This window comes from Urocitellus parryii, chromosome 1 (genome assembly GCF_045843805.1).
Source record: "Urocitellus parryii isolate mUroPar1 chromosome 1, mUroPar1.hap1, whole genome shotgun sequence".
NCBI lineage: Eukaryota > Metazoa > Chordata > Mammalia > Rodentia > Sciuridae > Urocitellus > Urocitellus parryii.
In genome coordinates this window covers 181199182-181487539 of record NC_135531.1, presented here as the reverse complement: position 1 = coordinate 181487539, position 288358 = coordinate 181199182, and the positions used below count along the sequence as shown (strand labels likewise).

General features: G+C 46.6%; 6 protein-coding genes and 2 pseudogenes across 6 annotated transcripts; 5 read left to right on the top strand and 3 right to left on the bottom strand.

Annotated features, from left to right (window-relative positions):
- Positions 1-57243: 57243 nt before the first annotated feature.
- Positions 57244-58200, bottom strand: LOC144250709 (olfactory receptor 2T3-like). Its single transcript, XM_077793668.1, has one exon. It carries the CDS (start codon positions 58198-58200, stop codon positions 57244-57246), a length of 957 nt encoding a protein of 318 aa, XP_077649794.1.
- A 14574-nt stretch (positions 58201-72774) lies between these two features.
- LOC144250681 (olfactory receptor 2T27-like) lies at positions 72775-73758 on the top strand. Its single transcript, XM_077793644.1, has one exon. The coding sequence runs from the start codon at positions 72775-72777 to the stop codon at positions 73756-73758; it is 984 nt and encodes a 327-aa protein (XP_077649770.1).
- Positions 73759-78737: 4979 nt separating this feature from the next.
- Positions 78738-81906, top strand: LOC144250664 (olfactory receptor 2T2-like; annotated as a pseudogene).
- Positions 81903-106958, top strand: LOC144250658 (olfactory receptor 2V1-like). The gene is made up of 2 exons (XM_077793581.1): positions 81903-81988; positions 105992-106958. The coding sequence occupies exons 1-2, from the start codon at positions 81903-81905 to the stop codon at positions 106956-106958; spliced, it is 1053 nt and encodes a 350-aa protein (XP_077649707.1).
- Positions 106959-122669: 15711 nt separating this feature from the next.
- On the bottom strand, positions 122670-173522 carry LOC144250643 (protein RoBo-1-like). Its single transcript, XM_077793546.1, has 6 exons — positions 173451-173522; positions 172942-173038; positions 172368-172475; positions 171676-171825; positions 170866-170997; positions 122670-122866 (listed from the first exon to the last, which is right to left on the bottom strand). The coding sequence occupies exons 2-6, from the start codon at positions 173021-173023 to the stop codon at positions 122670-122672; spliced, it is 669 nt and encodes a 222-aa protein (XP_077649672.1). The 5' UTR covers positions 173024-173038; positions 173451-173522.
- Positions 173523-235043: 61521 nt separating this feature from the next.
- Positions 235044-236018, bottom strand: LOC144250595 (olfactory receptor 11L1-like). Its single transcript, XM_077793499.1, has one exon. The coding sequence runs from the start codon at positions 236016-236018 to the stop codon at positions 235044-235046; it is 975 nt and encodes a 324-aa protein (XP_077649625.1).
- Positions 236019-251351: 15333 nt separating this feature from the next.
- On the top strand, positions 251352-264386 carry LOC144250577 (E3 ubiquitin-protein ligase TRIM58-like). Its single transcript, XM_077793474.1, has 6 exons — positions 251352-251774; positions 253985-254080; positions 257253-257483; positions 259462-259484; positions 259578-259678; positions 263800-264386. Exons 1-6 carry the CDS (start codon positions 251352-251354, stop codon positions 264384-264386), a joined length of 1461 nt encoding a protein of 486 aa, XP_077649600.1.
- A 22847-nt stretch (positions 264387-287233) lies between these two features.
- LOC144250559 (olfactory receptor 14C36-like) lies at positions 287234-288161 on the top strand (annotated as a pseudogene).
- Positions 288162-288358: the final 197 nt, after the last annotated feature.

Sequence of the window (288358 nt, the reverse complement as noted above, 5' to 3'; positions counted from 1 at the left end):
CCTGAGAGGTATCTGAGGCCTTGCCTAGAGAGGAGACCTCCAGCACGGCAGTGACTTCTGCAGCAACCCAGAAAAAAGATCTCTTGGTGATATTCGGCAGGATGCAGCAGAATCAGAGACAGCAGTGGTGGTTGTGGAGCAGGTGGCAGTTGACTGACAGGACACTTCCGGTTCAGCAGCAGCTACCTCGGAGTTAGCAAAGGAATTCACCTCAGAGATAACTGAGGCCTTGCCCGAGAGAGGAGACCTCTAGCAAGGCAGTGACTTCTGAGGCAGCCGGGAGAGAAGACCTCCAGGTGATCTAGACTGGCTGGTGGCAGAGGATTCACAGACAGCAATGGCGGTTGAGGTGTTGGTGGCGGTCGATTGACAGGTGACTTCCGGTTCAGCAGCAGCTACCTCGGAGTTAGCAAAGGAATTCACCTGAGAGGTAACTGAGGCCTTGCCCGGAGAGGAGACCTCTAGCACGGCAGTGACTTCTGAGGCAGCCGGGAAAGAAGACCTCCAGGTGATCCTAGACTTGCTGGCTGCAGAGGATTCAGAGACAGCAATGGCTGTTGCAGTGTTGGTGGCGGTTGATTGACAGGACACTTCCTGTTCAGCAGCAGGTACCTCAGAGTTAGCAATGGAATTCACTTCAGCGGTAACAGGCCTTGCCCAGAGAGGAGACCTCTAGCACCGCAGGGACTTCTGCAGCAACCCAGAAAAAAGATCTCTAGGTGATCTTAGGCTGGCTGTAGCAGTATCAGAGACAGCAATAGCAGTTGCGGTGCTGGCGGCGGTTGATTGACAAGACTCTTCCGGTTCAGCAGCAGGTACCTCCGAGTTAGCAAAGGAATTCACCTCAGAGGTAACTGAGGCCTTGCCCAGAGAGGAGACCTCCAGCACGGTAGTGAATTCTGTGGCAACCCAGAAAAAAGATCTCTAGGTGATCTTAGAATGGCTTGCGCAGCGGATTCAGAGACAGCAATATGGCATTTGCGGTGTCAGTGGCGGTTGATTGACAGGACACTTCCTGTTCAGCAGCAGGTACCTCAGAGTTAGCAAAGGAATTCACCTCAGAGGTAACAGGCCTTGCCCAGAGAGGAGACCTCTAGCACGGCAGTGACTTCTGCAGCAACCCAGAAAAAAGATCTCTACGTGATTTTAGGCTGGCTGCAGCAGAATCAGAGACAGCAATGGCAGTTGCGGTGCAGGCTGTGGTTGATTGACAGGACACTTCCGGTTCAGCAGCACCTACCTCGGAGTTAGAAAAGGCATTCTCCTCAGAGGTAACTGAGGCCTTGCCCAGAGAGGAGGACTCCAGCATGGCAGCGACTTCTGCGGCATACCCCGAAAAAAGATCTCTAGGTGATCTTAGCCTGGCTGCAGCAGAATCAGAGACAGCAATGGCAGTTTCAGTGTGGGCGGCAGTTGATTGACAGGACACTTCCGATTCAGCAGCAGCTACCTCGGTGTTAGCAAAGAAATTCACCTCAGAGGTAACTGAGGCCTTGCCCAGAGAGCAGACCTCCAGCATGGCAGTGACTTCTGCGGCAACCCAGAAAAAAGATCTCTACGTGATTTTAGGCTGGCTGCAGCAGAATCAGAGACAGCAATGGCAGTTGCGGTGCTGGCGGTGGTTGATTGACAGGACACTTCCGGTTCAGCAGCACCTACCTCGGAGTTAGAAAAGGCATTCTCCTCAGAGGTAACTGAGGCCTTGCCCAGAGAGGAGGACTCCAGCATGGCAGCGACTTCTGCGGCAACCCAGAAAAAAGATCTCTAGGTGATCTTAGCCTGGCTGCAGCAGAATCAGAGACAGCAATGGCAGTTTCAGTGTGGGCGGCAGTTGATTGACAGGACACTTCCGATTCAGCAGCAGCTACCTCGGTGTTAGCAAAGAAATTCACCTCAGAGGTAACTGAGGCCTTCCCCAGAGAGCAGACCTCCAGCATGGCAGTGACTTCTGCGGCAACCCAGAAAAAAGATCTCTACGTGATTTTAGGCTGGCTGCAGCAGAATCAGAGACAGCAATGGCAGTTGCGGTGCTGGCGGTGGTTGATTGACAGGACACTTCCGGTTCAGCAGCACCTACCTCGGAGTTAGAAAAGGCATTCTCCTCAGAGGTAACTGAGGCCTTGCCCAGAGAGGAGGCCTCCAGCACGGCAGTGACTTCTCCGGCAACCCAGAAAAAAGATCTCTAGGTGATCTTAGGCTGGCTGGCAGCACTGGAATCAGAGACAGCAATGGCTGTTGGGTGCCTGTGGCGGTTGATTGACAGGACAGGAGACTTCCAGTTCAGGAGCAGCTACCTCGGAATTACAAAGGAATTCACTTGCGAGGTACCTGAGGCCTTGCCCAGAGAGGAGACCTCGAGCATGGCAGTAACTTCTGAGGCAACCGGGAAAGAAGACCTCCAGGTGATCTTAGACTGGCTGCAGCAGAATCAGAGACAGCAATGGCAGTTGCAGTGCAGGCAGCGGTTGATTGACAGGACACTTCAGATTTAGCAGCAGCTACCTCCGAGTTAGCAAAGGAATTCACCTGAGAGGTAACTGAGGCCTTGTCTAGAGAGGAGACCTCCAGCACGGCAGTGACTTCTGCAGCAACCCAGAAAAAAGATCTCTTGGTGATATTTGGCTGGCTGCAGCAGAATCAGAGACAGCAGTGGCGGTTTTGGTGCAGGTGGCAGTTGACTCACAGGACACTTCCGGTTCAGCAGCAGCTACCTCGGAGTTAGCAAAGGAATTCACCTCAGAGATAACTGAGGCCTTGCCCGAGAGAGGAGACCTCTAGCAAGGCAGTGACTTCTGAGGCAGCCGGGAGAGAAGACCTCCAGGTGATCTAGACTGGCTGGTGGCAGAGGATTCACAGACAGCAATGGCGGTTGAGGTGTTGGTGGCGGTCGATTGACAGTTGACTTCCGGTTCAGCAGCAGCTACCTCGGAGTTAGCAAAGGAATTCACCTGAGAGGTAACTGAGGCCTTGCCCGGAGAGGAGACCTCTAGCACGGCAGTGACTTCTGCAGCAACCCAGAAAAAAGATCTCTACGTGATTTTAGGCTGGCTGCAGCAGAATCAGAGACAGCAATGGCAGTTGCGGTGCTGGCGGTGGTTGATTGACAGGACACTTCCGGTTCAGCAGCACCTACCTCGGAGTTAGAAAAGGCATTCTCCTCAGAGGTAACTGAGGCCTTGCCCAGAGAGGAGGACTCCAGCATGGCAGTGACTTCTCCGGCAACCCAGAAAAAAGATCTCTAGGTGATCTTAGACTGGCTGCAGCAGAATCAGAGACAGCAATGGCAGTTGCGGTGCAGGCGGGGTTTGATTGACAGGACACTTCCGATTCAGCAGGAGCTACCTCCGTGTTAGCAAAGGAATTCACCTGAGAGGTATCTGAGGCCTTGCCTAGAGAGGAGACCTCCAGCACGGCAGTGACTTCTGCAGCAACCCAGAAAAAAGATCTCTTGGTGATATTCGGCAGGATGCAGCAGAATCAGAGACAGCAGTGGTGGTTGTGGAGCAGGTGGCAGTTGACTGACAGGACACTTCCGGTTCAGCAGCAGCTACCTCGGAGTTAGCAAAGGAATTCACCTCAGAGATAACTGAGGCCTTGCCCGAGAGAGGAGACCTCTAGCAAGGCAGTGACTTCTGAGGCAGCCGGGAGAGAAGACCTCCAGGTGATCTAGACTGGCTGGTGGCAGAGGATTCACAGACAGCAATGGCGGTTGAGGTGTTGGTGGCGGTCGATTGACAGGTGACTTCCGGTTCAGCAGCAGCTACCTCGGAGTTAGCAAAGGAATTCACCTGAGAGGTAACTGAGGCCTTGCCCGGAGAGGAGACCTCTAGCACGGCAGTGACTTCTGAGGCAGCCGGGAAAGAAGACCTCCAGGTGATCCTAGACTTGCTGGCTGCAGAGGATTCAGAGACAGCAATGGCTGTTGCAGTGTTGGTGGCGGTTGATTGACAGGACACTTCCTGTTCAGCAGCAGGTACCTCAGAGTTAGCAATGGAATTCACTTCAGCGGTAACAGGCCTTGCCCAGAGAGGAGACCTCTAGCACCGCAGGGACTTCTGCAGCAACCCAGAAAAAAGATCTCTAGGTGATCTTAGGCTGGCTGTAGCAGTATCAGAGACAGCAATGGCAGTTGCGGTGCTGGCGGCGGTTGATTGACAGGACACTTCCGGTTCAGCAGCAGGTACCTCCGAGTTAGCAAAGGAATTCACCTCAGAGGTAACTGAGGCCTTGCCCAGAGAGGAGACCTCCAGCACGGTAGTGAATTCTGTGGCAACCCAGAAAAAAGATCTCTAGGTGATCTTAGAATGGCTTGCGCAGCGGATTCAGAGACAGCAATATGGCATTTGCGGTGTCAGTGGCGGTTGATTGACAGGACACTTCCTGTTCAGCAGCAGGTACCTCAGAGTTAGCAAAGGAATTCACCTCAGAGGTAACAGGCCTTGCCCAGAGAGGAGACCTCTAGCACGGCAGTGACTTCTGCAGCAACCCAGAAAAAAGATCTCTACGTGATTTTAGGCTGGCTGCAGCAGAATCAGAGACAGCAATGGCAGTTGCGGTGCAGGCTGTGGTTGATTGACAGGACACTTCCGGTTCAGCAGCACCTACCTCGGAGTTAGAAAAGGCATTCTCCTCAGAGGTAACTGAGGCCTTGCCCAGAGAGGAGGACTCCAGCATGGCAGCGACTTCTGCGGCAACCCAGAAAAAAGATCTCTAGGTGATCTTAGCCTGGCTGCAGCAGAATCAGAGACAGCAATGGCAGTTTCAGTGTGGGCGGCAGTTGATTGACAGGACACTTCCGATTCAGCAGCAGCTACCTCGGTGTTAGCAAAGAAATTCACCTCAGAGGTAACTGAGGCCTTGCCCAGAGAGGAGACATCCAGCATGGCAGTGACTTCTGCGGCAACCCAGAAAAAAGATCTCTACGTGATTTTAGGCTGGCTGCAGCAGAATCAGAGACAGCAATGGCAGTTGCGGTGCAGGCTGTGGTTGATTGACAGGACACTTCCGGTTCAGCAGCACCTACCTCGGAGTTAGAAAAGGCATTCTCCTCAGAGGTAACTGAGGCCTTGCCCAGAGAGGAGGACTCCAGCATGGCGGCGACTTCTGAGGCAACCCAGAAAAAAGATCTCTAGGTGATCTTAGCCTGGCTGCAGCAGAATCAGAGACAGCAATGGCAGTTTCAGTGTGGGTGGCAGTTGATTGACAGGACACTTCCGATTCAGCAGCAGCTACCTCGGTGTTAGCAAAGAAATTCACCTCAGAGGTAACTGAGGCCTTCCCCAGAGAGCAGACCTCCAGCATGGCAGTGACTTCTGCGGCAACCCAGAAAAAAGATCTCTACGTGATTTTAGGCTGGCTGCAGCAGAATCAGAGACAGCAATGGCAGTTGCGGTGCTGGCGGTGGTTGATTGACAGGACACTTCCGGTTCAGCAGCACCTACCTCGGAGTTAGAAAAGGCATTCTCCTCAGAGGTAACTGAGGCCTTGCCCAGAGAGGAGGCCTCCAGCACAGCAGTGACTTCTCCGGCAACCCAGAAAAAAGATCTCTAGGTGATCTTAGGCTGGCTGGCAGCACTGGAATCAGAGACAGCAATGGCTGTTGGGTGCCTGTGGCGGTTGATTGACAGGACAGGAGACTTCCAGTTCAGGAGCAGCTACCTCGGAATTACAAAGGAATTCACTTGTGAGGTCCCTGAGGCCTTGCCCAGAGAGGAGACCTCTAGCAAGGCAGTAACTTCTGAGGCAACCGGGAAAGAAGACCTCCAGGTGATCTTAGACTGGCTGCAGCAGAATCAGAGACAGCAATGGCAGTTGCGGTGCAGGCAGCGGTTGATTGACAGGACACTTCAGATTTAGCAGCAGCTACCTCCGAGTTAGCAAAGGAATTCACCTGAGAGGTAACTGAGGCCTTGCCTAGAGAGGAGACCTCCAGCACGGCAGTGACTTCTGCAGCAACCCAGAAAAAAGATCTCTTGGTGATATTTGGCTGGCTGCAGCAGAATCAGAGACAGCAGTGGCGGTTTTGGTGCAGGTGGCAGTTGACTCACAGGACACTTCCGGTTCAGCAGCAGCTACCTCGGAGTTAGCAAAGGAATTCACCTCAGAGATAACTGAGGCCTTGCCCGAGAGAGGAGACCTCTAGCAAGGCAGTGACTTCTGAGGCAGCCGGGAGAGAAGACCTCCAGGTGATCTAGACTGGCTGGTGGCAGAGGATTCACAGACAGCAATGGCGGTTGAGGTGTTGGTGGCGGTCGATTGACAGTTGACTTCCGGTTCCGCAGCAGCTACCTCGGAGTTAGCAAAGGAATTCACCTGAGAGGTAACTGAGGCCTTGCCCGGAGAGGAGACCTCTAGCACGGCAGTGACTTCTGCAGCAACCCAGAAAAAAGATCTCTACGTGATTTTAGGCTGGCTGCAGCAGAATCAGAGACAGCAATGGCAGTTGCGGTGCTGGCGGTGGTTGATTGACAGGACACTTCCGGTTCAGCAGCACCTACCTCGGAGTTAGAAAAGGCATTCTCCTCAGAGGTAACTGAGGCCTTGCCCAGAGAGGAGGACTCCAGCATGGCAGTGACTTCTCCGGCAACCCAGAAAAAAGATCTCTAGGTGATCTTAGACTGGCTGCAGCAGAATCAGAGACAGCAATGGCAGTTGCGGTGCAGGCGGGGTTTGATTGACAGGACACTTCCGATTCAGCAGGAGCTACCTCCGTGTTAGCAAAGGAATTCACCTGAGAGGTATCTGAGGCCTTGCCTAGAGAGGAGACCTCCAGCACGGCAGTGACTTCTGCAGCAACCCAGAAAAAAGATCTCTTGGTGATATTCGGCAGGATGCAGCAGAATCAGAGACAGCAGTGGTGGTTGTGGAGCAGGTGGCAGTTGACTGACAGGACACTTCCGGTTCAGCAGCAGCTACCTCGGAGTTAGCAAAGGAATTCACCTCAGAGATAACTGAGGCCTTGCCCGAGAGAGGAGACCTCTAGCAAGGCAGTGACTTCTGAGGCAGCCGGGAGAGAAGACCTCCAGGTGATCTAGACTGGCTGGTGGCAGAGGATTCACAGACAGCAATGGCGGTTGAGGTGTTGGTGGCGGTCGATTGACAGGTGACTTCCGGTTCAGCAGCAGCTACCTCGGAGTTAGCAAAGGAATTCACCTGAGAGGTAACTGAGGCCTTGCCCGGAGAGGAGACCTCTAGCACGGCAGTGACTTCTGAGGCAGCCGGGAAAGAAGACCTCCAGGTGATCCTAGACTTGCTGGCTGCAGAGGATTCAGAGACAGCAATGGCTGTTGCAGTGTTGGTGGCGGTTGATTGACAGGACACTTCCTGTTCAGCAGCAGGTACCTCAGAGTTAGCAATGGAATTCACTTCAGCGGTAACAGGCCTTGCCCAGAGAGGAGACCTCTAGCACCGCAGGGACTTCTGCAGCAACCCAGAAAAAAGATCTCTAGGTGATCTTAGGCTGGCTGTAGCAGAATCAGAGACAGCAATGGCAGTTGCGGTGCTGGCGGCGGTTGATTGACAGGACACTTCCGGTTCAGCAGCAGGTACCTCCGAGTTAGCAAAGGAATTCACCTCAGAGGTAACTGAGGCCTTGCCCAGAGAGGAGACCTCCAGCACGGTAGTGAATTCTGTGGCAACCCAGAAAAAAGATCTCTAGGTGATCTTAGAATGGCTTGCGCAGCGGATTCAGAGACAGCAATATGGCATTTGCGGTGCCAGTGGCGGTTGATTGACAGGACACTTCCTGTTCAGCAGCAGGTACCTCAGAGTTAGCAAAGGAATTCACCTCAGAGGTAACAGGCCTTGCCCAGAGAGGAGACGTCTAGCACGGCAGTGACTTCTGCAGCAACCCAGAAAAAAGATCTCTACGTGATTTTAGGCTGGCTGCAGCAGAATCAGAGACAGCAATGGCAGTTGCGGTGCAGGCTGTGGTTGATTGACAGGACACTTCCGGTTCAGCAGCACCTACCTCGGAGTTAGAAAAGGCATTCTCCTCAGAGGTAACTGAGGCCTTGCCCAGAGAGGAGGACTCCAGCATGGCGGCGACTTCTGAGGCAACCCAGAAAAAAGATCTCTAGGTGATCTTAGCCTGGCTGCAGCAGAATCAGAGACAGCAATGGCAGTTTCAGTGTGGGTGGCAGTTGATTGACAGGACACTTCCGATTCAGCAGCAGCTACCTCGGTGTTAGCAAAGAAATTCACCTCAGAGGTAACTGAGGCCTTGCCCAGAGAGCAGACCTCCAGCATGGCAGTGACTTCTGCGGCAACCCAGAAAAAAGATCTCTACGTGATTTTAGGCTGGCTGCAGCAGAATCAGAGACAGCAATGGCAGTTGCGGTGCTGGCGGTGGTTGATTGACAGGACACTTCCGGTTCAGCAGCACCTACCTCGGAGTTAGAAAAGGCATTCTCCTCAGAGGTAACTGAGGCCTTGCCCAGAGAGGAGGCCTCCAGCACAGCAGTGACTTCTCCGGCAACCCAGAAAAAAGATCTCTAGGTGATCTTAGGCTGGCTGGCAGCACTGGAATCAGAGACAGCAATGGCTGTTGGGTGCCTGTGGCGGTTGATTGACAGGACAGGAGACTTCCAGTTCAGGAGCAGCTACCTCGGAATTACAAAGGAATTCACTTGCGAGGTACCTGAGGCCTTGCCCAGAGAGGAGACCTCTAGCAAGGCAGTAACTTCTGAGGCAACCGGGAAAGAAGACCTCCAGGTGATCTTAGACTGGCTGCAGCAGAATCAGAGACAGCAATGGCAGTTGCGGTGCAGGCAGCGGTTGATTGACAGGACACTTCAGATTTAGCAGCAGCTACCTCCGAGTTAGCAAAGGAATTCACCTGAGAGGTAACTGAGGCCTTGCCTAGAGAGGAGACCTCCAGCACGGCAGTGACTTCTGCAGCAACCCAGAAAAAAGATCTCTTGGTGATATTTGGCTGGCTGCAGCAGAATCAGAGACAGCAGTGGCGGTTTTGGTGCAGGTGGCAGTTGACTCACAGGACACTTCCGGTTCAGCAGCAGCTACCTCGGAGTTAGCAAAGGAATTCACCTCAGAGATAACTGAGGCCTTGCCCGAGAGAGGAGACCTCTAGCAAGGCAGTGACTTCTGAGGCAGCCGGGAGAGAAGACCTCCAGGTGATCTAGACTGGCTGGTGGCAGAGGATTCATAGACAGCAATGGCGGTTGAGGTGTTGGTGGCGGTCGATTGACAGTTGACTTCCGGTTCCGCAGCAGCTACCTCGGAGTTAGCAAAGGAATTCACCTGAGAGGTAACTGAGGCCTTGCCCGGAGAGGAGACCTCTAGCACGGCAGTGACTTCTGCAGCAACCCAGAAAAAAGATCTCTACGTGATTTTAGGCTGGCTGCAGCAGAATCAGAGACAGCAATGGCAGTTGCGGTGCTGGCGGTGGTTGATTGACAGGACACTTCCGGTTCAGCAGCACCTACCTCGGAGTTAGAAAAGGCATTCTCCTCAGAGGTAACTGAGGCCTTGCCCAGAGAGGAGGACTCCAGCATGGCAGTGACTTCTCCGGCAACCCAGAAAAAAGATCTCTAGGTGATCTTAGACTGGCTGCAGCAGAATCAGAGACAGCAATGGCAGTTGCGGTGCAGGCGGGGTTTGATTGACAGGACACTTCCGATTCAGCAGGAGCTACCTCCGTGTTAGCAAAGGAATTCACCTGAGAGGTATCTGAGGCCTTGCCTAGAGAGGAGACCTCCAGCACGGCAGTGACTTCTGCAGCAACCCAGAAAAAAGATCTCTTGGTGATATTCGGCAGGATGCAGCAGAATCAGAGACAGCAGTGGTGGTTGTGGAGCAGGTGGCAGTTGACTGACAGGACACTTCCGGTTCAGCAGCAGCTACCTCGGAGTTAGCAAAGGAATTCACCTCAGAGATAACTGAGGCCTTGCCCGAGAGAGGAGACCTCTAGCAAGGCAGTGACTTCTGAGGCAGCCGGGAGAGAAGACCTCCAGGTGATCTAGACTGGCTGGTGGCAGAGGATTCACAGACAGCAATGGCGGTTGAGGTGTTGGTGGCGGTCGATTGACAGGTGACTTCCGGTTCAGCAGCAGCTACCTCGGAGTTAGCAAAGGAATTCACCTGAGAGGTAACTGAGGCCTTGCCCGGAGAGGAGACCTCTAGCACGGCAGTGACTTCTGAGGCAGCCGGGAAAGAAGACCTCCAGGTGATCCTAGACTTGCTGGCTGCAGAGGATTCAGAGACAGCAATGGCTGTTGCAGTGTTGGTGGCGGTTGATTGACAGGACACTTCCTGTTCAGCAGCAGGTACCTCAGAGTTAGCAATGGAATTCACTTCAGCGGTAACAGGCCTTGCCCAGAGAGGAGACCTCTAGCACCGCAGGGACTTCTGCAGCAACCCAGAAAAAAGATCTCTAGGTGATCTTAGGCTGGCTGTAGCAGAATCAGAGACAGCAATGGCAGTTGCGGTGCTGGCGGCGGTTGATTGACAGGACACTTCCGGTTCAGCAGCAGGTACCTCCGAGTTAGCAAAGGAATTCACCTCAGAGGTAACTGAGGCCTTGCCCAGAGAGGAGACCTCCAGCACGGTAGTGAATTCTGTGGCAACCCAGAAAAAAGATCTCTAGGTGATCTTAGAATGGCTTGCGCAGCGGATTCAGAGACAGCAATATGGCATTTGCGGTGCCAGTGGCGGTTGATTGACAGGACACTTCCTGTTCAGCAGCAGGTACCTCAGAGTTAGCAAAGGAATTCACCTCAGAGGTAACAGGCCTTGCCCAGAGAGGAGACGTCTAGCACGGCAGTGACTTCTGCAGCAACCCAGAAAAAAGATCTCTACGTGATTTTAGGCTGGCTGCAGCAGAATCAGAGACAGCAATGGCAGTTGCGGTGCAGGCTGTGGTTGATTGACAGGACACTTCCGGTTCAGCAGCACCTACCTCGGAGTTAGAAAAGGCATTCTCCTCAGAGGTAACTGAGGCCTTGCCCAGAGAGGAGGACTCCAGCATGGCAGCGACTTCTGCGGCAACCCAGAAAAAAGATCTCTAGGTGATCTTAGCCTGGCTGCAGCAGAATCAGAGACAGCAATGGCAGTTTCATTGTGGGCGGCGGTTGATTGACAGGACACTTCCGATTCAGCAGCAGCTACCTCGGTGTTAGCAAAGAAATTCACCTCAGAGGTAACTGAGGCCTTCCCCAGAGAGCAGACCTCCAGCATGGCAGTGACTTCTGCGGCAACCCAGAAAAAAGATCTCTAGGTGATCTTAGACTGGCTGCAGCAGAATCAGAGACAGCAATGGCAGTTGCGGTGCAGGTGGCGGTTGATTGACAGGACAATTCCGGTTCAGCAGCAGCTACCTCCGAGTTAGCAAAGGAATTCACCTCAGAGGTAACTGAGGCCTTACCCAGAGAGGAGACTTCCAGCACGGTAGTGAATTCTGTGGCAACCCAGAAAAAAGATCTCTAGGTGATCTTAGAATGGCTTGCACAGCGGATTCAGAGACAGCAATATGGCATTTGCGGTGTCAGTGGCGGTTGATTGACAGGACACTTCCTGTTCAGCAGCAGGTACCTCAGAGTTAGCAAAGGAATTCACCTCAGAGGTAACAGGCCTTGCCCAGAGAGGAGACCTCTAGCACGGCAGTGACTTCTGCAGCAACCCAGAAAAAAGATCTCTACGTGATTTTAGGCTGGCTGCAGCAGAATCAGAGACAGCAATGGCAGTTGCGGTGCTGGCGGTGGTTGATTGACAGGACACTTCCGGTTCAGCAGCACCTACCTCGGAGTTAGAAAAGGCATTCTCCTCAGAGGTAACTGAGGCCTTGCCCAGAGAGGAGGCCTCCAGCACAGCAGTGACTTCTCCGGCAACCCAGAAAAAAGATCTCTAGGTGATCTTAGGCTGGCTGGCAGCACTGGAATCAGAGACAGCAATGGCTGTTGGGTGCCTGTGGCGGTTGATTGACAGGACAGGAGACTTCCAGTTCAGGAGCAGCTACCTCGGAATTACAAAGGAATTCACTTGCGAGGTACCTGAGGCCTTGCCCAGAGAGGAGACCTCTAGCAAGGCAGTAACTTCTGAGGCAACCGGGAAAGAAGACCTCCAGGTGATCTTAGACTGGCTGCAGCAGAATCAGAGACAGCAATGGCAGTTGCGGTGCAGGCAGCGGTTGATTGACAGGACACTTCAGATTTAGCAGCAGCTACCTCCGAGTTAGCAAAGGAATTCACCTGAGAGGTAACTGAGGCCTTGCCTAGAGAGGAGACCTCCAGCACGGCAGTGACTTCTGCAGCAACCCAGAAAAAAGATCTCTTGGTGATATTTGGCTGGCTGCAGCAGAATCAGAGACAGCAGTGGCGGTTTTGGTGCAGGTGGCAGTTGACTCACAGGACACTTCCGGTTCAGCAGCAGCTACCTCGGAGTTAGCAAAGGAATTCACCTCAGAGATAACTGAGGCCTTGCCCGAGAGAGGAGACCTCTAGCAAGGCAGTGACTTCTGAGGCAGCCGGGAGAGAAGACCTCCAGGTGATCTAGACTGGCTGGTGGCAGAGGATTCACAGACAGCAATGGCGGTTGAGGTGTTGGTGGCGGTCGATTGACAGTTGACTTCCGGTTCAGCAGCAGCTACCTCGGAGTTAGCAAAGGAATTCACCTGAGAGGTAACTGAGGCTTTGCCCGGAGAGGAGACCTCTAGCACGGCAGTGACTTCTGCAGCAACCCAGAAAAAAGATCTCTACGTGATTTTAGGCTGGCTGCAGCAGAATCAGAGACAGCAATGGCAGTTGCGGTGCTGGCGGTGGTTGATTGACAGGACACTTCCGGTTCAGCAGCACCTACCTCGGAGTTAGAAAAGGCATTCTCCTCAGAGGTAACTGAGGCCTTGCCCAGAGAGGAGGACTCCAGCATGGCAGTGACTTCTCCGGCAACCCAGAAAAAAGATCTCTAGGTGATCTTAGACTGGCTGCAGCAGAATCAGAGACAGCAATGGCAGTTGCGGTGCAGGCGGGGTTTGATTGACAGTACACTTCCGATTCAGCAGGAGCTACCTCCGTGTTAGCAAAGGAATTCACCTGAGAGGTATCTGAGGCCTTGCCTAGAGAGGAGACCTCCAGCACGGCAGTGACTTCTGCAGCAACCCAGAAAAAAGATCTCTTGGTGATATTCGGCAGGATGCAGCAGAATCAGAGACAGCAGTGGTGGTTGTGGAGCAGGTGGCAGTTGACTGACAGGACACTTCCGGTTCAGCAGCAGCTACCTCGGAGTTAGCAAAGGAATTCACCTCAGAGATAACTGAGGCCTTGCCCGAGAGAGGAGACCTCTAGCAAGGCAGTGACTTCTGAGGCAGCCGGGAGAGAAGACCTCCAGGTGATCTAGACTGGCTGGTGGCAGAGGATTCACAGACAGCAATGGTGGTTGAGGTGTTGGTGGCGGTCGATTGACAGGTGACTTCCGGTTCAGCAGCAGCTACCTCGGAGTTAGCAAAGGAATTCACCTGAGAGGTAACTGAGGCCTTGCCCGGAGAGGAGACCTCTAGCACGGCAGTGACTTCTGAGGCAGCCGGGAAAGAAGACCTCCAGGTGATCCTAGACTTGCTGGCTGCAGAGGATTCAGAGACAGCAATGGCTGTTGCAGTGTTGGTGGCGGTTGATTGACAGGACACTTCCTGTTCAGCAGCAGGTACCTCAGAGTTAGCAATGGAATTCACTTCAGCGGTAACAGGCCTTGCCCAGAGAGGAGACCTCTAGCACCGCAGGGACTTCTGCAGCAACCCAGAAAAAAGATCTCTAGGTGATCTTAGGCTGGCTGTAGCAGAATCAGAGACAGCAATGGCAGTTGCGGTGCTGGCGGCGGTTGATTGACAGGACACTTCCGGTTCAGCAGCAGGTACCTCCGAGTTAGCAAAGGAATTCACCTCAGAGGTAACTGAGGCCTTGCCCAGAGAGGAGACCTCCAGCACGGTAGTGAATTCTGTGGCAACCCAGAAAAAAGATCTCTAGGTGATCTTAGAATGGCTTGCGCAGCGGATTCAGAGACAGCAATATGGCATTTGCGGTGCCAGTGGCGGTTGATTGACAGGACACTTCCTGTTCAGCAGCAGGTACCTCAGAGTTAGCAAAGGAATTCACCTCAGAGGTAACAGGCCTTGCCCAGAGAGGAGACCTCTAGCACGGCAGTGACTTCTGCAGCAACCCAGAAAAAAGATCTCTACGTGATTTTAGGCTGGCTGCAGCAGAATCAGAGACAGCAATGGCAGTTGCGGTGCAGGCTGTGGTTGATTGACAGGACACTTCCGGTTCAGCAGCACCTACCTCGGAGTTAGAAAAGGCATTCTCCTCAGAGGTAACTGAGGCCTTGCCCAGAGAGGAGGACTCCAGCATGGCAGCGACTTCTGCGGCAACCCAGAAAAAAGATCTCTAGGTGATCTTAGCCTGGCTGCAGCAGAATCAGAGACAGCAATGGCAGTTTCATTGTGGGCGGCGGTTGATTGACAGGACACTTCCGATTCAGCAGCAGCTACCTCGGTGTTAGCAAAGAAATTCACCTCAGAGGTAACTGAGGCCTTCCCCAGAGAGCAGACCTCCAGCATGGCAGTGACTTCTGCGGCAACCCAGAAAAAAGATCTCTAGGTGATCTTAGACTGGCTGCAGCAGAATCAGAGACAGCAATGGCAGTTGCGGTGCAGGTGGCGGTTGATTGACAGGACAATTCCGGTTCAGCAGCAGCTACCTCCGAGTTAGCAAAGGAATTCACCTCAGAGGTAACTGAGGCCTTACCCAGAGAGGAGACCTCCAGCACGGTAGTGAATTCTGTGGCAACCCAGAAAAAAGATCTCTAGGTGATCTTAGAATGGCTTGCGCAGCGGATTCAGAGACAGCAATATGGCATTTGCGGTGTCAGTGGCGGTTGATTGACAGGACACTTCCTGTTCAGCAGCAGGTACCTCAGAGTTAGCAAAGGAATTCACCTCAGAGGTAACAGGCCTTGCCCAGAGAGGAGACGTCTAGCACGGCAGTGACTTCTGCAGCAACCCAGAAAAAAGATCTCTACGTGATTTTAGGCTGGCTGCAGCAGAATCAGAGACAGCAATGGCAGTTGCGGTGCTGGCGGTGGTTGATTGACAGGACACTTCCGGTTCAGCAGCACCTACCTCGGAGTTAGAAAAGGCATTCTCCTCAGAGGTAACTGAGGCCTTGCCCAGAGAGGAGGCCTCCAGCACAGCAGTGACTTCTCCGGCAACCCAGAAAAAAGATCTCTAGGTGATCTTAGGCTGGCTGGCAGCACTGGAATCAGAGACAGCAATGGCTGTTGGGTGCCTGTGGCGGTTGATTGACAGGACAGGAGACTTCCAGTTCAGGAGCAGCTACCTCGGAATTACAAAGGAATTCACTTGCGAGGTACCTGAGGCCTTGCCCAGAGAGGAGACCTCTAGCAAGGCAGTAACTTCTGAGGCAACCGGGAAAGAAGACCTCCAGGTGATCTTAGACTGGCTGCAGCAGAATCAGAGACAGCAATGGCAGTTGCGGTGCAGGCAGCGGTTGATTGACAGGACACTTCAGATTTAGCAGCAGCTACCTCCGAGTTAGCAAAGGAATTCACCTGAGAGGTAACTGAGGCCTTGCCTAGAGAGGAGACCTCCAGCACGGCAGTGACTTCTGCAGCAACCCAGAAAAAAGATCTCTTGGTGATATTTGGCTGGCTGCAGCAGAATCAGAGACAGCAGTGGCGGTTTTGGTGCAGGTGGCAGTTGACTCACAGGACACTTCCGGTTCAGCAGCAGCTACCTCGGAGTTAGCAAAGGAATTCACCTCAGAGATAACTGAGGCCTTGCCCGAGAGAGGAGACCTCTAGCAAGGCAGTGACTTCTGAGGCAGCCGGGAGAGAAGACCTCCAGGTGATCTAGACTGGCTGGTGGCAAAGGATTCACAGACAGCAATGGCGGTTGAGGTGTTGGTGGCGGTCGATTGACAGTTGACTTCCGGTTCAGCAGCAGCTACCTCGGAGTTAGCAAAGGAATTCACCTGAGAGGTAACTGAGGCTTGGCCCGGAGAGGAGACCTCTAGCACGGCAGTGACTTCTGCAGCAACCCAGAAAAAAGATCTCTACGTGATTTTAGGCTGGCTGCAGCAGAATCAGAGACAGCAATGGCAGTTGCGGTGCTGGCGGTGGTTGATTGACAGGACACTTCCGGTTCAGCAGCACCTACCTCGGAGTTAGAAAAGGCATTCTCCTCAGAGGTAACTGAGGCCTTGCCCAGAGAGGAGGACTCCAGCATGGCAGTGACTTCTCCGGCAACCCAGAAAAAAGATCTCTAGGTGATCTTAGACTGGTGCAGCAGAATCAGAGACAGCAATGGCAGTTGCGGTGCAGGCGGGGTTTGATTGACAGGACACTTCCGATTCAGCAGGAGCTACCTCCGTGTTAGCAAAGGAATTCACCTGAGAGGTATCTGAGGCCTTGCCTAGAGAGGAGACCTCCAGCACGGCAGTGACTTCTGCAGCAACCCAGAAAAAAGATCTCTTGGTGATATTCGGCAGGATGCAGCAGAATCAGAGACAGCAGTGGTGGTTGTGGAGCAGGTGGCAGTTGACTGACAGGACACTTCCGGTTCAGCAGCAGCTACCTCGGAGTTAGCAAAGGAATTCACCTCAGAGATAACTGAGGCGTTGCCCGAGAGAGGAGACCTCTAGCAAGGCAGTGACTTCTGAGGCAGCCGGGAGAGAAGACCTCCAGGTGATCTAGACTGGCTGGTGGCAGAGGATTCACAGACAGCAATGGCGGTTGAGGTGTTGGTGGCGGTCGATTGACAGGTGACTTCCGGTTCAGCAGCAGCTACCTCAGAGTTAGCAAAGGAATTCACCTGAGAGGTAACTGAGGCCTTGCCCGGAGAGGAGACCTCTAGCACGGCAGTGACTTCTGAGGCAGCCGGGAAAGAAGACCTCCAGGTGATCCTAGACTTGCTGGCTGCAGAGGATTCAGAGACAGCAATGGCTGTTGCAGTGTTGGTGGCGGTTGATTGACAGGACACTTCCTGTTCAGCAGCAGGTACCTCAGAGTTAGCAATGGAATTCACTTCAGCGGTAACAGGCCTTGCCCAGAGAGGAGACCTCTAGCACCGCAGGGACTTCTGCAGCAACCCAGAAAAAAGATCTCTAGGTGATCTTAGGCTGGCTGTAGCAGAATCAGAGACAGCAATGGCAGTTGCGGTGCTGGCGGCGGTTGATTGACAGGACACTTCCGGTTCAGCAGCAGGTACCTCCGAGTTAGCAAAGGAATTCACCTCAGAGGTAACTGAGGCCTTGCCCAGAGAGGAGACCTCCAGCACGGTAGTGAATTCTGTGGCAACCCAGAAAAAAGATCTCTAGGTGATCTTAGAATGGCTTGCGCAGCGGATTCAGAGACAGCAATATGGCATTTGCGGTGCCAGTGGCGGTTGATTGACAGGACACTTCCTGTTCAGCAGCAGGTACCTCAGAGTTAGCAAAGGAATTCACCTCAGAGGTAACAGGCCTTGCCCAGAGAGGAGACCTCTAGCACGGCAGTGACTTCTGCAGCAACCCAGAAAAAAGATCTCTACGTGATTTTAGGCTGGCTGCAGCAGAATCAGAGACAGCAATGGCAGTTGCGGTGCAGGCTGTGGTTGATTGACAGGACACTTCCGGTTCAGCAGCACATACCTCGGAGTTAGAAAAGGCATTCTCCTCAGAGGTAACTGAGGCCTTGCCCAGAGAGGAGGACTCCAGCATGGCAGCGACTTCTGCGGCAACCCAGAAAAAAGATCTCTAGGTGATCTTAGCCTGCTGCAGCAGAATCAGAGAGAGCAATGGCAGTTTCAGTGTGGGCGGCGGTTGATTGACAGGACACTTCCGATTCAGCAGCAGCTACCTCGGTGTTAGCAAAGAAATTCACCTCAGAGGTAACTGAGGCCTTCCCCAGAGAGCAGACCTCCAGCATGGCAGTGACTTCTGCGGCAACCCAGAAAAAGATCTCTAGGTGATCTTAGACTGGCTGCAGCAGAATCAGAGACAGCAATGGCAGTTGCGGTGCAGGTGGCGGTTGATTGACAGGACAATTCCGGTTCAGCAGCAGCTACCTCCGAGTTAGCAAAGGAATTCACCTCAGAGGTAACTGAGGCCTTGCCCAGAGAGGAGACCTCCAGCACGGTAGTGAATTCTGTGGCAACCAGAAAAAAGATCTCTAGGTGATCTTAGAATGGCTTGCGCAGCGGATTCAGAGACAGCAATATGGCATTTGCGGTGTCAGTGGCGGTTGATTGACAGGACACTTCCTGTTCAGCAGCAGGTACCTCAGAGTTAGCAAAGGAATTCACCTCAGAGGTAACAGGCCTTGCCCAGAGAGGAGACGTCTAGCACGGCAGTGACTTCTGCAGCAACCCAGAAAAAGATCTCTACGTGATTTTAGGCTGGCTGCAGCAGAATCAGAGACAGCAATGGCAGTTGCGGTGCTGGCGGTGGTTGATTGACAGGACACTTCCGGTTCAGCAGCACCTACCTCGGAGTTAGAAAAGGCATTCTCCTCAGAGGTAACTGAGGCCTTGCCCAGAGAGGAGGCCTCCAGCACAGCAGTGACTTCTCCGGCAACCCAGAAAAAAGATCTCTAGGTGATCTTAGGCTGGCTGCAGCACTGGAATCAGAGACAGCAATGGCTGTTGGGTGCCTGTGGCGGTTGATTGACAGGACAGGAGACTTCCAGTTCAGGAGCAGCTACCTCGGAATTACAAAGGAATTCACTTGCGAGGTACCTGAGGCTTGCCCAGAGAGGAGACCTCTAGCAAGGCAGTAACTTCTGAGGCAACCGGGAAAGAAGACCTCCAGGTGATCTTAGACTGGCTGCAGCAGAATCAGAGACAGCAATGGCAGTTGCGGTGCAGGCAGCGGTTGATTGACAGGACACTTCAGATTTAGCAGCAGCTACCTCCGAGTTAGCAAAGGAATTCACCTGAGAGGTAACTGAGGCCTTGCCTAGAGAGGAGACCTCCAGCACGGCAGTGACTTCTGCAGCAACCCAGAAAAAAGATCTCTTGGTGATATTTGGCTGGCTGCAGCAGAATCAGAGACAGCAGTGGCGGTTTTGGTGCAGGTGGCAGTTGACTCACAGGACACTTCCGGTTCAGCAGCAGCTACCTCGGAGTTAGCAAAGGAATTCACCTCAGAGATAACTGAGGCCTTGCCCGAGAGAGGAGACCTCTAGCAAGGCAGTGACTTCTGAGGCAGCCGGGAGAGAAGACCTCCAGGTGATCTAGACTGGCTGGTGGCAGGAGGATTCACAGACAGCAATGGCGGTTGAGGTGTTGGTGGCGGTCGATTGACAGTTGACTTCCGGTTCAGCAGCAGCTACCTCGGAGTTAGCAAAGGAATTCACCTGAGAGGTAACTGAGGCTTTGCCCGGAGAGGAGACCTCTAGCACGGCAGTGACTTCTGCAGCAACCCAGAAAAAAGATCTCTACGTGATTTTAGGCTGGCTGCAGCAGAATCAGAGACAGCAATGGCAGTTGCGGTGCTGGCGGTGGTTGATTGACAGGACACTTCCGTTCAGCAGCACCTACCTCGGAGTTAGAAAAGGCATTCTCCTCAGAGGTAACTGAGGCCTTGCCCAGAGAGGAGGACTCCAGCATGGCAGTGACTTCTCCGGCAACCCAGAAAAAAGATCTCTAGGTGATCTTAGACTGGCTGCAGCAGAATCAGAGACAGCAATGGCAGTTGCGGTGCAGGCGGGGTTTGATTGACAGTACACTTCCGATTCAGCAGGAGCTACCTCCGTGTTAGCAAAGGAATTCACCTGAGAGGTATCTGAGGCCTTGCCTAGAGAGGAGACCTCCAGCACGGCAGTGACTTCTGCAGCAACCCAGAAAAAAGATCTCTTGGTGATATTCGGCAGGATGCAGCAGAATCAGAGACAGCAGTGGTTCTTGTGGAGCAGGTGGCAGTTGACTGACAGGACACTTCCGGTTCAGCAGCAGCTACCTCGGAGTTAGCAAAGGAATTCACCTCAGAGATAACTGAGGCCTTGCCCGAGAGAGGAGACCTCTAGCAAGGCAGTGACTTCTGAGGCAGCCGGGAGAGAAGACCTCCAGGTGATCTAGACTGGCTGGTGGCAGAGGATTCACAGACAGCAATGGCGGTTGAGGTGTTGGTGGCGGTCGATTGACAGGTGACTTCCGGTTCAGCAGCAGCTACCTCGGAGTTAGCAAAGGAATTCACCTGAGAGGTAACTGAGGCCTTGCCCGGAGAGGAGACCTCTAGCACGGCAGTGACTTCTGAGGCAGCCGGGAAAGAAGACCTCCAGGTGATCCTAGACTTGCTGGCTGCAGAGGATTCAGAGACAGCAATGGCTGTTGCAGTGTTGGTGGCGGTTGATTGACAGGACACTTCCTGTTCAGCAGCAGGTACCTCAGAGTTAGCAATGGAATTCACTTCAGCGGTAACAGGCCTTGCCCAGAGAGGAGACCTCTAGCACCGCAGGGACTTCTGCAGCAACCCAGAAAAAAGATCTCTAGGTGATCTTAGGCTGGCTGTAGCAGTATCAGAGACAGCAATAGCAGTTGCGGTGCTGGCGGCGGTTGATTGACAAGACACTTCCGGTTCAGCAGCAGGTACCTCCGAGTTAGCAAAGGAATTCACCTCAGAGGTAACTGAGGCCTTGCCCAGAGAGGAGACCTCCAGCACGGTAGTGAATTCTGTGGCAACCCAGAAAAAAGATCTCTAGGTGATCTTAGAATGGCTTGCGCAGCGGATTCAGAGACAGCAATATGGCATTTGCGGTGTCAGTGGCGGTTGATTGACAGGACACTTCCTGTTCAGCAGCAGGTACCTCAGAGTTAGCAAAGGAATTCACCTCAGAGGTAACAGGCCTTGCCCAGAGAGGAGACCTCTAGCACGGCAGTGACTTCTGCAGCAACCCAGAAAAAAGATCTCTACGTGATTTTAGGCTGGCTGCAGCAGAATCAGAGACAGCAATGGCAGTTGCGGTGCAGGCTGTGGTTGATTGACAGGACACTTCCGGTTCAGCAGCACCTACCTCGGAGTTAGAAAAGGCATTCTCCTCAGAGGTAACTGAGGCCTTGCCCAGAGAGGAGGACTCCAGCATGGCAGCGACTTCTGCGGCAACCCAGAAAAAAGATCTCTAGGTGATCTTAGCCTGGCTGCAGCAGAATCAGAGACAGCAATGGCAGTTTCAGTGTGGGTGGCAGTTGATTGACAGGACACTTCCGATTCAGCAGCAGCTACCTCGGTGTTAGCAAAGAAATTCACCTCAGAGGTAACTGAGGCCTTGCCCAGAGAGCAGACCTCCAGCATGGCAGTGACTTCTGCGGCAACCCAGAAAAAAGATCTCTACGTGATTTTAGGCTGGCTGCAGCAGAATCAGAGACAGCAATGGCAGTTGCGGTGCTGGCGGTGGTTGATTGACAGGACACTTCCGGTTCAGCAGCACCTACCTCGGAGTTAGAAAAGGCATTCTCCTCAGAGGTAACTGAGGCCTTGCCCAGAGAGGAGGCCTCCAGCACAGCAGTGACTTCTCCGGCAACCCAGAAAAAAGATCTCTAGGTGATCTTAGGCTGGCTGGCAGCACTGGAATCAGAGACAGCAATGGCTGTTGGGTGCCTGTGGCGGTTGATTGACAGGACAGGAGACTTCCAGTTCAGGAGCAGCTACCTCGGAATTACAAAGGAATTCACTTGCGAGGTACCTGAGGCCTTGCCCAGAGAGGAGACCTCGAGCATGGCAGTAACTTCTGAGGCAACCGGGAAAGAAGACCTCCAGGTGATCTTAGACTGGCTGCAGCAGAATCAGAGACAGCAATGGCAGTTGCGGTGCAGGCAGCGGTTGATTGACAGGACACTTCAGATTTAGCAGCAGCTACCTCCGAGTTAGCAAAGGAATTCACCTGAGAGGTAACTGAGGCCTTGCCTAGAGAGGAGACCTCCAGCACGGCAGTGACTTCTGCAGCAACCCAGAAAAAAGATCTCTTGGTGATATTTGGCTGGCTGCAGCAGAATCAGAGACAGCAGTGGCGGTTTTGGTGCAGGTGGCAGTTGACTCACAGGACACTTCCGGTTCAGCAGCAGCTACCTCGGAGTTAGCAAAGGAATTCACCTCAGAGAAAACTGAGGCCTTGCCCGAGAGAGGAGACCTCTAGCAAGGCAGTGACTTCTGAGGCAGCCGGGAGAGAAGACCTCCAGGTGATCTAGACTGGCTGGTGGCAGAGGATTCACAGACAGCAATGGCGGTTGAGGTGTTGGTGGCGGTCGATTGACAGGTGACTTCCGGTTCAGCAGCAGCTACCTCGGAGTTAGCAAAGGAATTCACCTGAGAGGTAACTGAGGCCTTGCCCGGAGAGGAGACCTCTAGCACGGCAGTGACTTCTGAGGCAGCCGGGAAAGAAGACCTCCAGGTGATCCTAGACTTGCTGGCTGCAGAGGATTCAGAGACAGCAATGGCTGTTGCAGTGTTGGTGGCGGTTGATTGACAGGACACTTCCTGTTCAGCAGCAGGTACCTCAGAGTTAGCAATGGAATTCACTTCAGCGGTAACAGGCCTTGCCCAGAGAGGAGACCTCTAGCACCGCAGGGACTTCTGCAGCAACCCAGAAAAAAGATCTCTAGGTGATCTTAGGCTGGCTGTAGCAGAATCAGAGACAGCAATGGCAGTTGCGGTGCTGGCGGCGGTTGATTGACAGGACACTTCCGGTTCAGCAGCAGGTACCTCCGAGTTAGCAAAGGAATTCACCTCAGAGGTAACTGAGGCCTTGCCCAGAGAGGAGACCTCCAGCACGGTAGTGAATTCTGTGGCAACCCAGAAAAAAGATCTCTAGGTGATCTTAGAATGGCTTGCGCAGCGGATTCAGAGACAGCAATATGGCATTTGCGGTGCCAGTGGCGGTTGATTGACAGGACACTTCCTGTTCAGCAGCAGGTACCTCAGAGTTAGCAAAGGAATTCACCTCAGAGGTAACAGGCCTTGCCCAGAGAGGAGACCTCTAGCACGGCAGTGACTTCTGCAGCAACCCAGAAAAAAGATCTCTACGTGATTTTAGGCTGGCTGCAGCAGAATCAGAGACAGCAATGGCAGTTGCGGTGCAGGCTGTGGTTGATTGACAGGACACTTCCGGTTCAGCAGCACCTACCTCGGAGTTAGAAAAGGCATTCTCCTCAGAGGTAACTGAGGCCTTGCCCAGAGAGGAGGACTCCAGCATGGCAGCGACTTCTGCGGCAACCCAGAAAAAAGATCTCTAGGTGATCTTAGCCTGGCTGCAGCAGAATCAGAGACAGCAATGGCAGTTTCAGTGTGGGCGGCGGTTGATTGACAGGACACTTCCGATTCAGCAGCAGCTACCTCGGTGTTAGCAAAGAAATTCACCTCAGAGGTAACTGAGGCCTTGCCCAGAGAGCAGACCTCCAGCATGGCAGTGACTTCTGCGGCAACCCAGAAAAAAGATCTCTAGGTGATCTTAGACTGGCTGCAGCAGAATCAGAGACAGCAATGGCAGTTGCGGTGCAGGTGGCGGTTGATTGACAGGACAATTCCGGTTCAGCAGCAGCTACCTCCGAGTTAGCAAAGGAATTCACCTCAGAGGTAACTGAGGCCTTACCCAGAGAGGAGACCTCCAGCACGGTAGTGAATTCTGTGGCAACCCAGAAAAAAGATCTCTAGGTGATCTTAGAATGGTAGAATGGCTTGCGCAGCGGATTCAGAGACAGCAATATGGCATTTGCGGTGTCAGTGGCGGTTGATTGACAGGACACTTCCTGTTCAGCAGCAGGTACCTCAGAGTTAGCAAAGGAATTCACCTCAGAGGTAACAGGCCTTGCCCAGAGAGGAGACGTCTAGCACGGCAGTGACTTCTGCAGCAACCCAGAAAAAAGATCTCTACGTGATTTTAGGCTGGCTGCAGCAGAATCAGAGACAGCAATGGCAGTTGCGGTGCTGGCGGTGGTTGATTGACAGGACACTTCCGGTTCAGCAGCACCTACCTCGGAGTTAGAAAAGGCATTCTCCTCAGAGGTAACTGAGGCCTTGCCCAGAGAGGAGGCCTCCAGCACAGCAGTGACTTCTCCGGCAACCCAGAAAAAAGATCTCTAGGTGATCTTAGGCTGGCTGGCAGCACTGGAATCAGAGACAGCAATGGCTGTTGGGTGCCTGTGGCGGTTGATTGACAGGACAGGAGACTTCCAGTTCAGGAGCAGCTACCTCGGAATTACAAAGGAATTCACTTGCGAGGTACCTGAGGCCTTGCCCAGAGAGGAGACCTCTAGCAAGGCAGTAACTTCTGAGGCAACCGGGAAAGAAGACCTCCAGGTGATCTTAGACTGGCTGCAGCAGAATCAGAGACAGCAATGGCAGTTGCGGTGCAGGCAGCGGTTGATTGACAGGACACTTCAGATTTAGCAGCAGCTACCTCCGAGTTAGCAAAGGAATTCACCTGAGAGGTAACTGAGGCCTTGCCTAGAGAGGAGACCTCCAGCACGGCAGTGACTTCTGCAGCAACCCAGAAAAAAGATCTCTTGGTGATATTTGGCTGGCTGCAGCAGAATCAGAGACAGCAGTGGCGGTTTTGGTGCAGGTGGCAGTTGACTCACAGGACACTTCCGGTTCAGCAGCAGCTACCTCGGAGTTAGCAAAGGAATTCACCTCAGAGATAACTGAGGCCTTGCCCGAGAGAGGAGACCTCTAGCAAGGCAGTGACTTCTGAGGCAGCCGGGAGAGAAGACCTCCAGGTGATCTAGACTGGCTGGTGGCAGAGGATTCACAGACAGCAATGGCGGTTGAGGTGTTGGTGGCGGTCGATTGACAGTTGACTTCCGGTTCAGCAGCAGCTACCTCGGAGTTAGCAAAGGAATTCACCTGAGAGGTAACTGAGGCCTTGCCCGGAGAGGAGACCTCTAGCACGGCAGTGACTTCTGCAGCAACCCAGAAAAAAGATCTCTACGTGATTTTAGGCTGGCTGCAGCAGAATCAGAGACAGCAATGGCAGTTGCGGTGCTGGAGGTGGTTGATTGACAGGACACTTCCGGTTCAGAAGCACCTACCTCGGAGTTAGAAAAGGCATTCTCCTCAGAGGTAACTGAGGCCTTGCCCAGAGAGGAGGACTCCAGCATGGCAGTGACTTCTCCGGCAACCCAGAAAAAAGATCTCTAGGTGATCTTAGACTGGCTGCAGCAGAATCAGAGACAGCAATGGCAGTTGCGGTGCAGGCGGGGTTTGATTGACAGGACACTTCCGATTCAGCAGGAGCTACCTCCGTGTTAGCAAAGGAATTCACCTGAGAGGTATCTGAGGCCTTGCCTAGAGAGGAGACCTCCAGCACGGCAGTGACTTCTGCAGCAACCCAGAAAAAAGATCTCTTGGTGATATTCGGCAGGATGCAGCAGAATCAGAGACAGCAGTGGTGGTTGTGGAGCAGGTGGCAGTTGACTGACAGGACACTTCCGGTTCAGCAGCAGCTACCTCGGAGTTAGCAAAGGAATTCACCTCAGAGATAACTGAGGCCTTGCCCGAGAGAGGAGACCTCTAGCAAGGCAGTGACTTCTGAGGCAGCCGGGAGAGAAGACCTCCAGGTGATCTAGACTGGCTGGTGGCAGAGGATTCACAGACAGCAATGGCGGTTGAGGTGTTGGTGGCGGTCGATTGACAGGTGACTTCCGGTTCAGCAGCAGCTACCTCGGAGTTAGCAAAGGAATTCACCTGAGAGGTAACTGAGGCCTTGCCCGGAGAGGAGACCTCTAGCACGGCAGTGACTTCTGAGGCAGCCGGGAAAGAAGACCTCCAGGTGATCCTAGACTTGCTGGCTGCAGAGGATTCAGAGACAGCAATGGCTGTTGCAGTGCTGGGGGCGGTTGATTGACAGGACACTTCCTGTTCAGCAGCAGGTACCTCAGAGTTAGCAATGGAATTCACTTCAGCGGTAACAGGCCTTGCCCAGAGAGGAGACCTCTAGCACCGCAGGGACTTCTGCAGCAACCCAGAAAAAAGATCTCTAGGTGATCTTAGGCTGGCTGTAGCAGTATCAGAGACAGCAATGGCAGTTGCGGTGCTGGCGGCGGTTGATTGACAGGACACTTCCGGTTCAGCAGCAGGTACCTCCGAGTTAGCAAAGGAATTCACCTCAGAGGTAACTGAGGCCTTGCCCAGAGAGGAGACCTCCAGCACGGTAGTGAATTCTGTGGCAACCCAGAAAAAAGATCTCTAGGTGATCTTAGAATGGCTTGCGCAGCGGATTCAGAGACAGCAATATGGCATTTGTGGTGTCAGTGGCGGTTGATTGACAGGACACTTCCTGTTCAGCAGCAGGTACCTCAGAGTTAGCAAAGGAATTCACCTCAGAGGTAACAGGCCTTGCCCAGAGAGGAGACCTCTAGCACGGCAGTGACTTCTGCAGCAACCCAGAAAAAAGATCTCTACGTGATTTTAGGCTGGCTGCAGCAGAATCAGAGACAGCAATGGCAGTTGCGGTGCAGGCTGTGGTTGATTGACAGGACACTTCCGGTTCAGCAGCACCTACCTCGGAGTTAGAAAAGGCATTCTCCTCAGAGGTAACTGAGGCCTTGCCCAGAGAGGAGGACTCCAGCATGGCAGCGACTTCTGCGGCAACCCAGAAAAAAGATCTCTAGGTGATCTTAGCCTGGCTGCAGCAGAATCAGAGACAGCAATGGCAGTTTCAGTGTGGGCGGCAGTTGATTGACAGGACACTTCCGATTCAGCAGCAGCTACCTCGGTGTTAGCAAAGAAATTCACCTCAGAGGTAACTGAGGCCTTGCCCAGAGAGCAGACCTCCAGCATGGCAGTGACTTCTGCGGCAACCCAGAAAAAAGATCTCTACGTGATTTTAGGCTGGCTGCAGCAGAATCAGAGACAGCAATGGCAGTTGCGGTGCTGGCGGTGGTTGATTGACAGGACACTTCCGGTTCAGCAGCACCTACCTCGGAGTTAGAAAAGGCATTCTCCTCAGAGGTAACTGAGGCCTTGCCCAGAGAGGAGGCCTCCAGCACAGCAGTGACTTCTCCGGCAACCCAGAAAAAAGATCTCTAGGTGATCTTAGGCTGGCTGGCAGCACTGGAATCAGAGACAGCAATGGCTGTTGGGTGCCTGTGGCGGTTGATTGACAGGACAGGAGACTTCCAGTTCAGGAGCAGCTACCTCGGAATTACAAAGGAATTCACTTGCGAGGTACCTGAGGCCTTGCCCAGAGAGGAGACCTCGAGCATGGCAGTAACTTCTGAGGCAACCGGGAAAGAAGACCTCCAGGTGATCTTAGACTGGCTGCAGCAGAATCAGAGACAGCAATGGCAGTTGCGGTGCAGGCAGCGGTTGATTGACAGGACACTTCAGATTTAGCAGCAGCTACCTCCGAGTTAGCAAAGGAATTCACCTGAGAGGTAACTGAGGCCTTGCCTAGAGAGGAGACCTCCAGCACGGCAGTGACTTCTGCAGCAACCCAGAAAAAAGATCTCTTGGTGATATTTGGCTGGCTGCAGCAGAATCAGAGACAGCAGTGGCGGTTTTGGTGCAGGTGGCAGTTGACTCACAGGACACTTCCGGTTCAGCAGCAGCTACCTCGGAGTTAGCAAAGGAATTCACCTCAGAGATAACTGAGGCCTTGCCCGAGAGAGGAGACCTCTAGCAAGGCAGTGACTTCTGAGGCAGCCGGGAGAGAAGACCTCCAGGTGATCTAGACTGGCTGGTGGCAGAGGATTCACAGACAGCAATGGCGGTTGAGGTGTTGGTGGCGGTCGATTGACAGGTGACTTCCGGTTCAGCAGCAGCTACCTCGGAGTTAGCAAAGGAATTCACCTGAGAGGTAACTGAGGCTTTGCCCGGAGAGGAGACCTCTAGCACGGCAGTGACTTCTGCAGCAACCCAGAAAAAAGATCTCTACGTGATTTTAGGCTGGCTGCAGCAGAATCAGAGACAGCAATGGCAGTTGCGGTGCTGGCGGTGGTTGATTGACAGGACACTTCCGGTTCAGCAGCACCTACCTCGGAGTTAGAAAAGGCATTCTCCTCAGAGGTAACTGAGGCCTTGCCCAGAGAGGAGGACTCCAGCATGGCAGTGACTTCTCCGGCAACCCAGAAAAAAGATCTCTAGGTGATCTTAGACTGGCTGCAGCAGAATCAGAGACAGCAATGGCAGTTGCGGTGCAGGCGGGGTTTGATTGACAGGACACTTCCGATTCAGCAGGAGCTACCTCCGTGTTAGCAAAGGAATTCACCTGAGAGGTATCTGAGGCCTTGCCTAGAGAGGAGACCTCCAGCACGGCAGTGACTTCTGCAGCAACCCAGAAAAAAGATCTCTTGGTGATATTCGGCAGGATGCAGCAGAATCAGAGACAGCAGTGGTGGTTGTGGTGCAGGTGGCAGTTGACTGACAGGACACTTCCGGTTCAGCAGCAGCTACCTCGGAGTTAGCAAAGGAATTCACCTCAGAGATAACTGAGGCCTTGCCCGAGAGAGGAGACCTCTAGCAAGGCAGTGACTTCTGAGGCAGCCGGGAGAGAAGACCTCCAGGTGATCTAGACTGGCTGGTGGCAGAGGATTCACAGACAGCAATGGCGGTTGAGGTGTTGGTGGCGGTCGATTGACAGGTGACTTCCGGTTCAGCAACAGCTACCTCTGAGTTAGCAAAGGAATTCACCTGAGAGGTAACTGAGGCCTTGCCCGGAGAGGAGACCTCTAGCACGGCAGTGACTTCTGAGGCAGCCGGGAAAGAAGACCTCCAGGTGATCCTAGACTTGCTGGCTGCAGAGGATTCAGAGACAGCAATGGCTGTTGCAGTGTTGGTGGCGGTTGATTGACAGGACACTTCCTGTTCAGCAGCAGGTACCTCAGAGTTAGCAATGGAATTCACTTCAGCGGTAACAGGCCTTGCCCAGAGAGGAGACCTCTAGCACCGCAGGGACTTCTGCAGCAACCCAGAAAAAAGATCTCTAGGTGATCTTAGGCTGGCTGTAGCAGTATCAGAGTCAGCAATGGCAGTTGCGGTGCTGGCGGCGGTTGATTGACAGGACACTTCCGGTTCAGCAGCAGGTACCTCCGAGTTAGCAAAGGAATTCACCTCAGAGGTAACTGAGGCCTTGCCCAGAGAGGAGACCTCCAGCACGGTAGTGAATTCTGTGGCAACCCAGAAAAAAGATCTCTAGGTGATCTTAGAATGGCTTGCGCAGCGGATTCAGAGACAGCAATATGGCATTTGTGGTGCCAGTGGCGGTTGATTGACAGGACACTTCCTGTTCAGCAGCAGGTACCTCAGAGTTAACAAAGGAATTCACCTCAGAGGTAACAGGCCTTGCCCAGAGAGGAGACCTCTACCACGGCAGTGACTTCTGCAGCAACCCAGAAAAAAGATCTCTACGTGATTTTAGGCTGGCTGCAGCAGAATCAGAGACAGCAATGGCAGTTGCGGTGCAGGCTGTGGTTGATTGACAGGACACTTCCGGTTCAGCAGCACCTACCTCGGAGTTAGAAAAGGCATTCTCCTCAGAGGTAACTGAGGCCTTTCCCAGAGAGGAGGACTCCAGCATGGCAGCGACTTCTGCGGCAACCCAGAAAAAGGATCTCTAGGTGATCTTAGCCTGGCTGCAGCAGAATCAGAGACAGCAATGGCAGTTTCAGTGTGGGCGGCGGTTGATTGACAGGACACTTCCGATTCAGCAGCAGCTACCTGGGTGTTAGCAAAGAAATTCACCTCAGAGGTAACTGAGGCCTTCCCCAGAGAGCAGACCTCCAGCATGGCAGTGACTTCTGCGGCAACCCAGAAAAAAGATCTCTAGGTGATCTTAGACTGGCTGCAGCAGAATCAGAGACAGCAATGGCAGTTGCGGTGCAGGTGGCGGTTGATTGACAGGACACTTCCGGTTCAGCAGCAGCTACCTCCGAGTTAGCAAAGGAATTCACCTCAGAGGTAACTGAGGCCTTACCCAGAGAGGAGACCTCCAGCACGGTAGTGAATTCTGTGGCAACCCAGAAAAAAGATCTCTAGGTGATCTTAGAATGGCTTGCGCAGCGGATTCAGAGACAGCAATATGGCATTTGCGGTGTCAGTGGCGGTTGATTGACAGGACACTTCCTGTTCAGCAGCAGGTACCTCAGAGTTAGCAAAGGAATTCACCTGAGAGGTAACAGGCCTTGCCCAGAGAGGAGACCTCTAGCACGGCAGTGACTTCTGCAGCAACCCAGAAAAAAGATCTCTACGTGATTTTAGGCTGGCTGCAGCAGAATCAGAGACAGCAATGGCAGTTGCGGTGCTGGCGGTGGTTGATTGACAGGACACTTCCGGTTCAGCAGCACCTACCTCGGAGTTAGAAAAGGCATTCTCCTCAGAGGTAACTGAGGCCTTGCCCAGAGAGGAGGCCTCCAGCACAGCAGTGACTTCTCCGGCAACCCAGAAAAAAGATCTCTAGGTGATCTTAGGCTGGCTGGCAGCACTGGAATCAGAGACAGCAATGGCTGTTGGGTGCCTGTGGCGGTTGATTGACAGGACAGGAGACTTCCAGTTCAGGAGCAGCTACCTCGGAATTACAAAGGAATTCACTTGCGAGGTACCTGAGGCCTTGCCCAGAGAGGAGACCTCTAGCAAGGCAGTAACTTCTGAGGCAACCGGGAAAGAAGACCTCCAGGTGATCTTAGACTGGCTGCAGCAGAATCAGAGACAGCAATGGCAGTTGCGGTGCAGGCAGCGGTTGATTGACAGGACACTTCAGATTTAGCAGCAGCTACCTCCGAGTTAGCAAAGGAATTCACCTGAGAGGTAACTGAGGCCTTGCCTAGAGAGGAGACCTCCAGCACGGCAGTGACTTCTGCAGCAACCCAGAAAAAAGATCTCTTGGTGATATTTGGCTGGCTGCAGCAGAATCAGAGACAGCAGTGGCGGTTTTGGTGCAGGTGGCAGTTGACTCACAGGACACTTCCGGTTCAGCAGCAGCTACCTCGGAGTTAGCAAAGGAATTCACCTCAGAGATAACTGAGGCCTTGCCCGAGAGAGGAGACCTCTAGCAAGGCAGTGACTTCTGAGGCAGCCGGGAGAGAAGACCTCCAGGTGATCCTAGACTTGCTGGCTGCAGAGGATTCAGAGACAGCAATGGCTGTTGCAGTGCTGGGGGCGGTTGATTGACAGGACACTTCCTGTTCAGCAGCAGGTACCTCAGAGTTAGCAATGGAATTCACTTCAGCGGTAACAGGCCTTGCCCAGAGAGGAGACCTCTAGCACCGCAGGGACTTCTGCAGCAACCCAGAAAAAAGATCTCTAGGTGATCTTAGGCTGGCTGTAGCAGTATCAGAGACAGCAATGGCAGTTGCGGTGCTGGCGGCGGTTGATTGACAGGACACTTCCGGTTCAGCAGCAGGTACCTCCGAGTTAGCAAAGGAATTCACCTCAGAGGTAACTGAGGCCTTGCCCAGAGAGGAGACCTCCAGCACGGTAGTGAATTCTGCGGCAACCCAGAAAAAAGATCTCTAGGTGATCTTAGCCTGGCTGCAGCAGAATCAGAGACAGCAATGGCAGTTTCAGTGTGGGCGGCAGTTGATTGACAGGACACTTCCGATTCAGCAGCAGCTACCTCGGTGTTAGCAAAGAAATTCACCTCAGAGGTAACTGAGGCCTTGCCCAGAGAGCAGACCTCCAGCATGGCAGTGACTTCTGCGGCAACCCAGAAAAAAGATCTCTACGTGATTTTAGGCTGGCTGCAGCAGAATCAGAGACAGCAATGGCAGTTGCGGTGCTGGCGGTGGTTGATTGACAGGACACTTCCGGTTCAGCAGCACCTACCTCGGAGTTAGAAAAGGCATTCTCCTCAGAGGTAACTGAGGCCTTGCCCAGAGAGGAGGCCTCCAGCACAGCAGTGACTTCTCCGGCAACCCAGAAAAAAGATCTCTAGGTGATCTTAGGCTGGCTGGCAGCACTGGAATCAGAGACAGCAATGGCTGTTGGGTGCCTGTGGCGGTTGATTGACAGGACAGGAGACTTCCAGTTCAGGAGCAGCTACCTCGGAATTACAAAGGAATTCACTTGCGAGGTACCTGAGGCCTTGCCCAGAGAGGAGACCTCGAGCATGGCAGTAACTTCTGAGGCAACCGGGAAAGAAGACCTCCAGGTGATCTTAGACTGGCTGCAGCAGAATCAGAGACAGCAATGGCAGTTGCGGTGCAGGCAGCGGTTGATTGACAGGACACTTCAGATTTAGCAGCAGCTACCTCCGAGTTAGCAAAGGAATTCACCTGAGAGGTAACTGAGGCCTTGCCTAGAGAGGAGACCTCCAGCACGGCAGTGACTTCTGCAGCAACCCAGAAAAAAGATCTCTTGGTGATATTTGGCTGGCTGCAGCAGAATCAGAGACAGCAGTGGCGGTTTTGGTGCAGGTGGCAGTTGACTCACAGGACACTTCCGGTTCAGCAGCAGCTACCTCGGAGTTAGCAAAGGAATTCACCTCAGAGATAACTGAGGCCTTGCCCGAGAGAGGAGACCTCTAGCAAGGCAGTGACTTCTGAGGCAGCCGGGAGAGAAGACCTCCAGGTGATCTAGACTGGCTGGTGGCAGAGGATTCACAGACAGCAATGGCGGTTGAGGTGTTGGTGGCGGTCGATTGACAGGTGACTTCCGGTTCAGCAGCAGCTACCTCGGAGTTAGCAAAGGAATTCACCTGAGAGGTAACTGAGGCTTTGCCCGGAGAGGAGACCTCTAGCACGGCAGTGACTTCTGCAGCAACCCAGAAAAAAGATCTCTACGTGATTTTAGGCTGGCTGCAGCAGAATCAGAGACAGCAATGGCAGTTGCGGTGCTGGCGGTGGTTGATTGACAGGACACTTCCGGTTCAGCAGCACCTACCTCGGAGTTAGAAAAGGCATTCTCCTCAGAGGTAACTGAGGCCTTGCCCAGAGAGGAGGACTCCAGCATGGCAGTGACTTCTCCGGCAACCCAGAAAAAAGATCTCTAGGTGATCTTAGACTGGCTGCAGCAGAATCAGAGACAGCAATGGCAGTTGCGGTGCAGGCGGGGTTTGATTGACAGGACACTTCCGATTCAGCAGGAGCTACCTCCGTGTTAGCAAAGGAATTCACCTGAGAGGTATCTGAGGCCTTGCCTAGAGAGGAGACCTCCAGCACGGCAGTGACTTCTGCAGCAACCCAGAAAAAAGATCTCTTGGTGATATTCGGCAGGATGCAGCAGAATCAGAGACAGCAGTGGTGGTTGTGGTGCAGGTGGCAGTTGACTGACAGGACACTTCCGGTTCAGCAGCAGCTACCTCGGAGTTAGCAAAGGAATTCACCTCAGAGATAACTGAGGCCTTGCCCGAGAGAGGAGACCTCTAGCAAGGCAGTGACTTCTGAGGCAGCCGGGAGAGAAGACCTCCAGGTGATCTAGACTGGCTGGTGGCAGAGGATTCACAGACAGCAATGGCGGTTGAGGTGTTGGTGGCGGTCGATTGACAGGTGACTTCCGGTTCAGCAACAGCTACCTCTGAGTTAGCAAAGGAATTCACCTGAGAGGTAACTGAGGCCTTGCCCGGAGAGGAGACCTCTAGCACGGCAGTGACTTCTGAGGCAGCCGGGAAAGAAGACCTCCAGGTGATCCTAGACTTGCTGGCTGCAGAGGATTCAGAGACAGCAATGGCTGTTGCAGTGTTGGTGGCGGTTGATTGACAGGACACTTCCTGTTCAGCAGCAGGTACCTCAGAGTTAGCAATGGAATTCACTTCAGCGGTAACAGGCCTTGCCCAGAGAGGAGACCTCTAGCACCGCAGGGACTTCTGCAGCAACCCAGAAAAAAGATCTCTAGGTGATCTTAGGCTGGCTGTAGCAGTATCAGAGTCAGCAATGGCAGTTGCGGTGCTGGCGGCGGTTGATTGACAGGACACTTCCGGTTCAGCAGCAGGTACCTCCGAGTTAGCAAAGGAATTCACCTCAGAGGTAACTGAGGCCTTGCCCAGAGAGGAGACCTCCAGCACGGTAGTGAATTCTGTGGCAACCCAGAAAAAAGATCTCTAGGTGATCTTAGAATGGCTTGCGCAGCGGATTCAGAGACAGCAATATGGCATTTGTGGTGCCAGTGGCGGTTGATTGACAGGACACTTCCTGTTCAGCAGCAGGTACCTCAGAGTTAACAAAGGAATTCACCTCAGAGGTAACAGGCCTTGCCCAGAGAGGAGACCTCTACCACGGCAGTGACTTCTGCAGCAACCCAGAAAAAAGATCTCTACGTGATTTTAGGCTGGCTGCAGCAGAATCAGAGACAGCAATGGCAGTTGCGGTGCAGGCTGTGGTTGATTGACAGGACACTTCCGGTTCAGCAGCACCTACCTCGGAGTTAGAAAAGGCATTCTCCTCAGAGGTAACTGAGGCCTTTCCCAGAGAGGAGGACTCCAGCATGGCAGCGACTTCTGCGGCAACCCAGAAAAAGGATCTCTAGGTGATCTTAGCCTGGCTGCAGCAGAATCAGAGACAGCAATGGCAGTTTCAGTGTGGGCGGCGGTTGATTGACAGGACACTTCCGATTCAGCAGCAGCTACCTGGGTGTTAGCAAAGAAATTCACCTCAGAGGTAACTGAGGCCTTCCCCAGAGAGCAGACCTCCAGCATGGCAGTGACTTCTGCGGCAACCCAGAAAAAAGATCTCTAGGTGATCTTAGACTGGCTGCAGCAGAATCAGAGACAGCAATGGCAGTTGCGGTGCAGGCGGCGGTTGATTGACAGGACACTTCCGGTTCAGCAGCAGCTACCTCCGAGTTAGCAAAGGAATTCACCTCAGAGGTAACTGAGGCCTTACCCAGAGAGGAGACCTCCAGCACGGTAGTGAATTCTGTGGCAACCCAGAAAAAAGATCTCTAGGTGATCTTAGAATGGCTTGCGCAGCGGATTCAGAGACAGCAATATGGCATTTGCGGTGTCAGTGGCGGTTGATTGACAGGACACTTCCTGTTCAGCAGCAGGTACCTCAGAGTTAGCAAAGGAATTCACCTGAGAGGTAACAGGCCTTGCCCAGAGAGGAGACCTCTAGCACGGCAGTGACTTCTGCAGCAACCCAGAAAAAAGATCTCTACGTGATTTTAGGCTGGCTGCAGCAGAATCAGAGACAGCAATGGCAGTTGCGGTGCTGGCGGTGGTTGATTGACAGGACACTTCCGGTTCAGCAGCACCTACCTCGGAGTTAGAAAAGGCATTCTCCTCAGAGGTAACTGAGGCCTTGCCCAGAGAGGAGGCCTCCAGCACAGCAGTGACTTCTCCGGCAACCCAGAAAAAAGATCTCTAGGTGATCTTAGGCTGGCTGGCAGCACTGGAATCAGAGACAGCAATGGCTGTTGGGTGCCTGTGGCGGTTGATTGACAGGACAGGAGACTTCCAGTTCAGGAGCAGCTACCTCGGAATTACAAAGGAATTCACTTGCGAGGTACCTGAGGCCTTGCCCAGAGAGGAGACCTCTAGCAAGGCAGTAACTTCTGAGGCAACCGGGAAAGAAGACCTCCAGGTGATCTTAGACTGGCTGCAGCAGAATCAGAGACAGCAATGGCAGTTGCGGTGCAGGCAGCGGTTGATTGACAGGACACTTCAGATTTAGCAGCAGCTACCTCCGAGTTAGCAAAGGAATTCACCTGAGAGGTAACTGAGGCCTTGCCTAGAGAGGAGACCTCCAGCACGGCAGTGACTTCTGCAGCAACCCAGAAAAAAGATCTCTTGGTGATATTTGGCTGGCTGCAGCAGAATCAGAGACAGCAGTGGCGGTTTTGGTGCAGGTGGCAGTTGACTCACAGGACACTTCCGGTTCAGCAGCAGCTACCTCGGAGTTAGCAAAGGAATTCACCTCAGAGATAACTGAGGCCTTGCCCGAGAGAGGAGACCTCTAGCAAGGCAGTGACTTCTGAGGCAGCCGGGAGAGAAGACCTCCAGGTGATCTAGACTGGCTGGTGGCAGAGGATTCACAGACAGCAATGGCGGTTGAGGTGTTGGTGGCGGTCGATTGACAGTTGACTTCCGGTTCAGCAGCAGCTACCTCGGAGTTAGCAAAGGAATTCACCTGAGAGGTAACTGAGGCCTTGCCCGGAGAGGAGACCTCTAGCACGGCAGTGACTTCTGCAGCAACCCAGAAAAAAGATCTCTACGTGATTTTAGGCTGGCTGCAGCAGAATCAGAGACAGCAATGGCAGTTGCGGTGCTGGCGGTGGTTGATTGACAGGACACTTCCGGTTCAGCAGCACCTACCTGGGAGTTAGAAAAGGCATTCTCCTCAGAGGTAACTGAGGCCTTGCCCAGAGAGGAGGACTCCAGCATGGCAGTGACTTCTCCGGCAACCCAGAAAAAAGATCTCTAGGTGATCTTAGACTGGCTGCAGCAGAATCAGAGACAGCAATGGCAGTTGCGGTGCAGGCGGGGTTTGATTGACAGGACACTTCCGATTCAGCAGGAGCTACCTCCGTGTTAGCAAAGGAATTCACCTGAGAGGTATCTGAGGCCTTGCCTAGAGAGGAGACCTCCAGCACGGCAGTGACTTCTGCAGCAACCCAGAAAAAAGATCTCTTGGTGATATTCGGCAGGATGCAGCAGAATCAGAGACAGCAGTGGTGGTTGTGGTGCAGGTGGCAGTTGACTGACAGGACACTTCCGGTTCAGCAGCAGCTACCTCGGAGTTAGCAAAGGAATTCACCTCAGAGATAACTGAGGCCTTGCCCGAGAGAGGAGACCTCTAGCAAGGCAGTGACTTCTGAGGCAGCCCGGAGAGAAGACCTCCAGGTGATCTAGACTGGCTGGTGGCAGAGGATTCACAGACAGCAATGGCGGTTGAGGTGTTGGTGGCGGTCGATTGACAGGTGACTTCCGGTTCAGCAGCAGCTACCTCGGAGTTAGCAAAGGAATTCACCTGAGAGGTAACTGAGGCCTTGCCCGGAGGGGTGACTTCTAGCACGGCAGTGACTTCTGAGGCAGCCGGGAAAGAAGACCTCCAGATGATCTTAGACTGGCTGCAGCAGAATCAGAGACAGCAATGGCAGTTGCGGTGCAGGCAGCGGTTGATTGACAGGACACATCAGATTTAGCAGCAGCTACCTCAGAGTTAGCAAAGGAATTCACCTCAAAGGAAACAGGCCTAGCCCAGAGAGGAGACCTCTAGCATGGCAGTGACTTCTGCAGCAACCCAGAAATAAGATCTCTAGGTGATCTTAGGCTGGCTGCAGCAGAATCAGAGACAGCAATGGCAGTTTCAGTGTGGGCGGCGGTTGATTGACAGGACACTTCCGATTCAGCAGCAGCTACCTGGGTGTTAGCAAAGAAATTCACCTCAGAGGTAACTGAGGCCTTCCCCAGAGAGCAGACCTCCAGCATGGCAGTGACTTCTGCGGCAACCCAGAAAAAAGATCTCTAGGTGATCTTAGACTGGCTGCAGCAGAATCAGAGACAGCAATGGCAGTTGCGGTGCAGGCGGCGGTTGATTGACAGGACACTTCCGGTTCAGCAGCAGCTACCTCCGAGTTAGCAAAGGAATTCACCTCAGAGGTAACTGAGGCCTTACCCAGAGAGGAGACCTCCAGCACGGTAGTGAATTCTGTGGCAACCCAGAAAAAAGATCTCTAGGTGATCTTAGAATGGCTTGCGCAGCGGATTCAGAGACAGCAATATGGCATTTGCGGTGTCAGTGGCGGTTGATTGACAGGACACTTCCTGTTCAGCAGCAGGTACCTCAGAGTTAGCAAAGGAATTCACCTGAGAGGTAACAGGCCTTGCCCAGAGAGGAGACCTCTAGCACGGCAGTGACTTCTGCAGCAACCCAGAAAAAAGATCTCTACGTGATTTTAGGCTGGCTGCAGCAGAATCAGAGACAGCAATGGCAGTTGCGGTGCAGGCGGTGTTTGATTGACAGGACACTTCCGATTCAGCAGCAGCTACCTCCGAGTTAGCAAAGGAATTCACCTGAGAGGTAACTGAGGCCTTGCCCAGAGAGGAGCCCTCTGGCATGGCAGTGATTTCTGCAGCAACCCAGATCAAAGATCTCTAGGTTATCTTAGGCTGGCTGCAGCAGAATCAGAGACAGCAATGGCAGTTGCAGTGCTGGCAGCGGTTGATTGACAGGACACTTCAGGATTAGCAGCAGCTACCTCAGAGTAAGCAAAGGAATTCACCTCAGAGGTAACAGGCCTTGCCCAGAGAGGAGACCTCTAGAATGGCAGTGACTTCTGCAGCAACCCAGAAAAAAGACTCTAGGTGGTCTTAGGCTTGCTGCAGCAGAATCAGAGACAGCAATGGCAATTGCAGTGCAGGCGGCGTTTGATTGACAGGACACTTCTGATTTAGCAGTAGCTACCTTAGTGTTAGCAAAGAAATTCACCTCAGAGGTAACTGAGGCCTTCCCCAGAGAGCAGACCTCCAGCATGGCAGTGACTTCTTCGGCAACCCAGAAAAAAGATCTCTAGGTGATCTTGGACTGGCTGCAGGAGAATCAGAGACAGCAATGGCAGTTATGGTGCAGGAGGCGGTTGATTGACAGGACACTTCCGGTTCTGCAGCAGCTACCTCGGAGTTAGTAAAGGAATTCACCTGAGAGGTAACTGAGGCCTTGCCTAGTGAGGAGACCTCTAGCACAGCAGTGACTTCTGCAGTAGCCCAGCAAAGAAGATGTCCAGGTGATCTCAGGCTAGCAGCTACAGAATCAGAGGCAACAATGGTGAGGGCGGGGGTTGATAGACAGGAGACTTCCGGTTCAATGGCTTATTTTTAATTTTTCTTAATTAATTACATTTTTATACTGTGTTTAGTTTGTTTTTATTTAATTATGTCTTAAATAATTTATTTATATAATTTATTTACATAGAATACATATTTTACAGATTTGACGTTGTTATAATAAGTTTAGATTTTTTAGTTAAATGTACTACTATTTAATTTCAATGATTTAAAAAAATACGACAAATTCTGAACCTGTTTTTGTTTTTTAGTGCGTTCCAGTTATAAATAATGGTGGGATCATGGTTAACATTTTCATAAGTACACATAGTTTTCTTCATTTCAATACTCAGTACTCCCTCTTTTCATACTTTCTTCCGTCCCCTTCGTACCTTTGTCCACCACTACTGTTATTTCATTTATTTATTTATTTTCATTAAAAAACTGTTCCTTTTAGATCTACAGGACAGTAGATTTTATTTTGAAATATTGCACATACATTAAGCATGACTTATTCTAATTAGCATCCCATTGTTGCAATTGGACATGATACTCAGATTCATTTGTCTTATATTCATATATGAATATAGGAGTGTTATTTTTGATCCATTCTATTGTCTTTCCTATTCCCATCCATTCTCCCTTCCCTGTATGTTTTTTTTTCTAATCAATTGTATGTATATTCTTTCATCCCCCTGCTCCTTATTGTATGATAGTATCCACAGAGAGAATATGGGGCCTTTTCTTGGAGGGGGATGAGGATTGCTTATTTTGCTTACCAAGATATTCTCTATTCCATCCATTTGTCAGCAAATGCTATAATTTTATTCTTCTTTATGGCTGAGCAATATTCCATTGGGATTAGTGGAAAGTGGCCTTTCTCACAGCTCTATGACTCTGAACTCAGTGAGAAAACTATTTCTCTCTGAGAGGAGTGAAAAAAAGCACTTTACTGATACTCAATAGTGGACAGATAACCTTGAAGACTGGGAAACTGACGGTACATCCGACAAAGATGAGAATAGAATTTTAGCTGAGCCCCTGGAAATTGTGAGGAAAATTAGTAGAGAAAATGGAAAAATAGTAAAAAGTGCTGGGGAATTCTTGGCATGGGAAATCCCCGGATCAGAGGGGAAGCCTTCGCTGAGCTGATCTAGAGGCTATTTGCTCATTAAAATGCATGAAATTCAGCTGGGTCTGTCTAAGCCCAGTATGGAGACATTTTGGTATCTCCATGCAACAGTAGCACTCAATCTGGATTGGGAACTTAGATCCATGAGTTTGCCGCTAAGTCCAATACATGAATTCAGCAGACACCAACCAAGAGCTCTAAACTGAGCCTAACAAATTAGCAGAATTTCTGGCACAGAGAATTTCTGGCATGGAGACCATTTTGCAAGGGGTCATACAGGTTGGAAAGGCCAGAGGAAACCCACGCTCCAATGCTCCCTTGAACCTGGCAGCATATAGGACTAGTTTTAGGCAAATCCGTGAAATCCTATCTCTAAATAAAATACAGAATAGGAGTAAAAATTTTCACTCCTCACACTTCAGATAGAGCCCTAATATCCGTAGTATACAAAGAACTCAAAAAATTAAACAATAAGAAAACAAATAACCCAATCAACAAATGGGCCAAGGACAACAGACACTTCTCAGAGAAGGATATACAATTAATCAACAAATACACGAAAAAAATGCTCACCATCTCTAGCAATCAGAGAAATGCAAATTAAAACCACTCTAAGATACCATCTCACTCCAGTAAGAATGGCAGCCATTATGAAGTCAAACAACAAGTGCTGTCAAGGAAGTGGGGAAAAGGGTACACTTATATGTTGCTGGTGGAACTGCAAATCGGTGCAGCCCATCTGGAAAGCAGTATGGAGATTCCTTGGAAAGCTGGGAATGGAACCACCATTCAACCCAGCTTATTCCCCTTCGTGGATTATTCCCCAAAGACCTAAAAAGAGCATACTATAGGGATACAGCTACATCAATGTTCATAGCAGCACAATTCACAATAGGTAGAATGTGGAACCAACCTAGATGCCCGTCAATAGATGAATGGATAAAAAAAAGTGGCATTTATACACAATGGAATATTACTTAGCACTAAAAAATGATGAAATCATGGCATTTGCAGGGAAATGGATGGCATTAGAGCAGATTATGCTAAGTGAAGCTAGCCAATCCCTAAAAAACAAATGTCTTCTTTGATATAAGGAGGGCAACTCAAAATAGAGCAGGGAGGAAGAGCATGAGAAGAAGATTACCATTAAACAGGGATGAGAGATGGGAGGGAATGGGAGAGAGAAGGGGAATTGCATGGAAATGGAAGGAGACCCTCAATTTTATACAAAATTACATATAAGAGGATATGAGGGGAAAGGGAAAAAAGAGAGAAATGAATTACAGTAGATGGGGTAGAGAGAGGTGATGGGAGGGGATGGGAAGGGAGGGGGGATAGGAAGGGGATAGGAGAGGAAGCAGAATACAACAGACACTAGTATGAAAGTATGTATAAACATGGATGTGTAACCAATGTGAATCTGCAATGTGTACACATGGTAAAAATGGGAGTTCATAACCCACTTGAATCAAATGTATGAAATATGATATGTCAAGAGCATTGTAACGTTTTGAACAACGAATAAAAAACACAGAATAGGGCTGGCGATTTGGCTCAGTGGTCAGGTGCCCCCAAATTCAATCCCTAGTAATCCCCCTCACCCCAAACACACACAAAGAAAGGGTATTGGCTGGGAGATCTCAAAGGCAGGTACTTTCATTCACAGAGAGGTCATTGTGATTTTTCCTGTTATAGCAACAGATTCACATTCTTTGTGTTGGCTTAGTAGGTTAACCACATAGTTTGACTGAATATGTGCAGTTTGAAAACAACTTGTATGAGAAGCAATGAATCACAAGAGGCAGAGGGATCCAAAGGAAGGTTCTTACTAAGATGACAGAGTGTTGGGAATTGTTCCCTGTAGCATTACCAGGTTTATATTATTCATTTGAAAGCATCAGGGCCAGTGCTCATTGTGGCCAAATATATGTAGTTTGAAAATGGCTTGTAGGTCTCCATATATGTTCTCCCATAGCCTCCAGTGAGCACTCTAGGGAAAAGAGTAAGCAGAGAATCATTAGTAGGTGGTACCAGGGTTTTGTAGTCTAATGTAATCAAACACTTAAACTTTTCCTACGTTTTTAAATAGTTTTACCCTTTAAATTTAATTAATTAGCTTATTTATTTATTTTATAGTTCTGGAAAAAGAACACAGAGTCAGTCTATAATATAGTTACATCTGCAGGCCTTGCTTATTTTTAGTTTTGAGGCCATCTCACTAAGTTGCTGGTACTTGCCTTCAACGTGGAATCCTCTTGCCTCTGTCTCTTGAGTCACTTGGAATTAAATGCATGTACCAATGAGTCCAGACAAGTTTTGAACTTTAAAGGAAACAACAAATGTTTGTCATGAAAGTACATTGAGGAAGCTATTGGTATTACTAAAAATGTGCCATGGGTATAAGAGTTAGAATGACAGTTCTGATTGGTGGAAAGAAGCACATTAGTATATCTGCATCAACTTCACTTTGATCATGATTTGTACATGCACAATATAACCAGGGTGGAATAGAAGGTACAAATAAAGAAATATTTCCACCCCTTGGCCTAGACGTAGGTCTGACCTGCTGAGAAGTCCTGTGGTAAAGCAACTTCCCAGAGAGGCACAGCCTAGGGGAAGTCAGGAAGTCCTAAACACCTCACAGTTTTTACAGATCACAGGGCATTGCATGCACACACAATGCCACATGGCTCAGGGGAAATTTTCTTGGCAGATCTGAGGAGACAATTTCCAGTTAATGTGGGAGAACTAGGGTCTTGTCAGAAACCTAGGAATCCAACCCTCCTTTTAAGCACAAGTGTGAAGGGAAGGGAAGGTATGACAGTGGGAATTTTCAGACCCCCCTAAACCCAGGTGGGCGTGGTTCCTATGATGTTGTTGTTGCATGATCTTACCTGGGAGGTGGAGCTCCCACAGTTCAGGGTGTGCAGGAAAGCTGCAACAGTTCACTAAAGCTACCTTGCATTCAAGTGCATATTTAGACACTTTTCTGCTCCTTGTAGTGGCCTTGGCTAAGGCAGAGACCAGCAAAGGTACTGAGGGTGTTAGGTGATGCCACACTTTGTCATGAGCATCAACCCCGATCTTCTGCCAATGATAGAACCAAGCCTGGCTCACTGTTACCCTGAATACTATGCCTCCAGAACTTAGCATGCAGTCTAGGCTTTATTCTTTTTGTTGTGCTGTGTCTTGGAACTAGCAGTTCAAGAGGCACCAGTCTCTTCGTACAGCCCCTGAGCACCAGCTGGCAATTAATGACCTTCCCTAGATTGGCTAGGTAATTTAATGCCCCAAGTTAGGGCCCAAAGGACCTTAATAAATGTGATTCTGGGACAGCAGTATGGATGCAAGTTTCCGAACAAGGACATGTCACCACTGGCCAACAGCCTGCAGCCAAGCCAAGTTCACAACTTCAGAGAAACTCTTCTGCTCCTCCCAAGAATTCATTCCTCTTTATTCTGACAGCAATTGTCTAATATGTCCTGACACTGATGCTGTTATATCCTGGTCATCACCAATTCCTATGGAAAAAAGTGTACTTCAGTTTAACCAGATTTTCCCAGGAACTTGCTCAAGACAGCATCTCTTCATCTAGCATATGGGTCCCAAACTGTGCCTAATCAAATTCCTTTTAAGTTTGTCCAGAGTAGGATTATTAATCCAATGTGCCAATATTGGACCAAGAGAACACTCAGGATTGTGACTTTCTGGGGCCCCAGACTGGGTGCTGGTTTCCACTCTTACATGGTTCCCAGCCCAACCTGGGGCCAAGTCAACGACACTTCCTCGGAGAAAAAATTCCCTCTCCCACCCCGAATTTCCTGCTCCCTATTCTGCCACGAATTATTTCAGAATGCCTGAAACCAGAAACCTTAAATCCCAGCTGTCCTCAATTTCTGTGGGAAGCATTCTATTTAGCTTACCATCCTTCTAATAGTAATGAAGGCAGAGCAAACTTCTCAGTCCATCCCCTGGCTCCCATCTGTGACCAATACAGCTCTGAAGTCCTGACAGGGGGGATTATTCCAGTAAGAAAATCATAGGCCAGAACAACCCTGAGTGATGTGACTTTCCAAGTCCTCATCCTGGGTGCACTTATCCATCCATATGAATTTCACACCCAGACCCAAACTTGAGACCAATGACATCCAATGACCAGGAGAACCTAGGCTTCTTTTAGGACATTCTTCCTCTGTTTTTGTAACAAGAATATCCTCAGGTTGTGTGTAAAAGGCAAGTTTTTATCCTGATTCACCTACTTTAAAAGAAAATTTATCTCAACTTTAGAAAACTGATCCTAGAGTTATCACAGGTAAAGTACTTTTATGGAGGTCCTGATACCCACATGTGACCAATCTTCTAAGTCTTGTCAGGGGAAGCATAGCTCTAGTGTTCATGTTTGGCCATAAGAACCTACAGGGATGTGCCTTTGTAATTTGGTCCTAGTAGGAACAGATCTCCCTGCATGCAACTTTTATATGTCACCACAAATATTTGTCCTATCCAAGCATCCTCACTAATATAAATATTTCTTATATTTCCAGGAATTTCTTTATCCCTCTTCATCCCATAAATGGCCTCAGGTTGCCTGAAGCTGGCTCAGTTGGAGACTGAGTATCACCTGCTTCTGTGGCAAAAATTTTACTTCCACTCTTTCTGCTTCTCCTAGTAGTTGGGATGCAGTAAGTTTCTTCATCCAGTCCTTGGATATTCAGCTATGAATAATAGATCTCCTTATAAAACTGTCTAGGAGAAGAGAAGTAATTCACAAGTCCAAAAGATGTGCCAGAAGAATCCTCAGAACTCCTCATAAACATCAGACTTATTGCAGGTTTTCATACATGAGCACATCACAACCCATTCATAATCTGTAGTCAAGCCAAGACTGTCCCCTGATAGAAAGTGTTGTTCTCTGCCTAGGAATTACTTCCTCACTCTTATGCCAGAAGCCACCTCAGACTATCAGAGACTGGCACTCTTACAGCATTGGTATATGCTATTTCTTTAGAAAAACTTTGACTTCTATTTACCCTTCATTTTCTTTATATCCAGCACCTGGATCCCACTTGCACTCAATTCATAACTTCCTAAGTATGACTATGGGAGGAGTATTTCACTGAGCCAAGTTTGGGACCAAGGAAACCTCAGGAATGTGGCTTTCTGGGGCCAAATCCTAGTTTCAGGGATCCAGGTCTGCATGCATCACATGCCGCCACCAACATGAGGCCAAGCAACTCCCATTTCTGTGGAGAACATTTTCTCCTCATTCTTGGAAATTATTTCTCATTATTCCTGCAAGAAAGGTATTCAGATGGCCTGAAAATGGTAAGTTTGCATTCTCATTTTTTTTTCTACTTTTTAGTGAATCCTTTATGTCATTTTTTTTTCTAAGCTGCATGTAGCGTTATCACAGGCAAGTCCCTTCATGTGTCTGCTGGCTCCCTACATGTGACTGAACTCTCCCCTTCTAACTCTGTCAAAGAAGGGATTATTGCAATATTTACATTTGGGCCAAAAGAAACCTCAGGAATGTGACTGGGATCCCATTCTGGGATCAGGAGTCTAACCATGTGCACTATGTATCCTGCCTCCAACTTTTGGCCTAGACATGTTTGTTCAAATGTTTCTCCTATTTCCATGAATTTCTTTACAGCTCTTTCTACCACAAATTGAGTCAAGTTGCCTACCATTGGAACACTGAATCCTGAGTGTCTCCAGATTCTTCTCCTAATGTTTTGAGTCAGACAAGTCTCTTCATTTAGCTCCTAGAACCCCAGCTGAGAATAATCAAACTGTCCTTAGCCTGTCCAGGGGAGTGTAACTCCTATTCCCAAAGGTTAGGCCAGCAGTGCCCTCATGAGTGAGGCTTTCTGGGAGATCAAAAATCATATAGGTTTCCATGAATGTGAATTTCATGATCCATTCAGAGCCTGGAGCTGAGCTATGAACACCACCTCAAAAAAATGTATTACTCAGCCATAAAGAAAGATAATTTATGACTTTTACTGGTAAATGAAAGCATCTAGAGAATATCATGCTAAGTGAAATAAGTCAATCTCTCAAAAGCAAAGGTTGAATGGTCTCTCTGATATGTGGATGCTAACACACAACAAGAGGAGGAGATAGAGGTTCAGTGGATTAGACAATGAATATTGAAGGGAAAAGATGGGGATAGAAATAGGAAAGACAGTGGAATGAATCTGACATAAGTTTCTTATGTACATATATAAATCCACCACAGTAAAATCTCAACATTGTGTACATGCACAAGACTGGGATACTATTTAGAAAGAATAACTCCATCTTTGAATAACTGTGTCAAAAGAGACTCTACCATCATTTATAACTAAAAAGACAATGTGTGTATGTGTATATATATATATATATATATATATGCACACATTTATGTATATAGAAGGAATCAGGACTAGTGTTCTATAGTATATTAGGGTGACTATTATTAACAAAAAATTATTATTTATTTTGTGTAAAATGAGGACACAGGAGTATAAATGTTTTAAACACAAAGAAATGATAAATGTTTGAGAAGTATACTTATTATCCTGAGTAGGTCACTGCAAATTGTATTCATTGATTGAAATACAACAGTGTAAGCCCATAGATGTAGACAATTATAATGTGTAAATTGGAAAAGAGAAAGAGACCCTGAAGAGCTAGCTAGCCCCTTCCACCACCAGGATGAAGAGATAAGGCACTGACTACAAAGAACAGGCCTAAGACAGACAATGTAAATGACAGAAACTTGATCTTGAACTCTCCATCCTTCAGAACTATAAGAAATAACTGATTATTGTTTATAAGTCAAAGAATAATACAAAGTGAATGTCTGAATATAGCACAATGGATTGTAATTTTATAAATAGCTAAAATGTATCAATTAAAAAAATGAATAAATTGAGTGAAGACCACTAGAGTAGAGAAAGGAGATTGGGGGAGAGAGAAGGGAAGAAAAAAGGGCATAATATGGAAATTTCAATGGTAAAAACTGTGTTATACACATTTATGAATGTCAGGATGAATCCCTACCATTATGTATACAATTTACTAAAAAGAACTCATAGTAAAATATCATAATAAAAAGAGTTATTCTAATACTAGGTATTTCCTTTACCATCTTCTAGCAGAAATGGTTTCAGACTGCCTAAAACTGGCACATTAAATCCTGTGTGTCTACTATTTCTGTGGAAAAATATTTACTTTACTCTGTCCTGCTTCTCTAGCAGTACAACAAGGGCCATTTTTTCAGCCCTTGACTCCTCAGAGCTGATCAATAAATCTCATAAATGTGGCCAGGGAGAATTATTACAATGCACTAATGCACTAAAATTGGGTCGTAAGAACCCTCAGAAATGCATCAGTCTGAGAAATGTGGGTGCAGTTTTCCACACATGGAAAACTTCACATAGCAGCCATAACCTGAGATCAAGCCAAGGAAACCACCTGAGAGAAACATTTCTCCTCCTCCCAGGGACTTCTGATTGCAGCCTACCTGACCTCTTCTCAATTCCTACAACTTTCTGTGGTAGACATCCCATGTGACTGGCATCTCTTAATCTGAAGCTTTGGGTTTCTGCTCACTTCTTTGCTCATCACTCTCTGCGAGGCAGTCCACAGAGACTCTGACCCAGCTACACTTTGCCTACTCTCTCAGGCCTTCTTTTGGAACAATGTAAATTCAATAAGCAGTGGAACTCTCCATGACACCCTAACTCTAAAATCATGCAATCCTGCAGAATCAGCATCTTGTGATTGATGCCAAGATCTAAAATCATGTCAAGCAAAGCCTCCTGGGGATCACAGCTGTAGCAATCTCTGAGTGCCCAGGTAACTGATCATGGTAAAACAAATTCCTAGAGTTCTCTATGCAGGAAGAGTGCCCCACTGGTGTATTCTCAAAGAAAATTTTATTTTTACTCCCTTGATCCTGAGATGAGTGTGGTTTTGATATTTCCTGGGATGTCATCAAGTCATCTTTCCTATTGTTTCTGGGGAAGGTTATTGTTGTAATCTCTTTGCCATACTTTCCTTAACCCCAATTTTAGTCACTTTTTGCCAAACTTCTAGGTTTTTAATTCTTTTTATCTGCTTTCAGCTTATTATCACAGAAAACTTGACCAAATACTGCTAGAAATATCCATGATATACCCTGAATGCTATGCTATCTTGAAATTTCTACCTCCAGATAAATTAGTCCATTCAGCCTCAGAAAGTTTTGGGATATTGGCAAAATGAAGACAACTTCTCTACCAGAATGTAACACAAATGGCCTCTAGTCCAATTTCTAATAGAGTCATCCTTTTCCTCTAAACCTCATGAGTATCATTTTTAGTGTCCACTGTCTTTTGACATTCTAGTCTTCTGAGTTTCCTCCAGAATTACCCATTAAACTCTGCTTAAAACAATCTAAGACTTTTCCTTCTTGTATCTGTAAACTTTCCAAACTCCTTTCCTCACACTTAGCAATGGAGGGGAAAACATTGCTTGGCATTGCCATTCCTTGCCTTGTCTTTATTAATATGACTTGGTCATAAAGGGAAAGCCAAGCCTTGACTATCCTTGCCTTTTGTTGTCTTGCCTTACTTTGCTTTGTCTCACAATTCTTGGCTAAAGATTGAAAGGCTAGTTACTATGGCTTATCTTTATTTAGAATACATTAAAAAAAAGTGCTACATGCCATGATTTAGAGTTCTGATGTCCCAAGACTATAAAATTTATACCCTGATGAGTATACAGAGCTGGACACAGGCTCACTTGACAGACCAAACTCTGGACATGATGCCTGACTCCTAGGATGGAAGAGCATCCTGTCTTGGGGGAATCTTCTAGTTACGTCCTACAGAAGTCTGCGGAATTTCATGCTATTACACTGGACCAAACAGTGTGTGTCTCCATTTTTTTTAAATGTTGAACAACTGTATCATCATCCATAGAATCACAAAAATTAGAAGAAAATTTTTGAATTGACCTTCATGTAAATATCGATCTGCACACATGATTCAGCGAACAGTGGTGCACATCTAATTGGGCTGCTTCTATCCCTGGGCACATTCTATACTCCAGCTTCACATCACTAGCTGCACTAACAAATCGTGGGGTCCCGTAAGTTCTTACTCAGAAAGCAGAACCAAAAAACTAGAGTAACTTGACCATTGGCTCAGGAAACTCATTTGATCCAGTAAGTCGGGGCCCATGGTGAGGTCACCTGCTGTCAGCCTAGTCCTAGGAACTGGCTCATCAAGCCATGCTGCTGAGACTTGTCCCTTGCAACCAAGAGTACAAACTCAGAAGCTGTGCCTTCACATAGTCACAATGACTATTTACATTTAACTGTAGGTCCCCCAAATTCATATTCTCAGTAAAATCTTTCATATCTTTGTCTGTGAAGGTGATATTGTCCCTTGATGCAGAGGATTTTTTTTTTTTGATACCAAGGGTTGAACTCAAGGGCACTCAACCACTCAGCCATATCTCCAGCCCTATTTTTAAATTTTATTTAGAGACAGGGTCTTAATGAGTTGAAGAACTCCTTACTGTTGCTAAGACTGGCTTTACACTCAGGATCCTCCTGCCTCCCAAGCCCTTGGGATTACAGGTGTGCATCGCCACACCTGGCTAGCAATATCTTAATATTGGCTGCTCTGTTCTGTTTTTAACTGAAGGTCACTTTCTTTGTCTAGAGGGCCATTGCATCACCAGCCTTGTCATGCGAACAACTTCTGAGCTCCTACCTCCTGGTAAAGAGTTACTAGTTCCTATCATCTTAATGATATTCATGATTATATACCAGATGCTGCAACATTTATTTTGTACCAATCTCATTCCAGTTCTCATGTGTTCTTGTTTCTCTCTTAGAAGCACCCACCCCCAGATGGCTTTATAACCTATTCCCTCTGAACCAAAAATTATCCACAGAACCCTTGACTGTCCCATGGCTTCGGGTTCTCAGTGCTCCAATGTTCCCTGCTAGATCAAAGAACTCTCAGAGGACCCCAGAAGAATTCTCCAAACTCCATCTTCACACGCATTTCCTCCCCAGCTATAGCTCACTGAATCCTAATGGATGGTATTGAAGTTTTACGTGATGCAGGTGGCTACATAACTTAATTTTAAATTTAATGTAAAAAGCTGCAAAGTAATTAAATAATAAACACCATTTTTTGTATAGATTGTATTTTTTATTTCTTTTAATCAGTTATACATGACAACTCAATGCATCTTGACACATTTTACACAAATGGAGTACAACTTCTCATTGCTCTGGCTATACAAGATGCAGAGTCACACCAGTCATGCAATCACACATGTATCTAGAATAATAATGTTCATATCATTCCATCACCCTTCACATCCCACATCCCCTCTCCTCCTCTTACTCCTTTCTGTGCAATTCAAAGTTCGTCCATTCTTCCCTAGCCCTACCACCCTTATGGATCAGCATCTGCATATCAGAGAAAATATTTGGCCTTTGTTTTTTTTGGAATTCAGTTATTTTGATTAGAATGATATTCTGCAGCTCCATCTATTTACCCGCATATACCAAAATTTCATTCTTCTTTAAGGCTGAGTGTGTATATATTGTGTATATATGTTATATATATTGTGTATATATGTTATATTTTCTTTATACATTCATCTGTTGAAAGGCATTTATGTTGGTTCCATAGTTTAGCTATTGTGAATTGAGCTGCTATAAATATTGACTTGACTATGTCACTGTAGTATGCTGATTTTAAGTCCTTTGGGTATAAACCAAGGAGTGGAACAGCTGGGTCAAATGGTGATTCTATTCCAAGTTTTTTGAAGTATCTCCATACTGCTTTCCAGAGTGATTACACCAGTTTGCAGTCTCACTAGCAATGTGCGAGTATACCATTTTACCCACATCCTTGCCAAAACTTATCATTTCTTATATTCTTGATAATTTACATTCTGACTAGAGTGAGATAAAATCTTAGAGTAGTTTTTATTTGCATTTCTCTAATTGCTAGAGATGTTGAAAATTTTTTCATGTATTTGTTGATTAATTCTATTTCTTCTTCTGTGAAGTATCTGTTCAGTTCCTTAGTCCCTTTACTGATTAGATTATTATTATTATTATTATTATTATTATTATTATTATTATTATTGGTGTTAAGTTTTTTGAGTTCTTTATATATCCTAGAGATCAGTGCTCTATCTGAGGTGCATGTGGCAAAGATTTTCTCCCATTCTGAAGGCTGCCACTACATTTTTTTGTTTGTTTCTTTTACAAAGAAGAAGTTTTTAGTTTGACTCCATCCCAAAAGCAGGCCCAAATCTTCATCCTGTTGGCTTGGGACCTGATTTCCTTAAAAAGACCCCTAAAGTGCAAAAAGTAAAATCAAGAATTGAGGAGCGGGGTGGATTCAAACCTAAAAGCAAACACCAGTTCTACTGAGGGGGTGTCCCTCTTGATGAAAGCTTTGTATATTAAATGTGTGTTTTAAGAGGTTTTATGTCAAGAAAACAGGTGGCAAAGGATATGAAAACAGGAAACATTTACATAAGGACTTTATGATATCTCAAATCTTGTGTCAAATAATGTAAAACCCTGCAGGTGTGAGGGTGGTATAGTATTTCTGCAGAATATAGCAAAAAACATTTTCTTTGTGTATTAATCATGAACAAAGATTAATACACAAAGAAAATGTGTATTAGATTTTTATACTAATATAAATTGGAAAGATATCTATTGGAAAAGGAGCTCTTCTGAAATATTAAGTCTACCCTTTTACTGAAACTACATTTAAGAGTACTTGTTAGAGCCTTTTGGTGATTCTGTTTTTTTCAGTGTGTTGTAGAACTGAAACTGCAGAAGACAAAATACTTAGGACACCTCATAGTTAGAAATTTGATGAGAGTTTAGCAACCAACAAAAAGTGTAGTAACTTCTTCTTTTTTTATTCATTTTATTTGTATATGTCAAAATACATTTTTATTTCCAATGTAGTGAGTTTTGCAACTAGTTTCATGCTGAAACAAGGCCTGCTCAATAGTACCAATAAAATCAATATAGCACAGTGGCTGTTCAATTTTAAATACAAAGAATAAATTACCTATATAAAACACTAAAATATTAGAAACATATATTTAATCATTCTTCACAAGCATCCAACTTCACAAATATAAACCACAGCATGCCTAACTGTTGTGCAACCAGAGCATGTTGCAGTCTCTCAAACTCATCACCTACTGTATATTTTACCTCCACATTAAACCATGACCATGAAAATTCTCTGTATTCAGACCCACCATTCATACAGTTCAAATATAACCAAAAATAAAATTCCACAATTATCCTTGTACCTTCAAAATCAAGAATGTATTTCTTATATGAATACTTTAAAGTCAGTTGAGATCAGGTCTTTTAAGTCCTATTTTCTGCCTTCATTGGTCACCTTTTGTTTTGGTTTTTTATAGTAGTATGTTAGATTCTGTAACCTCCACATTCATTTTGGCAGGTAATGAGTGATGCTGAAAATATAAATAAGTGTATTGCTTTTATTTTTAGAACACCACATGGCCTGCTTGACTATTTTCTTATTTCAGATGTCTGTTAATACAAACTAGGCTACTCCATGATAGTGTTAAAAACAAAATGTACTAACAACGTGATATAAAGGCTTTAAAAGTTGGGCATTATGTGGAGACCTATCTTTACAGAAGTTTTCTACTGTTAAGTGCTTTTACTTTTATTTTCAGTTTTCATTTTCTAGTATTCCAACATAATTAAAATTGCATAAGATAATCGCTTCACATTTCACATACATATATTTACCTGTAGTAACTTCTTCTATAACATGTTTTAAGGTACTATTCTTGACAGAGAATATTATGCCAGAACATTCAGACTTTTCCAAGTTTTGTAAAATTTTTAGAATATTTGTATCAATACCAGAGATACATAGCATTCTAAGAAAGCAGATGTTTATATTAGTAAAGTCAAAAACAGATTGGATCAGAGTTTTAAAGGGATTGTTTAAAAAAAACAGGGGCTAGGAAGGTGTGGTTGTAAGAGATAGCAGCACCTAAAGAGACGTTAAGCATTTCACACAGAGACATTTGAAAATGAGCTGAGGGCATCAAAGGAATTTGCAAGACCACAGCCATGGCATGTTTAAGAATGTAGAAGGGAAAATTCCCTTGAGAAGGCTTATGGGGCACCCTGCTTGCAAACAGGGCCCAGGAAGTTGCTTTACCACACTCAGCCAGAAAGACATTCAGAAACCACCAGGGCAAATTTCAGGGACCCAGCTACAGTGTGAGTTGGCAGCAGACTTTGGCATCATCTCTGTGGTGCTGGCTCTTTAGGAATATAGGGTGCTCATGTTAGGGGTCACGGAAGTTTCCACTGTCATTGTTAGAAAGGCCTGGGAGGTCAGGCAAACTGTCCCTGCAGGCTGCCCCTGACAGGGTGCTATGTGAAGCTGTGAAAGTGAAGCCAAAGTTGGAATGGAATCCCTAGAATTTAATGGATGCAAGTAGCATAAACTCCACCAAGGAATCCTACTGGCTGCAGAGAAAGCCAAAGGAAAAGAGAGCCCTGTGCTCTGCCCCCAGCAAGGGGGAAAAGGCAGGCATTGTCAATCCCTCTGGAAATAACATCTTGCAGTCAAGGGTCCTAGATGCTCTATGTGAAATTACATGTGGAGTTATGGTTGCTCAGCTGGGTTTGCATTTCCTCTGGCCCATCCCTTCTTTCCATAGCCTTGTTATTTCCTTTTTGAATGGGAAGATTTACATTCTCCCAGTGGATATTGGATGTATATAATTTTCTTTTGACTTTTACAAGGGCTCACAGCCAAGCGTTTTACCTTCAGTTTCAGGTGATATTTTGGACTTGGACTTCAGGGCAAAGACTATGGGACCCTTGGAGATGGACTAAATTTGTTTTGTATTGTGAAATGGACGTGAGTTTTGGAGGTGTGGGGTTGAAATGTTATGGATGGGATGTGAAGTGTCTCCCAAAAGTTCCTGAGTTGAGGCCAGAATTTGCGAATGTAAAATGATTGGATTGTGAGAACTTCAACCTAATTAGTCTCTCCTAGTTTGAATGAATTGACTGGGTGGTAGCTTTAGGCTTTGGGCCCATTGCTGGAGGAGGTGAGCCATGGAATTAAGCCCTGGAAACAGTCACCTTCCTTGGATTTCCTTTCCCCTTCCCAGTCTTTCCTTCCTAGCAGCCACAACCTGTGCAGCTTCCCTCTGCAGTATCGTTCCTCAATGTGCTCACACCACGGGCACAAAGCCATGGAATTGGCCAATGATTAAACTGAAACTCTGAACCTAGGAGCCAAAAATGTGTTTTCCCTCATTCGAGCTGTTTTTTGGGTTTGTTTGTTTGTTTGTTTGGTTTGGTTTGGTTTGGTTTTTTTGTACCAAAGATTGAACTTAGGCACTCAACCACTGAGTCACAACCCCAGCCATATTTTATATTTCATTTAGAGACAGAGTCTCACTGAGTGCCTCGTGTTGCTGAGGCTGGCTTTGAACTCACAATCCTCCTGCCTCAGCGTCATGAACTCTAGGATTATTGGCATGCACTACTGTGCCTGGCTGGTTTTTGGTTTTGATCAGGTATTTTTGTCACAGCAATGCAAAGCTCACTGACACAATTACTCAGCACAATCATAGAGAGTTTAAAGTGTTTACAAGAGATGTCAAATATGGAAAAACATACGATAATCAATAAATCAGTTACATTATATTAGCAGAATGAAAAATACATGTCTACAAATGGATGTGTTGATTAAATATTTCTGGCATATACATATAATGGTATGTAATTCATCCTTAAAGAATGAACAAATGATACATGCAACAAGGTAGCTTAATTTCAATGATGTTAGGGTAACTTCAGCCAGAACACAGATCATATACTGAATGATTACATTTATTTCACAAATATGTAAATTCAAAGATACAGAATAAATTTAGTGTTTTCCAGTGACTGCAATTAGGCATAATATGGAAAATGTGTGTAATGGATTAGAAGGTTCATTTGAAGTAAAACAAGTATTTGGGAACAAGATATAGCGGGAAGTTGTGCAATGAGGCACTGTGGTAAATAAGACTAAGCCAATAACCATGAACTGTTGCAAAGCTTAACTTTATGTCACGTAGATTTCATCTCATTGATAAGAAATTTTGGTGCTGAACTGCAGACAGCCTTAGAGGTTTCCCACTTACAGATTGGGGAGTGAGTGAGAGTTGCCCACCACCCTCAGTGTTCACTGATCCCCATAAACACCCCTAACTCACACTGAGGTGAAGGAGGGCAGAGATGGAAACACACAGTGAGCACCATCAGTCTCTCCTCAGTGTTACCCGATTCTCAATAACGACTCAGGGCGATGCCCAGCAGAGGAGTTCCTCTGTGCCATCCACTGTCCACATTGGCACATGCCCAGGTCCTCTCTCCTGGGCTCTGGAGAGGGAAAGAAAGAAGTGGGGTAAGGCTGCAGTAGTTATGGAGGAGCTGAAGACAACAATGAATCTTCATGGTGCCGACAACTCCATAATGAATCACTATGGCTCTTGTTTATTTTATAATCCATGTTATATCAAGCAGCTAGCTCCTTGTATGCTTATCAATTAACCCAAATCATTTACTCTTGGAAATACAAAGATCAATAGGTACTTCCTAAGTAGAACCCCTTTGCACGTTGTTCTCCAGAGTGGCAAACAGATAAACAAAGCTCTTGTTAAAAAACAAGAGAACAAGGAAAAAAAAAAACATAAATTCCCCCATGACACCAGCAATGCGACCACAAGTGCAGTGACCCCAAGGTCCCGGTGATGTTGGGATGATGCACAGTGCTGCCCCTCACTTGAGCAGCTTTGCTCCTTTTATTAATTAGTTTAATCACATCAATCTCTAACCTACATTCTAACCACCTCTAAATAAGCCCCTCTTTCTTCACAGATGACCCTTTTTTCCTCAATTCAGGCAAATTCCCCTGACACCCTGCAGGAGTGATGGTCAGTCAGAAGCACGGTGTGGCTGCCAGCCCTGGTGATGTGCCCCTGGCCTGGGAGACCTGGCCAGAAGCACGGTGTGGCTGCCAGCCCTGGTGATGTGCCCCTGGCCTGGGAGACCCGGCTTCCCTTCCTTGATGGTAAATAAAGTGAGGCCAGTGTGCCACCTGGCATGACAGATGACTTCAGGACTCCTGTCACCTTCTTGCCTGTTGGCCACAGATGATGTATATCTTCCCACCTCCTTGCATTCCAGAAGCACTGGACATGTAGATTGTATCAGTTTTGAAAGTAATCATGATCTTGTGCTGGTAGACACACAGATATGTCCTTGACAGCCTGACACCTGGCAGGGGACACACAGCCTAGTTGTAAGTCCAAAATCACCTTATTGGCTTCCCCAATTTCAAAGAAAAATGGTTTGGGAGGCTGAGGACGAAGAGTCAAATCATAGGTTTGTGGCCAGTCTCAGCACCTTAGCAAGGCTGTACACACTTAGTGAAACCCTGCCTCAAATTTTAAAATAAAAAGGGCTGGGAAGTGGCTCTGTGGTTAAGCACCCCTGTGTTCAGTCCCTGGGAAAGAAAGAAAGAAGGAAGGAAGGAAGGAAGGAAGGAAGGAAGGAAGGAAGGAAGGAAGGAAGGAAGATGGATGCCAAGAAGTGTAAATTTCCCAAATTCCATCCTCCTCCAAGACACTTTTTATATTCAATGTAAATACAGTACACTTTTTCTACAGTAGTATAAATTCCAAAGAATTATAGAATTATATGTGGAAGCACTTTTATTTACATCCTGTAAAATTAGAAGAACCTATGATCTCCCTGGACTTCAATATTAATGACATTTTGTCTCAGTAGTTTAAAACCACTGTGTTTACACTATCAAGCTCACTTATTTTTTAATTTGTTCTTTTTAGGTATACATGACAGTAGAGTGCATTTTGACATATTATACATACATAGAGTATAACTTTTCCTCTAATTAGGACCCCATTCTTGCAGTCGTACATGATGTGGAGAATCACAGCTCACTTTTAACATTGTGAAAACTGTGCTCCCCTGTCCTTACTGAGGCACCGTATCAGGCTGCTGGGCACCTGTGACTGTCACAGGTCAATGGTGGCTTACAGGGCAGCGAGAGTGAGGGAGCAGCCAGCGTCCCTTCCAGGGCTCTACAAGGTCTGAAGTCTGCACAGTGAGTCTCTGCTAGGGTTAAGGCTGGCCCCTAGGTCACAGGACATGCCCCGTGAACCCAGGATGGAGAGAGGTGAGTAAAAGCCACTAAGTCAGCTACTGAGACACAGTTAAATGATGTCAAGAAGTGAAATGCACTGAGAAAACAGGGTGAATAGCAGCATAGAGGAGAAGCTCCAGACAGGAGTGGAACTATGGGAGGGCTCCATGTTGGCTCTGGGTCCTGAGGACAGCTGAGAGGAGAGATGGGGAGGAGGAGGGAGGGGAAGAGGCAGGCTCACTCCCAGGTGCTCCCTCTCAGAACCCTTGGGAGGGGCCTCCTTGACTGCAGCAGGCTCCTTAGAGCCGCAGTGACATCTCTGTTGCGCAGGCTGTAGATGAGGGGGTTCAACACAGGGGTGAGGATGGTATAGAAGGCCGACACCATCACATCCTTCTGCACTGTGTGGTAGGAGCCGGGGAGCATGTAAGTGTAGATGGCTGCACCAAAGAAGAGTAGCACCACTGTCATGTGGGAAGAGCAGGTGGCCAGTGCCTTCCTGTGGCCCTCGGCTGAGCTGGTGCTGTGGATGAGGTGCAGGATGAGGGTGTAGGAGCTGGAGATGACCACGGTGGGCACGAGGAGCATGAGGACGCAGCACAGGTACATGAGCATCTTGTAGAGGGAGACGTCCGAGCAGGAGAGCCTCAGCAGGGCAGGGGCCTCGCAGAAGAAGCTCAGGATCTTCCTGGATTTGCAGAAGGGGAAACTCATGGTGATAGGCGTGAGCAACAAGCCGTCCAGTGCTCCCAGGAGCCAGCAGCCAGACACCAGCAGCCGGCAGACCCTCTGGTTCATCAGCAGTGGGTAATGCAGAGGTCTGCAGATGGCGGCATACCGGTCATAGGCCATGGCCGACAGAAGGAAAAACTCAGCCCCTGCCAGGGTCAGGTAGAAGAGCATCTGGATCCCACAGCCTGCAGGGGAGATTGTATGGTCTCCCGTGACCTGGCCCACCAGCATCTTGGGCACAGTCACAGAGATGTACAGGAGATCCATGAGAGAGAGCTGGCTGATGAAGGAGTACATGGGGGTCCACAGGCGGGGCTCTGAGTAGATGAGAAGAATGAGGAGGGCGTTCCCAGATAGGGCCATCAAGAAAATGATGAAGGTCAAAGTGTAGAGGAGGGTAGTGTGGGTGGTGTTCCCAAAGAGTCCCACGAGGAGGAAACTGGTGCTTAAGTTTGATTCCATGAAGTTTCCTTCCCCACATGCATATCTAGCAGGTAGTTTCACCTACGAAGAGTGAGGGTTATCACTCTTCCTCCATCACGCCTGCGTGACTGTCCCAGTCTGCTTGGGTAAGACATGCACATCGAGCTATTTCCCCACACACTGGGTTAAACCGAGGTGTAATCCTAAATTCAAATCTCAGGGAAGTGAAGCTGTGCACGGCCTCAGGAACAGATTAAGCTGTTCCTGAATCTCGGGACCTGCGGGCTCAACTGGGTCTCACTGCTGAAAATCAGAGTGAGGCAGATGTCGAGGTTGATAATGTCAGTGGAGCTAAAAATCACACCTGAATACTACAGTCTCCTCCAGTATCCTCTCCTCCTATATATGCATCATGTGGACCCCGTGCAGGGCAAAGAGCAGCAGTGGCTGGCCACCCCTACAAGGGATTTAACCCACTAACCATCCTGCAGGAACATGATATGTACAAGAAATGGCAGAAATAAAAGTTGGAGATGCTCTAAATATCAACTATTTAGTTTAAAAACAGATTAAGCACTTATTTTTCCTTCTGAGGATGCTGTTTCTCCCCTAAAACAGTGCCTGGGAGCGCAACATTCCATGTGCAGTGATAGGGGGAATGGAGTGGAAGGGCCAGGGGAGCAGTTGTGTTAAGACTCGGTGCTGCAGCCCCTGCCCGTCCTTGGATTCTTCGAGCCCTGAAGTCCACTTAGAAAACCAGTAGAGTCATCCTCTGGGATCCACAGCTTTGCTCAGGAACAGCTCCACCTGAGATGCACCCGCAGGTTTTCAGCTGACTGGTGTGAGTCACACTGGGCATGAGGAATATCATCCTGCACTCAAAGTTAAGGAGACGTCAGGCTGCAGACTACTGAGGGGTGGGAGTTCTGTGGCTGTCAGGCTGGTTGTCCCGGGGGTGCTGCACCCAGGGTAGAACAGCATGCAGAGGAAAAGTCACACAGCAGCTGAGTCCCAGGTACACACAAAGCAAAGCGCAGTGAACCATGGGCAGGCAGAAAAGGCGAGCCTTCGGGAAAGCTGAAGTGGGACTCGTGCAGGAGACAGCAGCAAGGATCAGCGGCTAGTGTTCCCTGGCCTCCTTCCTGGTGCAGAATCCAGCAGACCTGGCAGAGCAAAGCCTTGTGCTTCGCTTCTCTGCTCCCCAGTGAGTGAATCTGCACCACAGCAGCCCAGCGAAGTCGTCCCCATCCTAAAGATGGGCGATGGGTACACTGGGGAGGCAATAGGGAGTTTCATCAGCAGGTTCTTGGCCTGAGGGAACTGAGACACACACCTGTTGTGTGACCTCCACGCTGCTGACGAAGCCTGAACCAGCTCCCCAGGGGAACCTAGGAACCGCAGCCACCACTTGTCATCTATCCATCTTCCCCACGCTTAGCCTGCGCTCAGGACGGGACACCTGCTGTCCTAAGCCTCTCCAGAGATCCACCTTTCTGGTTTCTGTTGCTGTCCTGCTCTTGATTTTTTTTCCCATTTGGTTTTCCAAGTATATTGTAACTTTCCACTTACAACAAACCTGGCAGTTGTACATATTTGACAATTTGATGGGGTAAAGCTATAAAAATCTCCATCTTTTTCAGTAGCACAGGCATATTGTTTTTTAAATTATTTTCCCAGCTTAAAATCATGTTTTCATAGTTGGTATTCATTGTCTCTCTCTATGAAATAAATCTGAATTTCAGAAAGGCAGGATTGTGCAGAACACACATAGTCAGACTATGAACCCAGACAGGATTGAAGGTCCCAGCTCTCTTCTCCTCAGTCTGTAATTGTTCTGTGCACCACCCAATGACCGCTTCAAGTCCTTTTCAACACAACCAAGCATTGCCCTTCAGTACCCTAATCAAGCAAGGGTAGGGGCCACGTAGGTACTCTCCTGGCAGACTTGTAAGCTCATAGTAGGTCCACAAGAAACCTACTCACAGTTTAGCTATCTCCTAGTTGTGTCCAAGTTCACTCCATAGCCCCAAAGTTCAAAGGAATTCATGCCTGACATGTTATCACCAGAACAGCTTCCCACTGTCCCTTCTGTTTCTGTGGGAGTGCCCGGCCTCACAGACTCGGGGCTGTGTGGAGGCCACCAGGGGAAGGCAAAGACTACAACTGAAATGGGCATCGGCTAAAGCTGCAGTCCAGCTGCCCTGCTGGCTTCAGACTGCGTGATCTCAGTAGAGACCCTAAAATCCCTATGGCTTCTCAGAATCCAATCAAGCAGCACATGTACTCTTGTGTCTATGAATCGCAAGACACATTCGATTCCAACACCCGGCTTGGTCTAAGCCTTCTTTGGGGCAGGGTAAGCCTCCTTTCTCATTGCCCTCTGCCTCCAGGCCCAGAGACCTCCCTTGAAGGTCTGTCTCTTTGTTACCTAACTTGAAATGGAGAAGCGTGGGACGCCAATCTTGGGCACCCTTGTGCACTTCCCGGCACAGGGAGGCACAGGCATTGACTGGGCTTGTGTCTGTTCATGCCAACTGACTCGGGGACTGAGACCCAGTCCATCTCCACCTTGACTCTGAGGCCTGTTCTGCTTCCCCCAGGCTCCAGCTACCTCCAAACTCCACACCTCCACCTTTGCGCCTCTGTGCCTTTGCATCTTTGTGCCTTTGCATTTTGAGACTCCCCCAGGCTGTTCCGTGCCTGGCCTTACTCAATCAAGTTGTCTGAATTTCAGCACCCTACCCACTCAACTGCACTGCCAGCTCCTGCAAGGGTCTTCTGTACCCTAAAGGAGCTGACACCTCTGAGGGGACCCAGAGCTTTGACTGCCATTCCCAGAGGCCTCTGTCACCTACTGCTGATTCCATTGCCTCTTTTCAAATTCCAACATTAATTCTGCATGAATGACATGTATATCTACAATTAAAATAGAAGGTATTTTAAAAGGGTACCTGTTGTATAAGAATGAAAGTTAAAAAATATGAATTCTTTAAAAATTATAGGTGGAGGATGAATGTATTTGAATACATAAAACCACAAAATTCTCCCTACATAAATTTTAACTAGTGTTAAATGAGCTATATACTGATAATATGAATGTTTTACTCACATATAACACACTTCAGTTAATAATTTATAAAGGGGCAGGGGATATAGCTCAGTTGGTAGAATGCTTACCTCACATGCACAAGGACCTGGGTTCAATCCCTACCACCACCAAAAAGAAAATAAAAATAGTTTTATAAGGTTAATCTAGAAAACACATAAACAGATTCAAGAGTACAAAGAGAAATCAATAATGAAGCTCTCCATCACCCTGGATCCTAGAGACTGAACCAGGGGATGCCCAGTGCCACCAACAGACTCCAGGTACTCACGGCAACACAGGGTGCACTTGGCATCTCCTCACACAGTCGCAGGGGTCGCTGCCTCTCAACCCTGCCCACTCCAAGGGACCCAGGTCTGAACCTAGAGCAGCACTCCTTCCTCACCTCCTGCTCATGTGGTGTAAGGAGGTCACATGTTCTAACCATTCACTGTTTGTTTGTGCTAGGAGGTACAGTGCTTGTTTCCTTCCCCATGTGCCCCAGCAATACCATCATGCCTGGCACATAGGAAAAATTAATTAGCATCTGTTAAGTGAATAAATAACTGGAGAAGGCAAATTTATGTTCCAAAATTAAATTAGTGCCACCCCTTTGGGAGTGAATTAGTAATGGCTTTTAACTTAAAGAAGTTCTTCCCCTACACCTTACACAGTGGCTTTATGCTGATGCTCCACCTATTCTGGGTGAACATCATAGGTCTTACAAGTTAATGTTTAAAGGTAGTTTATTTCTAATGGAAAGTTTTCATTACCATTGCAATTTGAATTATTCTAAAAATGAAATCACATGCCAGGTATGTTGACTTGCACAGTTTCAATTACATGTCACCTAAATACACCTAGTTCTGTGGAAAGTTTTCCTGTAGCTTGTAGCCATTTGCATGTCTTCTTGCAGATCTCTTACCATTCTTTTATGAAATTATGTTCAGTAAGCATAAGAATAGGATTCTCTCTGCACATAACTGGTGATCTGTGTCACATGGCTTCTTATGTCCGTGCCCACACTGCCCTGACTGCTGAGCGCTGTGCCTGGTGAGGGAAGGACAGCCAGGCTGCACCCTGAGTCAGGATGGAGAACCATGATCTGTGGGACTTCCAATCTGCTGCAGAAGAGACTTGTCAGCATTCTTTTTTTTTTTTTTTCAAGGATTGAACTCAGGAAGATCACAAAGATAAAAACATTATTCATAGAATTGGAAACAATAAAGATATGTAATTTTGATTTCTTCTTCTGGTTCATTCTGATCAGACACCAAACATCTTAGCAGCATTATAATATCATCTATACTCAGATTTACACTTCTCACTAAATCAGAAATTTGAGATATTTATTCATATGTTTAATAGTTATCTTCAAAATAGAGAATTCACTGAGAAATCAAACTTTTTCCATGTACATTTACATTTAATTTACATTTAGTTGCTGCTATAAATTAGATATTAGTAGTTTCTCCAGCTTCAGTCTGATCATGTAACTTATAGCAACAAGATTCAGATTCTTACAGAGATTTCCTAATTAGCTGAAAGATCCTCTACGAGCCACTCCACGTCTCTGCCTTTGCTCATACCAAACAGGGATAATAACATTACAACCTTATATATGTGCCTTCTAGCTAAGCAGACTGAAGACCATGTGAAAGTATTTGCTGAAGTCACCTAATATGTGTCAGGAAACATACATAATGTTCTATCTACAAAAATGTGCCAAGTCTATCCTTACCAGTTAATCCCTTCTTAGTTTTAGGGTGGATTTTCACTCTCCACACCAAATCAGTCTTATGGCAATGGCATATTATTCATGATTTTTAAATTGTTTCCCCATTTGATCAATGTGAGAAGTAAAGGAATTTTCAAAACTGACTTCAAATGTGAATATTGTCATTTGATTTTCTATTTTCACTCAAAGATAGACATAATTGAAAATTAAAAAAACAATAAAAAACAGAAAAGTCAATAAATCAAACACTTGATTGCTATAGTTGGGATTAGAAATGTCCCCCAAAGCCCAGAGTTGAAGGATGGTCCCCAGGGTGGTGCTACTGGAAGGTGTCACTTTCAGGAGGCGGGGCCTGTCGGGAGGCAGGTAGGTTGTTTAGGGTGTGTCTTTGAGGGAATGTTGGGACCCCAGAACCTTCTCGTCTTTCCTTGCTTCCTAGCCACCGTGAGTGATAGCTTAGCTGCACCAGGTGTACACCATGATATTCTGCCTTGCCACAGACTGAAGTGATAGGATCAGACAACCACAGGGAGGAACCTCGGAAGCTATGAGCCAGAATGATCTTTCCTCCTTGTAAGTTTTTTATCTTGGGTATTTTGTTACAGTGATGGAAACCTGAAAGTGATTCTTAAAAAGATCAAACAAATGGATAGATTAGTAGCCATATACAGAGACAGAAGAATCAATCATCCCCACATACGTATACATTCCACTTGCAATGGAATTGGTCTTATGGTGATTACAGGAGATAAAACAATTCAAATAGAGAATACAAGAAGCAAGTGAGAGTAGATTGGTTCAAAATTTTTTTTGAGATATTAGTTTTATTATTATTCAGGTATTGTGAGGCCAAGATCAGGAGAAGGCAAGGAATGAATGAGGTTAAAATGCTGTACTCACAGATCTCAAGAGAAAAGGGAAAGCTGTGCCATGCGGAGAGTGGGGGAATGAGGGCACATCAGGGGGATGAGGGAGCCAGGAGAAAGAGCAGACAGCACACAGCTCAGACCCATGAAAACTTCCTAAGGTGAGGTGTCGGGCCAGGAGGGTTTCATTACAGCAGGACCTCACAGGAGTGGCCGGTCTCCCAGGACCTGCCATGGTGAAATTTGAAGCCATCTAATGATCCCAGGAACCAGCAGCCAGATGCCAGGAGGAGTCTCAGTCCATGGCTCATGTGGACAGAGGAACAGGGAGGATGGCAGACAGCCACATAGCATCATGGGCCAGGAAGCTAGAAGGCAGTACTCTGCACCTCCCACATCAGGTGAGAGCTCATCCAGGTTTCACAGCCGAGGACTGAGATGCCCTCGTTTTGGCAGATTGGTTCACCAGCATTTGGGGCACAATGACAGAAGTATGTATCAGTCCATGAGTTGAAAACTCACTGATGCAGAAGCAGATGGGGACATGCAGTGAGGAGTCCCTGTGGCTCAGAAGTATCAATGCAATGTTCCCAGACTCAGCCATCAGGAGTGTTCTGAGAATGAGCAGAGGTGGCCAGGGGGTGGAAGGACTGGCCAAGATCCCCAACAGGAAAAGGTGAGTACCAGGGCCTTCCTGCCAGCCACATAATGGACCAAATGGTCAAAGTGACTTTAACCAGAGGACAAAGCAAATCTTTTGTTATTTATAAGCATACAGTTATCATTCCTGGCAAAGTTTCCTTTAATGTATTTTATAGTCTCAACTTGAAAAAAAATTCAGAGTTTCCAAGATCAGATGTGAATCTGCACAGAAAAAAAGAGACATCATTTTAGATTATGATAGATTACCCACCTGGAGTGGGAATGTACCCTTTATATTTACAACAAGGTATACAGCAGAAATTACAATGTCATTTTTATGAAAAAAGGAAATTGAAATCAGAAAACACAACTCCCCATGAGAATGATTTGGTGATATCAGTGGGCTGCCATGGATGGACGTTAGGGGATGGCCCCTGGGACCTGTTGGCTCTCTGTCTGATATTGTGTGTCACACACCTCAGTTGTGGCCACCAAATTGCAACAAAGAGATCAGAAATTTCTCCCTGTGTGGGCTGAGTCACTGGCTAAGAACTGAGAACCGGATCATGGTGACAGTCGTGTCGTTTGCATGTAGGTGTTTAGCAATCTGTGGTTCCCGCCCAGCCCACTGTTACCTGCTCTATCACTCATTCAGTTGCTCACTCAGAGAGCAGCTGGCTGCCATGTTGGGGCTGACCTATGGAAAGGCCCAAGTGGCCCTGGCCAGCAGCCAGCCATCTAGGACCTAGATTCTGTCAATGGTCATGGGAGGGAGCTTGGAAGGGGGCCATTCCCATCTGGGCCCACAGTGGATAGCTGTCCCAGCCAATATCTTCACTGGTTTTGTGAGAGATCCCAGACCTGAGACACCTGCAGAGCAGTACCCAGATCTGGCTCAGAAAACTTAAAACAATGTTTGTTGTTTTAAGTGGCTAAGTGTTAGAATAGTCTGTTACACAATCATTGATAATGAAAGTATCATCTATTGTATTTTTAAAAATCAAAACAATCACAGTCTATTTGAATCAAAACTATACAAGAAATGAGTAATGTCCATAGAAAAGCATAAAAGAATGAAGATAAATATTGAGTTATATTTGCACAAACATTTGTAATAGCAGTGAAAGATAAACATTAAACAGCATCAGGAAATATATTAATATAAAAATTTATGAAAGAGAAATTGAAGTTTGTTTATTTAAGAAAATTGTTAACAAGCACAGGGAAATGGAAATCAAGCCTGTGAAGCATTAGAAAGAAGAAGTTACAGAAATCTTCACAAAGATGAATAGCACTTACCGATCTCAGCTCACCTTTGAAAGAAAAAACTCAAAGGAAAGTCAAAGGTGTTCTTTAAATCTAAAGGTAGCCAAGGACATGATAAATATGAGGTTACATGTCCTCTCAGTGAAAAGAACAGGAGAGTAAACGTGCACTGGGAAGATGAAAAACAAGCCTGAGCATGAGTTGCAGGAAATGGCAGGTGCCCAACAGCACAGAGAAGCAGCAGAACAGCAGTGGTGTGGGGTGGCAAGCTTGCTGAACTGCAGAGACCTCGATGCCAAAGGCTTGGCTGGGAGAAAAGATAGGCTTCTTAATAAATGGCACAGGAAAAATGGAGATACATTGGGGAAGAATGAAGCTAGATCCCTGTCTCTCACTCTGTGCAAAAATCAACTCAAAGTGAATCAAAGACCTAGAAATTAGACCAGAAACTCCACAACTGCCAGGAGACAACACGACAGAAACACTCCAACATCCTGACTGGGACACCAACTTCCTCCACAGGACCCTTAGTGCTCAGGAAACAGTGCCAGGAGTTCATAAATGAGATTGCATCCAATTAGAAAAGCTTCGCACTGCAAAGGAAACAAGAGAGAAGAGAGAACCTACGGAGGGGAAGAAATATTTGCCAAGTACATATAGGGACTAATATCCAAATATATAAAGAACTCAAACAATTTAACAACCAAAATACGAATAACCCAATCAATAAATGGGCAAAATAACTAAACAGACACTTCTAAAAAGAAGAAATACAAATGTCGAGCAAATATATAAAGAAATAGTCAACATTTCTAGCAGTCAGAGAAATGCAAACCAAAACTACATTGATATTTCATCTCCTTTCAATTAGAATGGCAGTCATCAAGAATACAAACAATAATCAATGCTGGTGAGGATGTTGGGGGGGTGGAGGAGCACTTACATACTGCTAATAGGATTGTATATTAGTTCAACCACTGTCAAATAAGCATGGAGTTTCCTCAAAAGCAATGATATGAACCAGCTATAATTTTTGGTGTTTATCCAAAAAATTAAAATCAGCTTGCTACAACAATATATGCATAGCCCTGTTCATAGCAATACAATTCACAATAAGTTATGGAACCAGTCCAGATGCCTGCCAACAGATAGATGGATAAAGAAAATGGGGTCTGTATACACATGGGGTTCTACTCAGCAATAAGGAAGTAGATGGAACAGGACAACATCCTGCTAAGGGAACCAGCCAGACTCCGACAGTCAGGATTTGTGTATTTTCTCTCATTATGTAGAAATTAAAGAGAAAAAGTGGGGGAGATGGAAATAGAAGGGAGACCAGTACCATAGAGGATGGGGATTGGAGATGGAAGGGAGGGAAAGAGGAAGTATGGGGGAATGAATATAATCATAATTCATCAATACATACATTCTTAAAATTAAGAAACAGGGCTGGGGTTGTGGCTCAGTGCTAGAGCACTCACCTAGAATGTGTGAGGCCCTGGGTTCAATTCTGAGCACCTCATATGAATACATAAAAATAAAGTTCTTCAACAACTTAAATAAATAAATCAATAAAATTAAGAAATATCCACAAGCATGCTACTTTATAGAACACACAAAATTAATAGAAAAAATGTATATAACTTAAACTATGGGCAAACATACAAAAAAACAAAAAATATTAAAAAATTAGAAATGGCATAATTTCACATGAGTAAAATTCTACTTACTAAAATAATAGGGTTGATTTCATATTCAAAAATGCCCAAATAGAGGTCCTCTCCCTCCCTAATTCTGCAAGGAATCTCTGACCTGCTCAGTTCCTGAATGGAACGGTCCTTTCCTGCCCTCAGCCGGCCCTCTCATGTTTCCTTAACTACTGTCTAGTGGATTTCCTGACTTGGATGTGTCCATCAATGGGAATAATAGAAAAAATAAATTAAAATACCTAAGTAAAGTTAAGATACATGCTTCCCGAATTTAAAATAGATTATAATTCAATTTTGGGTGTATGAAGAAAATTGTTTTAAAAGACAGCACTATTTGTACATGATTTTTGTGTTTAAGAAACGTCTTAATGAAAAAGGAGAGCTGCAGTGATTGATCAGCTACACTTGCTCCATCCTCTCTGACAGTTCCTTGCTTGTGACTTGCCTACTCACCAGAATTCGTCATCTCAAGACATTTCTACAGCTGCCCATGAACGTGCACAGCACTGGAGAAACTTGCACCAGATATGCATGTTCCCAGCTACATAGGAAATTGTGCTCTGTCTTCCCAAACGGCTCTGTAAAAAAGCATTTTCCTGTGGCACTTTTGTGAGATGCTTTTCATGTTTCTGTGCTTTTCTATGGGACAAGTTTGCTGCTCAAAGTGGCCTGAGTTTGTCTAATGTGACTGGAATCAAGAAAGTTGTGTGAGGCTTACGGAGCGAGTGGAGCTAGCTCAGCCTCTCTCGGCCAGGTGCTGAGTTCAAGTTCAGGGCTAATGACTCAGTGAGGTCACCACACTACACTTTCATGAGGGTCTCAAGGGTTGTAAGTCCTTAAAGAGAAACACAGGAAACAGATGAAGATGATGTGATCAGAGGCGCCCAGGCACTTAGCCCTGTGTTTGCCTTGGGGCGATGACTCATTATTCACTAACTCAGTGTGCTCAATGACACTATTGAACACAAACACAACATATAACAAGAACCAACTTGTATATCAAAAAAGGTGGATCTACTGGGGCAAGTGAGCAAAGAATGTTTCTTCCATATTGCAGAATAAAGCCCTCCTTCCTAGGAGGGGTGGAGGGGAGTGTATCTTTTTCAAACATGACATGCAAAAATATCTTGTGACAAGGTGTATGTTTTCATCCTGGAATACTGTTTTAAAGGATATGAAGTCACCTGATAATTCTGTCTCTTATAGTTTCTCAGGGAAAATCTAGAAACCTTGGGAAATGATCCAGCTGGATATGGAGCCTTAGATCTCTGATCCACCCTTCACCCCAAATGCCAACAGAGGGAAACAGCAACCCACAACCATCACAAAAGAAGCTGAGAGACTCCCAGGACAGTCTCTTATCTACAGGGAGTGATGGCCTCTTCCATAAAGCACCTGAGAGGAAATTCATCTGTCCCCACCGGGTGGGGAGTTAGCCTAGGCTGAGGGTGACCTTAGTGCCCTTAGGGAGTGCTCCATGGTCTCTGATCTGCTCTCACACAGCTTTCCTGATCCCTCTATGTCCTGCCTTGTGAGCAAAATGGTCTTCTGAGAAACCTTTCCCCTCCCAAGAGCCCCCGTCTCACTCAGTCACACTTAATGATCTGAAGAGTTATTACTAGAAGATAAAATGATTTGACTTATTGAATGCTTTTCTTTAGATGAGATTTCTTGCTAATTCTCCAGCTGAGCAAGTCACACTTAACACCACCAGTTCAGTTTTGCTGGCCCTCTCTTCAGTGAAGTGGTATGAGATGAGCTAACTCTCCAGCACAGGTGACATTGGAATGGGTGCAGTGGATTGCCTTGTGACACTTGCTGGCTTTCTCACCCTGGATTCGGCTTCAAGGATTGTGTTTGTTTGGAGAATCTTTTGTTAAAAAATTACATTTTCTCTCCATTCTTTAAAACTTGCCCAAGCAATTAGTTATCACATTTGCAATATGGAATTTCTTCCCCCCCACCCCGTACCGGGGTTTGAACTCAGGTGCACTCGACAACTGAGCCACATCCCCAACCCTATTTTGTACTTTATTAGAGACAGGGTCTCACTGAGTTTTTGAGCACCTCACCCTTGCTGAGTCTGGCTTTGAACCCCGTGATCCTCCTATCTCAGTCTCCTGAGCCACTGGGATTACAGGTGTGTGCCACCGTGCCCAGCTGGAATTTCTTTAATGCTTCCATTTCCATAGGGACAGTAAAAAGTCAACTGTGTTATTTTGCAAACAAACTACAGAACGCTGGACAACATTATTCTTCATAAGGAGTTTCTAAGAGCCCAGCATTTATTCTGGGCTGTCATTAATTAAAGTCTGGGGACAGACTCCCATGAGACAGCGCTCAAAGGTTCCCAGGTTTTGTAGCACCCAGAAGCTGTGGGTGGACTAAATCAGTTCCAGAATATGCTACTGAGCCATCACATGCTATTCTCAGACCTCAGCCAGGTGTGCAACAGAAATGCAGTTTAGTCCTTTGAGATGAGATTTCAGATGTCAGATTCCTCAAGACAAGACTAAGTTAATGCCACGGAGCCATGGGACCCAAGGTGAGCCTGTTTACCTGAAGCTCACTGGGCAGCAGCAACCAGAGGGAATATGCTAACTCACTATTAATAAACAACTGCTTTCTGTGCAGGAGGTTAACTCTGGTTGTCTAGAGCTCTTACCATATCTTACTGAGCAGAAAATTTGCTGATACTGGACAGGGAAACAGTACATAAAAACAGAGAAGTGTAAGAACTGCACATAACAGTCAGAGCAGAAAATGTTGAAAAGCAAGAGCAGGTAAGTTTGGACCAGTGAAATGGAAGGATGTCTCTCACTGAGTCATGACCTATGAAATGTATTTACTCAGCCCGTGGAAGAGTGAGGAAGCAGGAACCCAACTCCTATGGTAAGGATCAGCGTGACAGGGGTAGATCCGGGTCCTGATGGAGAGGGGCTCCGGGTCCTGGTAGTGCATCAGCCAGTGCCTGGCCGAGGCCAGCTGCACAGCTCACTGCCACCTCCCAGGCTGCCCTGTGTCTTCCCAGGCTTAGGACTGAAGCATTCACCATTCCACAGAACTCGCAGTTCCTTGCTTGTCCTTTAGTCAAGACAGCCTCCGACTAGCTGCGTAGTTCAGTACTGCTTTTAACTTCATGTTCTAAAGTAGGTGCATGAGGGCTTTATCAATGACTATTGATTTATTATGATTTTGAAGAGGAGAGAGCAGTCTTTTAGATCAAATAGAACATGAAAAATCCAAATCCCTATACGTTGATTTTTCAGCTTACAAAGTTTTGAAGAACCAAGACATTCCTAATGAAAGCACCTTTACCATGTAGTCCTATAAAACCTCATAATATTTTCATCATACAAAACATCACATGTGGGGCTGGAGTTGTAGCTTAGTGGTGGAACACTTGCCTTACATGCGTGAGACACTGGGTTCCATCCTCAGCAACACATAAAATAAATAAATAAAACAAGGATATTAAAACAAAAAAAAACCATGTTATTATATTCACTCCTAATTCCTAACTGAAATGACAATTTGACATTTGAATTGGGGCCTGTGCATGAGCAGGGAACTATCAGCAACTGGTCTTCAAGCAACACGCCACACACATTCTGCATGCTTGGGGCTCAGGTTGGTGCTAATCTGCAGCGTTGGTCTCCTTCCCACTCGCTATGGCAGTCTGTCTGCCACAGCTAAAACCCCTTGCATGCTAATCAAAGACTCCATGTTACATTTTACATGTGATAATGGAGCACCAAGGGCTGTTACTCTCAAGGATCATTTCACTCCTCAAAGGGAAAACAAAACCCTATGTTGAGGGAAGCATTTACAACCAGAAACTCAGAAAGACAGAGAAGCATTATAAGGAGGGGCCAGCAGAAAAAGCAGTCCAGGACCACAAGGAACCTGGGTCTAGTACCTCGAGGAAACAAAATTCTCCAGATGTGAGGTGCTGAGAAAGGCTTATCATGACTCTACCCTATAAGGGCGGCTCCTTCCACTGGTTGTTAACACTGTACAATGAGTTATTTTCATTATCTCAAATAAAGGAAGCCATAAGAATATGAGATGGGAAGACAGGCCTGGTGGTGCACACCTAGAATCCCAGCTATTAGTGAGACTGAGGCAGGAGGATCACAAGTTCAAGGTCAGCCTCAGCAACTTAGTGAGACCCTGTCTCAAAATAAAATTAAAAGCCTCAGCATATAATGCAGTGATAGGGACTTTGCCCAGCATGTGTGAGGCCCTAGGATTAATCTCCCATGTTGAAAAAATGTAAGTCTTCAAAGTATATGAGTATATGATAAATAATGAAAGTAAAATTTCTAGTTGCTTGACAAAAGCAAAAGATATTGAACATGAGTCATTAGGGTACACAAAGGAAATCAATTTATGGATTTGGAATTGAATATTTGTCTGTCTGCCACAGCTAAGACCCTTGCATGCTAATCAAAGACTCCATGTAACATTTTACATGTGATAATAGAGCGCCATCTGATATTTGTTGTCAGATGAGGGTATAAGTCTTCATTTTTCCTAAGGGGAAAGAGTAAGGTGTTATCTACTGGCCTTTAGACAGCATCCTTGCAAACATGGGATATTAAAAATTATTTATGGGACTTTATATGACACCTTAAAATATTTTAAGAAATTTTATGTTACTCTATGGCCAATGAACAGTAATTGAAGAACTACAGACCCAGCAATAAAAGACCACTAGCTTAAATAGGAGATTATTTTATTTAATACAAAGATAAAGTTTAAAATTATTCTTACTTAGAATAAAATGGAAAAACCTGAATGTAATACAAATTATGGATCATCACAAGTAAAGCAGAATAAACAGCCCTAGTTCATTTGGTTGACAACTGAAATTTTTGAGTATAGCTGTGTAATAAAGGGCCACAGGGAAGACCTCTGGGTCGAGGTGGGTACACAGGACACTCAGAAACAGAACCCCCACCAGGAGAGAAGGCCAAGAGCCCGAAAGATATCCAGACTTCAAAATACAGGGAAGAATGATGGGCTGGGAGATTGTTATCAGTCAAAGGGACTAAGTCATCATATATCCAAGTCAGAGTAACTACAGGACATGACTTTGCTAATTTCCAGGTAATGGCATTGTTTAATGGAATTATTTAAATGTCTCTTTATTGGAATGCAGAGTTTTAAAGTCCTGGTGAGCAGCAAATGAAGGAGAGGTGCTGACCAAGAGACAATGATTATGTCAACAAAACACCACAAGCCCTGTGGTATTATTTTGCCCCTGTAGATTTTCAATCCAAACTTGAAGACTTGAATGAAAACATGGAGAAGAATGAAACCTCGACGGATTTCCTGCTGCTTGGGCTCTTCCCCAGGTTCGGGCATCCCAGCCTCCTGGTCCTCATCATTCTCCTCTTATACACCACGGCCTTTGCTGGAAACTCCACGCTGCTCCTCCTCATCTGGCTGGACCCCCGGCTGCACACCCCCATGTACTTCCTGCTCAGCCAGCTGTCTGTCATTGACCTGGCTTACATCTCCAGCACGGTGCCCAAGATGCTAGCCAACCATTTCTCAGGGAAGAGGAGCATTTCCTTCCTGGCCTGTGCTGCCCAGATGTTTGCCTTCCTCACCCTGGGCCTTGCTGAGTGCATCCTGCTGACCCTCATGGCCTATGACCGCTACGTGGCTGTCTGTAACCCCCTGAGGTACACAGTCCTCATGAGCCCCAAGGTCTGTTTGCAGATGGCTATCTCGGCCTGGGCTGGAGGAGCTCTTGCAGCACTTGTGCACACCGTCTACCCCATGCACTTCCCCATCTGTGGCTCCAGGGAGATCGACCATTACTTCTGTGAGATGCCCGCCATTCTGAGGATGTCTTGTGTGGACACGTCCATCTATGAGATGGTGAAATTTGTGTCAACCATTGTGTTTCTGCTGGTCCCATTTCTTCTCATCCTGGCCTCCTACACTGTCATCTTCCTCACCGTCCTCAGGATGAACTCTCAGAAGGGCAGGAACAAAGCCCTGACCACCTGCTCCTCCCACCTGACAGTGGTGAGTCTCTACTTTGGCCAGGCCATCTTCATCTACATGACACCCAGCTCTGCCCATACGCCGGAGCAAGACCAGATAGGAGCTGTGCTGGGCACCATAGTGACCCCCACACTCAACCCCCTCATCTACAGCCTGAGAAACAAGGAGGTGGTGGGTGCCCTGAGGAAGTGCCTGGGGAGGGGCTGCAGCTGCTCTCAGGAGTGTTCTAGCCTCAACTTTCAGAGGAGCCACCATCACCTCACGTCCTGAGGAAATGACTTGGTGACAGGGAGGGAGGGAGGGAAGGAGGGCACCAGGATTCCTGAGGAATCTATTCCTGGGGGTGGGGCTGCTCTCAGTCCCAAAGTGGTGGCTTCAGCAGAACACAGCCTCCCTGGCCACTACTGACCGGCTGGGGAGTAACTTCCTAGATTCTGGTGGGGACGGCCCAGAGACAAGTAAGTGCTCTGGCTCCTTTTTTAGCTTTAATGCACTGGGTCACAAAGGAAGTACTGGTGCTTCTAATGTAAACTGTCCCCTCTGTGTCCACTCCCTGTCACCCGTCACTCCCCAAGCTCCTCCTCAACCTCCCCTGCCTGAAACCCGAAGGCCTCTTGTTCCATGACACCTCCCCAGAGAATCCTCCCTTTCCCCAGCTCTTGGGGGTCCACTTACATTACTGTTGTTACAAATTATTTATGCACTTGTATTCCTTTTCCTTCTGATGTAGCCATATATAAATAGAAATCTGAGTGAATTCAGAAAATTCTTTAATAGAACTTAGTCTTTTTTCTTCTTGTCTACCAGATTTTACTATTTTTCATTTTCATTGTTCTATTAATATTAAATATTTATCTATATAATTAGAGGTCTTAACTTTAGGATTTTGTAATCATCTTCAGTGAGAATTCTGGGGCTTGTGGTAAACTTTGATATAATGATATGGTCTCTAAACAAAATTAGCAATAATAAAATCTGAAGTTCTAAAATCACAACTGGTCTTGGAAGATGCCTTTCAACTTATTATTGTTGACATCATCATATGATCGTCACATTCATAGTGTTCTAAAAAGAGTTTTATTTTAACAATTTTAAAATGACATGGTGTTTTGCTCTTAAATGTAAAAGTAGTCCAATTCAACTTAGCAAACCCTCACCACTGGTTTGGCCAGACAGGTGGCCTTTCTTCTGAAACACTGGAAATTCTTTTCCCCTTCACCATGAAATGCATTGAAGATCCCCTGCCCTGCCCCGCACAGCCCCACACCACATCAATCCTTCCCAGACACCTGAAAACAGCAGGCTTCAGCCACCTCCAAGGTGCTATGGCCCTAAATCTGGGAGCAGTTCAGCTGGGCAGCTCTGGTGAGGGACTGAAGTCCAGCTGTAGTAGCAACTGCTCTCCTGTCAAGCCTGGAAGGACCCTCTGGGCACCCACAGTGCTGCTCTGGCCTGCAGTGACTCCCACAGTGAGCCCACAGGTGCCCACACAGAGACAGACTTTGATGTCCCACAGCCTTTCAATCACTGTTCTCAGAAGACTTCAGGAAAGATGGTCATACACCATCACCTGGAGAGTGGGGACCCTCAGAGGCCATCGTGGGAACTGTCACAGGTGACAACACCTGCCACCTTCCTTATCTACCAACCACATCACCCTAGGCCTCAGGCTCAATTGAAATCCCATCTGGTCTGCGTACCCTCACATACTTCTGTTGAAAATTGTGATACGTAGAAGACTTTATCCCTGACAATGTGTTGCCTTGAAAGAATGACAACTTGACCTGGAGAAGTAGCTCAGTGATAAAGTGCATGCTTAGCCTGTGCTGTGCAAGGCCAGGGTGGACCCCAGCACTGGGTGGACCCCAGAAAACAAAACTAAATTAACCCTACATCTTGAGTAACTAAGATAACCCCGCTTTTCTTTTTCACGTGTTTTCATTTTAATTTTATAAGATGAACACTTTAAAAACATAAAATATGTTTTTGCAAACTTAAAAATAATGGAGGTTCTTTTCAAATCATGGTAGACGATGTAGAAATACACTGAAAAAGAACACCTGGAATCTTGTCACCCAGCCACAGTTCCAGGATAACACACCCCACATTCTTTCATGCATCTTATTCATGAACACACACACACACTTTACACAACAGGTGGGACAACACGTGCCCTAATAGTTTTGCAATCACGGACATGCTTTCTTCCCCTCTTGCTTCTCTTCCCTAGATAAGGCTTCAAATTCCCAACAGACTATGGAAGCAACCTGGTGACCTTCCATAATCAAATCATCAGCAGTGTATATTCACATACAAACATATAAATATACAATAGATATTGTGTCACTGTTTTTTAAATGAGCTTTTATTGCTACATTTCCTTTGAATTTTATTTTCTTGCTCACTCTTTGTGAGCTCAGAGATCCTTCTGAATATCTGGTATAGCTTTAATTCTTTATAATGACTTCCCAATATCCCATGACATTATTTGGATATACCATACTGTATCTGGTATTACCCCAGTTATGGCTACTCTTTGAATAAATGATTCTAAAAATACCCATGTATATACATCCTTGTGCACTGGCATTTCTATTTCTATGGGAATGTTCTCAGAAGTAGAATTCCTGAGAGGGCAGGCAGTTTTTAATTTTAATAGATGTCATTCCAAAGAAGTCACAACACTGCACATTTCTACCAGCCAGGCACAAGAGTGCTGTTTTGAAAACTTCCTGTGCACCAAAAGAGGTTCAAGTGCTTTTTAGTCTTTGATGGCCTGATGGGTGTTTTACATGGCTTTCAGAGCTTTCAGAGCGCACATGATGTAGCCAGAGGCCTCTGGAAGCCCTGCACATTTGCTAAAAGAGGCTTTTGATCTCCTGTGCTGCCTGGTGTCAGACTGACAGTTCTCAAGTGAGTGGCTCAACATGACTGACCACTGACAGGCTTTCATCCGGGTTCTCCCAGGACCCCGCACCTGCATAAGGGCACCTAGAACTCTGGCCACTCATCTGTCCCCCAACCAGCCTGGCAGAAGCCCGAAGGTCTTGCTCTAACACGTAAGCCATGGGGTCAGGATCAGAAGATGGTCAGCACTAAAAGGAAAAAGAAAGGAGGGCAGAGGCAGCGAGGGAGGGATGGCTCAGGACCTTCAGGACCCGCCATGCCCTCAAGCACTCCTCTCTAAGTGCTGCCTGTGCCACTCTGTCTTGCACCTGGGTCTCGTCACCTGTGACAGTCACCTGAGGCACAGTGGTCCTCCACCTCCTCACAGCATCCTGACAAGGTGGCCTCAGAGTCTGGGTGGAGGGAGCCCTGGGCCAGGCCCACACCTGCCAGGGTCTATCTAGTCCTCTGAGGCTCGTCTCACTGGACATGCATGGCTTAGGTTTGCACTGCCTGGTTCTCTTCTTCAACCAGGTGATGCCAGAATGACAGTCTTCTATCAAAATGCAAGTGGGAAAAAGTAAATGATTTCTACATTTAAAAAGTATTTCTAGATAGGAACAATGGCCCACCTACAAGCCAGGTATTGGCACTGAGGCCCCTGCAGTTAACACTGATGGACTAGGAGATCGCTGTTTGGGGTTTTGTGCACTCACCACCAAGCAGCGCACTGTGTACTGCTTTACAGATGAGGGACTGGAGTAAAGGGGCCACCTAGCCTGCCCAAGATGCAATGGATAACCAGGACAGGGCCTGGATCTGAGCCAGGCAGCCTGACTCAGAGTTCCTGTGCCATCTTTTACCTGTAATGTCACAGCTGCTGTGCCCCCTCCTCTCCTCAGGCTTCTGTCTGCCCTGCATGCCTCCCTCCTACCCCATCTCACCTGGGCCACTTGTCCCCACACTTCTCCATTTCTCACCCTGACTGTGAGCTACATCAGGGTAATGTTGAAGAGGGAAACTGGAACTAGTGGGAAGGGACTTCCCTCGGGGACCTTTGCTCTCTGTCACCCCCCAAAGCCTGTCTGATTACTCCTCCTTGACAGGGCTAACCTGGAGTGAGCTTTACTCCATTCCAGCCAAGGATCTGGCTTATGCAGCCGCTCCTACCAAGTCAGTACCCACCCTAGAAAAGGGGTCTTCCCTGAGGGCATCAGATCATTCTCTGTGGAAAGCGCACTGAGATGGCCGACTTGAGGTTCACCAGTGGGAGCGGAGCCTGGCCAGAACCAGCCACATTGCACTGGGGCTGTGTCCCTGCGGGAAATGGGGACAGACTTGAGAAGGCACATCAGGAAGCGAGCCCTGTGATGACACCATTGCCTGCTGTTAGGCAGCAGCCTCTGGGGCCAGCCCCTTGCCCACTGGGATTCTGCCCCCAGACATTAATTAACCTGTGCTCCCACAGCTTCCTGATGGCGCCCCACTCCACAGCGACTATCTGAAGAATGGGAGGGGCTTTGGAGAACATGGCCCAGATCTCTCCGGGCTGCAGCCGAGCAGACAGGGCAGGAATGCCAGGTGTGGGGCTCTGCACCCATAGCTTGTGAGAGCTCCGTTTCCACTGCCCTGAAATCGATCATTAGGGGATGCCCTGTTGTCTGCTCTGAGGAGGGACACTGGCACTACGTGGAGGCAGCCAGAGATGAGCTGGACTGGGAAATGGACCCCTGACTGGGTGCTCAGACCAGGTGAGAGATGGCGCAGAAGTGTGGGGTGGTGGCCAGGTGTGATGGGGTAGAGCATGGTATCCATGGCAGAGGGGAAGGCTGTGTGGCAGGGCACAGGGGAGGACACCCACAGGAAGGGATGGCACAGGGACTGCGAGTCAGGCTGCCTGGCTCAGATCCAGGCCTGTCCTAGGTTCCCACTTGACCGTGGGCAGGTTAGATAACCTCTCTGATACTGTGGAAACCCCCAGCCCAAGGCTGGTGGCAATAATGAGTGAAGAACCTAAAGCAGTGAAGGCTGCCTCATTAGTACTTAAGAAACACGACTATTTCAACTACCATCATTTTCTATATGTTGGCATTTCTGCCTCTCCAGAAATTTATTGTAAACTTCATGATTAATTTTTTTTCTTTCTTAAGTAATGATTTTTATGTAATTCTTCTTCAAGTTTTGTTGAAAAATGGTGTAATGGTGTCACCGAGTTCAAAACAATAACCAAGCAGAACCATACATATAGCTTCCAAGTCAAAGACGGGACAACGGGACCTGGACCAGCCCAGGCTTTATGACCAGCCAACCATGAGGCCTGAGGAGACAGAGGGTAGCTCTTCCACAGGTGGCCCTGCACATTGAACCAGCCACAAGAGGGTCACGCCCCAGGCGCTGCTTCCAAAGGTGAGTGCAGTGGGATTTCCAGGACTGGCCCCACAGGCTCCCTCCCCCTCCCTGCCTCTGTCCTTCCTCCTCTTTCCCTCCCCCAGTACTGGGGAGCATCATGTGCCGTCACTGTGCCAGCACTGAGAGACAGGCATGGAGAGCCAAGCCTCCCCAGCAGAGACAGTGACAGCAACCACTGAGCCTGTTGGGAGCATCCAAGTGAGGCTCTGTGAGGGCCCAGGCGAGGCTCCATGGATGGCATGTCAGTGCTGCAGGCAGTAATTTTGAGCTGGTACTTACGAACCCACTGACCTCCACTCATCAGTCCTTGAGATCAAAGCTAGCTTTTTTTATTGTCTTAAAACCCTCCTATGAAGAGTGAAGGCTAGTGTTGACTGTAGCTCAGATGATGGTAATGAGACGGCACAGGTCAACTGCAACAGTGTTCAGGAAGGCTGCTGATGGGGGGAGGGAGCCGTGCATTGGGTCAAGCGGTATGAAAATCCTTGCTCTCAATTTTCCCATGAACTTGAAAATGCTCCAAAATTATAAAGTCCATTGAGAGTCATCTTCCAAAAAGAACTTCTAAACCCCCTTCCCACGTCAGTACCCTGATGTGCTTGAAAATGGAAGGCATCTTCGAGGTAACTGTCTGGCCAGCTCTCTCTCTCCAGAGGGAGAACCGTCTCATTCAGGTCCCAGAGACTAAAGCAGCAGAGGAAGAATGAGGCTTTCTTGGGGAGGCACATTGTGCAATGGGCTGGTGGCACTCAGGACAGCCAGCAGCCTCCGGGGGTGTCCTGTGGGCACTGAATAGAGAGCTCAAAGAATACAAGAGACCAGTCTCTTGAATCACCTATTTCGTCATTTCAAGAAGGACACCAAAAGCTGGGCATTGCAATTCTCTCAGACTGGCTCCATGATTTCAACCAGGATTATAGAGAACATACTGACAGCTGGGTGTGGTGGTGCAGACCTGTAATCCCAGTAGCTTGGGAGGCTGAGGCAAGAGGATTACAAGTTCAAAGCCAGCCTTAGCAAGGCCCTAAGCAACTTAGGAAGACCTTATTTCAAAATAAAAAAGAAAAAGAGCTGGAGATGTGACTCAGGGACAGGGTACTCCTGGGTTCAATCCCTGGTACCAAAAGAAAAAGGAAAGGAGGAAGAGGAGGAGGACATTCTTAGAGCTTCTTTAGAGTCCATTTCTTCTTAAACTGTGTTGGCCAAGACAACACATGGACAGATCCACATACAGATTTGGCCACTGAGCATCCAGCATGCTGGACTCAAACCAGTGCCTATGATTAGAGCATTTGTGCCATTTTCTATGACTGCATTTGAGGACAAATATCAGAAATGGTGCTGAGTTTAAGGCATTGACCAAATGGTCGCTATTACTCTTACTTTAAGAAGATTGAAACCAGTCAAGGCCTGAAGCACTATGATTTCTCACAGAGAGCAATGTCCACACCCCTGTTCCAATTGAGCCACTGTAAGCCATTCTCTTATGTGCAAGGCAGCTATAAGGGGGGGTCCCTACGACCTTCCAAAATGGAATAAAGCTGATACGAATGTATGCCGGGTGCAGAAGGCAGCCTATACCACCTATCCAAACTTTCTATCTGCCTCTTGTGGGTCAAAATTTGGGCCAGAGCTCAGGACCACCAGCTCTGAGATGTGGCTTCCGTGGCTGTGGGTGATGGGGTGGTTCGTGGCACCAACAGCTCTTGCCACATATTGCCTCTGCCCTGCTCCACTCCATGGATGCACCCAACAGGTTTCAGACCAACCAAGGTTTCAGAATAATGAAAGGCATCTGCAGGCAGCAGCACACACAATATTATCAGGCATGCTGTGTACCCCTGTCCTTAGACGACGTTTGGCCCTGATCCTGATCCCTGGGACTTTCTCTGAAAGAAAGTTACTCTTCTCTGAAGAACCCAGTCGATTCCTTCCATGCCTCTCCTCTGGTCTATTCCTGTTTGCACCATTCCCAAGTCCATATCAACACTGGGTGCAGAGTTTTAAGAAATGCTCTGGTGCCAGCTGTTGAGTTTCCCTTTTATTTATTTATTTATTTTTGCACTGAGGCTGCCATTCAAGGGAAGTACGTGTGACACATTATAAGGGAATTAAAGCCAGTCCCTCTCATCAGCACTTGTTTTTTTTCTCCTCCGTCTAGTGCACCTCTGGGAGTTCCGAGCATGGAGAGAGGGAATGACACGGGGACGGGTTTCTTTCTCCTGGGGCTTTTCCCAGGACTGTGGCACCTCGGCACCCTCGTCACTTGTGTCCTTCTTGTCTATATCTTCGCCTTCATGGGAAACTTGGTCCTGGCACTCTTGATCTGGGCCGACTCTCGCCTCCACACGCCCATGTACATCCTCCTCAGCCAGCTCTCTCTCATCGACCTGGCCTTGATCTCCACCACGGTGCCCAAGATGGCCATCAACTTCTTTTCAGGGAAGAAAGACATCTCGAAAGCTGCCTGTGGAGCCCAGGTTTTCTTCTTCTTTGCCCTTGGTGGTGGCGAGTGCCTGCTGCTGGCCCTCATGTCTTATGACCGCTACGTGGCCATCTGCAGCCCCCTGCGATATCCAGCCATCATGAACTCCAGAGTCTGCCTGCAGATGGCACTGGTGTGCTGGGGCGGAGGGGTCCTGAATTCCCTGGTCAACACCATCTACACCATGCATTTCCCCTTCTGTGGCTCCAGGGAAATCCGCCACTTCTTCTGTGAGATGCCAGCCATCCTAAAGCTCTCCTGCCGAGACACCTCCGTCTACGAGACAGTGGTGTCCATCATCTGCATTGTTTGTGCTTCTCCCCCTGGGATTCATCGTCTCTTCCTACATCCTCATCTTCCTCACCGTCCTGAGGATGAACTCTCCAGAGGGCAGGAGGAAAGCCCTGGCCACCTGCTCCTCTCATCTGGCTGTCGTCAGCCTCTACTATGGGCCAGCCCTGGTCATCTACATGACCCCCCAGTCTGCCCACACTGCAGAGCAGGACCAAGGGCTCTCCATGATCAACACCATCTTCACCCCCCTGCTCAACCCCCTCATCTACAGCCTGAGGAACAAGGATGTGCTTACTGCACTGAGAAAGGTGGTGGGGCGAAGGGGCACTTTAAAGTGGACATGAACAGCCTCCCCAGCTGCAGACTCACTCGGGACCAACCAGCAGCAGCAGCGAGCCTGAACTCCACACCTGTGGCACCTGCAAGGTAAAGTGCTGTTCCCTCCACCGCTCTGTGACCTACGGTCTAACTTAGCTGAAATGAACAGAATCTGACGCTTGGACACCTAGCCTGGACACCTGTCAGCTGTGTGAAAAAAAGAACTGTGTTTAACTTCTCTGTGCCAATTAAGACGTTGAACTTGATCTCGAATATCATTTCCATACTTAAAATGTTTCCCAATTCTCTCCTAAGATTCTAGGAGATGTATTTGGCTCCATCCCTGATTCATATTTTTGAAGTGCCTTTTGAAGTTTATCCTGTAAAATGTGTCATCATAATTCCTCTTTCATAGTGAATATTGAGATTTTACTTGGCCATTATTAAGTTGCTCTGGGGTTTTGAGGGTGGTTCTGCCCAGTGTTTGGTAGATATGTGATTCCCTACAAAATTGTCTGTGGCCAGTTCATTAATAAAGAAATAGTTTAGAACAAAACACATCCTGGGAACCAGGAAGGAGAATGTGCCCTTGAACACCCAGTCGCTGGGAGGTCACAGGAACAGCCTCTCGTTCTTATGGAACAGGAAGCAGATACAGGAACCTGTCTGGGTTTGAAAAACAAGGGCTCAAGAGGAAGCAGGGATGGAGAGAGAGGTCCAGCGCACATGGAGTGTCCACAGCAGTCGCACACTGGGGTCTCCAGGTGAGGACAGGCTCCCTGGGAACGCACACCTCTAGTGGAGGCTTGGGTAGAGGCACACCTGAGGGCAGCAGGCTGAGCTGGTTGCTCAAAAGAAAGGCACGTGAGAAACCTATCACACTCACAGCTTCACATTACATAGACCAAGGAGAAGCATCCTGTGGACGGCCTTGCTTTTCACATGACCATCTGGACACCAGGAGAACATGGAGCGCTGGTTCTTGTTCCTGTCCATCTCCCAAAGTCTCCACAAGGATGGTTCCTGGGCACTGTTGGCTCTGCCACCTAGCTGTGTGCCTTAGTGGCTTAGGAGATGGCACAGTTAGCCTCCACTGCACTCTTTTTGATGACGCAGGTTAATCATGACATCTTTTGGTATCACTCTCAATTCTAAAATGCTATTATTCAGGAGTGAAATTATGGAAAACAAATTGCAAATAAAAACACATAAAACAGTGTGCCCATCAGGAAGGTGGACTGATGCCTGGGACTTTCTGACAGACACTAAAGTGCTCCATACCTTGGACACCTGGAGTCATGCCACGCTCATGCCCCAAGTATAAGTAAGATGACGCAGGAGAAGCCCAACTCCAGGCTCCCAGGATCCTGTCCCGACCTTGCTGAAAAGCAGCAAATGCAGGACTATTCCCTGTGCATTATTTATTTATTCTCAACATAATGATAGGGACACTGTCTTCCCTGAGTCACAAACATGTTCAGTGAGCTGCCCCAGGTCACACCTAGTTCTGAAGCCAGGCTTCTAAATTCAGGGGGGTCCCTAAGACAGGACAGTAACACTGAATCTGTAAAACCACACAGTGGGGTCGAGTCTTCACAATGGTGGCAGGAGAAGGCAGAGAAAGGAGGAACTGCTCCAGAACTGAACCACATCAGGTCCCCTCTTTAGTACCACAGGCGCAGGGCTGCTGGGGAAGGGAGAGGTTCTGGTCAATTAGTTGCTTGGCTACCTTGTCACAGTGGGCAGAATCAACACACAGACTCTGGGAGCTGGTGAGAGAACTGGCAGGAGACAATCCTCAAGTTGTCGTCCAGTAGCTCAGTTTATTTTTGGAATGCATACAATCGTTATAGGGTTCTAGTGGGGCGTGCCCGTCAATCATACACAAGCAAGATAGTATCCATAAGCCAATCATCTTCTGCCTAATGTAACTACACTATGAGGATGTTCTAAATATTCCTATCATCAGGAAGGGTCTTTGTCCCTAGGGGAGGGAGTTTCTAAGTTAGAAGTTCCATGTCGAAGCTCCTGGTTATCAGTTTCCTGGCCTGACAGCTTGGTAATGCTAACTATAAATGCTAAGGATGTGGTTTCACTAACAGCTCACTAGAGCTGTGCATCCCATCCTGCAGGAATCCCTATCAGGCCTGAATGAGTGTCGATTCTTCAAGCACTCGGAGCTGCTCACAGCTGCTAGCTGCTAGCTGTAAACTGAAAGTTATTCCAACACTCTGGGGAGGGCTTGGTCCACGCTGAATGCTTTTTATTTTGTGAAAAGCCACCATGAGAACCCAGACTCCAGGAAGCCTGGGAAGATGTGGCTAAGAGACATTAAAGTGTGTACCCTAGGGACATCTGACCTCCCCTGACGGGTTGCTGCAGAGCCCTTTCTATCAGCCTAACTCCACCCCGAGGCTGAACCAGACAAAACGGCTGGTATAACTCAATTCTCTAAGGATCTTTATTCCCATTTTTAATAATTTGTTTAATTGATTTCTGTGAACCAGGAAATCATGGTGTTGTCAACTGGGAGAAAACGGGATTCCCAGTAGCACGCCCCCCCCCCCACCCCTGGTTCTGCACAGGTGAGTATTTAATAGAAGAATGTGGGGACATGGGCATACTTTATTTCAGAATATCTAACCATCCTTCAAGAAAAAAATTGACCATAAATGTACCTAAAACATGTCTGACTGATTCTTCTACCCAGTTAAAAATGAACCTAACTTTGGATTTCAACAACAGCTCTAATTCACTAGTCTGAAATATACTGACAGAGCTGATAGAAACCACCCTGAGGAAGTAAAGGAAAACTACATACAACCATAAAGAGACAGAAATTATAGAAAGAAACCAAATTGAAATTCTGGAGCTTAAAAGCACAATAACCAGATGAAAACCTAACTAGAAGGGCTTAACAGCAGGCCAGAGCAGGCAGAAGAAAGAATGAGCCAATTTATATTTGAAATTACAAAAACAATTAAAATTATCCAGCATGAGGGGCAGAGGGGAAAAAAAGAATTAAAAGAGTGAACAGAGCTGTTTGCCTGTAGGACACTCCTATGCACAGTACAGGAGAGTCGACTTGAGGCCAGAAGTGAACCATCGTGGTATGCACGTGTGTGTGCACAGCTCCAGAGGCTAGAGGACTGCAAATCCAAGGCCAGTCTGGGAGACTTAGCAGGACCTCTCTCATAATAAAATTTAGAAAAGGGCTGGGGTTGTAGTTCTATAAGAACGAGAGCAACCCTGAGTTCAATCCCCAAAACAAAACAAAAACCCAACCACAAAAATAGGCCTGTGGGTTAAAACCACTCATGAGGCATTCACAATAAGATTACCAGCGAATTCTCTGCAGACACCATGGAGGTCAAAGGCAGTGGGAAGAAAAATTTTAAATGCTGAAAGAAAAAAAAAAAAAAACCAGCCAAGTTTTCTGTATCCTCCTCAACTCTCCTTCAGGAATGAAAAAGAAATCGACACATTTCCCTAAAATCAAAGGACACTGGATAGCAACCCAAAGCCATGGTGAGCAGATAAAGACACTGTCAAAAGTAACTGTAAAAGTAAATATAAAAATCAGTATGTTTGTGACTCCTCTGTAATCTTATGTGGTTTTAAAGGCAAATGCATAAAACAATAACTCCAAGTTTACACAAATAATAACATAATCTATAAAAATCTGTGACAGGAGCAACATCAAGTAGAGGTAGGGAGATAGGAGCAGAATGTTTCCATGCTATTTAAACTAAATCTGTTTAGGGGATCAATTGTAATCCTCAAACTAACCACTTACAAAATAATAAGAAAATATTCAGAAAATGGGAGAAGAAAGGAATCGAAACAGTGCACTCCCAAATTAACATTAACTACCCACAGAAAAGGAAGTATAGGGGTTAAAAGAACCAGAAGTACATAAAACATTAAGACAGCCTAAACAATCTTGGAAACTGATGAAGTTATGAGACAATTTGATTTTAAAAGTTATGACCGAATTATGATAACCAATCAGTATGGACAGAAGAACAAATAGTCCCCATTCAGTAAATAGGCAAATGATCAGATCAGACAGTTCTCAAAGGAAGAACTACAAACAGCCAATAAGTATATGAAAAAATGCTTCCAATATTTAGCCATCTGGGAAATGTAAATCAAAACTACACTGAGATGCCCCCTTACCCCAGTCAGAATGACTATTAAAAAATTAATATAACAAATAAAAAAAGAACCCTTACGAATAGCTGGTGGGAATCTCAACTAGTATAGTCATTATGGAAACAGTACAAAGTTTCCCCCAAAAAACAAAAATAGAAGTGCCATATAATCCATCTATACCACTCCTGAGGATGTACCTGGAAGAAATTAAATCAGCATACAAAAGAGACACCGCATGCCCATGTTTATAGCAACACCAGGCTAGGTGTCCCTCAACAGATGAATGATTAAGGGAAATGTGGTGTGAATACACAATGGAGTGTTACCACTCATCGGGTATTCACAATCACTATTTTTTTTTCCTTCAGCCATTAAGAAGGATCAAATCATGTACAGGAACATGAATGGAACTAGAAATCCTCATGTTAAATTAGACCCATTTTTTTCCTGATATATGGAAATAACAAACAAAAGAAAGAGGACATGGAAATCTGAAAACAGAGAGGGACTAGTAGGGAAAGGAGAGTGGATGGAGAGGATTGGAGTGAGGGGTGGAGGGGGAGGGAAAGAAAGGGTAGTAAGGAGGATGGGTGCAATCAAAGCTTGATACATGCATGTATGGGAACGTCACAGTGAAATCCATGATTCTGCACCAGTAATGAGTTAATATTTATAATAAAGAGGCAGTATGGTACTTGCATGAGGATCTACATATAGACCAAAGGAATAGAGCTGAGAGCCTGAAAGAAACTTGACACCTAGGGTCCATTGAATTTGGCACACTATTTCCACAGCCTGCCAAGATCATTCAAGGGGAAAAGAACCATTACTGAAAACAAATGGTGATGGGAAAATATATCCACAATCTAAAATCAAAATTTACATGATGTACAAAAATTAGTTTAAAAAATCCAAGACTGAGACCGAAGAATAAAAACTATGAAACTCATTAAAGAAAATATAAGGGATAGCTTCGTACATTGGATTTGACAATGATTTCTAAACTATGACACCAAAATCACAAGTAACAAAAGAAAAAAGAGATCAGCTGAACTATGTTAAAATTAAGAATTTTGTCCATCAAAGAACACTATCAACAGGGAGAAGATTCTGAAGAAGAGGAAAAATAAAGTCATTTATCCAACAAGAGATGGGACACCTATGATCCAGCTACTCGGGAGGCTGAGGCAGCAGGATTTCCAGCTCCAGACCAGCACGGACAACTTAGAGACCCCGTCTAGAAGAAAGAAACAAAAAAACCACAGGGAGATACCATTTCACACCTACTAAGATGGCCTTAATTTTTTTTTAAATGGAAAACCTGTGTTGAGAGCAATCAGAGTCCTTGTGTTTGCCTCGTGCTGGTGAGACACAGCAGGCACCCGGTGGGAAGCAGGTTGGCAGGGTCTCAGACAGTTACACATGGAACTGGAGAAAGATGGCCTGGGGTTTCTCGGCACTCATCCCCTCAAGAAAGCATGAACTGGAACCACTGTCCATGCACACAGGTCTGTGTAGCATCAGGGAGGTGCAAACCGGATCACATGAGATGGGCCTTCAGACGTCAGAATGGCCAACAGCAAAAGATGACATGGTATTGGTGAGGAGGCTGAGAAGGGAGACCCTTCAACACTATTGGTGGGAATGCAAACTAGTTCAGCCAGAATAATGCAACTAGGTATGGAATCTCCTCAACAAATTACAAACACAGCTTCCCATTGATGGGTAGTTATCAAAAAAAATTAAATCAGTATGACAAAAAGATATCTATGTCTCATGTTCGATGCAGTACAACACACAATAGCCAAGATAAGGAATCACCGAAGAGTCCATCAACAGATGAACGGATAAAGAAAATGTGGAATACATACAGATGGACACACCATTCAGATTTTTATAAGTAAGGAATTTTGCCATTAGTAAGGAATTTTGCCATTAGCAACAGCAGAGATAGATTGGAAAACTTTATGATCAGTAAAATAGAGCACACACAGAAAGACAGAAGCCACATGTTCCCACTCATGTGTGTGATTGGAGACAAACCCACAAAGCACAGAGCAGGAGGAAAGGGACTTGGGCAGCTGCAGCTGAAAGCCCCAGCTAGGAGCAACAAGGGCTGCTGCACTGTCTTTGAGATGCTCTGGACAGGGTGGTGAATGGAGTGAATAATGATATTTCAAAATCACTAAGGGCACATTTCAAGTGTGATCGCTACAAAATGTGATAAGCATGTGAGTGATGGGGTGCTCATTAGCTCGATTTAATTTTTCCACCTTGAAGTACTCCACGTGGTAGTACTCATGAGTCACAGCACCTTTTTTTACCAAGTAGACATAACTATAATTCATCATTTATATCTAAAAGTATAATTTTTAAACACTAAGATTTTGCACGTGCCAAGAGTGTGAAATAATCAGCTTGTTAGGGAGGCTCACCAAAGAGAAAAGTGACAAAGAGGGTAAGCTGGCTCTGGCCAGCCAGGAGGCGCACCCAGCCCTCAGAGAAGGGACAGCCTGAGTACAGGACCCTCTGAGTACAAGATAATTGTGTGCAAGGAGGAGCAGTGCTGTTTAGAAAATATCACTTAATCACCCACTGGAAGTGCCAACATGCACAGGCTAATTGTGGGGATGCCCAAGGGGCCCAGGAGCACCCCCTGGGTCCCCAGGCCCCTGAGAACCAGGCTTGTTGGCTGGTGCTGATCACCCAGAACTAATGCTGCATGCCCAGGGAACTCCCGCTTTCCCAGAGCTGCCCACCAAGAGTGCTGGGGTGGGGGGTAGCAGGATCACATGCCCAGGGCCAGAGAGACCAAGTCCTCCCAGCTCCCCCCAGACAGCCGGAGCCACCCACGGACATAGCTTTGCCCTCCTGCCATTAACTCAATCTGGAGAATAGCTTCATATAAATAAAGTCTTCTGCCATTAACTCAATCTGGAGAATAGCTTCATATAAATAAACAAAAATAATTATTTCTGCTGTTACCCAAGCAGGAGAGTGTGATAATCAGTTTTAAGTCCCACTAATTCCTTAGGGATGAGCCAGAACCAGACATGTATTCTCGTAAATTGTTGCACAGAAAAATCCAACAGCCTGACATCTTGAACTTACCAAGACTTGATTGACTGGACATAATCCATTTATGTTCTTACATTTATTATTATAAAGCAAGAGTGAGGCTTGGTAGTCAGACTAAAAGTAAAAGGTGAAGAAAATTCTCATCACACACCATCTCCAGATCCTGAATCCTCCTGTCTCTTTTCAACATGTATAAAACAGTTCTCTGCAAGTGAGAGGTCCACACTGCTGGGGAGGTTCTTGTGCTCGCTCTCACCCCTTGGGCCATAAAGAAGAGCTTATGTCCTTTGCAGTCTTGCTTGGGTTCATTCACTGTCACAACCTATAGTGGCCCTCGGCAGATGAGATCAGGACCAGCATGGAGTCCTGGTCCCAGCAGTGGGCACACACGTGGTCAGCCCTGTCTTGGGGGGACCTGTTTTCCCCCTACTTTCTTCACACTTTCTGAATGCTGTGGTTGCCTAAGTGAAAACCCAGCTACCCACACATTTCTCCTAGGTAAGAGATGATCCCAGGTCTTCCACTGTGGGACTGCGGGGTTCATAGTTTCACAGTCGAGTTCTCCCATGGCATGACTTGGTCATGCAATTCACTGGTTTTTTGTGCTATGACTTAAAGCTGCACTAATTCCATTTTGGCATGGCTGGGTTTCTGGACCTAAGCTGACCATTCTGCATTAATCCCTACTGGAATTTCTTTTCCACAGGCAACATTTGAACATTCCTGTGTAAAATACAGTGATCCTTGTATTTTTCACGCACATTGAAACCTTTCTGTTAATGTTGCATGTTGACATGGGCATTATAAATAGCCTCTGGTGCAGTTATTAGTATTATTCTGGATATCAACAGTAACAACAGCTACTGTTTGCCCTGCCCTTGCCAGTGGCCATGATTGGGCTAGAATCTTTATGTTGTCACAGCAAACACATGAAGTATGGATTATTACATCTGTAGACCCAAAGGAGGCTGTAAGTTAAGTAACTTTCTCAGGGCCACGTGATTAGTAAGGAGAGAGTCTGAATTAAACCAAGGAAGCCATTTCCCAAAGCCTCACCTTCTTAGGGATGCTTCTTTTTTTTTTTTTTTTTTCTTTTGGTGCTAGGGATTGAACCCAGGGCTTTATGCCTACTAGGCAAGGGCTCTACCCCTGTGCTGCATCCCTAACCCTTCTGATATTTTGCTTTTAGAGAGTCCCCAAGGGACTAAATGGATCAAGGATATGTCCTTGCTTCCCTCCCTGCAAGCCCTCCTGGAGGGAGGCACTGTCAGATGAACAAGCATGAAGAGGAGAACAGGCCGCAACCCAGCCCTAGCAGCAGGCAAGGCTTCCCCTGGCATTGGCAGCAGGCGCCCTGCAAGGAGTCAGCACAGGAGCCACGTGGGACTGAATGCCAGGCCCACACCAAACTCCCAGACAGAGGGCTTGTGTGAAGCCCTGCAGGCCACTTTCGTCCCACTAAGGGTCAGTGCCTTGGATACAAGGTTGCGTCACCACGACAGAGACGGGATAGCTGGAAACTGGAGAGAGAAAAAGCAACAGGAGTGGGAGGGAGGTTGCAGGAAAAGAAAAGAAAACCAGACTCCCCAGGCTCGCCTGTAAATGTGAAGCCCTTTCAATATGGAGGTGTTTCTGACAATGGGGTTGAACAAAGGCCACACACTTTTTAAAGAGACTTGTATTTTCCATTTCACTCTCTACACTCACAGCCACATGAGTGCGTGCAGTGTACTCTCCCTAGAGCAACGTGCCACAGTGAGCAGGGAGCCACCCAGCCTCCCTGCCAGGTCTGTGTTGGTGAGGGAGGCTCTTCCTCCCTGGCCTCTGGCCTGCATGTCCCAGGGCTTCTGTGGCCCTGAAACCTGGGGCAGGCGAGGAGATCTGCATATGAATGTTAGAAGAAGATCAAGGCGATGCTGAGTGTGCAGCTTCCAGCCCCAGAAGTGAGTCCAGCATGAGGCCAAAGTATGCTTAGGGGACAGCACAAATGAATTGAGCAAGCAGAAGGAAGAAGGGATGAGTGGGACACGCGGCAGTGAAGGGTGCTTACATTTGGTTATAAATGAACGCACTTGTCAGCTGTGGGAGCCACTGGCAATCCCAGGCTCCTGCTCCAGGAAAGAGGCGATCCTGTTGGAGTCCTAATTTCCATCTCTGCAAAACAAAGTGATAGGGTTCACCATAGGTCAAGGCTCCTAGTGTTGAGGCTGGACTCTGAGCACGCTGCTGCCTCCAGGGGCTGGGCGCACTCCTCACAGCAACACATGCTTGCTTATCGGATGCGCAGCTACCTCAAGAACCAAACTGCAGTCATGAGACACTGGGCATGGAAAATGCCTTAAAATCTGTTTTGCACTACTCAAAGCCGGCCGGGCTGTCATTCCACTGCTTACGAACAATCGGGAATCTTCTGTTGAGAAATAGGCGAGAGTCATTGTTTCCAGCAAGGAAGTTCAATCCAAGATGTCAGTTTACTGGGCCTGCAGAGACCTGAGCTCTGAACAGGCATGTTGTGGGCACACCGGCCCCATCCAAGCCCCAAGGGCGTGCCCAGGGCTGCTAGAGGGCCTGCTGGCTGACACCTAGACCCCAAGGCAAGGCTCTGTCGGGACCTCGACTGGGCTCACAGACCAGACCTGCCATTTATACAGCAGACCATCTTGAGCACCATGCTAGTTAACCTTCTGAACTTCTGTTTTCTCCTGTTTAAAATAGTGATCTATTACCCCTTCATACTGCTGTGTTCAATGAGGAAATGTGCTGCATGTCTGACACAAATAGGGCATAAAGAAACCTTAGCTTGCTTCCCATTCTCAACTCTTTCAAATTGAGGAAAACACATTAGAACACGTTGGAACCGAGCTGGGAGAGGAAGGAAGGACCTCGGCTTGTCTACCTGTCCCCTGGCAGGTGTTTCCCTGGACACAAGGTGTTGATCTGTGTACATCCCCCAGCCTGCCCCAGGTGCCTTGGGAACACAGACAGCCCTTTCCACAGCGCCCTGGGCCCCAGGCCCCAAGGGCACATTGTCACCACTGAGGAGTCCCAGCCTGTGTTCCTGAGGAGCCCAGCCTCTCAGGACACCAGGAGCTTTATCTCTGACTTGGACACTTGCTCTCTTAAAACACACTGAAATCTAGGTTTGTCTCCCTCCTGAGTCACACAGAAAACCCTGGGAAACACCGGGGAGCCAGCCAGGAAGAAAGCACTGGCCATCGGGTTATGGAAGACTGACCATTCTGGCTATGGGGCTCAGGGACTGCACAGGTGAGGCCCGCCACCCCTCATCTGTAAAGAATCTGGAAGAAAGAACCCAGGGCTTCCTCAAGAAGCTGTTCTGAAACAAGCACGCTCCCTCCCCGAGGCTCTTCCCCCTGTAGACCTCTCGCCTGTCCTTAACCCTGGGTCTTCTCCAGCATTTAGCTGAGGATGGGGGGGGGTCGAGGGGTGGGAGCTGGGAGAAAGCTTCATTTCCCTCCTCCTACTTTTCCGTTGGCATATATGCAGCATCTTTGCAGGGTTTGATTGGATCCGTTTCTAGGAAGCTTGTGTCCTGGGGTTAAAATACGTCTATAGATTGTGTTTTTTAAGGTAGCTATTTGAATCAGACTATCACTTAGACTAGTCACTACCAATTTTGGACAGCAGCTAGAATGTTGTTAAAACAAGCACAGGATGTGGCCAGAAAGAGTCAATGGCCTCTCTGCTCCTCTGGGTCCTGGCTTCCTGCTGGCCTGTAAGAGGCACACTGGGCACGGTGCTAGAACACAAGGCAGGAGGGTGGGGACATGAGCCACCTGTGTGCCCAGAGAAGGCAGAGCTGAGAAGCCCCTGCTGCAGCAGACTGGAGCAGGAGGCGTCTGCCTCTCCTCCCCCAGGCCTGTGTCAACTAGTGACAAAACAGCTCCCTGCTCTCTCATTCTCGTTGTGTCCTTGGTGCCAAGTTCTGATTCCAGCCATGTTTGCAGAACAGCAAAGCAAGTTGGCAGACCTGTGTAGGTTCTGTCCTTAGGCCAGGCATTTGCCTGGCAGGACAGAAGTGATCCCGCCACCATCACCCCTCTAGAGACTGAGCTTACATGCATCACAAAGTGGCAGTGCCTGCCAGGCTTCTGTGCACGTCTCACACCTCTGATGCCACCACAGCCAAGTGGCTGCCTGGGCCAAGCTGCTCAGTCACTCAGACCTGTCAGTGCCTGTGTCCTGAGATTGTGTGGATGCTGGGAAGGAAATGAACTGTCATGCCTTCGAAATCTCCCCCTTCCTTCTTTCAACTGAGACTCAGCCTTGACTTTTCTTCTGTAATGGTGACACATCCATCCTCCCAGCTACCCATTGCCTCGCCCACCCACCAGGGTGTGCCCTGCTGACCTCAACATCTCACAGGCAGGGTAGCCTTGCCTTCTGAGAGCCAGCAGCACTTGGGACAGACCAAATTCACTGCAGCAAGCAGGTCGGGAGTAGGTGTGCCCAACTCTGGTACCAGGTACCTTTCAGACTGGTTGATTTTTGCCACGAGTGCTATTCTAGCCCCTTCCCACTCGATGCCCTTAGCAGTGCCCCCTCCTCCTCAGGACAATCAGAAACACCTTCAGACACTGACTGATGTCCCCTGTGGGGTGAAACTGCCCCTGGCTGAGAGCTGGGGGCTGCAGCAGGGCTTGTTAAAGGAGACTGGGACCCACCAAGTCTCTGATTTGATGAATCCAGGGCAGAGAGTGAGAGCTTCCCCTCTACTCCAGCGACTGACACTGTTGGTCCAGAGACCATACTCAGGTCTAAGGTGCCCCGAATGCACCAGCAGCTGACATGTGTCATTCCTCCATCTCTGAAGTCCCCAACTCAGTAGATCCTAGACTCCCATCTAGGAAGTCTTTCCATATTCAATCACCTGGAAATCTTCCAAACCTTCCAGAGACCAAGGGGCATCCCAGACAGAGCAGACCTCACTCCTGGAAGTGCGCGTGTCCTGTGCCCTGAGCTCCACAGACCACCTCAACTTGCACACGGCCTGACACTTCTGCTCTGGACCCCTTGGCCTCATGGGTGACTGGAGGGTTTGGGACCAAGCAGTTCCTGTCATCTCGGGAATGCAGCACAGCAACCTCAGTCGCAGAGCTGGATTCTGAGTGCTAACCAGGCTTGTGCCATCCCAGCCTCTGGGGCTGGGACAACCGGCCAGGTCAAGGGCAAGAGCCCTTCAGTCCCACCATTCTGAAGTGGGAGGGAGCTCACACTAGTTGCAGTAAAGGAAAGAAGGGGCTCTCTGGAAAGTGAGGAGCCCTCCTCCTGCCACCGAAGGACACAGACTTCACGCCTCAGCCGTCGAGGCCCTGTGTGCGAACTTCCCAAGAGAACTGCCCTGGTTTCTGAGCTGTGACCTGGAGCTCAGAAGGACGAGGGAGAAGGAGAAGAGACAGCATGAGAGCAAGCGTCCTGATGGAGACTGTGGGCTGGGGCCATGTGAGGTGAGTAGGGGTGTCACGGGAGGGGAGGCAGGACAGGGGATGGCCAACCGTGCCCCATGCAGGCAGCCTCCAAACTGGAGATGGCCCATGGAAAGGCAGAGCCATAGCCTGTGTGATGTGGAGACTCTCCAGACGTGAAGTCTCCAACAGCTGAAGTTATTTTAACACTCCCTTTCCATAAGTGAGTTGTCTTCAATTGTGAAAGCCAAGGGTTTGCTCTGTAAGAGAACAAGAGAGGAAGGAAAAAGAGAAAAAAGAAAGGGAGGAAAGGAGGAGGAATGGAGCAGACTGTCAGGGAATAAGCCAGGGGCTTGGATTCTTGTCCAGCTTTCAATGGCCCAGTTCACCAATTCTAACCTAGGCTTCTGCAAGGACAGGAGAGAAAAATGGATTCTTTTCTGAAACTGTGTGAAAGAAAAAGAATTCCCCTAATTATTTTGAGACACACATACACAGGCCCACACACACACAGGCAAACACAGACACACACACACAAGTACACAAGGCACCCACAGGCACACACATACTGCAATGCAGATGTGTGTATCCATGCTAAGAATTGGCCACAAAGGAAAACACCAACAGTGGCAGGACTTTCTGGGAGGCAGGCAGGCATCACAGCCCTGCAAAGGAGATGCCAGATTCAGATGGTGATGAGGGAGGACATTGAGGCAGCAGTGTTTTGTGAACAAGGGTGCATTTCTTTCACATGTTTACCACACACGTACCTGCAGTCCACCAGGACTGAATGGGAACCATGATGAATCTCCATATTTTGTGGAGAAATATACAAGACAGACATAATCCCTAGTCTCAGGTAATTCGTAGTCTACATAAGGAGAGCCACCCGCCCAATCACAAAACACCCCAATGGTTTAGGAGACAAAGCAATTGGAAAGGAAATCTCCAAGTGGGAGGGACGAGGAGCCCTTTGAAGGTAAGTGCAAATGTCAACTGCATGATTCTGCATGAAAACTATTTTGCAAAACCATCTTGCTTAAGAGGAAAGGAAGAGTGCTAACACTTACTACATATCTTCTATGGGAAAGGACAAGCTCCCAGTTTTTTTATTCAACCTTCTCACAATAGTCCTGTGAAATAGGCCCGATGATCCCATTTTAGAGAGGTAAGCAGAGGCTTGGGTTTATGAAAACACTGATGTCATCTGCAGCTGGTACCCAAATGGCTCGTTCCTCCTGCAAACCCTCTCCCAGGTACTGCCCACGTATAAACCACTGGATGCTCTCAGTAGTCCGTATTTGAGATGAAGGATTGGGTAAGCTGCCCACTGCCGCAGTCTGGCTGGGCACAAATCACAAGCCACTGAAGCAAGAACAGACTTTATTTTTTTACTGCAAGAAAGAAACCTCACACACGCTCCTGGGGAATCCTCCCGAAAAGCCACGAGGCTCCTCCAGGAACCCCCAGCCGGAAAAAATCTCTCCGGGAAAACCCTCCTCCTGCACTTCGCCAACCAATGGGAACTCCCGGGGAATCCCCGTGAGAACTAAAAATAGCGCGAGAACTCAAAATTAGCGCTAGAACTCAAAAGAAGCGGCAGAGGCGGATATTAACGCCTAGCCTGTCAATCAATACTGTTGGCAAAATGCCAGGGGCCATACAGACTCGGCTGTGGCTCTCAGCATCTCCCCCCTTCTGTTTAAATAAACAACAAGTAATGTGGCTTAGGGACCGTGCCTGTTAGGTAGTCCAATTCAACATATGGTCCTTACCCGTCATCGGATGAACTGACCTCTAGGCGTCAGCCTCCTGTCTTAGGTTGGTACCACTGCAATCGGATCATACCCGTCACTGACTACCGGTCCAGCATACAGCCATACTTGTGGATAGGCCTTTGCACCAGTGGGGGGGTGAGGTTCTTTGCCTCACCTCTGTTGGCCCCCAAACTTGTCCTTGGTGCCAATGGGGGGGTGAGGTTCTTTGCCTCACCTCTGTTGGCCCCCAAATTTTAGACCATCACTAGTAGAAGGGAGGAGGATGAAAAATGCCATGACACCAAGCCAATTGAGGGCTCCTTTGAAAAATTGTACCACCAGTGACACCATCAGCAAAGATGCCAGCATTACCACAATTCGCTGCACCAACAGATAGTTCACAATGCATACAAGTGATACATAGTCCAGGCAAGTTCTGCAAGCAGTTCAAAGTAGAGGAATCTGTCAATATGTCCATTTCCTCCCAAAGTAAATCTACTCCTTGATTGAGCATTACTTGTTGAGTTATTATTCACTGATGCATCAGTTTATACAGTTTGTTGATAGCTACCGAAGAAGCTGTAGTTTGGTTTTATCATTGTCTTCACCGGCACTGGGATGAAGATAGGAATTCTGGCAATGATGCTAGGAAAAAAATTATGTAACATTCCAACAGGCATTAAGAAAACAATTTTTTGAACAATTTACATTATCCTGAACAGAATTATTAAATATAATGAGAAGGAAAGGTGAAAGCAAACAAACAGATCTGTTAACCTCCTTATTTGTTCACATATAAAAACAATTTTCAACAGCTGTTTACCCATTCTAAATTAAACCATTAAAATCACGTGAATAAAAAAAATTCGGATCCATTTATTCATGAGCGCTCTTCATATAAGATATATGGACATACACACATACAGACATACAACACAAAACAGAAGTGTGCACACATAACATACAACATATAAGACAATAATAAAGGCCTTGTAGCTCTACCTAGGTGAAATCTCCATTGCAATGTTTAAAAACTCCACAGTCAAAAAATAAAACACAGTCAAAAAACAAAACTGATCAGAAAAACATTAACCTAGGTTTGTATGAGCTCAAAAAATAAAATAGAACTTTATGATGTGGGAAAAATGCAATAATAAAATAGATATTGAAAAAAGGCACCGTGGTTAATCACTGTCGCAGATGTAAGAATAGCCAAGCTGGAGCTCTGGATATCAGCTGTTATGGATTTCAGTCAAATCATCTTCTTTTTCTGTAGAAATTGTTTTGGTTAACCTCTCTGGAATCCAAATCGGCTGCTGTTCTCTCTGTGGGAACACACAAACGGAACCCCGACTCCAGACAATAACTGGGTCGGGACCTTTCCATTGTCCTGTTAGAATATCTTTCCAAAGTACCTTAGGCTTATGTACATTTTTCGGATACATATGTCTTTCCGCAGCACTAAGTCCTGATGAATCCAAATTTAGAAAGTTTAGAGTAAAAAGGGTTATTTTAAGTTTATCTTTGGGGGATATATACCCCTTTCCAATTCCCTCTTTTTGCTTTAATAAGTACGTTTTAATAGTTTGATGAGCTCTTTCAACTATGCCTTGTCCCTGTGGATTGTATGGGATTCCTGTTATATGAGTAATACCAAAAGATGAGCAAAATTGTTTAAAAGAGTTAGAAGTGTAACCAGGACCATTATCAGTTTTTAACTGTTTAGGAACACCCACAGTGGCAAAATTTTGTAAGCAATGAGCTATAACATCTTTAGTTTTTTCTCCGGCATGAAGGGAGCCCATCAAAAATCCGGAAGAAGTATCAACTGTAACATGTAAATATTTTAATTTTCCAAATTCTGGCAAGTGTGTGACGTCCATCTGCCAAATATGGTTAGGTATCAGTCCTCTAGGATTGACTCCAAGATTAACTTGTGGTAAAAAGGTCACACAATTTTGACATTGTTTTATTATATGCCTGGCTTGTTCCTTAGTTATTTTAAAACGCTTTTGTAAAGTATTAGCATTAACATGAAACCTTTTATGAAAATTTGTAGCTTCTTCTACAGTAGAAAAAATATGTATATCATGTGTAGTTTTATCTGCTAAATCATTGCCCAAACTAAGGGCTCCAGGCAATCCTGTATGTGCCCTGATATGTCCTATAAAGAATGGATCTTTTCTATCCCAGATTAGACTTTGTATAGTGGAAAACAAAGAGAAAACAGTAGAGGAAGGGGAAATCCTACCAGCATCTTCAAGGGATATTATAGCATTAACTATATACTGACTATCAGAAAATAAATTAAATACAGAATCTTTAAACATCACAAAAGCTTGTAAAACTGCATTGAGCTCTACCTTTTGAGCTGATTGTTTGGGAACTAAAAATGTAAAAGTTTGATCAGGGGTAACTACTGCTGCTGTACCATTATTAGACCCATCAGTGAATATATTTGGAGCATTCACGATAGGTGTTTTTCTTGTCATTTTAGGAAAAACTACAGGATGCTTAGACCAAAAAGACAACAAAGGATTAGATGGTAAATGATTATCAAATGAAACATTTGATTTACACATGATTATTGCCCATGTATTTAACTCATTAGCTAACTCATCAATTTGCTCCATAGTATATGGAGTAATAATTTTATTGGGAGAAATTCCAAACACTCCCTTTGCTGCTTTTATTCCTTTCAGTATTAATTGTCCTACAGCCTCAGGATACCTAGTAAGAATAGTGTTAGGAGAGTAAGATAAATGTATCCACAATAATGGACCTTCTTGCCAAAATACTCCTGTAGGAATATTTTTTGTTGGTATTACAATGAATAATAAAGGCAAACTTATATCAATTCTGTCCAAATGCATATTTTCCATATATGTTTCAATAATTTTTAATGCCTTTCTTGCTTCAGGAGTTAATATGCGGGGTGAATTTGGATCTGATGGACCTTTTAGGATATCAAATAAAGGTCCCAACTCTCCTGTTGGTATGCCTAGATAAGGCCTTATCCAATTTATATCTCCCAACAACTTTTGAAAGTCATTAAGTGATTTGAGTTGATCTACTCGTATTTGAATTTTAGGTGGACGGACCATGGTTGAGGATAATAGAACTCCTAAATAATTAATTGGAAAATTTAATTGTACTTTATCTATTGCTATCTCTAGATTATAATTTTTTAACAAATTTGTAAGTGTGGCATAACATTCCAACAATGTGTTTTTATCTTTGTGTGCTAACAATACATCATCCATATAGTGAAATATTTGTAGTTCAGGATTTTGATTTCTAAGTGGCTGGATTGCTTTATTAACATAAATTTGACACATAGTTGGGCTGTTAGCCATCCCTTGAGGGAGCACTTTCCATTCATATCTCTGATCAGGACCTTCATGATTCAGTGCAGGGATAGTAAATGCAAAATGTGGACTATCCTCAGGATGAATTGGAATTGAAAAGAAACAATCTTTAATATCTATAGCTAAAACATACCAGGTTTTTGGTAAAGCAGACAATTGAGGAATCCCTGATTGAGCAGGTCCCATAATAACCATCTCATTATTAATGGCTCTTAAATCTTGTAATAATCTCCATTTACCAGATTTATTTTTAATGACAAAAATGGGAGTATTATAGGGAGATACAGAAGGTTGTATATGTCCCTCCGCTAATTGTTGTTTGACCAGGTCATGGGCTGCTTGTATCTTTTCTTTAGTCAGGGGCCACTGAGAAACCCATACTGGTCTATCTGATTTCCAAGTGATTTTTATTGCCTCAGTGACCCCTTCTGAAAACCCAGTCCATGTCTATTTATTCTTTGATCTATTTGTATTGGTGCTGCTATACCTTGTTCTTGTTTTTCTAATCTTTTTCCTTTCCTAAAACCTTGTCTAGCCATAATAGTGGGTGCATTTTGATTGATATTATTTGTTAATGTCAAACCTAATTGATCTAAGACATCTCGTCCCCATAAATTTACGGGAAGATGATCCAATACATATGGCTGTATAGTTCCTTCACATCCTTCAGGATCCTTCCAATCTAAGACCATTGCACTTCTATGGGGATTAGTTGCCACTCCTAGGCCTCGAAGCGTTTGAGTGGCTTGTTGTAATGGCCAATGTTTTGGCCATTCTTGACGAGATATGATGCTAAGGTCTGCACCTGTATCCAGTAGCCCATTAAATTCATGTCCTTGAATATTTAGTTTTAGCATTGGGCGAGAATCTAAATTCAAAGACAGCATAGCCCAATCTACACCTGTGGAGCCTAAACCCCTGGAACCTCTTTCCATAGTAGTACTGGAAAATTTATCATGTAGGCTGGATATTATTAATAACTGTGCTATTCTATCTCCTGGTGAAATCACTGATATACCCTTTGGAGAACTAGCTATAATTTTTATTTCACCTTCATAATCGGGATCAATTACCCCGGGACTTATCATAAGTCCTTTTAGCGTAGAAGAACTACGTCCTAACAATAAGCCTACTGTTCCTTGGGGAAGAGGTCCTTTTACTCCTGTGGGAATGATTTGAACTCCCATCTCTGGAGTTAGTACTGCTCTGGCGGAGGCGCAGATGTCCAACCCTGCGCTCCCTCTGGTTCGTCTGATGAGAGATCTGATGGATAATGTGTCCTGGGTACTACCCTGATGGGGTTGCTGGGTTCCTCCATGGTTTTTCTGGGTTCCTCCAGTGCCCCGTACATTTGTGGTCGTGGGCCCCGGAGCATTGGGCCCCTCTGTCCGTTTTTTGGCAATGGAGCCTGATGCCTTTCTCCACGATATCGTGGGTAACCACCTGGTCCTTGTCCATTTTTTGATAATGGAGTACCCTCTATGGTGGTTTGAGAACAGCATTCATTAGCCCAGTGTCTCCCTCTACGGCATCGTGGGCAAATATCTGGTGTTCTATTCCTTTGATACCTAACTTTGTTATACCTTCCTCCTATGGGGCAACTCCTTTTAAAATGTCCTGTTTGTTCACAATTGTAGCATGTTTTTGGCCTGGCATCTAAAGCCTGTTGTACTGCTGCCAAGACTTGTCCTTGTTCATTAATGTCTCTACATAATTTAATATATGTGTTTAAATCTTCATGTCTCCATGGTCTAATGACCTCTCTGCAGCAACGATTTGCTTGGTCATAAGCCAGTTGTTTTATAAATGGCATTGCTTGTTCTGTGTCACCAAAAATTTTGGTGGCTGTTTGAATAAGCCTATCTACAAAGTCAGCGTAAGGTTCATTAGGTCTCTGTATTACCTTAGATAGCTGACCTTGTAAATCTCCATGTCCTTGTAAAGTCTTCCATGCCCTAACTGCGTCTGCAGCAATCTGTGCATATACAGCAGGATCATATTGAATTTGTTGCCGCTGACCCTCATAAGGTCCTTTTCCTAGCAACATCTCTAGACTTCTTTGAGGGTAACCGGCTGCTGCATTTCGTCTAGCTGTCTCCCTGCAAAATTCCTCATTGGCAACCTTCCATAACAAATATTGTCCTCCATTTAGCACAGATCTACACATGCTAGCCCAATCTGCTGGAGTCATGTCCAAGTTAGTAATGGATTCGACCATGCTTACAGTGAAGGGTGCATGAGGACCATAGGTTGTTACAGCCTCCTTTAATTGCTTCACTGTTTTGAACTCTAACTCACGGTGAATTCGCTGCCCTCCTGCCTGCTCAAGTACAGGGCATGCTAATCTTTGAGGTCCTGTCTCAGGATCCCATCTATCAACTACGGGGGTTGAGGGGGTTGAGGGCCACTCAGCTATCTCCATAGGTGGAGCTGTTGGCTGAATTACACCCTCTGGTGATAGATCGGTGTTAGTAGCAGCCTCCTGTTGTTGCTTCCCCCCTGATAGCTGTTTCTCCTCTAAGCTTTCTTCCTTTAAATTTTCTTCCTCTGTCTGACTAGCTTGAGAGACCTTCTCTTTTGCTTGATCTAAATTATCTTTCTCCATGGTTTGAACCTCTAACAATTTATTTAACACTCTTTCAGTTTGTTTTTTACTAATTTCTAATCTGTTACAAAGATAACGCAACCCAAAAAGATAACACAAAACAAGACCGAAACAGAATGAAACAAAAATGGAACAAAAAATCGTTGTATCAATTTTCCTATTTTCTGGACATGTGCATTTGTGGTCTATTTCTATCTCTTCCTCAGGGGCAAACAACTTCAAACCTTGAGCCAACCATTTTTCCCAGTCTGCCTGAGAAAATTCTAGGGATAGGCAGCTTGAAACAAAACCAAAACAAATCAAAGCAAGAACATATTGTTTTTTAAAATGGTCACCCATTCTCTTGCCTTCCCTTAGGGGTAAGCAATTTCACTTACCCCGAAGCTTCAGATGTTCCCCGTCCGGGCCGCCAAATGCCGCAGTCTGGCTGGGCACAAATCACAAGCCACTGAAGCAAGAACAGACTTTATTTTTTTACTGCAAGAAAGAAACCTCACACACGCTCCTGGGGAATCCTCCCGAAAAGCCATGAGGCTCCTCCAGGAACCCCCAGCCGGAAAAAATCTCTCCGGGAAAACCCTCCTCCTGCACTTCGCCAACCAATGGGAACTCCCGGGGAATCCCCGTGAGAACTAAAAATAGCGCGAGAACTCAAAATTAGCGCTAGAACTCAAAAGAAGCGGCAGAGGCGGATATTAACGCCTAGCCTGTCAATCAATACTGTTGGCAAAATGCCAGGGGCCATACAGACTCGGCTGTGGCTCTCAGCAGCCCACCCAGGGGGCTGGGAGACAGCTGAGACCTGCACCCAGGCAGCCTGACTGCAGAGGCTGCACCCTAGAACACAGAGCTCTAACTGGGCAAACCAGCAAAGGACATCCAACTGACCAGGATTTTAATCATGTGAGCTGTTGTTCTTATTTGCCCTGGTGAAGGAGGAGGCAAGGGAGAGGACAATAACTGAAAGGAAAGTGACCACAACACTCGGAGCGACCAAGAGGTCTTTATTGTAGCAGTGTAAAAGAGGAGAAAAAGGGGGGCGTGGCAGGGGAAGGTTTTTATAGTCCTTCTGCTGTATGCCTAAATCTAACAGGGTCTCTGGGTGTGCAAGCTGCCTTGTTGATACAAGGGGGGTTAAGTGTTCAGCCTTTAGCAGGGGAGTGAAGCGTTCAGCCTTGAGTGGGGGCTTGAGCATTTGGACTTGAAGCAAACAGGTTAGATAAATAACCAGACAGGGGGGGTTTGAGTGGCCAGATCACCCTGCAGCTAACTTTGTTTGGCATGCCCTGCAGACAATTTAGTTCAGCCTGTCCTGCACCTAACAATAACTAACATGGGGGGGGCGCTCCACCGCTGAAGATCTCACCACTGATGCTAGTACCCTGCAGGTGACATCCTTGGGAAGGGTTGCCACTGCCACCTAGAGCACAGAGTCTGGGATGCTGCTAAATATTGTGCAATGACCGCACCCAGTAGAGGACTTCAGATGTGGCCTGCAAGGTCCAGAGCTATTGGCCAAGGTTCGGAGCTATACTGTGACCAACAAAATAGGGATGTGGGACCAGGTTCCTTCCCGATGCTAAATCCAATGCTTCTGAGACATTAAAGACAGAAAACAAGCTATGCCTAAAACAAGGACATGAGAAAATTCTCTTTAGGGGAACTTTCTAAATGTACCTGAGACCATTTTTATTTGGGTCAGGTAAGGCACTGCCTGGAAAGATGACTTTGATTCACAGTTCCCAAGAGGAGTGAGCATGCCACTCGGAGGCAGCAGGGTTAATCCACTGGGAGGCTGAGTGTGGAATCGGCAAAGCCTTTGTTGGGTATTTTGTGGGATGCAACAGGCAAGGGAGGGCTAGCAATGGCACAAGCTTCAGATTGCATAGTTTGAATGATTCTGACACACTCTGGGCTATGGGGTGGTCTCTAGTTGCCCAGCACCTCGTCCTGGGGCTATCCAGAATGGGATAGTGGCCCAAACTGTAGGAGCCTGGCACAGGCAGGTGGTGAGGGACACAAGCTCCAGTTGAATGGTCTACATGTCAGAGGCAGCTGATGGGCCAGTTGTTCCCCATGTCCAGGAATCAGCCAGTCCTGGAAGATGCAGGCTCTAGACTCTTGAGACTCTAAGATGCAGTACAAAATATAGAAAATAGAAGCAGTATGTTCCATCTTCACTAGGAGCCTGGTATGGAACACTTGGATTTAACAGTGGCAATTCTGTGCTCAGCTTTGGGAGGGGACTATGGGACCCTGGGATAATCAAGCTCTGAACTTGCTTGAGTCAGATCTGAGACCTGTGCACCCAGGACCAACCAGCAGCCTGGGTCTGGTAGTTCAGGGATGTAGAGAAGGGGGAACTCCTGCTATAGCAGGAAGAGCAGGAAGCCCCTTAGGGACAACGGCTCCTGCAGTGGCTCCTAGCTGTCCAACTGTGGGCAAGGAAGATCCTGGCCTCAGCATGTAAGATGAGTGCAGCGGTCTAGTCAGTTGGTCCCCACACAGGCCCACCACAGCAGCCTGGAAGCCCAGTCTCAGGGATCAGATTCCCTGGTGGACCCCAGGGCCCTGCTGGCATGCAGGATTGTCATATCTCTGGTGTGCCTCCAAGACACCGTGCTGCCCTCCCTCTAGCTGGTCCACCAGTTCCAGCCTCTCTCACAGCCTCAGCTCCTTTACAGAACCCTGCAGCTCATCTCACTCCCGTCCCAACCCTCTATTGAGTCATCTGCTGTAGACCTAAGCTAGAGCTCAAGCATGCCCTGGGACCAGGGTTCCTACAGGCATGGTAGCCCAGGGCTTTGACAGTAGAGCAGGGTTTCACCAACTCTCTATGGCCTCACCTCTGGTTCCCCTCCTGCCTGCCTCCTAAGATGCCTGCAGGCAGCCTTACCACCATAGCTGAGCCTGATGTTCCTTGCCATGCAACTCTACCTAAATGATCTTTATTTAAAATTTATAAAGGCTATTCTTACAAAGACAACCCTCAGTTATCATGGAACTATTGAAATAAGGAGAAAGCACAATTGATTGAGGATGAGAACATACTCCCAAAAGCCTACATAAAAACACCCCCTGCACCCAAGCACAATGCCAACCCAGGACTCCTGGGGGACAAGACAGCTGGAGGACCTGGCACAGCACAGCTGTGCAGCTGTGGAGACCACTTTTTCACCAGACCTGGGCACACAGCCATATCCAAGGGAAATGTCTCACATGGATCCCCACATAAATGAGAATTCTGAACCATATAACTTGCATATTTGTGGATGTAGTCTTCAGGTTAGTCGAAAGTAAAAGTCTTTAAAATCTTTCCCAACATGCATTTGCTTTTCTGTTTACTTGGGATTAAAAATATTAACTATGCACATTTTATTAAACATGGGGCACTGTAACGTGCTGTCCCTCTCCTGACTCTCTGAGATGGATACTTACATCACTGGTTTTTAGCATTTCCTCTCTTCCAGAATGCACATGTGGTGCTAAAGTTTCCCTCTGGACACTGCTCTGGCCAAGTGCCGGGCCTTTTGTAGTCATTTTCCATTGTGAAGGAGTGTCCACCCACACAATGGAGACTCCTTGTGTCCAAGAACCTGTGAATACCTTCTCCTGCCCCCTCGGGCTCCTGTGCTGTCCTGCTACCTTTACCTCCACCTTTCCCTCCCTGAGTGAAGGCGCCTGCTGGGTCCTTGGTGAGCTGGCTCCCTTTCCCCTAACAGGGAGGCACGGCAGGAGGCAGGCAGAGGACCCTGGAACCTCTCCTCCATCCCAGGCTTTGTCCTCACCAGCCTTTTTGACGAGAGCCAAACACACCTGTTCCTGTTCAGCCTGGTGGTGCTCATCTACATCCTCGCCATGGCTGGCAACACGGCCATGGTGCTGCTGATCTGGGCTGAGGCCCGGCTGCACACGCCCATGTACTTCCTCCTCAGCCAGCTGTCCTTCCTGGACATCTTCTTCACGTCAGTCACTGTCCCCAAGATGATAGTGGGTTTCCTCTTCGGCTGGACAAGCATCTCCTTCGGGGGCTGTGGGGCACAGATGTTTTTCTTCATGTTCCTGGGAGCTGCTGAGTGCCTCCTGCTGGCCCTTATGGCCTACGACCGCTATGTGGCCATCTGCAACCCTCTGCACTACCCGGTGCTCATGAGCCGCCATGTCTGCCTGCTCATGGTCGCAGCCTCCTGGCTGGGAGGGTCCCTCAATGCCTCCATCCAAACCTCACTGACCCTTCAGTTCCCCTACTGTGGCTCTCGGAAGATCTTCCACTTCTTCTGCGAAGTGCCCTCGCTGCTGACGTTGGCCTGTGCAGACACAGAGACCTATGAGCAGGTGCTCTTTGTTACCGGTGTGGTGGTCCTCCTGGTGCCCATCACCTTCATCACCACCTCCTATGCCCTCATCCTGGTGGCTGTGCTCCGGATGCACTCCGTGGAGGGACGTCGGAAGGCCCTGGCCACCTGTTCCTCCCACCTGACAGTTGTCAACCTCTTCTACGGACCCCTGGTCTACACCTACATGCTACCTGCAACCTACCACTCTCCTGGCCAGGATGACGTGGTGTCTGTCTTCTATACGGTCCTCACACCCATGCTTAATCCTGTCATCTACAGCCTGAGGAACAAGGAAGTGACTGGAGCCATGAAGAAGGTCATAGCAAGGTGTGGAGTCTGCAGGAATGCCTGAGACCCAGCAGAGACAAGGTGACAAGTCGGAGCCCTTAGTCCAGTTGTATGCACCGAGGCAGAGGCAGGGGTGCTGACCAAGTTGGAAGGTCCTCCTCGGTATGTAGGACCCCAGGATCTTATTTCTGAGATTCCCTTCTGAGACAAGAGTTACACAAACAAGTGAGAGGAGAAGCCCCTCATTCCCCAGCTGCTAGGCTTTCCCCTTCAGAGAACTGTTTGGTCAATCCTTCCCACTCCCTGCCACCTCAACAAACTCCAACTGGGGCTTCTTTGTAAGGCTTCCTTTGTGGGTGTAGCAACAACCCAGAGTCTCGGTGTCACTGGAGGTCCGAGGCTTCCCTTCCCACCTGCCATAGAAGCCAAAGACCCCACAGAGCCCGCTGCCCCAGGCATCTCCCCACTCCTCTGCACTGCCCTCCCCCTCACCCCTGTGGCCACACTGCCCGCACTGCTCTAGCCCTCAGACCCCCTTCACCCAACACCCTGCCTGGGGCGTCCTCCCACCATCCCAGTCCCTTCCTCCACTGCCTTCAGACGCTGCCCCAGTGCCGGATCCCTCCACCCAAGCAGCACCCGCCTGCACCCACACCTCCTAACCCCGGGTGTGTTCCACGTTCCTTTTTCCCCTTAGCACAGCAGGTCAGGCTAGCAGAGACTACGCTTTATCAGTTACCTATTCTCAGTTCTGGAAGACACCTGGCACATGGATTGGTTAATAAACACTGCTGGATGAAGGGATGAGCTCAGAGCACATTTACTACCTCAACCCAGCGCTGGTTCCATCCAGCTTCCATTTCTCGAAAACCCTTTCTCCCTCCCTCAGCACTTGCCCTCCTCCCTGGGGCCCACTCCTTCCCCATGAGTGTGAAGGTGCTGGGTCTGTATGCGGCCCTTCCCACACTCTCTCTAGGCACTCCTGCTCAAGGACATGGCCTTGTTTACCACCTGACACCAAAGTCGGCCATACATATTCATAGGCCTGCCAGACGTCTCCTGAGCTCCTCACCCACACCCAATGCCCCTCTGCATGTTGCAAAAGCACCCCAAGTTTGTCATGCCAGGGGACAGTCATGGCCACAGACCCCTTACCTGGAGGATGCAGGAAATTCCACCAGGTCTCACTGTCCTTTCTCCCACTGCCCTCCTAACTCACCTGAGGCTACAGGATCTCTAAATGCAAATACATGAACAAATCCCAATCCTCCACCTCAAACTCCTTGGCAATTCCACTGCTCCTACGTGGTCACCTCCTAACAGATCACATGTCAGTTCCTTATATTGCTTACTGCCTGTCTTCATGACAATGTAAGCTCCCTGAAAAGAGATCTGTGGTTCTTAAAAACACGGGAGAACAACAACATGAAACTCTTGAAGCAAAACATCTTTTTCTCTGTCCAGAAAGCCCTGTAGTTCCCGGCCTCCCTGGGCTCCCCTCAGTTCCTTGTTCTCTCCCCTATTCCCTCTCATTTCCAGGTCACCAGCAGAGCAGAGCATTCTTGCACCTGAGGTGCTGCTGGCTCACTGTGTTGGGTGAACCCCTGCACGACTTTCCTTCCTCAGCAGAGGTATTATGTCTTCAGGGAGCCTTCCCTGGTGTCCCAGCTGATGAACATTCACACAACTGAATATTATTCAGCCATAAAAATAATGCAGTATTGTTACAAACTACAGCAACTTTCAAGGATGAACCTTCAAAGCATTCTATGGAGTGAAAATCAAATGTGAAATACTAGAAACGGTAGTGGTCAATTTGTACCCAATGACCAGAACAGGCAAATCCATAGAGAAAGTCATTAATGGCTTCTGGAGGTCTGGGAAGGGAGAAATGGAAGGGAGAAACCTGCCCAGGTTTCATTTTGGAAGTGAAGAAAAATGGTGGCTGCACCACATTGTGAAATTTATAGATGCCACTGGAGTATGGGTATTGAGATGGTGAATTTTATGCAAGGTGTATTGTGCTACAATAAACCCTTTGCAATACTTCATGCTCCCTTTAATCCTCACAGCTGCTGCTGACACACAACCTCTAACTGCAAAACCTAAAACATTGTCACTGTGTCTAAATGAAGACTCCACCATGAATTGTTCATTATGAGACTAAACCAGAGGACCACCTCACCCAGACTCCCTCTCTAGCACTTTCCTTTTGCTCCAGATCTTACGTGGACTCCCCAGGCCTAGAGAGGAAGGCTTGACCCATTTCAGCTGCAAGCCCCCTCCTTGCCAACAGCATGTCAAAGCTGACTTTCACTCCAGCCACATGGGCACTGCACCCTCAAGTGCCTGCAGCTCCATTGGACTGGACCTTCATGGGCTGGTGAATCTACTACAAAAAAATAGTGTGATGTAGAGTAGATGATGATGATGATTGTAATCCATAAATTAACGATTTAAGTGTACAATACAGTAGTGTTAACTGTATGTTCAATTTTGTTCAACAAAGATCTCTAAATATTTTTCATTTTGCAATTCCCATTCCCCTTCTCCCCCAGGGCCTGGTAGTTACGGTTCACTTCAAATGCCTCATATAAGGGAATCGTGCAGGGTTGTTCCGGTGACTTGCTTATTTCTCATGGAAAAATATCCTCAAAGTTCATCAATCTTACAGCCTATGGTAAGAGATCCTTCTACTTTAAGGCTGATGTATAGTCCACATTCTCCTTATCCATTCATCCGTCCACTGATCCATATTTAGATTGCTTCCAAAAAAGAACAGTGTTTTTGAAGCTGAAAAAGCAAGGCCTCAGAAAAGCAATGGGGAAGCTGGAAGACTTTATAACCAAGACTTTATAACTTCACGGGCAGAAGGAATCCTTCATTCATTCAGCACATACTAACAGTGTGTTCACATCCAAGGCACTGGGCTAGTGACTCCTGGGGACACACACATCATGCACATGCACAAGGCCCCCGTTCTCCCAAAGCTCAAGAAGGGCGGAAGTGTTGGAAAGCATCATAAACTTCCAGGGCTGCTCCAGGTACACGGCTGCTAGGAGAGCACGTCCGGGAGGCCAGAACTGCCTATGGGGAATGAAGCACAGGGCCACACTCCCTCTGGGGGTGCTCACAGTAGGGAAGAGGGGATGCGCACAGGAGCACACCTCTGTGGGGAGGGACTGCTCCAGAAGCAGGACCTGCTGCTGCTCAAGCTCCCCCAACTCTGCGCAGTGTGAAAAGAGTTCCCAGGCTCCAGTCACGTGTGGAAAGGGCCCCGGGGTCTCATTGGCTCAGGCTCCGGGAAGGCAGGCAGAGCAAGCAGGCGACCAATGAGGACCGCGGACCATGAAGTTCTGCCCCGCACATGCGCTGTGGCGTCCTACCCTGGCGTTCTGCCTTGGGAGCCAAGTGCAGTGGGTGGCCGCCAGGTAGGCTGCCACTGGGAGGGTGCCACCCGCACTCACCGGGGCTCAGCCCACCGCTGCGTCCTTGTGTGCAACAGGGCAGGGCAGAGCGCGCTGGCCCACATGGTGTGGGGCCCTCGGAGCCTCGAGGCCGCCCAGGCCTGTCCCCCCGGAGGTCGGGCGCCTAGCGAAGGCGCGCAGCTTACGGGCTTCTCTTCCGCAGGCAGGACCACACCAGCCACAGCCATGTGCCCCCCGGCTCCGGGCAGCCTGCTCCTGGCCTGCAGCCTCCCTCTGGTGCCCCTTGTCACAGGTGAGCTAGCGCGTTGTGCTGTATCCAGATCCCCAGCTCTGGCCCCTTCCCAGCAACCCCCTTCCCTTCTGCGTTCGCACGCCCACCTCAGGCCTGCTTTCTCTCTCTTCCGTCCGTCCTGCATTCCAGCCCTACCCCTTCATTTCTACCCACACTTTCCTGAATTCTCACATCTTGGCCTCAATCTCTCTTCCCCCATGCACTACCAACTACAGTATCCCCTGTATTCCCAGCTGCATTTCCCCTTCAGTGCCATCTTCCTTAGTCTGGTGCTGTGTTCTGCGTGGTACCTGCAGTGAAGGAGTTGACACAGAGTCTGACATCAAAATGCTCCCAGTCTAGTGAGTGTGATGGGGACAGATCTGCCTGTGGCCTCCAGATCAGCCAGTGCTGACCTCCGGGTGTGTAGATAAGGTCATCCATCGGAACAGTTGACACCTGCCTCTTGGAGTGGCAAAGAATGTGTGAGCTGGTGAAGCTGCAGGCCCAATGCCTGGCATTCAAGAAGCTCTCATTAAAGAGTAGCTTTGTGTTGTGGTGGGGTTTTTTTTCTTTTGTTTTGTTTTTGTTCCCCTTCCCCCCAAAGATGACATGTACGGGGAAGGAAAGAGCAGCTGAAATGTTTATCATTGAATTTGGTTTACCGGTAAGGGGTATTTGGGAACATCTAACTATCCCTGGGTTCACCTGTGCCCAGGTCTTTTTTTTTTTTTTTTTTTTTTTGGACTGGGGATTGAACCCAGGGATGCTTAACCACTGAGCAACATCCCCAACCTTTTGTTTTTGTTTTGTTTTATATTTTGAGTCAGGGCCTTGCTAAGTTGCTAAGGCTGGCTTTTGCGATCCTCCTGCCTTAGCCTCCCCACCCACTGGGATTACAGGTGTGTACCACCAGACCCATCGTGCCCATATCATTTTCATATTCCCCATTATTGCCAGGTCCTCTCAAGCCAGCCTCCACCATCACCTAGTTAGTCCACTATTTCAGGGATCGGAGGCTGTTGACTGCCAATCCCACCAACTCATGCTTTTTTCCTTCAGCCTCTTAACTGCTCTTCTCCGTGACTGAAAATAGACTCTTCATCACCTGCTCTTTCTCCCCACCCCATACTAGTGGACCAGACATGACAGCAGAAACACTGTCACTTAGTAGGAATTTCTTATGAGACAGTTTAATGTTAGATTCAGAAAGGAAGACTAGCATGTTCAAGAGAGGCATGGAACAGGATCAGCCTTCAGACCAAGACGTTTGTTAGAGCCCATAGTACAGAGGAGTCTTGAAGTAAAGCTTCAGCCAGCCCAGGAAAAGCTGGTGTTCTTTAAAGGTCTCTTAGAGGGGGAGAGTGAGACCAGGATAAGGGTCTCACTCAGGTCAGTTGACATTACTAATCAGATTGGACCATGCAGTCAGTGTTTGGGGCTGGGACAGTGCTTAGAAGGTCCCAAGTCTCACCTGTTGGGTAGAAGAAGAGAATCTTATAAAACAGTGGGTCTGTTAACATGTAGCCTTTGATATATGACATTTAGGACTTTAGATTTAAAAAGTCAGCATAGTTTTACATAAAGTTCCTACTCTTTCTTGATTTTTCTCCTGCTTTCTAAGAATAGGTTAGAGAAAAATCACTTGATTTATTTATTTATTTTGAGGAAAAGCTTTAGGCAAAATATAGTTTATCTTGGGACTTTGAAACCTTCAAGCCCTGTTCTCCATTCTTCAGGTGTTGTCATTCCTGCTCTCATATTGGGCCTTGCCAGGCCAGACCAGCTGAACTCTAAACATGGTGGATGAAAGACCCAGAGACAAGGTTGTTCCAGAGCAGAAGTCAGGGGACCACCCCCACGATGAAGTGAAGTCCCAGTGTGACTGGCTCCTCCTTTTGTTAGGAAGAATGAGCGATGATGTGAGGTTTACTCAAAACTAGAGATAAAATGAACAAGTATGCAGGTTCTCAGGACTCGGAGCCAGAGCTGTGATTACAAGTAACCATAGGTGCTGAGTTGCTCAATTTTATTATTTCAGCAAGCAGTTCTCCAAGACAGCCTGCAGGACTCTAGGCAAAATTAAAAGGGAATGAACATGACATTTTTGCAAATAGCTGAGGGGAATGATCTGTGTTTCCTTGTCTCTCCGGAAGCACTCTTGGTGAGCCTTAGAAAGAACATCCTGTTTTCAGGATATTCTGATTCCGGAGGTCAGCAGTTTTCTGCTTCTCCAGTCAAGGCACCTGGACCAGGGTGGACCAAAGGCTTCCACAGTGCCTCCTCCAAAGTCCAAAGCCAGCTTCACTGTAATTTCCAAAGCTTATTTTCAAAAAGGTTAAGACAATCAGTGTTCTTTCACTGAATAGGTATGAAGAGTGTGGCTAACCAGCCTGGGGTGCTCAGCATTTTAATAGAAACCAAAGCCCAGAGCTAAAAAGAAAATATTAAAAAGACAAATGAAAGCCTTTTCCTAGAATATTGTGTTGAAGATGGTGTGGAATCTCAACCGTGGTTGAGAGAGCAGAGAGGCTGTGGATCTGCACAACACACCCTCTCATAATTTCTGCCAATGTTGCCAGAGTCCCAAGCTAGAAGCGCCACTCTGGGGGGTCCCAATGAATCAGATCAAACCCTCCCCATGAAACCAAGCAGAAAGGTAATGGTGAGATGCATGGAGGAACTTTAATCATATAGCATGACTACATCAGGAAGACAGGGACCCATATCTTTAGCCCTGTCCTAGAGCAACTGACAGGGATGAGGTTTTTTAAGAAAGGGGATGAGGGCTAGGGGTGGAGGTCTGCAGAGCCGGAAGCTTTGCACAGCTGCCAGAGCAGGTGACACTGGCTAGACGAGGTCTGGTCCTTCATCATCTCGAGATTGGGCAGGCCGAGCCTTGTACAGAATAAGAACATTACTATTGCCTGAGCATAGTTTTGACTCTTGTCACAGATGTGTGTCCATCAGAACTGTTGTTCCTATGAGCCAAGATAAGTGCTGAAAAGAACAGCTCAGAAGAACTCAAGTTAAAAAGAAGTCAGACAGGGCTGGGGATGTGGCTCAAGCGGTAACGAGCTCGCCTGGCATGCGTGCGGCCCGGGTTCGATCCTCAGCACCACATACAAAGATGTTGTGTCCGCCGAAAAACTAAAAATAAATACTAAAATTCTCTCTCTCTCTTTCTTTAAAAAAAAAAAAAAGAAGAAGAAGTCAGACAGCATAGAGTCAAGGCGGACTTAGGTCCGCAGCTGGACCTACTTCACCATTGCCCTAGGAGTCAGCCACATCGTGGGCATAGAGAAGCAGCTCCAGGGAGAGGAGCAGAGTGGGACTTACCTCCATATGTAACCAGAAGTGCCCTACTTTACTATGCTGTTCAGAGCTTGCTTTTTTGTTGTGATTTGAGCACTTTCCATGATGGGTCTTTTTGTTTTCTCAAGAGCAAAAGAAAATTTTGAAGCCCCACCAGAATATATGTACATTCCATCCTCTTACCCGGACAAGTATACCTCCAGGAAAAACCCAGCAGTCCTGTAATTGTCACACTTCTCCAAGTTCCATACCAGGGAATGGCAGCTCTGAGAGGCTGCAGCCATGGTCCCCAGCTGATCTCCTTGCTCCCTGGGGCTGTGTAACATCATGTGAGGCTGTGTGTATAGACATACACGTGGTAAAGATCAGGCCTCCTGCTCCCACCACCTCTGAGGGCTGCCTACCACATCCTCTGTCTACTTGAGCAAGAGAATTGGGATTCATGCAAGGGGGAGAGGATGTACAGGCTCCAGGGTGCATGTCCCCTGGGTGCCACTTACACTCACCTTGTTGGGGATAGCAGCTGAGCAGCTAGGCAGCTCCTGACAGGTGGGGGCGCGGGGTGGTAAACAAAGACAATCTGCCTTTTGGGAGCCTGAGAAGAATTCTGCAGGTAAGTACCTTGCTCTTACTCCCCACTTCCCCTGCCCTTACCTTCTCAAGGTTTCCACTTCTCCGTCTGTAATTCCCTGCACTCCTGCTCTACCTGGGCATCTTTGGGAGACCTTTGTGGTGACTGCAGGTGGCAGTAGAGACACATGCTCAGGGGCAGGGAGCTCCATGACATTAGGGAGCCCCAGAGACAGAAATCAGGAGGAGCTAAGGCTCCTTGTCATTGGGGCCCCTTCTTTAAGCATCCTGTGTTTGCCATATCTGTGACCTCTACCTGTAAAATCAGATTATTGTGTGCCAGTGTTTGGAACTAGACCTCTTCCAGGCCTCCTCTGACAAAACCACCCCTTCCAGAGGGGCCTCTCTGCCCACCCTGAGGGTGCCACCTGCACTCGACTGTGTTCTGCTCCTCTGCAGCCTTTATCATTGTCTGATATACTGGGTCCTCTTAGTTCCTGTCTGGTTTCATTTATCTCCCCCATGAGAAAGTAGGCTACGTGAGGACAAGGACTTCTGTGGTGCCACAGTACCAAGTTAGTATCACCCGAGGAATGCAGGGTCTGGGCAGCAGGGAGGGGGCAGGTGCGTTTGAGAGGCCATTCAAGAGCATGAGTACATTCTCCAGATGGTGGTAGGTACCATCCAGGTTTCCCTATTTTTTTTTATTTCCTTAACAGTCTCCTGGGAGATTAAAATGAGTGACTTTGAGGAGAAAGACATTGATGAATTTGCGTCCAACGGGTTCAGGTGCCCAACGTGCTTTGCGGTGAAGGGAAGACTATGCAAGGCAGAGTTCAAGTGGTGTGCCGCAGACAGAACCCAGTGTGTGGAGTTCTCCGGCATCATTGACACAGGTACTCTCCAGGCTGCGGTTCAGGGTATTCGGGACAGTGAGCAGCCCTCTCACGCTGACAGAGGGCAGGATTAAGGACAGTCCTGCTTTTGTCCACCTGCTTAGAAAGCTCTTCCCCTTCATCAGCTTGTGAGTCCGAATGTGTTCATTGACAGGCTTTGTTAGCACCTGGATAGTGGCTCAGCGTCCTCTGCAGCCTTGGTGAGATTTTTTTAAACCCGGTGTAGGTTGAGTTTTTTTTCCTTTCTCTCTGGGTTTTTAATTTTCAAAGTAAAAATTTTGGAGAGAGGCAGTGACTAAACTTTCTTCAAAGTGGTCATTAAGCATAATTTACTTTCTATAAGAAATCTAATACAAAATTCTTAAAGACATACATTAGAAATTAGCAGTGGTGTTGTGATGTAGCCTGCCGACAGGAGGCTCAGGGCCATGGGGTTGGGTTGTTTCTGGAACTCTTTTTCACCTTCTTACTTCTCTGACTCTGGGGAACTCAGGCTTCCTGAAGTCATCGTCAGGGAGGTGATGACAGGGCCTGGTGATATTGGCTGGTCTGAAGTTTTTGCTTCCTGAAGTTTGCATAACATGATTCTTTTATCTAAAATAGCCATCCCTAGATTGTCTAGATGTCCCAAGGAAATGAGACAGAATCATCAAGAGCATAGTGCCTGCCGTATGAAGGAATGTATCTGAAGGGATTTGAAAGGCAGAGAACATGAGTAAAGTGATAGAGTTTTGGGGGGTTTTTTTTGGTACCAGGGATTAAACCCAGGAGCACTTAACCACTGAACCACGTCCCCAGCCCTTTTGTTTGTTTTGTTTTTATTTTGAGACAGGGTCTCTCTCAAGTTATTGAGGGCCTTGCTAAATTGCTGAGACTGACTTTAAACTTGAGATCTCCTGCCTCAGCCTCCCAAGCCGCTTCGATTACAGGGCTGAGCCACCACACACAACTTAAAAGAGCTTTTTGATGGCTATTGCTATTTATTAATAGGATCCTCAGACCAAGAGTAAGAGGAGGTTAGCTCTGTCCTCAAGATCATATGGAGTGCATGATTGCAGCACAGGTACCCAGCACCCTGCATGTGGTGGTCTCCAGGCTGCTGTTAACAAAGCATCAGGACTCTTCACCTCCGTTGCCTTTGGTATAGAGCTCATGTTACATCCCCAGGTGCTAACATGGGCTAGAAGGCTCAGTCACGTCATGTAAGAAGATAGAGAAATACTTGATTGGCACAGGATGTGAGGGAGCTTAGGGATTTGCAGGCCCTTTTGTTGGGATGATATCTGCCAGCCCATGCCTCTGCTAGAGAGGGCAGTATTGGTTGCATCACACAGGAGAGTGGCTGATTTCTGCCCTGTTCAAGACCATTCTGTGGATGGAGGGAAGTTTAGATGAGGAGGAGGAAAAGAGGAGTCTTATGTCTGGTTTCTTACAGGCTTTAGCAACGTGCCCATTGAACTGAAGAAGTGCGCACAAGCAGACCAATGCACAGAGACGATAACTACTTATATGGGTTTTCCAGTTTCTAACGAGAGTAAGAGTTGCAGGTCACCCTTCGGAACAGGGACCAGAGTCAGAACCACACCTCCCATCTTCTTTGTGCTCTTCCTGGGGAAGTTGCTTCACTGAGCTCCTGTGAGGGCCCAGCCGCCTCCATTTGTGGATTAAACTTGCACTGCTTGTTCCTATGCCCTTCCTTGACTGCCCCTTCCTCCGTGGGTGTTTCCAATTGTCTGTTTACTCTTTCGGCAAGGTTCACATGCTGTGTACCCAGCCACACTCAAAGTGGCCCAGGCCATGTCAGGTTCTGACCCTCGAGGTTTCTAAGCATTTGGAGAACAGGATGTGTGGCAGGGCAGAACTCAGAAACCATTGTCGGGAGCAGCTGTAGGGACTGGTTTGCACATGGGGTAGAGGTGGTGGAGGGTGGATTGGATCAGGGAGGTGAGGTTTAGATGAACTTTGAGGAGATCTGTGCAGTGTGCTGCAATAGTTGGGACACACAGATGGGGAACTGGCAGAGGCTCTGGTGGTCTGGTGTGGTCTACAGGAGGGGGCGTGGGGGAAGAGCCTGAATAACCATGGCCAGACTGGAGCCAGCCTTCTGTGAGAGGCCAAGGTGCTGCCCGTAGTGGACACATTGTGCCCTGGCACTGCATAGGGTGGTCTGCACAAGGTGGTCCACACAGGCCTCTGGCGCCCCACCTCGCACACTCTCAGGAACATGCAGGGGCACCTGCCCCAAGATCAGAGTCCTCCTCCCATGTCTGTGCCTCAGGCCCATGGCCCCTTCTCAAGGGCACTTCGCTAGGCATCAGTGCTGCCAGCACCATGAGCCAGCCAGGAGGCTGCCAGGAGGAGGAGAGAAGCAGAGCCCAAGCTGCCACCTGCTTGTCACTGAGGATGGCCCAGGGATCCCCTGAGCACACACCTGCCTCAGCCTGGAGCTGCATAGAAGGCCCTCACTGGTACCAGAGCCCAGCACAGAAGATTGAGAGGTAGACACAGGAAAGGGCCAGGCCAGTGGTGAGCAGTGGCCACAGAGGGAGGATCCCAAACACAGCTTGCCCTGCTCTTCCCTTGGCTGGTACCTGCGCTTGTGCCCCACCCATGGCTCCATCTGTGTGCTTGTGCTTTCTGTGCCCTGTTGTGCCCAGTGTTATTTCTTATACTCTTGGATGCATTTGCTTCTCTTTGTGCCCCTTGTGTGCCTTTGACAGGGCAAAGAAACCTGGGACAACTGAAGTAAATGTTTCAGTTTTATTTTCTGTTTAGCCTACCCCATTTTTGAAATTTCTTTGGTGGATCAAAACTCTTTCCTTAATTTAAAAATAGATAAGTCTAATATTTGCATTTGTACTGAAATCATTTTTATAAAACTAAGTTAATTTGCATTTTGCCACTGTGCCCATGATAGAATATCCCCCTACTTCCTAGGGCAGCTCCTCTGAATGGAAAATATGGGTCAAATAATGAGGTTTTTTTTAACTTTGTAAACAAACTAATTCCTTGTCCTGCAGCTCACCTTCAGAGGTGGCCAAGGCTTTCCTGGGTCATAACACAACCTTCCTGCAGCTGGCAGCTCCTGAGGCCCAAGGTCTCATGAGAATCACCAAACACACACGTGCCTTGGCTGCCAGCTCCTGGACACCTTTCCCCCATGCTCAGCAGACGCTTCCTCACCTGTGATGGAAGTCCATGAATCGAGTGTCCCTGGCCAGCCTAAGTGGCTCTGGCTCAGAAGGTGTGAGGCAGGAGGCCAGATATAGCTCACGTGACCTTGGTTACTTCAGCTGCCTGCTGGCCTCTCTGCAGGGCAGGGGGAAGGAGCTGACTGTGTCACCCCGGGAGTCCCTGCTGCCACTCTCAAGTCATGTGGAGAAGAGAGCAGACCTGGTGCTAGCCTGGCACTGCCCGCGCCTGTGCCAACTCACGGCCTCTGGGGCAGGTTCTCAGAAAGCTTCCCCTGGCAACCTGTGGTACTGAGGGGAAGCTGCCAGAGGCCTGCCTTGGGCACAAGGAGGAGGGGCCAGCATGCTAGGGACAGTCTCCTGTTTGCTCTCTAGGCTTTGTGTCCCTGCAGCTTAGCTTCAGATGGCCCCACAGCCCCACACTGAGGGTGTGCCCTCCTCTCAGCACAGATGAGATCTTTCCTGGGACCTGAGATGCCACTGTGCCCTCTACTCCAGATAAAGACCCTCCTCAGGGAGAAGGGCCACCCTCCTGTAGGTCCAGAGCAGTTCTGGGGCCCACTCCCCATTCTAGCCACTGACACAGATTCTCTCCCTGATCAAATGCTACCCAACTCCCCCACGTCCCTTCCAACTAGGACCTGACTCTTGGCCATCTGTGCTTGTTACCACCTGGCACTGCCCCAAATGGCCTGGTTTTACCAAGAATCCTGAGAAGTCAGGTCAAGCAGGCACACAGACCCTCCCTATCTCCTCAGACTATCCTCAGATGACCTCTGACCCTGTTGGCCCTTCTTCAGCAAGAAGCTTGTGAGGCTGGTGAACCAGGATCCAGTGACACCCACCAGCTCTGTGGGCATATACCCCACCTGCCATGCTCTATTTGGAGCAGTCTCAATCTCCTCATGGCAAAACTGTTACCTAAACCTCGGTCCTTGTCCCCAATGCCAATTCAGTAATGGGCACATGGTTTTGGGAAAAGAGAAAGTTTCATTGCTTTGCTAGCAAAAGAGAAGTCTCTGAGGCTGTGGTTCTGTTCATCAGGAGGGATGGGGTGGGGCAGGGGATAAAGAGGTGATTCAAAGGTGACACTCCACGTGTTCTCTGTGGACTTGTAATACACTTGTTAATTTGACAGATAGTCATTTCTGAGATCTGCTGCTGCAATGTACAAGTGTGAGTTGCCTCCTTCCTATCTATGTTGGGTGTGTGTTCAAGGTCAGATACCTCTGCCTAGGACAGGGAAGAAAGGTCATCCTGTCCCTCAAGACTGCAGATTATGGAGGGGAGAGATGGTGGGGGAGGAGGGAGAAAGGGGGAGAAAGAAAGTAGTTTAAGAACTAGTCGCAGTGGCAGAGCACCTGGACTGTGTTCCTGAGGTGGACACTGTTATGAGACAGCTTTGCATTGCCCGGCCTCCCTTAATGAGGCCGTCCCTGCCATCTTCAATGTCACTGAATGTTCTTTCTTCCTTAAAATCATTCAGCGCGGGGCAGTCTCCACCTCTCAGCGGGGAGGCCGTACCACCTGACCCCCTTCTTGGGTTTGTGTGAGGACCACGGAGTCCACGGAGTCCACACACTCCCTAGGAACAGCTCCCAGCTGCCACACCGGCAATCTCCATGCTGTTCTCTTTACTCTTCCAGACTGAACACCTTTCATGGGCAGCATTTGCTTCCTGACAAGGTCCTGGACTGTTCCACGGGTTGGATTCAGATTCCCCATCAGATCAGCTGGATGCCAGGTGACAGGCATCTGCTGAGGTCCAGCTGTCAAGAGACGGTGACAACCACTAACTCCAGACCTGCTGAGGCCTAGTCCTCTTACCTGGGGAGCCTCAGGCTGAAGGAAAGGTCTGGACCAGTATCCTTCCCATGACTGATCCAACGCAAAAGAGTTTCAATAGTTCCCCTTTTTTTTTCTTGAAATAGGTCAGTTATATGAAGGGCTGAATATTGTCCTCCAAATAAGTACACATTCTAATCCCCACTTCTGTGAATATATCTTCCAAAGAGCCATTGAAGTTGGGACTAAGGATCTTGTGGTGGGGAAATGATGCCAACTTGGCTGGTGGCCCCATGTAATCACAAGGGCCTCATAAGAGGAAGAAGGGCGTTGGCACCAGCAGGAGGGGGCCCATGGTGACAGAGGCAGAGAGCCAACAGGTGACCCTGGAAGATGTCAGAGCTGTACTTCTGTACAGAGGGCCACCAGAACTGAGAGGACACGGAGACCAAACATCCCCTTACTCCCACAGGGAACCTGCCCTGCACACACCTGGCCTGCAGCCAGACTTACCTCCAGAACGATAAGGAATGGATTGTTGCTTAAAGCCACCAATTTTTTTCATAGTTTGTTGTGGGAGCCATAAAAACTGATACCACTTATAAAAAATGAAGAAGGATGTTCCCAAATTTTAAATTTCTATAACAAGTACTGAGACACAGGCCAAGGCAGGGGGTGAGCATGGATAGTAAATGATCTAGTGTGAAACATGGGGGCTAACTGGCTACTTATCAAAGAAAAGGAAGTGGATAGCTCATACCTCAGGGAAGCAATCCTCCCAGCACAGGAGTTGAGAATGGGTACCCTGGGCTGCTCTTCTCCTGCCCTTAGGCCCTAGGCAGGTGGGGAGGGAGAGGAAGACCTTGTCTCTTTCTTCATCTGTGAGATGGGATGACCATAATACGTACATTGCATTTTGTGAGAATGGAGTCAACCCATCTGGAGTGAGTAGTACGGTGGCTGGGGTGTAGTAAGCCCTCCACATGTGTTATGCCTTCTTATCATCATTGAAATCCAATCCCTTCTCATGGGGAACACAAGGAATTAATTCTTGTTCATCAATTACCAGGTCCAACAAGAACCCATACATCCCTTCCCAGATCAACTCTGTCCATCAACAATCCTAGTTCTAACTTGGGCATCTTTTCTCCTATTGAGACTTAGCCCTCCTCTGGGGCCCAGAGTTACCCCACACAGCTGCAGGTGCAGGAAACAAGGGTGAGCATGTACCAAAGGGCTCCACAGAGCAGGCTGGAGGTGCACTTCCCTCGCCCATGGAGAATGGCTGAGAGAGCTGTGGGCTGGGCATGGCTTGTGCCCAGGAGGAAAAGAAGAGCTACTAACAGGAGACCCAGAAAGGCCCAACCTGGGCAAGGACATCCTTGGTTCTACAAACACCCAAGAAATAAATACCTGCTAAGACAGGCTGCTTTTATTTCAGGAAGGAGGCTGCACCCTGTGGGAGAGAGAGCTAGAGAACCAAGGTGTCCCTTTGAGCAGACTGCAGGGACAGATTGTGGTGGGTCAGCACCGGGAGGTTTCTGTAAAGGCTCAGCCTCTTCTGGATCCCCCACCTCCTCACAGGCACCATCTGAGGTGTGCAGTGGCCACCATCCTCAAACCTGCCTTATGAAGATGAAACACATCTGTCTTGAGTGCTGATGATGCATCTTCATTCTTTTTTCTCTTTTTTTTTAAATTTTTTGTAGTACTGGAGATTAAACTCAGGGCTTTGTGCACTAGGCAGGCACTCTACAAACTGAGTTATGTCCCAAGCTCCTCCTTAATACCTTCAGAGACCACCTATGCCTGTGTCCATCTTTGGAAGCAGAAGTGTCCAGAGAGCATGACAAGGATTCCACACAAGTGGATCTGAGGTAGGGAGCTTCAGCTGTATCCGAGACTCTACAAACTGTGGGTGAACACCCTGCTGCACCCTGAATCGTTCATTCAAAAGCATTTCCATTAGCGCAGGGAAATTGAGGATTGGAGGGCAGGGGATGAGGATTTCAGAAAAGAGGTGTATTCCTAGATGTGTGACCAAGAACATGCATTGAGACAATGGAGGGACCATAGAGATTCGTAGAGATCTCATCTCAGACTTCCTCTGAAATATGTACTTGGGTGAAGAAAGAGCGCCTGAGAGAATGAATAACAATTATTATTTATTTTAACTTCAGGTACAAACAAGTAAGCATATACATATGTATGTAAGCATCAGCTCTTTAAATCTCTACTGTTGAGTATGCTGGAGAAGGACCCTCAGAAGACATTCACATTTGCAGGTTGTGGAATGATGAACTTGCCACCCTCGAGCAATCAAAGCAAGACTTTGAGTAGGAGAAGACTAGTCAGAGTGGACGAGATAATGGGTGTCAGCGGGGGGCTCCCACTGATGCGCTTTACACAGCCGAACTCCAATTCATAATTCAATTCTATCATACCTAATTTGCAAGCATTTTCGGTTGCACAACCCATAGCAGACACTATTGAAGGAGGATTACCACCAGTCAACCCTGTGGGAGAAAGATTGGCAGTTATACTCTCTGTCACCCTGTCTCTCCTTTCACCCATGTCTTCATGTCCATTTCTCTACTTCCTTTGAGAAGGACAAAGTTCATCAGAATGGCCCCTGACCCCTAACCTCTGCCTTTGGCATGACAATCATGCACCTCCATCCTGGGACCAAGCGAGTTTTCCTCTGGTTCCACCATCTCTCCAGTGGTGGAAGGATGTAAAAAGTACCCTGCTGTCTAAGATGCAAGACCAGAGCTTCTATGGCCTCCCGAGGAGAGATGTGGTTGATAAAGGCAGGGAAGGAGGTTGGAGGTCGGACCTCAAGGGTTTGGCTGAACACATCTGGGATCCCTGTCCTCTTCTGCACCTTCACTTCCTTTGGGAACCCAGAGGGAAATACTGTAGATAAGGTCCCCTCTGCCCAGGGTTGACACATACTACAGAAACCTGGAGCAGAAAGGCTGCCCCACTGCAGAGAGCCCACCTCTCCTCTGTATCCCAGGTGACACCCATTTCCCTCATTCAGGTCAGCTCAGCTAGACAGAGGGCCCTCCCTGCTAGTCTCAGAACCTCCTCCAAATTACTCAAAAAGAAAAGAAAAAACCGTGACAAACCTTCATTCTCAACAAACTCTCAGCTCCAACATTCTTTAGTTCCTCAAATGCCACTAATTCCAGGGAACCCTTTACATGTTGATCAGAAAATACTTGACAGTGCCCCATCTAGCTGTCTAGTCTAGAAAGGACACCCCATGGTGGCTTCTCCTGCTCCCATCTGAGGGGCTCCTGCACCCTCACCACAAACACAAGCTTTCTCCTACTCAGGAAAACTCGAAAACCTTCACTGGAGTCAGAATGACACCATGCAGAATGTCAGTGCTTGGCCCCGAGGGTTTGCTCTTAGAGGTATTGGTGTTGAGGGTGACAGAGAGGACTGTGGGTGTCCACCCGTCATGTCACTGAGACATGGTCGTCCCTTTCCAGGACAACATGACAGCCCGTGTGTCCCCAGTCCTCTCCTCTGAGCTGCTCAATTGTCTCCTGCCCCATGGCTCCCTGCAATCCTAGGAGGGATACCCAGGCCCTTGGCCCTCTACCACCACTTGCTTGTGGGCATCAGGCACTGTCACAGCAGCTGCAGTTCCCACCCCTGCTGACGGTGCCTCCATGCCTTCCTCCCCCAGTGCACCAGGGTGGCTCTATGTGACTGGGAGGGTAGGAGAAACGAAGCAGTGTCTTTTCTCAGATGAGCTGTGAAGAGCCTCAGCTCCCCCACCCACTTCTCATCCCAGCTCTGGGGGAAGCCAGCTGGCAGGTCATGACCCCCAGGAGAGCTAGGAAGAGGCCCAGGATGAGGAATGGAGGCTGCATGGGCTTGGAAGCACATCCTGGCTCTGAGCAATCTCAGCCCCTGCTGCCAGCTGGACCACAGCTCAGGAGACAGCCTGAGCAAGCACCACCTCTATGACCCTCTCACCTGTCACTTGCAGACTGTGGGGTGACACATGTCTTCTTAAGCTGTTAAGATTGGATGTAATTAGATACACAGCAATAGGTGGCTGACACTTTGTGCCCTTTAAGAGGATGACCCAAAATGCTTAGGGAAAATCCATACCCTTAATCTCAAGGCATTTTGTCTCTGCCCCTGTGCAGTTGAGGGGCTGTGGGATACAGATCATGCCATTCTCAGAGAAGCAGGCAGGACATACAATGCCATTTTCTTCCTTGGACACTGGAGACACTGAATAAAGAGAGAAAGTTTTCATGGTGAGCAATGGGCAAAAAGAAGAGCTGAGAGAATTCTTATCCCCTAAATTTGTGAATATTCCAAAATCCCTCAAACCATTCTCAGCTAAATTGGCATAGGAGTGATTAAGGACAGGATTCATGGATCAGGAAGGAAATAGTAATCAGAGAGAGCTTGTAGGGATTTTGTGTTACCTTCCCCTTTCGTCAAGGACTTTCTCTCCCTGGGTGGAGAACAATCCTAGATAATGGGGCAGAAGGTAACCTGAGGCCTGAAATCATGCTGCTAACAGAGTGATGGACAGGCAGGTGTGGCCTGGGACCCACAGTCCTAGCCATCCCCACCCTAGAGGCTGAGGCTGCAGGATTGCTGGAGCCTGGGAGTTGGAGGCCAGGTGAGAATATAGTGTGAGTCCATCTCAGCAAAGCAGAACAAGAGAGGTGAGGAGTGGGATAGGTGAGGAGAGTCTGTCTGCTGGGATGGTGACCCAAAGCACATGGCTTTACAGACCCACATGTAGAGAAAATGCCCAGGCCTGTCCCACCACTCAGGTGCCCATCTCCTATGCAGAAGAGACTTAGGTCCAACCTGACCCTTCAGGAGAAAGGAGAGACCCTCAGCAAGAAAAAGCTCTGGGTTTCTCAGAAGCAGAGATAGGTCATGGGAATGTGCTTCTGAGACAGAGTGAAAGTCCATGTGCCCAGGAGCAGGTGGGCAAGAAAACGGTGCAGGGGGAAAAGCAGGCACTCACGTTCTGAGTTCCCTTGGTTGCAGTTTTCATGGTAGCAGCACTTCATATCATACCCAAGTATCTGTCCCCTCCCCAGTGTGGCAGAGAAGGCCAGGGGAGTGCATGCCTTTTGAGAGCAGCCTTTAGTCTGCATAAGTTTTGGTGAACCATCTGCACAGTACCAGAACCAAACAGAATGTTCCTTCTGAGCCCTAGAGAGTGGGGTGCCCAGACGGGCAGCCAGTATCAAGGAATTCTGCGAGGGCACCCTGTGTCCTTAGTGTTTCTACTTTCCCAAGAGTCCTCCCCAATGGTCCCCTTCATAGAACCAACCCAAGGAGGAACCATTTGATGATGCTGCTCCAGTGCTTGCCTAGTAGGTGTGGGACCCTGGGTTTGAGACCCAGCATCACAAAAATAATTGGGGCAGGGGTGTCCTTTCTCACTGATCCCCCACCTCTGAGACTGATGTGGGGACTGGAATCACTCAGTACTTCCCCCTGAGAGCCTTCATTTGGCACAGTGCCCACTCCTGCCACCTCCCCTGCCCACAACCAGCCTCATCCTGGCAGGACCTTAGGTGAGGGAGCCAGGGTAGAGTGGAGGAGTGGAGGCGAGGAAGGAGCTATACTGAGTACTGAGCAGAGCAGCCCCTCCCTCCCAGGTCCTGTGTACAGCAGCAAGGGCGGGTGGCAGGCAGGGCTCACCTGGTGAAGTATACAGTTGCTGGAAATGGAAGCAGCTTTGAGAGGTCTCACAGGTACCCTGGTCATGCTCGCACTTTTTCCCAATGCATTTCATACATGTGTAACTCTCTACAAGAGGGAAATAACACCAAGGGATGCTGATCCAGTTATGTTGTGTACACTGGCAACTCTGCCACAGTGAATTCCTCTTTATGCATGACTACATTGGAGAAATTTAAAGATAGGTTAATGGGAGGAAGAACAAAGTGTAGGGGAAAGAAGGAAGAGGGGAGTCGATGGAGCACTGAACACTGAATCAGCAAAAACTCTATACTTGCATGAAATGAGCCTCAAATTTATGCAAAACTGCAGGGCATCAGCAGCAACATTTGAAAAGTCATTCAGGAGGCAAAAGTGGCAAGGGTGGGAGTTGCTCTTTCTAGTAGACAGACACTCCTAGGGATGGAGGGGACAGGACATCCCTCTCCCTGTGGGCAAGGTGGGTCCCTTAGGCTCCCTCCCTGAGGGCTTATTGCCCACCTTCCCACCCTTGGGAGAGGGTTGCTTGCTGGTCCTTACCCATGGTGCTGAAAACCAGGGCCACGAAGATGCACAGAGTGGAGAGACTCCTCAAGGTGGAGGCCTGGACACTGGTCACCATGCTGACTCCAGGACACTGCAGAGGCCAAAGGGAGCAAAAGGGACAGAGGGACAGTGCTCTGGCCTAGAGTCCAGCCCTCCAATGCCGGACAGCTCCAGGTGTGGCTCCTGTCAGGGATGCAGGAAGGAAAGTGGCTATTTCCATCACTGAGGCACCCAGGGAAGACAGCCGCCCTTCCTCAGAAGGCCTCTCCTGCAGTGGGTGGAAGGGGCTGGGGCTCCCTCCAAAGCTGAAGTGGGTGACGGGGCCAAGAGGGGGAACCCCCCATCCAGGGAGCAAATGGGGTCTCTCCTGTGCTGGGAAGTCCAGGCTGTGTTTCCCCATAGCCCTCAGCTGAGGACATGGATTTCTCAGTCCCAAAGTCACCCTTTAAAAGAGTAGAGCCCAGGATGTGATCCAACATGGCGATGGGCGCAGAGATGTCAAGTCTCTGACCTCTTCAGCTGCGCGGGCAAAGGGAGTCTTAAACCGTCTAAATGCTGTTTGCTCAGGATCACTAGGCAATGCTGAGCTGAGGTAGATCTGGGGCCAACAGTCTGCACCCCTCAGAACACACACCGAGCCGGAGCGGCTTAATTCAGGCTCCCGTTCCCCTGCATCTCGCAGACAAACCGCTGTGACTCAGGGTTAAACGCTCCTGGTGAAACAACTTTTCGGCTCCTCCGGGAACCTGCGGAGGTTAATACCAACGGAGCCCTCATAAGCAGTGGCCATAGGATTGAGAAGGGGATTGGGAGAGCCGGTCAGGACCCACCTGTTGCATCGGACACTGGCAAAGGGAACGAACTGTCGCCATTCACATGGGATTTCACCATGGCAGAGAACTGACGTCACCAGAATGCGATGGAGGAGATAACTTCATTGAAACCTGTGGCGGGAGTTGTGTAACCCCCTAGCCCCTCCTCTCCACACAGCAAGGAAACCTCAAGGGCCCCTCCCAGCTCTCCCTTGAGCACAATAGTCAGACCAAGGGAATCAGGAGCAGTGCGCTGGACCCGAGGCATGGGACCCTGGCTACCACTTCCACCAGGGCTGACACCTGAGGTCTCTTGCACCAGCTACCTGGGGCTTGGCTACCGGAGGGCAGGCAAAATACACTTAGGGTTCTCAGCCACAGGCTCCACAACCTTAGTGTCTGAGGGAATGGTAAGCAGGGAGACTGTGCCCAGTCGTTCAAGAAAATAGGGCTCCCGGGAGCAGCAGACCTGGCGTGTAGCCAGTATTGTGGTGAACATCACCAGTGAGAGAGGCCTGACTGGAGGAAAAGTGGGGAAGTGACTAGACACAAGAAAAGGCCCTAGGCACTCAGGATTGGAGACCCGCCCAGTAGGGGAGAGGAGCTGCTTCACCGTGATTGGTTCCTGCTTATGGAGAGCAGAAGCTTGGCCCGGTGGGCACAGCTCCACCTACTGGAATAGAAGTTAATTGAACTCTAAGACTGCATTTTAAAATTTTTATTATTATTATTATTTGTTTTTTATTTTTTATTTATTTACTTTTTTATTTTTATTTATTTTTTTAATTATTTTTTTAAATTTTTTCTTTTTTCTTTTCTATTTTTTTCTTTTGTCTTTTCATTTCTTTTCAATTTCCTTATTACCCTTTCCTTGAATTCTACCTGTTTACTCTGATTCTCTTTAGTGACTTCTTCCCTTTCCTTCTAATACATTTCCTCCCAAACATCATGACACTGTTTATGTGCAATTTACTAAATATGTATAGGTAAATGTTCCTAAGTGTTATATAGTGCTACCAAGTCCCTAGCTACCCCCAAATACTTCAGACCATTCTCCTGTTAATATCCCTCCTCAGTAGAGCAACCTTCCAAGGTTGCCAAGAGATACCAACCTCAATACCATCACATCATTCGACCTAAATATAAGTCCCAAGACCAAACCGCAGACCGCTATATGACATCAGAATCCGTACACAGTTTAGGAAATGAATGAATATCCATTAAAGTGTAACAAAACTCATCATCTCTAGTCATAATCTCCCATCACAAAAGAGATTCCCCAGAGACACACAAAACCAAATAAATTTATAGGAGTAAACAGTAACTCAGCAGTCAAACAGAACAAGAAGTAACATGAGCAGGATGAAAAAGCAAAGAAGAAAAGGAGTACAAATAATGCAAGACAGCCTAAATATACAGGAGGACCTAGAGGCATCAGAAAAATGGTCCAATAAAGAACTCATGGAATACCTTAGACAGATGGAATGGAATCTTAAAGAGGACATGAGACAGCAAATTCAAACAATGAAAGAACACATTGAAAATGAATTATATAAACAGATAAAAGAAGCAAATAAGCATCTTTATCAGGAGAAAGAGATTATAAAAAAATCAAACAATAATCCTAGAAACAAAGGAAACTATAAACCAAATTAAAAACTCAAATGAGAGTATCACTAACAGAGTGGAGCAAGTAGAAGCCAGAACATCAGATAATGAAGACAAAATATATCATCTTGAAAAGAGTCTAGCCAACTCAGAAAGGCTGGTAAAATATACCGAGAAAAACATCCAAGAGATATGGGATAACATAAAAAACCAAACTTAAGAGTCATTGGGATAGAGGAAGGTATAGAGGTTTAAACCAAGAGAATGAGCCATCTGTGGAATAAAATAATTATAGAAAATTTTCCAGATATAAAAAGGAAATGGATGTACAAATTTTAGATGCATACATGACACCGAGCATACAAAATCACAGTAGACCAATGCCAAGACACATTGTTATGAAGATATCCAATATACAGAACAAAGAGAAAATATTAAAAGTTACAAGAGAAAGGAGACAGATTACATTCAGGAGTAAACCAATAAGGTTGATGGCGGATTTTTCATCACAGATGTTGAAAGCGAGAAGATCCTGAAACAACGTATTTGAAACACTGAAAGACAATGGATGCCAACCAAGAATTTTGTATCCAGTAAAATTAAGCTTCAGGTATGACAACGAAATAAAAATCTTTCATGATACATTGCTGGTGGGACTGCAAATTGGTGCGGCCAATTTGGAAAGCAGTATGGAGATTCCTTGGAAAGCTGGGGATGGAACCACCATTTGACCCAGCTATTCCCCTTCTTGGACTATTCCCTAAAGACCTTAAAAGAGTGTACTATAGGGATACTGCTACAATGCTGTTCATAGCAGCACAATTCACAATAGCTACACTGTGGAACCAACCTAGATGCCCTTCAATAGATGAATGGATAAAAAAAATGTGGCATTTATACACAATGGAGTACTACTCAGTACTAAAAAATGACAAAATCATGGCATTTGCAGGGAAATGAATGGCACTAGAGCAGATTATGATAAGGGAAGCTAGCCAATCCCTAAAAAACAAATGCCAGATGTCATCGTTGATATAAGGAGAGCAACTAAGAACAGAGCAGGGAGGAAGAGCATGAGAAGAAGATCACCATTAAACAGGGATGAGAGGGGGGAGGGAAAGGGAGAGAGAAGGGAAATTGCATGGAAATGGAAGGAGAACCTCATTGTTATACAAAATTCCATATAAGAGGAAGTGAGGGGAAAGGGGAGAAAAACAAGAGAGAGAAATGAATTACAGTAGATGGGGTAGAGAGAAGATGGGAGGCGAGGGGAGGAGAGGGGAGGGGGGATAGGAAGGGGATAGGAAAGGCAGCAGAATACAGCATACACTAGTATGGCAGTATGTAAAAACGTGGATGTGTAACCTATGTGATTCTGCAATATGTACACGGGGTAAAAATGGGAGTTCATAATCTGCTTGAATCAAATGTATAAAATATGATATGTCAAGAGCTTTGTAATGTTTTTAACAACTAATAATAAAAAAAATTAAAAAAAAATAAAAGAGTAGAGCCCCACCACACAGGTGTCACCAGCCACACTCGACGTGCTCACTGCCAGGATAGGGTGGCCAGTTCCTCTGGTTGGAGAGGAAGGTGAGCACTCTCTGCCAGGCAGAAGTGGATGTCACAGTGAGCAAAGAAGGCGGGCTCTCTCCATGCCCTGACTTTTCCTGGGCTTTTATATAAGCTGTGGTCAAAGGGACCAGCAATCAAAATATCATAAACACACATAACCATGGCACAGAGCCTACTGCACACAATGGCATACCTTTTGCAAAGATGCTGTGTAAATAGCTGTTCCTGGTCCTCAGCTTGGCAAAATAAAAAGGGCTTTGGCTTACACACCTCTGGGCATCTGGTGATCCAACCAAGCAAGGTCCAAGGCTAGCTCCCTAAATCCTATGGGCACTTAGAGACGCCATGTGTGGGTGAGCACCCACAGTGGTGTGTCTTCAAGTGCCCCTACTGCAAATTCTAGACTCCATCCCTTCCTAACTCCCTTCCTCCCCACAGCCACTCTAGGTCATGCTGGCCTCTCTCTAGAAGAGGCCAGAATCCGAGGCCCCCTACTCGCCTCTTTTTCTTAGTCAAGCTCTGGAATCTGGGATCTCTGAACGCCGCTCGTTCCAGCTCTGAACTTCCCTGAGGACCCTGCTGGCTCCAGTGCTGAGCCCCCCTCCCACACTATGGGCAGTCAGGTGGCTTGGGGTGAGGGACTGTGGGCACAGAAAGGAGGGACAAATGCCACAGACCTGGGAGGCTTGTCATCCCACGGCCCCAGGTGAGCCACAGGACAATGGTGTCAGGGGAGGCCCTTGCTGTGGCCATGCAAAGAGGTTACACAGGCTCAGGCCCGGAAAGCCTCCTCCACACTCGCTCCTCCTCTTGGTAATGGCTTCCTTGACCTCTAGCTCGCCCCACAGTCTGTTCTGATGAGGAAGGTGCCCAGTGCTGAGTGAAGCTTCAGGGCAGGACAGAAGGGGCACATACCCAGAAGGAGTCCATATTGGACTTCTTCATGGATGGTTGGAAGCTCTGGAGTCAGCACAGAGCCCTCCCTGGAAGACAGGACGGCTCCCAGGGAGAATCACTGTCCTCCAGGTGGACATACATCCGGCAGCAGGTGCCCGAGCAAGAGGAAGACCCTCAGCACCACACCCCACTGCCAAGGACTAGGGTGACAAGAATGAGAGAGTGCTGGGACACCGGGCTGCCTCCTCGGGTCTGCATGGCCTTGAGCTTCCAGGAGTCGTCCAGGAGGACTTGAGGACTAGAAGCTTGCTCTTGGAAGCCCCGTATCTACCCACTGGCCATGACATTACAACTCCATTTCCTGAGGAGGCCCCTGAGCTGGGTGGGAGCAGAAGGCCAAAGACCCTGGCTGCACAGGGTTGACAAGAGTTCAAAAAATACTGCTTCCCAGTCCAAGGGCCTCTGGAGCCAGGCAACCCAGGTGTGCATCTTAGTTCTGCTGTGAAATCTCGTCCAGTGACTCTACTTCTCTGTGCCTTGGTTTCCTCAACTGTAACAACAGGACAAGAGGAGCTTGATCTCCTAGGGTGGTCGTGAGGCTTACATGAGGTAACACAGCTGAAGCACAGAAGTGCCCAGCTCACGGAAGCTCTCGGAGAGTGCTGGCTGCCGTGGTTACTATCATTTATTGAGCACCTACTGTTTCCTAGAACCACCAGGCAATAGTGAATGGATACACACCTTATCTTCAGCAAAGGAGCATGGGAGACGAGGGAGGGAAGTGGGTAAATGGCATCCTGATGATGGGCAGCCCTAGAGGCATAAGATAGAGCCCCACTGCCCTGGGCAGACGGATGACCAGTGATGAGGCAGGGCAGGTACTGCAGGAAGGACCAAGAGTCCCTTCCTCACTGCCCAGAGTCCACTGAGCCCTGCATCAGTTCAGGAAGATAGTGCCCCTCCGTGTGGCCAGCAGGATTCACGCTCCCGGGACATGCCCAAAGGCATGGATGGTTAGAAGCTCTGGAGACAGCGCAGAGCCCTCCCTGGAAGACAGGACGGCTCCCAGGGAGAATCACTGTCCTCCAGGTGGACATGTCCACCGGGCCAGACTGAGTGGAGGGAAGCACATGGCTGGGGTGCTCCCCTAGAGAGGCCAGGCTGACTCAGAGGGGGCATCCACTCTTTGTCGTCCATGATGCAGGTCTATGGCTTCGCTTCAGGCATGGAGGCTGGGCAGGAGCACTGTAGGTGCAGCCTCTGAGCCTCTGGATGCAGGAGCAGAGTAGAGACAGCCAGGTGCAAGCACATGCCCTGGGCACCAGGTCATGGCAGGAGGCCCTTCCCAGCCTCCCGGGTGCCTCACCCAGCTCTTTTTATGACCCAGGCACAGGGAGCTCTATCTGCTGTTCTGAACAAGGGCCATTCTTCCCCAAACCTGACCTCTGAGTATCCAGCAGTCCCAGGGAGGCCAGAGAGCAGGGTCTCACCTCTGAGGTCTCACGTTCTCTCACTCACTTCTCACTCAAGCCCTTTGATCATCTTGTGTAAACAGCTTCTATTAACAGTTTATGACGATCATTCATACCTATATGATATGGATATAGTCACATATGTCCATAAAACACGGACATGTACATTATCTATAGCTTCTGTATGAAGATAGCTACCTTGCATCGGGTTTTTTGTCTGTTTGTTTGTGGTTCAAGGTCTATTGTACAATGTTCAATGTGTGAAATTTCTTCTGACTCAAGTGTCTTTTATTGTCCCATAAACCAGTCTTATAGCTTTTCTACTGTGCAAGTTCCCTGGGTTGAGACTTCCTCCTGCTTCGCACATTCCTGGATCCATGGCACCTGCTAAGCTGACATCTAGCTGGTGCTTGGTGATTTTCATTGGTGAATGATTGTTTGTATTATTCCTGATCAAAAAACAGCAATTTCTACTGCTATTTAACTTTTAAAACATGGAAAATGACATGGGATATTGTGTGATAAGAGTTCAGCTTTGTAGGATGTTTTTCTTGGTCTTAGCCTCTTCTTCCTTTAATATTTTGACATCTCTCTGAAAGAAGTATAAAATACAAGCATGGTTTCTTGACTCCCGGGAGCTGATGGACAGGCTTTCCCTGGAGGTTAGAGTGTTGGAAGCAGTGTGGAGAGTGGAGAGTGGATGATGTGGAGAATCGGGCTCCTTAAGAGCAGACAAGAGATGCTCAGGAAAACAAGCATTATCCACTTGGGCCCAAGAGCAGGCAGAGTCCAGGACACACAAGACCTAATGGGAAGGACAACACAAGGCAGGTAATGGGTTAAGTCAGCTAGTCGAATAACCCTGGGGGCTTTGGGTTGCACCGTGGTCCCAGGTTCTTGGCCCTGGGATGATCAGGCAGGGCAGCGTGGCCTTGGGGGTGCAGGCCAGATACCTGAGGTCACTGTGAAATGATGCATGTACACATCAAAGACACACTCAAGGCTGGCCTTGTGTGACCCAAGAACTGGCTAGACCAGGGTGGGCCTGTGACTTCCCAGAAAAAAGGGGTTTGGTTTTGTTTTGTTTCTAAAATGTCAAAGCATCCTAATATCTGAAAGATTAAATATGTATATACATATATATTTGCAAGACACCCCCTGCACTTGTCCCTTATAGCAGTGAAGTAGACCTTTGCCACCCTCGTGGCCACAGACACAGCCCTCCAGCCCTGAGCAATGGACTCTACTCCAGAGCCTCCCATCTGAGCCTCCTCAAAGACATTGCTCGCACCAGGTGACACAGAGGCAAATGAACCCTGGCCCTACCCTGTCACCAGAGTATGGAAAACAAACACACAGATGTCACCCCATTCCTACAGAACCCAAAAGACCTTGGTCTATACACAAAGAGCTTCACACAGAGCATTCAACATGGAGGGTGACACATTCCGTTGCACGCTCACGCACTTACACGATCCCCCACACACATCACTGTGAGCTAAAGGAGGGAGGGACACAGGAGAGGCAGTGTCCACAGACATTTTGAAAACTTCATGAAACAAGAAAACCATGAAATAGTGAGACGTAGAAATGGAATGTTACATGGATGTTAAAAGAACCCAGAGGGAATTGTTCATGCCTTCACCACAAGGGAGACCAATGTTTGAGGCCATGGACGCGCTCACTGAGATTCAAACCCAGCACAATGTATGCACATATCAACATACCACGTGGTGCCCCATGAAGGAACTGGTATGTGTCAAGATATAAAAAAAAAATCAAGAAAATAAATAAAGTAAACAAGAAAGAGAATAGATGGGGTGTGATGGCCAATTGAGGGAAGGAGGACGCACCAAGACCACCGGCCCCAGCCCCTGCATCATTCCTGATCAGGTTCAGTCAACTCATTACCAAGGGGAACATGGAAAAAATATTTTCACTTAAAGATGGGCGTCTTAGCCACCCAGGCCGGAATGCCCACTGCGCAGACAGGTTCCCTGAGGCAACATGCAGGTGGTCCCAAGGCCAGGAAATGGACCTTCCTGTCTTATAGATTCTATGAGAAAATGTCCTGAGACACCTGACGTGGTTGCTGCCAGGGCATGAGGCTGGTTAGGAGACTGCCCAGTGTGGTGGAGAGACGCAGACCCTCGCTGTCTCTGGAAGGGCTGGTCTGCACAATTGCACTTCTCTCTAGGTAGATGAGCACTTCCAGAACGTTGCTCACTGTGGACAAGAAAGAACCAGAAAATGGAAGCAGGACTCAAGCTTGCAGCAGCAGTGACAGACAGCTCCAAGGGTCAGTCCTTAGCAGAGGACTTGAGCGAGAGCCACGCGTGGTCCAGCTCCTGCTTCCAAAGCAATGAGCTGTATGGAAGGGCTGTGTGACGTGGCGCTTCAAACTCAGCACCACATCCTGGACTCATCCACTGTAGGAAGAATACGTAACCCTCTCAGAAACTCCTGAATTCAGCCATAAACCCTGACACATCAAGTCCCCAGCTCCTTCTTCATCATGCAGAAACAGTCATTTAGAGCTCACAGGCCATGTCAAACACATGCACAGGCCCATAGAAATGTGGGAGCTGGGGGTTATCGGTTGTTGTGACTGAATTGTGCCCCTGCATTCATATGTTCAGGACCTAACACCCACTACCTGAGAAATGACCTGTCTTGAGATAGGATATTTCCAAAAGTAACTAAGTGAAAATGAGGCATTGGTGTGGCCCTCATCCGATACAGCAGGTACCCTGTGAGAAGTAAGGCTCAGACCTGTGCAGGAGAAGGCTGTGAGACACAGGAGACGAGGGTCCCACAGCCCAATCAGACAGGGCTCAGGGAATGCAACAGGCCACAGCAGGCCTCACACGGCTGCCTGCAGGATGTGAGAAACTGCTTCTGCTGTGATGCATCTGGCCTGTGGCAGTGACTCATGGCAGCCCATGACAATCAAGACCTCCGGGAACCGGAACTGGAAGAGAATAGCTTCAAAAAAGACTTGAGGTTTTAGGAAAATGCTGGATAAACTAAAATCCATAAAATGAAGAGCAGGCTGACTCCCAAGTCATAGGATGCACTTCTACCTCGCCAACGCCGTGACTTGGAGGTCGTGCACACTGGTGGAAATGAGCTGGGCACTTCCAGGTTGACACCAAGCCCTAACCAAAGAGAAGCAGCTTTCTCAAGCCTGGGAATCCCTTCATTATCCCAGTGACAAGCTTGAATCTGCAGGTTCTGTGTCACCAGAACTCACCACCGGAACACCAAAGGCTCAAGAGCCACAGTTTGGCAAGAGCTGGGTGCTCGCACTCTGCCTCGGCCATTGTCCCTGTGAGCTACAGAGGAACTTGAGTCATAGAAGCCGAGACATCCTCCAAAACTGCATCAGAAGCTTGGGAACCCAGGGATGGAGTTGAAGGACTTTGCCAAGCTAAAGGGGTAACAAGACAGTGCCAAGCCCATGAGAAAGGGGAGTCCTCCCTGCCATCTGCAGGCTGCTGGCCAGAGCTCCAGCGTGCCATGGCAGATTTGCTATTAGAAAGTGATAGTGAAACCTGATATGTGATTAGAAAGGAGCCAAGCCCACTGTTAATGTGTTTATTGTGCAGATACCAGAGGGCAGAGGGAGCCTCCTGAATTTGTGGGAGCCTTGCCCTTTCCAGGAAATGCCTCTGTTCTGTGAAGCCAGCGTCAAGGGTAGGTCAGCAAGAAGCAGCATGCATCGCCTGCACGGGCTACAGGGACATGCCCAGACCTGCATGGCTTCCTGTCCTCACTACTATTTTCTTATGATTTTTGATGTATAGTGAAATAGCCTTTTATAACAATTTCCTATGTGATATCATTCACACACCATGCAATGCACCAGTTCAAACTACATAATTTGATGATATTTCGTTATTCATAGTATTGCCATCACATTCAGTCCACTTGAGGACCTTTTCTTTCCACTACACAGCTGCACTTCTCCCCTTAGACTTCATCAGGCATGGCTTCACCTCTGTCACCACCCTAGACAAGCCACAATCTGCTTCAGGTTGACACAGAGGTGCCTAGTCTAGGTGCTTCCTATAAGTGGAATCAACCACATGGGGTCTTGCATCTGCTCCATTAATTTAGCCTCAAGTTTTCAAATTTCATCCATGCCCATGTGCCAGAGCTTCCTGTCTTTCTGGCTGAATACTATTCCAATCTATGGTTACTACCTTTTTCAAAGTCACTGCTTGATGTGAGTTGGGTAGCTTCTACTTTCTAATGGTCACAAAGGTGCTATGCTATCTAATCCCCTGTCCTCTGAATGCAACTGTGCTCCTGCTAGTGTGAAGATTCCTGTTCAAGCTTGAACAAACGTGTTGTTGTCTTTTGTTATATATATCTCCTGGTGATATGCCTAGTAGTGAAATTGGTGATTCATGTAGTAACTCTATTTTAACTGTGTTTAACCCCTCCCCAAGAGCACATTCCAGAATGGTGCACCAGTGTATATTCTAACTCATTGGAACAGAGTTCCAATTTCTCCACATTCTCACAAACTCTTTAATCATTTGTTGATTTGTATATTGTAACCATTCCAAAAGGTAGAATATGTCTCGCTATGGTTTTGAGTTATTCTTCAACAACTCAATGAGCCCATGTGAATAATCTCTTTGGAAAAGTCAACTAATGTTAATTTTATAACTAATGCCAACTTTCATTAGCTAATTTTATTTTTTTTCTTTTAGTGGGTAAACACAATCCTCTTTAAAATTACACCTGAAGAAAAACAGTGTCCTAAAGAACACTTTGATAGTGCAATGAAATCATGCTCCAGGGTCTCCTCCTGGGCTGATTCCGTGCTTTGCACCCAGCTCCACCTGAGTTCTGGGGAGATGTGAGACCTGGAGACACTGCACAGTTGGATAAGGAAAACACAAGAATTGTGTGTTTAAGTCACATTCACAGAGTTTGCCAGTGGGCACAGGAACATAGTTATTAATTTGGGGACAAGTTGAAAGCAAAAGGTGTTCCCCGCCACCAACAGAGCCCATGGCCTCCTCTGCTCCCTCTCCTTCAGAACTTGTGCAAGGCTGAGGTGAACCTGGTTCCAAAGCCAGCAACAGTGGCACATCCACAGCCCATTCTGAGGAAACTGTAGAGGCTTCCCTGTTTGGGCAACCAGTGGTAACACTGCCGAGTCGAGGTGTCCTGTGTGGGTTTCCAGGAATGTTGGCAATACTCACCGAGGGCAGGGGAGGAAAGCCGGAGGAGAGCTGAACTTGGCTGCGGAAGCCATCCCAGGCAGCCCTGTCTGGAAGGAGCATTTCATGTGGAGGCTCCAGAAAGTCCCTAATTGGGTGGGATGCAACAGGAAGACAGTGGAATTGTTCAGGGGTGCAGTGTCAGTTGGAGGTGATGACAGGCTTGGGCAAGGGCAGTGCTCGTGGGACATGGTGGAGGTGCTGAGTGCCACCCATGTACACTTGGAGTTGGCTTCCAGGGTCAGTTCCAAGGTTTGCCACAACAAATATAATTTTATAACTTTATGACAATAAAAAGATTTTTAAAAGAAACAATAGGGTACATTTTTTAAACACAGTATTGGGGTTCAAAACGAGGTTCCAGGCAGGACTGAAACACAGGAGAAGGCAGAACAGTGCATGTCAACCTTTGGGGACCCTGTGCGGGAACCCCACACCCAGGTGGCCATGGAGGCTGGGCCCTCCACACAGGCTTGGTGTTCAGAGGGAAAGAAACAGGGATATGCAGCCAGTCAACAGCAGACCAAGTTCCTTGCCTTGGGGAAATTTGTGAATCTGTTCAACAAAGACTTATTTATTTTATTTTATATCATGGCAATGGTTAGTAATATCATGTTTAGGGTTTTAGAGTTTCCAAAGGTTCGTGCACTTATTTTCATTTTATCATCACTATAATTCTCTGAGAAAAATGAAAATCAGAAAGATAAAATTTACATAAAACCAAAATAAGCCACTCTTCAAATATGCATGTATTCAAATTCCAATTTTCCCCATTCCTGTTATTTTTTGGCAGGGCTGGGAGTTGAACCTGCAGCCTCAAACCTGTAGGAAGAGAGCGGCTCAGAGAAGGGACTTAGGGAGCTCAGTGGAACTTAACACTGCCCTGTGAAAAGAACCACAGAGACACAGAAAGTCATGAAATTTAAACATAATATAATAAACAATTCATTACAGACACTTCAGCTTGGTTACTTAGGAGAACAGAGAGCACAGGCAGAGAGAGAGGCTGGGGATAAAGAAATTAAAAATAGAGAAAACTTGGCTTGTGGACACCTGGGGATTAGAGAGGAAGGCTGGGTCCAATGGACACAGAGTTGGTAGGGAAAGCAGCTCAGTCGAAGCAAACCTCAAAACCTCTGGCCCCAGAGGTGGGAAGTGTTCTGCTGGTATGGAAAGTGCTTCCAGGAATAGCAAGAAAAGTGGGGGGACAGGGCTTAGGAAACACCTCTAAGCAGGGCACAGCTACAAGCAGAGTCAGGTGATCAGGAACTCTTATGGGAAGTTACCAGAATGGATTGAAAATAAATTCCCAGGGGGTGCCTAAACCAGAGAGACTGAAATAGGCACAAAGAAAATTATACCTGACCCCCTAAGTTTCCAGATCCTAAGGGAGAAAGCTCCATCTGTGCCAGGCGCCCAGGAGAGCTACTGGAAAGATGCCTATCCAGCCTCACAGAAGCACCTGCACTCCAGGGCCAATGCCCAGTAATTCACAATCCAAAACACTGACAGTGAAACCCGGGGAGGGTTAGTCCCTGCACCCTCAAAGGGATTTTACAGGAAGCCCCAGAAACCCCAATGTACAGCAGAGACCCGCAACTCCCCGGCAACAGGGCCATGAATCAAATCTCAAACACCTAAGCTCCAGAGTTTCCAATCTCAACCAAGGCCAAACCCCTATCACTGGAACCTCCTGTTTAGCCTGCTGTCCACCCTGCTGCAGGGACACACAGTTTATCAGCACCCCAGCTGTTCCACCCTGTGCTGGGAAACTGAAAGTTACTGCAGCCAGCCTTGGCTCCCAGCCACAGCAGAGACAGCCAGGGGAGGAGCACAGAAGTTGATTGAACAAGCCCAGCCCTGGACTTAGAGTCACAGATCCCAAAGGAAATAGAAAGAATAAAAACCCACACTCGCCCAAGAGTTTGACCCCCACAGCAGAAACAAGCCCCTTATTTCTCACTAAGATTTTCTGTATTTTATGTTTTCATTTTCCTTATTTCTTTCTGCATGTTCCCATGCTTTATCTATTCTTTTATATTTTGACTTTTAAAATTTCTTACACATCATTTCATCACATTGCCTCACTTTCCACTTTCCCCATCATTCATGATTTTAAGTGCATGGATGTGGCTGTGGGGGAGGGGGGTCTCACTGTGCTGATAGGTGCAAAAATATGTGTTTATTCATGCCATCTTACTTTCACATCAATTGCTCTCCCCTGCACTTGTTCATTAGTTGTCATTGGACATGGGTCAGGTAAACTTGTACAAGGGTTTGAGTTGTTTTGATTTACATTTGCTACTTAGTTCATTCCTCCCTTCTTGGTCCCAATCTCCCCTTCCTCAATCTCATCCTCCACTGACTGACAGATTTTCCGGTTCCCTCTTCCTCTTTTTCCATTACTTTCAGTTAATTTTTAATTATTCTCTTTCTACATAAAAACTTAATCCCATTAATAATAGAATTATGTCATTCATATGATTCCTACCCCATGTTTTGAATAACCAATAAAAAAAATAAAAAAAAGTTTTTTTAAAAAAGAGGAAGAGGAATCCATCTCAACTGATATGCAGGAGCTAATCCTCTGAAAATATGAGGAAACAGGCAAACAAATCCACCCTACCCCCAAATTCACAATCCTTCAACAAAAAATCCCACATATATGGAAGAGGATGAAATACAAAAAAAATGATAAAAAAACTGACTATTAAAATGTTCAATGGCTCAAAGAATATCTAAGAAATGGATTAAGAGAGCAAATACAGGAGATGAAAGACCATTTGATCAAAGAAGTAGAAATATTGAAAATAAACCAATCATAACTGGAATGAAAGACACAATGAATTGATTTTAAAATGTCTGTGAGAGCATCAGAAAGAGATTAGATCACATAGACAATAGAACTTCAGGCATGAAGACAGGGTATATGCACTGGAGTGCACCATGTATGAACTAGAGTGCACAGTAGGCAATAAAGGAAATCAAAAAGAACGTGATCAGAATATACAAGAACTCTGGGACAACAGCAAGAAACCACACCTGAGAGTCGTTGGGATAGAGGAGAACAGGGAGATCTCAGCTAAAGACATCAAGAGATAGTAACAGAAAACTTTCTCCTGATCAAAAATGAGATATACATCCACATACAGGGTACTTATAGGAACCCACATAGACAGGATCAGAAAAGAAGTTCTCCAAGACACATCATAAATAAAATATGCAACCCTGAAAAGAAGGAAAGAATATTAAAAACTGTAAGAGAGAAACATGAGTTCACATTTAGATGCAAAACAATGAGGTTCATTTCTGACCTCTCAACACACACTGTCAAATCAAGGAGGACTTGGAATGAGATATTCCCAGATCTAGAAGGGAACAGTTGTCTGTCAAGATTGCTATTTCCAGAAAAGTTCTCCTTCAACACAACAAGGATGAACTAAAAGAATTCATGACCACCAAGTCAACACTACAAAGAATATTTAAAGATAAAAGCACACAGAGGAATACATAAACAAATCCCAAATCTCCCAAATAGATGAAGACCAGTGGAAGTCTAATCAACAAAATGAGAATCAAGACAGAATTAAACATAACAAAAAATTTAAAATGACAGGAAACACAAACACATATCCATAATTACTGAAAATAAATGGTCTCAATTCCCTGATGAAAAGATATAGATTAGCAGAATGTATTTTGAAAAAACAAGATCCAACTTCATGCTTTTTGCAAAAGACTCATAGGCAAAGGCACAGGCTGAAAGTTAAAGGGTAAAAAAAAATATTCAATGCAAATGAAGTCTGGAAACATTCAGAGTGGCTATTCTTATATACCACAAAGTTGATTTCAAACAAAACTACATCAGAAGAGACAGAGAATACCACCACTTCCTGATGAAGGAAAAAATTCAACAAGATACATATATTCAGCACACCCATTACATTAAAAAAAAAATACTCCCTGACACTAAATCTCAGATAGATGCCAATACAGTAATAATGGGTGATTACAACACACACACAACACTCCCTAATCACCAGTAGAAGGTCATCAGAGTATAAATCAATAAAGATAAAGATTTATGGCAAAATTATACCATAAATCAAATGGACCTAATAGACATCTACAGACTATTTCACCCCAAAACAGCTGAATTTACATTCTTCTCAGTGGGTCATGTAAAACAAGAGACCATATTCTAAGTCACAATGTAAGTCTTGGCAAATAAAAAATAATTAATTTGTACATTTCAATGCATCTTATCAGATCATAATAAATTTAAGGTAGAAATAAACAGCAAGAAAAATAATATAAACTACATAAACACCTGAAGATTGAAAAATATTTTTTTAAATGAAGGATGGGTCAAAGAAAAAGTGACCAATGAAATCAAGAAACTATTAGAAACCAGTGAGAACAGAGATTCAACATATAAAAATCTCTAGGACTGTCATGCTCTGTCTCATGTAACCTGACACAGTCCCCCTGTGCTGGAGAGAAGAAGTAGAACTAAGGAGAAAAGTCACACCACTGAGTGCCTACATTAAAAAAATAGAGAGATCTCAAATAAATAAGCTTATGCTCCACTTCAAGGCCTTAGAAAAGGAAGAACAAACAAATTTCAAAATCAATAAAAGGCAGGAAATAATAAAGATCTGAGCCAAAATTAAGGAAGAAATAAAAAATTACATAGGACCTACACAAAAACACTCCATCATATAGATTCAGGTAACAACTTTCTCAGCAAAACCCATGCAGCTCATGAAATAAAACCAGGAAACAATAAGTGAAATGCCATCAAATTTAAAAACTTGATTAAGAGCATGAAGAGAGAGTCTACAGAATGGGATAAAATCCTTCCCAGCTGCAACTCAGATAGGGGAATAATATCCATAATACATACAGAACACAAAAACCTTAACACCAAAAAAAACCAAAGACTCAATCAATAAATGGCAAAACAACTAAACAGACATTTGTCAAAAGAAGAAACACAAATGGTCAACAAATATATCCAAAAAGATTCAACATCTCTAGCAATCTGGGAAATGCAAATCAAAAGTACACTAAGATTTAATCTCGCTACAGTCTAATGTCAATTATCAACAACAAAAATGATAGTAAATCTTATGAGAATATGGGGGAGGGGCTGGGGTTGTGGCTTAGTGGTAGAGTGCTCACCTAGCATGCATGAGACACTGGGTTCAATCCTCAGAACCACGTAAAAATGTAAAATAAACATATTTTGTGCACCTAAAATTTCAGAAAAAATATTTTTAAAAAGAATATTGGGGAAATGTACACTCTTATATTGTTTGGTGGGACTACAAATTAGTACAATCACTCTGGAAAGCACTTTGGAGATTTCTCAAAAGACTTGGAATGGAACCTGCATATTACCCAGCCATCCCTTTCCTTAGTATTTATCAAAAATAACTACAATCCACAGACTATAGCAATCAAGCCACTTAAAAATGTATTTAGTAACATTTAGCTAAATTATGGACTGTACCCAGATGCCCATTGACAGATGAAGGGGTGAAGAACATGTAGTATATACACACGATGAAGAAGAATAAAATCGTGACATTTGCCAGTAAATGAATGGAAATGGAAACCGTCATGCTAAAAGAAATGGGACAGACTTCAAAAATCATTTCTCTCCTATGTGGAAGCTAGAGCAAAATAAAGGAAAGAAGGTGGGGGTCAGATATTATAAAAATATAGAGAAGATCAGGGGAATAAAAGTTGGAAAATAAGAGGGAAGGGGAGAAATGGGAATAGGAAGAAATATGGAGTGAGTTTAACAAAAACACATTATATCACTATGCCAAAGGGAATTTCAATTTTTATATATATGTAAGAGTACCAATCAATAAACGAGTGACAGGACAATCAAAGAGTAGAGGAGGGGGTATAGGGGAAGCCAGGAAATGATGATTGAGTCTAATTCATTTCCCATATGCTTTTTTAAAATGAACCAACTACCATGTGTAACTACAATCTAAAATAAACAAATAAAAAGATGTCTATGTTGTATCTAAGTGGTTCTTTGGAGAATCTACCAAGGAGCATCCCACCAGGGAGAGCTGGTGCATGGCTCTTTCTCACAGCTGAGTGGCTGTCACCCAGGGCATTTATGGGCCACAGGAGCCAAGCCATGGCCATGCTGCAGAAGGCAGGCCCTCCTGACAGCACAGGCAGCAGGAGGCCTGGAGAAGTGACCCAGAGCAGGGACTCAGGTAGAGGCCCAAGGCCCTGGGGCCTGTGGAGCTCAGCCACAGAGCAGGAGCCCACGTGGAGTGAGGCTCCTGGCAGGGCTAGAGGCTCCTGAGCTGGGGTTTCGTGGTGCCTCCCAGGCAGGGTGAACCCAGGCCAAGGCACCCATCAGTGCCTAGGATCTACTGGCACCAGGGCAAGAAGTGCCTACCCAGCACGCCGCCACCAGCCTGTAGGACTTCACAGGGCAAGCAACACCTCCCCATGCAGAATGAGTGGGCATATTTAATGCAAAAGTCTACAAAGATTAACTTTAAGTGGGTTTATCTGAGTAAAGAAATGATTCATGAATAGGGCAGCACCCAAACAAGCAGCCCCACCCAGGTGGGAGGAGCATCCTGAGGGCAGCAATGAGCAACATCCTGCCTGTGCCTTCAGGGATGGCCACAGGAGTAAGAAATGATTCATATACATGACTGAATAAAGGAACTTATACTTAAAATATCTTAAAAGGATGCACAATTTTAGAAAGCAACAAACATTTGAAGAGAAGTGTCCACTGTGGTGACAATTTCTGAGGTATCCTGCAGGTGTGAGCCAAAATGTCCACCCAAGGCCTGGGCCTGGCTCCTGACACCTACTGTTTCAAGCCTGTGCTTCACCCTGCAGGTTGGCACTAAGATGCTCTTACCTTCCCCTGGTGTCCATGTGTCCCTACTTGTCCCTTTGGCTGTCAGTGCATCCAGAGACAGAGCACCCTTGTGTAGGGCCCCCCTCAGGCCCCCCAAGGCAAGGCCCAGAGTCACAGTTTCAGGGAATGAGGAGGGGGACCCAAAGGTCTCCGCAAAGGGTTGCATTTGAGGCAGCCTGCAGGATCCTCAGAGTGAGGATCTTGAGGCCCAGGCCCAGGGAAGACCCTTGAATGGAGCGCTTTGGGCACAGAGGACCCAAGGATGCAGCAGAGCTCAGGAGCTGTCAAGGAGCAAGGCAAAAGGGCAGAGCCCTGGGAAGGTCCAGGACAGTCCTGCCGCCACCCTGCAGGACCCGTGGACCAGAAGGAACTGCCAAGTGTACTTCAAGCCTCTGGGAGGTTTTGAAGGTGTGTGTGCCCTGGCCACCAGGATTGTGGGTTGCTGTGGCTGCTCTGCGCAGAAAGGGCTGCGGGAGACACGGGCAGGCAGGAGGTCTGAGAGAACAAATGGTGGCATGGACAGTGGGGTGTGACCTTTAATGCCCTTACTTGGGAGAAGAAGGAGTTGGTAGGTTAACAATGATAATCTCCTTAGCTAGTCTTAATTGAGCACCACTACATTCTAAATACTTCTGCATACTAACCCTGTCAGTTCTCAACACAGGCCCTCAGGAGACTTCTGCCCTGACCTCGATCCTACAATGAGGACCCAACCAGAGGGACGTGATGAAACGTGAGGCTGGCATCGGGGTGTCCAACACAGCACACAGCCAGCCCCGTGTGCTCCTTGTAAAGCACCAGGTGGGTTGGCGGGGCACACAGGGCAGGGCAGGAGGCAGTATGGATGCTGCTGCTCCCTCTGCACAGCTGGCCCGGAGGTCCCGCTGCAGACCAACCCACTGAGGAGACCCAAACTGGTGCTAAGGCCCACAGAGGCAGAAGTCTCCCAGAGGCCATGGGTGGAGTGCACTGCAAGGGCTCCCAGCAGAGCCCCTGCTTCCTACTGTGGATCCCTGCAGCAGCTCCCTAAGTCCTCTTCACTATCCACTAAACCAAGAATCCAGGGGCCTGCCCTCCATGCCCTGCCTGTCACCTTCCTCAGTTCTACTGCCTCCACCTTCACCAGCCCTGGAAGCACAATGTCTCTGCAGGAGGTGAAAGCTGCATCCTGTGGGTCTCCTAGGGCACAGGCCAGAAGAGACCACCCAGGGACCAGGGTGTTCCCCAGACCAGACAACAGGGCCTCTGTGTGTGGCCCAGCTGATTCATTTCTTCCCCACAGGCTGAGACCATTAGCTCTAAGCCACCATCACCAGACTCAAACCTTTACTGGTTCCTACCTGAGGTTCCCACCTCAGGAACCTCCACCAGCACCTGTTGGCTACTGGGAAGGCCTTGTAGTTTCCAGGCCACAGCTCCTAAGGAGTAGCTCATCCTGTTGCTGGTGACTGTCACCTGAATAGGTGACCCCTCCTGATACCCTCCACCCCAGGAGCTCCTCACTTCCTACCCCCTTGGTGACCCCTGGCCTCAGGCCCTTGGACAGTGTCATGTTAGGGGCTTCCTCTCCTGCTGCTGTGTGTCACTACCTGCACCCTCTGTGGGGTGCCCTCCATCAGCCCCAGAGCTCCTGGGCCTCCATGCCCAGCAAAAAGGACTCAGATCTGCAGGGGAGGCTCAAGTGGGCCTCCAGCCTCGGCTCCTCTCTAGCTCCCCACCTGCCACACCTCAGGTGTGGAAAGCAGATGGGGAAGCCGCCTGGGGTTCAGTGCTCAGCCAGAGGCTGCTGTACCAGGCGCCAGGCAAAGCCACCTAAAGGGGGGTTCCAGCAGAACATTCCATCTAGCACTGTCACCTGGGTGCTCTGGAGTCACTGGGCAGGCAGTGGCCCTGAGGATGCACCAGACAACTGGCCACAGGAAAGATGGCAGGGTGAGGGCTTCAGATGCACAGAGGGAGACAGGATCCACACAAAGTCCCTGACCTTGAGTTGCCATGTCCAGCAGAGTGGCCCCAGAGGTAATCCACACAGAATAGCAAAGACCCACCTGGGCTGACTCTTTTATTTATTTATTTTTTACTGGGGAGTGTACCCAGGGATGCTTCACCACTGACCCACATCCCCATACCTTTTATTTTCCATTTTGAGATAGGGTGTTATAAGTTGTTGAGGCTGACCTCAAATTTGCAGTCCTACTGCCTCAGCCTCCTGAGTCTCAGATTACAGGCAGGTACCACTCTGCCAGGCACCAAGTGTGCTGCCTCTTGGTTGAAAGTCACAAATGTGTTAGAAAGAAACCACAACACAGAGAGGTGGGATCCATGGATGAGCCTCTGGTACAGGTACCAAGAGGAGGGATCTCAAGAACACCACTGTGAGGGGAAAACAGCCAACACCCAGCAGCAGGCGCCACCTGATGCCACCTATAAGGGTCCAGAACAGCAGACCCCAGCAAGAGGCTCTCAGCAGGGGACTGAGGCCCAGGGCACATTCCACACTGCCTGGGGTTGTGGTCAGGGGAGCACAGATCATGCTGTCCACATGCATGCCAGCCCCAGGGCCTATAGTGCAGGAATGAGACCAGGAACTCTTTGTCCACGTCTGAAAGTAGACCAAGATGGGCTAGATAGTAGTTCACTGGAGGGAGCTTGAAGACATTGTCCAGGGTGCTCAGCAGTACTCCTCATCTCCACTGTGGCAGTCCTGACACTGCTGTGTCCTTTTCTCAATCTCCTGGGAATGTCCATCTCAGCTCATTGCCTGCAGAGTGTAAGGCTGACAAAAACCTGTGTGGCCAAACTCAGTGGCGCCACCTGGTGACATGACTCCCAAGTACATCCCAAATCAACACAGGGAGGATAAAGAAATCCACACAAAGCCACACCATCAGCCTCCCTGGAAGGCAGATAAGATCAAAGCTTCAACAAAAAGTGCAAAAAAACCAAATCATCAAATTTCAGGACAAGTTTCTGGCCACCCCATCTGATACGGCCAGTTATCAGTGACAAGTCCTGCTTCCCCACGTGTTGAAGTTTGAACATTAGAGAAGCAGCTGAAGCAAACATAAAGCAGAGTTTATTTTAAAAAGGGGTCACCTAGACTTCTCCTGGGAGGGAGAAGGGGCCATAGCTGGTATCCTGGGACCCCCCAGAAGCAAGTTGTTCTGCCCTTTGTATACCTCCTAGGCTTCCTCTGTTCTCCTGCCCTCTTCCCCTTATCTTTCTCCTTCCTACATAAGTGACTAGGAATGCTTCCAGGGATGGGCCAAAGGTGACACACTGGTGGGCTGAAGGGGGAAGGGCAGGATGGAGCAGCCAAGGACACATTAATTAACAACCTTATGGCTCCCTGTAGGGAGGGGCAATTCCTGGGGCTGGTTACTTTGGCAATGGGTTGGAGCAGGGGCAGATTCTTGGTAAGGGTGGACAAAGGGCTCTGAAGGAATTAACATTTCAGTCCCTCTGGGGACTATCTCCAACTTCCCAGACTCACTCAAAATTGGCCTCCTTGATCTGTCCTTACTTGATTTACCTATCTATACTGACTGCCTGTCTGATTATGACTTCATTTCGCCCTTTAATTTTAGGAACTCCTTACTGCTGTGAGGAAATGGGAAGACAACCCTTCTGATTTCTTGGAGAGGGAAGGGGGTCGTGTGGGGCAAACAGTTTGGAGTTCCCTTTTAGAAGTCAGGTGGGTTTGAAGTCTGGTTGGAGTAAAAGGGTGGTAAAGTCAGCTGGGGATGGGTGCTTCTATAATAGAGAAACAGACGTGATGAGTATTGAGTAAATATTGCAGCCTCTGGGACATGTCAATGTATAGCATGAAGATGATAGCAGCCACTAATCTGCCACCAGGAGGTATGAGAGCTGAGAAGTTGTCCCCATAATAAGGCCAGAGTGGACAAGGCCTTCATTTGGGAATGTAGATCTTTAACATCCCCAGAGTTATCAGGAATGTAAACACAATTTATAATTAAACACAAAATAATTTGTAATGTGTCCATGACCATAAGATGTAGCTAAATAACTTAATGTAATCTGATCTTGTAAAATCCTTCTACTAGTGTGACCTCAGTGTCTAGTAGAGAACCCTTTATTTCTATTACTTAGGGCTGGATAATCACAGTAGCAAACATCAAGTCTACCTGTATAAGTTAGCAATATCTGTAGACCTTAAAATAAAAACTACTGACTCTGGTAGATTCTCTTGATAGTTAGTTTCTTTTTATAGTTATCAGGCATTCCTGCCTAAGACTCTCTCTTTTGTAGCCTCCAGTCTTACTTATTCTTGGGGGCTAACACAAGATGTATACCTTAAATTACATTTATCTATTTTTTAAATGCCCAAGAATGACTGTGCTTTGGTTTTAACTGTTTTTGTTTAAGATGAAACAAGTCAAACTGACTTTGGTTTCTACCTATTATTAAGAGTCAGCTGAGTTTCCATGGGAGTCACCTCTGGGGGAACTTGAGAGCAGCTTCTTAGTTCTGCTAGTGCCATTTGCCATAGATTGGGTTCAGGTCTTGCTGACCGTGTGGCTATTCTTGGAAGCATCAAGGATGTCTTCCTTCTCCAATGACCCTCCTCTTCACAGCAGGTGCACTGATTGACTCTCTGTTCTCCAGGGGTCTCATTAATCTCCCTGATCAGGAAGTTATGTGGCCCAGAGTTGCAAAGCTCTTTAGAGAAGTTCCCTGTTGCCTAGCTTCAGACTGACTTGGAGGGGAAGAGCCAAATATTTTCTTGGTCCATTAATTTAACTTTAATTTTTAAGTCTTGATCTTAAACATCTAGAAAATAAGTCCCACCAGTCTTAAATTAAGAGTACTGGATTTAACTTTAATGTCTATAACTTTATGGTCATTTACCCCTTTTTATTAACTGGGGTCTGTATTATCTTATTTGTCCTGTAGGTGATGGCTTACTATCTTAAATTAATCCAGTTTGTGAGTTCTTGAAACAATGCCTCTGCAAAACATTAACAGGCAACATTTATATAGTTTATAAGGAAAATCCAAAATAAAATTAACAAGAGTAAAAACATATTTAGTTTGTATAATAGCTACCTTGAATGTTGGCTGAGTTATACTTTATACCCCCTCTTTAAGATCCTAGTAACTTAACAACAAAAATCAATCTTTTGAACATAATGTTAAATCAACTGAAGTCTGGACTACTTTGCAGTCATTCTGACATGTGGTAAGGTGGGAGGCAGAGCCTTATCTCAGGTAAGGCAGGTTCTGAAGCTGATCTTTGCTTCATAAATATCATTTTACAACATTTACATATATTGTTGCTTGAGTTCACATGAATATTAGCTAACACAATATACTATACTACATTTAAAACATGAATTAAAGAAAAACTGAGAGCTTTTAGCCTTTTGTGGAGAAGTAGCAAAATGCTTTTGTTTTTTACAATATTAACCTTTACATTGATTAGGCTCTCATTAACTTAAAAATACATTTAAATTGAACCCCAGTATAAAAAGTATCTTATTGACAAATCTCCAATGTTATTCTTATAAACATAAAATTACTATATAGCTTTAGTTTGGAGAAGACCAGCTTGATATAATGCTCTTTTAAAGCTTCTACCTTAAAGACTTTTATACTTGGAAGATATGAACACATTTAATATACAAAGAAGAGTAGTAGCGTCACAATTATACTGATGTTTTTATATTAACCAAGTTTAACTTTTAAAGAAATAACATAGTACAATGCTCTAAAATAACAGTTGTTGTTTAACCAGTTGTTTAATTTCTTTAAGTTTACTTGCTCTAGAAAAAAACAAAACTCAGTAAACACAATGTTTTGGGTAAATTAATATTTTAAGAAATTTTTGTCCTTTTAACATATGTCTTGATTGTAAAAATAAACTTAGAACTTCTTTATCATTTATTTAAACCCTCTTATTTACTTCATCACATAAAAACTTTCTTATCCACAAACATTTTCTTTTCCTTCTATTAAATATGGTTTTCATACCTAGAACCTTCCAATTTTTCCTTCCCTTCTGTTAACCCCCTTTTCTGTTCACAGTTTGAAACAATCCTTCTAAATTTAGGCAAATTAGTTTTTTTAGTATTTATTTTTTAGTTTTAGGTGGACACAATATCTTTATTTTATGTGGTGCTGAGGAACGAGCTCAGGGCCTCACATATGCTAGACGAATGCTCTACCACTGAGCCACAACCTCAGCCCTAGGCAAATTATTTTATTTTAATAAAAAATACTTTGTTATTTATAGTACACTTAATTCAAACAGTTGAAACTTTGGGGATTTTTGTACATAGAAATCTTCTATAAACTTTTGTAAATACAATTGCATCTGTTTACTATTCCAAGTAAACATAATGTTCAAGTATATAGAATTATACTTCTTGGGAATTTAAATTTTTAATAACCCTTTTCAGTGATGACAAAGCAACTTTAAGCCCTTTTTCCTTCATTTACCAATTTATAAAAACATCAATAATCTTATCAATGGAATTCAACTTTAAAGCATACCTATGATTATTGGAAAGCTTTCTTATTTCTAAACCAAAATCCCAGTAAAACACACTTAAAATAGTGAAAGTCTATTACTTAAAAGCCTACTACTGTGAAGTGCCTCTAAAATATATCTATATTAAGTTTACATTATTCTATTTTTAATTTCCTTTGTTCATATGACCTATTTAACTGCTTTATTACAGAGTTTCCTTGATCCTTGGTCAAAGCACACCAATTCTTATGTCTTTGTTATCTTTAACTAAAGGGCAGGCTTTACACCTCAAACCATTTGCCGATTATATTAACCATGTGTTTTCTTTTTTTATTTGTTTTAATTAGTTACACATGTCAGCAGAATAAAATACCATTCACTTCACATATTATTTCTCTTGCTGACAAAAAACTTTTTAGTTTGAATTTATCCCATTTGTTGATTCTTGGTTTTAATTCTTGTGCTATAGGTATCTTATTAAGGAACATGAGGCCTAACCCCACATGATGGAGATTAGGGGCCTAATTTTTCTTCTATTAGATGCAGACTCTGGTTTCATTCCTAGACCCTTGATTTATTTTGAGTTAACTTTTGTGCATGGTGAGAGATAGGGATTCAATTTCATTTTGTTGCATATGGATTTCCAGTTCTCCCAGCACCATTTGTTGAAGATGCTATCCCTTCTCCGTTGCATGCTTTTAGAGCCTTTGTCTAATATAAGGTAGTTGTAATTTTGTGGGTTGGTCTCTGTGACCTCTGTTCTGTACCATTGGTCTACCAGCCTGTTTTGGTGACAGTACCATGCTGTTTTTGTTACTATTGCTCTGTAGTATAGTTTAAGATCTGGTATAGCAATACCACCTGTTTGACTCTTCCTGCTTAGAATTGCTTGAGCTATTCTGGGTCTCTTAGTTTTCCAGAAGAATTTCATAATTGCTTTTTCTATTTCTGTGATGAATAACTTTGGGATTTTGATGGGAATTGCGTTGAATCTGTAGAGTGCTTTTGGTAATATGGCCATTTAATAATATTGATTCTGTCTATCCATGAGCAAGGTATATCTTTCCAGTTTCTAAAGTCTTCTTCTATTTCTCTCTTTAGGGTTCTATGATTTTCATTGTATAGATCTTTCACCTCTTTTGTTAAGTTGATTTCCAAGTACTTTATTTTTTTGAGGATATTGTGAATGGGGTAGTTTTCCTCATGTCCATTTCAGAGGACTTGTCACTGATATACAGGAATGCCTTTGATTTATGGGTATTGATTTTATATCCTGCCACTTTGCTGAATTCATTTACTAGTTCTTGAAGTTTCATGGTAGAACTTTCTGGATCTGCTAGTTATAGGATCATATCATCAGCAAATAGTGCTAGTTTAAGTTCTTCTTTTCCTATATTTATGCCTTTAATTTCTTTCATCTGTCTAATTGCTCTGGCTAGTGTTTCAAGAACTATGCTGAATAGAAGTGGTGAGAGAGGACATCCCTGTCTTGTTGCAAGTGTGTTTACCATTCTCATCATAAATTCCTGTGTAAGGCAAAGGAGGGTGTGTTGGTGGGTAGGGAATGTATTTTTATTAGACTCTTGTCTTCAAGGGGGATACCATACTCTTCCTTTAGTTAAGTAAACTACATATGGTGGCCCTTGTAACGTTGGCACAGCACTTGTTTTTCTGTAGCTAGGCTGTTGTGACTTGTGGGCGGCAGGGGGGCTAGTGTAAATTGTTAACCATGGGATAAACATTTCTTGTAGTTTAAGCTTGAGAAATAACACTATTGTTTGTATCCTGAGAGATATTGAAACGCACCTCATGGCATGTTTCAATCCTATCCTTAGTATCATTCTGGGAATTTTCCTGCAATCTCAGGCAATACATACTTTTATTATTGATTGAAGTATGTTCTATTATCCATATCATAAGTATCATAAACAAAACTCTCAACATTCCCAATGGTTTTGGTTTCCAAGTGGTGCAGCCCTGCAACAGCAAATCCCATGCTGTGACCCTGTCAGACAGTGGAAGCATGAATGCCATCACCATCAACCATATGATTTTCTTCCTTAAATACTTTGGTCACAAACAACTCACTGATGCTGGGTTTTTTTTGTTTGTTTGTTTCTTTGTTTGTTTGTTTGTTCAGAGAGCTCCTGGGTCTCTGATGAAAGCAATCCCTGTCCAGGTAAAATTGGCGAAATAAAATTCTTTGATTTGTTTCCAATTCAGACTTAGTGTTTTCTGAGCAGTCTCCCCATAACAATAGGGCCTGCAGTGGAAACCAGTGGAGAGCCTGATTGGTATATGCCATGCCTTGGGTTCAGTCCCTGCTCTTAAAAAATAAGTTGCAGGGACTCAGAAAAATAAGCAAAAATGTTCAAGTTTGAAAGTAAAAAATAAGGAAGAAGTAAAATTTTTATTCATGGAAAATTACTTTTATTCACAGATAGAAAATCCTAAAGCATATACATACAAAAACTCCAACAGGGAAGTGAATTAAGCAAAACTGAAGGATGTAAGATCAGCACCAAAATGAGTTGTATTTCTACATGATAACAATAAAAAAAGAAATCCTGATAATTCCATGTACAAAAGCATCACAAAGTCTAAGATACTTAAGAATCCACTTGGACTGGGAGATCAAGGCTTGTATGCAAGAACTTCACCAAGCCAGAGAGAGAAGGTAAAGGCCATGGGAGAGTCACCCTGTTGATGAGCTGGAGACCTGGCAGTGTTAAGACAAGACAAGCCCAGTGTTCACTGCCATCCCATCAGACTCCCAGCAGCCTGCACTGCAGAAAAGGAAAACCCAGCCTAGCTCCATCCTTATTAGTAAGGGATCCCAAACAGCCAGAGTGATCATGAGAGAGAAAACAAAGTTGGACCTACATGCCACCCAATTACAAAACCTAGCACAGAGGGCTGTGGCCAAACACCCAGGCACTGTCCCTCTGTGGGTGACCTCCACCTCTGACACACCTCTGGGAAAATCCCACCTCATCCTGCTTTAAAGCTGCTCCCCAGGAGCCTGGGGAAAGCAGGGAAGTGGGGAGCCATGTCCACATGGGGCAATTTCCAGGCTGGAGAAACGAGGTCTGGCTTTCTGTTGTGCAGGAGTGTGACACTACACTGTCTGTTTTAAAGAGTGAGAGAAAAGGATCCTGAATGCTTTCCCCAGATGGAGGGAGAATGTGTGGAGAAGGACGTGCTCACCTGATCTGAACTTTACACAATGCAGGCACATGTGTTGGAATATCACACAGCAGCCTATGAGTATGTATAAGTTTGTATGGATTCAATGTTTTTACTTAAATAAATTATGGTAAATATTAATATGATAAATAAATAAGAGCCCTGGTTCTAAGAATGATCCCCTGTGAGCACTGGGCACAGGTTAGTCCTCCTCTTTCCTGGCACTGTCCTTCCTGAACCCTTACTTCCCTCTGCAGTTCACCTGGTAGGAACACTTTTGGGGACATAAGACTTCTAGGTTCACTTGATGCAGTATCTATTTTCCCCAGGCTACCGGCAACTCTGTCCCAGGTCCACTGACACCTGCTGGGCAGCTCCTTTTCAACCCTCCTCACTCTGATGCTCAAATCCAAAACCAGACTTGGTGATTAGGACTCTACAAAAGATTTCTAGATCCACTTGTGTGGTTAAAAAGTACACAAAAGAGACTTGGAGAAAGAAGTGGGTTTACGTTGGTTCAATTTTATTTCAGATTAAAGATTATTGGGAAATTTGGTTCTGATCACTATTCAACCAAGCAGAGGTGCTACAACCAGCCCAGAGCCCAGAGAGGAGGGCATACCCTCCCCTCTTCCTGGGTGAGCAGCCAGTAGGGCCAGAAGGACCTGAGTCTTGTGCAGACAGCTGGTCTACCCACTCCATGGCACAGGGCTGCCTCTGGGAAGAGCCACCTCCCACCCAGGGTAGTACTGAGTAATAACTCAGCTGAAGGGACTGTGCTGCCTGTCACTTCCAGGAGAGACAGATGCCCAGAGGGAGGTGGACTATGAGGAGCCTAGGGGTGCTTTAGGGGTAGGACACCTTATCTGCCTGGGGAAGACATAACATGGGGAAGGTTGTTGAAGTTTCTCACTCTGCACATATACCTGGTTGTATATGAATCATGCATGCAGTATGATTGTATGTACAAGTTGTATGTCCAAAGTTGTTCAAAATAAAATAACTGGGAGAACTTCCTGATAAGTGAAATAAGCCAGACTCAGATAATAAAGAAATACAAGGGAAATATCATAAAATTGAAGGGAAATATAGTAGAGGAGAAAAAGGGGAACAAGAAGGACAAAGATAAGGACCAGAGAAAAATGGAAAATAAAACCAAAAAATATGCTCTATGCTTGTATGAGTATATCACAATGAATCCCACTTTTATACATAATTATAATGTGCACAAGAAAAAAATAAACACATAAATTAATATAAGAAAGAGCAGAAGAATAGGGAAGGGAAGCAGAAAGAGAGAGAAGAGAGAAGGAAAAACGAAGGCCCTGGGAAAGAATTAGAGCAGATTATGAGTTGGGCATCTCTGGATGTGCCCCCATGAACCCATGACTGTGTATACTTATGATGCACTAACGGAAACAGAAAGAAAATAAGAACTCTGGGAAAAGAGACTTACAAACTGTAAAGTGCTGCAGACAGGTAAGGCCATGATTTGCAATTAACCCAGCCATACATGAATGTCAAAGTCTGTGGAGCTTCTCAGATGCAATGGCTTATTCTGAGCCAGGCTGGATGAAGAAAACATTGACAGCAAAGGAATTTGACCTCAATAGGAAGCCCATGCCCAGCTGGGGACAGGAGTAGGGAGTTGAGCATGGACAGCCAGGAACAGGAAGGCAGGAGGGAGCAGGAAAAGCACTGTGCCCAATGCCCTGCTGTGGGGAGGAGCGTGAGCCAGCAATGCAAAGCAGTGCATTTCCCAGGTGCCCTTTACTCTGTGGCAGAGCAGGATGGCAGACTTCTGTCTGGGCCAGCCCCCACTGCTCCACTTTAACTCTCCCTGCCTCATCTTTTCCTCATCATTCTCCCACACCCTGCAGCCTGGCAGGCTTCCAGAATGGACACCCATTCCCCCTCTTCTCCTTCATTTTTCCCCAGGACCTCAGTCTAACACTCCTGAGTCACTGGCACTCTTGTGGAGACCTCCTGGGATGTGGACCTGGATAATCTGCAGGCCACTCTCCTGTGTGACTCTGGGGTCCCCAAATGCATTGTTCTTCATCCCAGCCAACCTGAGCCTGTCTGAGGCTCCCAAGGGTTTGAGAGGAGGTAGGCTCTGAGGAGGGAGGCAGCAGATGAGATGCAGAGGTGCCCTGGGTTTGGTGTTTATCCCTGGAGGGGCTGGGGATAGAGTGACAGGACAGGAGAGTCTGAGCAGAACAGAGGCAGCCATGGCTTCAGTGAGGCTGGTGAGGTAGAATTGCAGTGGGCCAGACCAGCACGGCACCTTTCCACACAATGGCTTCTAGTGTGTCCCCTCTCCCTACTGCACGGGGAGAAGCTTCCAAACTGTAGACATCCACTAACCAGGAACAGTCACTCCTTGCCAAGCACTGTGCTGAGAGCTCCCTGGGAAGGACAGGACCTCAGGCAGGCATTGCAGCCTCCCCCTGCACCTAGGGCAGGAGAGGGGGCAGCAAGCGTGGGGAGGGGACGTTGTTTGCCCAAGCGCAGGGCTGGGACTGAAGTCAGGCTGTCTTTCATGGGCTCTCTCTCATCCAGCAAGGAGGTCCACAAAACAGGGTAGAGGAGAGTGTGGCTGCAGAGTCGCTAATCAAGACCTCCAGAGACCAAGCAGGAAGCAGGTCTGATTTTATTGTGCAGTTACCATGTATATATACTCAGGCGGTAGCTAAGCAGATTACAGGCAGCCACCAATGCAATGTCTGCTAACTATCCTTGTAGAGATCAATGGAGGAGTGGGCTGTGGAGCAAGCACAGGGACTGCAACACATGGCCTCACTCCCAGGTCTGTGCCTAAGGGATAAGCAGCCAGCTGCTCACACAACTAGCATGAGGGGAGTGGCCTGCCACTCAGACGCCCTTAACATATGCCATGTGTGCAGTACTCCATGCACTTGTCCCCACATCTCCCCCCTCTAGCTGTGCTGCAGGGACACCAGCCAGCATTGCAGTTTTTGTTCAGTGGTTACATTGTTACATAAGCATCTCACAAAACAAGAAATAAATTATCTCTACTAGGAACAGTAGGGCCAAGGTAAGAACATTATGAGGATTAGTGAATTTGACTATTGGTTTTCCCAATGTTTAGTCAATCCCTGGAAGAAAGAAAAGGTTGTGAAGATAGACACCTTCATCTCATTGATTTTAACAATTGCCTTAGTAAGGTTATGCATAGTCATAACAATTAGCATCCTTAATATACTGAGTATCCTTAATATACTAAGAAAAACTGGAGAAATCTATGGTTACATATTCAGATATAGTATATTGGGTGACACAAATGCTATGAAACTCAAGGTCACAAATGAGCCTCTGCAACATAAACAGAATATCTAGTTGTTCCTGGTGGAGGTCTAGTTCTTGCTGAATGACTAAAATAGCAGCTTGGGACAGTTTATTTCAAATCAAAAGCTTCTGATATGGCACTGGACAAGTTATTTACAGTCTGAGCAGTCTGGATATTCCCAGTGAATGAAGCAGTAGCAGTGGCTGTGGCAGTGATGGCAGGACGATAATCCCAGTGATAATGAGGCTAATTGCATGCCTTGTCTGGTGTAGAATCTCATTCAGAAGGATTCATCTTCATGTCCCATGGACTCCTCCACTCTCTGGACAGGCTCACTGGAAGCCAGATTGCTGGGGGCACTCTGAGGATAAATATAGGTTTAGCTTTCACAGCAGGGGTTACACAATTTGTGAGCCAGCAGGATGTATTGACTCACAAGGGATCTCTGTATGAGTGATGTTTATGCCATCAGTATTGTTGATTATTAGCATGGCAAAGGGGTAGCATAACAGAAGCTTGTGCATAGTGGGTACGGGTATAATTTGGTACAAAGGCAAGTCCATGGTCAGGGTCTGGACTCAATATAAACCCATTCATCCAGCCAGCTGCTGCCCATTAGATGGTTCTAGCAGCTAGCAATATTGGCGTGAGATCCACCATGTCATACTGATTTCCTGCATACCAGTTGGTAACATCTTTCCTGTATAGCAGTTACTGCAGTAGCCCATATTGTTTGGGAGCACATCAGTTATATTCCAGGGAGATGCACCCACCCAGATGCATAGTTGTTTCTCCCCAGAGAAATTCCTCTTATCAAGGAGATAAGGTGTGGCAGTGACACATTGATTCCATGGGATTATCTGAGGGGGGCTTTCCAAAAAGCATTGTTGGGCATGTTGGCAGCAAGGGTTTCTTGCCTTTGCCATGGGGGAGTCTCTGGCTACAGGTAGCATTAACTAGAACTATAAGGTCAGTGAGAGACAGTCCAACATGTGACTTATTAGAGTTATCTACAATAGTTTCATTGGCAAGAGCAAAACAGAGGGGACTGGATTATAGGTTTCATTATCTAATACAGAAAAACAGAGCAGGTATGCAAATGCTGGTATTCCAGTGTACGGTTACCTCCTGGATGGATAACTCAGGATCAGTAAGGTAGGAATTATTGGAAAAGAGCTTAGGTAAAGCCCCTTCCCAATTAGCCACTGCTAAAGGTGGTGGCCTAGTGACCAAAGCTCAATTTACCTCATGGGAGGCTTCACTGTTAGTAGTGAGCATTGCACACAGTAGGACCATCGTCATAGGCCCAAGGATGGGTTTGTCACCAGGCAAAGGGGGCCATCTAGTGGCTTAGTCAACAAGACCTTTATCACCCCAGGTTACTTTATGTGAGGTCCATTTGTGTTGTTGAGTCCTTTGCTTGTGAGGTTTCTCCTACAGAGTTAGTGTCTTCATCTTCTTGGCTGGTGGTTCTGGGGGTCCAGGGCTTAACTTTCTGGCAGGCACCCAGATGGGGTGAGGCTCCTGTTAACATATGCAAACCCTCCACCCATGATTAGGAAGGGACCTGGAACATCCCATGCATTTGTTATAGGATCTTTTCATGAGACCATAGGTATATGGGAGGGCCCCAAGAGGGGGGCTCAATGCTTATGAAATGCTATTACCATAGAAAATTTTGAAATTGAAAATAAATAAGGTTTTGTTCAAGACATCGAGAGGGGACTTGGTATAGTTTCCCTCCTGTTTTGTAGCATGGTCTTTAATTCCTTGTGTGTTCTTTCTATGTTGCCTTGAGTCTAAGGGTTGTAGGGGATCCCAGTTAAGTGTTGTATAAGCCAATCATTGCAAACCACTTGAAATGTCTTGCTAGTATAGATTGGCCCATTGTCAGTTTTAATAGACATGGGAACATTTGTAATTCCAAAACATTTAAGTAGATGGGAAATGACCTTTCTTGTGGTTTCTCCTGTGGGGGCTGTGGCCATTACAGAGCCTAAATAGACATCAATAATTACATGAATATATGTTAAATTTCCAAAAAGGTGCAAAGTGAGTGACATCCATTCGCCATAAAACATTGGATTTTAACTCGGGGATTCACTCTAGCAGGTTGTACAGGGCCACTAGGCAGAAAAGGTGCCCATTTTGCAGTCTCTGACTAGCTGTCTGCAAGCCTCCTTAGTCCTGCTTTTATGCAACTGTCATGGCTGAGGGCTGCAGAGAGGCTTGAGCTGCTTGTGTCCCTATATCGTGGGGGGCCAAAATCCAGTCATCCAGTGTGCCATTTCAAACTGGTGCCACTGCTGCTCTGTGTTCCTTATTTAGTCCATCCCAGATCAACTCCTTGGCTAAGGCCGCCCTGGCTCCTTCATGAGACACCTTCCCTTCTACCACCTTGTTTACCCTGTCAGTAAACTGTGGCAAGTCCTCAGTGGCCTTCTGCCTTAAGCCCTGTATGGCAACTGTCCCTCCCCTAGCTGGCAGCTTCCTCCAGGCTCTCAGAGCCTGATTGAAATAATTTGGTGGGCCTGTGGCTTGTACCACAGGGGAACTGTAGACTCCTTCTCCCTGAAAGCACTCAGCTGGGAGGCTAACATTTGTGGTGTGGTTAGGATCCCCCCGCTGTTCACATTCATCACAGGAGAATGCCTTCCACTTCAAAAATGTTGCAGGCTCAAGAGCTGCTCTGGCTAGGTCTCTCCAGTCCTGAGGGCAATTTAGTTCAAGACTGAGGGATTCCAGCGTTTGCTCTGCAAGGTGCTCTGGTGTGGGGACCGTGTTGACTGGGAAGGCTTGTACTCCCTCACCCCACTTCTAATCTCTTATCCTACATAGATGTTCAAAAGTATCTCTGGCCTCCTGGAATGGGTTTCTGGGACACCATGGCTGGGGCCTGTCCAGTGGCCTGGTCATTTCCAAACTGTCATAGTCCTTTACTGGCTTTGGCATTGCCTCATAAGGAGGAAGTTGACATTGACTCAGGGAAGGATGTCACCTTTGCCAGTCAGTAGAAGGCACACCTACACCACTTGTGGTCACCTCTTCCTGCACCATGAAGGCTAGAGGTACCATTTCCTGCCTCTCTCCCTCCTGCTTGTTTTGAGGTAGATGGTCTCCCCCACCTTTTTCCCCCTGTCTGTCTCTCACATCCTCATCTTCCTTCAGAGCCATCATTATATGACAAGGGTCTGTTGCCGGGCCCCCTAAACTTTGCTGAATGGCTTCACAATAGAAAAAAAGGTATGGTCAATTATACCCCGTCTCACTTCAGCTTGCCATGCATTTGCCATATCTTGTCCCATATCCTAGGATCAAAATCATCAGCAGTATTGATCCGTGAGTTAGTGTTTTTTATTATTATTACATCTCAGAACTTCTGGGTTTCTCTCTTCTTCAGGGTTAAACCTCTAGTATCTAAGAGAGTGTGCAACACTTGCAGCTGCGAGTCTGTGGTGGAACTCAGTAAGTTTCACATTTCCCCTTCTACACCGCTCTGTAAGGGGCCACACCCTGTCTTATAGGCTTACCTCAGGTCCCTGCTTGGGTGCCAACTGTGTGGGCTCTCTCTCTTTCATCGAGGAGGTCCACAGAACAGGGTAGAGGAGAGAGTGGCTGCAGAGTCACTAATCAAGACCTCCAGAGACCAAGCAGGAAGCAGGTCTGATTTTATTGTGCAATTACCATGTATATATACTCAGGCGGTAGCTAAGCAGATTACAGGCAGCCACCAATGCAATGTCTGCTAACTGTCCTTGCAGCGACCAATGGAGGAGTGGGCTGTGGAGCAAGCACAGGGACTGCAACACATGACCTCATGCCCAGGTCTGTGCCTATAGGGTAAGCGGCCTGCCACTCGGACACCCTTAACATATGCAGTATATGCAGTACTCCATGCACTTGTCCCCACACTCTGGCTCTAAAGACCATGCACTGACCACTGAGAAATGTTCCTTCTGGTCTAGAGGCTGCAGGGAGGCCCTGTTAAGCTGCCCTCTTCCAGGCTATGTGATTGACATAGCAATAGTCACTGAGACCTGAGCCTAGGTTATGGGCTTCACTGACAGGCCTGGCCCTGAGGGCATCCTGCACAGCATTCCAAGCCTGCTCTCTGCCCACACGAGGACAACATGTAGAACACCTACTGGAGAGTCAAGCAAGTCCCCGGGATGGTGGCACTGTGGAGTAGATGAAGCCTGGCTCTTGCCTCACACCTAGACAGAGCCACCCAGGACAGCTGTCAATCAGTAGCATTATACAGAGTTCAGGTGACTGAAATATAAACTTCCATTATGAGTTGTTACTGAGATTTGTCTATTACAGCTGCAAAATCTAGCCTAGTATTCAAACATCATGTAACTTTACAGAGGGGAACCCTGGTCGACAGCACCTGAACCAAATAGTTGAGATAATATCATGAGCAGTAGGACACAGTGACAGCAGGGGCCTCCTGACAAGATGACAGAGGACACAGCATTGCTGTGGCATTGTTGCCAAAAATGTGTAACCTCAGTGTCACCAGGAGAAAGTGTCAGACAAGCTCTAACAGAGAGACATTCTACAAAATAATGGCCAATAATCCTACTAACACAGGTCTTACAAAATAGATCCCAGAATACCCGCAGCCTGGAGGAGAATAAAATACATGAGGAATAATTACAAAGAATCCTATCCTGGACTAGGAGAGGGCAGGAGGGAGAAAGGCAGCCTGTCAGCCAACAGCACCATGTCCTGATGCCCCGCTCCTGGTGCAAGTTTTTGGAACTGTTTCTGGCTCCTAAGAGTGAACTCCAGGGGAGGCCGGACGGAGCAGGGAGACTGCAGCTCTGTGCTGCTTTTGCAACTCTCCAGTAAGTAGGAAATTATTTCAAAATAAAGGCAGAAGGGAGTGAGCGTGCATGTGGAGGTGCAGCACCATCAGAGGGCCTTGGGGGGGACTCTGTTCCTGAAGCATGGTCAGCAATCCAGACAATAGGGACCACATAGATCTGCACATTTAAACTCTTTATTACAGCAACGCTCCACCCAAGGCCACTCCAGGCCACCTTACTTTCTAAACCTGAACGTGGACATGTCCTGGATTGCAGGGCCTTCTCCTCCATGGGTCTTCAGTCAGCCCTGGGAGTCCCAATGGGACACTTCTTTCCCTGCAGCCTCTGCCCAGCACATGTGAGGCCCTGGGGTCAAAAGCAGCCCCAAACAAAGCAAAAGAGCCTGAAATGCTCCTGCTATGAAAACAAAGCCCTTCTGAGAAGACCCCTGCTGTGTGACCAGCCACAGGACATTCTAGGGAAGGAAACCTTCAGGGACAGCAGAGGTCGGCAGTCACCATGGTCTCCTGGAGAAGGTCAGAAGCCTCAGGGGCTGGGACCCAGGGACACAGAGAATGCTCTGTCCTCACTGCAGTGGGGTCATGGACATGTCACATCACCCCTGTTTAAACCCAGCATACTCCATGCTCAGAGAAACTCCTGATGTCCACTATAGACATTGGGAACAAGGACATGCCAGTGCAAGTTGATCCCTGGTAAGGAGCATGCCCTCTGTGGGAAGGTGACAGTGAGGGGCTATGTGGGGTAGATGGGAAATCTCTGTCTTCTCTGAATGTTGGTGTGACTAAACGTTTTCTAAAAGGTAAATTCTATTTGAAACAAGAAGCACAAAGAAACTCAGGGTAAGTCTGGTGTTTGACCCCAGTCAAAAATCCATAAACTGTACCTCTGGGGCCACATTTCATCTCCTCATAGGGAGGCCTTTGGTTAGTTCAGCAGTGATCAAACTGTGGTCCAGGAGTCCCGGGTCTGTAGATGCAGGCCACTGTGAGGGCACCTCTGAGCCTCATGGGTTTCCAGAGCGCGTGGGGGGAGAGATGCAGCAGACCAGCAGCTGGAGCAGGTGGACAAGCCGGCTGCCCCAGTAACTAAGAGCTCTGCAGGACACCCAGGGACACCACTCCACCCGCAAAACAGTTTCGCTTTGTAAAATGTAGTATTTCTACCTAAAACCATACTTGTGTCGTTGTCTAATTATTTTTTGAGTGAATTGTACATGATTTCTGTATTTTCTTAGCTTTGACTTCTAAGAGAAAAATATGTAAATAAATAAAATATAAATAAATAAAAGCCGTCTGGGATCCTCAGAGTCTTCACAGATGACCTGAGACCCTGAGTTTGAGAACTACTGAGGATATCCACTGCCCTTTGCACATCAGGGTACTACTGAGGGGGGACAGCATGGTAGCAGGGCCAGTTCGTCACACTGGTTCCTCACGTAATTGTTGCACGTCAGAAGGGAACGTCACCAAGGGATGCAGAAAGTGCTGGGAATTGAGGTCCCCCGCAGGGGAAGGGGCATGGGCACAGAGGGCAGGAGTAGGAGGCGGGCAGCAGCCCAGGCCAGCACACACTCAGGACATCACTGGCATTTCCACAGGGCTGTCCTTGGCAGCATTGGCTGGCAAAGTGGACGTGCTTCCCTGAAACCACGTGGACGGTGAAGGGATCCAGCTCATGCATGCAATTCTGTCCTGAGCAGGACATGTCCTGGTACAGCCTGAGGAATTCTCCTGCACAGAGGCAAGCATGGCCATCACCGGGGCCCAGAGGCTCCAGCAAGGCTCCCAACAGCCACTGCAGAAGCACAAGCCGCTATCCCAGCTCAGTGCATCTGGAGGCTCCCCTCAGGCACCGCCCTGACTGACCAGGAGCCCCAGGGAGGCCAGCTGAACACAGGCAGAGGCTGAGAGAGGCCTGGAGGTGGGGGGTACTGGTGACCCAGGGCCACCTGTCAATCCCAACCTCCGTAAAGCCCAGGAAGCAGATGTGGTGGGTTTGGGGCCCTGACACCAGAACACTGCCTGTGTCCCTGCTCAGAACCAGGTAGCAGCTTGGGCTCTGAGTCTCTCCTCCTCCCTCCTCCACACAGCCTCCTGGCTGGCTCACGGAGCTGGCAGAACTGGTGCCTGGTGAGGAGCCCTTGAGGAGGTGTTACCCGGGCCACCTGTCTGAGTCCAGCAGCCTCTGACCACAGCTGTCCAACAAGGCAGCCCTGGCTCCATGCAGGACTGATGGTGAATCTGGATTAATTACAATTAAGTACTGTTCACAGTTAAGCACTTAGCCACACTAGCCATATCACCAGTGCCCCAGAGCCTCCTCAGCCACCTGCAGGCAGTGTGCAGGACCCTGCTGACATGAACAGTCCTGCAGTTGAGGACGGGGCCTCTGGACAGCAGCAGGCAGGGCACAGGGATACCAGGAACAGGAAGACAAGCTGAAGTTCACCACGGGGAAGTCCTTACCACAGCCAGAACACGGGACAGCCCCAGGGAGGAAGGCCCTTCCTCCCAACAACCAAGGGGACCTCACAAAACTGAGGAGACCATCATAAAGCAAGACCCATGGAACAGGTCTGAGGGAGGATCTCAGTGTGGGCTGGGGGTCCTCCTTCTAATGCCAGCTCACTGCACATGGCATCTCTGAGACAGCTGAGAAACTGTACCAGGCTCGGGGTTGGAGGAGATTAAGGGATCACAGCTAATCTCTTGGTGGGATTATGATACAGCAATCATAGCTTACAAGTCTAATCAGGGATGGACAGTGGGATACTCATGAGGGAAATGGCAGGTGACAGATAGCTTTCGGTCACAGAGATACATGTCACACACACATACACATTTCAGAATACAGTGGCGAGGCACAGGGAGGCTGACAGCTGCTGACATGGGGCAGGTGCGAGGGCTCTCCGGTCCCCCATTGCTCTGAGGGGGGAGCAAGAGTCAAGGTACCTGCTGAGCAAGGCTGAGGGAAGGGTGTTTGTTAGAAGAGAAGGAAACCAAGAGGGGGACAGGACAGTGCTCCAACACAGGCCTCTGGTGCCCCATCTCTCACACTCTCAGCAACAGTGCAGGGTCAGCTGCCCCCAGCACGGAGTCCACCTCCCGTGACTGTGCCTCAGGCCCATGGCCCCTCCTCAAGGGCACCTCGCCAGGCACCAGTGCTGCCAGCTCCATGAGCCAGCCAGGAGGCTGTCTGGAGGAGGAGAGATGCAGGGCCCAAGCCACCACCTGCTTGTCATTGAGGACGGCCCAGGGGTGGCTATGGGGTTCCCTGGGCACACACCCACCTCAGCCTGGAGCTGCACAGAAGGCCCTCACTGGTGCCAGAGCCCAGCACAGAGGATCATGACTGCATTGAGAGGTGGACACAGGAAAGGGCCAGGTCAGTGGTGAGCAGTGGCCACAGAGGGAGGATCCCAAACACGGCTTCCCCTGCTCTTCCCTTGGTTGGTACCTGAGCTTGTGCCCCCCACCATGGCTCCATCTGTGTGTCCAGTGTAACCGGGGAGAACCAAAGTAAATGTTTCATTTTTATTTTCTGTTTAGCCTACCCCACTTTTAAAATCTCTTTTATAGATCAATAATCTTCCCTTGCTTTAAAAATAGATAAGCATAATGTTTGCATTTTATACTAAAATCATTTTTTAAAGTATTTTTATTTTTTTAATATTTTTTTAGTTGTAGTTGGACACAATACCTTCATTTTATTTGTTTTTATATGGTGCTGAGGATTGAACCCAGGGCCTCAAACATGCTAGGCGAGCGCTCTACCACTGAGCCACCACCCAGCCCCTATACTAAAATCATTTTTTAAAACTAAGTTAATTTGCTTTTTGCCACTGTGCCCAAAACAGAATATCCCCCCACCTCCTAGGGCAGCTCCTCTAAATGGCACAGCAATATGGGTCAAATAATGAAATTTATTTTTTTAACTTTGTAAGCAAACTAATTCCTTGTCCTGCAGCTCACCTTCAGAGGTGGCCAAGGCTTTCCTGGGTCATAACTCAACCTTCCTGCTGCTGGCAGCTCCTGAGGCCCAAGGTCTCATGAGAATCTCCAGGCACACATGTGCCCTGGCAGCCAGCTCCTGGACACCTTTCCCTCCAGGCCCAGCAGACGCTTCCTCACCTGCAATGGAAGTCCATGAATCGCGTGGCCCTGGCTCCACGTTCACCTGTTATCTTGGAGAAAAAGCTGGAAGAAGAAAGCTGACCGCTCCTCCCTCCAACCCCAGGAAAGCCGGGGCAGCCAAGGAGAGCAGGTCTGCTCTCACAGGCGCCCTGACTGCAGGGTCCCTGCAGGGGCAAAGGCTGCTCTCAGCCCTGGTGAAGAGAAGGGACAAACCTCAGGCCCTGAGATTGCTGATTAGAGGAGAGAAATGCAGGGAACACTAGTGACACTGGGAAATGATCATGGAGAAATAAAAGGAAAATTGAGTGAGAAATGAGAAGACAGGGGTAGAGATGAGGAGGAAAAGGGAAGGGGCTTGTGTGGAGTGAGGAAGACCTTGTCTCTTTCTTCATCTGGGAGATGGGGATGACCATAATACATACATTGCATTTTGTGAGAATGGAGTCAACACATCTGGAGTGAGTAGTACAGTGGCTGGGGTGTAGTAAGCCCTCCACATGTGTTACGCCTTTTTATCATTTTTTGAAATCCAATCTCTGCTCATGGGGAACACAAGGAATTAATTCTTCCTCATCAATTACCAGGTCCAATAAGGACCCATACATCCCTTCCCATATCAACTCTGTCCATCAACAATCCTAGTGCCAACTTGGGCATCTTCTCTCCTATTGAGACTCCTATTGGGTCCCAGAGTCTACCACACACAGCTACAGGTACAGGAAATGAAGATGGGCATGTGTCAAAGGGCTCCACAGAGCAGGCTGGAGGTGCGCTGCCCTCACCCATGGAGAATGGCAGAGAGAGCTGTGGGCTGGGCATGGCTTGTGCCCAGGAGGAAAAGAAGAGCTACTCACAGGAGACCCAGGAAGGCCCCACCTGGGCAAGGACATCCTTGGTTCTACAAACGCCCAAGAAAGAAACACCTCCTGGGACACTCTGCTGTCACTTCAGGAGGGAGGCTGCACCCTGAGGGAGAGAGAGCTAGAGAACCAAGGTGTCCCTTTGAGCAGAATGCAGGGGCACTTTGTGGTGGAGTCAGCACCAGGAGGTTTCTGTAAAAGGCTCTTCCTCTCCTGGAACCCCCACCTCCTCACAGGCACCATCTGAGGTGTGCAGTGGCCACCATAGCCTCAAACCTGCCTTATGAAGATGAAACACACCTGTCTTGAGTGCTGATGATGCATCTTCATTCTTTAATGTAGCCTTCAGAGACCACCTATGCCTGTGTCCATCTTTGGAAGCAGAAGTGTCCAGAGACCATGGAAACGATTCCACACAAGTAGATCTGAGGTAGGGAGAGTCAGCTGAACCCAAGACTCTACAAACTGTGGGAGAGCACCTGCTGCACCCTGAATCGTTCATTCAAAATCATTTTCATTAGCAGAGGGAAATTGAGGATTGGGGGGCAGGGGCTGAGCATATCAGAAAAGAGGTGTGATCCTAGATGTGTGGCCGAAAACATGCATTGAGACCATGGAGGGACTTTAGAGATTCTTAGAGATCTCATCTCAGACTTCCTCTGAAGTGTGCTACTTGGGTGAAGAAAGAGCCCCTGAGAGAATGAATAACAATTATTATTTATTTTAACTTGAGGTACAAACAAGTAATCCCATATATGTGTATGTGTGTGTGTGTGTAAGCATCAGCTTTTTAATTCTGTCCTTTTGGGATGTTGGAGAAGTCACAACCCAAGGAAGCTCACATTTGGTGGTTGTCAGATGATAGGCTTGCCAGCCCCTGAGTCATCAAAGCAAGACTTTGAGCAGGAGGAGACTAGTCAGAGTGGACGAGATGATGGGTGTCAGCTGGGAGCTTGCACTGATGGGGTTTTCACAGTAGGTCCAAATGTTTGTAGGAGTTTGTATTACATTTATGTCTTTCAAGTTGCAAGCACTTTCAGTTGCACAACCCATAGCAGACATCGTTAAAGAAGAAACACCATTAAACACTCCTGCGGGAGAAAAATTGGCAATGAGACTCTTTCTCACCCTGTCTCCCCTCCTTCCCACTGTGCTCAGGTTAATCTGTCTGCTGGTTTTGCTCAGAATGGCCCTTGACCCCTGACCTCTGTCTTCTGCATGAAGAAGAGTCCCATCTAGGGACCAAGCTAGTTTCCCTAGGTCCCTCTGTCTCCCCAGGACTGGAGGTACCTTAAAGGGACCCTGCTAGCTGGGCACAGTGGCTCATGCCTGTAATCCCAGAGGCTCCGAAGGCTGAGGCACAAAGATGACTCAGCAAAAGTGAGGCACTAAGCAACTCAGTAAGACCCTGTCTCTAAATAAAATATAAAAACCGTGCTGGCTATGTGGCTCAGTGGTCGAGGTCAATCCCGGGTACCTCCCAGAAAGGGATGTGTGGTGGGGGTTGGGGGGCTGCTGTCTAAGATGTGAACTGAGACTTGAGCCTCTATGGCCTCCTGAGGAGAGATGTGGTTGATAAAGGCAGGGAAGGAGGTGGAGGTCGGACCTCAAGGGTTTGGCTGAACACATCTGGGATCCCTGTCCTCTTCTGCACCTTCACTTCCTTTGGGAACCCAGAGGGAAATACTGTAGATAAGGTCCCCTCTGCCCAGGGTTGATACATACTACAGAAACCTGGAGCAGAAAGGCTGCCCCACTGCAGAGAGCCCACCTCTCCTCTGTATCCCAGGTGACACCCATTTCCCTCATTCAGGTCAGCTCAGCTAGACAGAGGGCCCTCCCTGCTAGTCTCAGACCCTCCTCCAAATTACTCAAAAAGAAAAAGAAAAGAAAAAATCGTGACAAACCTTCATTCTCAACAAACTCTCAGCTCCAACATTCTTTAGTTCCTCAAATGCCACTAATTCCAGGGAACCCTTTACATGTTGATCAGAAAATACTTGACAGTGCCCCATCTAGCTGTCCAGCCCAGAAAGGACACCCCATGGTGACTTCTCCTGCACCCATCTGAGGGGCTCCTGCACCCTCACCACAAACACAAGCATTCTCCTACTCAGGAAAACTCGAAAACCTTCACTGGAGTCAGAATGACACCATGCAGAACGTCAGTGCTTGGCCCCGAGGGTTTGCTCTTAGAGGTATTGGTGTTGAGGGTGACAGAGAGGACTGTGGGTGTCCACCCTTCATGTCACTGAGACACGGTCGTCCCTTTCCAGGACAACATGACAGCCTGTGTGTCCCCAGTCCTCTCCTCTGTTCTCCTCGGAGCTGCTCAATTGTCTCCTGCCCCATGGCTCCCTGCAATCCTAGGAGGAATACCCAGGCCCTTGGCCCTCTACCACCTCTTGCTTGTGGGCGTCAGGCACTGTCACAGCAGCTGCAGGTCCCACCCCTGCTGACGGTGCCTCCATGCCTTCCTCCCCCAGTGCACCAGGGTGGCTCTATGTGACTAGGAAGGTAGGAGAAATGAAGCAGTGTCTCTTCTCAGATGAGCTGTGAAGAGCCTCAGCTCCCCCACCCACTTCTCATCCCTGCTCTAGGGAAGCCAGCTGGCAGGTCATGACCCCCAGGAGACCTAGGAAGAGGCCCAGGAAGAGGAATGGAGGCTACCTGGGCTTGGAAGCACATCCTGCTCTGAGCGACCTCAGCCCCTGCTGCCTGCTGGACCACAACTCAGGAGACAGCCTGAAGCAGCACCACCTCTATGACCCTCTCAGACCTGCCACCTGCAGATCACGGGGGGACAAATGTCCTCTTAAGCTGTTAAGTTTGGGTTTAATTAGGTACACAGCAATAGATGGCTGACACCTTGTGCCCATTAAGAGGATGACCCAAAATGCTTGGGAAATCTCCATACCTTTGCCTGTAACCTTGACACACTTTGTCTCTGCCCCTGTGCACTTGAGGGGCTGTGGGGTACAGATCGTGCCATTGTCAGAGAAGCAGGCAGGACATACAATGCCATTTTCTTTCTTGGACACTGGAGACACTGAATAAAGAGAAAACATTTTCATGGTGAGCAATGGGCAAAAAGAATACCTGAGAGAATTACAACCCCTCAGGATTCGTGGATATTCCAAAATCCCTCAAACCATTCACAGCTAGATTGGCATAGGAGGGATTAGGGACAGGATTCATGGATTAGGTAGGAAATAGTAATCAGAGAAAGCTTGTAGGGATTTAGTGTTATCTTCCCCCTTCATCAAAGACTTTTCTTTCCCTAGATAATGGGGCAGAAGGTAATCTGAGGCCTGAAATGATGCTGCTCACACAGTGGAGGACAGGTGGGTGTGGCCTGGGACCGACAGTCCTAGCCATGTCCACCCTAGAGGCTGAGGTTGCAGGGTTCCTCAAGCCTGGGAGTTGGAGGCCAGCGTGAGAATATAGTGAGAGTCCATCTCAGCAAAGCAGAACAAGAGAGGTGAGGAGTGGGATAGGTAAGGAGAGTCTCTCTGCTGGGATGCTGACCCAAAGCACAAATAGAGAAAATGCCCAGGCCTGTCCCACCACTCAGCTGCCCATCTCCCATGCAGAAGGGACTTAGGTCCAACCTGCCCCTTCACAAGAAAAGAAGAAAAGGCTCTGGGCCTCTTGGAAGTGGAAGTGGGTTGTGGGTGACTTCCGAGGCAGAGGAAATCCAGGGGCTAGGAGAGCAGCAGGCACTCACGTTGGATGTCAGCTTTGTTACACTGCTCGCCCGTGCAGCACTGGTTCTCGTACACAAATGTCCGTCCAGTCCTCAGGGTGGCAGAGAAGGACAGGGGAGTGCACGCACGTGAAGAGCAGCCTTTATCCTGTGTAATTATTGGTGAAATACCTGTGCAGAACCAGAACCAAAGAGAATGTTCCCTCTGAGTCCTAGAGAGGGGGGGGGGTGTCCAGACGGGCAGCCAGTATCAAGGAATTCTGCAAGGGCACCCCTCTGTCCTTAGTGTTTCCACTTTCCCGAGAGTCCTCCCCAATGGTCCTCTTCATAGAACAAACTGATGGAGGAACTATTTGTGGGTGCTGCTGGAGTGCTTGCCTGTTATATGTGGGACCCTGGGTTTGAGCTCTAGCATCACAAAAAATAGAGGGTGTCCTTTCTCACTGATCCCCCACCTCTGAGACGGATGTGGGGACTGGAATCACCCAGCACCTCTCCCTGAGACCCTTCACTTGGCACAGTGCCCACCCCTGCCACCACTCCCCACCCCCCGCCCACACCCAGCCTCATCCTGGCAGGACCTTAGGTGAGGGAGCCAGGGTAGAATAGAGGAGTAGAGGGGAGGGAGGGGCTACACCGAATCCTGAACTGAGCAGCCCCTCCCTCCCAGGTCCTGTGTGCACCCACATGGGCCGGAGGCAGGCAGGGCTCACCTGGTGGGCTAAACTGTTGCTTGTTATTGAAGCAGCCCTGAGGGGCCTCACAGGTCTCAGGTTTAGACTGACATGTGTTCCCAGTGCATTTCGTACACGTGTAACTCTCTACAAGAGGGAAATAACACCAAGGGAGGATGATCCAGTTATGTTGTGTACACTGGCAACTCTGCCACAGTGAATTCCTCCATAACCACATTGGCGAAATTTAAAGATAGGTTAATGGGAGGAAGACCAAAGTGTAGAGGAAGCAGGGAGGAGGGGAGGAAATGGAGCACTGGGCACTGGAACACAAATAACTTCCCATTATGCATGAAAAGAGCCCCACAGTGATGCAAAACTGCAGGGCATTGGATATGGCCATGCATGTTGATTTAAGCAACACTTTAAAGTCGTCTAGGAGGGAAAACTAGCAAGGGTGGGAGTTGCTCTTTCTAGTAGACAGACACACCTAGGGATGGAGGGGACAGGACATCCCTCTCCCTGTGGGCAAGGTGGGTCCCGCAGGCTCCCTCCCTGAGGGCTTATTGCCCACCTTCCCACCCTTGGGAGAGGGTTGCTTGCTGGTCCTTACCCACGGTGCTGAAAACCAGGGCCACGAAGATGCACAGAGTGGAGAGACTCCTCAGGGTGGAGGCCTGGACACTGGTCACCATGCTGACTCCAGGACACTGCAGAGGCCAAAGGGAGCAAAAGGGTCAGAGGGACAGTGCTCTGGCCTAGAGTCCAGCCCTCCAAACGCCAGACAGCTCCAGGGGTGGCTCCTGTCAGGGATGCAGGAAGGAAAGTGGCTATTTCCATCACCAAGGCACCCAGGGAAGACAGCCGCCCTTCCTCAGAAGGCCTCTCCTGCAGTGGGTGGAAGGTGCTGGGGCTCCCTCCAAATCTGAAGTGAGTGACGGGGCCAAGAGGGGGAACCACCCATCCAGGGAGCAGATGGGGTCTCTCCTGGGCTGGGAAGTCCGGGCTGTGTTTCCCCATAGCCCTCAGCTGAGGACATGGATTTCTCAGTCCCAAAGTCATCCTCTCAAGAAAAGCGGAGCCCCACCATGCAGGTGTCACCACCAAATTCAAGGTGCTCACCACCAGGTGTGTATGGTCTGAAGAGACTGCCTCTGGGTGGAGAGGGAGGTCAGCTCTCTCTGCCAGGCAGAAAGGGATGTCACACAGTGATGAAGGAAGGCAGGCTCTGTCCCTGCCCTGATGTCTTCACCGCACAGGAAAGAGTCATATTCAACCTTGCACACACTTTTTTTTTTCTTTTTTTGAAATATGTTGGTTATATACCTAGAAGTGAAACTGCTGGGTCATGTAGTTAGTAACTCTGTCTTAACTATGTTTAACCCCCCAGAGCACATTCCAAAGTAATTCACCAGTGCATATTCTCAATGCAACAGGGTTCCAATTTCTCCACATTCTCACCAATTCTTTTATTATTTGTTAATTTTTTATTGTAACCATCCCAAAAGGTAGGGCATGTCTCACTGTGGTTTTGAGTTGTTCTTCTCTGAATGTTAAGATGTTTAGCCTCTTTTCATGGATTTATTTTTGGCCATTTGAATAATTTCTTGGGAAAAGTCGACTAACGTTAATCTTGTAACGAATGCAAACTTTCGTTAGCTAATTTTATTTTTTTCTTTTAGTGGGTAAACACAACCCTCTTTAAAACTATATCTGAGGGGCTGGGGATGTGGCTCAAGTGGTAGCGTGCTCGCCTAGCATGCGTGAGGTACTGGACTGGATTCTCAGCACTACATAAAAATAAAATAAAGATATTGTGTCCAGCTAAAACTAAAAAATAAATATTAAAAAAAAACTACTGAACCCTAAAGAACACTTTGATAGTGCAAATGAAATCATGCTCCAGGGTCTCCTGCTAGGCTGATTCCATGATTTGCACCGAGCTTCACCTAAGTTCTAGGGAGACGTGAGACCTGGAGACACTGCACAGTTGGATAAGGAAAACACAAGAATTGTGTGTTTAAGTCACATTCACAGAGTTTGCCAGTGGGCACCGGAACATAGTTATTAATTTGGGGACAAGTTGAAAGCAAAAAGGTGTTCCCGTCCACCAACAGAGCCCATGGCCTCCTCTACTCCCTCTCCTTCAGAACACTTGCAAGGCTGAGGTGAACCTGGTTCCAAATCCAGCACCAGTGGCACATCCACAGCCCATTCTGAGGAAACTGTAGAGGCTTTCCTGTTTGGGCAACCAGTGGTAACACTGCCGAGTCGAGGTGTCCTGTGTGGGTTTCCAGGAATGTTGGCAATACTCACCGAGGGCAGGGGAGGAAAGCCGGAGGAGAGCTGAACTTGGCTGCGGAAGCCATCCCAGGCAGCCCTGTCTGGAAGGAGCATTTCATGTGGAGGCTCCAGAAAGTCCCTAATTGGGTGGGATGCAACAGGAAGACAGTGGAATTGTTCAGGGGTGCAGTGTCAGTTGGAGGTGATGACAGGCTTGGGGAAGGGCAGTGCTTGTGGGACATGGTGGAGGTGCTGAGTGCCACCCATGTACACTTGGAGTTGGCTTCCAGGGTCAGTCCCAGGGTTTGCCACAACAAATATAATTTTATAACTTTATGACTGTTAAGGTCTGTAAACAAGTCAAGATGGCGCCTGGCATTTTGCCAGAGGGAGTGGTTTGTGAAGTAACGCCAGCAAGCCATTAAGTGTGGAGATTCCTTATTGGTTGATTGCTGTATCTAGTTTATGTTAATTAAGATAAGCTGTGTGGAATGTATAAATACCGCTCCTGTCCTACAATAAACGGCTCCCACTCCTGCTGTATCAACGTACACAAGTTGTTCGTCACCCCCCGGTTATTTTGCCCAGCCAGCCGGGCTGCGGCATATGACAATAAAAAGATTTTTAAAAGAAACAATAGGGTACATTTTTAAACACAGTATTGGGGTTTAAAAGGAGGTTCCAGGAGGACTGAAACACAGGAGAAGGCAGAACAGTGCACGTCAGCCTTTGGGGACCCTGTGCAGGAACCCCACACCCAGATGGCCATGGAGGCCGGGCCCTCCACACAGGCTTGGTGTTCAGAGGGAAAGAAACAGGGACATGCAGCCAGGTCAACAGCAAACCAAGCTCCTTGCCTTGGGGAAATTTGTGAATCTGTTCAACAAAGACTTATTTATTTTATTTTATAGCATGGCAATTTTTTCCAAAGGTTCGTGCACTTATTACTCATTTTATCATCACTATAATTCTCTGAGAAAAATGAAATTCAGAAAGATAAAATTTACGTAAAACCAAAATAAGCCACTCTTCAAATACACATATTTTAAAATTTCAAATCTACCCTTTATTTTTTGACAAGTCTGGGAGTTGAACCTGCAGCCTCACACTCGCTAGGCACATCCTCGACCGCTGAGCTACACAGGAGCACCTAGCATGAGAGCTACCTTCTTAATAAATTTTTAAGCATATCTACAGAATTGTTAACGTGGGCACTATAGCCTTGCAGATCTCCAAAACTTACTCATCTTGCGAATCTGAAAACAGGGTCTCAGGTTCATTGCAAAACTATTCACCAAGATGTGGACACAACATGCAGGTTGGTCAATAAGAGGGAAAAAAAAATAAAGACTGTATATACACACACTCATGTATTCACCAGCCTAAATCCTGAATTTCAGGGGGAAACTTGGACATTTTCAATAAATGGATGAACCTCAATGACAGTATCTGAAATAAAATTTATCAGGCACAGGAAGACAAATGCCATGTGATCCCACTCCTAAGAGGCATCTGTAAGAGTTAGATTCATAGAGCTGAGAGGAGGACAGTGACCGCCAAGGTCTGGGCAGAGAAGCGTTCGCTGGTGTCGAAAGTGCTCCAGGGTTCAGCATGAAAATTGGGGGCAGGGCTCAGGAAACATTTGTAAGCAGTGCATAGCCCTAAGCAGTGCATAGCCGCAAGCAGAGACAGATATCAGGAAGTCATAAAGGAAGTTGCCAGGAGCTGATTAAAAATAAATTCCCAGGGTTGCCCTAACCAGAGAGACTGAAATAGGCACAAAGAAAATTAATTGGACCCCAAGGTCCCAAATCCCAAGGGAGAAAGCTCTCTGGAGGTGCCCCATGAGAGCTCCTGGGAAGAACCCTACTCAGCCTCACAAGGCAACTACACCAGGGCGGATACAGGAAATGTAATGCCTCACTGAAAGTTAAACCTGGGGAGGTTCAGTTCCTGAAAGTGGAGTTTACAGGAAGCCCCAGAAACCACAATGTATATATAGCAGAGACCAGCATCTCCCAGCAACAGGTGCATGGATCAAATCCCCAACACCTAGGCTCAGAGTTCCCCAGCTCAGACAAGGCCAAACCCCAATTACTAGAACATGCATAATAGAACTCTACCCCACTCTGCTGCAGGTCCACACAGTTTATCAGCACCCAAGACTGTGCCACCCTGTGCTAGGAAGCTAAGAGCTACTGCAGCCAGCCTTGGCTCCCAGCCACACCAGAAAGCAGCCAGGGGAGGAGCACAAACATTGACTGCACAAGCCCAGCCCTTGACCCCAGAGTCACAGAGCCCAAAGGAAATATGAAGATTGAAAACCCAACCCTTCAACGTTTTGACCACCTCAGCAGAAACAAACCCCTTATTTCTCAATAAAATGTTCTATATTTTCCTGTTTCATTTTCCTTATTTCTTTCTCCATGTTCCCATGCTTTATCTCTTCTTTAATATTTTGACTTTTAAAATTTCTTACACATCATTTCATCACATTGCATCACTTTCCACTTTCCCCATCATTCATGATTTTGAGTGCATGGATGTGGGGGGGGGTCTCACTGTGCTGATAGGTGCAAAGATATGTGTATATTCATGCCATCTTACTTTCACATCAATTGCTCTCCCCTGCACTTGTTCATTAGTTGTCATTGGACATGTGTGGGGTAAACTTGTACAAGGGTTTGAGTTGTTTTGATCTTACATTTGCTACTTCGTTCGATTCTTGGTTCTTGGTCCCAATCTCCCCTTCTTCACTCTCGTCCTCCACTGACTGACAGATTTTCCTGTTCCCTCTTCCTCTTTTTCCATTACTTTCAGTTAATTTTTATTTATTCTTCTTTACAAGCAGCATCTGCTACCCACTCTCCCTCTCCTCTTTCAAATGTTTTAAACCTTCTCATTCCCACACTATTCTCTCTTTACTTAAAAACTTAATCCCATTAATAATAGAATTATGTCATTCATATCATTCCTACCCCCATGCATGTTGTACTTATTAATATATAGATGATGTACTATACTCCTGCTATTGAATGCCTGATATAGTTAAGGTGTTTTTTTTTTTTATTGTTTCTAGTGATGTTAAATGCTGACCCCAACATTCCTGTACTGGTGACAGCTCGAGTTATAGATGTCAAAGTAGACACCACACATTTATCCTAATGTTATATATCTGTTGCTGACATTAGTGCAGTTCTGGCTCCCCCTTCCTCTAAGAGGGTCTGGAAAGTGATTGGGACACTTCAAGATCACAGAATAGAGATCCTGCTGCCAAGCAATAATCACAACTTAGCAAAGCCACAGTTAATCTCACCCACACACAATCTAGCCCCATTCACGTCTCAACGTTACTTCAACTTAGAGAACTGGAGAGAGAAAAACTCCAAACCCACAACTAGGCCCCAACTAGAAGCAACCCAAGGGGAACTTCAGGTCCCAGCCCTTGACATCTACCCATATATCAAAAAGGCAGAGAAACCCCACAACACAAAAGATAACTACATATGAAAGGACATGTGTATAAAAGAGGAAGAGGAATCGATCTCAACTGATATGCAGATGCTAATCCTCTGAAAATATGAGGAAACAGGCAAACCAATCCACCCCACCCCCAAATTCACAATCCTTCAACAAATGATCCCACAAATATAGAAGAGGATGAAATTCCAAAGAAAAATGATAAAAAATTGACTTTAAAATATTCAATGGCTCAAAGAATAGCTAAGACATGAATTAAGAGAGCAAATACAGGAGATGAAAGCCCATTTTATCAAAGAAATAGAAATATTGAAAAGAAACCAATCAGAACTGGAATGAAAGACACAATGAATTGATTTTAAAATGTCTGTGAGAGCATCAGAAAGAGATTAGATCACATAGACAATAGAACTTCAGGCATGAAGACAGGGTATATGCACTGGAGTGCACCATGTATGAACTAGAGTGCACTATGTATGAACTGGAGTGCACAGTAGGCAATAAAGGAAATCAAAAAGAACGTGAACAGAATATACACGAACTCTGGGACAACAGCAAGAAACCACACCTGAGAGTCGTTGGGATAAAGGAGAACAGGGAGATCTGAGCTAAAGGCATCAAGAGATAGTAACAGAAAACTTTCTCCTGATCAAAAATGAGATATACATCCACATACAGGGTTCTTATAGGACCCCACAGAGACAGGATCAGAAAAGAAGTTCTCCAAGATACATCATAAAGAAAATATGCAACCCTGAAAAGAAGGAAAGAATATTAAAAACTGTAAGAGAGAAACATGAGTTCACATTTAGACGCAAAACAATGAGGTTCACTTCTGACCTCTCAACACACACTGTCAAATCAAGGAGGGCCTGGAATGAGATATTTCCAGATCTCTAAGGGAACAGTTGTCTGCCAAGATTGCTATTTCCAGGAAAGTTCTCCTTCAACACAACAAGGATGAACTAAAAGAATTCATGACCACCAAGTCAACACTACAAAGAATATTTAAAGATAAAAGCACACAGAGGAATACATAAACAAACCCCAAAGCTCCCAAATAGATGAAGACCAGAGAAAGGTCTAATCAACAAAATGAGAATCAAGACAGAATTAAACATAACAAAAAATAAAAATGACAGGAAACCCCCGCCCACATCCCATGTGGGCAGTGGTAAGGGAGTTCCCCTCCGTGGAATGGGTTGGCTGAGAAATAAAAGCTAAGGGAAAGAGAATGGCAAAAAAAAATCCACAGAATACAGTAGTTTCAAAGCAGGGGCAGGACAAGCAAGCTGACCAGAGGGATTGAGCTTCTAGACAAAATGGAGCCCGCACCTGCTTTATTTATATGAGGGAACATCAAAGAGATTCTATAGAATGTTCTTCTCCAAAAACGGTTAAAGGTGGGCAGTTCAGTTCCCAATGGATTATGCCCATGTCCAGAGCTACTATGAGGAGCCTTCCTAGCAGAGCAGAGGGGAAGGTCACAGGCATTGGGCAATCTATTGCTGGGGGAGAGCCATGGAAAGTTCCCAGTGCCAGGCCTCACTCTCCCTGGCTTCCATGCTGACAGAAGTTCCTCATGCATTTCACAGATGGCTTCCCAATAGTCCCCCCTTTTTACTTTGCAAATGTCAATGATGAGCCCTTATTTCAAGTTCCTGGATTCTTGTTCTGAGGGTGTCACAACCTAATATCACAATATAGAAGAGAACAAGTAGCAAACATTTCATTCCAATAATCTACCATGCAGGGTGTTTCCGCGTGTTTCCAGGAGGAAAGCCTTTCAATCTTGAAGTATTTCATCAGCTAGAGGGTCGGGTCCAAAGTTCAATTTTGCTTTGTTGAATATCCTGGATGTGGTGATGTAACTCCATAAGATCCAGGCTATTATAATTTCTATGCCAAATACCCATTCGATGATTTTTAACCTTTTCCCAATCCCAGTGGGAAGCATTATATTTGACCACAGTAACACAGACATATTTATAGTCAGCATGGCATTTAGGCCTTTCCTCATGCTTGAGAGCAGAAAGCTCATTGCCAATATTTATGACAGTGAGTATCTAAGGCATTCAATTTAGTTTCAATCTTTTCACCAATGTTTATCTGATTATGGGAGGTTTTGGAAGTATTTTGAGCCAAATTACCAAGAAAATTTGCATATTGAATGTTTGGAGAAATAGCCACTGAGTTTGTAACCATAGAAGCAATGAATGAAATTAGAGCAGCCACTCTGAGAATTTTGAGACCAAGAGTTTGCTTGGGTTTGGTTAACTGAGCATGCCTCTGTGTAAAACCTCAACACCAGCATCAGCATACCATGGTTCTAAAATATTGGCTGTAGTAAGACAAAGGAAGGTTGGTGAAGGATTAATGTTTCTTTCCCTCTGTTACATCTAGAGATACAATTAGATTGCATTTTTTACAGGCTACAAGATGTTTATCATCCTTTCTCTTAACTTTTATACTTCCAGTAATTAAAGCAAAAGGAGTTTGAACACAGGCCTGAAGGCCATAGCAGGAACCCTCTTTGAAATTCCTGCCTACAAAGTCAGGCACAGGGCTATTTTTATGATGTAGAAAATCTGAGGCTGCAATTAAGCACCAAAGATCTTTCTGGATACTGTCTTCACCGAAGGTTAGAATATTACCAACAAAATTTCCAGGGGTCATGGCATCCTTACATAATTGTCTTTTGCCAATTTTTGGAGACCAGTCTAAAATATATCCACTATTTATAGAAAATTTATGTTGTGGGGCTGGGGATGTGGCTCAAGTAGTAGCCGCTTGCCAGGCATGCGTAAGGCACTGGGTTCAATCCTCAGCACCACAAACAAAGATGTTGTGTCCGCCAAAAACTAAAAAATAAATGTTGAAATTCATTCTCTCTCTCTCTCTCTCTCTCTCTTTAAAAAAAAGTAACATTGTAAAAGAACATTAATTATATATAATTTAAAATGATTTCATAAGTTTTGAAAATATTAGTATGATTTTATATTTATAAGACCTGTATATCTATATATATAGATAACAGTTTTGAAGGCTATATATTAAATGTTAACAGTAGTTATTTATGGACAGTAGAATTTTATGAGATTTTTATGTATACTTCTTAATTTTTGTAACAATGGGTCTCTTGGCAAAAGTTAGATAAGGTGCTTTAATATTGAAATTAATCTCAGTTTCTCATTTGAATATCAGCCTATAAACTTTGTTATGTAATCCTTTAGGTCAATATAAACTAGTGAGCCCATTTTAATATTATATCTAGAACATGAAATGGGCAAATTAAGAGAACCTTTAATCCCTTCTTGACAAAGGTCTTAAAACATTTTTATAACTTATAATAATACCCTTTAAATAAGCTAGTGTCTCTCAATTTTTTTAAAAAATATAGCTAAGTTTATTTCTCAGTGTAGAGAGTAACATGAAAGTTTTCTATTATATAATAATAGAAGAAGGAATCATAGGATTAGATTTTTAATTATTTCGTTATTATTGTATAGGTTAGTAAGAGCATTATATAAAACTTTAGTTTGGAGACTATCAATTTAGTAAAATGTTCTCTTAAACCTAATACTTTAAAGATTTATATATTTAGGAAACAGAGAAATAATTTATATATAAAAATGGCAATAATTATCATAATTACATTGATACTTTTAAAGCAATTAAATTTAGCTTTTAAAGAGAAGTTTGAAAATTGAATTTAAGATGGTATTTGAAAATAGTTATTACTTGATTGAAACTGTAGGAATCTTATTTTTTTAATTAGCCCTTTATTAAATAATCAAAGTTATGAGGCATAATAAATTAATCTATAATTTGATTTACATTAGCATATTCATATTTGATCTTAGTGAAACATCTTAAATATTTTTAATTGATCACTCCATTTATTTATTTATTTATTTATTAAGTATTTATTTTTTAGTTGTAGATGGACACAATGCCTTTATTTTATGTGGTGCTGAGGATCTACCCCAGGGCCTCACATGTGCTAGGTGAGTGCTCCACCGCTGAGCCACAACACCAGCCCCTGTTCCCTGTATTTAGTTACATACAAATTGGGTTTTTATTTACTCAAATCATTTACATCACTTTTGGAGATAAAGGGCACGTGCATTGGGCAATCTATTGTCATGGCAGAGCCACATGTGGTTCCCAGTGCCAGACCTAATTCTCCCTGGCTTCATACCAAGAGAAGATCTTCATGTATTTCATGGATGTCTTGCCGTAGGAAACCACAAACACATATCCAGGGCTGGGGATATAACTCAGCTGGCAGAGTGCTTGCCTCTCATTCACAAGGCCCTGGATTCTAATTCCCAGCACCACAAAACAATAATAATAATAATAACAACAACAACAACAACAACTGAATATAAATGGTTTAAATCCCTAATTAAAAGATATAGATTAACAGAATGGATTAAGGGAAAAAAAAAAACAAGATCCAACGACATGCTATTTGCAAAGACTCAACTCATAGGCAAAGACACAGGCTGAAGGTAAAAGAATGGAAAAATATTCAATGCAAATGGAATAAAAAAGAAGCAGGAATGGCTGATCTCATATACCACAAAGATGGTTTCAAGCAAAAATTAATCAGAAGAGACAAAGACTATCACTACATCCTGATGAAGGGAAAAATCCAACAAGAAGTTATAATGAATATACTACATAATGTTTAGATAGATATAAAGATATAAAATATAATGCATATATCATATTATATATATATACATTATATAATGAGTATAATATATACACATTTCAAATGTCAGCACACCAATTATATTTAAAAAATTCTTTGACATTAAATCTCAGACAGATGTCAATATAGTAATAATGGGTGATTTCAACACACCCTAATCACCTGCTAATGCAGGTCATCAGAGTATAAATCAATAAAGATTTATGGCTGAAATTATACCATAAATCAAATTGACCTAATAAACATCTACAGAATATTTCACCCCAAAACAGCTGAATTCACATTTCTCTAGTAATTCATAGAACCACTTTCAAAATAGGCCATATTCTCGGTCACAGTGGAAATCTTGGCAAATATAAAATAATTGATACAATTCCATGTATCCCATCAGAACATAATGAAATTAAAATAGAAATCTACAGCAAGAAAAATAATATAAACCACATAAACACATGGAGACTGAACAATACTCCCTTAAGTGAAGAATGGATTGAAGAAAAAGTGAAAGAAGAAATCAAGAAACTATTAGAAACCAATGAGAACAGAGATGTAACATATAAAAATCTCTGGCACAGTAAGAAAGTAGAACTAAGAGGAAAAATCATAGCACTGAATGCCTACATTAAAAAAAATAGAGAGATCTCAAATAAATAAGCTTATGCTCCACTTCAGGGCCTTAGAAAAGGAAGAACAAACTAATTTCAAAATCAGTAGAAGACAAAAAAAATCATAAAGATCTGAGCCAAAATTAATGAAGAAATAAAAAATTATACAGGATTGATGCAACAATGAGTGCTTCTTCCAAAGATAAATAAGACTGATAAACTTATAACCAAACTAACCAAAAGAAAGAAAAGACCCAACAACAAAATTAGATTTTAAAAGGAGATATTATAAAACATTTATGAAATTCAGAGGATCATTAGAAACTATTTTCATAATTGATACTCCAATGAAACAGAAAATATAGAAGACATTGATAAATTTGTAGACACATACGATCTGCCCAAAGTGAGCCAGGAAGATCCAGGAAACTTAAACAGACCAATATCAAGTAAGGAAGTTGAAACAGCAATTAAAAGCCTTCCGACAAAGAAGAGCCCAGGACCAGATGGATTCTCAAATGAATTCTACTAGGCCTTTAAAGAAGGACTAATATCAGTCTTTCTCACATCATTCCATGAAATCAAAAGGAAGGAATACTCCCAAATACATTCTATAAAGCCGCTATAACCCTGATACCAAAACCAGGCAAAGACACATCAAGGGAAGAAAATTACAGACCACTATCTCTGATGAACATAGATGCAAAATTCCTTAATAAAATATTAGCAAATCACTTTCAAAAACACATCAAGAATATAACACACCATGATCCAGTGGAATTCATGCTAAGGATGCAAGATGGACTCACCATATGCAAATTAATAAATATAATTCACCACTTAAGTGCAATTAAGAACAAGAAATATATGATCACCTCAATAGATGCAGGAAAAGCCTTTGATAAAATACAGCACCCATTCATGTTAAAAATGCTGGAGAAATGTAGGAAAGAAGGAACTTACCTCAGCATTACACAGGGTATATATGATAAACCCAAAGCAAATACCTTACCAAATGGAGAAAGATTGAAAGCATTTGCTCTAAAATCAGGAATAAGACAAGGATGTCCACTCTTACCACTGCTATTCAATATAGTATTCGAATTTATAGACAGGGCAATCAGGCAAAAGAAGGAAATTAAAGGCTGAGCACAGTGGCACATGCCTGTAATCCCAGCAGCCCAGGAGGCTGAGGCAAGAGGATTGCAAGTTCAAAGCCAGCCTCAGCAAAAGCGAGGTGCTAAGCAACGCAGTGAGACCCTGTCTCTAAATAAAATAGGGTTAGGGATGATGTGGCTCAATGGTCAAGTGCTCTTGAGTTTCAATCCCCAGGAAACTGCCCCCCCCCCAAAGAAAGAAGGAAATTAAAAGGATACAAATAGAAAAGGAAGTCAAACTATCTCTGTTTGCTGATAACATGATCCTCTGTCTAAAAGAAACAAAACTCCACCAGAAGACTCCTAGAGCTGATAAGTAAATTTAGCGAAGTGTGAGGATATCAGATCAACACTCGTAAAGCAATAGCCTTCCTATGCTCCACCAGTGGTTCTGCTGACAAAAAATAAGGAAAACCAAACCATTGACAATAACCTTAAAGAAAAAATAAAATACTTGGGAATTAATCTAACCAAGGAGGTGAAAGACCCTTACAATAAAAACTATAGAACACCAAAGAACAAAATTGAAAAAGACCTTAGAAGAGGGAAAGACCTCCCAAGTTCCTGGATAGACAGAATTAATACTATCAGAATTATCATATGGGGCTGGATATATCTCAGTTGGTACAGTGCTTTCCTGGTATGCACAAGGCCCTGGGTATTGAACCCAGGGCCACACACATACACACACACACAATCATATTACCAAAAGCAATACACAAATTCAGTGCAATCTCCATCAAAACGCCAATGATTTTCTTCACAGAACTAGAAACAACAGTCCTTTAATTCATTTGGAAGAATAAGAGACCCAGAATAGCCAAAGCAATCGTGAGGAAGAACACAGGCAGCCTCACATTACCAGATCTCAAATTATGTTACAGAGCTTTAGTAGCAAAACCAGCATGGTGCTGGCATCAAAATAGACACGAAAACCAATGGAATAGAACAAAAGACACAGAAACAAACCCCCATGCTTACAGCCATCTAATGTTTAACAAAGGTGCCAAAATATTTGTGTGGGAGAAAAGATAGTCTTTTAATAAATGGTGTTGGGAAAAATGGATATCCGTATATCAAAGAATAAAATTACATCCCAATCTCTCACTCTGCACAAACACCAAATCAAATTGTATCGAGGACATAGAAATTAGACCAGAAAAAAAAAAAAAAAGAAATTAGACCAGAAACTTTGCAATTGCTGGAAAAACAAAAACACTCAATTATATAAATGCCAGGTACCAACGTCCTCAGCAAGGCCCTTGAAGCTCAAGAAAAAAACCAGGAAACAATAAGTGAAATGACATCAAATTTAAAAGCCTCTGCATTAGCAGAAGATATGACTAAGAGCATGAAGAGAGAGTCTACAGAATGGGATAAATTCTTTTCCAGCTGCTGCTCAGATAGGAGAATAATATCCATATTATATAAAGAACACAAAAACTTTAACACCAAAAAAGCCAATAGCACAATCAATAAATGGCAAAACAATTGAATGGACATTCAAAAGAAGAAACACAAATGACCAACAAATACATCAAAAAATATTCAACATCCTGGAGGCTGAGGCAGGAGGATCATGAGTTCAAAGCCAGCCTCAGCAATGGTGAGGCATTAAAGAGCTCAGTGAAATCCTGTCTCTAAATGAGGTATAAAATAGGGCTGGGGATTTGGCTCAGTGATCGAGTGCCCCTGAGTTCAATACTCAGTATCAAAAAATATATATATATATATCAACATCTCTAGCAATCAGGGAAATGCAAATCAAAAGTACACTAAGATTTCATTCTTACTACAGTAAGAATGTCAATTTCAAGAACAAAAATGATAATAAATGCTGTGCATAGGTGTGGGGGTTACACTCTTAAATGGTTGGTGGGACTGAAAATCAGTATAACCACTCTGGAAAGCAATTTGGAGATTTGTCAAAAGACTAGGAATGGAACCCCCATATGACCAAGCTATTTCATTCCTTGGTATTTAATCAGAAATAACCACAATCAGGAGACTACAACAATCAAGCTACTTAAAATGTTTATAGAAACATAAATCACAATAGCCAAATTATGGACTCTACCCAGATGCCCATCGACAAAGGGAGGGGTGAAGAAGGATGAAATCGTGACGTTTGCCAGTAAATGAATGGGAATGGAGACCATCAGGCTCAAAGAAATGAGCCAGACTCTAAAAATCAAGGGTCCAGTGTTTTCTCTCCTATGTGGAAGCCAGAGCTAAATAAAGGAAAGAAGGTGGGGGTCAGATATGAGAAAATATGGGGAAGACCAGGGGAATAAACATTGGAGAAGAAGACGGAGGGAGGAGAAACGGGAATGGGAAGAAGATGCAGAGTGAGTTTAACAAAATCGCATTATACAAAGGGAACTTCACCTTCATATATGTGCAAAAATACCACTGAAAATAAATAAAGGAGTGAAAGGAAGGTCAGTAAAGAGGAAAATAGAAGAGGCAAGGAGGAGAGGGAAAGGGGGAGGAATGGGGACTGAAGACTAATTCATTTCACGTATGATTTTGTCATAATGAACCCATCTACTACATGGAGCTACAATGCTCAAATAAACAAATAAAAAGATGTCTGTGTTGTATCTAAGTGGTTCTGTTTGGAGAATCTACCAAGGAGCATCCCACCAGGGAGGGCTGGTGCATGGCTCTTTCTCACAGCTCTGAGTGGCTGTCACCCAGGGCATTTATGGGCCACAGGAGCCAAGCCATGGCCATGCTGCAGAAGACAGGCCCTCCTGACAGCACAGGCAGCAGAAGGCCTGGAGAAGTGATCCAGAGCAGGGACTCAGGCAGAGGCCCAAGGCCCTGGAGCCTCTGGAGCTCAGCCACAGAGCAGGAGCCCAGGTGGAGTGAGGCTCCTGGCAGGGCTAGAGGCTCCTGAGCTGGGGTTGCGTGGTGCCTCCCCAGGCAGGGTGAGCCGAGGCCAAGGCACCCATCAGTGCCTAGGATCTATTGCCACCAGGGCAAGAAGTGCCTACCCAGCACGCCGCCACAGCCTGTCAGACTTCACTGGGCAAGCAACCCCCATGCAGAGTGAGTGGGCATATTAAGCGCAAAATTCTGGACACGTTAACTTTAAGTGGGTTTATTTGAGTAGAGAAATGATTCATGAATAGGGCAGCACCCAAACAAGCAGCCTCACCCAGGTGGGAGGAGCATCCTGAGGGCAGCAATGAGCAACATCCTGCCTGTGCCTTCAGGGACAGGTTGGCCAATTGGGGAACTCTGCCTGCTGGGATGGGTGGGCCCCCCTGGTTTCCAGAGCACAGTCTTCAGGTAGGTAGTGGTTAGGTCACCTCTTGAGTTAGTCCCCTGTGCCACCTGGCTTTAAGACAGCTTACCTTTGCAGAGGCAGCCTTCATGCTCAGCAGTGGGGGATGAGCAGACCTTGGGCTGGAAGGAAGGCTGGAGACGCTCCTGGAGGGGTGATCATGGGGGGGGCAGGACGCCCAGGCCACTCAGAGTCTGTAGGACAATGCAGAACTGCGTGGGTTCCAACTGAGAAGAAGTGTCTGGCTGACACGGAAATGTCAAGAGAGTTCATGGTCGTTATTTTCTACCTGTAATTTTCACTATTCAATTGTAAAGTTTAAAAATATAGACATGCCTGAATAAAGCAACTTATATTTAAATATCTTAAAACAATGCACAATTTTAGAAAGCAATGAACATTTGAAGTGTCCACTGTGGCGACAGTGTCTGAGGTTTCCTGCAGGTGTGAGCCAGAATGTCCACCCAAGCCCTGGGCCTGGCTCCTGGACACCTACTGTTTCAAGCCTGTGCTTCACCTTGAGGGTTGGCACTAAGATGCGTTTTCCTTCCCCAGATGTCCATGTCTCCCTACTTGTCCTTCTGGCCGTCAGTGGGTCCAGAGACAGAGCACCAACATGTAGGGCCCCCCTCAGGCCACCCAGGGCAAGGCCCAGAGTCCCAGTCTCAGGGAATGATGAGGGGACCCAAAGGTCTTCTCAAAGGGTGAATTTGAGACAGCCTGCAGGATCCACAGTGTGATGACCTCGAAGTCCAGGCCCAGGGAAGACCTTGTACAGAGCACAGAGGACCCGAGAATGCAGCCGAGCTCAGGAGCTGCCAAGGAGCCAGGCATCAAGGGGCAGAGCGCTGGCCTGCTTCCATCCTTCAGGACCCCATGGGCCACGGAAAGAGCTGCCAAGTCTACTTCAAGCCTCTGGGAGGTTCTGAAGGTGTGTGTGCCCTGGCCACCAGGGTTGTGGGCAGCTGTGCCTGCTCTGTGCAGAATGGGCTGCAGGAGACACGGGCAGTCAGGAGGCCTGAGAGGACGACTGGTGGCATGGACAGTGGGGTGTGACCTTTAATGCCATTACTTGGGAGAAGAAGGAGTTGGCAGGTTAACAATGATAATCTCCTTAGCTAGTCTTAATTGAGCATCACTACATTCTAAATACTTCTGCATACTAACCCTGTCAGTTCTCAACACAGGCCCTCAGGAGACTTCTGCCCTGACCTGGATCCTACAATGAGGACCCAACCAGAGGCTGGCATCGGGGTGTCCCACATAGTACACAGCAGGCCCCATGTGCTCCTTGGAAAGCACCAGGTGGGCTAGCGGGGGACACGGGGCAGGGCAGGAGGCAGTAGGGATGCTGCTGCTTCCTCTGCACAGCTGGCCCTGAGGTGCCCGCTGCAGACTGACCCACTGAGGAGACCCGACCTGGTGCTAAGGCCCACAGAGGCAGAAGTCTCCCAGAGGCCATGGGTGGAGTGCGCTGCAAGGGCTCCCAGCAGAGCCCCTGCTTCCTACTGTATATCCCTGCATCAGTTCCCCAAGTCACTGCCCACGAAACCAAGAATCCAAGGGCCTGCCCTCCATGCCCTGCCTGTCTCCTGCCTCAGTTCTACTTCCTCTACCTTCACCAGCCCTGGAAGCAAAATGTCTCTGCATCCTGTGGATCTCCTTGGCACAGGCCAGGTGGGACCACCCAAGGAGCAGGGTGTTCCCCAGACCAGCCAACAGGGCCTCTGTGTGTGGCCCAGCTGGTTCATTTCTTCCCCACAGGCTGAGACCAGTAGCTCAAAGCCACCATCACCAGACTCAAACCTTTACTTGGAGACAGCTTGGTTAGCCTACCTCAGGAACCTCGACCAGCAGCTGTTGGCCACTGGGAAGACCTTGTAGTTTCCAGGCCACAGCTCCTAATGAGCAGCCTATCCTGCTGCTGGTGACTGTCACCTGAACAGGTGACCCCCCCTGACACCCTCCACCCCAGGAGCCCCTCACCTTCCTTCCCCCATGATGGCCCCTGGCCTCAGGCCCTTGGACAGTGTCATGTTAGGGGCTTCCTCTCCTGCTGCTGTGTGTCACTGCCTGCAGAGCCTGAGAGGCAGGGCTCCCTCTGTGGGATGCTCTCCATCAGCTCCAGAGCTCCTGGGCCTCCGAGCACACAGAAAGGACTCAGATATGCAGGGGAGACTCAGGTGGGCCTCCAGCCTTGGCTCCTCCTGCTCTCCATCTGCCACAGCAGTGCCTGGAGCTGCTCAGGGGTGGAAAGCAGATGGCGAAGCCGCCTGAGGTTCAGTGCTCAGCCAGAGGCTGCTGTGCCAGGTGCCAGGCAAAGCCACCTAAAGGGGGGCTCCAGCAGAACATTCCATCTAGCACTGTCACCTGGGTGCTCTGGAGTCATTGGGCAGGCAGTGGCCCTGAGGATGCACCAGACAACTGGCCACAGGAAAGACAGCAGGGTGGGGGCTTCAGATGCACAGAGGGAGACAGGGTGCACATGCAGACCCTGACCTTGAGTTGCCATGTCCAGCAGGCCCTAGAGGTAATCCACACAGAACAGCAAAGACCCACCTGGGCTGACTCTTTTATTTATTTATTTATTACTGGGGATTGAACCCAGGGATGCTTCACCACTGACCCTTTATTTTCCATTTTGAGATAGGGTGTTGCTATGTTGCTGAGGCTGGCCTCAAACTTGCAGTCCTATGGCCTCAGCCTCCTGAGCCTCAGATCACAGGTGGATGCCACTCTGCCAGGCACCAAGTGTGCTGCGCTTGGTTGAAAGTCACAAATGTGTTAGAAACCACAACACAGACAGGTGGGATCCATGGATGAGCCTCTGGTGCAGGTACTAACAGGAGAGATCTCAAGAACACCACTGTGAGGGGGAAACTGCCAACACCCAGCAGCAGGCGCCACCTGCTGTCACCTACAAGGGTCCAGAACAGCCAATCCCAGCAGGCGGCTCTCAGCAGGGGACTGAGGCCCAGGGCACATTCCACACTGCCTGGAGACAGAGGGCAGTAGGGAGAACTGCTGACTCAGAAAGGCAGCCTGTCAGCCAACAGCACCATGTCCTGCTGCCCTGCTCCTGGTGCAAGTTTCTGGAACTGTTTCTGGTTCCTAAGAGTGAACTCCAGGGGAGGCTGGGGCAGGGAGACTACAGCTCGGTGCTGCTTTTGCAACTTTCCAGTAAGTAGGAAAGTATTTCAAAATAAAGGTGGAAGGGAGTGAGCATGCATGTGGAGGTGCAGCGCCATCAGAGGGCCTTGGAGGGGACTCTGTTGCTGATGCGTGGTCAGCAATCCAGACAGTAGGGACCTACACAGATCTGCACATTTAAACTCTTTATACAGCAACGCTCCACCCAAGGCCACTCCAGGCCACCTTACTTTCTAAACCTGAACATGGTCATGTCCTGGATTGCAGGGCCTTCTTCTCCCTGGGTCTCTGACACAGTTGACATCCTTGTGTTGACTGCAAGTCCCCTGAGGAAAGGGACTGGGGCTCTGTTGCCACATTTGTTCTGCACAAGGGTACAGGCACTGAGCCAGATGAGGAGCGTCAACACCTGATCATGTCCCCACCAGGGGAGGCTTGCCCAGGGGAGAGCTCTGGTCTTCAGCAGTCCTCTTTGGCCCCCATGGTGACCACAGCCTGGACAGTTCTGGAAGAGCCAGATGTCAGCTGTTTTAACTGCTGTGTCATCTCTGGGGTCAACATGGGGCATTGTGGGAATCAGAGGGGCACCTAGTTGTGAGCATGGGGACAGTGTCATGTGGGACACGGGAGGCCCAAGGCAGCAAGTGGAAGATGCCAGCAGAGATGAAGGACCAACTTCTCAGAAGCAAGATGGACCAAGAGCACGGACACCCTCCTGTTGTAGGGACAAACGAGGCAAGGCACCGAAGACAGCAGGAAACAGTTTTATTTGGCTGCAGCCAGGTTCAGAGGGTTCAGTCAATCCCTGAACCCCGAGTTCAGGGAGTTTCAGAGTTTTATACCCAGCATGTAAGGGAAGGGGCTCAGAAGTTCACAGTCTGCAGAAGTTCACATAAAAGCAGCTTTTTCTTTCATTGTTCTGGGCAAGTTAATTCTTCAAGGACAACACCTGAGAAGGGGTGAGCTTCTTCTCCCCTTTCTTTCCTCCCCCTGCCAGCTGTTACCATGGAGCCCAGTTGGTAACATATCTTAAAAATGCAGACATCTCTGTGAAGCCCAGCTCAAGGCCAGAGGCCTTGTTGCACATTTCTTCAAAGTACTATACTGGATACGATTGTGAAAAACGTATCCAGTATAATACCTGGAGTGCTGGTATCTTCTCGGCCAGTGGCCAAGTAAACAGGGCGACATGACAATAGGAAGTTTATCTACATTGGACTCTCACAGAGACTCTTTTGCTGACAGTCCTAAAATCAGCCGTGATGAAGATTTCTGGAGAGGCCCAGTTAAGACTTTTCTGTGGAGAAACGGGGGTGCCACTTCACTCCAGGTCCTGAGACAAACATGCACCTACTTCAACAGCAAGCTCTGCTTCCAGCTCAGAGGCGGGAAGTGGTGCTCAAACCAACCCCAGCCCATAATGCATCAGGACGGACTTGGCAGATGATAAACTAAAGCTTTAATCATGGAGGTCAACGTGGCCCTTGGCATTACCCAGAGGCCCTATGACTTAAGCTAAAGGAAGAGGGAGGAGAACAGAAGGGTGGGCATGTCCCCAAGTGAGGCAGAAGCCCCGGACCTCAGAGCAGCAGCCCCAGCAGGAGGAGGCTACCAAGGACCCAGGAGCTGAGGGAGGCTTTGAAGCTGCCGCTGGTGTTGGGGACTAAGGGGGCTTGTGAACACTGGACCTGTCGGAAGACGACTCCCCCGACTGTCTGGTTGGCAGTGCCCAAGAGCTGACAGGTGGAGTTACTGATGTCGGAACAGCCTTTCAGCAGGAGGTGCTGAACTTCGAGGCCTGTGAGGCAAAGGGACAGTCAGGTCCACCACCCCTCCACTCCCTGCATCTGCCCTGCTCTTGACTCCTGTCTGCTGCTGGCAGCTTCGACCTGCAGCTGGTCTGCCCCTGACCCCACGCAGCAGGGAGGAGTCAGAGTCAAGGGCAGAAAGAGAAAGGGAACAGGAATGGTGAACCTCAGGGGCCTAGACCCCTCCTCCGCCTACCCTGAGGACCCTGAGGCTGTGAGAGCTGTCCTGAGCCCGCCTCAACATCAGGGCCAGAGCTCAGACTCAGACTCCCAAGGTCCCCTGAGCTCCCCTCCCTTCCAGGGTTTGCTTTCACTCCCCCCTTCTCTGGATCTGACTCTCCTGCCTGAGGTTTCCCTGAGGAAAAAAAAGGGAAAAGGCAATAGAAGGGATGTAGGGAGACTGTGGCATCTCCACTCTAAACCTGAGGGCTCTCATTGCTTTTCCATGTTGGAGATTTAGATTCCAGAAATAAGGTCAAGGACATTTGGATATAAGATGTGGCCACAGTAGTGCTACCTTTTACTGAACAATTACTATGTGGCCCTGTTGATCTGTCACCTACAACTCCACACCCTGGGAGAAGAGCAGCTCTCAGGATGGAGGATCTCAGGGAAGTGGAGGGGCTGTACTTGCTTCTTATCAGAGCAGGGCCACAGCGTGGGAGCAAGGCTGACTCTTGACTTTCTCTGAAAAGTAGGGAACCTTCCAAGGCCAGTGTGGAAAGCAACCCATGGCTGTTTTACAGCGAGGATCGTGCTGGAGTGGGTATTAAAATGAGCTAGGAAGACTCTAGAGTTTTAAAAACCATGATCTTGAGCAGGACAAGCAAGCAAGAAAAGCTCCTTTCATAAGGGCCTTGTCATGCTGGCTGGCCTGGACTTCAGTCACGCCCTGGGGGCCCCAGTGGGACAGTTCTTCCCCTGCAGCCTCTGCCCAGACCCAGCTGGAGAATCACAACAGAGCAGCGCAGATCCCCCCAGTCAAGGGCGGGGAAAGAGCCTTGGCTGGGCTGCAGGTCCATGCAGAGTGTGTTTTCAGCACATGTGAGGCCCTGGGATCAACAGCAGCCCCAAACAAAGCAAAAGAGCTTGAAATGCTCCTGCTATGAAAACAAAGCCCTTCTGAGAAGACCCCGTGCTGTGTGGCCAGCCACAGGACATTCTAGGGAAGGAAACCTTCAGGGACAGCAGAGGTCGGCAGTCACCATAGTCTCCTGGGGAAGGATGGAGGTCTCAGGGCTGGGACCCAGGGACATAGAGAAAATGCTCTGTCCTCACTGCAGTGGGGTCATGGACATGTCAATTCACCCCTGTTCAAACCCCAGCATTGTCCATGCTCAGAGAAACTCCTGATGTCCACTATAGACATTGGGAACAAGGACATGCCAGTGCAAGTTGATCCCTGGTAAGGAGCATGCCCTCTGTGGGAAGGTGACAGTGAGGGGCTATGTGGGGTAGATGGGAAATCTCTGTCTTCTCTGAATGTTGCTGTGACTAAACGTTTTCTAAAAGGTGAATTCTATTTGAAACAAGAAGCACAAAGAAACTCAGGATAAGTCTGGTGTTCGACCCCAGCCAAAAATCCACGATCACAGTCAAGCATTGGAAATGACATGTGGCAAAAAGTGAAGTCAAATTATACTCAGATGTTGGTGCCCTGACACCCTACAGTGGAGTGGAGAAGTGCAGGTTTTAGAGGAAGAAAAGTGGCCCCATCCACACCACAGACCAAAGGCAACCAGGAAAAGAAGCAACGTGAGGAGTTTCCTGCTGCCATTCATGAGCCTGGCTGGACCACAGTCACAGGAGGACAGGGCCTGAGGGGGGCACAGGAGAAGGAGCTCTGGGCTCTGATGGCAGAAACCACAGAGGGCTCAGTGCCCCAGTAGGCTCCATGTCAGGCATCCCACTCCGCAGCCTCTGTGTGGACGATGACCCAGGGCCTGACGTGCTCTCAGCTCAAATCCATGAAGGACCTTGGACTCCTAGACGTACCATTCGTGAATTCCACCTCTATCTGGACACACTGCTGTCCCCAACTACACCTGTGGGTCTTCTCGCTGCAGGAAGTCGTGTTGAGTCCATAGCAAGAAGGGCACATGGTGTTGCTGGACCCGTCATCTGGGGCAGGGACTGGGCAGAGTGAGAACCATTAGTAAGGACCCATGACCACATGGAAAGTGTCCCTGCCCTGGGGGAAGGGACCCACACAAGAATAAGCAGCCCCCTATCCTGGCCTCAGTACCCAACCCAGACACAGGTCAGCAGTGCTCAAACTGGGGTCCGTGGGTACCTGGGTCTGTAGATGCAGGCCGCGTGAGGGCACCTCTGAGCCTCACAGGGTTTCCGGAGCCCGTGGGGGGAGTAATGCAGCTGACCAGCAGCTGGAGCAGGCAGCCAAGCCAGCTGCCCCAGGAACATAGGGCTCTGCAGGACACCCAGGGACACCACTCCACCTGCAAAATGGTTTCGTTTTGTAAAATGTAGTATTTCTACCTAAAACCATACTTGTGTTGTTGTCTAATTATTTTTTGAGTTAATTGTACATGATTTCTGTATTTTCTTAGCTTTGACTTCTAAGAGAGAGAAATATCTAAATAAATAAAATATAAATAAATAAAAGCCGTCTGGGATCCTCAGCGTCTTCACAGAAGACCTGAGACCCTGAGTTTGAGAACTACTGAGGAATGTCCACTGCCCCTTTGCACATCAGGGTGCTCCCAGCACCTGTCCTTACTGAGGGGGGACAGCATGGTAGCAGGGCCACTTCATCACACTGGTTCCTCACGTAATTGTTGTACCTCAGAAGGGAACGTCACCAAGGGATGCAGGAAGTGTTGGGACTTAGGTCCCACCCCAGGGGAAGGGGCGTGGGCACAGAGGGCAGGAATAGAAGGTGGGCAGCAGCCCAGGCCAGTACACACTCAGGACATGGCTGGCATTTCCGCAGGGCTGTCCTTGGCAGCACTGGCTGGCGAAGTGGACGTGCTCTCCAGAAGCCACGTGGACGGTGAAGGGGACCAGCTCCTGCGTGCAGTTCTGTCCTGAGCAGGACATGTCCTGGTACAGCCTGAGGAATTCTCCTGCACAGAGGCAAGCACGGCCATCACCAGGGCCCAGAGGCTCCAGCAAGGCTCCCAACAGCCACTGCAGAAGCACAAGCCGCTATCCCAGCTCAGTGCGTCTGGAGGCTCCCCTCAGGCACCGCCCTGACCAACCAGGAGCCCCAGAGAGGCCAGCTGAACACAGGCAGAGGCTGAGAGAGGCCTGGAAGTAGGGGGTGCTGGTGACCCAGGCCACCTGTCAGTCTCAACCTCCATAAAGCCAAGGAAGCAGATGTGGTGGGCTTGGGGGCCGGACACCAGAACACTGCCTGTGTCCCTGCTCAGAACCTGAATTGAGTCCAGCGGCCTCTGACCACAGCTGTCCAACAAGGCAGCCCTGGCTCCATGGAGGACTGATGGTGAATCTAGATTAATTACAATTAAGTACTGTTCACAGTTAAGCACTTAGCCACACTAGCCATATCATCAGCGCCCCAGAGCCTCCTCAGCCACCTGCAGGCAGTGTGCAGGACAGTGCTGACATGAACAGTCCCCCAGTTGAGGACAAGGCCTCTGGACAGCAGCAGGCAGGGCACAGGGATACCAGGAACAGGAAGACAAGCTGAAGGTCACCACGGGGAAGTCCTCACCACAGCCAGAACACGGGACAGCCCCAGGGAGCAGGCCCTTCCCCGCAACAATTGAAGGGACCCAACAAAACTGAGGGGAGCGTCATAAAGCAAGACCCATGGAACAGGTCTGAGGGAGGATCTCAGTGTGGGCTGGGGGTCCTCGTTCTAATGCCAGCTCACCGCACATGGCATCTCTGAGACAGCTAAGAAACTGTACCAGGCTCGGGGTTGGAGGAGATTAAGGGATCACAGCTAATCTCTTGGTGTGATTATGATACAGCAATCATACCTTAAAAGTCTAATCAGGGATGGACAGTGGGATACTTATGAGGGAAATGGCAGGTGACAGATAGCTTTCGGTCACAGAGATACATGTCACACACACATACACATTTCAGAATACAGTAGTGGCAAGGCACAGGGAGGCTGACAGCTGCTGACATGGGGCAGGTGCGAGGGCTCTCCCGTCCTCCATTGCTCTGAGGGGGGAACAACAGTCAAGGTGCCTGCTGGGCAAGGCTGAGGGAGGGGTGTTTGTTAGAAGAGAAGGAAACCAAGAGAGGATAGGGTTGTGGGAGCTGCATGCACCGGGGGCAAGCCGTCTGCCTCCTTGTGTGACTAATCGCCTCTCTCTGCACACACTGCTGTGGCCTGGAGGGAGTCCCCACCCACCCACCACAGTGGCCTCTCTGTGACATGCAGGCTTATCTGTGCTGGCTGGGCCCCGTGTTCCCATCTGACTGCTGCCCAGCTCAGCCACGTGCTGCCTGCCCTGAAGCCACCTCCACCCTGTCTCCCTGCTCTCCCAGCCCCACCTGGGACGTCCTTCTTCCTCTTCAGCTCCAGCCCCGAGCAAGCCCCAGAGCTGAGGGCCACACAGACGGACCCGCTGCTCACCTAGAGAGAAGTTGGCCGAGGAACTCACGCAGCTGGTGTCAGCTCCTACAGCACACTGTGTGGAGGTTTCTTTGGCACAGGATCCTGACCACGAGCTACACTGCACACAACTCAGGGATTCTGGGGACACAAAGTATCCAACGTCAGTCAAAATTCAGTAGACAGGGACAGAGCATACTCTGGGCACAGTAGAGGATGTAGACGGGCTGGCGACCCTGCCCCATGGGTACCCCCACACCTGCTACTGTGAGCTGGAGACACACCCATTAGTTTTTCCCCACTGTTCCCCAAAAGGAAGCCCCAACTTCATCGATGACACAGAGGGGCCCTTTGGAATGCAAGGTACAAGGACAGGTCCCCTGCTCTCCACTGACCACACTTTGACACCAGAGGCTATGTGAGAGGTCCCCTGAGCAAAAGACCAAGAAGGTCCAGGCCAAACAGATGAAGCGCCTTCTTCCCCAAAGAAGCCTTGCGTCCTCTCACCTGCAGTGGCAGTTACAAGAGCTGCGAAGATGGCAGCCGTGAGGGCGACTTTCATGGTGCTGATGCTGACCTTTCCCAAGGGTGGGCCACCAGGGGTGAAGCCTGAAGGACACAAAGAGAGCCGACCCAGGGGCTTGGAGAAATTTCTGTCACCCCAAGAGGTTTTTATCATGCTCTAACAAGTCCCATAAGTGCTCCATATTTGTGACAGAAAGAATCAGAGTCCTGTTCCAGGAGCACACAGCTGTGACTTAGAGTCCACGCTTTCAGTGCAGATGCCTCTCCAGGATTTCAAGATTCAGAAAACAAGGGCGTAGCACAAATCCTGCAGAAGCATCTACGTGCAGAATGAAAAGCCTGGGCCCATCCTGTGGAGCCACTTCAGGTCCAAAAGGGGAAACATAAGCCAGTTTCCAGTCCCACTGAGGATAAGATCTGTGTCAGTTAGTTTCCACGGCTGTGACAAAATACCTGAGAGAATCAACTTATGAGTAGGAAAGGTTTATTTTGGCTCATAGTTTCACAGGTTTCAGTCCACAGTCACTTGGACCTGTTGCTTTGGGCTTGTGGTGGCACAGGACATCATGGCAGAAGCGTGTGACAGAGGAGGTTTGTTCCCCTCAAGGTAGGAAGGAAGCACAAAGGAAAGTCAGGAGGAGCTCAGGTCCAACATCTCCTTTGAGGGCTATCCCCATGACCTACCTTCTGCCCACCAGCCCCGGCTCCCACAGGCTCCCCCACCTGGGTCTCCAGACTGGCAACCAAGCCTTCAGTACATGGGACTCCAGGGGACTTTGAGGACCCAAACTGCAACAAGTACCACAGAGAAGAGCTGTGCTGGAGTCCCGTGTCCCCGCCCTCCCAGAGCCAGTGTCTCCTTGCATCCATGCTTACCCCTAGGGCTTTCCTGAGGCTGCCACTGCCACCCTGATGCAGATGAGCAGCCACTCTATCCCAAGCCCTTCAACGTAGGACTCTGGGTAATTCACTCCCCACACCAGGCAGGCAGCCACTATTACTAGCACCTGGGGACCTGGAAAACAATGCTCTCACACCTGAGTGGTGTCAAAGCTGGGGTACAGACTGGCCCCTCACCGTCACTCCACCTGCCATCCACCAGATGGCAGTACTGAGTCAGCACCTGGGCGCCTGTGACCTTAGGACTGGAGTGGAGGCTCCAGCACTCTGCGTCCTGTGTCACTCCACCCTCTGCACCTTGCATTTGTTCCTGCAAGTGTCTGATGAGAGCCTGGAGGATGGCTAAGTTCAGCTGTCGTCACTAGGATCCCAAGTCAGAGCTCTGGAGTTTCCCCTGGCCCGTCATTCACACAGAGCAAGCCCCCGCCTCACCTCGCTGGCCCTCTCATGGTAGCCACAGGCCACACTGGCTACTGAGCCAACTCCTGAGGTCAGGTCAAATAAGCGTCCCCTTTCTCAGAGCCACATCTCCAGTGCTCAGCAGCCCATGGAAAAGGCCACCGCCCTCGCCAGGGCATAGATGGAGCTCTCCATCATTCAAGTCCTCCTGGACAGTGGCCATCACCAAGGCTGTCCAAGGACTGAGGAAGCTGCCAGGTGCAGCCAGCTCAGGGCCAAGGCCAGGACTCCCTCCCAGGTCCCCCAGCCCCAACAATGCCACACCATGACAGCTGGCACTTACTGAGGAGGGACCAACCTTCACCCAGGAGCTATGGCCCTGCAACCCTAGGAGCCCAGCACACAGAACAACCCCGCTGTCACCTGCACCACATCCCCACACACACACTGTGGTCCTCACCCGACTTAGTCGAGGTTGGTGAAAAGGAAGGGGAAATAGCCCATGGGGGCATATTTCCTCAGTGTCCACTGTTTAGAGATCCAGGGGAAGGCCAAGCAGGGCACCAGGCATGGGGCTGTGTGCTGGACCCTGCATTTCCTTACTTAGGGACGCTCCTCCAGACCTGGGCAGGAAGAGGTCCTGGTGGGCCTCCTGGGGAGGAGGAGGGGAGGGAAGAGACATGAGAGCAGCCACAGTGAGCACATGAGAGGCTCAGCACATGGCACAGACCGACCACCACCAGAGGGAAGGGACAGAGGCCAGAGGGTCCCAAATGTCCAGTTCATAACAGAGGTAGAGCCTGGAGCTGACCTCAGGAGGACCCAGGGCCTGCTAGCCTCCCTGTGAGTGAGAGGGAGCAGGGAGGCTGGAGGCCAAGGCAGGGCCTGGGTGGGCCTGAGAAGCAGCAGCCTCTGTCCACCCCCAGAAATCTCTTCCTGCCTGTGAAGTTCTGCCACCAAATCTTCAACAGTCCGGCAAGTTCCTGCCACGCTGCACTCATCTTGCAGGAAGCTGGAGCCCAGGGGTTCTGAAGATTCAGGGCCACACAGAGAACAGAGAGCCCACTACAAGCCACTACACTCCTGGCCCAGGCCCGCCCTCCACTCCAGCCTTCCCTCTGCTCAGAAAGCAGCAGCAGGGGCCCCGCTGCCACAGTTGTCCTGGTGCCCCTGTAGGCAGCCTGAGCTGGCCCTGGGTGCTCTCCTCTGGTTTCAACTCCTCCCAGGCTGAGGCAGGGGCTCACCTGCTGGGTCTGGGCTGGACACTGTCCTGAGGAAGGAGGATCCTGGCAGAGGGCTGGAGCAGGTGAGGGAACGGGTCTTATATGGCAGGGCACAGCTGCCTGCTGGGAGGGGCCTCACCAGGACTCAGGCTGATAGGTTGGTTGTACCACCCAGCCACCAGGATGTGACACTTACCCTCTCTACGCCAGCCCTCGGTGTCCTCTCCACAGTCTCCCGAATTGGAAGTGACTTTCTCCAAGGCTGCCTATGACAAAATGCGCAAGGGCAAGCCATGTTGCTGAGTGTCCCGGCATCAGCCATTCCCTTTAGGCCTCCTCCATGGCCCATGGTCCATTGTACCTCGTAAAACAGGTCCATTCACACTCCCCAAAATAACCTCGTTTAGAGAAGAGGAACCGAGGCACAGAAGAAAACACACACACACACACACACACACACACAAGACGTGCCCACGGGGACAGTGCCAGGGCAGGGTTAGCATTCAGAACTCAGAATCAGACCATGTGGGTGCAGACAGCTAAGAAAGGGTGTCCCAGCCCCGGGGCAAATCTAAGCCTCACTGAGCTTCAGGGTCCGCCAGCCTAGAGGAGGCTCCATTCTGGAGAGTACCAGGGGAGACAGAGCCTGAACAAATGTGATGAGCAAGCAAAGCACAGGGGAGGCCAGGGTGCCCTGCCAACATAGAGGGCAGGGTCGGCCATGGTGCTGGGCAGGGGTTAGTCTGATTGGGGAGGTGGGGCGGCCTCGGGAGGATTGACGTGGGAGGTCTTCCTGTGAGCAGGACTTCGGCCACTTCCTGCTCTCTGCCCTGCTCCCAAGATCCTCGAGCTGCTCACCACAGCATTTTCCTAAGCAAAGGTGGGTCCCTCCCTGAAAGAATCCTGTTGTTCCCACCACAGGTAAGCCACTTCTTCACTTCTGCCATCTGACAGGGATGGGTGGCCGAGGGACGCGGGTGTTGAGGGGTCCCACACGCATATCTTCTGAGCTCTAGGTGGAAGTCCTGAGTCCCCAGGATTAAGACAGAAATCTGGGGAGGCCCCTCCAGAGCCAGGCTGGGGACAGAAGCAGAGACCCACGCTATTCAAATCCCCTCCTCCCAGTAAGCACCAGGTGCCCAAGCAAATGAGCTCAAAGCACCCGGCAAGTTCTGACCTGCATGCAGGGCCTGCCCCTGTCATGCACCCGACTTCCTTACCTGGCTCTCAGGCCTGCCTGCTGCCCGGAGAATGGGGACCTCAGGTCTGAAGAACCACATGTTGTCTGTTGCTCTTGGAGTCCTCACCAGGTGCCACTGCGTTTCCCAGCTCCACCCGTCAGCATTCCTGCAGGGTGTCCATCAACCATGCTCTCAGTCAGGAACATGGAAGACAATCACACCCCCTGGCCTGGGTTGCACAGGTCCACACAGCTGCTCACAGCAGCCCTGTCCATTCCTCTGGAGGCCCTGGGTACTGCTCAGGGGTATCGTTATCCCCTTCACAGATGAGGAAACTGGTGTCCAGAGGGGTCTTCTCTAGGGCCTTCAAACAGGTGAGCCACAATACTGCTTTCCCACTCAGCTCAGGTGGCACCACCCTCTACCCTGGACAGAGAAACACTAGCTTGCCTCAGCTTCTCCCCATGCCACGGTCACCTTTCTGTCATCAGTGTGGGGTCCCAGGACCTGGATCATCAGGAGGAGCTATGAGAACACACCTCCCAGAAGCAGACCCTCTTTCTGATCAGCCAAGAAGTCCAGGGACCCAGGAGAAGCCAGGTCTGCCACTCTGCATCTAGGAAGCACTGGGCACACCTCAGGCACCTGAGTGCCATCTCCATGAAGGAGTGCCAGTTTCCTGTTCTTACAACCAGCTCACTAAGGCAAGCCCAGGACCTCAGAGTCACACTGCTGTGTAAACCTGGAGCCTCTGTGAAAGGGTCTCCAGGGTCCTTTCACCTCCAGCAAAGCATGGAGGTGTTCCCAGGGTGCCCCCATAAACACACAGAAATGTGCAGGGTCAGGACAGGGAGGTCAGAGCAGGAATTCCATCTCCACGGAGGGAGAGTCCATTGAGAACTCAGCAAAGGGTCCCATCAGGAACACCCACCTTCTCTCCTGCTTCTGGGAGCTCCACTGATTGACTTATTTCTCCATTTCAGAGATGTAAGATCAGGTGGAAAATGATAAGATGACTGTCCCCAACACTCCTGACCATCAGCCACTGCACACAGGAAACATGGATGCCCTGGAAGATAAGCTTCATTAGTCTGTGCTCTTGTGTAAAAGGATGACCCCTTGAGTCCTGGGCTCCTGTGTTTCCAATGAGAGGAGTACCACCACTCACCTTTTAAAAACTTTTTACTGGTGCATTACAGTGACACAGAGTAATGGGGCTCAGGGTGACATATGCCACATGCACACAAGATAATTAGGCCTATTTCACTCCAAAATGGGCCCCTTCCTTCCCCTCTACCCGGCCCAGGTCTCCCTCCTCTAGTCTATTGGTCTCTTTTTCTGGGGTCCTTTTTCTTTCCTTCTTTCTCTCTAGCTTTCCTAGAGAGAGAAAGCATGAGGCCCTTGGCTTTCTGAATGGCTAATCTCATTTAGCCTAATGATCTCTGGCTCCATCCATTTTCCTGCAAATGACACAATTCCATTCTTTTTTACGGCTGAATGAAACTCCATGGCACACCAGGTTTTAGAAGTTATTCTAAGGGTTAATAGACCACATGGGCAGACCTGTAGCACATCATAGAGAGCCCTAGAAACGGTGGCTGTCTCCTGCCATGGCTTTCATGAGCTCACACCAGTGACTGTCACAGAGCAGAGAAACCCTGCGGACACAGAGCAGTGGTCTAAGGTGAAGCTCAGCCTTGGGATGCACTTTTGCCCCTACCAATTGAGTGACCTGGGAGATTGGACATAATTTGGGTCTCAGTTTCCTCTTGAGACAAAGTGACAGCTATAATACCTAATGTATTAGAAAGATTAAAACATGTTGGGATTACTTTTAGCATTTGTATAAGTTATACCAAAGCATCCACTCAAGATTTTCCATTGGCACCATTCCTTCAAGTAAAGTAAATTTATACCAATATATAAATAAAGCTTAAGAGAGAAGACATATTTTGTTTTTTGCACAGTGCATAGATCATAAATTTGGTCCATGAAGGTTCGATTTTTTTTTTAATTTTTTAGTTGTAGTTGGTATAATATCTTTATTTATTTATTTATTTATATGTGGTGCAGAGGATGGAGCCAGTGCTTCACATGCTCAAGGCAAGTGCTCTACCACTGAGCTACAGCCCCAGGCCCTCTTTCTTTCTTGCTTTCTTTCTTTCTTTCTTTCTTTTTCTTTTTTTTTTTTAACTTTTTTAAGTTGTAGTTGGCACAATATTTTTATTTATTTACTTATTTTTACTGCATGTTTAAGTTATCGGGTTTTTTGTTTGTTTATTTGTACTGGGGATTGAACCCAGGGCCTTGTGCATGCTAGACAAGCACTCTACCAGCTAAGCTGTATCCCCAGCCCCTGACAGTTTGATATTGTTATCACTAACTCAGGCATGAGCAGTTAGCTGACACTCCTTGATGGTAGGCAGATCTGTCAACAATCTTGGGGAATTTTCAATACAATTTCCCCCAGAAACTTCAGACCCTAAATATCTGGTGTTTTTCAAAAATTGTTGCATCCAACATTAGAAAGCCAGTATTTTATCAATTATTGGCTTAACTGCACTAATTGATATGGTTCCATGTGAAAAGATAATATGTGGAGACCATGTGTAGTGATGGAGTGGCCCTTGCTTAGGCTGGCGATGAAGGACTGAGCCCCACAGGCTGCTCTTGTCCACAACTGTGACCTGGTTGGAGGTGCTCCTGTCACCATCAGAACAAAAGGCCTATTGTGAATAAGAGCCCTCAGGTGACAGAGTGCTGCTGCCCCCTCCCTCCTGCATCTGGATGGGTGAGGCTTAAACTTATGTCTTCAGCAAATAGGCACTGGTGTCCGACATGCCACATTCCAGCACAGATGGAACAAGAGATGAACTCCTTGCCCTCCCTGTGATTTCACACTAAGAACAACTACAAGCAGGTAAGTTGACAGATTAATAGAACAAGAAGGAAGAAATAAAAATAAATACAAACTGAAATGTGAGGAAAACAGAAAGGAAGCCGAAGTAGGTGGGTGCCTAAGACTGGTTCGGGAGACCCCTGTGAGAGGGCAGAAGGCAAGACGGCTCCAGGAAGAGGACAAAAGCCACAATCAAGAGCCCCACTGGGGAGGGACGGGTGCCTTGCCCACAGAACTCAAGAAGTTATGGAAGAACAGTCACTTTATTGAAGAGCTAACTACAAGATCAGCATTCCACCTTCTTCCTGGGCTCCCATCAGTCCTCCCTGCTGGTTCTACTCATAAGCAGAGCAGACAATATGCAAAAAGGCACTTGACTCCTTGGGCACGTGGTCCTGCAATTTATGAGCTGCGTGTTAACTTTTCTTCCTGACTACAGTTTCCTTCTCTATAAAATGGTGAGTTTTGAAATTGGCATTTTTATACACCAATAATGAACTTGCAGAGAAAGAGATTAAGAAAGCAATAATATTCACAATACCTACCAAAAAAAAAAAGTAAAATGTCTAGTAATGAATTTAACCAAGGAAATAAATGCCTCTACCTTGAAAATTTTTTAAAAAGTCTGATGAAATAAATCAAAGAGAATACAAAAAAAAAGAAAGATCTCCCATGATCATGCGTTAGAAGAATTAATATTATTAAAATGTCTACACGACCCAAATCAAGTTCCAGATTCACTGCAATCTCCATGGCATACCAAAGGCACCCCTCACAGAGCTACAAAAGACAATTCCAAAATTTACATAAAACCACAAAAGTTTTCAAATGGTCTAAGCAATTCTGAGCAAAATGGAAGCCTGGAGGTATTGTAATACCTGAGCTCAAAACATTCAGCAATATCTATCGTGTGCATGCATGAACACACAGCAGCGAATCCACTGTTACATATACAACAATGCACCAGTAAAAATATGGGAACAACATACAAAAGAGCTATGATAGCCCGAACACCACAGCACTGACCTAAAGACCAACATGGACACCAATGGAAGAGAACAAGAAACCCAAACATGAACCCACATCTCCACAGCCAAGGTGCCAAGAACCACCGTGGAGATAAGACGGTCTCATAAATCAGTGGTGCAGGAAAAATCAGATAACTTTATGCAGAAGATGAAACGAGACTCCAGTCTCCCCCAGTTATAATAGTCAGCTCAAAGTGGATCAAAGGTCTAAACATAAACCCTGAAACTAGGAAACTACTGGGAGAGAACGCAGGAGAAACACTTCAAGACATTGGTGCAGGAACAGGAAACTAAAGTCAAATAGACAAAGAGAGGATGGGTACCTTGTGCCCCTGGAGACGCAGGGGTCCTTCCTGGGGAGAGGCAGGAGCAGAGCCAAGGCTTCCAAGGGGCAGGTAGAAGCAGGACTCGGGAGGAGAGAGGAAGATGGAGAAGCAAAGAAAGAAGGGTCCTCAGGATCCTCAGCCCTCCTCCCACCTCCATGAGACCCTGATGGGCTGCACCTGCAACATGCCCTTCCTGGGTTGGTGCAGAGACAGGACAAGACCACCCACTTCAAAAGGGGATGGCATCACCTTGCAGCCCTCTGAGTGGCAGCCCAAGGTGGTGGGGTTTGTGTTCTCATCAGGACCTGCCTCCCACCGGGCACCCTGCAGGCCTGTGGCAGTGAACATGTGTGTGCGGGAGCCATGAGACACACTGGGTTCCTCCATTCCATTTGTCACAAAGGCCACAGCAGAAATGGAGGATGGTGGGCACCAGCGGGTCCACAGGGGAGAAATGAGCCCCAGGCAGCCAGGCCAGACAAGGTAGGGAGTCTCTCCACCTGCTTCCCAGGCAGCATCAACTGCCCCCAGCCCAGGACGGGTCCTGCCACAACTTCATGCCTCATGCAAAGGGCCACCACGCGGTTTCAGGAAATACTAAATGAGGTGTCAAAGGGTGATGTTGGCTCGTGAAATGAAGGTCCGGTTGTTACTTCGGTTCTGACCGGCTGTGTGACTTTGACCCAAGCCCCTGTCCTGTTTGGACCCCAGGAAGACTGGTGAATGGGGAAGTCCTCTGGCTTCAGGTGCACCACTGCAACCAGATCCAGACCTTGCGTTTCAGGCCTGGGTTCAAGTCTCTTTTCAGAGTCCACACACCAGCAATACCAAACACTGATGAGGACATGGAGCAGCAGGAACGAAAATGGCACCACCACTTCCCAAAGCGAGTTGTAGGCTCCCCGCCCCCAAGCTACCCTTCCCATGTGGTCTTACCACATGACCCGAGGACTGCACTCCCTGCAGTAAATTTATGTCCACCATAGATATATGCACATGAATGTAACAGCAGTTTTATTCATGGTTGCCCAAACTGGGAGGCTACCAAGATGTCCTTCAACAGATGAATGGCTAAACAAGCTGGTTCATCCTTATAGCAGAGTTATTCAGAAAAGAAGGGGAAAAGAGGTATAGAGGATTTTTTTTTTTTTTTTTTGGTACCAGGGATTGAACCCAGGAGTGCTTAGCTGCTGAGCCACATCCCCAGCCCTTTTTATATTGTATTTAAAGACAGGGTCTTGGAATCTTAAATGTATATTATAAAATGAAAGAGGCCATCTTGAAAGTGGCTACATACTGTAATTCAAATTATATGGCATTCAGGAAAGGGATGATGGCAAAAGTAAATAGAGACAGTGTAAAGATCAGCAGTCACCAGCGTCTTGTGGGAAACAAAGGAGAGTTTCATAAGTGGAGCACAGAAGATTTTGAGGGTTGTGAAACTACTCCATGATTTTATAATGACAGACACAGGCACTGTCAATTATCAGAACTATAGGAAGAAAAAAATGAACCTAGTATAAACTGTGAACTTTAGTTAGCAACAATGTATCGCTATCCATTCATCTGCAGTAACAAGCCTGGTACACTAGCAAGGTGCTAACTGGAAACCACAGGGAGATGGGAACTTGCTGGATAGTCTGCTCACTCTTTATGTAAACCTAACACTGCTCTCAATATAGCATATTCTGTATAAATGAATGCAATATATTAAAAGAATGTAGAAAAAGCACTTGATATTCTTAAAGGATACTGAAAAGAGGCTTTTACACAACCCAACACAGTTTCAAGATTAGACGCAACAAGTTCAAAATAGAAGGGACCTTTATCAATCCTATGAGGGCAATTTATGGAAAACCCACCCGTAACATCAAACCTGATCATGGAAGACAGGAAGATTTCAATAAGATAAGGTTATACAATTGCCTCTTCTGTTTAACTTATTGGAAATCCTATCTAGAGAAATTAGGGAAGAAAAATCAAGTAAAGGGCATCTAGTTTGGAAAGAAAAAAAAATGAAACTATCTCTAATCCCAGATGACATGTTCTTATGTAGAGAAAGCTTTAAAGAATCCACAAAATACTATTAGTGCTAATAGCTTTTCAAAACTTTAGGGTAAAAGATGTATATGCAAAAAGAATTTGCATATTTAGACAATAATAAAACTCAGAAAAATTTACTTACAGTTACAGGAAGAATAGCACACCAACAATGAGCAGTTGAGTAGCAGACTTGGAAAGCAATTTTATTTATTATAGCATCAAAAGGAACAAAATGTCAGAAGCCTCCAGGGTCATTAAAGTCAAAATTGTTGGGGCTGGGGATGTGGCTTAAGCAGTAGCGCGCTCGCCTGGCATGCGTGCAGCCCAGGTTCGATCCTCAGCACCTCATACAAACAAAGATGTTGTGTCCACCGAAAACTAAAAAATAAATATTAAAAAATTCTCTCTCTCTCTCTCTCTCTCTCTCTCTCTCTCTCTTAAAAAAAAAATACATTAAAGTCGAAATTGTAATGAGATAGCACCTCACCCCGGAAGAATGACTGGGACCAAAAGGAAATTTAAAAAATGATAGATATTGGTGAACGTGTAAAGAAAGGGTCACTCTCATACGTGTTGGTGGAATGTAAATTAGCACCACTGTTATGGAGGAAAGTAAAGAGGTTCCTCAAAAAACTAAAGTGGATCCACAATTCGCTGCAGCTGTCTACTTCTGAGTCTCAATTCAGAGGAAGTGAGGTGAGCACACCAAAAAGACACCTGCCCACCCATGAGTATCACAGCACTGTCCATACAAGCCAACATGTGGACTCAACCTAGGTGCCCAAATATAATTTGGTCATTAAAAATGAAATCCTGTCTTTGCAGCAAAGTAGGTGGAACTGGAGGAAGTTACATGCAGTGAAATAAGCCAGAGGCAAATTCCAAGTGTTTTCTCTCACATGTGGAAGTTTTTTTGTTTGTTTGTTTGTTTGTTTGTTTTTATTGGTTGTTCACAACATTACAAAGCTCTTGATATATCATATTTCATACATTAGATTGAAGTGGGTTATGAGCTCCCAATTTTTACCCCAAATGCAGATTGCAGAATCACATCGGTTACACATCCACAATTTTACATAATGCCCTATTAGTAATTGTTGTATTCTGCTACCTTTCCTATCCCCTACTATCCCCCCTCCCCTTCCCTCACATCTTCTCTCTCTACCCCATCTACTGTAATTCATTTCTCTCCTTGTTTATTTTCCCATTCTTCTCACAACCTCTTATATGTAATTTTGTATAGCAATGAGGGTCTCCCTTCATTTCCATGAAATTTCCCTTTTCTCTCCCTTTCCCTCCCATCTCATGTCTCTGTTTAATGTTAGTCTTTTCTTCCTGCTATTCCTCCCTGCTCTGTTCATAGTTGCTCTCAGTATATCAAAGAAGACATTTGGTATTTGTTTTTTAGGGATTGGCTAGCTTCACTAAGCATAATCTGCTCTAGTGCCATCTATTTCCCTGCAAATTCTATGATTTTGTCATTTTTTATTGCTGTGTAGTACTCCATTATGTATAGATGCCACATTTTTTTTTTATCCATTCATCTATTGAAGGGCTTCTGGGTTGGTTCCACAGTCTAGCTATTGTGAATTGTGCTGCTATGAACATCGATGTGGCAGTATCCCTGTAGCAAGCTCTTTTAAGGTCTTCAGGGAATAGTCCGAGAAGGGCAATAGCTGGGTCAAATGGTGGTTCCATTCCCAGCTTTCCCAGGAATCTCCATACTGCTTTCCAAATTGGCCGCACCAATTTGCAGTCCCACCAGCAATGTACAAGTGTACCCTTTTCTCCACATCCTTGCCAGCACTTGTTCACATGTGGAAGTTAAAAAAAAAAAAAAAACTTGACTTGAAAATAAGGTAGTGATCATCAGCACGTAGGCAGGTGGAGGGAAGGTAAAGAAAGGCTAATTTGATCAGTGCACATTGAAAGTAGGCACTGAAATATCACACTGAACCTATTAGTATGCTCATTAATAGGTTGAAAAAATTAAAGGACAACCAATCAAGAGGCTAAAAGATTTGCACACTGAAAACTACAAAACTCTGATGAAAGAAAGGGAACACAAATGGAAAGACATTCCATCTACGCAAATTGAAAAAAGGATTGTTAAGACATAGATACTCCTTAAAGTGATCTACAGATTCAATGCTATCCCTGTCAAAAATCAGTGGCAATTTTTGAAGAAATAGACATTTTTAAAGTTCATATGACCCTGAATCACCAAAGCAATCTCGAAAAAGAAGAACCAAGTGGGAGTCCCCACACTCCTGAGTTCAGGACTTACTACAAAGCTAACGTGACCAACACTGTGTTACTGACGTGAAGACGGGCTCGTAGACCAGTGGGGTACAACAGAGGGCTCAGAAACACGCCCCCGAGTCTGTGGCCCAGTGATCTCTGATAAGGGGTCAGCACTACTCCACAGGGGAAGAACCATCCTCTTTTTTTGGTACCCAGGATTGAACTCAGGAGGGCCCGGCCACTGAGCCACCTCCCCAGCCCTATGTTGTATTTAGAGACAAGGCCTCACTGAGTGGCTTAGCACCTTGCTTTTGCTGAAGCTGGCTTTGAACTTGTGATTCTCCTGCCTCAGCCTCCCGAGCAGCTGGGATTACAGGTGTGCACCACTGGGCCCAGTGGAAGAAGCATTTTCAACACAGTGATGGAAAAATGTTTCCTGGTATTGGGTATGGTAATTTGTTGGATAGACACCAAGAGTAAAAATGAATTAGACTTGCTGAGATTCAAAGCTCATGTGGTCCAAGGATGCAGTCAGCTGAGTGGAAGGCACATGGGAGCAAATAGTTAATAATGACATGTTTGAAAGGTTAATACCTAGCCTATGTAACGAACTCCTACCACTCAATAATAAAAACCCAAAAGACCACTATGAAAACAGTGAAAGAATTTCAATACATAGTTCTTCAAAAAAAAAGATTGAAAAATGACCACCAAGTGTGTGAAAAAAGGTTCAGTAACACTAGTCATCAGAAAATGCAAATTGAAACTGCAGTAAATGCCACTTCATGCCAACAAATAGGATCACTGTTGAGTATGCATGTGTGCACACCCACACACACACACAAAAAAAATAACAATAGTGGTTAGGATGTGGAGAAAACTGGAATCCTTGGGCACTGTTAGTGGGAACACACAAGGTAGCAGCTACTACCATGGGACACAGTATGGTAGGTGGATCCTCAAACATTAAAAACAGACGACTCTAGACAGACATCCAAAGGATCAAAAGCAGCATCTTTGCAAGATATTTGCACACCTATTTTCAGAGCAGCATTATTCACAATAGCCAAGAGACAGAAGCAATCGAGTGTCTATTAATAGATGAAGGGGTGAACAAAGTGCAGTACCGTTCAACCTTTAAAAAGGAAGGATATTCTGGCAGGCACAATGGTGTGTGCCTTATTCCAGCAACTCTGGAAGCTGAGGCAGGAGAATCATAGGTTAGAGGTTAGCCTGAGCAACTTAGCAAGAACCTGCATCAGAATAAAAAAATAAAAAGAACTGCTCAGTGGTATAGTACCCCGGGTTCAATCTCCAGTGCCAAATAAGAAAATAAATAGAAGGAAATTTTGAGGCATGCTTACATTGTGGATGGACCTTTAACTCATATGCTAGGTGAAATATACAAGTCACAAAAAAGTGTGCTACGTCCACTATGCTAGGCACTGTGAATAGTGCCTGGCATAAGGTCCAGTGACCATCCATATGGTCAAGTGATTTTTACCAAAGCCACAAGTTTATTCGATAAGGAAATAATATGCCTTTTCAATAAATGAAGGTAGGATTACTGAATAGCCACATTACAGAAAATGGCTTTGGATCCATAACTCAGACTACATGCAATGAGCCAATCACAAGGCACCACAACTGTGCGATTCCATTTATACAAAATTTCCAGAAAAAGAAAATCTATAGACAGCAAATAAATAAGTGGTTGCCAGCACTGGGGAAAGGAGCTGAGATTGAGAGCTAAGTAGCATGGGGTTTGCTTTGAGAAGAACGGAAATATTCTAAAATTGATCATGGTGATGTTTGCCCGGGTCTGAAAATATATGAAAATCGCTGCACTGTATACCATGAGTGAGTTGTATGCATAATTTACTCAATCGTTATCTTTATTGAATTGTAACTCAAAAAAGTTATAACAGAGAAGGATTCACACCAACCAAGCAACATCTGTGTTCAAGACATCGTGTCGGGCTCTGGAGACTCCGTCTTGTTTAGAACTAATATTTTTTTGTAGCAATCCTTCTCCAGGATATTCACGCTTACTAGCACATTGTGTACATATAAACACTGGCAGCAGTCTTCTAAGATAGGTAAGCATAATTATTAATTTCAAGTTCAGCCAGGCTGGGCCTTTCCGAGAGGAACCAGCACCTTCCAGGTGCTGGAGCACGTGGGACCTTCTCTCCTGAGGCTGGTAGGACCTCTTAGCACCGAGGAGGCTGGGAGCACAGGCAGGGAAAGGTACTGCCCTGCTCCAAAGCTGGTGTGCTTTGGGCTGTTCTTCTGCAGACCTAATTGCAGGATATCGTAAGAGAGTTCTGAAATGCTGCATCGCTGGAGAGAAGGCACAAGTGTACTGAGGTTGGCCCCACAAGGCAGATCCAGGGGGCCAGATGAGGTCATCCCCTGGTTCCACCAACACAACCTTGACCTGTGAAGAGGTGAGCAACGTGAGTGGCACGCAACATGCCCTCAAAAATGGCAGCTGCCACCTCAGCCCAGTAGGAAGCACTGCATGCTGCCATACTACCATGCTACGACGTGTTCTGTCACCACCAGCATCAACACTGCCATCCAAGGGTCAAACCAGAAACACAACCTGCAGTGAACTCGGCCAGATAACTTGAAATTCACACTACACAGAATGCCTTCTAGTCAATAAGGCTATTGCAAAATTTTTTCACTGTGACCAACTTAAATAGATTTTATAGTGCATTCTGATACATACAACTGAAATCAACGTTTCACAAAATAATACTTAGCTCCACTTGAAATGAAATCAATATTTTCTGACTTTTGTTTGTGTGTGTTTGTTTTACCAATACTGAGTGACGGAAAGACATCAGGAAAGACCACAGATTCAAGGTCCAGCCCTCCTCCTTTCAAACCCCAGCTCTGCTCTGCAAGTGTGACCAGGTTATACAAGAACTCGGTGCTTCGCTAGCCCTTCTGTGATGCAGGAATAATAACAGCACGTCTCCCAGGGTCAGGGTGAAGGTTAAAAGAGGAAATAAGTGGAAGGCACTCAGGACCCAGACTGAGAGAGAGGCTGTCACCCATTTGCTGCAACAATAGTAATTACCAAGCTAGTCAAGACCTGCATGCTGACCCCATAGTGTGTCAGGACCAACTGAGGAGAATCATTAGGCTGGACTAACCCCTGGCCTGAGTCCCCGGGAGCAGAGGAGGCCAGCCAGGGCAGCACAGGGAGGACTGATTAATATGATACTGACAAAAATTTATAAATAGACTTTTGCTGATGGGTATAGTTTGTTTGTGTCTCTCAGAAACTCACATTGAAGCTTAACCCCCTGTGTAGCAGTATTAGAAGGAGGGCCTGTGGGAAGTGGTTAGGTCCCTGGGTCACTCACTGTCTTTGCCTGTTACATCCTTTCTACCATGTGATGCCACCTTGGTAGGTGTAGGAACAGCCTGGCCTGCAAAGCCTCATTGACTGGCCCAGAGCACTGCCACCAGCGTCAGCAGGCACCCAAGCAAGTGGCTCATCCCCAGGCAGAGGCAGTAGCTGCCCACAGCCCTGGACCCCAGCAGCCTCCTGATCACTAACCCTCTGACTCACAACTCTGGGCTCCTCAGGACCATCTGAGGACCATCTCTCATGCTGACTGACAAGGGATCACCAGAATAGGTGCTGGCTGGGCGAAGGATAAAAGGGATGTGTTGATGTCACATGTCATGGTTGGATGTGGTTTGAGAGCGTCCCCCAAGGGCCCATGTTGGAAGCTCGGTCCTCAGTATGGTGGTGCGAGAGGTGGTGGATTCTTTAAGACCTGGGACCTGGAGGGAGGTTGGGAGACAGGGCTAGAGTCTCCCAGCCTCTCAAAGGGGTGGAGGGGGTGCTTCACTCAGCAAACCACATGGGTTCCATTGGGCCCAGCCCCTCCCTGATTTTTTAATTTTCACATCTCTTCTCTACTGAGTCCCTGGTCACAGTCACGTCCCTCCTTGCTCCCCACCTCGCTTTAAAACTCCCAACCACTTCAGCACAAATGAGGTCAAGTTCAGCTTGGCCTCACCCTTCCCTGTCACAGACAAATGGTGAGAATCTGTCGTGAAGTTAGCCAGTGTCCAGCTCTGTGATGCCCCCTCCTCCTGGGAATCAGCCCCTTCCAGGCCCCTGCTGACTAAGGAAATGCTGAGGCCCTGGGCATCGGCACTGACAGGGGGACCTGTCATCCATATGGTCAAGTGATTTTTACCAAATGGTAAAAATCAAATGTGGACTGTTGGGTGGATCAGGCTTGGGGGACGTGGTGCTGAGCTAAGGGGCTGACTGGCCAAGACCAGGAGGAGTAAAAGGGTAGGTGTGGGAACAGCCTGGCCTGGGAAGCCTCACTGACTGGCCCAGTGGAGACCACAGAGTCGTCTAGAACCTGCTGGGACCACATCACACACCTGCCTCTGCTCTGTCCCCAGGTCCCAGGACCATGGCAGGCAGGAGGCTGCTTCTATTTTTAAAGTCCTGGTGAGATTGCAGAACCATGGAGAGGAGCAGGAGTTCTGAGATCTTAAGTGAGACAAGTCCTGAGAAAAAGCAGGACTAGAAAGAAGACAAGAGAGGGTCGGCCGTGGACAGTGGCGCCGGGTGCTGGAGGAGCATGCCCACCCACACGCTAACGGGCTTCGGAATCTGGCCCACACCTCCTCCTGCCTCCAACCCGGCTGGAGCATTTGATGAGATGCTGTGTTTAGCTTGAGAGGCTAATGAAATATCTGGGGTGCTTTGTTAATTTTCCCACCAACATTTGTACATCGGGGAGACGTGGATTGTCGAATCTGTGTGCAGATGCTGGAGGATCATCCATGCATCCCTGTTAGAAAGGTCCTGGGATGTGAGACCAGGGAAGAGGCTTCGCACAGTAGGCATGGGTCTTAGGCATCACAAGGGACACTTCAATGACTTCCAGGAGGGACCAGGGCAACACCCACTCACCTTTTTCCTTCTCAGGGAAAGAGGCTGGGAGGATGGAGGATCCAGGAGCAGGGAGAGGAAGGGCATTATCAGAGCTCACAGGGCAAGGTTGGGCGGAGTAGGAGGGACACTGGGCAGTGGGGAAGGGGGATAAGAGTGGCCCCTGAAGCCAGCCTGGCTCAGGGCCTAGAGGATGCAACTCTATCCCTGGAAATGTCCCTTTATCTTCCCAGGTTTGGCTTTAATGCCTTCAAGTGGGGTAACTCCTGCCTATCCCCACTCCTTCACCCAGGGCCAAGGGGACAGGACTCCATCTCCCACACAAAGGGATGCTGTGAGGAAAATCCCTAGCTGTTCAACACATCAGCCTCTGGAGCCCCACACCCTGGCCATCACAGCTGACTGTGTAGGCCACTCTCTAGAAATTTCTGGTACTCTGGATGATGGAAAGAAAGGCATCTCCCTCCAGACTCAGGGTCAACTCCCTGTGTGGTCTTGGGATCACCAGTGGTTCTCCCTGGACCTCAGGCTCCTTGTCTATAAACTGAAATGGTTGTCCCAATTATTCCAACAACTCATTCAATTTCTGCATCCTGGGGAGGGTGTGCACAAGTCCTGAATTCCAGGGATAAGAATGCATAGTCCTTCATTTTAAGGCACTGGCAGCTTATTGAGAGATTCAGAGACATAATGCATGAGATTATAATGGTAGATACAGATTATAATGGTAGAAGGCCCACCACCAAGAGTGAACCCCGATAGAAACCATGAGCTTCAGGCAGCAGCAACAGGCCAGAGCAGGCACATTACCTGGGGGAGTTTGAGAACAGGGAGGAGGCTTATCCTATGCAGGGCAGAGGTGATGAGGGAAACCTCTATCTTCTTCCCAATTTTTCCATTCACTTAAAACTGCTCTTGAGCAACACGGAGAGGCACGATTTAAAAGTCATCTCAATAACATAGGAACTCAATTCCTTTCATTTCTCCTGAACCACAAACCTCATCAGAAGAGATTCTGGTGTCCTGAGATTAGTGGTCCGATCACAGCTAAGCTCTCCCACGCTGGCCTGGTGTTACATGGTCACCAAGTCCCTTGAATTCGTCTTTCCACATCCTAGCTGCCGCATCTCCAGGCTCATCTTCTAGAGCCTGCATGCTGACAGACCCAATCCTCGCCTTCTCCCATCCCAAAGGGGCTGCCCTAAAGGCCACGTTTCCCAGGATGCTTTGCCCACTCTTCCAATCGAGCTGGCCAGTGGGAGGGCAGGCGCCACATCAGAGGCGAGAAGCCCATCTCCTCCCGACCATCCCATCCCCGTATGCCTCCAGCTGTAGAAATAATTTAGAACCAATACAAGATATCCTGCCCCCTCTTCCCTACATATTTCAGAAGGGGTCTCCGAAAACAAGTTTCCTTGCACAGCCACATGGACATAAAAGCACCCTTTCTAAAGAACACAGACACCAGCTCAGAGCCTCCAGGACCTCAAAGATTGAAGGGGAAGAAGCAGGACTCAAAAGCAAGATCCCTGACTCCACACCACCAAGCCCAGCTCACACTGTGTCACCAACGCCCATCCCACTCCAACACTCTTTGGGCAGACACAGTTTGGGCCCCTAGAACATTCTACAGCAGTCCCAACACACGTTATCCACCTTGGCATGGATCTCAGGCTTCTGTGGAAAGTTTAGCCAGGGTGGATTTCCCCAACCCCTCCCTGCCCCATTTCTGTTGTGGTGGAGATGGATCACAGTGAATGCCAAGGGCAGGAGGGGAGCAGGTTAATCATTAATAGCACTTTTCTGTATGTTTGTAATGGGGTTACTGTGAAAATAAGGAGGCTAGCACACAGAAGTCCACCTTCAGGAGTTCCCGCCCTGTAAAGGGGCAGAGAGCCTGGAGCAGAAGGCAGCTTCCTCACCGGATGCTTGAGCGAGGGCTGGGACCAAGGGGTGCAGTGCTCAGGACGCACTGCTGTCAGCTGGTGTCCACATCTATCACCTGGAGAAGGACGTGCACACACATACACACACACACACACACACACACACACATGCTCTGACAGCCCAGAACACCAAGCCTTCTTCTAAGGCAGACCTCTCAACTGTGACGTTTTCTACAGATCCCCAATGATAGGTGAGGCATGCTCAAAGCAACTACTAACAAATAACAGCTAAGTAGTCTAAACCGAAGTCTCCCCCCATCGAGGTGGGCGTCCTCCTCAGGTCTGGCCTCCCTGTGACGCCCTTCTCCCACCCTTGTGCCCGTCTGTCTTGTATCCATGACCACCCCCCCCCCCCGCAAGAGGCTGGCCCGTGACTGAACCCAGGATGACTCTAGCCAAGCTCTATCTCACCCCTAGTTTGCTTCTCAAAACCCTTTATTTTCCTATCTCACCATCCATGGTAGTAATGGTACCATAAGCAACCTGCTGTCTGGCCAGAAACCAGAAGTTAAATTCCTCCGCCTAGCGCTCACCACCCTGGGGCCTCCCCACTGTGCCAGCACAAGCTGCAGCCCATGGTTTTCTTGTGTTGGGGTTTATGCCCTTCTGCTTGAGCACAAAAGAGGCTCCTTTCCAGAACCAGAGGGGCCGTCCACGTGCCCTGCTCCTCCTCCAGGATCTGCTCCTGCTCTGTGGTGGCCTGTCCACTGCACTGTCCCACTCTCTGCACCTCCATCTCTGCCCTGCTCCCACAAGGTTCCACGTTTAGTGGAGCAAAAGCACCTCATGCTGGCTAGTCCCTGCTCTGGAGTCAGGCCGGGGGTGGTGTGGGTCAGGGTAACTCTCCGGGACTCCAGCCTGGAGCTCAGAGCAAGGGCACCAGTGACCACAGTGAACACCTGAGAAGGCGAGAGCTATGTGCACCTGTCCCAAGAATCGGCTGGACCAGAAGGGGCTTCCATAGCCGGTGCCCAAAGAGGGTCGGACCAGCCGCCCATGCCTCACACTGACACACATACCCCAGAAGCTGCCCACCTCCCTCTCCCACCACAACTAGCATGGGAGCCATCAGGATCTGCATTCTAAACGCTCTGAACTGGAGCTGCCCACTCCCCAGCCAAGGGACTTGGTGTCTTCCATCTTCCTTTCATAAATACAGGAGCTCTATTGTACAACACAGTGATAATAGCTGATAATGTCTATCTAGAAATTGCTAGAAGAGATTTTAAATGCTTTCACCATAAAAAAAAAAATATCAGGTTATGAGGTGATAAATACGCTGACTGGCTACACTTTGTCATCCCAGAAGATATACATATGCCAAACACTGTGTCACTCTCCAGGGACTTTCCTGAGGGGTGCCCACCTGTCACAGTGGACTTCTGGACTGGGGCTTTCCAGGAGGGAGAGGCTGCTGGCTGGAATTGACCCAGGCTGCGGGGGTGGAGCTCAGGGAGGAGGCACACTGGCCCAGGACCCAGGGCAGGGGACCCGCATTTGTCCAGCTGTCTGTGTGCATGGAGAAGGCAGGATCCCGGCGAGCTACTTTTGCAGAGCAGCCCACATGCATCCTCCGCTGTGAGCCCCGTGCAGGTCTGCGCCAGCTGGGGGAGTGGGTTAGGGTCCTGGGCAAGGCCTTGCCATGAGACCATGAGGCAGTGTCCCCTGCCCACAGCCTGGGGGAACCAGACTGACAATGTTGAGCAGACTGAAAACTTTTGACGTGATACACGACAAGCACCAGGCTACACGCGTCCCTCACGCTCCTGAGCAGCTAGTGTCAACGATTTCTCCTTAGACTCTCTGAACTGTGCTGTCCATACCTCCATCAGGGCCAGCGGAGCGGAGGATGCACCTGAAGAGGCTGGGTGGAGAAGAGGTGAAGGAGGGGGAGCTGAGAAGGTGAGGCAAGGCGTCAGGTGAAGCATATGTGCTGAGGTCAGGCTTCTCTACCTCTTCGGGAGGGCCTGAGTATCAGTACTGCCCATGAGAGGTACCTCAAGAAACAACTGAGCAATGGGGACTGGTGCTAATTTTCAGACTGGCTCAGGCCCAAAGTCTCCTGTGCCACCAAGGGCTGGGAAGCACCCCGGGATGGCCTGCCACTGGAGACAAGAGTTCACACAGCCCAGCCTGGGCATTTGTAGAGTGGACTAATGCAGGGTCATTTGCAGTAGAAAAATGGGTGCTTCAGGGTGGAGATGTTTGGGCAAAACTGGAAGAGAAGACATTCGCAGAGGCTGGCTGACTGGAATTAGGAGGATGCATGTTGGAGGAGTGCTATATTTGTCATCCTTGAATGTGAGCTAAGCATGCACAGCTGTGTATAGGTACCACGTCACTACACATCTGAAATGACAGAGGCTGACTGGGACACATGGGATAGCTTGGTCCCTCAAATCACCACGAATGGCTCTGCTGTGAATGACAGGGATTTCCAAAGCAAAGGCTGTCCGAAAAGTCCTGAGCAACGAAGTCCAACCCTCCCTGAAAACATGCTGCACATACATGTCAATAACAGGTGCCTTCTGGGATAATTCAGTCCAAAACACATGCACTCTAGTCATGTTTGTATGTTAGCCTGAGTTAGGTGGTAGCCCCAGTAATCATACATTTCTGACTGAAACGAGTGTCCTTCTGAACACTCGGAGACGCTCGGGATGTGGGCCAATTCTTTCCTGTTCAGGACTGTCCCCAAAGTAGTATAGTAGCCACTGGAGATATGCTTATGCCGATATAGTAAGAATGTAAATACTTACTATAATAAGTATTAACAGGACATCTGGCCTTTCTAGCCATGGACAGGCCATGAAATGACACAAATAGCCACTCCACTAACAGTAACTGTGAGGATGTTCAAGCTAAAACACACCAGAATGGTGCCCCGTGCAGAGAACTAATGGCCCATGGCTAGAGAGCTCGGCTCATGGGAAGACCAATGTTGACTGCATAGACTAAAGGGCAGCCAGCGGCCTGTGGGGAGAGGGACACTGACATCACAGAGCCACCAGGATGTGTCAACAGTTAGAGAAGGATGTTTTAAGGTGCCAGCCACAGGGTTAAGTTATGCTGCAGCAGCAACCTCAGAAGTCCCTGTGGCCTCACACACCACCGTTTACTTCTCCTATGCTCCAGGACGAGCGTGCGTTGGAGACTCTAAGTGAGCCTGGCCTGACAGAGGCTCCATATTAACGCTCAGCTCCCTCTCGCAGCTTCGGGTGGCAGGTGGGGCAGAGGCAGGGGTGGCTCAGAAAACACACTGAAGACATAGCCACAACCTTCGGAAGTCATAGGCCACTGGGAAGGTAAGACATGATTGACATGAGTGCAGAAACCTGCAATATGCTCTCCCTGCTGTGGGGACACTGCAGAGGAATAATTGGCCCACAGCAGAGAATAATGAAGAGGGGACAGCAAGCCAGCCGGGAGACCAAGCCATGATATTGGCACAGACTGAGACCTCAGACTGGGGACAGGTCCGACGTCACCTGCAGGTGCCAGTCACACACAGGTGTCTGCTGCTTCCCAGCCATGCTCTGGTCTCATGGCCCATGCCGTAGCCCCTTTGCCTAGTGGCTTTGGGGTTCCTTGCTGTCGCGATCAGATCCAGGAGCGCGACCTTAGCACTTACACTGCAGTCCTCTGTTTTCCAGATGAAGACTCTAGGGCTGAGGGAGGAGGCAGACCTAGGCAGAAAGTAAAGGAGGGTTGGGCCAGGGGCCGACTTCCTCTCCTGCCCATTGCCCTCGCCCACTGCTGCCAATGTCAGGAGGCCCAGAGAAGAAGCCGTGCTGCCCGACTGCTGCCCCACCTTCCTGGTTCTGAGGGGAATTGCCATAGGCTTGCTCTTAGATCCAGGCAGGGGTAGAGAGGCTGTGAGAAGGTTCCAAGGCCCTTCCTGGGGCTGATTATGCTCCTGGTCCTTGGTGTCAGACTTGGTGAAATGACACTCTGATGAGTGAAACATGGGAAGTGAGGTCTTGCCTCACAGCAGAGTCCTGAAGAACTAGTGAGCCTGGTTCATGCTCTGACTTCCCACGACGGTCAGCAATACTTCACAGGGTCTTTGCCATCAGCCTGGCTCCCAAGTTCAGATGACATGGAACCCTAATGCAGCTGCCTCAGACAAGACATGCAAGAAATCAATCTCTGATGCTGTAACTCCTGGTACTTAGGGACCACTTGTTACAGCAGCTCTACCTGGCCTGGCCTGTGATGACTGACTCACAGGACAGCACAGCCCTGTCCACACTGCTGGTTAAAGGCCATGAAGGGTCATGCTAAGGCATTTGCCTTATGCAAAGGCAGAAGGTGTGTTTCTATCCTCAGAAACCTCAAGATGCAGAACCAGGTTGGGGTGGTAACCCACTGGGAAGCAGGGGCAAAGCACACGTGAAGAGCACCACTTGCCATTATGGAGCATGTTCCAGGGCGCATCCCTGCCTGTTGAGAGAGGCTCTGCCTTAGCTCAGAGGGCCCAGCCCCTTCCATCTCCTCCTCCTAAAGAGGGGCAGGGAGGAAGAGGAGTCGGGCAAGGGCAAGTTGTTTCCCCATCACTATTACCTGGACATAGGACGTTATTGTGGTCTATTCCTCACAATGTGCAGATGGACAGGCCAAGGGCATGCGGGAGGGTAGGGCTGTCAGATTGCCCACCCAGCCCGGGATAGCCCACCACAACTCCCAGCAGCCTGCACCCAAGATAACAGAGTCCCTTGGGGTACCGAAGGCCTCTGCCAAACATTGATAAGAGACAGATGGCATTTGCATGTCTTTCAAGGATAGACCTGTGTCATGCAAAGGTGGAGGAGGAAATAAGGACTGCACAAACATACTCAGTCCCTCTTTATGGCACCCATTTATGTGTCTGGCAGCCAGACAACCTGTCAAAATTCTGTCCTTCCTGGACATGGAAAATAGGTGCAAAATGACCTGGGTCAGAGTGTGAGGAGCCAGGGAACGGTGATGTCCAGGGCACAGCCATCCCAGAGCAGGGCAGTGGCTATGCAGCTCTGCTGGCCTCGGGACCCTCATGGACCCACCTGAGGGAAGTGTAAAAGCCTGTCTTACACAGACCCCAGAGTGAGTGCTGAGCCTGAGGCACCCCGACAGCCCCTGATGTGACTCAGCCTGACGAGTTTTAACTGTGGCCACAACCCCCACACACACTATAGCTCTCCTGGTTCAGGAAAGCTGGTGAGGGAGGGAGGCTCTGAACTTGAGCCTTGGAAGATGCATGAGATGCAGGTGGGGCCACAGCCCTGGTCTCTGGAGGTAAAGGAAAGAGGCAGGTGTGGGGTGTGGAGAAGCCAGCAGAGCGAGGGTGAGCATCCCAGCCCACAGGTCCAGTTCAAGAGGGAGAGACTGGCAGCCACGGTTCATGGGGCCAGCAATGAATGTCATTCCAATCCCACCATCACTTATCCAAGAGGTGGAGGAGACAGAGGGGGAGGATGTGGAGACAGCCTGGTGACACTGGGCCCAGCTACTGGTCTGAGGAACGAGGCATCATGCCCTGCATGGCTGTGGCTCACAGAAGCCTCCTTCCAGGATGGCCTGAGCACCAGGGTTAGGGCAGCGGATATGGACTCACCCCAGCATGATTCCCTGAGGCCATCAGGGGAATCCAGACCATGAAGACAGGCGGTGGCCACTGTGGGGGTATGACAGGAGTCATGCAGAGGTAGCATCACCCCAGCTGCTGCCCTTCAGCACCTGCATGCACTCTGTTTCACAAGGACCAGCACAGTAGGGGCAAGGAAGGTGGGGCAGAGCCCCAGACCCAGGGAGTCTGGAGATGGGACATTTCCAGGCTATACCCATCCCCTTTCCCAGGCCTCTCTACACTCATCTTTCCAGCTGCCCACCTGAGTGGCCAGCATGTTGCTGCTCCAGGAGACCCAGCCCTGGCAAACCCAGCTTCCTGTGTGAAGCTGTTCCATCACCTCTGAGGCAGGGCTGTTGGCTAGTTTTCTTTCTTGAACTTGTAATGGCTCCTTGCTCCTTGACTAGAGGAACTCTAGTGGGCAGAAAGATGCAGAGTAAAAGGTGGTCAAGACTTACCATGTGCACAAAATCACCTGATCCTCATGGAAATGTGATGGAGATACCATTGTCATTTTACAGTAAAGAAGCGACTCTCCAAGAGCTAAAGTCACACACCCTCGTTGGGAGAACTGGTGCAGAAGTAGTGGGGGTTTGAACTCAGGGAGGGATGGGTCAGGAAGCTGTTGTGTAAACTGTCTCTTCGTGGTCAACAAGAGCAGCTCTTTCTCTAGGAAATCCTAGGCCCAGAACCTTCCAGCCCAGAGAACAATCATGGGACACAGAAGCCACCAGAAGGGAAAATACACTTTTTGCGTATTTGCTTCTATACTCCAACGTTTTATGTTGTCTTTTGGTTTTTGTTGTTTCGTTTTGTTTTTGGCACAAGCATGTATTCCTTATAGTAATCTTTTTCCATCCAGGTGTTATTTTAAAAATCAGTCATGGGGGGCTGGGGATGTGGCTCAAGTAGTAGCGCGCTCGCCTGGCATGCGTGCGGCCTGGGTTCGATCCTCAGCACCACATACAAAGATGTTGTGTCCGCCAATAACTAATAAATAAATAAATATTTAAAAAAAATAAAAAAAATAAAAATCAGTCATGGTATGAAAAAAAAAGTGTTGAGACAGAAACTATGGCTGAGTTTGTTAATATTAACATTAATCATTGACATCCATAAAAGTATTCTTAGTATCCAATTAACATGAAACAAAGTAAACATCAAGAGAACATTAAGTCAATTTAGCATGATAGTGTTGGCTCTTGAGCAGGAAAGAGGCCAAGGAAAAGGAGCCACAGCAGGTCGCTCAGGGATGGGTGGGTGCTGGGGAGTCAGCCAGGATAAGCAGGGGCCACCTCTATCCTCCTCCAGATTACTGCAGCAGGTGCTGGGCTGAACTGGAAGCCTTGGGTCTGCACCTATAGTCAAAGCAAAGCAAGGAAGTTGTAGATGTCAGTGGAGAATATTTTCCTCCTAAACATGTCATTGGTAGGAGCTGTCCTCAAATCTTCACTCTGTATTGGCTGATGTGCTCGTTTGAGACCCTCCTTTCAATGACCCTCTGGTCATTCTGTAGCTCTATCAATAAACTTGGTCTTCATAAATTGTAATGCCAGATTCGTGGGACCCCAATAGACCTCCAGGAGCCGAATCCAATGCAATCACACAAGAGTCTTTATTGCAAGCTCGAGCCTGGACTCACAACCGTTCCCGACGCAGTGGTCCTAGGGAGTGAGCCCCGGTCCTTTGTTCAGTGAGGGTTTTTAGGTTTTGGGGGGATACTCTATGCATCATAACATCACACAGAAAATCATTCCATACCACGGGAAAATCCACAATAGCTCTTAACATTGATTAGCACATTCACTGGCAGGAACAAGTTGGGTAGGGGTGATTGGTTAGTACAAGAGGGGGATTCCTTTGAACTGATTGGTTTAAGCCAAGAGGGGTGTACATGCTGAACTACATGGTTTCCCAACATGTTATCAACCACCATAAACTACTGAGGGGGTCATCTGGCATCCCAGGTATTTTCCCTGTCTCATGTTGATTGGTGGTTGCTAGGGGGTTACTATGGGTCCTCACCTAGCCTAACTGAGTCAGGGACACCTGGCACTGCAGATCTCTCCTGTTATTTGCAGACAAACAACTCAGCAGGGTGGGAATGTGCCAAGGAGTGCTCAGTGGGTTTTTCCAAGGACAAGGGTCACTCCCCCTTCCTTGGACAGGCTTTGCTCTGAGGTAGAGGCTAGTTTCTCAAAAATGGAGTCACATCAGTTTCTCAAAATGAAGTTTTAGCCTTGATTTAATTCTAACTTTTCAATTTAAAAACAGAGCAAACATTGGAATAAACTTGGCAGAAGATGACTTCCAGCTTTACACGGACAACCATTTTTCCTTTGAGTGTGGATTCACTCCTTTCTTTCAGAATTGTGCTGTCTTGGACTCTGGAAGCCATGAGCTTGTTCAGCTGGGAGAAATCACCTTCTGATGAAGATGTCCAACAGTAGGCGTCATTCTCCTGGGGAAATGTGCCATCAGCTTTCCTTTATGTGTCATATGACATTAATTTTTTTCAGCAAAAATCCCATTGTTCCAAATGGATTAAATCTGCCTCAGAATACCACTCCATTTCTTTGTCAAAAGTAGGTGCAGATATAATTGTGTCAAGAAATCAAAAAAGTTAAGTGAATTCTGTGTAAATAGCCCTTTTGCTTATTGAGACACAAATTTTTAAAATGGAAGATATCTTTTTTAAATAATAGAAATTTTTAATACAAAATAAAATCACTTCTAATATTATGGGTTATTTCCTTTTATCCATACATTCTCTATTTTTCTCTGTTTGCCAGATATATTCTCTATTTTGGCTTGTTCAGCCTAACTCAAGTTTTGAAGGGAGCATGTGTCCATCAGAAACACTGAGAAAATGAGCAGGCAAACTCTGAGCCATGCAAGGTGAGCTCCGGTGACTTGGTAAACATCCACACAGTGACACACACACAGAACAGGGGAGGGGATGACTCAGCTGGGTCTTGGTTGACATGCTGTGGGCATCAGCTCAAGCAAGTTTTTGCCAAGGGGAGTGTATGCTCTGGCTCTGGGAATGCCTCAGCACCAGGGCCTCCAATGGTCAAGGCAGGGCAGGGCATGGACAAGGTCAGACAGCCAGGAGGCCCTTTCCCATGGAAAAGCAGCCCACAGGCACAGGTGCATGTTGGGTTCTCAAACCTGACAGCCAGATTCTGCCTCCTCTGGGCAGCCTGCAGTTCCTCTCATCTTAGAATATTTGGTCCCTTGATGCTGTGTGTTTAGGAGGGCATAAGGCAAATGTCCCCAGCATGTATCACTAATAGTCCTGATCTGAGGTGAAATTTGGGGGACTGAATTTCCTGAACCATAGCTGTAGGTATCATTCTGAGATCTTTAGACACATATGAACTGGAAGAAGAAGGGCTCTAATTTTTTTTTAATCTTCCTCAGACATTCACATGCAGTCTGGGGTGGAAACTCAGTACAGAGAACCCAGGGAAGGGTCATAGGGTCAGAATCATCTAGTGCAGGAATCAGCAGCAAATTATAGCCCACAGTCAGTGCCTATTTATATAAGTTTTATTGGAATGCAGAAACATCCATCTATTTTCTTATTGTCAACAGTTGCTTTTACTCCACAACTGCAAAGCTGAGGACCTGCCAGAGTCCACACAATCCACATTCCTAAGATGTTTTTCCCCATCCTGTAAGAAAAAGATTGACAGCCCCTGGCTTATAAAATCCTCAAGATAAGCATAAGCTCATTTCCCCTTCTTTATTTCAATAGACTTACGTTAGTTAGGACATGGTAGATTGTGCTGAGATAACAAATGAACCTCAAAATTTCACTGGCTTAACAAATATTTCTTCCTTAAAGTACACATCAAATAAGTGTTGAGGGCTATTAAATAGGAGGGTAGGTCTGTTCCACAAATCAGTCAGGGTCCCTTGTTGATGGAGACTCCACTGTAACTGAGTCTTCTGGAATAGGAGGCCTTAATTTCCTAGAAAGAGAAAAGCACATGTGGAAATCTCACCTCCCTTCTGACCCTTTTTCAATGCTAAGGAAATAAATGTCACTTTCCTTCTCAATCAACTGGTGAGAGCTAGTCACATGGCCCCACTTTATTTAAAGGTATCTGGAAGTGAAGTCTCCAAAAGGAAAAAGGAACCAGCTATATCAGTGGGAATTAGCAACATCTGCATGACAAACTTCTGCTTTAGGTAGCCTATTAGCATTTACAGACTGACTGACATGCAAAGTGTGTGTGAATACATCAGTATGCCACTAATCCATTAGGACACTTTTTCTCTGAACCTCCAAGGGAGTCCATGGCCCTCTCCAACAAGTAGCCAAACACCTACTACCAGCCATCCAGCCAACGTGGCAGACGTGGCAAAGTGGAGAGGGCTCTATTCTGTAAGCCATGTTTACAAGTTAAGGGTTCCCAAGGAGCTGCGCATCTGAATGTTCTGTGTTGATTCTGTTGTCCTGTGGCCCCTGCAACAACAAGGAAGCTTTGGTGTGGACTGTGTGATGCATGAGAAGTGATCAGAAGCATGCAGAGCATACCCTGTTCCAGCAGGGATCCCTGAAGGCCACCCTGCTCCTCCAGGACAGCCATAATCCCTGCAACCTTCAAGGAGATGGCTCAGGAGGACGGGTCCTGGTATAAGCCATATGCCTGCCACGCCAATCAGTTCTCCCAGACCTCTACCTCTATAGGGAATACTTCGTCTTAAGGGTAGAGGAGTGGGACAAAATGAAGAGATGAACTTGGAGATAAGGGAGAACATTCATTTGTTGACCAGTCTTGTTCCCACCAGCAGGCATCCCAAGCAAGCATATAATGCAGACTGGATTATATCTGGAAAACCAGAGGAAAATGCTGCCAGTTATTCTGTGGGTCTGAAAGCAGTCAGTACATCCAGCTGATAAGTAAGAAAGATGTGTGGCTTGTCACAGTGAGTCAACATGGAAAAAAGGGTCTCCAGTGGCAGAAGAGATAGAAAGGCAGGGCTGCAGGAGGAGTTTGGGGGAGGCAGTTGGTCCCAATGTATTGGGAGAAGGTGGGTCTGGCTACCAAGAACCTGACTATATGACCTTGTGGAGGAAAGTTTACAGATAAAACCACCCATTGCACCCATCACGGGTCCAGATGAGTCACGGCAACATATTTTCAAGATGGCAGTCTGAGGCTCAGAGAGGAAGAGTCAAGGACTCTGAGGAGCAGCCAGGCCCAGACAGACCTGCTTCACCCTGATCTAGCCACAGGCTTCTCTGGACATTGAGTGAAACCCAGAGACCCCTTTTCAGAAATATTTTTTAAATGTATAAAATAAGATACATCGGCTCATAAAATAAATTAATTATATATCTAAATACAGCTTAAAAGGTAGTAAACAACCACAAATAATAATATATGACCTTCTGTATTGACTTGAAGAATAAGCTTAGAGGAAGGCCTAATAACTACTGACTTTGAAGTCATGGTGATGATAAATGAAATTTAGAGTTTCAAAAAAACTGTGGTTTAAGAGAACTTGTGGTCTCTCTTGGCAACCAAACCACCAATCTTCCTAACCCGCTGTTTGACAATCTTCCCTCATCATGGAAGACAAGGCTAAATTATTTCTTCTTCTTCTTCTTCTTCTTCTTCTTCTTCTTCTTCTTCTTCTTCTTCTTCTTCTTCTTCTTCTTCTTCTTCTTCTTCTTCTTCCTCCTCCCCCCTTTTTGGTACTGGGGATAAGTTCCTAGCCCTTTTTATTTTTACTTTGAGATAGGTCCTTGCTATGTTACTGAGGCTGGCCTTGAATCCTCCTGCCTCAGCCTCTTGAGTCACTGGGAAAGACAGTTGTGTGTCTCCTCACCTGTCAAGGCTAAATTTCTTATAGGACTGCGAAAGTAAGACTTTTTCACACCATGTTTACAGACCCTTGAATGCTATAGACAGATTCCTGGCATGCATCAATGCAGGCTGAGAACTTCTGCAGCACTGGCCTGCATGGGTGGAGGGTCTGGTTAGCCCACTCCTGGATTGATCCACCACATTTCCAATAGTAAGAGGTGGAGTGAGGAAGCCCCCAACCATCAGGGGCAGTTAGATTCCCTGTGAGTAAACCATTCCAAAGGAACAGACTTCATTTATAACATGTGGGAATGTTCAAGTCTAAGGTACACCAAGAAGAGTGGGGTGAAAACAGCAGAGGTTGTAGGGAAGGGCAGTCAGGAGGCAACTGAACGCTTCACTTCCATGGCTGCAGGGTGCATGTCACCTCAAACTTTATATATTGAAATGCAGTCCCCACTGTGATGGTACTGAGGACAGGGTCCCTCGAGGGTACATAGATAAGCAGGGTAGAGCCCTCACGAATGGGACACTGCCCTTATCAAAGGGACCCCAGAGAGCTCTCCTTTCTCGTGTGAAAGTCCAATGAGCAGTCACCCATCTACAACCTAGAAGGTGGCCCTCACCAGAACCCAGACTTGCGGGTGAGCAACCTCAGACTACCAGACACCAAAACTGGGAGAAAGAAGTTCTGTAAGCTTAGTATCGCCCAGTTGGTGGTATTTTGTTACAACACACTAGGCTGACTAGAATAGACACAGCCTAAACTGTAGGACAGCTTGTTTTCCAAAAAATACAAGGAAAGAAACACGTGGAAGAGCCCTCCTAGAATCAGAACAAATTTCAATCATGGGCTTTGGGAACTATCCCTTCAAATGAGTGAATTTGATCACATAACTATGAGGCCATGGAGGCCCAGGACTTGACTGAAAATGACTGAGCAACCAGCCTGCAGGTGGGGAGTTAGGAACCGCTTAGGTCTGGCAAAGGTGACCATAGCAGCAGCCATCAAGGCGACCCAAGAAGCTGTGTCCTCCGAAGGCCACCTGAGGAGGCGTGCCTCAATACCTGGCACCACGGACTGGCTAAATGGACACATAAAGGTAAACTTCACATGTGCCCAAGACGTCAGACTTAACCCGTCTCCCGAGTAGACATCTGTTCAAAGAACCAAAGGACATTGGTGAAGAATTAAAGGAAGGTGCAATGACAATGTCACATGGGCAGAAACTGTGGAATTGAACTGTAGAAATTTCAGATGGAATTTCTGGAGTTGCAAAGGGCAGTTGTGGAGGTGAGCATTTTGTAGAGTGTCCAACAGCAGATGTGAAGCAGCAGAAGAAAGAACTAACAAACTTGAAGGTGGGCTGGCAGAGGTGGCAAAACCCAGATGACAGACAGGTAAAGGACAGAAGAAACCAAAGACCAACTGTGAGTCGTGAGACACACATGTGTGTTGCGACCCACGCGTAACAGAAGCACCAAAAGAGAGGAAAAGTGGAAAAACATCCAAGACACAATGACTTGAAACTTCCTGAATTTATTGAAAAACTACATATACAGTAAGCTCAACAAAGCTGTCCTCCACTGGCCCACTCTGCACAGCTTGGACCTGCCGAGCCTCCACATCACATGAGCAAATTCCTTAAACTCCTTCTCCATGTACATATGTCCAACGTAAATAGCCAACATGTGACAAGCCGGATGTTCGAGGTGCATTTGTACCATAGAGGAGCATCCTGACTCTGGAGCACCCTCTTGCCGGACTCCAGGGCTGGTTTCTGTCTTTGGTCTGCTGGCTAAGCAGTGATTGACCAGATGGCTGCTGTGAGGTCTGTTCTTCCATCACCACCCCTGAGCTAAGTAGGACAAATGCAAAGGGATCCGCAGACACATAAGAATAAGAAAGCTGAAAGACAAGAGGAAATCTTGAAAGTAGCAAGAAAAAAACAAACTACCTGTCTACATGTTCAGTGTAATTCCTATCAAAATACCAATGATATTATTCCCAGAAATAGAAAAATAATCCTAAATTTTGTATTAAACCACAAAAGATCCTGAAAAGCCAAAGTAGTTCTGGGGGGGCAATAATCAATTTTAAAAATTTGAATAAATTTAAATAAATTCAAAATTATAGCTGGAGGTATTAAAATACATAACTTCAAAACATACCACAAGGGGCTTGGGGAGATAGCTCAGATGGTAGAATGCTTGCCTCATGTGCACAAGGCCCTGGGTTCAATCCCCAGCACAACAACAACAAAAAAAAAAACACAAAACAGCATGGTACTGACATAAGAAAAGACGTAGAGACCAATGGAATGGAACAAATCCACATGTTTATTGCCAGCTAATTTTGAACAAATGCAGCAGGAAAATTTCTTTAATAAATGATACTGGGAAACTGGATATCTAAAATCAGAAACTGGACCACCATCTTTCACTTTATTCCCTCCCCTCAAAAAAATCATCTCAAAATGGATCAAAGATTTAATGTGAGACTGGAAACTGCAAAAGTACTAGAAGAAAACATAGGGAAGATGCTTCGGAATATTGTTCGGAGCAAAGATTTTTTTTTTTAATGTGACTCCACAAACAGACAGCAGAAGTACAAACAGACAAATACTCTGACATCAAACTAAAAACACATCTCAACAGCAAAGGAAATGATCCACAAAGCAACAGAGAACCTACAGAACAGGTGTGGACACCTGCAAGCTACTCACTCCACAGGCCTTAGCAGCCAGAATAGGTAAGAATGTAAGCAACTCAACAGCAAGAAGAAAGGATGATCCCATTTAAAACCCGGCAAGTGACCTGAGTAGGCGTTGCTCAGAAGATACCCAATGGGCCAAGAAGTATTTTTAAAAACGCCCAACACCACTGATCGTCAAGGAAATGCAAATCAAAACCACAGGAGACAACATAACACTCAGTTAGAATGGCTACTATTGAAAGAGAGCCCCAGCAGCGCCAATAGAAGAACACAGAGCCCCAGATCGCCAGGGGGAGAACACAGAGCCCCAAACTTGCCAGGTGGAGAACACAGAGCCCCAGCCCTGCCAGAGGGAGAACACAGAGCCCCAAACTTGCCAGATGGAGAACACAGAGGACCAGCACTGCCAGAGGGAGAGCAAAGAGCCATAGGCACCACAGGCACCACCACCGACCTTGTAAACATAAGCAGGTGAAAGTGCCCAATCCTATCTCCATTTCTAAGACCTCATCCAAGGAAGACCTCTGCCTTCTGCCCCTGAGGCTGAACCAAGTTCTCTCCCTCTGAGCACTGCCACTTCACACTTGTCCTGGACCCCGTCCTGCCCAATCCCAGGGTTCCTTGTTATAATTAAAGTTTCCTCCTGGGGTTTCACAAACTGACTTCCAGACCACTCACCTATAATCGAATCAAGCCTTTATTGAAGCACACCGGTGGCGGCTGATCAGAACATAAAGCTGTTCCCCTGATCAGCCCCAAACAATTCCAAGGGTGCCCCCCCTTATAAGCCTGAAAACCGCAAAAGGGACATTTGGGGGTCTAGCCAATGCAAGCAAGCCAGGTTACAGAAGTGGGAGAATGTAGTCAAGTGGCGGGACCCTTAGCCAATCACAATTAGCCCAGTCACCTCAGTTACAGAAACAGAGCCCTGTTACCCTAGTTATAGAAACAATGCCCCATTAGGTAGTTTCATGTTCTTAAATGTTTCTATAGCAAAAGGAAAAGAACATCTTGCCGCAGTCATAATAACCCTTCCACTTAGCATGGTTGTTTTACAAAATGGAGTCACAAAACAAAATGAAGTCACTTTGGCTTGACTATCACATCAGGTGCCACTTATACTAGAGACCTCTCAGGCTTTTGCACACTAATGGCCTTCCCCACCTGTGCTGGAATCCACCCAGGTGCTAACATCTTACAATTTATAAAAACACAACTACACCTCCCATGAGATATTTGGCTCTCACCCCTTCAACACTACCCTTCAGGAAAACTGTTTGCAAACACAGCTGCTCCCTTCCCTCCGGAGCATTCTCAGGGGCACTGCCCCCTGTGGTATCACCCTCTGCATGACAAAGACACTGCCCTCTCAGGACAGCAGTGCTCTGGGTCAGGAAGAGTGCAACCCTCTGGCTCCAGCTTCCCTGCTGTCCCTTCCTCCTGCCAGCTCCGCCCCTGAGCCACCAGCTTTGTCCCTGAGCCCCTAGCTCAGCAGCCTCCTGGTGCCTCTTACCATGTGGGGTTCCTCCTCCCACCTTTTTGTATTTTCCATTCCTTTGCTCTGCTCTGTCTTTGCTCTCTTGATTTTTTTGGTTACACTTTCCTGAAGGGACCTGCTTTCATGAATTTCATTATCAAATCTAAAATCAAACCAACTTCCTCTACCCCATGAGCTGCTGCATTAACCCAACAGTTCCTTCTCTATCTTTTCTTTAAATAGTCTTTAAATAGTTGTAAATGCAAACTTCATCTTCAATTCTATATTTCATACCCTCCAATAATCAATCATTTCTCTTAGTGAAAAATCCAAAACCTCCTCAGGGTTACTAATGATCCACAGGAACAAGGCTCTACCCCTCCCCAGGCTGACCTCTGTCCACCTCCCCAGTCACTCTGCCTCCCTCTTCTGCCCTGACTGCTACTATTTCAGCCTGGACTTCTCTCTCCACTTCTGCTCTCCTCCTCCCAGCAGTGAAGGTTGAGCACTTGGTGGGCAGAGCTTCCCTAAACCCCTGCTGATGCAGGCCTTGCTAAGGTCTGCCTTCACGCCCAGCCTACTCTCTGTTCCACAATGTTCTAGAGAAACAGAAGCACATCCTTATTCTCTATAGAGATCAAACCCTCTTGCCTTCTGGAATTAGGCTTCATTGCAATCTTCCTCACCTTTTCTATATCTTGTATCTCCAAGCACTGCAGACTGCAGCAGGAGACCTCGTACTTCAGGGAATTAAAAGTATTTGTGGAATTAACGAATGGAACCGGTCAGGGTGTGTGTGGAGGGGTGGATAGTGGCAGAGATCTCCTAAATCCTGGCTGAGTGGAGGGGATTTGTGTTGTGCTGCGGGCCTGACTCCAGGCCCATCATAGCAGAGAGCACTCTGATCTTCCTCTCCCTTCTCCCCTTCCTTCCTTCCCTGAAACTTCATTAAGCAGAAAATACTAAAAGTCTAACTTATCCAAGACAAATGTTTGGCACTTCAAAACTGCTTATTCGCTCTGGGCCTGGGGATATAGCTCAGTCTGTAGAGGGCTTGCCTCACATGCATAAGGCTCTGGGTTCAATCCCTACACCATTAAAAAAAAAAAAAAAAAAAAGCTTTATTTGTTCTCTTATCACTAGGAGATAATGCAGGACAAAACACAATTCCAAAGTCTTGGTTTCCTTTTTTAGTCATTGTTGCCCCAGCTGTCACACATCAGGTTTGAGGTGTGCAAGGCCAGTTTCCAAACAGTGTGTAAAAGGGAATCCCTCAGGGACCAGCCGAGCTGCCTTCTCAGGGCTTTTCTATAATCCTCCTTGAAGTCTTTCTTATTCCCAGCAGAAGTGAGGATGGTCTTAGGCCTGAGCCTAAGCCACTCCATTTTTAAAACTCCAGTTTGAAACCTGCAGTCTCACCAGGACACCCCAGAGCCCTCCATTGTGGCCTCAAACAATTTACTTCCTGTCACCCTGATGAACGGAGTGAAGCCCCTGGCAGGCTGTCCTTGCCTGATAAGAGGGAAAGGCGAGAAGATCAGGGGGGAGACCACCAGACCAGATGTTTCTGACCCCAGGGTGAATGATGTTACTGAGAAATCCGGTGGTAGCTGATAAGGATTGAAAGGGAGGTCAAAAAGCCCCCAAATTTAGTATAAATAATAGAGCAAATGAACAGGGATTCAGCCAGCCGAAACAAGGATGCACTCGAGCTGGAGAGCCTGATGAGGACCTGACATCCCATCACTTGTCATGGTTCCTGAGCCTCTGGGTGATCCTCACCACTCTCAAACTGTACCGCCTCGACTGGACCTTGGTGAGAGCTGCAACTTCTCCCTATGACCCTCTCCTCAACCGGTCGTCCACTCCACCCAGGGAAAGCCTGCCTTGGTTCTGGACCTGGTCACCACGGTCTGAGTGAGTGTGCATCTGCTGGACATAAAGCCTAAGGCTTAAGACTTTTGAACTTAGCATGCAGAGGGAATGTCCGTCATGAGCCTGTCATGATTAAGTGTGTTTTGCAGTACTTAGAATTGTTTGCTGTGAATTGATTACGTCTATAGCATTAAGGATTGTTGTTTTCTTGATTAACAATCTATAGAGTTAAACTGTATCGAGTAATTTGAATGCATAAAGCATTGAAAGGGGCAGAAGCGTATGGACATTCCTTATTTCTCCCCTCAACCGCATAAGTCGCAATTTTGCCCCTTAGCGACACATGCCTAAAGACAGAAGCCCATCTTCTGACGTCGTCGTGGGCAGGGGACCTCAAGTCACTGATTCCTTATAGCCGCAGGACCCTCTGCACACCAGCAGGGATGCTCAGCCTGGGCTCTGAAGCCAGAGTCCTCATCCTGCCTTGGCTCCAGGAGCTGCTGCCTATAGACTCTCCCTACCTAATGAAGACCTGTCCTCTCACTCCGACTCCACAGCAGCCGTGCTGCCTTCTGATAGCTTTTCTAACACCCTCCTTGAAGTCTTTGTTCCTCAAACTGTAGATGACTGGGTTCATCAATGGTGTGACCACAGTGTAGAAGACAGAGATGATCTTGTTGATTTCGGGTGAGAGGTGGGCACAAGGGCGCACATACATGGAGATCATGGTCCCATAGTAGATGGTGACAACAGCCAGGTGGGACCCACAGGTGGAGAAGGTCTTCCTCCGTCCAGAAGCTGAAGGGATCCTCAATATGGAGGACACAATGAAGACATAGGGCATGAGGGTCACGAGAAAGCAGATACACAGCACTTCGACCAACAGGACAAAGATGGCCATCTCGGTGACGTGGGCACTGGAGCAGGAGAGTTGCATGAGCGGCGGGAGGTCACAGAAGAAGTGGTTGATCTGGTTGGGCCCACAGAAGTCCAGCTGGGAAATCATCATGGATGGCAGAAAGCCTGTGCCCACCCCTGTCAACCAGCAGAGGGCCACCAGGTGCCTGCAGGTGTCAGGGCTCATGAGGAAGGGGTAGTGCAGTGGACTGCAGATGGCCAGGTACCAGTCGTAGGCCATCATGGCCAGGGGGAAACACTCAGTAGCCCCAGAGAACACGAAGAAGTAGAGCTGCGCCATACAGGCAGAGAAGGAGATGGCCCGGCCCCAGGAGGCCAGGTTGGCCAGGAGAAGGGGCACGATGGTGGACGTGTACCAGATCTCCAGAAAAGAGAGGTGCTGGAGGAACGTGTACATGGGGGAGTGCAGGCGCCTGTCCTGGCTCACCACTGCGATGATGACGACGATGTTCCCCGTGAGGGTCAGGAGGTAGATGAGTAGGAAAATGGTGAAGAGCAGGGTCTGCCACTCCTGAAGGGTCCGGAATCCGAGCAGCTGAAACTCGGTGACTGCAGACACATTTGGGGCTTGCATCGTCTGGGGGCAGGGAGTGCAGAAAACATGTATGATAAGCACAGGGTGCGAGGACAAGAATATTATGACCGCTGGTGTTTGGACCTTCAGGGCTTTTTTGTTTTGTTTTAGGTTTGCATGTGCTGCTCTTGGGAGGTTCAAATGCACAATCCCATGCTCCTTTTATTTGACCACATTTGGATCTGAATATCAATGGCTCCAGGCTTCCTGACCCAGTCACTCCTCCTGACCCAGTCACTCCTCCGTCTCTTCAGTGAGGATTGCAAATGTGTTCTGTTTTCAAACCTCAGCATGGCCTTGTCTCTTGACCAGAAGCCTGGGGTCCCCATGGGAGCACGTGCAGGCTTAGGCCACTAACACCCCCACCTACTGTTCATCTGTACCCCGAAGGAGTGGTGTGCATGGGTCTCAGCTAGTCCCTCACTTGGGCTGTGTCCTCCCCCATGCTGGGAGGTGCTGTAGGTTTCCAGCTCACCCTCTCCTGGACAGCAGTGGCCACCTCTCTGCTGGAGTTGTTCCAGTTTGTCAAAAGCCTGGTTTTCGCTCCCTGTAAACGAGAGGTGAAGCACACATCAAAGGTCCAGCTGTGCTGCCTCCATGGGCTGCCCACCCCCATGGACTCCTTCCCTGGTGGAGACCGTTCCTTTCTTCAGTGGCCCTTAGTCCTCTGCTTCATTTATGAGTTGGTTTGTGCATTTGCTTGTTGTAGTGGGGGTTGAACCCGGGCCTCATTCGTGCAAGGCAAGTGCTCTACCACTGAGCTCCACCCCAGCCCTTTTGATTTTAGACAGGGTCTCACCAGTTGCCCAGGGTGGCCTTGCACTTGCCACCCTCCTGCCTCTGCCTCCGAGAAGCTGGGATCACAGGCATGACCACCACCACCCCCAGCTCCTCTGCTTGCTTTGTCCACTGCTCTCAGGACCCCTCCCTCTTCCTCATCAGCTTGTCACTTAATATCCGTGACATTCCTCTGGGTTCCACCGTAGCAGGCTCTTCACGTTTGCAAACTCTCAGGGTTTACAGCAGCTCAACATGCAGCTCTTGACTTTACTCATTCATTCATTCATGGTGCCGGGGTTACACCAGGCCTCCTGCTAGCCTGACTCCAGGTTCAGTCTCTCAGCTCTTAACCCTCAATTTCACGTGTCAGTCTTGAATATTAGTGTGCAAACAGCTGTCCTATCTGAAATGCACCACAGATGTCCACTCAGCTCCTGAGGCTACTTTGACCTCATCTCCCAAAGCTGCCCAGCAGACCCTTGGTGCACCTGTCCACCCCCACTAGGGGGCACTCTTCACCAGTCGCTCAACCAGAAACCTTGACTTTGACCCAATATTAGACTGTTCTGCAAAATCAGCTGGCTCCACCTGCAACTAGGGGGATCACTATTATCTGCCCACTTTGCTTGCTGCCTGGAATAGGTCCCACCATCTCTCACCCTGATGGCTGCAGCGCTTTCCCTGCGGCCCTCCATGACCACTGTGCCCTACTCAGTAACTCAGTCTCTGTGAGGAAGTGAAAGTGCATCTTACAGAGGGGCACAGTGGAGCTGCGGATCGTCCCTGGTTGGTGAACAGAACACTGGCCAGTCCACGCACTCCCCTGAGGACCCTCTCTTCTGCTGATTTGCCACTTTGCTCATCATCTCCAAGACTGCAGTTCGGTTTTTTGCTGTGTTCTGTTTTCTCCTCTTGTGCCTGGGCAAAAGCATCAGGAAGGCTATGTCCATTGAACATGGAACCTTTACATGGACTGAAGATGACATCGTAAGCTCTATGAAGCTGCCTTCAGGAGCCCGCACGGAGCAGGAAGCCTCACGCACACACTGGATCTCTTAAATCCAGCTCAAGACGAGGCCATAGGGACCCCAGGGCATTCTTGGTTGGCTGGGCCCTGCTGGTTCTCCCTGCCTCTCACACCTGGGTCTGCTCTTCTCCTTGCCCATTTGGCTCCTGACTCTCATCTCCTCTGGATTCTTCTAGCCACCCAGATCTTGCCTTTCTGTCCCCTTCACAGGCCCCTGGGATATTGTCCCTGGACATGTCTGCGGGCTCATTTCCCACATCCTTTTGCCCCCTCAGAGACCACTTCCTGCCTGAAGTCTGGAGGAGCTGGTCACCTGTGTGACCAGCAGGTGACACCATCCAAGGCAAGCGCTGCCCCTTGGCCTGAAGAGCATATCCCAGCAGTTCTGCCTCCGACCTTCGCATGAACAACCAGGGGATGCTGGGTGCTGGAATTTAACCACATAGAAGGATTTGCTCCAAGACTGGGCGATACTTAGAAGCTGTCTGGGCACAGAGCCATGATAGAGCTATGCCCCCAGATTCTTATAGTTATTAACTACGCCATCTTGGAACATGGTCTTTTCCTACCTTGGCTTTCTCACTTTTTGTGTGTGACATTATCATGTAATTAAGTAAATCTATTTACTGTTCCTTTTAAATGTAATATCCTGCTTAACTCGCTCACTTTTACAGACCCTTATATACACCTTATATCATATTTTTATTACATTTACCTTGATCATGAATAAATTAAAAATAAATCATTTAGCCATGGGGAAGTATGATATGCAGGTTTGTGAGACCCCAATAAGAGCAAACAAGCACAGCATCCCACTAGACTAAGTTTACAGAGTTTTGGGCTCAGTTTCCCAGTTAAAGTTCCTTTTTGGGGGGCGGGGTACTGGGGAATTAACTCAGGGGCACTCAACCACTGAACCACATCCCCAGCCCTATTTTGTATTTTATTTAGAGACAGGATCTCACTGACTTGTTTAACACCTCAATGTTGCTGAGGCTGGCTTTGAACTCCAAATCCTCCTGTCTCAGCCTCCTGAGCCTCTGGGATTACAGAAGTGCACCACAGCTTCTGGCTAAACTTTCTTTTGTATGTTCAAATGCAAGAAGAAACTGAAATTATTTAATCACCATTCATTGCTTAAATACTTTAAATAATAAACTCACTACAATTACTTAAATATTATTTCCAACTTTTAAAATTAGCTTCATTAGCCGGGTACGGTGGCGAATGCCTGTAATCCCAGTGGCTCTGGAGGCTGAGACAGGAGGATTGTGAGTTTAGATCCAGCCTCAGCAAAAACAAGGTACTAGGCTCTTATCTCTAAATAAAATACAAGGTAAGGCTGGGAATGTGGTTCAGTGGTTGAGTACCCCTGAGTTCAATGTCTGGTACAAAAAAAAAAATTAGCTTCATTACATTAGCTGAAAATAATAAAGATTGCTGCCTCTCAGAACGCTGCCTGCTTCAGTACTAGAGCAACCAGCATAAACTCAGGTCTAATTCTGTAGGGTTTTTTTTTTTCAAATTTTATGAGAATAAACACAATAAAGAATATTATTGTTCTTTTTTTAATGTTTTTTAGATGTCAATGGACCTTTATTTTATTTATTTATATGCAGTGCTGAGAATCGAACCCAATGCCTCACACGTGCTAATTAAGTGCTCTACCACTGAGCCACTTACCCCAGCCCCTTTATTGTTCTTACATGCCATCTGCCTACAGTACATTAAATGGCTTTGATGTCTCAGGAAGCCTTTTTAAGTTTTTGTTGTTGTTGTCATTACAGTTTTATATCCCAGCACATTTAGGCAAGACCATCTCTTTTTACATAGGCAGAGCAAGTTGCCCTGACAAGGAGGAATCCACAACCATAGCCAGGAAACTGTGCCCTTGGATGTGAAACACATACCATGCTGATTTTCTCCTTGAAAAGCTGCCTCCCCTGCTGTCCCTCTGGCCATCACACGGAGACCCAAGGGCTGCTGCTCTGAAAGCTGCCTTGCCCTCCTCTGACCCAAAGTCCGCCTGCATTTTCATTGTGAGAGCTGGAACTTGTCTCTCCTGCTGGTGTCTGGCTCTGGGTGGAGCAGACTTCTCCTTTCAGTAACCCTGGGTTTCTTGGGGACCTGGTCCTACCGAGAATCCTTTTCCCCAATGTGTTCTATAATTTGCCAATCAAGTCTGTAAACAATGAAAGCTAACTTCTGAGATTCCTCTGTGTCCACTGAGGCTTTCCTGTGGATAAAACGTTGAGATAGAAGCAATTTGTACATTCTTTATAAGATGGATTTAATTTTTTCTTAACTTAGAATGGGTCCCACCTTTGCTATAATATATGTATATATATATATATATATATATATATATATATATATATATATATATATGTGTGTGTGTGTGTGTGTATAGGTGTACAGGTGTACATATCTACATGTATGTGACAGCAATGGTAGGACCATATACATATACACATATATGTATATACATATGTCTAATATATATCTCCATATTCAAACTAACTCATTCAATTAAAGAAATCTTGCAAAAGGTTATTCTTTTCTTTTTTTTTTTTTTTTGGTACCAGGGATTGTGCTCAGGGGCACTTGACCACTGAGCTACATTCCCAGCCATATATTGTGTTTCGTTTAGAAACAGGATCTCACTGAGTTGCTTAGTGCCTCACCATTGCTGAGGCTGGCTTTGAACTCCTGATCCTCCTGTCTCAGCCTCCTGAGCCATTAGGATTACAGATGTATGCCACTACACCCAGCTTAAAGCTTATTCTTGGCCTGGGGATGTAGCTCAGTTGGTAGAGTGCTTAACTCAAGTGCACAAAGCCCTGGGTTCAATCCCCAGCACCACAAAAAAAAAAAAAAAAAAAAAAATTCTTAGTGAATCTCTAAATCTAAGAAAATGTAACATATGAATTACAGACAAATTGGAAAAGATTATCAATCCAGGTCTTAAGTATAGCAGGATTTATTTTTAATCTAAGTATGTGGAAGTCTGTCTACTTAAAATTCAATTTGTTAATACTTCTAGTGAAAGTGATTTTGAATATTTCAGTTTAAAAGAAAATGTTGAAGTATTGAATAAAGAAGTTAAAAAATAGAAACTTTTTTTTTTTTGCTTTTTTAATCAATCATTAATTTAAGCACCTACTACATGCCTTGACCTCTTTGGAGTATTAGGATACACAAGAGAATCACACAAATAATGTGACAGGGAAGGCTACATCATTAGTTATTTGTTGATGCTGATTTGACTAATACACAGTTTTTTTAAAAAAAATATGATTTATATGTATAGTTTTAGAAAATTTGGAAAATGAAAGAAACTACAGACAAAATGTGTATTTCCAAATACCCAGAGTACTGTCACCCAGAGTCAGGCTCCTGGTGCTCTGCCTTACACACTCCTCATGTGGCCCACCTACTAGGTCACACAGCAGGATTCTAGTCTATAGTCTGTAGCTTGGCTTTTCCGCAGGTTTTTTTTTTTTTTTTTTTTTTTTTAATGGTTAATATCCAGCCTGGCGCGGTAGCACATGCCTGTAATCCCAGTGGTTTGGGAGGCTGAGGCAGGAGGATCGTGAGTTAAATAGGGCTGGGATCTGGCTCAGTGGTCAAGTGTCCCTGAGTTCAACCCCGGGTACCCCTCCCTCCCAAAATAATAATAATAGTTAATGTCCGTGATAGGCCTTTTCTCTCTAGTGGGAAAATTAACATACTGTTTATGGATCCTGTTTCAGGATGGACCGTTTCCATCTGATGCCATTATAGCTCTTCTAAGACCTGAGACCTTGCAGAGAGAGGCTTAGTGGGGCCTGCAAAGTAAACTGTGTATTCTTTCTTTGTCAGCTGCAGAAATAAGGTGACCGACCTATGTGCAGGTCAACCCCAGCTGGAGAAAAGGAGAAGGCCAGCTGCAGGTTTTCAAAGACCATCTCAGCTCACCTCCTCAGGCCAGAGGGGCCCTGGGAAGAAGCAATGCGCACAGCCACAACCAGAATATATCAGCTGCACAAGTCAGTCCAGCTGCCCGGTGAGAGCCGGTCATGGCAGGCAGGAGCATCAGGAGGCTACTGTCCAATGTTCCTCCATGTCATGACAGGGTGGGCTTCCCTATCCTGCATCAAGAAGACACTAGCTGGAGACACATGGTCTCTAGAAGGAAGGGAATATTGACATGGCTTGAAATGTATAAAGTGCAGGGCACAGTGTGCATTTTTATGTTCCCACAGGATTAAAGACATCAACATGTGTGCACCCATAGGCTACGGGAACTTAGTTTTAGAAGGCCCTGCTCTGTGCTCCTCTCCCACTCAGTCATTGCTACAATGTGGCTCTTACTTGTCCCTCAAGAGTTCATCTGCTGGGAGTGTGGATGAGCCCCAGAGAGATGGTGATACAGCCAACAGGGCCAGCCAGAGCCTGTGCCAGCTGTTTGGATTTTCAGTCACAAAAGTATCAGCTAAATTGTTCTTTTCCTTATAAAGTTAGCCCATCTCATGTATCATGTTAAAGTAATGCAAAATGAACTCATGCATTCATCATCTCCTCTTCCTCCCAGCCCAAGTCACGTGGTCATTCTTTCCAAGAACCTTTTCTTCCTGTGTGCACCATGATTTCTGATAGTGACTTAAAATAGTAATATGTCCCAAGAAATGCTCATTTATAGTCATTAACTTCATAGTGGATCAAGCATCCTGATACTGGCTTCTCATTTTGAATGTGGCACACTTATTTTTTAATTGCATATTAATTAAGAATTATGTTGTGAAATTGGGTATGGTGTGGTCTACCTATAATCCCAGCAACTTGGGAAACTGAGGCATGAGGATAGTATGTTCTAGGCCAGCTTTAGCAACTTAGCAAGACCCCATCTCAAAACAAGAATTTAAAAATAGGCTGGGGAAGTAATTCAATGGTAGAACACTCATGAGTTGAATCCTCAGTAACACAGGTACACACACAAGGTTACACTGTTGAACTAAAAATAAGTATCCATTTGTGCATCACACTAAATTAATATATTTACTAATGTGTAAATATTTAAATTTTATCTTGGATTAATATTTTAATTTTTTAATATTTTCCAGTAAATTTTAAAATTTTTTCTTCATAGGTACATAGTTAATTTATTGTTGCACAGAGAAGTTTGAAATTCTGAAATGAGTTAGCACCATGATATTGGTGATATTATGAGTAGCCTGGCTATGTTGTGGTAACTGCTGTAGATATTTTGGTTCAATAAAAGAAAGCGTGTTCTAAAACTCAGGCTGAAGTTGCATGGAAGACTATCCCTTGCTTAGATATTACAGAAGGACAGATGATTTGATAGATGGGATAGACAGTCAAGTGTTTTCTAAAATTTAATTCTTTAATTTCAGAGACAAAATGATCCTGAACTAAGGTGGGGACACAGTTTGTTGACAAACCTAAACTCAACTTTGTCAGTATAGGAATTGCCTCAGCACAGGGTGGCAGGGGAGGGATTTCCCAGGAGTGCCAGTCAAGGCTTTACTGCCCCAAAGCCCCAGCCCCTCATCCTAACACTGCACCATTGCTAACCTGCAGGGAGGGCTTGATGTGCAATGGGTACGTTAGATGTCCAAGTTCTGCAACCTAAGTTATTGGAAGAATTATTGTCACATATATTATTTTTATTTCTATTTTTTAAATAAAGGACTGGGATTATCTTAGTAGTCTATGTCATTTCTTGCTGCATTGTCTGTGTACCTATTTGATCCCCTGGGCTATTATGAATAATGCTTTGCATTCTTCCCAGCAGGGTGACAGATGACATTGTATTTTATCAATATGTTAATGTCCCAGGAAAAATTGTGCCAAATGACTTCTTTTAAAAATTAGAACCATTCTCTGGAATCAAGTAATTGAGTTAAACTAGTGAATTAGCTGAAGCAACCAGCCACAGAGGATAAATGAACAGGCCCCAAACCACCAGTCACTCTTTCCAGGACAGCCACATCCTGAAACTGGCAGCCCACTTGCTGTTATCCTTGTCACCACCTGACTCATAACTAGAGAGGGAGCCTCACAGAGGAACAGCTCTGTTTGGAACACACCCTGGAGATAAGGAAACTCAGAACAATTAGCCTCTGCAGACAACAGTGTCCCCAGAGACCTGCACTTCCTCTTCTTTCTCCCCTGGTGTTCTGTGGCTGGGGAGCCGGTCTTTGGAAGAGCATCCGCTGGGTCACATCAGAGCCACATGCTCCACTCTTAGTTTCCACGACGCCTTATTTAGAAGCCATGTCACCACAGGACACAGGCAGAGAAGTCCGTGTGAGCACCAGGGTCACTGCAGGGGCAGGTGGGAACATGGGGTTTGCAAGTTGTCTCAGCTTCAAAGTGCTCTTGGGACAGCCACAGGATTGCAGGTGCTACATCAATAGAATGAAGCTCCAAGGGACACCAAGGGACGAGAACTAGTGATGGTTACACAAGCCCTTCAAGGTTCCATCCAACCAGGCAGCTCAGGAGCTGGTAAGGGAGGCCCAAGGAGAAGATACCAAAGCAGGCACAGCAGGGGGTGAACCTGCTGGGTGAAGGGTAGACAGAGAGCATCCACCAGGGCTGGGACGGCTTCCGGCTTCCCGATGTAACTGCTGGGACAGGGCTGTCACCACCACATCCACCTAGGAAGATCAGCTCTTCAGAGTAATTTTACTTGTAAAGTTAAATTTTGGATGAATATTGCTTTTGAAGGGCCTAGTTAGGGTCACCTACCTTTACTTACACACTTTGAAAATATGTCCATTTCCAAAAAAAGTTTATGCCAGAATCTCTAATCTTTTGGAATCTTTTTGTTGTTCTTTGGTTTTTGTTTCTTTGTTTAAGTGCTTTGCCTCCTGTTTCCATTTTTGGGAAACCACTTTCAAACATCATGATGAGTTTTTTTCCTGATTTCCCTCCCACCTTGCCTCGAATTAATCCAATAACTATGTTCTTTATTTTCCTTTAAATGTCATAGAAGGCAGAAGAAAATTGTTTTTCCTCTGGCTCATGAGTTTTCCTTCTTGTCCTGCAGTGGAATTTGTGGGAGACCCATACATTCAGACCCTTTTAGCGTGGACCTGCAGCAGGAGTGCTCAGGGCCAAGGTATGTTCTGTATTAAACTGTCATCCACAACTGCACGGTGTGAAGCCTGGACCTGATCTAGGCAGCCCCTGAAGAAGTGTGCAAGTCCGTGGCCTGGAGAAGTGCCCCCGCCTTTCTCCTGTGTTTTACACAGACTGGAGACTGGATCCACACGAAGGGCTGGGACGGCCTCTAAGCTCCCTGAAGAGCTTCCCTGACGCCTCACCCAGTGGAGGCCAGGGAGGCCTGGCATATGTGTCTTCCATTTGTCAGATGGACAATGGGCCCTGTGCAGCTGCAGCCAGGGCGGGGCTGCCTCTAATAGCCAGCAGAACACCCCACAACTTTACTGGGATGTCCCTGAGGATATACAAAGCCTCTAGTCCACACTGACCCAAGGGCTTCCACACTGACTGCCTCATCCGCAGTGTAGACATACTGCGTGCGATGACATTGGGATCCACTTTCTATCAACAAAAATCACACTTTCTGGAATAGCGCGCACAACTAGCCCTATCCAGTCTCCCTGGATGGCCACCTAGGAAGGAGACACATCAAATTCCTGAGGACCCAGCACACCAGAAAGACAGTCCTGCATCTTCGGCTGCTCTCTGCACACTGCTTCCTCTGAGTAGAATCCTCCGGAATGACAGGGCAGGCTTTATCTGCCAAGCCTCCAGAGCACCAACTTCAGACACAAGCTCCTTTGTGAGTTTTCAGGTCCGTCCCCGGGCTCACATGCTACCTGTGTTCTGCTGCCCCTCCCCCCAGTACTTGGGTCTGGAAATGTCACCCTTCTGTGACACTATTTTGTCCATGTGCCAGTTTCCCCTGAAGCAGGACGTGCTCTCTGGTGCATGGCAGCTGAAATCATCTATTAAACCAGTAAGTGGTGGCCTGCGGCCAGCCTGAGAAGCACAGGACAGCACCGTCCAGTCCAGCCCTGTCCACAGCCAGTACTGCTCCCTACATGTGCTCAAGTGGAGACTCTCTCCCATCTAAAACACAGAGCAGGTGTAAGAGAGATGATGAGACTCTCTTGGGCTATCACATTTATTAACTTCCTGCAGGAGCTTGACTCGACTTTACTCTGTCCTGGCTCAGAGGAAAGGGACTTGGGAATAAAAATGTGAACAGAATGCATTATTGTCCCTGAATCAGGCAAATTGCATAAAATAATAATACAAACCACTCTTTAAATGTAGCATTATCACATAGATACAGTTTGTTGAAATGCAGGTACGCTGTCTGGAGCTCTGGGCATGGAGAGTGCTGGGGAGGGCATCTGCCTCCTCGGCATCCACCTCTGGTAGGTCCTTGGTCCACTTTCACAACCACTGGACCCTGGGAGTGGTCAGAGCTTGGCCCTTCTCCCTGAATTCCTTCCATGGCAGCACCAAGGTGCATTGGGCGCCAGCATCCCTCTCTGGGCAGGGAAGGTTGGTGCTGTGCCTACAGGGAGTAAGAGACCACCTGGGTGGGCCAGGCTTCAGTGGGGCTTCTGGGCAGAAAACGCAGGGCTAGGAGCTCACACTCATTAGGTCAGTGCAATAGAAAGCAGGAAACAGGGCTAGAGACACGGTCGCAGTGGAGTGTTTGTCCAGAATGTGCAAGGCCCTGGGTGTGACCCCAGCATGAGCACTGAAAAAGGAAAACCATGAAAAATAAGAGCAGAAAATGGCAAGAGTGGGGAGCTTGTAAAGAAATTGGAAACTTTGGCACTTTTGGAGAAGCTAGAACTACCTTATGATGTGGAATCCCACCTCCAGGTACAGACCCACCAGAATAAACCAGGGTCTGGAAAGATTGCATGTGTATTTGTGCTCTTAGAGGCATTCCACACACGGCTGAAATACAGAAGCAGCCCATGAGTTCCTGACAGAGGAGTTAATAGTCAACTGTGGGGTGTGTGTGTGTCTGTGTGTGTGTGTGTGTGTGTGTGTGTGTGTGTGTGTGTGTGTGTAAAATGAAACATTATTACGGTTACACATGAAGAAATCCGCAACATGTTATGATGAGGATGATTGCTGCAGAAGTGACACTGAGTCAAGTAAGTTGACAGAAAAGGCGAGTATTAGAGGACGCACCTGGGTAAGTCACCTGGAGTGGGCAGGATGAAGGGACAGAAAGCAGAAAGGTGTCGCCAGCCACGGGGCAGAGCAAGCGGGAAGTTATTATTTAACAGAGCGACAGCTGTGTATGGTGAAATGTTTAGGAGATTATCATTGTTTTCAACACTCTTGATGTATTTAATATCACCGAATCTGTGCTTAAAAACAGGATTGTAAATTTTAAAAAAAATTTTTTTTAGTTGTAGATGGACAGAATACCTTTATTTATTTATTTTATGGGGTGCGGAGACTTGAACCCAGTGCCTCACACATGCTTGTCAAGCACTCTGCCACTGAGCTACAGCCCCAGCCCCCAGGATAGTCAATTTTTTGTTAAGTGTATTTCACTCCATTAAAAAAAAAATGTCAGGGGGCTGGATTTATGGCTCAGTGGTAGAGTGCTCACCTAGCATGCATGAGGCCCTGGGTTTGATCTTCAGCACCACATAAAAATAAAATAAAGAGAAGTAAATGAAGGTAAAATAAGATGTTTAAAAAAAAAAAAAGAAATGTCAGGGTTACAAATGCAGGGTGCAATTGCTTAAGTGGAAACAAACAGAGACATTTTAACATCCCCAAGCTGGAGGGAAATGCTGAGTCAGACCTGGTGCTCTTGAGGTCTCAGCTCAGGCTGTGGGGCTGGGAGATTGTGGATCCCTCAAGCAGAGAGGAGGGTGGGACCCTGGAGAGATGAGGGCCTTGGCCAATAGGGCTCCTCATAAACAGGAGGCTGTGCAGAGACCAAGAGCCCAAACTTTGTTTATGTGGTGCTGAAGATCAAACCCAGTGCCTCATGCATGCTAGGCAAGCACTCTACCACTGATCCATAAATCCAGCCCCCTGCCAATAGGGAGTAAGCTAAGGCTAACAGCACAGGAGAACGTGGCTTCTATATTCCAGCTAGCTGATGGCTTCAGAGGAGGCTGTCCAGGGAGGCCAGAGGAGGTGTGGAGGATGGGCAGGGCTCCCCGGGGGTGGTGGTGGGGATCCTAAACTTTGCACCCTGAGTCTATCAGGGTTAGGGTCAGGAATGGAGAGGCTGAGCATCAGAACCTTGTTAACAACAAGGAGCATTGGCACAAAGATTGTTTACCCTGAAAGAGAGACCATGAGAAACAGGAATTCAAGTTAAATAATCAGATGCCTGGGAGGAGCTTCCTGCAGTCCTATTACCATCCACCCCACTACTGGCCCACTCCTAAGGGAAGTTTGTTTTTAAGAACAATGTTATAGACCTCATTAGCCTCCCAGTGTCAGAAAACAAGCAATTTTAGGCCTGGCCCTGTGGTGTAAGACGTAATTACAGGTAATTACAGGGGCTTGGGAGGCTGAAATGGGAGGATTGGGAGTTCAAAGTGAGCCTTATCAACTTAGTGAGGCCCTAAGCAACTCAGCAAGACCTTGTCTCCAAATAAAATATTTTTAAAAAGCTGGGGATGTGGCTCAGTGGTTAATCACCCCTGGGCTCAAGCCCTGGTGCCAAAAAAAAAAAAAAAAAAAAAAAAGAAAAAGAAAAGAAAGAAAACACTTTGAGCTTTGAGCTTAACAGCTCTAAAACAATAAGTGACCTCCCCTATCTCACCCCAACCTCCTAAAAACCACCATGACCCCACCAGTAATGGTGATCTTTCCTTAGCCTGCCATCGTATGGGGGTGTCTGGGTTCAAATTACCCTAATTATCAACTTATCCATGCATGGGAGCCAATAGGTTGCTTTATTGTATTTCAAGTTTTGTGAATTAGATATTCCAGCCTCTGCCAGAGCCATGGGGACAGAACAAGATGATAAGAAAGATACAGATGTCATGCTGGATGCATAATGGTCACCTTTGAATTCTCTCCTACCTTCTTTCCCCCCCCCCGCTTGCTAGTATTTGCTGAGTGTCATATGTGCCACTCACTCTATGAAGTCCCCAGGACACGGCAGTGAAAACAGGAGCCGGCCCCGACCCTAAGCAGCTCATCTTCTGACTCATTATCCTTGCTCCACTCATTTTGTCATCTCTTTTTCTGTCTTTAGTTAAATATATCCAGCTTATGCCAGGACCTCTCTTTGGCATGTGGTGCCTCTTAGCTCATGTGACCCTCTGCACAGCCTCGTAAGAGGGCCGCAGCACTGACCTCCAGTGTGAGATGAAATGCAGCAGGGAAAGTGACCCAGCTCATCCCAGCCTCTTAGCAAGTGGCACAGCCTGCAACCTGGAACCAGGTCGGCTTCTCCAATTCCAGGCCCGCAGCCCTTTCCCTTTCTTCTCAAACCTCACATCTTCAGTGTCCTGCACCTGAAGTGCCGATCCATTTCATCTCTCCACCTCACTTTTGGGCAGGCAACCTCAGGGTCCTTTACACCCCACTGACTACCAAAGCCCAGGCCAGGATTTGGGCTCATAGGCATCAACCTTGGAGGAAGGCCAGGGCCTGAGTCATCTGGCCCAGCCACTCCCTGCAAACTTATCTTGCTGCCACTCCTCAGGCCCAGCATGAGCCTGGCTGGCTGCCTCTGGCCACCTGGTGCCCCAGCTGCCTTCCTCCACAGCCGCTGTGTGCACTGGTGGGGGATCTACCTGCAGCTTCACTCGCCCTCACACATCAGCAGACCTGGCAGGGTCTGTCTGGACCCTGCAGGCCACTGTAGAGTCCTCTGCTATATTCCTGCAGGACAGGTGGGTGATATTTCTCCCAGGTAATAACTTGTAATGACACATTGGCCTGAGTCTGTGCTCATCTCTCTCAGTTGACCTCAAGGCTGCTTTAGAGATGAGGTCCTGGCTCTGTTCCTCATCCTCATGCCTCAAGCCCCAGGGTCCGTGGCTACCAATAAACATAAACATGCACAGACAGACTGATTTGCCAGAAGCACGACCCACTGTCACCTTAAAACTCATCCATAGTGAAATTACACTTTGTTCAGATGACAGACATTCCCACCGACCTGCCAGCCTTCTTGATGACATTAAAGACCTCACTGTACTCCTACAACTCTGCCTCCCCTTAGGGGGAGCAGGTCTTTGGTTAATCCCCTACCTGCTCCTATCTCAGTCTCCCCCCTCCCATAGATGCACTGATGGTGGTGGGAAATGTGCCTTCCAACTAATACCTTGGATTACCTCTTTCTCACTTCCAGTGTATGTGTTGCCCCAATTGTAACACACCAGTCCATACTGGCTGTCAGCAAATGGGTGCCACATTTTTTAAAATATTTATTTTTTATGTGATGTTGAGGGTGGAACTCAGTGCCTCCCATGTACTAGGCATGTGCTCTACCATTGTACAACCTCAGTCCCAGTGCCATATTTTTTAAACCTTCAGAATTGTTGCTGGGCTGTAGACCTATCATCATTATGTGCATCTATTCAGGTATCTCCTCTTCAATGGTTTCATTTCTTTATCATTAGATAATTCACAGAAGGTAGAAAAACTAAAGTTGGTGGAAAGACGATTAAGAAAAATGAGCATACTATATAAAGAAAAAGATTTAAATAATGACTATGCTATAGGAAGACCATGGAGTGGATCAGCAATAAGGAGAGGAAGGAGCTCAGTTATTCTTCAAATCTCCTGACCCTGGAAACATTAGTACCTGCTCCACTGGGAAGGTGCACGGCCTGGAGAGAAAGGTTCAAATGGGCTCACCCTTAGGCAAATATGTGCCACCCTGTTGAGTTCACCTGGAATATCATGAAGCCCACAGAACCTGGCTACAGTCAGCTAATCCCTTTCATCGATGCACTTCAGGTTACTTTGGTTTTTTTTTTTGTTGTTGTTGTTTTGTGGGTTTTTTTCATTTGTTTTTTTTTAAATATTTATTTTTTTAATTATAGGTGGACACAATATCTTTATTTTATTTTATGTGGTGCTGAGGATCGAACCCAGTGCTTCCTGCATGCTAGGAGAGCGCTCTACCTCTGAGCCATAACCCCAGCCCTTACTTTGTAAAATTCTGTTAAACTTTGGACTTTTGAACTTTTGAGATAAGTAGTCAAATCTCCATAATGTCTCCCTTTCAGATGACTTAAATGTTGCATTACATCAAAGAACTCAAATAAAAATGTTCCCTGGAAGGAAGAGTGAGGAAGAGAGAAAGAGCTCAGCTTCCTAGGAGGTGAGGATTACTTGAATGTCAATTTCACCCCTGTGGTTGACGGTGTCTGAGTTGTAAATCATCAGCAGAAGTGGTTAATTAAGACTCTTGAACCCCAGCCAGCGATAACCCATCCTGGCCATGAGCCCTTCTCTTGGTTCCAGGCGACAGAGGAGATAACCGACGCCGCGGGGCAGCGGCAGCCACGCGGCCAGGCGAGGCCAGTACCATGGCCTCCGGGACGCCCAGGGAGCGGCTCCGGGAGGAGGCCCGGTGCTCCGTGTGCCTGGATTTCCTGCAGGACCCCATCAGCGTGGACTGCGGCCACAGCTTCTGCCTCCGGTGCATCTCGGAGTTCTGCGAGAAGTCGGACAGCGCGCAGGGCGACGTGTACGCCTGTCCTCAGTGCCGCGGCCCCTTCAGGCCCGAGAACTTTCGGCCCAACCGGCAGCTGGCCAGCCTGGTGGACAGCGTGCGGCAGCTCGGGATGGAGGCGGAGCCCGCGGGGGCGCGCCAGTGCGCGCGGCACGGCGAGGACCTGAGCCGCTTCTGCGAGGAGGACCAGGCACTCCTGTGCTGGGTCTGCGACACCACGCCCGAGCACCAGGGCCACCACACGGCGCCGCTGCGGGAGGCCGCCAGGAGCTACCAGGTGAGCGCGGGAGCCCCGGGTGCGGAGCTGGGCCGCGGGCCGCTCGTGTCGGGCGGAAGGCACCGGGGCACCGAGCCCCCGCCGGCCAGGGTCGTCCTGCCTCGGCTCCAGCTAGCCAGCGCGGGACCGGCTGCCGAGCGCAGGACCCTCGGTCCCTGGCTTTCAAGCCGGTCTTTTTCTTCCCGATCCCGAGCCGGCGGGCTGTGCAGTGAGTCTCGGTGACAGCCTTGCACCTCTGTCGTACTCGCTTCCACTGACGGGATTCCAAGGGCGCAGCGTTTGCCTGGTGTCTGTCTAGGTCCCTTAACACGGACACCAAGGCCACCCTCTGGCTGAGGAATAGCGTCTGCTCCTGCCTGGACTGTCTGGGTCCCCTGAAGTAGGGGGCCACTCGACTCCACACGAAGGTCTGGGAACCGAGGACTTGAGCATTCCCCTGAGGAGGTGCTTGACCCCGAGAGCGCTCCGAGGGACTCTGCCCAGGTGTCTTCCCACAGGTGCCCTCTGGTCCTGGGACATACTCTAAACACGTGCCTGTCCCCAGCATCTGGAACAGCTGCTAGCACAGAAGAGGTCAACGCTGTCTTTTTAATCTATGGCACAGTTAGCCAAAGCACTCCGTCACACTGGAATAAGTTCCAAGTACCAGCTTTCTTAAAACTTTCATTTATTTATTCTATTTGTTTGTTTTAAGTTAAGGACTGGGGTATTCACGAGCCAACATTCATCTGGACAATCTTGGAATTTTCTCTAGATTTTTCCTCTTGATTTCTGTTATCCTCTGCAAATTACAGGTACTAGGCGCTCTCTAGCCTACCTGAAAAGTCAAGTATGCTCCTGTCTGTCTAAATCCCCAAGGTACCATCCAGAACATGGCTGCTGTGATATCGCTAAAGGCGTTCTCTGTTTTCAGTAGTCAACTAGATAAAAAATAAGTACCATCCAAACTCCTTGGCCTGCCAATCACGACTTTCTAGGTTCTGAAGTCCCCTTCCTTCTGCTCTTATCCGATCCAAACATGGGACCCAGCAAAATTAGCCTAGTCACTCTTGTCCCCAAACATGCTCTTCTTTCACCTCCTTGCTTTTGCTCAGTGTCCTTGGTCCCAGGGAGCTTTCCTCTGTCTACAAGTGAGAATGGCTCTATTCCTTGCAAACACCAAACATATGCCTCTTTTTATTCTGATGCCACCATGAATTCTAATGTTATTTTATGTGTACTTTATATAGAGTATTATAATATTTTAAAGTGAATGATATATATGTAAGATTTATTGAATAAGTTTGGAGGTAGAATTTGTATTATTTTCTACTAAAATCATATTTCTATATATGTCTTTATGGGTGCTTCCTGTTTTTTAAAAAAATGCATGTATTTGCTTCTTGGAAGGGTCTTATCATTGAACAGAGATCTAATTTCTGGGTTTTTGTTTGTTTAATTGTTTGGTAGGCTTTTTTATATTCTTCTTTTACTCCTTTTAAGATGTACAGAATATTGTGTTTTTCACCTAAAGTATTTTATTTTATTTATTAATTTATTTATTGACACCAAGGATTGAACCCTGGGGCTTTACCACTGAGCCACATCCTCAGACTTTTTATTTTTTTTTTTATTTTGAGATAGGGTCTCACAAGTTGCTTAGGGCGGTGTTAAGTTGCTGAGGCTGACCTTGAACTTGAGATCCTCCTGCCTCACCCTCCAAGTTGCTGAGATTATGGGCATGTACCACGGCACCTGACTTCATTTAACATATTTTAACCAACAAAATTTATTTTTGGTGAAATATCATGACTTATAGTACTAATAACAAACACTTGATTCTCATCGTAATTAATAAAAAATTGTATCACTCTTCAACCTAGCACCAATAGATGACATTTCACCTAATGATGTCTTCATTTCCCTCCATCTATTTTTTACATATTCATTATAAGCATTTTTTTCAAAATTGGCACTGTTATAAAATGTACTTATTTGACATTGTAATTCTATTTCTTGACATTAAGTTTCCTATCGTGTTAATGTAAAATGTTTTGCCACTCATTTTTACATTTTAGTCATTATAGTTTTACTATCGTAATGGTGCAATGAGCATGATTTTAGATGTATCTTTGCATCTGATATTAACTGAGTTACCAGCAAAGGTGTCTACTGCATTCTAGGGAGTTTTCCAGTTGATCCTGCAGGTCCTCACAGTCTGCTCCACACAGGTGAAGCTGCAGACAGCGCTGGAGCTGGTGAAGAAGGAGATGGAGGAGGCCCTGATGCAGGAAGCTAACATGGGGAGGAAGACTGTGCTGTGGAAGGTAGGCGTGCTTGGGCCTGGGGAGCTGCAGGCACCACCCTCTTCCTGAGTCTCCATTCTCCAGCGAGCTTGCCATTTACTTAGGCGCTCTATGGAAACATCTCATGGCCATCCTGAATTGTCCCAGACCCCAAATGACATTGTTCATTTTTGTTTTAACCTCTGTCGGCAAGACCCTATCCAGATTATAAATAGCTTTACTCTCTTGATCTTACTGTGAAACTCACTGCTGGGGTGTGTGCCACCACCTGCTACTGTAGTGTCAAACTGTATTTGTCAGACAGTTAAATAGTGAATGCCACAGGCTTGGTGACAGATGTGGTGCAGTTCCCAGGAGCCATCTATACAGGGAGGGACTGGAGCCTTCAGCCTCCTTGGGTCATCCATCCAGGGTCCCATCTTTCAGCAGCCCCTCCCCCCTTGTTTTTCTCCTATATTTCATTTACACACAGTGGCTGTGAACCTTATCTTCTCCTATTGCTATGTCTATTATAGGTAAAGTTAAGCCCTCCTCTCCTTTCCACAGCTGGAGAGGCTTTGAGTCACCAAGCTTGCTGCTGCCATTCATGGCAGAGGCTGGAAAGTTGCTCGGCTCCCTACAGTGCCCAGAACAGCAACTGCACCCCACAACAGTGAATTGTAGGTCAAACCTGCCAAAGTGTCAAGGCTGTGAACCACATACAGTGCATGGGTAGATGGGTATATTATGTATAGAGCACAGTATACAACATGATCAGTTATATTTTATAGAATATTCCTCTTCCTGCTAGAATCATTCTTATATTTTATATTATTTTATATTATTTTCTTCCTCAAAAATATAGTTTGGGTTGGAGATGTGGCTCAAGTGGTAGTGCGCTCACCTGGCATGCGCGGGGCACTGGGTTCGATCCTCAGCACTACATAAAAATAAAATAAAGATATTGTGTCCACCGAAAACTAAAAAAAAAAAAAAAAAAAATTAAAAAATTCTCTCTCTCTCTCTCTCTCTCTCTCTTTAAAAAAATTAGTTTGATATACTATCTTCATACAGATATTTTCATAAGGACATTTATTTATTTATTTATTTACTTATTTATTGTGCTGGGCATTTAACTCAAGGTGCTCTGCCATTGAGCTACATCCAAAGCCCCTTTTACTTTTTATTTTGAGACAGGTCCCACTAAGTTGCAGAGGGTGGCCTTAAACTTGTGATCCTCCAGCCTCAGTGAGTCACTGGAATTACAGTGCAATACTGTACCTGGCTCATAAGGACCATTTTTGCTAACATTTTTTCTAATGGAATAAGTCTTATCTTCTCCTATTGCTATGTCTATTATAGGTAAAGTTAAGCACTGATTCACAATCTTTATTATTTAAAGCTAATAATATTTAATTTTTTTTTAAATATTGGCCTGACCACAGATTTATGAAATCAGGAACCCAAGTGCAAGATCTGAATTCCCACATTTTAAAACCTCCAACGCATGTCATAACATAGAAGTGATGCTAAGATATCATGTTCAGAGGCAAGTAGCCATGTCTGAACTTCTTGTTGTTCATGTTCACATGAGCCAGAACCATCAGGCACAGGCTTGATGGAAAGGAGCTCTAAGTTCTGCAGCAGCACTTCTTCTTTCTTCACATCCAGAAGGGGCCGAGCAACATTCCAGCCTCTGCCATGAATGGCAGCATCAAGTGTGGTGACCCAAAGCATCCCCAGCTGTGGAACTGCAGAGGAGGGCATTTTGGCCCAGGTTCACAGCCACTGTGTGTAAATGAAATGTAGGAGAAAAACAAGAAATTATCAGGTTTAAAAACAAAACGGACAACCCAAGGTGGCACTCAAGAGGGTGACATGAAGGAAGCTGGGCTGCCGTAGCCCCTCCACCCCGTCATCCCTAGTGCACCCCTGGACTCCTCTCCCTGTGGCAGTGCTCAGCCCTCTCTCCAGCAGCCTGCCCTGGGAGACAGTTTGCATTTCTATGAGCCATGCCTCTCAGGAAACAGAATGTGAAATGCAGAGTCAGTGTCCCTGAGGAGGAGGCCAAGAGTGTATGAATTAGTGATTTAGAAAACAGTAAAGGAGGTAGGAATGCAAAATGGGAAGAAGGAAGTGGGAAACCTTGGCGCTGTGGCCAGTGGGGCCCTCAGTTCCTTGTGTGTGTGTGTGGGGGGGGCGGGGCAGGCATTGCCCCCGCAGGCTGTCGTTCAACAGCACTCAGCCTCTGCGGTGGATGGTGGCAGCAGGCGGCACCTCCCCTAGAGGGGCGATCCAAAGTACCTTCAGACATTTGGGGAGAACTATTATTTGGATTACAAATATATTTATATGTCTTTTATAATAATTTTGATGATAATTTATGCCTTTCAATTAAACCAAGAAACTATCAGGTTTAAAAACAAAACGGACAACCCAAGGTGCAGATGCTTTGGGAGGGTGATGTGCCGCTCATGCTCAGTTTAAAGCTGGGTTTCTAGCTACTAATTTCAAGAGAATAACATTTAGATGCGATCCCCTGCGCACAGTGTGATCCTTAGGTTCAGTCAGACACCGACGTGTGAGGGCCAGGTGTGCCTCAGGGGCAGAGTTTGCCCAGCCTGAGTGAAGCCAGGGGTTCTGTCCTCAGCACCAGGGAGATTTGGATAGGGGCTGGTGTAATAGCCTGGAGTGAGTGGCCTGCATGGCAGTTAGTTCTTCTGGACTCTGCAGAGGACCCAGCCTTGTGCTGGTTTCTTGTTTCTCCTGGGACAAGAGAGCATCTGGTGTTCTCCTGTCACGTTGTCCCTCACAGCCCAGGCCTCCTGCTCTTCCTGGCCACCCATCCAGCAGCAGAGCCAGCCCTCTGCTGTGGGGCCACACAGGCTCTCGGAGGTGCCCAGATGATCCCCACACTTCTCTTTCTGCTGCATTTGACTCGTGATATTGAAACCCGCGTGCCGAAGGCCTTGCCTCTGGCCCTGCAGCAGAAGGGGGCCCACAGCCACAGTCTTCCCAGACTCTGAGCTTGAAAACCCCACCGGCCACCTCTCCTGTTCCCGGCCTCTGGTTTCTGAGGTCCTCCCCAGAGGTGCAGAGTGAGGGGGGGTGGGTTCGGGGATGATGTGGGACGTCCCTTCTCTGGCTGCCTGTCCCATGTGAGGCAGGCCCCGCACACCTTGCCCCAGCCTGATGGGGTCTCCTGTTGCTCCAGGAGAAGGTGGAGATGCAGCGGCAGCGCTTCAGGTTGGAGTTTGAGAAGCACCGAGGCTTTCTGGCCCTTGAAGAGCAGCTGCAGCTGCGGAGGCTGGAGGAGGAGGAGAGAGCCACCCTGCAGAGACTTCGGGACAGTAAGGACCAGCTGGCCCAGCACAGCAAGGCCCTCAAGGAGCTGGCAGAGGAGCTGGAGGAGAGGTGCCAGCGCCCAGCCCTGGGGCTGCTGGAGGTGAGGCGGCCTCAGGAGGGCAGGCCTACAAGGGCTGAGGGGATGGGGACAAGCCTTGACATGGGACATGAAGGCACCCAGCTCTCTAGGACAGAGCTCAGCAGTACTTCCTTAGAAGGCATCTTACGACTGAATACTGGGCCCTGAGTCAGGAGGCACCCAGAGGACCATTTAGCTCATGCAAAAGACAAAAACTTCAATACGTGATGAGAGAAAATTAATTATTTATGTAATTGTGAACAGCGGGAGCAAGGATAAGCTGCGCCATTCTGGCTGAGAAACCGTCTTTTGTCAAAGATGATATTGCTGATTTTCATGAATGTTCAACCCCCAAAGCCTCTGGCAGCCCATTTCATGGAAAATAGCCAGAAGTATGAGCAGTGCTTCACCTAGTCCAGCTTGAAATTCCCGTGTTAAGTCCTAAGGGGAGTGTATGGTGGGAGTGTACAGACTCCAGGCATGGTGGGAGTGTATGGACTCCCATGCAGATTTCTCAATCTTTTGGGACTTCGGAGCAGCCTTTTTAAAGTTTTAATTGGAGACAGGGTCTCACTCAGAGGCTCAGGCTGGCCTTGAACCACTCCCTCCTGCCCCAGCCTCCCCAGGGTCTGGGGTCACAGACATGGCCATTCCTCCCCACAGGTGTTGTTCACAGGGCCGCCTGCAAGAGAAATTCATTCACCTGGTACTTTTCTCTGTACCTTGCCCCAGTGACAGATGAGGATTCTAACCTAAAAGAGAGTGCAGATCCCCACTGAGCAGCTGGCCCACAGTGTCCCAACTGACTCGCCTCTGGACACTGCAAGTTCCAGACACATAAACCCAGTCGCTGTCCTGGGACATTTGCAAACACAGTTGTCAATATTGTGGATCTGATGGGGAATCACTAAGTAACTGCATGAAACGCTTTTATCTACCAAGCACTTAATTTAATATGCCCATACTATCTTTATTCCCATTACCAATGTCATGGCTGTGCTCATTTCCTAATGAGTAAACAGAGAGCCAGAAAGAAATTAATTTTTCAAGTATAGGTGGCAAGTAAGCACAGGAATGTTGGCATTTTCAAAAATAATATTCACTGCATTATCTCAGATAAATCTCATTTAAAATGAGTATTTCTTTACACCATATAAATGTTAAAATGATTTATAGTACAAATCATAGTAAGAATATATTCTTACATAATTTTTGTCTGTGTCCTCTCTCTTTCTTCTCTGATACCAATGATCTTCATTTTACCCCACTGGCCAAGACCCAGGCCAATCATGTCCATAAAGGACAAGGCAAATGGTTTCCCTGCATTCATGCCTTGTTGAAATTTGTCCGACTGTTGACCACTTTTAGGGAAGAAGACAAGTGTGTTGGAGGTGACCTTTTTGTTACCCGCTTTGAGATACACTGTTGCTGGATAGTAGTGACTTCCTTTCTTATCTCCTTAGACAGTTAGTAGCTTTGTCTGTTGTTTCAGAGAATTCGAATTTGAGGATGACGTTTTCTGGAGTACTGGGACAGAACACAGGGCCCTGTTCAAGTCAGGCAAGCCCTCGACCATGAGCGATATGCCCAGTCCCAGGATCTATGCCGTACTTATACATGTTCCTCAAGTAAATTCCGAAAACATGTAGGATTTTTACCCTAATTCCATCTGTATAAAGTGCAGAATGTAACTGTTAAAATAGCCCAACAACCAGAGCTATCAGTTGACAATCCATAGTTCATGGATAGGTTTCATGGGAATTAATATAAATTTTGTGTAGTCTGACTCTGTTCTAATTATATGCCTGATTTTTAAATTTGAGAGTCATGTGAGAATTCAATTATAGCCTTTTTTGCCTTTAATTAACAGAGATCCACTGTCATCTGCAGTCTTATGTTGCTTGTTAATTATTTCCAGTACATTCTAAAGACATTTTCATGGTGTGTCCCCAGTCAACTGTGGGAAGCACTTACACCTGCTTGTGTCTCTTACTTCCAGGGTGTGCAAGGAGCCCTGAGCCGGTAAGTGTACTTTCCGCTCCAGTGAGGGAGCGGGGGAGGAGGAGAGGGCTTGTGTGGCCATGCTGACATTTCCGGGTTCTCTGCTCTTCTCAGAAGTAAGGCTGTGATGCGGCTGGAACCAGAGACCATCCCCATGGAGCTGAAGACCCCGTGTCGCATCCCTGGCATGCGGGAAATGTTGAGGAGATTCCAAGGTGGGTGGAGCCCCCGAGCCTGGGAACTGATGCTGGGAGTGTGGGGCTTACTGCTGCCCTTACTGCCCTGGCCTGTGGCCACAGCAGAGCCTCAGGTCTCTGAGACTCACTGTGCGAGTGTGCTCTCATATGCAAGTGTGCTCTCAGGGTGTTGCGGCCTCTCACCTGGGGTCCAGCCTGACAGACCTCCAGCTCCTTCCCGGGCACAATGCATCAGACCTGTCCAGCAGAACATGTGGGTGTCTCCCTCGAGGAGTCGGTCAGTTCTCCGGTGTTGCCTTGCTGGCTCCCACTCACTCTTTTCTGACACTGTCCACCTGCAGACATCATTGAATCCCACAGGTTGAGGGCCTGGTCCCGCAAGGCTGTGCCCTGCTTCAGGAGCAAGGAACAAGCAGGCTGTGGCTTGTGCCTCTGACCAGCCAACTGCAAAGCAGCTTTCCTGGGACCCGCTCTATGAGCACAGTTTGTTTGCTAGAGCAGCTCCCAGAACTCAGACCCTACTCACACTTGGTCAGTTATTGTACAGGGTGTTGCAGAGGATGGGGACCAGCAGCCGGTTGGAGGAAACCAACAGGGTTGGTGTGGGGTGGGGCAACATGCCCTCTCTGGGTGCTCCCTGCAGGATCTCCTTGTGTGAAGCCACTGGCAAGCTCCGTCTTTGGGTTTATGGAGGCTTCATTCAGCAGGCATGACCAATGATACCACTGGCCACTGCTGGCCCCTGGAGCTTCAGCCCCACTCTCCTCCCAGAGGTAGGGGGATGTTGGACTGAAGGTTCTATCCCTTTAATACAAAGGGGGTTCCCTGGAAACCAGCCCCATCCTGAGGTCATCTAGGCCACCAAGCACCAGCCATCTCATTAGCATGCAAAAGAGTCCCTTATCTCAGGACTTTTGGGAACTGGTGTGTCAGGACCTGGGACATAGACCAAAAATACACTGCACTCTCTCACCTTGACTCATGCACTGCCCTTGGCCTTCCTGAGGATTTCAGTGTCAGGCTGTGAAGGGGTGGAGCAGTGCACCTGCCTGCAGGAAGGGGGAGGGGACATTTGTGCACAATCCGAGCGGATGCCAGTCAGGGACACCCAGAGGGTCTGCACAAAATGGCTTTGTTCACCAATCATGTTGTTCTTTAAAATGGTGATGATTCAATATTTTTACTATTTCCTTTTAAAATTTACTTTGCACCACATAATACAAACTGTGGCTTCCCAGGACAGTCTTGTCCTGTAATTAGAAAACCTACCTCAGTTGTAGCGCCCAGTGATCCCACTGTTTGGTGGACAGGTGAACATACACTAGCCATGTGACTTGATGAGGGCCTTCGCAGCACACCCCCAGACTCTGTCACCTCCTATGCTTTTCCTTTTTACCGAATGAAATAGTTAGTGAATGAATCCAGCCCTTGCTGCCTAGTTTATGCTACCCTTTCTACCAGTGGAGTGAATCATTGAAGAACAAAAGCAAATCAAATGTGCTATGACCCGTGATTCACGGTGCAAATACTGACTTCAGTTACCCAGGCACACGGCTGTGAGGAGAGGACACGGACTTCTGGAGAGTGTGATTTGATGCATGCTAATAATTAGAAAAATCTGCGTGACGGAGAGAGGAGCAGAGCGTCGGGCAGCAGGAAGTGCGGCAGGTGTGCTGGGACTGTGAGGACAGGATGGTGAGGGCAGCCCAGGGGGGAGGGCGAGGAAGACAAGGATGCAGCAGGGCTGGAGAGGTGGTTTTGCTTCTGTGAGCAGCACTCAGTGGGAGAGCACAGGGTGTCCCTGGGCAGGACTGGCCTTGTGTGCACATCATCCGGGTGCTTTATTGTGATGAATTAAAGATGCCAAGACAGCAGCTGGTGTCCTTTGTCACTGTTCAGTGGCAGATGAGTGTAGGTGCCCCCCAGTGTTGGTATGAAAGGTGCCAGATGGCCACATCCTTGGCCAGCCATGGAGGCGGAGCTGCTGGGATCTGCTCCTGGATGAGCTGTGTTTTGTGGTGAGAGGAGAGTGAGGAGGACCCATGGTCTTGGACCCCAAGAACTGCCACACAAAACAGCTGGTTGTGCTGATGGCCATGCTGCAGGCAAGGCCCAAGAAGGGCGACTGGTTTGGGGGCAGGTTGGCAGATACTTAGCATCCAAAACTGGCCTGGGAGGCAGATGAGTTCACAATAAGGACCTTCAGGGGAGAAGCCAGGCTGGCAACATGCACTGCAGTCAATAGCAGAGGACTGGAGTTGATTGGAGAGTTGAGTGAGCCAACCTAGAACTCCAGGGCATGGGCTGAGAAAGAAGTCCCCAACATGGCACTGCGGCTTTGACCTGGGGCAGTGACGGAGGAGAGGGGAGACCAAGATGGAGGGAAGCATGGGTGCTGGTGAGTCTGGAAAAGAGCAGGAATCTCTCCAGGACAGTCAGGTCCTCATGGTGCCAACTGACACAGATGTCCCTTCACCACCCTGGTGGCCACTGGGAAGGTATTACCCTTGACAGCTGGGTTTAGGAGAAAGGAACAGAGAGAACTAGCCAAAGCTCTTTCACAGATTTCTTTGGCTAACAATGGAGCTGAGCATTGTGCATGTTAAATGAGCCCCGCAGTCGCCCCCAACCCCAGTCACATTCCAGGCTGGTATTTGCTTCCTGTGGAGTTGGGAAATCAGGTACAGTCTTTGAATCTCCTCATCAATATTGTGAGGTGGTAGTAACCACATTAAGGATGGCTTCCTAGCCGGGTTTGGTGGCACATGCCTGTAATCCCAGCAGCTGGGGAGGCTGAGGCAGGAGGATCATGAGTTCAAAGCCAGCTTCAGCAATGGCAAGGTGCTAAGCAACTCAGTGAGACCCTGTCTCTAAATAAAATACAAAATAGGACTGGGGATGTGACTGAGCGGTTGAGTGCCCTGAGTTCAAGCCCTGATACCAAAAAAAAAAAAAAAAAAAAAAAAAATTAAGAAGAAGGTGGCTTCCTGATTTAACATAGGTAATGAACACACAGAGCCTAGTGATGTGGCCAGTCAGGTTTAGATATCCATAGAAGTTCATGACGTGTGGCTTGAAGATGAATTGGACTAGTACGAGTAGTAACTGTTTTTGCCATGACCTTAAGGTCTATTAATGAATTTACTACCTTTGAGTGCTTATAAGGAAGTACTCTGGTTTTGATGTAGATGCGTTTGCGTACTATATATGTGAATCAATCCTGCATCAGTCTTTCGGGGACTCCACAGTACATGTTAGATGGTCCTCCTGTTGTGGAATCAATCACTACAAACAGCCACTTTAGACCACACCCACTAGTAAGCTCACAGGTCCAAAGATCAGACTTGCAGGTGGGAGTAGGTGGCTCCCTTGCTTGGGTTAGGGTCTACGAAGGCCAAAACCAAGGGACTGAGCCTCTCTGAGGAGTCTGGGGAAGGAGTTTCCAGCTGGAGTTCCCTGCAGCTGCAAGGCCACGGTCCTTGTTTTTCCTGCAAGCCATCATTTGGGGCCAGTCTGCTTCAGAGTGCTCTCACCTTCCCCTCGTGACCCTTCCCACCTTCCACCCTGGCAAGGCTGTATCAGAGCCAAGTCTAAGACTCTCTTCTGCCACCATCCTGATAGCTAGAGGACTTTCTAGTTTTAAAGAGCTTGTGGGATTAGATCAGACCCTCCCAGATAGCCTCTGTTGTCCTAGAATGTCATATAATCATGAAGGTAATAACACCAGGGCGTGGAGTCAGGGCATCTAGTGTACAATTCCCCCACCACAGTCACACCATTTTGAAAGTAGTGGATTTCATATTAATGAAATTATCCTATAGGGTTTGAGAAAAACAGTTTATAAATTTCATGCCAAGCACAGATGATCCTAAGTGCACCCAAGAGCTCTGGGTGCAAATGCAAAGTTGCCTTCGACTGGGTGTTTGGCTTCCCAGCAAGCTGACAGCGCTGCTGTCCTAATGGCCTGGTTAAGGCCGCCCTGGGCGCCCCAGCAGATCAAAGACCTGCTCAGACCCTGGAGAAAGGCCTATTTCTTGGGGCAGTCTGAGAGAGGGTGTTGCCGACCCTCACCCGCCCCCCCCCAGGGGGGGCGTCTAGTCCTTCCCGTGCATTCACGTGTCCCATCACTCTCTCTGCAGTGGACGTGAAGCTGGACCCTTCCACCGCGCACCCCAGCCTCCTGCTGACGGCAGACCTGCGCAGCGTGCAGGACGGGGAGCTGTGGAGGGACGTGCCCCGCAACCCCGAGCGATTCGACACCTGGCCCTGCATCCTGGGCTTGCAGAGCTTCTCATCAGGGAGACACTACTGGGAGGTGGTGGTGGGAGTGCGGGCCGAGTGGGGCCTGGGCGTCTGCCAGGACTCGGTGCAGAGGAAGGGGGAAGCCACGCCGTCCCCGGAGAATGGCGTCTGGGCCCTGTGGCTGCTGCGCGGCTGCGAGTACATGGTGCTGGCCTCCCCGTCAGCGCCCCTGCTGCAGCTAGAGAGGCCGCGCCGCATCGGGGTCTTCCTGGACTACGAGGCCGGCGAGGTGTCCTTCTACAACGTCACGGACGGGTCCCACATCTACAGCTTCAGCCAGGTGTCGTCGGGTGTCCTCCGGCCCTACTTCTTCGTCTGCGACGAGGCGCCGCTGATCTTGCCACCGATGGCAGAAGCGGAGGCAGAGACATTGGCGTCCGGGGGCCACCCTGACCCTCCTCTCATGGGCAACCTTCAGTCCTGAAGTGCTGTGCTCAGGGTCCTCCCGCAGCCAGTCCAAGGGCCCTGGAGAGCGGCGGAACGGATATACAGCTTCACCAAGTGCCCAGCTCAGGGCAGCCTCTTGCTCGGGCCTGGGGAGGTTCCTTGAAATCCAAGCAGACAGGAGATGCTGTGTATGCGGGAACGTTGGACCTGGAGGGTCTCCTCAAACTTTTCCCGAATGGCCCCCCACTTACTCCATGGCTTTTCTTTCAAATTAATAGTCTCGTATTAAAGAGTTCTGTATGGTCCTTATAATTTCCATTCTCTTCAGTATCTTCCCATCCCTGAGAGATGGAAACCCTGCAGGGGGCCCAGCAGGCTGAGGCTGCTCCCTCCTGGACCCTCCCTCACCTTCCTGGCTGGCTCTTCCTCTGTCTCATTCCTTGCCCCCCCCTTTTTTTCCTGGATACCTCTGATTGTTTAAAGTTTCATTTCCTTTTACATCAACATATTCAAAATCATGCTTCACACGTGTGTGTTTCTAGTCACAGTCTTCACTTGCTTTCTGTCTTCCTTATTCTGGGAACAGTTTTTGAGGATCGTGAAATTCATTGCTCCGATCATAACATGGATTTCGATCTTCTCTCTTTATCTCTGCATGTGTTTGTAAAAGTAGGAATGCCCTAGAAATTTGATTCAGCTGGTTTTCTTCAGGGTCAGGAGGGACTAAGGAAGGTTTGCATCAGCTTGCCAAAGGGCTGTGCCCATTCATGGGGCCAGGGGACAGCTGCAGCCTCCTGCCTGCTCAGGGGACTGGCCCCAGTACCGCAGCAGGGGTCCTTCCCTCAGGGTCTCCTGTGCCTGGAACAATTTACTGCCCTCACAGTATTAGGGTAGGTATTTAAGGTCATGATTGATGTGACTAGTTTAAATTAACTGTGTTATTTAAATAAAATGGTGATGTTGAAGATGAAATGATAAAAATAACTTACTTTTGAAGTATATTCTGTATCTTTCCAATAAAATCCTTTAAAAGTCATTGAAGACCCCCTATTCTGCCACATTTGTCTTCATTTTTATCTAATATGTAATTGCTAAACAAATATTGTAATATTCTAATGCTAAATGCTTAAATGCTGAACAAATATAAATTATGAGCAAACTTAATTAATGTTTTCTTGATAATCTACCCAAAGTGTATTCTTCCTTTTTAACTCCATCTCAAAGTTCAAGATGCTTTTTTTCTTCCAGGAGATTTCTGCGACTGTCCTTCCCTGGCCTAGCAATCATGTGAATGACAACCTTCTTTTCAGATTCTTAATTGTCTAATGACAAGCAAATGCTTGCCCTCTCTGCCTCTCATTTGCAAACAGAAGAGGTGGAAAGATGTAGAAACCAAGCTGTCTCTGATGTGCAAGCAGTGCAGGGGACAGCTCTGCAGTGCGGCCTTCCCCACTGGAATGACAAAGGCTCTCTGGGGTGAAACCTCCAGGAACTGAGCCATTCTCTGGGACAGGAAGCCTTCTCTGTGGGAAGTGGCAAGTCTACAAGCCTCTGCTCTCTGCAGGGTGAAGGGGAGCCTCAGGAACACCCCTTGCCTGCCCTGGAACCTGACAGCCTTGTCTCAACAGTGGCCTTGAGACTTGTCACCTCCTGGATTTTATTTTGATTTCTATGGGCCACTAAATGTCAGTCCTTCTCAGTTCCAGTGTGCTAAGCTTCAGGGATCTCCACAGTTCCTATTGCAACCTCTTCTTCATTCCTTCCAATTCCTAAAAGGTTCCCACCATTCCCCTGGGATTCTGGCTCATTACCCGCCAGATCCTCTAAATCTGTATCTAATTCCTGACCTTCTTCATTATTTCTCCTAAGCCTTAGCTTTTCACAGTCAAGTGCCACCTGTCATCAAAATAGATATTCTAGGGGCTGGGGCCATAGCTCAGTTGGTAGAATGCTTGCTTTGCATGCACAAGGCCCTGGGTTCAATCCCCAACCCCCCACCCCCCCCAAAAAAAAAAGATATTCTAAGCTCTATTCTATATGTCTAAATCTTTAACCACAAATATCTCCAGGTCTCCCTGACTGATAAAAAGATATTTTAAAGCCTCCCCTTCTGAAGGGAGGCCTGCTCATTTCTCTGTCGCGTAGACCAAACACCTCAGTGACTCCTTTCTGCATTTCACTCCAGCTCCCCATCCCTCAGCGGTAACACCCTGTTGGCTCCCAAGGACCAGAGTCCAGTCAGCCCTTCCCCACCCGCATCCTGGTAGTCTGAGCTTCCCCTCCCTTGAGATCACTGGGTTCATCTCACAGTGGTCCCTTCACCTCTGAATGTAGCCCTCATTGCTCTAAGGTTTATTAAAAAAAAAATTTTTTTTCCTCTCTTCTCCCCTCTCCCTCCCTAACAAGATTTGGAAGACAGTGTCATCTTTTCTTCCCTAGTTAACTGCCCTCGAACACCTGCTACAGGAAGAGGGTGTCTGCTGAGGATCTGGGAAGTGAGGATCTCCAAAATGTGAATACTAATAGGCCATCAGGGCAACTTGAAGGCCCCCTCCTGGAATGTAACCCTTGAAAAAAATTCTTTATCTCCTTTGCTAGCAAAGCAATGAAGCTTCTCTTTTCCTCAAAACCTTGGCCTCATTATCAAATTGGCATTGGAGACAGGGACTGAGCTTTTGGTTACAAATCTTGGCACCCCGGATGGGACCCGAGAAGAAGCCCTGGCTCTGGGTTTCTTGGACAGGCCTGGCACTCCATGAACTGCACTTTCATGCTGAGGATGTAAGATGAACTTTTGGAGAGCTCCTGGAAAGTTAGGGGTGAGTGGGCCTCGGTTGGAACTGAACCAGAGGAGCTATTCCTGTAAGTAAAGGGAGGGACACAGGGACTCCCAGCAGCTGCTGAAGCCCCTGAGCTCCGGGGACTCCGCCTTCCTTCCCTGCACTGTAAGGATCCCTCCATCTTGGTCTACTTGGAGAAAAAGGAAACTGAATGCAGTAAAGTTTCGGCACCTTGACCACCTGGTAAACTGCCCAGTGCACACTGAGACCTTTGATTCTACACTTCTGGTCCCCTTTGTGGGAGCACCTGGTTCCCCACCCCTATGGGAACATCTGTGATGCCACTGATGTAGGAGTCACAGTTAAGCAGGAATTGGGAACTTGGGGAGATTTTCCCACTATCTGGTCTGTTTTAAAGGTCCCCATCTGTCTGCCATGGTTTGGGGATCCTCTCTGTTTCTCTGTCATTTTGTTTCTTTGTTTGTATCTGTTTCTGGCCCTTTAAGACATGGGCAATAGGGTGTTGATCCTATAGATTGTTTCTTGGGAAATATCTTGACTAAATGGGCCACCTATAGATGTAAACATGACTAAGAAAAAATGTGACAATCTGGTCTTTGAATGGTTTTCTAAATTATTGTACAGTTGGGAGTTGGACTGTCAGAGATAAAATAAATGTTCTGTATATACAGACATGTAGGCCATTACATAATAAGGAGTCTAACAGTCAAAACTAAGTTGGATGCAAAAGGTGCTGCCCTAATGTGTGAGCAGCAGGACACCAAAGGAGGATTGAAAAAAAGAAGTTTTTTTCTTTCAACCCAGTGCTGACAGTGTGAGCACCTTCTCAGCCTGGCCCCAGGCAACTGCAAATCATCCTGCTGTGGGTGAGGGACACCAGTTCTGGGATCAAAGAATAAACAAATAAATGAATACAACTCAAGAAAGCTGCCTGGTCTGTAGAGAAATGGGCAAACAGGATCTGCCCTCTACTCTGCTTTTTAGCCATTCTTTGCCCAGGGATAAAAGTTTGAGAACAGGGCTCAGTTTGCTGCCTCTGAAGACAAATGAAATGTATGCGGGCTATAGGTCTCACCGATTTTCTTTCTGTGTTTTTGTCTCATGGGTTCAAAGAATGAAATCCATGGATGATGGCAGAGGATAAAAAATTTTTAAATTATTTTTGAGTGAGGAAAAAGAAATGAAATTCCCTGTCATGTGAGGAAGAAAGTGGCCGAAAGCTTTTCCACTTGAGTACACTAGTCTGGGAACTTAAGGCTGCTGGATAAAGGCTCTGATCAGAGTCCATGCTGAACAGACATTAAAAGCGTTCAAACTAATTGTTGGAATCTATGCTGTAGGATGTTGGGAAGGGATGAAAGTTATTGGCTTGGCCGTGACTTTCTATTTGGCTGAATGCCTTTAGCCCTGAAGTATGAATTTTTTTTGTAACCTCCATTTGGGTCCACCCCCATTTCCATTTTCCTGCCACCCTGGGGACAAAGGAGTGGACTGGAATGCTGGACCTCACTGGGTTTACTTTACATTTGGAAAAATTAAACAAATAAATACATAGCCTTATCTGGAGCCCATTACACTCATTGTCTGATGATTAACTAGCCTATCTTAATGGGGGGTAAAAAAAAAAAAGCTGCCAGTCACTAGGAAAGGGGCAATGGTCTCCAGTACTCTTCAATAAAACAATAACCTGGGGAGAAAATAGTCTCCCCTTTCTAAGCTCTGAAAGCATGTCCTATTTGGCCAGAGGACACTTCTGGGTGCAGTCCTACCTGTTATCCAAAAAGCTAAAATACAAGGGCCTAAGCACCTATGTCTTGGCACTGCTGATTTCTGCAGAGAGAGGTCCCTAACAGTCTTTGTATGGTCAATGTGAACTTACAGAATTCCCTAGATACATACATAAACATATGTAGAGAGAATCTCTGGGTACAATTGACAGTGGGGAACTCACTTAAAGTTGATGGCATTGTGATGATGATAAGGGAGACTGGTCAAACAACAGCAACCTGTGCTCCAACCTCTTGAGCACAAACTGGAAGGGAAAAAAATTAAGGCATAGTTTTTTGTTTTTAACTATTCCAGCCTGATCCCTCTCCTGGGATAAAATTTGTTATAAAAATTAAATGTACAGATAACATGCTCATGCAAATAGTAACAACTTCATTTGCAAGTGCCTTCCTGCTCTGCTGGAGGTCTCCTAGAAGAGAAGGAGGCTTTTCAGACCAGAAGGACCCTGAGAAAGTGATCAATGTTTTCTCAACCACAATTTTATTTTAGGAGGAAATAACTTGCCCTTGAGGAGGAGGGGATAACCCCTTAAGAGAGAGACATTAATGGAGATTCATCTTCTTCTGGATGGTTGATGGAAATGTGACTTGAGTCAGATTTGCCAGATCTCCTACTGTGCCTATGCTGCCTGTTAAAAAACTCCACACTAATGAGTAACAGTTTGTGCAAGGCTTGAGCTCTAAAATATTAAAGTGCGATGCCCATTACTTTTAGGATTTTTCTTTGTTAGAGAAACAGATAACTTATAATTTTGGCCAGGCTTGATTGTTTTTTCATGAATAACCTGAATATATGTCCCTAGATATATGTATACATCTGAAACTAAATATGTTTGTCTGAGCCTTATTTAAATGTTCTGTAAAAGTTTATAAAATGAAAGTTTATATAGGTTTAACCACCAATATATCTTTTATATATTGCATCTGACATAAAAGAGCTACACTGCCAATCGAGAAACTGATATAAATCTGTCTGCTTTAACTAAGTCTAGTTCTGACCATTAACACTGTTGTCTAAATGCATAAGAGATTTAAGGCTATCCTTTGATTTTTGGTAGTGCTGCTAAACTCTGCAAACCTGTAAGGATCTATGAATTCTGAATTTTACTGTAAAAAATTAAACCTGATTAATATAAGGACATCTGTGTAATCATAATGCTAACTACTAGTTCTTTGCATATTAAGTATACTCATGTTCTTCTAATATACAAGTTTTAAAATATAAAGCTTGGTAAAGCACTTTAGCAAGCTAATGTTCTCCAAACTAAATTTGTCTTTCCAATTCATATGATCTTTTATTGTTTTATTGGTTTTCTTTGCACTTGCTTTGTTGTCTCACATCTGTATCTTCTTAATTTTTATTTTGTGATTTTTGTCTTCATTCTCCTTCCTTTGCCCCTCCACCACTTTTTTTGTTTGTTTGTTTTGGCACCAGGGATTGAACTCAGGGTATTCAACCACTGAGCCACATCCCCAATCATTTTATATTTTAATTAGAAATAGAGCCTCAAGGATTGCTTAGCCCCTCACTAAGTTGCTGAGGTTGGCTTTATACTCATGATCCTTCTGCCTTAGCCTCCTAAGATGCTAGAATTACAGGCATGCACCACTATTCTCAGTCCATTTTTTGCCTATATATTTTAATATTAATTTTGGAATCACTAGTGCCTATTTTTTGTACATTGTACATTATCACGTATCACTTCTTATCAGCTATTAAAGTTAGAGATCATTTTAAATAAGGTTTTTTACAAGTTAACATGTGATTAGCTTCCAGCAGATGCACACTCACTCAGACCTTGGTGATCAGGTCGAGAACCAAGGCAGGCTTTCCTGGTGTGGAGCAGAAGACTGATTGAGGAAGGGGTTGTAGGGAGGAGCTGTGGCTCTTACCAAGGTCCAGAAGAGGCAGTAGAGTTTGAGAGTGGTGAGGATCACACAAAGGCTCAGGAATGATGACAAGTGATGGGATGTCAGGTCCTCAGAAGGCTCTCCAGCTCCAGTTCATCCTTGTTTCAGCTGGCTGAATCCCTGTTTATTTGCTCTATCATTTATACTAAATTTGGGGGCTTTTGACCCCCCTTTATAATCCTTATGAGCTACCACTGGATTTCTCAGTGACATTATTTATCCTGGGATCAGAAACATCTGGTCTGGTGGTCTCCACCCGGATCCTCTGGCCTTTCCCTCTTATCAGATGAGGACAGCCTGCCAGAGGCTTCACTCTTTTTTATCAGGGTGAGGGGAAGTAAATTGTTTGAGGCCATTCTGGAGGGATCTGTGGATGTGCCTGGTGAAACTGAAGGTCTTTTAAAATGAAGTTAAAATGGAGTTGTTTAGGCTCAGACCTAAGGCCATCCTGAAGATTAGTCCCACCACATTCTATAATTGTTAATGGTATAGTTAAAACTGTTGCTATCCTTGTTATTAGGACTCTATGGCCTTATATGTATTTCTAGGCTGTTTGGTATCGTGTGTATATGAGAGATGATATGCAAAAACAATAAGAAAAATAATTTTTTTAAAAATCTTACCTTTGAGCCAACTGAGGAAGAAAAATTACTGTGATAGTTCTTTATATTGATTTCCTCCACAGGAGTGATTTCAATCACGTTTTTCTTTTTAATATCAGCATCACAGTTTCCAGGTAATGTTTTAAGTTTGGGTTCCTCAGTTTCATTTGTTTCTTCTACAAAAATAAAAACAAAATAGAGAGTACAGAAAAAGCTCCATAATTTTAAATCAATAATCAGCTTGCAATAGATACTTAAAATATTTTACCATCATTCTTCGATTCATTAGAAGTGTGAGGTAATTCTCTATTTTCTTTGGGGATATCCTAGGAAGAAAAAAATATTTAGGTGTAATATGCACCAAATTTGAAAAATTAGCTTAATATTTTCCATTACTGCAGGATACAAGAGAAGGAGAACATGTTTCTGAGCCATTCCAATGTAAATTCAATTTAATCTTGCCACTTACTAAGCTATGTCTGCTCATGGGGTGAGGATGATGAGAGATCTCCAAAATATTATTCCCCTTACCTCCAAGATAATTTCACAAATACTGATATCCATTAAATTATTTTATTAATCCAAATGACCTAGGATGAAATTGGAGCCATCCGTAGTTTAGAGTGCTTTTGAGAAAAAAAAACATTTTTAGAAATTTAAAATAATTATGTGTGATATTTTAAATGTGTGTTTGTGGCTTATATTGGCATAAATTATCTCTTGAGGGAAAATATGAGACCTAAGCTTTAAGAGTATCTTATAAATAAAACTGATAGAAATCACAAACAGTATGAGTTCTGTCCATCTTGTGTATTAAATAGCTAAAAATACATCTTAATATAAATGTTGAGCCTTCCAAGATAGAGAAGAATGACAAAAACAACCTTGTGGGGGCAATAGCACTGAATGAAAACCTCACAGTTACTAAATAGAAAGATTAACCAAATAACCAAAGAATGGAGACAGAGATGACTCAAAGAACATACAATGAAGAGAAGTTTTTTTCTTCAAGAGAATATTGAGTCTTGGAGTAAATAATTTAAAAAAGTAAACAAGGAGTGAGAAACAAATGTTCATCTTAAGTCCAAATCTGTGCTCATAATGAGCGGATGCTTGAAGAATATTCTGGTTCCTACTTTCATATTTATGAAATTTCCCTGGCTAGTTTGCTTCTTCTTTATGGCACTAATTCAAGATAATGCACCTGAATTTATACATCCCAGATATCAAAAGAAAATTCAAACTTAAAGCATATTTTTAGAATTTAGTAGTTAAATAATAGTCATCTCATGCATGCTATGTTATTTAGAACACTTCATTCTATAGAAATTTTTTTTCTAAGCCAGGTGTGGTGGTGCACCCCTGTAATCCCAGTGGCTTGGGAGGCTAAGACAGGAGGATCGCAAGTTCAAAGCCAGCCTCAGCAATGGAGAGGCTCTAAGCAACTCAGTGAGACTCTGTCTCTAAATAAAATACAAAATAGGGCTTGGGATGTGGCTCAGCAGTAAAGTGCCCCTGAGTTCAATCTTTAGTACCAAAAACAAAAAAAAAAAAAAAAGAAAGAAAAGAAAAAGAAGAAGAAAGAAATTTTTTTCATCAGTTTTTACACAATTATTCATGTTCAAAAATTTAAGAAGCTATTTTCTTATGTTTGAACTATATTGTAGCTGCTCCAGGATATATGCAAATGTATTTATTAGCCTTGACTAGCTTATTAAAATTTAAAAAGCTTTTAAATAAATATTTAAATAACTAAGTAAAAAACTTCTAAAATATGAGATCTCAGAATGTGACATAAGCATTTGAATATTTTAAAACACTATGATACAAAAAATATAAATCTAAAGTCTTATCATATAATTATTGAGAGTCTATGCTTCCAGTAGTGGTTATTATTTTTCACAAGATATCTATTTTTCAATTAGATAAAGAGTTTTAAATATACTCTTAGTGGAAAGAGTCAGAAGGCATGAAGAAATACCTTTTTAATGCAAACATTTTTATAATGTTATTATATTTTTATACATTTATTTACTTAGTTTTATATGATGCTGAGGATTGAACCCCTTGCCTCACAGTACATGGTAGGCAAGTACTATATCAGTGAGCTACAACTGCAGCCCCTAATCTAAACATTAATATACTTATTCTAAATGTGTATGTTTCCATAATTTCTAATGTTACTTTAGTGTAAAAATGGAGCCAAGGATAGAAATAATGGAAAAAGCCTGCAAGAAATATATTGAGTAAAATATAAAGGGTCTAATAAAAAAAAAAACTCTATCCAATGTGCCTTATTTATTTCAAATTAAAGGCATGAGGGAAATTTCTTGATTCTACAAAAACTAATTTTTGCATGAGTATTATAAATCATGTAATTATGATTTAAAGTCACACTAATGTAAATCTAACAAAAATTTCTTGACTAAATTTCCTATTGCTTCTGCAATAGGAAATTTATTCCTGATGCGATTTTTCTATCTATATGTATTTACCAGTACAATGGTTCTTCAATCCCCCACCAAACTAAACTCCTCAAGGGAACATTGGCATTTGTACAAGTTAAAAAAATATCAACATAATTCTCTTAAAATGATTTTTTCTGAGCAAATTTGAATAAATAGATTAGGAAACCATTGCTAAGTTTTAAAACCACACAACCAAAAATTCAGAGCAAGAAAATTGATTTCACAAAAATCTCTTTACCTTGTCATAATATTTATAGATGGCCTCATCCAAGGTGAGACAATGATCATCAGGATCAATTTTATTAGAAATCCTGTAAAGTAAAAATGTATAATAAAATAGGTGGATAGTATTTTTAATAAACTCTGGTAAAAACTTAGATTTAACTTTATTAAATTGTATTTCTTGACTGATATGATTTAAACATAACTTCTGTTTTATAAAGCTCTTTCTGCCTCCACTTTTATTAAACTATGAAATATTCAATGAAGGTAGTCTTAATTCCATTTCAGACTGACAGTCAATGTATTGGCAGAACATGAGAATAACTTATTCTCAGAAACTGCCTGTCTTGAAGGCTGAACTTAAAATCCAATTAATAGCTCACACACACACACACACACACACACACACACGCACATCCATACACAAACACACACATTTTTTTTTTAACCTTAAGTGGAACACCATTTTATAACCCAAGACAGGGTAGCAAGAAACACAGTGGCTTCTCTCTTGGTTATCCATGGATCAAAGACTAACTAGTTTAAAATGGTGGTATTAGTTCTTCAGCATGGATATCACCTACTGAAAATACCCCATTGTGCAGCGTGTGGTGATGCATGCTTGTAATCACAGCAAATTGGGAGGTTGAGGCAGGAGTATTCATGTTTGAAGACAGTCTCAGTGAATTAGTGAGGCCCCCAACAATTTGGTGACATCCTGTCTCAAAACAAAACATAAAACAATAGGGCTGGGGATATGTCTCCGTGTTCAAGCACCCCTAGGTTTTGTCCCCATTGCAAAGAAGAAAAAAAATCAAAAAGAAGACAGCAAAAGTGAGGCACTAAGCAACTCAGTGAGATCCTGTATCTAAATAAAATAAAAAGTAGGGCTAGGGAAATGGCTCAGTGGGCAAATGCCTCTGAGTTCAATCCCTGGTACCAGAAAAAAAAGAAAGAAAAAAAAGAAAAAGAAAACATGAAACCTTAAAAAAAAAAAAATTGAACACTGAATGTTCAGTCAAGAAATGAATGTATATGTTGTTATTGGGAATACTTATTATTAATGTATTATAAATACATATTTTACTGTATAGATCCCAGTTTATTCAAATCTACATAAACTAGCAAGCACCTATAACCTTTACAAGGCCCTCAGATACGCAAGTGGAAATATTGCTAGGAAAACAGAGTACTGGTAATCATACCTGTGTTTCCCTAAATATTATTTAAATATCCTCCTTCCTCTGGGATTCCACTCCCCAATCTCTCATCTGCAGGACTCAGTGGGACACTCTAAACTTTAAATCTACATTCTATGAAGATGCAGATTCCTGATACAAGTTACACTCAAAGGACTAAGAGTCACAGTTCTTTCTGCTTATGGGAAACAAACTGAATGGAGTCTCAGTCACAGGCTTAGCATAAACATTTTCCCAACTACCTAACTGAAGCTCTTCGATGACTTTTCCAGTCAATTATTTTCATGATCTACTATATGTGCATGTAAGAAGGACATCAATGAGTTAAGAAGAGAAGTAGAGGAGAATGGACACTTGCTATAGGCTGTAGATCCATGTGTCCAACAAATTCTAGTCCCCTGGGTTTTTAGAGTCCCTAAGCCACTCTCACTTCTCTAAACTCTGGAGACTTTTCCCAGTGGCTCAAATTATTTTGACATCTTTCAAAAAAACCTTGAATTTTGTCACATCTTCCAGTTAAACAAACAAGAAAATAACAACCTATCAGGACTTCCTTCAAATCCTATTTTTAATAGGCCTTTATAGAGACCTTCCAGTATTTTATGTCCTTAATATTCATTTTGTGTTAATCAAACTGGTCATAAACCCCAAGGTTTTGGTCGATTTTCTACAACCCTTATTTCTTCTCAACACAGTGCTGTTTCTCTTCAGTTTTGCCCTTCCCTTTGTTAGTGTCACTCTGATACTCTATCACTGGGCTTACTTAGTAATCCCAGTCTTATCCACTTTAGTTGGGTTTCTACAGACCCTCTCTAATCTGTTATGAACACATTTACTACACAATGATAATCAGGAAAAGTACTGAGTTAGCATGAAGGAACCTCAGATTGAATCTTATTGCTATTCCTTTCTACATCCACAAAAGTCCCTTTCATATCTATACGTTTCAGGGTCATCATCATGACCATCATTTGGCCAGCATGTCAAATATATATTGAAGGGTGAGAGGGTACATTGATAGGTGAAAATTCCTTAAAATTCTTAAATTCTCTGAGCTTTTGATTCTGTCAATAGGAAAAAAATGAATATTCAATTGACACAACTTTAAAAAAATAAAGAGAGCACAACAAAAAGTAAAAATAAAAATTCAAGAAAAGATTTTAATCATAGAAAAAGAAAACAAGATTATAAAGAAAAATTCTTCATAAAAGTAAATAGGAAGAAAATTGTAGCTCTTGATTTAATAAGCAGTTTATAAAAACAGAGGTCAAAGATACATGGGGGTAGAATACTGAAGGAAACCAAACTGGGAAATCAGGAAGTAGAGATATCAATTAAAATATTCTCTCTATGGAGCCTTAATATATTTAATATAACATGGTTTACACAAAGGTATCCTTAACTTCAAGTAAAATGATTCCTTTCCAGGACTAGCCTGATCTTCTGTATAAAGAAAACATGATACCACAGCTTTGTGATGAACAACAAAAGAAATTTTGTTATCAGTGAAACTGTCAAAAATATCAGGACAAACTCTATACCCAGGCTTCTCAGGTAAATTATGAATCAGAATTAACACACAACTGACTTTGACTATCTGAATTGATGATACAGATCTGCTTCTTGATTCTAGTACAGCACTGACATCAACCTACACAGTAGGGCAATACAATGAAGTTGTCAGCCAGGCAAGCTTACAGTGTAACTACAGGCCTGGTCCTTATTAATTGTGGGAATATGGGACAATTAGTCAACTTCTATTAATGAGTGAGAACTGCTTAATTAGCAAATAACAGGTTATAATAGCACAGACACTTTAAAAGTCATTTCGATGACTTTAACAAACAAGTGTTAGATACAATTGTCTATCCTAGACTGGAACACTCAACAAATATTTGTTCCTTTCATCTTCATTCTATAATTAGCTATCATACAATTTTTTACTCTATAAAATCTTACCTTTTTAAATTGTCATCCATAGACTCTTCATCCACTATTAAAGAAAAGAGTAAAATATGTATTTAATCAACAATAGAAAATATAAAATATTAAAAGTGTATGAGTCTGATGCTTTTTTATAGAGTATTCCTCTAGGCCCATATATGGAGCCTTTTCTAGAATGAATATTAATTATATTTCTGATAGGAAATTAATGCATTAAGAACTCTTCAGTCCCATACTTTGTACTTTTTAAATGCAAGGAAGATGCATGGGATTTATCAAAATTTGATACCTAAAAGTAAAGGTAAACAGTCCCATGACTGTACTTTTATCTAAAAGTTACAAGATGGACAGAAAACAATATCATTAGCAGATTCAGGAGCATAGAGATGAAAGTGTCAAACAAATAGCATGATTTTTCTGGACTAATTGCAGTAGGAATAAATATCAGAGAATATTCTTAGGCTATTATGATACACAATAGCTCCAGATTTTCAGTCAAAACTGCTCAGGTTAAAATGAAACCCTTTACTACAAGAAAGGTGGATGCATGGACAGTGTACTTTGCTGCATGGCAAAACTCAAGAAAACAGACCAGGGATTGGAATTCTTACATAGACATTCCAGGTTAAATTTGAGGAGAGCTAAATAGAAATTGATATGTTTACCCTCACTAATCCTGTTCTGGTGAAGATATTATTCTCTTATTTCCAGATGCTTTCTCTCTTATGTGTCATACAAACAAGGCATTACCTCCAATGCGGGCGGTGTGTGTGTGTATGGGGGCACTAAAAAGATGACATCCTTGAGAGTTTGTACATTCTGGTGTATACTTTGTTGTCATAGGAAAACTTAGAAGTACTAGGGAGGTAGCAGCAAGTTGTCATGTAGAAATAGCTGATATGAGAAAGTTTTAAAGTAAACTATTATGCTTTCAGAATGTGCCAACCATTGTCTCTCTGATGAGAGAAAAAGTCCTTTACAATGCACTTAAATTATGAAACAAAACAATGTGACTCTTTTGGCATTTCCCCCAAGAGAAAATCTACTGATAGGATACAGAATGGAGATTAATGGTAGTGTGTTGCATAGAATGCATGAATCCTGGATTCGATCCCTAAAACTGAAATAATAATAGTAATAAAAATAATAAAAAATTAAAAGAATGTCAGTTTTGTTAAAATTAAATAGTCTGATTTTATACTCTTCTCTGAAAATATTAGAATTGCTTTTTAGATTATTTGAAGTACATCATTAATTTGTAATGGCAAAAACGTAAAGCATATAGTATGAATTAATCCAAAGGGGTTATACAAAGAAGGGGACATAATTTTAGACAATGTTGGATTTGCTAAATTTAAAGCACTTATGGAATTATTTTACTCAATATACTACCTCAAGCAGATGGCAATGTAATTACTTTTTCTTTGTTTTTATTGGTTCTTTTAATTTAAACATAAGGATTCATTTTGATCAAATTCTACAGCTTTGTTTTTTCTTTTAAATTCAGCCCCCAGTAGATACCCTTTTTCTTCCCCCCTTGCTTTGTTTCCTTTCATCTACTGTACTGAACTGTTATTTATTTATATACTTTTTAAAAAAATTTAGTACCTTGGGGATATACATGTTGATGAGATTCACTATGGGCAGTCATAATTGTACATAGCAAATTTCATTGAGATTCTGTTTTAGTCAGATTTTTTCATTGCTGTGACTACAGGACCTGACCAGAACAATTATAGTGGGGAAAGAGTTTATTTGAAGGTTGCAGAGGTCTCAGTAAATAGACTGCCAACTCCATTCCCTGGGACTCAAGATGAGGCTGAACATCATGGTGGAAGTGTAAGGCATAGGGAAACAGCTCATTTGTTGCACAGAGAGAGACTCTACTCACCAGCTATAAAATATCAAAGGCAAACCTCCAATGACGCACATCCTTAGCCGAACTTTACCTGCCTTCAGTTACCACCCAATTAATCCCATCAGGGGATTAATTCACTGATTGATTTAAGACTCTCTTAGCCCAATCATTTCCCCTCTAAACCTTCTTGCATTATATCATACATGAGCTTTTTGGGGACACCTCACATCCAAACCATCAAAGATTCATTCTGACAACTGAAGAGGAGATAATTCTAATTCATGTTTACTACTCACTTTCTAGAAAGTTTTCCTACAGCAAGGCTGTAAAATACTTTTTGATGACCATTGTATAAACTATGACTTCTTGAGATTGTCAGATTCCACTGAGAAGATTTTATCTGATCCCAGTTGAGTAGGATATTACAGGTAGCACTGTATTGTACAGCATGATCCAATTTTTTTTATTCCTTTTCATTATGTGGCAAATTGTTATAGACTTCCTGCTTTTTCTGCATGTAATCCGAATGCCCTCATGTCCTATACTGGTGAACAAAAATTGGAAAACAAGGGCTATAAATGTAGCCCACTCATAGACAATGTGCCTATATCACTTGATGTAATGTATTCAATCACTAGCACCACAAAAGAAAGAAAAACTAAAAAGTATTTTGTAAATGACTACATTTAATTACATTGGAACTTTAATATTTTAAATATACTATACTTTTCCAAATATAAGGTTACTCTGGAAAAAAATATTCCAGATATAATAGAGATCAGTGGTTGGAAGGGGTTACATGTGTGTTGAGGTGATTAGGAAGAGGATAAGGACAATAAAACATTTTGTTTCTGAAGCTACAACTATGAATACATGATATTATCCATTTCTCTAAAAACCACAGGTTGTATAGCACCAAGAAAGAATCCTAATATAAATTAAATATGTGAGTGATAATAATGTATAAATGTAGGCTCATCATTGGTAGCAAGAGTATGCCCCTTGTAGTGGACATTGATAATGGAGGAGGACTGTGAAAGTAAAGTAAGTACAGAAGAAAATATCTCTGTGCCTTCCATATTTTTCTGTGAATTTAAAACTATGTATTAGGGACCAAGGATATACCTCAGTGGAAGAGCACTTACCTGATGCATAATGCCCTAGATTTGATTACAGTACTGTACACACAAAAAGTTACTAAATAAAAAAATAACATACTCTCTGAGCTTATCATTAACAGTTAATATATATTATGGCAAGACAGTCACCTCCAAATTGGTGATAAAGATCAAAGCAATAGAATATGGGTATTCTCATAAATTGAAGAAATTGAAAATACACAAATGAATAATTTAATTACATATTTACTCAAGAAAATAGTTTAAAAATGCCACAGAGTATTTCACCTCATTTTAATGAGACAACTCATTTTTAGTCACACAAATAACTAATTTTTATTTACTAAATACGTTCAGCTTATAGAAAAAAATACATTTGCTCTTTGGAGCAATCTCAATTCATATTTTGGGTAGATACTGGAGTTCAAACATTTGCCACATCCCTGGGCACACAGACTATATAGTTCTTTTTTTTTTTTTTTTTTTTTGAGAGAGAGAGAGAGAATTTTAATATTTATTTATTTATTTTTAGTTTTTGGGGGACACAACATCTTTGTTTGTATGTGGTGCTGAGGATCGAACCCAGGCCACACACATGCTAGGCGAGAGCGCTATCACTTGAGCCACATCCCCAGCCCACACAGACTATAGTTCTACAGGCAGAATATATGACTTTCTGGCACAACCCTCATAATGCCAAAGTTCTGCAGGTATAAAGGGCTTGCTGCTATGCAGGCATTGACCATTGCCCTGGGCACAGACTAGGACAGTGTGTGCACATACAACTCATGTAGAAGAAATTCTTGACTAGATTTTGCTTTGTGTTTCTTTCTTTTTAATTATTACTTTGTCATTTTGTTTCATTATTTTTATCTTATTGTCATAATTTAATAGAATTTTAAAAATTTTCTTCCAATTTCTCATTCTTCCTTTTTTAAAAATAATTTTTACTTTTATGAACCTTTAACAATTTAGTGGATCCTAAATATTTTATCCCTTTCTTCTCTGTTGTTACTGGTGTTCCTTTTTTTTCTTGTTGATTGTTTCTGCATACCTATATCTAGTTTGCCTTCATGCTGTATTATTGTTGTTTGTCTTCTTTCATCTGCATTGGGGATACAGCCCCATTCCTTGAACACATTGGCAGGTACTTTGAAACTTCTAAAACCCACAGCAAAGGTAAGAAAAAAATGCATCTTACTTTCCACCAAAGACATACATTCCCGCTTATAACTTGACAGGTACTTCAAGTCAAATAACAGGGTAAATAAAAGCCCCCAGCTGACATGTACCCATGTAGGTATGGATCAAATGTACTATAATCCAGTTTCTGGCAGCCACCCTCATAGCATGAGCAGAGAGAGGTGAAACAACTCTGTTTACAGAGTTGTGCAGGTATGAAGCCTGCACCAAGCAGCACCTCAGCCTAGTTTGTTGGAGGCCATGACCAAGTCAAGATGGCGCCTGGCAGTTTGCCAGGAGGAGTGGCTTCTAAGGCAGTGCCACTGAGCCATCAAGATGGTTGGGACTCCTTATTGGCTGATTGCTGTATCTGTAGGGGAGCAATGCTATGATTGAATGATGCTGATTGGGTCATGCTTTATGTAAATCAGTTAGATATACATACCTCTGCTGTTCCTCAATAAAGCAGTTAACTTAAATTACCTTCAGTTCCTGCTTCAATCTTCAGTTTTTTGTCACCTCTGGGTTACTTTTCCCAGCTGGACTGTGGCACTAGGTCTCTCCCATGCCTTTGCAGATGGAAAATTATGGACAAGGCTACAGTAATGACCACAAAAAATGCAGCCCACATAATCCACTGCCTACATGATGTGACTCCATTCTCACAAGATTGACAAAGAAAGTTGGTCCTTCAGGCTATGATAGTACAAACTGTGACAAAACCCATGAATCACAGTCAGGTAAAACATAAAAGTCTATAATACAGAGTCGATAATTTGGAAATAATCTCGACAAAATAAACCAGTAGCCCAGGATACATCATCAAGAGAAGGTTATTTCCTAAGAAGATTCTCACATAAATGTGGAAGAAACATACAAACCCATGGATGCACAAAATTTAGCACAAATATTAGAAATATGAACAAATAAGGTAACATGGATCCTCTAAATGTTCATAACTCTCTAGCAACTGATTCCAATGACACTGCAGTAGACAAAATGCCAGAAAAAGGATTAAAAAGATATTAAAAATAATGTATGAATTCAAAGATGATACAAATAGAAGATGAATAAAGTAATAAAAACCTTACAAGGCATTAGAGAACAGTGCAAAAATAGAGCTTCTTAAAAGAAATCAAACAGTAATCTTGGAAATAAATAGGTTAATATTTCAAATTTAAAAAAAATATAAGTCTAATTTTCAATCATAGACTAGATTAAGCAGAAGAAAAAATATCAGAGTTGGAAGGCAATGATGAATGTCACCTTTAGTTAGTTATGACAACGAAAAGAAGAAGAAACAGAATATACAAAGTCCTTGGTACCTGATTTATAGACTAAACTCATGAATTATGAACATAGACAATGATGTATTAGTACAGGCTCATAGGCAATGCAATTTATTTGGAGAAAAAAATAGCAGAAAATTTCTTAATTTTTTTGAATGCTATGGATGTCCAGATACAGGAAGCATTTAGAACACCAAATAGACATGACCAGAATAGAACTTCTCCACGTTCGTTTATAAAAATTGCCCAAAGTACATTGAAAGCCGTAAAAAAGACCAAACCACTTATAGAATAAACTCATAAAAAGAACATAAGAGTTATCAACAGAAACTTTGAAGGCCAGGGAACATGAAATGGTATATTTCAAGCCCTTAAGAGAAAAGAAAAAAACAAAGACAAAAACTTAAGATGGATGGAAAGGGTGACTATTATGTTAAGCAGAATAAGTCAGAAACATAAATCAAATATCACATTCTCTATAACATATGCAATTTGAAAACAAATTAAGAATGACTAGGAAATGTAAAAGGGGTTATTAGGGAAGAGGAAAGGTAAAAAGGGACGAAGAAATGAAGGGACAGATAGAAATGGAAGTAGGGAAAGTGGTTGGGATTCAAGTACTATTTACATATGTATGAAAATATCACTGTAAAATCCACGGATTTGTATACAGAGTCCGAGGATATACAATCAATCAACAAATTTATGAAAAAATGCTCATCATCTCTAGCAATCAGAGTAATGAAAATCAAAACTACTCTAAGATATCATCTCACTCCAGTCAGAATGGTAGCTATTATGAAGACAAACAATCCATAAGTGTTGGTGAGGATGTGGGAAAAAGGTACAGTCATACATTGCTGGTGGGATTGCACATTGGTGCAACCAATATAGAAAACAGTATGGAGATTCCTTGGAAATCTGGGAATGGAACCACCATTTGACCCAGCTACCCTCCCCTCGGACAAACCCAAAGGATCTTAAAAAAAAACAACAACAACAACAGAATACTACAGGGACACAGCCACATCAATGTTTAGAGCAGCACAATTCTTCAAAGTCCCAGAAATTAGAATTTCAAAAATATTTTCATTATTTATACTATGAAAATTTATCATACTCATGAACATTGCAAGCAATACTATCTCTTTCTCTTCAGCTTTGTGCCGTAAAAATGCAAGCAATTTAGTTTTTTTCATTATGCAAAAAATAGTTCATCAACATATATCAGTATTAAACTCATTGATACACAAAATTTCTGAGTTACATTTTGTCTAAATTTATAAATTACAGTAAGTAGTAACTAAAATTGAATTAAAGAATCTTAAAAATTAGATGTATATTAGGGTCTCAGAATTACCATTATAATTGAGAATATATTTTACAATCTTATTTTTTATTAGATCTTAATATTTTTAGATAGTAGTTTTAATGAGAGTAGTTTACATAGTTATTGTTATACAGAGTAGTTTTGTCAGGTTTATTTCAATAAAATTTGATTTCAGTTCATGATTCACCTCTTTTCCTGCCCCTCCCTTTCTTCTGTTCTTCATTTCCTCCCTTGTTCTCTTTCCTCTACACTGTTATACTTCTTCTCATGTGAGGAAAGCTGGCTACTTCATCTTGGAGGTACAAAATATGCAGGGGTTTTTGATCTCTCACATAGAAATTTTGTTCTCTACTGAAATTCTCAGGGTTTTGCCTCCAATAATTTTGTGGTCAAATGGGGCAACAACTCCAAAAGGCTCTGAATAGAGTTGATTGACCATACTTTAGATATCTGCTGTGTGTTTTTGGTTATACATGGAGCCAGGTTTTTTAACCAGACATATTCCCTGGCACTAGCTGTTGCAGAGCTGCAAACACCATGTTTGGATGAAGGTGCCCTGAGTTTCTGTTCTTTTAAATAGAACACAGGATGATTCTCTATCTTCCCAGAACACTCAGCAGATTTGTGTCTCAGTTTCTCTCCTACACCCACCCAGATTCTTGTTATGGGTGCCTCTAACCCACTGTTTTAAGCCACAGTTCAGTCTTAGAAAGGGTAAAAAAGAAAGGCCATTTTTCTCTGCTATCTCAGCAAGAAAGCCTAGAAAAGCAACCTGAATTGAAGAGGCTCTTGCGCGCGCGCGCGCACACACACACACACGGACTCTGCCTAGAAAATCTTCCAGTGCATCCAATTTTTCTTGACATATTAGGCAGAATCCAAAAATATCCTTTGTTGAAAACTTTGTATTTGAATTGAGGATAATTTACATAATATTTCTATTTTCGCTATAAATATTATCCTTCCACAAAACGAGGGAGATTTTGATGATACAATTTTTGTATTTTAGAATCTGTAGGGCACTGTTGTTATATTTTATGTGGGGATTCATTTTGACATAGTGGTGCATCATGAAAAACTAGTTTGCCCAAATTCAGTGCCCAGTGTCTCCCCTTGTTTTTTTTTTTTTTTTTTTTTAAGTACATTCTTCTGTTGATTTCCATATGGGCTATTTCCATAACTTTCTAATTGTGACTTGCTCTGCTACAACATTGAAGTTCATGTCTCATGTGAGTGTATTGATTATACTACATTGGGAATAAGAGCAAGGAGTGGGAAATCTGGGTCATATTGTGGTCATATTCCTAGTATTCTGAAGAATCTTCACACTGTTTTCCAGAGGGACAGTCATAATTTTCAGTCTCACAGTGTATTATTTTACTTTTCCACCCACATCCTCACCAGCACTTATAATTTGAATAGTTGATAAATTTCATTTTGACTGGGTTGAGCCAAAATTCCAATATAATTTTGAATGGTATTTCCTTGAGTGCTAGAGATGTTGAACTTTTTTTTATGTGTTTAAAGGCAATTTGTATTTCTTGTTTTGAGATGTGTCTATATATTTCTTTTCTCCCTTTCTTAATTGGGTTAGTGAGATTTTCCTCAGCCCACAAGAGAGGAGTTTCTTTTCTGCCATACAGCTAGTTTTTCCCTGGAACTGCTGCAGTTATTTCTTCTATGAATGCATTTTTTCTTTTAACCAGAATTTCTGGGTTTTGAATGGTCACAGGCTCTTTGTATTAGCCTTTCAGTGTTTACCCATTGCCTGTGGTTTTCATTATGCAGCCATACACTGGTTCCTTTGACTTCCATGTCTGCAAATAGTTATAATGCTCTGTATAATTCTGTACTGTAGCTTTTCTTCACTGGAATACCTTTTAGTTGTGTCTTCAATGAAAAGCGTTACCTACTCTACAAAAAATTTTTTGTGTTATTACATCCAAGTAAAATATAGGCAAATTACCCATTTTAGCTTCTCTTTTTTCTAAGGAGAAGTAAGTATTTTGCAGTAAGTATTTTGCTGAAAGATGCTAATTTTTGGAAGATTCTGATGACTCAAATGGAGCAAGTACAAAAGTGTGTCATTATTACACAAGAAGACACTATTGAAATCCTCTTATCATTATCAAGTATCATAATTTAACATTAAAAATTTAGCCTCCATTGTTTAAAATGTTGAATGCTGTTTAACATCAAGTGCATTTGTCTTAATGGTTTTAAATAAGTTGTTTACCACATGCATAGATTTGGTGGGGAATGCAAGGTGTCCACAAGGAAAATATAAATTATTGTCTGGACAAAGGGGACTTCAACTTCATGGTGGTGAACACAGAGTAAGAACATTTAAAGGTACAAAGTAAAAGTTGAGGAGAGTGTCAGCTGCTCGGGAACCTGAGGCTCTGAAGACCTTACCCTAATAACTTGGAGAGGAATAGAGAGCCCAGCAGGAGCAGGGACAGGCTGGCTGAGGTTGTGTGTCCATGAGACAGCACCACCCCCATCCTGGGGAGCACCAGGGAGAGTGAGAGACTTCAGCAGAGTTAAGGGGCACTCAGGTCACCTCAGTTTTCCACAACACTGGGCCTGTGACACTGGAATGGGAAAATTTGAATTCTTGAGATGGTTTTCTCATGAGTAAAATGTTATCATGTTCGTAGTGATCAGTACTCCAACATGATATATATAGATCTTTACATAAAATGTAAAAAATATTATAGTTTGTTTTATAATTTGCATTATTAGGTGTGGAGGTAAAGGCAAAATAATATTGAATTGCATTTATGGAGGAGGATGAAGGTAAGTAAACTACAGAGCATTAAACAATGAACTGTCACACAAGTGGTCATGCAGGCGAGGAGGTGGGCAACCCTGGAAGTGCTCTGCATGGAGTCTCAGGAGGTCAGGGAAGGCCTGATGGGGAGCTGAGGAAAAGCTGTGCAATTCAGGCGCAGACCCTGGGCTGCAGCCTCCACACCTGCACTGGGAGGTGTACTCTGCTCAGAATGATTAAATGTATCAGAAAACCAAGAGTACCTTCCTCTCCAGGGAAAGTGACTACAAAATATAAGAAAACTATTTGGATATGAATGTGTGAACTAATTGCATTAATGATGTTTTTTACTTGCTCTTTTTAACTCTTCATCTTCTCAAACAACCAGAATTTCCAGCAAATGGCCAATGCCAACATGGTAACTGAATTTCTCCTCTTGGGCTCTCCTGATGGCTGGAATCTGAGTTGCCTCTATTTCACTGTATTCCCAATGACTTACCTGTGTACCATGTTAGGGAATCTTCTCATTGTTACAGTCATGACTGCTGACTAGCACCTGCACATACCCATGTACTTCTTCCTCAGGGATTTGTCCATCTTAGATATGTGCTTCATTTCTGTCACTGTCCCCAATCCATGTGTCAACTCTCTTACTGGCAACAGGGCCATTTCAGTAGCTGGTTGTGCAATACATATTTTCTTGGTCACTTTTTGTGCATATGTGGAAATGCTAGTTCTCACCATCATGGCCTGGGACTGCTATGTGGCCATCTGCCAGCCCCTTCTGTACCTCTTAATCATGAACCCCCAGATTTGTGTCCACATGACCCTGGCTTCCCTGCTCAGTGGTCTGCTGTATGCAAGTGTGCACAATGGGAACACATTCCAGCTGTCCTTCTGCCAGTCAAACGTGGTCCATCTTCTGTGATGTTCCCTCTCTGCTGAGGCTCTCCAGCTCTGACACCATCAGCAACATGGTCCTTCTTCTTGTCTCTATTATAATCATAGGTGGTGGCTGCTTTGCTATAATAATCATTTCATACATTTGCATTTTTTCTGCTGTGCTGAATTTTCCCACCAGAGCCCCAGGGAAGGCCTTCTCCACCTGCACCCCTCACATCCTTGTGGTGTCCGTCTTCCTCAGTTCCAGCACAGGTGTGTACCTGAGACCTTCAGCAACCTCTGACACCCTCCAGGACATGGTTCTCTCTTCCTTTTACACCATGGTTCCTCCCTTCCTGAATCCGCTCATCTACAGTCTCAGGAACAAGCAGGTAAAGGAAGCTGTGAGAAGAGTAATGCAAAGACAGTTGTTCTCAGGGAAATGATGAAGTTGCATTTCAGGATTGTCCTCATTTCCCTGTTTGTGGTTCTTAGATAAAGCTTTTCACATCTTGGCTTTCCATCTTACCCTGCCTACACTGGGATCACATCATTAGGAGCTGATTTATTTTATAAGGTATCCTTTGTGATTTACCATATTTTTTCCATGGATACTTCATAAAATGTGTAATTTTATCATTGT

Bases quoted from the DNA above. Each gene is read 5' to 3' on its own strand.
- LOC144250709 (XM_077793668.1), bottom strand. From the start codon at position 58,200: ATGGAATCAAACTTAAGCACCAGTTTCCTCCTCGTGGGACTCTTTGGG.
- LOC144250658 (XM_077793581.1), top strand. From the start codon at position 81,903: ATGAACAGCCTCCCCAGCTGCAGACTCACTCGGGACCAACCAGCAGCA. The intron at 81,989-105,991 runs GTAAAGTGCTGT...TTCCCCTAACAG, and splicing joins ACACCTGTGGCACCTGCAAG to GGAGGCACGGCAGGAGGCAG.
- LOC144250643 (XM_077793546.1), bottom strand. From the start codon at position 173,023: ATGGTGACCAGTGTCCAGGCCTCCACCCTGAGGAGTCTCTCCACTCTG. The intron at 171,826-172,367 runs GTGAGCCCTGCC...GGTTCTGCACAG, and splicing joins GCAACAGTTTAGCCCACCAG to GTATTTCACCAATAATTACA. The intron at 170,998-171,675 runs GTGAGTGCCTGC...CTCTTTATTCAG, and splicing joins TAACAAAGCTGACATCCAAC to TGTCTCCAGTGTCCAAGAAA.
- LOC144250681 (XM_077793644.1), top strand. From the start codon at position 72,775: ATGGAGAAGAATGAAACCTCGACGGATTTCCTGCTGCTTGGGCTCTTC.
- LOC144250595 (XM_077793499.1), bottom strand. From the start codon at position 236,018: ATGCAAGCCCCAAATGTGTCTGCAGTCACCGAGTTTCAGCTGCTCGGA.
- LOC144250577 (XM_077793474.1), top strand. From the start codon at position 251,352: ATGGCCTCCGGGACGCCCAGGGAGCGGCTCCGGGAGGAGGCCCGGTGC. The intron at 254,081-257,252 runs GTAGGCGTGCTT...CTGTTGCTCCAG, and splicing joins GGAAGACTGTGCTGTGGAAG to GAGAAGGTGGAGATGCAGCG. The intron at 257,484-259,461 runs GTGAGGCGGCCT...TCTTACTTCCAG, and splicing joins CAGCCCTGGGGCTGCTGGAG to GGTGTGCAAGGAGCCCTGAG.